At 46.2% G+C, this 285,551-nt stretch overlaps 16 protein-coding genes, 2 long non-coding RNA genes, 1 other non-coding gene and 5 pseudogenes across 25 annotated transcripts; 11 read left to right on the forward strand and 13 right to left on the reverse strand.

The window, feature by feature from the left end:
* The first annotated feature begins 35,589 nt into the window (after positions 1–35,589).
* On the forward strand, positions 35,590–38,345 carry LOC136483260 (probable serine/threonine-protein kinase WNK6). The gene is made up of 7 exons (XM_066480276.1): positions 35,590–35,822; positions 36,040–36,077; positions 36,285–36,515; positions 36,838–37,058; positions 37,155–37,312; positions 37,425–37,797; positions 37,893–38,345. Exons 1-7 carry the CDS (start codon positions 35,718–35,720, stop codon positions 38,123–38,125), a joined length of 1,359 nt encoding a protein of 452 aa, XP_066336373.1. The 5' UTR covers positions 35,590–35,717; the 3' UTR covers positions 38,126–38,345.
* Positions 38,346–46,385: 8,040 nt separating this feature from the next.
* On the forward strand, positions 46,386–63,802 carry LOC136484072 (uncharacterized). The gene is made up of 7 exons (XM_066481235.1): positions 46,386–46,633; positions 47,034–47,085; positions 47,715–47,870; positions 47,952–48,102; positions 48,611–48,951; positions 63,113–63,525; positions 63,634–63,802. Exons 1-7 carry the CDS (start codon positions 46,386–46,388, stop codon positions 63,800–63,802), a joined length of 1,530 nt encoding a protein of 509 aa, XP_066337332.1.
* Positions 63,803–80,060: 16,258 nt separating this feature from the next.
* Positions 80,061–82,501, reverse strand: LOC136483262 (uncharacterized). Its single transcript, XM_066480278.1, has one exon. The coding sequence runs from the start codon at positions 81,894–81,896 to the stop codon at positions 81,177–81,179; it is 720 nt and encodes a 239-aa protein (XP_066336375.1). The 5' UTR covers positions 81,897–82,501; the 3' UTR covers positions 80,061–81,176.
* Positions 82,502–85,350: 2,849 nt separating this feature from the next.
* On the forward strand, positions 85,351–95,991 carry LOC136483259 (uncharacterized). Its single transcript, XM_066480274.1, has 6 exons — positions 85,351–85,669; positions 86,579–86,664; positions 91,707–94,355; positions 94,444–94,653; positions 94,742–94,857; positions 95,139–95,991. The coding sequence occupies exons 1-6, from the start codon at positions 85,667–85,669 to the stop codon at positions 95,213–95,215; spliced, it is 3,141 nt and encodes a 1,046-aa protein (XP_066336371.1). The 5' UTR covers positions 85,351–85,666; the 3' UTR covers positions 95,216–95,991.
* A 137-nt stretch (positions 95,992–96,128) lies between these two features.
* LOC136483261 (O-methyltransferase ZRP4-like) lies at positions 96,129–98,533 on the forward strand. The gene is made up of 2 exons (XM_066480277.1): positions 96,129–97,597; positions 98,164–98,533. Exons 1-2 carry the CDS (start codon positions 96,806–96,808, stop codon positions 98,461–98,463), a joined length of 1,092 nt encoding a protein of 363 aa, XP_066336374.1. The 5' UTR covers positions 96,129–96,805; the 3' UTR covers positions 98,464–98,533.
* A 1,466-nt stretch (positions 98,534–99,999) lies between these two features.
* On the reverse strand, positions 100,000–100,713 carry LOC136483263 (uncharacterized). Its single transcript, XM_066480279.1, has one exon. It carries the CDS (start codon positions 100,711–100,713, stop codon positions 100,000–100,002), a length of 714 nt encoding a protein of 237 aa, XP_066336376.1.
* Positions 100,714–103,394: 2,681 nt separating this feature from the next.
* On the reverse strand, positions 103,395–104,398 carry LOC136484073 (uncharacterized; annotated as a pseudogene).
* A 1,924-nt stretch (positions 104,399–106,322) lies between these two features.
* LOC136484075 (putative wall-associated receptor kinase-like 16) lies at positions 106,323–110,858 on the forward strand (annotated as a pseudogene).
* A 16,835-nt stretch (positions 110,859–127,693) lies between these two features.
* On the forward strand, positions 127,694–130,150 carry LOC136483269 (uncharacterized). Of its 4 annotated transcripts, none has more exons than XR_010765391.1 (3): positions 127,694–128,007; positions 128,383–129,404; positions 129,520–130,150. It is a non-coding gene; the product is annotated as an uncharacterized lncRNA (long non-coding RNA). The 4 variants fall into 4 exon arrangements; XR_010765390.1 differs by lacking the exon at positions 129,520–130,150 and having other exon boundaries at positions 128,383–128,444; positions 128,660–129,505; XR_010765392.1 differs by lacking the exon at positions 129,520–130,150 and having other exon boundaries at positions 128,383–128,444; positions 128,671–129,505.
* A 196-nt stretch (positions 130,151–130,346) lies between these two features.
* On the reverse strand, positions 130,347–131,878 carry LOC136483270 (uncharacterized). Of its 2 annotated transcripts, XR_010765394.1 has the most exons (4): positions 131,736–131,878; positions 131,139–131,231; positions 130,937–131,037; positions 130,347–130,852 (listed from the first exon to the last, which is right to left on the reverse strand). It is a non-coding gene; the product is annotated as an uncharacterized lncRNA (long non-coding RNA). The 2 variants fall into 2 exon arrangements; XR_010765393.1 differs by having other exon boundaries at positions 130,347–131,037.
* A 238-nt stretch (positions 131,879–132,116) lies between these two features.
* Positions 132,117–132,188, forward strand: TRNAP-AGG (transfer RNA proline (anticodon AGG)). The gene has a single exon. It is a non-coding gene; the product is annotated as a tRNA-Pro (tRNA).
* Positions 132,189–136,585: 4,397 nt separating this feature from the next.
* Positions 136,586–142,819, reverse strand: LOC136483268 (uncharacterized; annotated as a pseudogene).
* Positions 142,820–146,335: 3,516 nt separating this feature from the next.
* LOC136483271 (uncharacterized) lies at positions 146,336–157,239 on the forward strand. Its single transcript, XM_066480281.1, has 15 exons — positions 146,336–146,643; positions 148,327–148,729; positions 148,816–148,993; positions 149,061–149,200; positions 149,365–150,208; positions 151,175–151,275; positions 151,363–151,507; positions 151,584–151,652; positions 151,772–151,817; positions 151,907–152,340; positions 152,448–152,527; positions 154,981–155,116; positions 155,850–156,039; positions 156,460–156,542; positions 156,627–157,239. Exons 1-15 carry the CDS (start codon positions 146,364–146,366, stop codon positions 156,765–156,767), a joined length of 3,270 nt encoding a protein of 1,089 aa, XP_066336378.1. The 5' UTR covers positions 146,336–146,363; the 3' UTR covers positions 156,768–157,239.
* On the forward strand, positions 152,534–154,966 carry LOC136483272 (uncharacterized). The gene has a single exon (XM_066480282.1). The coding sequence runs from the start codon at positions 153,808–153,810 to the stop codon at positions 154,786–154,788; it is 981 nt and encodes a 326-aa protein (XP_066336379.1). The 5' UTR covers positions 152,534–153,807; the 3' UTR covers positions 154,789–154,966.
* Positions 157,240–179,069: 21,830 nt separating the features above from the next.
* Positions 179,070–184,465, forward strand: LOC136483275 (BEL1-like homeodomain protein 1; annotated as a pseudogene).
* Positions 184,466–184,934: 469 nt separating this feature from the next.
* On the reverse strand, positions 184,935–192,134 carry LOC136483273 (transcription factor LHW-like). The gene is made up of 7 exons (XM_066480283.1): positions 191,981–192,134; positions 191,844–191,903; positions 186,350–187,984; positions 186,139–186,240; positions 185,836–185,976; positions 185,622–185,747; positions 184,935–185,446 (listed from the first exon to the last, which is right to left on the reverse strand). The coding sequence occupies exons 1-7, from the start codon at positions 192,008–192,010 to the stop codon at positions 185,288–185,290; spliced, it is 2,253 nt and encodes a 750-aa protein (XP_066336380.1). The 5' UTR covers positions 192,011–192,134; the 3' UTR covers positions 184,935–185,287.
* Positions 192,135–192,249: 115 nt separating this feature from the next.
* LOC136483276 (transcription factor LHW-like) lies at positions 192,250–193,884 on the reverse strand. Of its 2 annotated transcripts, none has more exons than XM_066480284.1 (3): positions 193,160–193,884; positions 192,601–192,771; positions 192,250–192,482 (listed from the first exon to the last, which is right to left on the reverse strand). In XM_066480284.1, the coding sequence occupies exons 1-3, from the start codon at positions 193,249–193,251 to the stop codon at positions 192,344–192,346; spliced, it is 402 nt and encodes a 133-aa protein (XP_066336381.1). In that variant the 5' UTR covers positions 193,252–193,884; the 3' UTR covers positions 192,250–192,343. The 2 variants fall into 2 exon arrangements, with proteins under 2 accessions (XP_066336381.1, XP_066336382.1); XM_066480285.1 differs by having other exon boundaries at positions 192,250–192,425; positions 193,160–193,875.
* Positions 193,885–217,055: 23,171 nt separating this feature from the next.
* LOC136483277 (digalactosyldiacylglycerol synthase 1, chloroplastic-like) lies at positions 217,056–221,463 on the reverse strand. The gene is made up of 7 exons (XM_066480286.1): positions 220,908–221,463; positions 219,795–219,827; positions 219,343–219,430; positions 218,781–219,262; positions 218,436–218,702; positions 217,969–218,318; positions 217,056–217,853 (listed from the first exon to the last, which is right to left on the reverse strand). Exons 1-7 carry the CDS (start codon positions 221,346–221,348, stop codon positions 217,298–217,300), a joined length of 2,217 nt encoding a protein of 738 aa, XP_066336383.1. The 5' UTR covers positions 221,349–221,463; the 3' UTR covers positions 217,056–217,297.
* Positions 221,464–225,205: 3,742 nt separating this feature from the next.
* On the reverse strand, positions 225,206–227,376 carry LOC136481189 (putative pentatricopeptide repeat-containing protein At3g13770, mitochondrial). The gene is made up of 2 exons (XM_066478543.1): positions 225,663–227,376; positions 225,206–225,478 (listed from the first exon to the last, which is right to left on the reverse strand). The coding sequence occupies exon 1, from the start codon at positions 227,358–227,360 to the stop codon at positions 226,776–226,778; it is 585 nt and encodes a 194-aa protein (XP_066334640.1). The 5' UTR covers positions 227,361–227,376; the 3' UTR covers positions 225,206–225,478; positions 225,663–226,775.
* Positions 227,377–232,534: 5,158 nt separating this feature from the next.
* Positions 232,535–234,693, forward strand: LOC136481190 (uncharacterized). The gene is made up of 5 exons (XM_066478544.1): positions 232,535–232,689; positions 232,812–233,029; positions 233,736–233,897; positions 233,987–234,222; positions 234,304–234,693. Exons 1-5 carry the CDS (start codon positions 232,611–232,613, stop codon positions 234,557–234,559), a joined length of 951 nt encoding a protein of 316 aa, XP_066334641.1. The 5' UTR covers positions 232,535–232,610; the 3' UTR covers positions 234,560–234,693.
* A 268-nt stretch (positions 234,694–234,961) lies between these two features.
* On the reverse strand, positions 234,962–240,884 carry LOC136481191 (uncharacterized). Of its 2 annotated transcripts, XR_010764647.1 has the most exons (3): positions 240,634–240,884; positions 238,824–239,032; positions 234,962–235,349 (listed from the first exon to the last, which is right to left on the reverse strand). XR_010764647.1 is itself a non-coding variant. In XM_066478545.1 (2 exons), the coding sequence occupies exons 1-2, from the start codon at positions 240,822–240,824 to the stop codon at positions 235,235–235,237; spliced, it is 306 nt and encodes a 101-aa protein (XP_066334642.1). In that variant the 5' UTR covers positions 240,825–240,884; the 3' UTR covers positions 234,964–235,234. The 2 variants fall into 2 exon arrangements, 1 of the variants encoding a protein (XP_066334642.1); XM_066478545.1 differs by lacking the exon at positions 238,824–239,032 and having other exon boundaries at positions 234,964–235,349.
* A 1,834-nt stretch (positions 240,885–242,718) lies between these two features.
* Positions 242,719–244,257, reverse strand: LOC136481192 (uncharacterized). The gene is made up of 2 exons (XM_066478546.1): positions 244,067–244,257; positions 242,719–243,917 (listed from the first exon to the last, which is right to left on the reverse strand). The coding sequence occupies exons 1-2, from the start codon at positions 244,171–244,173 to the stop codon at positions 242,915–242,917; spliced, it is 1,110 nt and encodes a 369-aa protein (XP_066334643.1). The 5' UTR covers positions 244,174–244,257; the 3' UTR covers positions 242,719–242,914.
* A 4,448-nt stretch (positions 244,258–248,705) lies between these two features.
* Positions 248,706–249,650, reverse strand: LOC136481194 (classical arabinogalactan protein 9-like). Its single transcript, XM_066478547.1, has one exon. The coding sequence runs from the start codon at positions 249,550–249,552 to the stop codon at positions 248,926–248,928; it is 627 nt and encodes a 208-aa protein (XP_066334644.1). The 5' UTR covers positions 249,553–249,650; the 3' UTR covers positions 248,706–248,925.
* Positions 249,651–250,384: 734 nt separating this feature from the next.
* On the reverse strand, positions 250,385–255,560 carry LOC136483278 (two-component response regulator-like APRR9; annotated as a pseudogene).
* Positions 255,561–285,551: the final 29,991 nt, after the last annotated feature.

The raw sequence follows: 285,551 nt of genomic DNA on the forward strand, positions 1-285,551 counted from the left end.
CCACTGAGGGGTATACCCATGATGGCAGATTATTTGGTAGAGGTGCGTGTGATCAAGAACTAGATGGTAACAGAGATACAAGACACATGATTTATACATGTTCACGCTGTCAAGATGACGTAAAACCCTGCGTCCTGTGCTCTGTTGGTTTGTATTGATGAGAGAACCGTAAGCAAAGCCTAGGTTTTGTATCTGGATCTGAATCTCCATGTCAACTAGGGGACCCCTGCCCCTGGAGGGGTAGGGTTACAAGGAAAGTATCCTAGTCGGATATATGATAGGTATTCTATTTTATTACAACATTCATATGAGTCCTAATAAATCAAATCTTTCTTTATCTCGTGTGCTGGACCGTCCCTGATGATGGGGCCCATGTCTTGCGCCGTGGGTACTTGGGTATATCCCCCTGTTTGGCTGAGAGCTCCTCCGAGAACTGCCCAACACCATGGAACTCCGGGGCCGACGAGGTCCGACAGGACCGGCTCCACCCGCTTCAGCCAGCAAGCTACACACACGTAAGTGGCAGATGATATGTATGTTTGTATTATAATTATAACCTCTACAAAGTTGAACAAGTTCGTCGTCTCTCAAGCTATCCACGTCACCTCCAAATGCCTCAGCCGTCCGATTCGGAGATCAACGGTTCAGGCTTCCTCCACTGAAATATCTTCTCGCCCTCACGCTCCACATCCTCTAGAGCCTTATCGTCTTCTCCCGACCCCGAGCCCCACGACCCACGAGCGCCCGTCCCCTTCCTCTCTCTCCCTCCCTCTCTGCTGGCAGGGTGGCCACGACGCAGACCGGGCCACAGGCGGTGCGCTGGCGCTGCCTCTCTCTCTCCCTCTCCTGATGAGGCGCGTCACCGGCCAGGAACCCGCGGTGGTGGCGCACCAGTGCGCCGGCGAGGTGGCATGCCGGTGGTGGTTCCTAGCGCTGCCCGACAGCCGCTATCCCTCCCCCAGCCCTTATCTCTCTCCCGATGTGGCGCCATCTCCGACAACCATAGGGTTCGCCGCTGTACTGACACTCAGGTTCGTCCCTCCTCCATCTTGATCTCGATCTAGATTTGCTATTCCATCTTCATCTTTTCTTCTCTCAGATCCCTGCGGTGGACGGCTGTAATCACCGGCCTCCGCACCGTCTTTCAGGTACTCCCGTTTCCTCTTATTTTGTTTTTGCCCTCTGATTTCTCCCCACATTAAGTTGGATTTTCTGTTCTAGGGTTTGCGCTCCGGTGCTTGCTGCTCCACTGTTTGCCTTCTCCGTGTTGATCCCTGGGAGGCATGCTTCAAGCCAACCGCGGCGGCACAGGTACTGGTCAGTCCGAGTGCCAATGCACTGCTGTGTTCTCTTCTCTCCAGTTGTGTTTTCTTTTCTCTTTTCCTAAATTAATTCAGCAGTTCGAAATCTGTTTACAGCTGACTATGGCATGTACGGAACGGAAGCAATTGATCAAAATGGGTTATGGCCATGGAGGTGAGCCATTTGCTGATTTATTATGTAATAATTCTTCTGAAGAGTAATTTCATCTATGTTTTTAGTTTTTGCTGCCCTTAGTTTTTCCAGAGCCTTACAATAGTCAATGGCAATGCAGTTGCACATAGAGATGGTGTGAACAAGATGTTTTGTTTGTATCACATTGTGGTCCATATTTTTTCTTTCTTATATTCCTAGGTATATTAAGTTTCTTACTTGCTGTATCCATGATTTCAAGGAATATCGACAGAGCCTTTAGCCTGCTAGTCTGTTGACTGTTGGTCTAACACAATCTGTACAAATACCAAAAAAAACTCCTCTTTGGTAAGTTCCATGTTACTTGGTCATAATGCTCCATTTAGTGCCTTCTCTATGAAGGGCTAATGTTACAGTGAAATGCGACCTGCGGTGCACAAGGTACCAGCACAGGCCTAATTAAGTGAGCCTACACCATGTAACAGCTAGCACTGCAGTAGGATTGTATCAATTTAATTAATTTGGCACTAACCAAGAAATTCAAAGCAAGCAAGGTCTAAAAATGTAATTTTCTAACTTTCAGTCCATCTAATGTTCTTTGGGTGGCTATGTCTGTAGGTATGAAGGAGATGTGCGAAGCGGGCAACAACGACGACGAGAGGGAACACCTCCTGCACGGTTAAGAACAATGGCTTCCAGCGAGGGCCACCCATGATGGTACACGTGTCGTCTTTGTTTTTCTTATTTCTTTCTAGTATTTCCCTGGTTATCCAAATGTAGTAAAGAAAATTCTACCGTGATTCCATTTTTCTATTTTAGCACACACTTTATATTTAGACAACTTGACAACTTTTGCTTCTCATTGAGCTCTTAGAGTTGCAATTTCATTCCAGTTGGTTTATGAAGATTCCTACAGTGGTCACTTATGTGTGAGATTAAAAATGTTGCATGATAATATTACTCTGAATATATTCTTCAATTTGAAAATGCACTAATAGGTTTGTGGTAGTTGCATGTCCATTTCTTTTTCTTCAAACATTCAGTTTTATTCTCACTTTGATAGGTAAAATATTCTCTTTTCTCCCTCCAAACAATATGTTCTTCTCTGTTCCAAATCAAGTTAACAAACAAGATCTAATGGTCCTAATAAGTTACCTCTTGGCCTCATCTTCTATGCATGCATATCAGATGTTAATTAGCAATGTTGCAAGGGAGAAAGAGATTTAGCATTTATTGTGGTTACTAACATACACATGAAACATCTATGGTTTTTTTTCAAACTAATAAATTTATATAATAATATTCTCATCCTTTATTCTATGCAGCTGACTCAGGTTTCAATTCACTGCTTTATCCCATTCTTAAGTCCGATTGGTGATTGCTATAAATACCATCATTTCCCAATCTACCATTGTGATCTAAATGTTTTGGATAAGCCAGGATAAAAAAAGGCACCTTTGCCATATCTTCCTCCCTCGGCATTGGAATTTTATGGCAGATATCCCTGGACTATAGTGTCAACATAAGCCACTATGCAGCCTTGGTGAAACCCAACTGTTCCGTCCTGTGTGTTGTGTTTGCAATCATGACTGCTATTAATCTTATGAAACCGATTATTAAATATATGCCAGTGCAGTGGATTTTTTTTTGTGGTTATACAATTAGATTCAGTACATATTTCAATTGCTGCTCCATTATTGTGGTTTCTTGTTTTTTTTTTGGCGACCAGACAACTTTAGCATGTACCATGGTTTGTTAGAATTATTTGCAACCTTATAGATTACAAATGGTCACTGTGGTTTTAGAGCCACAGATTCATTATTCTCAACCATAATCTGTTCTAGGCTTATAGTTTTTATTGTTGCCATATGTTCTCAACAGCTTTACAAAAGACAACGATAATTTAGTTATACATAGTGATGGCAGGAAGAGGAGATGCCCATAGTGATGTTAGAAAAAATTCTTTGTGAAAAAGATGCAGCACCATCCTGCTATTTTGATTCATTGTTTCTCTCTTTTATGGACAGCTGTTTTCAGGATGCACTTAATTATTCTCAACCATAATCTGATCTAGGCTTATATAGTTTTTATTGTTGTCATATGTTTTTAATAGTTTTACAAAAGACAACGATAATTTAGTTATACATAGTGATTACAGGAAGAGGAGATGCCCCTACCCCTAACCATTGAGCTGTTCTGTTATTTGTGCAACACAAAACCATTGTGCCAATGTGAAGCTTGAAGTGATCTATTAGTTTGAGAGACTATAACTACTTTGCTTACAGTGATCTACAAATTTATCCCTGAAATGGAGTGAATAATTTGGAAATACTTCTAAGGTTGGCTTTCTTGAAAGATTTGAGGTTTTTATTTACAAAGTTGTTCATTTGGTTGGTTCAGCTCATCACTCTTGAGACATTAACTTATGTACAATAATGGCATCAATCTCCGGTTAATTAGTATCACTATTGTTTCTTTATACAAAGTGGATTAAGAAGATAGCCTCAGTATATTATTTGTATTTCATCATGGGTTCCCGACGCTGGCCTCCGTCTTCAGGGGCGCGCAGCTGCCTATGCGAGTCTCCGCCGGTCCGGTCGGAGACCTCATCCGTAAGTCTCCGCCCGGCCGCGCGGGGGCCATGCTGGCAAGCTCACGCGGACCACGGGCGCCTGCGCTTAGGTACCTGCACACACTTAGGCAAGGTTGTTTGTTTGATTAGTTCGGGGGGAGGGCGGCCTCCGCCTTTAGCGCCGGAGACGCCCGTCAGCCGAAGCGGAGCGGCGTCTGCCTGAGCGGCCGGAGATGCCCGTGCCCGGCCCGGGTGGAATCCGCGACAAGCTCGCTGAGCCTCGTGCAGCGCCCTACAAGCATAGCCAGGAAAGTTCCTTTAGTCAGCGCCAGATCTCCGCCCTAAGACGGGCGAAGACGCCTTGGTGACACCTCGCCGTCGGAGGCCTTCGCCACCCGCCGAGGTCGTGTTACAACAACTATTGTTTCTTTATACAAAGTGGATTAAGAAGATAGCCTCAGTATATTATTTGTATTTCATCATAGGTTCCCAACAGTTTTTTCTTCGATATGAACTACTAGAGTATTTAAATTTTGCCTAACACTGATGACGCTCCCATCCATCATGGTTCGACTGAGTAAGTAACTTATGCTTCAGTCATACATACGTGTTGTTTTGCAGTGTTGGAAATTATCTGTGTTTCGTCAGTTTCCACTCAAGCTAATATTACGTGCTTCACAGGCAGAGCAAGTCACCAGTACACAGTAAGAAGAGGCCTGCGCAGAAAAAAAATATTTGATGATCTCAGCGATGATGAACAGGTTACTTCTACTGCTACTACTGCTGTTCAGCTCTTTTACTCTGTGATTAGTGGTTTTCATGCGCTTTCTATTACCGAGTCTCTGGAAAACCACACAGGAATCAGGCTCCTTATTTGCTACTGTCCACTGCTTATTAACTATTTTTCCCTAGTCTTGCTTTAGTAGAATGCTTTCCTAAGGAAAACGTATTGCTTGAAAGCTCTTCAGCCGCGTCGACTTCTTGTCTGTTTTTAAACTACTTTTTCTTCCTTAATGCACATGGCGAGCCTCCACCATTGCCATTTTGGCATTGCTACGCCTGGACTATTCATAACGGTTGTCCTTTCAATCAATATTAATAAAGCAGACGCCTAGCTACACCTGCGCATAGAGTATTATAACTCTTGTCTGCTCTTGATGAGGCTAATCCTGGACAGAAATTTCAAAGATGCAGCTCTATCCAGATATGGAAATGCTATTTCTTCAGCTCTTTAATTTGTGCTCCATTTACAATAATTATTATTATTTCTTTGCTTGTTTCCTATCTGTGGCTGCCATGAAACATGTTCTTTTCCTCAGGAGTAGGCAGAACTTGATGGTAGATGTTTTCCCTGCATTCGTACATTTTTCTTCTTTTCCTCTTCATAACTGTACTTCTCATTTTCCTTCTGCTATGTAGGGTATGACCTTGATGAACAGAGCTACCCTCCTCTGTATAGATTCGCCTAGGCTCCAAGGCCAGTCCTGGTTACCCATCTGGTCTACTTCCAGCGCACTATCTTCGTAAGTTCCATTCCACACTTCCTGATAACATTTTTTCCAAATTGCAGAGTTCAGCCTCAATATTGCTTTTGTTCTGTCCTAGGCGCACAATGTAACACTTAGCTTCATGTTACAGTTCAGTTTGTATGGTTGGAAAATTTAAGCATCTTATTATATGTGTCCTTCGTCTTATTTTGGGGGACACTGCACGAGAAACAGGTGAAATAGAGCGTCATTTCTAACCTGACAATTTTTTTCTCTTCATGTGCTGCTTCCATGAAAACCATTTTCTGCATGTGCACTACCATCAGGTACAATTCTATTCAATAATTGTTCTTCTACCTGTTATGCAGCCAATAAAGAACTTCATTGCCCAATTAACATACCGTTCACGTGCCCATGCCCACTACCCACAGATCTCAGATGTCAGCAGCTCATCGGATCTTCTTCCCTTTCAGGATCCTCCCTCCCTGTTCATTGGTACATCAGCACGTAACATTACTTATCGTCTACAACATTCGGACTGTGATTTACCAAGCCATAACCTTTATGCGAAAAATTTAAACAGGCAATCACCATGCCCACAACGACAAATTTACAAGCTATGGTTTGTTACACCGAAGCTGGAAACTACATTAGCAGTCACATGGAAACAACCTCAGGACCACCTGCTATATCATGCTATGACATGCCACCCACCTTTAATATACCACATTCCCCCACTTCCTTGCCGCTGGAACATTGTCTACTTTCCTAGAACCACTACTATTCAAAGACTTCGATGCTTTCCTAGGACCACTATTATATCTGTGTAATGTATTTGTATTCAAACATTTCAGTACTCTCCTAGGACCACCACTGTGTATATGTAGATCTCCCAATCTATATACCTATGGTCATTTCTCCACACCATGTGATTGCCTTTGATACTCAGTTTTTTTTACAGTTACCAAAAAAGAGCGATTACACGTATTACATTACCTACCACGGTCCACGCCTGCTAAAAAATCTTGACGGTGCCACGTATAATATGTATTTATATTGGTCTGGCCGTTCCACCAACGTTGCGCGCGGGCGCGCGCCTTGTACAAGTATGTATGTATGTGTGCGCACAAGTTGTTGCTGGCCAGTCACGCGCACGTATCCAACGTGGGAGGAGGAGCCTCTGACGAGGAGCCAGTGTCAGAGCTCCGGTCACGGCGCCGCCGCCTCGCGAGCCACCACACATCCACGCCACGAAGAGCGTGTGGCGGCGGCAGCCGCAATGCTGGCTACTACCACAGGGGTTGGCAGTAGGGTTGGCAGTACTACCACAGGGATTGGATGTCTATGTCATAAATATGCGAGAAGCGCCGGTGGCTGATGGTACTCTTTCTCTTCCCCAGCAATTTTTCCTTCCCCGTGCTCTTTCTCCTCTCTCTCACTCTTTCTCCTCATATCTGTCTTGGGGGCGACGAATGGGGGTGCGGCCTCAGATCTTGCATTTGAGCGGCGAGGGGCGGCCTCCGGCGTGAGACCAAGCTCACCCTTCCCTGCAGAATCTCCACTCTCTCCCCCTCCCCTCACTCTATGTTGTATGAATCAATTTGTGGATGAGTTGATTTGTGATTGTTGAATCCTTCTATGTGATGTATGAATCGATTCGATTTGTGGATGAGTTGATTTGTGTTGTGTTGAATCCCTCCTCCTTTGTCTGTGATGTATGAGTTGTTTCTTGTATGAACTGCTTGATGGAGCGGCGGTGGGGGGAGCCAGCGAGCATGGCGGTAGCTAGCAAGCATGGCGATGGCTGCGGTAGGCAGCGAGCTTGCTTGTGGTACTTTTTTTTGGTTTTTTTTAAAGCTTATCACTGCCAGGTGAAGTGCCGGCACTGATAGCCAAGAGGTATCACTGCCGCTACGGCACTGTCAGTTCAAAATCCGGCAGTGAAGTGGGTTTTTGAACCGACAGTGATGTGAAGAACTGGCGTAGTGACTTCATATTGTAGTACAATTGCTTAGAAATAATATCATTATTAATTTCTAATCATTTGCAATAATATACAGCTAAATGCCAAAAGAATATTAATTTAAAAACTATACATACTAAGTTACTAACTATAGGATTTAGACAGTAAATACGGAGAGTTCAGGATGACATCGGCTGAATTGATATAAATAAAAAGAATCGAACTTGCATGAGGTGGAATGGATGGAGTGAAATTGATCAAATATAAAAAAAAAAACAAAGCAGTGTAGCTACAAAGGACGTACTCTGGCTTTGTGGGCATGCATGGCACTCACTGGCTTGCGTAGGTGCGCTAATCGCTGGCGACTTGCAGCTCCACTTCCTGCGCCTGCGATGGCATGCAGAGTATTAATCAAGCCGGGTGTGGACAGCAGAGTAACGATGGCGATGGTTGATGCTGATGATGCGCGTGAAGAAGGTCGAACTGGAGAACGTCGGCTTGATCAGTTGTCGCGCGGACAGGCTTCTCCAACAGCATATCGATGACAGCTTGGGGACGACCTTTGCTTGTTCGCTGGAAGATGGAGGATGTTAGTCGCCGGTAGAGATGCAGTTCGACGAGACCATGCGGAGGCATGCGTGACCTAGATGAAGGCGGCGGCACGATGTCTCTTAGGGTACGCACGCAACTGATTTGTTAGGGGCAAACCTCCATCTGGGGCACCCGCTCGGATGAAGAGGGGCCAGGTAGAGGAAGGAGATCACCGAGGCGACGGGACCCTATTGACGGCGGTGGTTGAGCGTCAAGCGTGCTTGAACTACCATGGTCGATCAAACGTGCAGTGCCGGTCCTACCATTTTGAGGGTCTCTGGCGAACTCATCGCGAACCACCCCTCTAAACCATGTATAAAATCTTAACATAAGTTTTAGGTGCTTCTTCTAGTCTTTTCGATTTCTTTTCTTAGCCCCCGACAAATGTTTATTAGGTAACATTCTAAAATTCTAACATCTAAATTAGAAGAAAAACACGACTATATTAGTACAGAGTAGCTGGTAGAAGTCTGAAATACTATAAAAATAATTAATTTGGATTAAAAATGAATAAGGAAAAAATATCTAGAGCCTGATCCTGGTGAACAGAACTGATCGGCTGATGCTGAATTGCTGATCGCAAAACTGATCGTCGTCGTTCATTGGTGGAGCCCTGGACCTGGAGGCCTGGATGCCTGGTCGCCGCCGTCGGGCGCTGTGTCCGTCCGATGTCCGTCTCTCCACGTCAGCGGCGGCACGGCCGGCGGCGCACAACTCCTCGTATCGTTCGTCGCTCGCGGACATCGCGGTCTTTGCACGACTGCTCGGCTGCTTGCGAGGTCATTAATTCGCTAATGGACTATAGGGCCGAGGGTTTTGTATACCTTGGCTTGGGCCCCTCCCTCGCCTGGGCCCTCGGTCGTCGCACCCCGTGACCCTCCCCTAGGGCCGGCACCGCAAACGTGAAAGGAATAAATCAGAGGCACGATGGAAACAAATCAAAGAATCATGGAGGGAGCCAGGTAGATGAAGGAGATCACCGAGGCGACGGGACCCTATTGACGGCGGTGGCTAAGCTTCAAGGGTGCTTGAACTATCATGGTCGATCAAACGTGAAAGGAATAAATCAGAAGCACAATGGAATCAAATCAAAGAATCAAGGAGGGGCGGGTACCGGTGGGCGGGTAGACTTGCGGACGGTAAAAAAAAACAATGCCAGGCGTCCGCAAGAGAGAAACATGCGTAAACAATAAAGGGTTTTTAGGCTGGGTCCGCTAGTCAGATTAGGATGGGTGATTTCAAGTACATCTAAGGTATAAGAATTAAGGTGGGTAAGAAAGAGCAGGGTGAGAGGCTATTTTCAATTCCTTCGCTTTTTTATAGTACTAGCAAATATGCATGTGTGTTGCAGCGGGAGAAAAAAATATCAAATATTAATGGAAAACAGACAAAAATATTACATATCTATATATGTTTTACCTTTTCCATAAATTTTAAATGCTATATTTTTTTACGATGACCATGACATCTATAATATAAATTAGTATTAGCAATAATACTATGACAATATCCTATTAAATGTATATAAAAATACTGCTTTGATATAATTTTTTCCTTCCATTGTAAGTGTAACACCCAGAATTGTCCATCATGATAAAACCCACTAAAAAATTGAACTTTTTAAACTTTACAACAAATTAAACTTGAATGATTTATTTTCTGCAAAACCATTTTAAAAGAAAATGTTTTCCAAAACCCTGCATCAAAATCCACCATATGCATTTAGGTTAGAATGTTTGGAGTGATGATTGCTTGATTGAATGATTGTTTGAAATACATTTGTTGGTGGTCCTTAACAATCAAATCCGACTGCCATTTAACATCCAAAATACGAGAAATAAATAAACTTTTGGCACATATGCATTTACTATGGACATATTTCCACATGTATTGGATACTTAGTGTTTGGCAGGACATACGCATGAAATACAGGGAGAATATGATAAAAAGGCTGCAACACAGGAAAGCGTAAAGCAGGAAAAGCGCAAAGGAGCCAAGCAAAAGCCCACCTACAAGCCAAAATTGGGCCAAGCACCGACATGGGGATGATCCTAGGCCCTAGCCAGCAGCCCACAACACGAAGTCGGTGGTGAGGAGGGCCAGCCCTGGTGTGGCCGCACATGGGGTGCGCCCGCACCCCCACTACTGCCCCTCAGGGCCCATCCTCAGCAGGCGGTTGCATGGCTGGCATGCTTGGTCGGTTCCCGGTGGTTTCCAAAAATACCTACGCCAAACCGACCATGGATTAGTATAAGTAGGAGGGTAGTGCTCATCTTTCAACACACACCATTTGGAGCTACACACCTCACTACCATCTCTTGTATTTTTACTTTAGTAGTATTTTTATGAGCTATCAAAGCTATCAAGGAGGGCTTGGCTCCTTGGGAGAAGAGAGATATCTTGGTATGAATACTATGAAGAGTTTTCCCAAAGTCTTGCTCTCATTCTATTAATATAGTAGTGCTACTGAATTAGAGTATAGTAGTGCTATTGACATATGAACTAGAATATAGTTTGACTGTTATGATCTTAACATGTGCAACTTTATGCTTAACCATTCATATAACTTGTATGCTTAGAATTAGAGCTAAGTTGAGGTGGCGGTTCATCGTGCCTTTGGGTGTGCCCATGTCCTATGCTTGTTGATCCGTAGGGTCGGAGTCTCGGGGGATGTGGGTAGTTTCTGTGTAATCGGATGTGGTGCCCGGGTACATGGAAACATGTAAATACATTTCCTACTCTCCTGGTTGAGGGGTAAGCGGTAGGTGGTGACATCCATGTTCGTCCCTCGTAATCCCCCACATTCGGGTAGGGTGTAGGAGTCTAAATTAGTCACAAGAGGTTGCTGACAGACCAGTACTCGGTGGCCTCCTGACCCAGCTCATGCCTAGTTCTAGCTCTAACCATGTAACTTGTATGATCATCAGTTGTTCTTTGCACGGCTATATTAGAACATGTCTGCTTCGCTTAGGATCATTCTTTTATTCTTTGTTTTTCCTTTTATCCTTGAGGTTGGCCCAAGTGTGTGTCCACTATCCTGAATATTCTGTTTTTACCCATGTCATCAACTATTGGTTTACTATGCAAGTATGTAATCTTGTTCATATCCATGCTAGACTCTTATACCTTGCCCTCCTTTGGGAAAATATAAATAACAATATCCCTGAATACTTCTGGGTAAAATGCCACAACGATAGATCCATGCTCTTGCAGATATTTTTCCATAATCGTTAAGAGCTATCGTAATTGGTGTTTCTTGGTGGCATCGCTAAGGTTTACTAAATCTTAGTGATAGTGCTAAGAAATACCAACAGGCATTTCTGGCGCTGTTGCCAGGGGATAGATTCTATCTCCAACCTTGGTGATGTCGCTAAGAAACGCCAACAAGCATTTTTGACGCCGTTGTCAGGGAGGGCATAGGTTAAAAGAATCTAATAGGACATGATCATGATCACATGCATGTAAGGGTAGCCATAGTTTATGCAGGCTAACTCTACTTGTTTTCTTCATATTGCTGGATGAAAATAGGATAGTGTATGAGTGGTTTTGACCTATCGAATAACTACACAAAATCCGGAGGCACTCCTAAGGAAGAACAGGTCCCGTACCTGCTTCTTGCTCCGCTACACTGTACGGCAAGTGAACCAGTCACCCCCAGCAGCAATCCGCTACTTCACTCATGGCCAAGTCACTCCACTGACTACTCCACCCCCGCAGTTGCCAATGTGCCCGTTGGGCCCGCTGTCAACACGGGCAATGGAAACTTCGAGTTGCGCACTAGGCCTAATCATTATGGTGCAGGCAAACCAATTCTTTGGTTTGCCAAACGAGGACTGCAAGTGCACACTTGCAACACTTCTTGGAGCTATGCGACACTATCAGTCATCAAAGATGCGACACCTAGCTAGCATTAAGCTTCCGTCTGTTTCCCTTCTCCCTCAGCGGGGAAGGCGAAACAGTGGTTTTACAAGGAGAAGAAAGCTATCAACGCGTGGGACAAATGTTCCACAGCGTTCCTCGCGAAGTTTTTCCCCATGGACTAAACCAATGCCCTAAGGGGAAAATTTTCAAACTTCCAGCAAAATTCCATGGAATCTATCCCCAAGGCGTGGGAGAGGCTGTAAGATTACATCCAAGACTGCCCGCACCACGGGATGGAAAACTGGCTCATGCTCCAAAACTTCTACGAGGGGCTTACGCCCATGTCGAAGGGGCACATAGATGCCAGCTGCTGGAGGAGAGTTCCTTTTCCTCACCATCAACAGAGCCACGACACTCATTGAAGAGATGGTGGCCAATCAGAGCTGAGGGGAGGAAAGAAAACAACAAAAAGGCATGCATACCTAAAGGAGGCAGATATGCCTGCCGCATAAATATACTTGTTATTGAAAAGACTGAATGAAAGGGCCCACGAGAAGTAAGCCATGAAGTCCACCGTTCGAACCACGGACTCACAAATGACTTGCAAAGTCTGTGGAGAGATCGAACATTCGGGGAATGACTGCCCCGAAACCCATGAAGATGCAACATATATCAACAAAGAGTTCTGACAGCAAAATAATAATGGGTGGAACAACCAATCCCACCCACAAGGAGGTAATAATAATTATAATTCAAATTTTCAATTCAATCCAACCCTCCTTGAAACACTTGGTCTTAGGCCAGGCTAAAATTAATGAAAATATCACTAAAAATAACTTATAATGACAAAATGCTAGAAAATATTAACTCCAAAATGGAAGATTTATCTTCCGCTGTTAAAAATCAATTGAGCTTTAATAAAATGATAGAAACACAATTAGCTCCAATTGTTGCTGTTGTTCCCATTAATAATCAAGGGAAGATCCCAGGGCAACCTGAGAATTCTCTTGAAAAAGTTAATGCGATGACCAGGAGGGGTGGTAAGTCCACTCGTGATCCACCAAACCCTAACAATAAAGTAGGGAAAGCACAAGGGCAACAGGAGGAGGGATCTTCTTCAACAAAAACACAAAAAGATCAAGAAGAGGAGGAAACGGCACCGCAAGACTTCATCGACACCAATTACTTGCCGTTTCCAACAAGAAAAAGAAAACAAGCCATGGGCGAGCAATTTGCTCATTTTTTCAAGATGATACAAAAGATACATGTGAGCGTCCCCCTAATGGACGTCTTACATGTACCTTCCTACGTAAAATACATCAAAGACATCATCAACAACAAACGATCATTGCCGCCCACACAAGTTGTCAAGCTAACGGAAGAGTGTAGTGCTGCTATACTCAACCGTCTACATGAGAAGTGTTGGTGGTCCTTAACTCATATTTTCAACCGCCAACCTTTACATTAAATCTATTTACATTAAATCTATCTAGACGAGCAACAAACTCAGTAAATAGGATTTATACTAATGAATTCCATGAGTTTTTGCATGTTGTTCATCTATAGGACACATACATGGAATACATGAAAAATGTAATGAAAATGTGCAAACACACAAAGCGTATTCAATCCTACGCAGGCATAAAGAAGGAAAAGGGCCCATGAAGCATATCCCACCAAATCCAACTTGGGCCAAAACCGCCAAAGACGCAGCCAAGGCCTAACATACAACCACCATGTGAAAGGCAGTCATGGGGCAGTGACACCTGGGTGCGGCCGTACCCAGGGTGCGCCTGCACCCTTGGCACATGCAACCTGCCTCTAGCCTCCATGTGGCATCTCCTGGTGCCACCCCCACGTCGATTGCACGGGGGATCCCATGGAATATGCTCTACAACCGACCATATGATAGCTATAAATAGAGGGAGAGCCCTCCCCTCATATCATCAACGCAAGACAAGAGAAGATGAAAAGAGCTACACTCCTATTTTTAGTCTTTAGCTAAATTTAGTATAGGGAGTGAGTGAGTGAGAGTTAGAGGAATCTCAGAGTGTCGGCCACCTCTACTTCTTGTACTTGGCGACCCTTGTACACCGAGTAGAAGGAGTGTCGGGACTATCGGCTCCCTCTACACTTGTACCTCAACGGACCGACTACTACTTGGAGTATAAGGTTCGTGTTTATCTTTGGTGGTGAGTTCTATCTTTAGTTAGCCTTGTTCATTATTTACTTGTGGGTTCGTCGTTCGTCCTTGTGATAGACACTCTAGTAGAAGCACCCTGATTAAGATGGATAACCCTTGCATGCATGCTAGAGTAGTAGTCGATAGCGTAGACGTGGTGTCTAGGCTAAAGGCTACCTTCGTTTGCCTCATTCCCTATGGTTAAGGGGTAGGCGGCAGGTTGTGACAGCCCTGTCCTGTCCCTTGTAATCCCCCACGTTTAGGTTCGGCATAGAGCTGTAGGCCGAGATCACCTGGCAAAATAGGTGTGCTCCGATGCCCGAAGCAAGTCTTTAGTGACCAAAGCTATCTTAACCTAGGATCTCTATCCTTAGAAAACCTCACTACCCGAGCTACCTTCTTCTCATTATCTTAGGTGAACTTAGTTAAGAGACTTTTACACATCCGTTCCTTTGGGAAAATATGATTTCCTGAATACTTATGGGTGAAGTGCTGCGATGGTAATTCCATGTGCTTACGCACTCTTTCGCTTACACTAAGAAATACCAACAAGAAGAAAAAGGACCCTAGGGTGCCCTACCATCACATGCTCCATTGGCACCCAGCAATTTGATCATGCCTTGTGCGACTTAGGGGCCAGCATCAGCGTGATGCCCAAAGTCATGTTTGACAAGTTGAACTTCACACACTTAGCGCCTACGCCTAATGATGCTCCAGCTAGCAGACTCAATGGTCCTCTACTCGGCAGGGATTGCCAAAGATATCCTGATGAAAATCCGGGGTTACTTCATCCCAGTCGACTTTGTGGTGCTAGATAGGGAAACAACAAAGGAATCACTCCTCATTCTTGGGCGACCTTTCCTCAGCACTGCAGGAGCACAATTGATGTTGGAGCTAGGAGAAATCCGCTTCAATATCAATGGCAAAGAAGAAAAGTTCGACTTTCGGCCCCAATAGGAGCAATGCTCCATGATCATAATCAAGTACGGGCTGAACCCACAAGGCATTAAGGAGGTTGAAATACAACCTCAATTGGTAGACAACCATTATCAAGAAAAATAAAGAAGATAAAAAGAGGCTAGAGTCGAAGAAGAATAACCCAAAGCAAAAAGAAGAAATTCTGAAGGTTGTTCCCACACCACCAAAAAAGAAAACGGTGTGGAAACAAAAAAGAAGCTCCAGAGTCCACCACCACACCACCTAAATCAAATAAGATGGTATGGAGACCAAAGAAAGTATAGTCATCCATGTTCACTTCTCCAGGGCATGGATGTACCATCCTCAAGCAAGAAATAAAAAGGAGAAGAGTCCTACTCATTGGACTTTAAACAATGAGCTCTTGCCGAAGGTAAATCGGTAGTGATCCTTTATAATTATAAAATAAAAGTGCTAAACTTAGATAATTATAATGCATAAAATCATGCTAAAATCTATTTTGATAATTAGTTTATTCTTTTCAAATTATCTTCACTTGAATAAATCTAGTTCTACACAAAGTATGTTTTGGTTTGATGTATGGTTCTTGCGCGATCATGCTTCTTAGTCTTTTTAATTTAAGCATGGTGCTTAGGTTGACTAGGCCTACATCGAATCAAATTCAACATTATGTCTAGTCTGATCATTATACCAAAACCTGCTGAGTATAGACATTGGAATAAACTTACTAGTAAAATCATACAAAAATATGTAATAAAATAAAAATAACCTACCTCAGAGTCTTCACCAAGCAACTGGCCTCAAGCTAACTTGGGGGAGGGCCCCGTAGAGGTAACTTGTATCTTTTATTTTTCATATTTTAAATTTTCATATTTATTTTCTGCATTTATTTATTTATTAGCATTTAGAAATTGAAAAATAAAAAATACCAAAAAATGAAATATGATAAAAATACCAAAAATATGAATTTCACTCGTATATGTGTTTTAAGAATATTTAGTTTATCTTAAGTTTAAATGATGAATAGTTGCTCTGTCTATAATTCATCTGTGCCTAGGCTGTAACTTAGTATTCCTCAAGATTTAAGTTTGTTGTCTAAAAATAGTCTCATCCTAAAAACTTGAAAACTTGTGCGTTGCAAATGCATGCTCCTTTTCTAAGTTGTTGCGAGTTATGATACTGATCCAAATAGACTTTGCTATGATTTTATTCTAAGGGAAACTAGACATCCTAGATTTTTCAATTTCAAAAATGCTAAAATTCAAAGTTCTTCAACTGATTATGAATACCTACCAAGGCCATATGACATGATTCAAGTACAAACCTTAGTCATATGTTACTTATTTGAGCATTGAGCTTTGTTCAAATTGTTGTGACCCTTGTTGATATTCTCGTCATGCGCCCATGATCAAGACACACGTACAACCATAAATAAAATGCTAAATTTTACACTACGAGTTATGCAAAAACATGCTTTTTCGTCCACCAAAATAATTACACCATCTATTTATCATGAGTCTCTCTTTCTAAAAATTCCATATGCCAAAAGAATAGTATGGGCTATGCTAAAAAAGGAAAAGAAAAATATATATCCATGCCAAAAGGCATGAGAGAAAAAAATGCATGCAAAAGAGCATGATGAAAAGAAAAAGAAAAAGAAAGAAATACGATAGCACATACTTTCAAATAAAAGACATTCATTAAAAAGAGAAAGATTCATGATCAAAGGAGTACCAAAAATATTTAGAATTAGCAAAGTTATAAAAATTCCACACACATGCACGTCTTGATCAAAGTGTATGACTTACATCTCCTTGAGGTCCAGTCTTTGACTTAGCAAAATATGTGATGCAAGTATGCCCCACTTTCATACCTACATAAAAACTCTACCAAAAAGCCTTTTAGTGGTGGGATGAAAAGAAGGCAAAACATCAAATGCCTTGGTGAGGTTTCATACACTTTGAGCGATCGAGAGAATAATTTGATGAACTTATATTTATTTTGCTAAATTCATAAAACCTCTGGATAGATGGTTAATCGAGGAATGAATGATTGGTGATTCTGTTATAACCGTTCTATCTTGCAACCACCCAAGAACTTGGAAAAGCAATACGCCCCACGTGAATCAAGATAAAGGGTGGATAAAAATGCCGACTTATTTGAATTACAGAAGAATACTTTGTTATAGGCATGGCACTTATGAAACATATTCGGCATAGTATCAACTCCTGATGAACAACCAAGTACTTAGCTATTTGCTCAGGACGAGCAAAGGTTAAGCTTGGGGGATTTGTTGGTGGTCCTTAACAATCAAATCCGACTGCCATTTAACATCCAAAATGCGAGAAATAAATAAACTTTTGGCACATATGCATTTACTATTGACATATTTCCACATGTATTGGATACTTAGTGTTTTGCAGGACATACGCATGAAATACATGGGAATATGATAAAAAGGCTCAACACAGGAAAGCGTAAAGCAGAAAAGCGCAAAGGAGCCAAGCAAAAGCCCACCTACAAGCCAAAATTGGGCCAAGCACCGACATGGGGATGATCCAGGCCCAGCCAGTAGCCCATAGCACGAAGTTGGTGGCGAGGGGGGCCAGCCCTGGTGCGGCCGCACCAGGGGTGCGCCTGTACCCCTACCACTGCCTCCCGGGCCCATCCTCTACAGGCGGTTGCATGGCGGCATGCTTGGTCGGTTCTCGGTGGTTTCCAAACATACCTGCGCCAAACCGACCATGGATTAGTATAAGTAGGAGGGTAGTGCTCACCTTTCAACACACACCATTTGGAGCTACACACCTCACTACCACCTCTTGTTTTTTTACTTTAGTAGTATTTTTGTGAGCTAGCAAAGCTATCTAGGAGGGCTTGACTCCTTGGAAGAAGAGAGATATCTTGGTATGAATACTATCAAGAGTTCTTCCAAAGTATTACTCTGATTCTATCACTATAGTAGTGTTATTAAATTAGAGTATAGTTCGCATGTTATAATCATGACATATGAACTAGAATATAGTTTGACAGTTATGATCTTAACATGTACAACTTTATGCTTAACTATTCATATGACTTGTATGCTTAGAATTAGAGCTAAGTTGAGGTGGCAGTTCATCGTGCCTTTGAGTGTGCCCATGTCCTATGCTTGTTGATCCGTAGGATCGGAGTCCCGGGGGGATGTGGGTAGTTTCTGTGTAATCGAGCGTGGTGTCTGGGTACATGGAACAGATGAATACATTTCCTACTCTCCGGTTGAGGGGTAGGCGATAGGTGGTGACAGCCCTGTCTGTCCCTCATAATCCCCCATGTTTGGGTAGGGTGTAGGAGTCTAAATTGTCATAGGAGGTTGCTGGCAGACCAGTACTCGGTGGCCTCCCAACCCAGCTCATGCCTAGTTCTAGCTCTAACCATGTAACTTGTATGATCATCAGCTGTTCTTTTCACGGCTATATTAGAACATGCCTGCTCCACTTAGTATCATTCTTTTATTCTTTGTTTTCCTTTTATCCTTGAGGTTGGCCCAAGTGTGTGTCCACTATCCTGAATATACCGTTTTTACCCCTGTCATGTACTATTGGTATACAATGTAAGTATGTAATATTGTTCATATCCATGCTAGACACTTATACCTTGCCCTCCTTTGAAAAAATATAAATAACGATACCCTAAGTACTTATGGGTGAAATGCTACAACGATAGATCCGTGCGCTTGTGGATATTTTTCCGTAATCGTTAAGAGCTATCATAGTTGGTGTTTCTTGGCGGCGTCGCTAAGGTTTACTAAATGTTAGTGATGGTGCTAAGAAATACCAACAGGCATTTTTGGCACCGTTGTCAGGGAAGGATTCTATCTCCAACCTTGGTGATGTCGCTAAGAAACGCCAACACCTACCTAGAGACCACGACGCAAATATGGTGTTGTCCACGATGGCGTACACACCTTGAGCCCACAGCCGCGATACCGCCTCGCCCACACCAGTATGGATAAGATTGAAGTGTCACTAGTCCCACAAAGCTTTGTGGCTCTGCGCGCTCCCTCTCTCACAACATGGCCGCTCCCCGGCTCTCGGTCGTTGCCACCGCTATGGAGGTGCCTTGGCCCCTACTTCTCCCCAGCCTAGCGGTGGACAAGATTGAACTATGCGCAACCGCCTTAGTAGATTGGGCGCTTGCGAAGAGGAAACGTGATGCGCGTGGAACCGAGGCACGTGGCAAAATATCTGTCACCGGCGAACCGACATTGGTGGCCTATAAATATGCCTTCCCCGAGCTCCTCCGCTTCAACCACCACTACAGCTAGCATCGCCTCGGCCTGGAACACACCATCTCTCTCATATCCTCCTCTATCTTCCCTTCTCCCGAACTCTGGCTTGGTTTCCCCAATCCTAGTGCCATGGCCGCCATGGAACCGAGCTCCACTCCCTTCCCTCCTCCAGTGCACCATAGTTCGATTAGGTTAGTTAGCAAGCTTCCCATCCCATCCTCTACCTCCTCCACCAGCTCCAGCCCGCTCTATCCCTCTGCATCACTCCACCACCGAGAGCAGCTCGCCGTTGAGCCATCATGGCTGCTACCCGATGTCATCGAGGCGCGACAAGACCACGTCCGAGCTTCTACATGTCTGTGTTCACACCGGGACCATGCTCCACCCTTGCTTCGCCCGCCAAAACACTCCACAAGGGAAGTGGCTTGTTACCACACCGCCGTACTTGCTCCAGCAAGTCGCCGTGGCCACCCCGGGCACCTGCAACTCTCCCCAGCTACCCCAGGCACTGCGGCGTAGCCCTAGGAGCCCTGTCTGTCTAGTGGAGTCGAGCTCCGGCCAAGTACACCGCCGGTGTAGTCAACTTCGGTGAACTCCCGGCCGTAGCCCTGCTTCGCCACCGCTTCCGACGCCGCCGTCTCGACGCCGTCCCATTTCCATCCCCTCGCTCTCTCTAGCATGTGGGCTGGACTCGGAATGCTATCGCCGTCCATCTGAGTGAGGAGATGGGCCACGTGTCGGTAGCTCATGACGTCGACATGGTGACCCCACGTGGCAGCCACCGTGACTCCCTCTTCTCCCTTCTCCTTGCTTTGGTGGACTCGGTCCATAGACTCAGAGAGAGAGAGAGAGTGTGTCTACAGCGCAGTAAGAATCTGGCGCACAACTAGGGATGAAAACGGTACGGATATTTTCCGACCGTATTCGAAACCGAATCCGTTTAGAGGGGTTGAGATCTGTTCGTATCCAAATCCGGATATCCAACATCCGATACCGTATCCGTATCCGAATACTCAAATCGCATATTTATGATGTCGATATCCAATCGTATCCTATCTGACATAGTTGACACTATCCGTATTCGAATCCGAATCCAGACAGAAATATGAAAACAAATGTAATATCGGTGATATCTGTCCGTATCCGATCCGTTTTCATCCCTACTCACAACACAGTGCCAACAGGCCGAACCCCACAGCCCCAGCCCATGCGTCAGCTACCCAGTCAAGGAGGAAAATGCTATGTACACCCGGAGAGTGTACATGGAGGAGTGAAAACCCATTTTCCTGACATAAAAAAATTCTCAGAAAATTCCTAAATAAACTAGACCGCGTAGGATAAAAGACGTGGAGAGAACCCGATGGAGTCCAGAAGATAGGAGCAGGAGACACAGGAATCAGAGAAGGACATGATCATCAACGAATGGAGGCAAGTCCTAACGCCCACTTATCCCTTCCCCTCGACATCATTTACCATCCCTTAACTACTCTCCTTCTACCACCACCTCATATTGCTAGCCTCCACCATAAACCCTCCACTTTCCATCTCCACTAATTAATAAATTCAACTTATATTACTTAAACTCTCATTTGTGAATTAATGGAATTATAATGGGTCATGAGCTCGGTTATGATATTGTGAACATGGATGATAATTATCTTGATATGATATAAGTTTGACTATGGTATTGTGATAGGGTAATGGTTACCTTGATATGTGATGAGCTCTATGAACCTGAGGGTAATAATTGTGAACTTAAAAATAGTAAACCTGAACTAAACCCTGACAGGGGGCGAGCGGGGGTAATTTATGTGGGATAAATTACCTTGGCAGGATCACCTGTTGAGGATTCATGTGGGAGATACTCGCCTCGGTCACATAAGGACCGGTTCGTAGACCATCTCGCCTAGTGAGATATTTCGTACAGCCACATATCTAATATGGGCAGACTTGATCACACACCCCGTTAGATAGAAGTATAATTTCTACTAGGAGGCCGGTATTGGCAACGGAATATCAGGAGAAGACACGGATGCTATGTGATCTTCCGTGGTCCGGTTGGTGTGGTTGTTATGTGATCCTCCACATTAAGCCCTTTGATTTTTGGCCACATTCGAGCCCATGTTATTGTATGTTTGGCCATGTTTGAGCCCATATTATTGATGATTTGGTATCATCGGCACTATTATGTTGGGATGATTTAGTATCGTCCGAGATTATATGATGTGATATCATCCAAGATTATGAGATAGGACGATTTGGTATCCTCCCGAGATCCGTGTGTTTTCCAACCCCTGATAAGCCGCGGTAGAGTAGTATGGAAATCTAGGGTAGCACCCATGCGGAGAAATTTGTACATGGTTAGGAGTTGTGTCTATCATGTGGGGAAATTTGTACACCTCTGTAGAGTTTATTGAATCTATTCGAATAGCCACGTCCTTGGAATGGGCAGATGCTCGGATGAGATCACCTATGATTAGACTCTCTTAAAATGGTGATAATCTGGTAAGACGCATATTACTAATTTGGTAAATTATAATTAACCCTGGGAACCGGTGAGAATGATAATACTCTGTCAGGGACCAACCTATAACTATAATTACTTTTCCCTACCGCTTTACATTAACCACCATAACCTCCTCCACATACAGCCTTCCCCTTCCACCTCATCTCCACTCAAAGTTTAGGGCTTGCTGAGTATTTTATGTACTCAACCCCCTCCATTCTATGTTTTTAGGAGTAAAGCTACAGGAGCACATACCCGAATGGAACTATTGGAGCTACGCGAGGATAGAACAGTAGTAGAACATACGAGTATGGAGCTATCGAGAACTGCGCAAGGATGGGACAATCAGAGTATATCCGAAGATGGAGCTGTGCGACTACACGAAGGAGCTACGCTAGGACCGGCAATTGGGATATAGGAATACGCTTAAGGAATAAGTCTAGGGTTACATCCGCACTCCAAGTTGCCTGTAGGAATGGAGTCACGATGATATAGGACAGCTATCATAGAACTCTGATATACGATGTAAGGCCAGTGGCCCAAGCTATGTAACCCGAACTATGTAATGTGTTTCTCCATTAGCAATAAAAGTATGATTTTTTATATCAATCTTGTTCACGTATCAACTACTGTTTCAGGGACTGATACATGATGCATAGAGGACCCGAAATTAGGGGGCCCGACAGTAAGGCACATCTTAACTTTAAATTTCATAATATCTATGTGCATGTAGAGTTGAATATCTGAGTTACAACCATCGTCCATGATTGCATTGGTACTTAAGTACTGCTTGGAGATACATTTCACTAGTAGAGAACAGACCTTTGATCCTCGGCCAAAATGGGCTGTAGTCCCGGAATTTTTTGCCCCCGGGACTAGAAATACCTTTAGTCCCGGTTGGAGGCTCCAACCGGGACTAAAGGTCCCTGCCCAACGGCTACTGCGCCAGACAGAGGTGGCAGGGACCTTTAGTCCCGGTTGGAGCCTCCAACCGGGACTAAAGGTATACTTTTACTCCTGGTTGGTGGATCCAACCGGGAGTAAAGGTCTACTCCCGGGCCATGGCTGCGCCCGGGGTTGGAAAGTTACCTTTAGTCCCGGTTGGATCCACCAACCGGGACTAAAGGTCCCCCTTTATATATCGGCCGTCTCCTTCTTCCTCCCCGAGCCCGAGCTCAGCGTATTTTGAAGCTCACTGCAGTAGTGTTCTTGCTTCCTCCCTCCCTCCATTGTTCCTCCATCTATTCTTCGATTCCTCCGTCGATTTCTTTGATTTCTCCGTCGATTCTTCAGTTGTAAAGGTTACCAATCTCATACTCTCATTTTTCACCATTGTCTTATCTCATTTTGTTCACTATATATATATATATGGTTCTTTATTGTGGTTTTTTTCATTTGTAAGCAATTTGAGCTCAAAATCACTTCAAGCTTGCATATTTACATGAAAGAAGGTTAAAGTAGCTAGTTGAACTTGCGGACCGTGTTCATCTCGGCGACCATGTTCTCTGCCGAGCGGTAATGGACGTCAAGGAGGAGCTTTGATTCTACGAGGGAGAGCGGCAACGGTCGTGGAAGACCGTGTTCCCTTCCTTGTAGAATCGGAGCTCTTCCTTGACCAAGTACGGTGCCGTCCGGTGGAGAAATGCTCGCCGAGATGATCACGTAAGCAAGTTCAACTAGTACGGATGGTTATTTATTCACATATCCCGATATCGTCGCAGTAGTTTGTCAATCACCGTACTTTTTATTTTAACTTTTTATGAAACGAAAAACTTAGAAAATTATAGAAAATCCGTACTAGTTGAACTTGCGGACCGTGTTCATCTCGGCGAGCATGTTCTCTGCCGAGCGGTAATGGACGTCAAGGAGGAGCTTTGATTCTACGAGGGAGAGCGGCAACGGTCGTGGAAGACCGTGTTCCCTTCCTCGTAGAATCAGAGCTCTTCCTTGACCAAGTATGGTGCCGTCCGGTGGAGAAATGCTCGCCGAGATGATCACGTAAGCAAGGTCAACTAGTACGGATGGTTATTTATTCACACGTCCTGATATCATCGCAGTAGTCTGTTATGTGTGTACACTCCCATTCTTCTGTTAATTTACGGAAATATCATGTGAATTACTTACCTGCCGCAGTAAAAGACGAGAACACAATGACCATTAAAAATATCATTATTTAGAGATCTAGATAATTTTATAGTTTGTTAATTTTATTTGTTTATAAAAGGAGAAATTTATAGTGTATTAAAAAATGAGTATAGAGAGTAGATGGCAACTGCTTCTGGGTCCTCGGCCTCTCATGGGTTTCCAAAGCGACTTAGGCCGGGCCTTCCTCTCATTCCATGCGGCAAGTGTCGTGATGAGACGAAGATTGTGATGGAGTACCGAGTGAAGAAGGAGGGTCCCAACAAGGATCGTATCTTCTACAAGTGTCTAGATCGCAATGTGAGTTATTTTATCGTATTTAATGATTATGGTTAGTTTATACCTATTTTCATGATGGTTGTGATTAAAGTTCTAATTTTTTGTTTTAATTTCAGTGGGATGGCAGTGGACGATGTTCAGGCTTCTACTGGGAGGAAGAGTATGTTGAACTCGTGCAAAAATATCTTGCACAACAGGCAGATACGGCGGCTAATGAGGCAGTGATCCAGCCGAAGAAGCCCAAAGATGTTGCACAATCGGAGGATCTGTCTGTTTTAGTTGAGATTGGTCGTGAAATCCTTGTGCTCCTGAAATGTATTTTAGCTTTAGTTCTTTTAGTGGTAGTTGGGATTGTCTACATTGTAGCGATGCTTTCATAAATTTGTATCTTTTGTGGTGGCACGCATGTTGTATAAATAATTAATTATGATCTAGGTTTTAATATAATATTTATGTCATGTAATGCAGATGAGCCGTCATTGGATGTATAATAATGATCGCCGCTCCCAAGAGTTCATTGACGGCGTGCATTCTTTGTTACGTGCGGCCGAGGCAAACAAACGCGACGGTTTCATGTGCTGCCCATGTGCCATATGTAAGAATACGGTGGAATATCCTTACTCAAGGACTCTTCATTCACACTTGTTCAAGTCGGGTTTCATGCCAAACTATATTTGTTGGACAAAGCACGGAGAAACCGGTGTTGTAATGGAAGAAGGTGAAGAAGAACAATGGGACGACAATGATATTATTCTTGATGGTGCGTGCTTCAATGATACTGCAATGGAAGAAGCTGAAGAAGAGGTAGCCGCAGAAGATGAGCCGGCTAATGATCTTTGCCAGGTCATTCGTGACGCACAAAGAGAATGTGAAAGTGAAAAGGAGAAGATCAAGTTCGAGCGGATGCTAGAAGATCACAAGAAATTGTTGTACCCAACTTGTGATGCAGGGCAGAAAAAGTTGGGAACCACACTAGAATTGCTGCAATGGAAGGCAAAGAATGGTGTATCTGACAAGGGATTTGGAGAGTTACTAAAAATCCAAAAGAAGATGCTTCCGAAGTACAATGAATTGCCCGCCACTACCTACGAAGCAAAACAAGTTGTCTGTCCTATGGGGCTAGAAATAGAGAAGATACATGCATGTCCTAATGACTGCATCATGTACCGTGGCAAAGAGTACAAGAAATTGGATGCATGCCCGTTATGCCATGCGTCGCGGTATAAGATCAGGCGAGATGACCCTGGTGATGTTGAGGGCGAACGTCCGCGTAAGAAAATCCCTGCCAAGGTTATGTGGTATGCTCCTATAATACCACGCTTGAAACGTCTGTTCAGAAACAAAGAACATGCAAAATTGTTACGATGGCACAAAGAAGACCGTAAGGTAGACAATATGTTGAGACACCCTGCTGATGGGTCCCAGTGGAGAGCAATCGACAGAGAATTCCCGGAGTTTGCAAATGACGCAAGAAACTTAAGGTTTGCTTTAAGTACAGATGGTATCAATCCTTTTGGAGAGCAGAACAGTAGTCATAGCACTTGGCCTGTTACTCTAAGTATCTACAACATTCCTCCTTGGTTATGCATGAAGCGGAAGTTCATTATGATGCCTGTGCTCATCCAAGGCCCGAAGCAACCTGGCAATGACATCGATGTGTACCTGAGACCACTTATTGACGAACTTCTCATTTTGTGGAATAAAGAAGGTGTACGTGTGTGGGATGAGTACAAACAGGAACACTTTGATCTGCAAGCATTGTTGTTCGTAACAATCAATGATTGGCCTGCTCTAAGTAATCTTTCAGGACAGTCAAACAAGGGATATAATGCATGCACACACTGCTTCGGTGATATTAGAGGTGTATTCTTGAAAAAATGTCGAAAGGTCGTGTACCTTGGCCATCGTCGATTTCTTCCTGCAAATCACCCCGTAAGAAAGAAAGGCAAGCATTTTAAAGGGAAGGCAGACCACCTGACCAAGCCTCGCAACCGAACCGGTGAGGATGTACTCGATATGGTCAATGATGTGAAAGTCGTCTTTGGAAAAGGACATGGAAGCCAACCTATTCCAAAAGACGCTAACGGTCACGCACCCATGTGGAAGAAGAAGTCCATATTTTGGGACCTACCCTATTGGCAAGTCCTGGAGGTCCGTAGCTCGATCGACGTGATGCACCTGACGAAGAATCTTTGTGTGAACCTGCTAGGCTCTATGGGTGTGTATGGAAAGCCTAAGGACACATTTGAAGCACGACAGGACCTGCGTTGTTTGAGAGAAAGAGACAACCTGCATCCAGAGAAGACAGATGATGGACGCCATTACTTACGTCCTGCTAGCTACACTCTAAGCAAAGAGGAGAAGGAAATCATGTTTGAATGCTTAAACAACATCAAGGTACCATCTGGATTCTCCTCGAATATAAAGGGTATTATAAATGTGCCAGAGAAGAAATTATGTAACTTAAAGTCCCATGACTGTCACGTTCTCATGACGCAATTACTTCCAGTTGCATTAAGAGGAATTCTACCTCCAAATATACGTCTAGCCACCGTGAAGCTATGTGCATTCCTCAATGCAATTTCTTAGAAGGCAATTGATCCAACTGATCTAGCTAAACTACAGAATGATGTGGTTCAATGTCTCGTCAGCTTTGAGTTGGTGTTCCCTCTTTCCTTCTTTGATATTATGACACACCTCCTAGTTCACCTAGTCAAGGAGATTTTCACTCTCGGTCCTGTGTTCCTACACAACATGTTCCCCTTAGAGAGATTCATGGGAGTCCTGAAGAAATATGTTCACAACCGTGCTCGCCCAGAAGGAAGCATCGCCAAGGGCTATGGAACAGAAGAGGTCATTGAGTTCTGTGTTGACTTTATTCCCGACCTTGACTCGATTGGTGTTCCTGAATCGAGACATGAGGGGAGACTAAGCGGAAAGGGGACACTAGGGAGGAAAACATATATTGGTACGGATGATGATTATTTCAATAAAGCGCACTACACAGTTCTACAGAACTCCTCTTTGGTAGATCCGTATATTGAGACACACAAGGATCTCTTACGATCCGAGTTTCTAGGGAAGACTGAAGCTTGGATTACGCATAAGCACATGGAAACTTTCGGCGGTTGGTTGCGAAAAAAATGTCAAGGTGATGAGAGCATCCATGAGCAACTGTATTTATTGGCTATGCAACCATCATGGCATATCGTCACATACAAAGGGTACGAGATAAATGGGAACATATTCTACACAGTAGCCCAAGATAAAAGGAGTACCAACCAAAACAGTGGTGTCCGCATAGATGCCACAGACCCGAATGGGAATAAGCAGACATATTATGGACGCATAGATGAAATATGGGAACTAGAATATGCACCTACTTTGAAGATCCCATTGTTCAAGTGCCAATGGGTCAAGGTGACCGGAGGCGGGGTAACAGTAGACAACGAGTATGGAATGACAACAGTAGACCTTAGTAATATTGGGTACAAAGACGAACCATTCGTCCTTGCCAAGGATGTGAATCAGGTGTTCTATGTCAATGATATGTCTACCAAACCAAAAAGAGGGAAAAACGATAATGACTCAACCAAAGAGCCAAAGCGCCACATAGTTCTTTCAGGGAAAAGAGTCATCGTGGGAATTGAGGACAAGTCGGACATGTCAGAAGAATATGAAAAGGATGACCGAATTCCGCCCTTCAAAGTGAACAAAGACCCTAGCATCTTGGTAAATGATGAGGACACTCCATGGTTACGAAGCGATCATAACCAAGGGACATACGTAAAGAAGAAGTTCACTGCTGTGCCCACTTGATGATATAGTGATTTAATATAGTGTGTGTTTGAGATATTATGTAATAATTGTGAATTCAGATGTTTATTATGTCATGTTTCAAATTAAATCAATGTTTGATTTGGTGGGATTTCTCTCTCAAAAAGGTAAATTAGGATACTGAGTGATGAAAAATTAAAATATTAATGTTAAAATGATGTGAAAACAAATTTCCTGTCTAAAACCAATAGTTTTAATAATTTTAATTAAACACTACATTTTTGCATTAACGAAATAATAAATATTAGTTACATTATGTTTTATAATTCTAACAAAAAATAAAAAAAGTTAGGTTATAGATTTTTCCTATGTGCAATAAACAAAAAGAAAATTTATATTTTTAACAAAATAATTTTATGCCTTTTATTTAATTTACTATGTATTTAACAAAAACTATTACATTTCTATTGTATTTAACAAGACTATTGCTTAAAACAGGCGGGAAACGAAACTGCAGGCCACCTTTACTCCCGGGTGGGAAGCCCACCCGGGAGTAAAGGTGGGCTGCAGTTTCGTGGCCCGCCAAAAATATCCTTTACTCCCGGTGCGTGTTACCAACCGAGAGTAAAGGTAACACGCACCGGGAGTAAAGGTACCTTTACTCCCGGTTGGTAATACGCACCGGGAGTAAAGGGTTTTTACTCCCGGTTGGTGGCTGGCACCGGGAGTAATTCTCTCTGATATATAACCTCCAGCGCCTGGCGCAGATCGATCTGCTCGTCTTCTTCCTCGTCGAACACCGCCGCCCTCTTCTTCCTCGCGCCGCCTCCACCGCGTCCGTTCGCCTTCCGTGACACCGGCGCCGCCATCTTCTTCCTCATGCGGCCTCCACTGCGCGCGCCCGTGCCCCTCCTCCACGCGACCCGTGGCCCTCCACCGCGCCCTCCTCCGCGCCCGAGGCCCCTCCACCGTGCCCGTGGCCCCACCGCGCCCGAGGCCCTCCACTGCCGAGCTCGAGGTGATATGTTCGTCGATCTCTTTGTACATTCGCCCGAGCCCTCCACTGCCGAGTTATAGATCACGTCGAAAACTACAACTTTGGTGGAAGCCATGTCAACGCTCGAGGTCGATTGAAAATTCCAAATTTTGAATCACAAAATCTAGGAACTGAAAATGAATATTTGGAACTCTATATATGCAGCGAGCGAGGCCAAAGAGAGAAAGATGGAGTTGTCAAGCTCACATCTCAAAACCATATCTTAACGTTTGTTAACGAAATTTTATCCAAATATATTCATGTAGGGTCTTTTTTTTGAAGGATTTGTTGTAGGATATATAATGGTCAAATAGGAACTCAATTTTGATACCCAGTTTGTAAACTAAGCGTTTTTTAGTTTATAAAAAATATCACATGTGATGATGTAAGCAGTTTTGGTTGGACTTGCATGCATGGCTACAGACAAATGAAGGAAAACTTCAACGTTTCTTCATTTGTGAACTTTGAATATACAGATATAATATATTAATGTTGCTAAAGTAATATGATGAATGACACATATACTTACATTTCATAATGACTTATACTTACATTATCAACATAGAATTTTCTCATATGATGAATGACTACATGGTTCACATGGTACATAGGATCACAACATCACGCACCGACACCGCCCCGGCCCGCCTCACGTCGTCGTCGTCGTCAGCACGCCGGCCCGCCTCACGTCGTCGTCGTCAGCACACCGGCCACCGCGCCGACATGTATATATACGTCATTTGTATTCATATGCATGTATATATACGTCGCGGAGCACCGCCGCCCTCGTTCGTCCATGCGTTTCTATGTATACGGCGGAGCACCGCCGCCCTTGTTCACCCATGTGTACAGACATATATACGGCGGAGTGGAGCACCACCACTCTTGTCACACCGCCCTTTCTCGTGGCCTAGTTGATCAACATTCGTATTATCGTTATCGTTAATGCTAAACAATCACACCAGGGCGAACCGCGCTGTTGATGTACTATATATTGGTTTTGTTTTTTGAAGCTAGATGGCCGACCCGAGAAACATGGATGAGGAGGAGTTGATGATGAATTTGATCAACACTGACACTCAAGTTGCCGGCGATGATGGTGCTAAAAATAACGTGCAAGAGGATGCAGATGACGGGAGTCAGTACTTAGCTCTTGAACAAAATGAGCAACAACAGATTGGCCAAGTATATATTTTTTATTATTAGCTATATATATTATCATATGTCTTATGTGTGCTCATGACATTAAAAATAATGTTTATGTTTTGTAGCCCTCTGGATCGACATCAACAACTACAACGAAGAGTAAAAATGTTCGAGGTCCCAAAAAGCCATTGGAGGGCCGCTTCATCATCTCGGAGTTCAATGTGGATACAGGAGAACCGGGGGGGCCGAATAAAATGAAATTTGTGCACCACTGTGGTTACCTTGTACGGGACCGGCTCCCGATTAGTACCCGTGAATGGAAGAAGAAGACCAATGCTCCTCATATCAGTTTTGTCTCCGATCGTGACAAGGCGTTAATTTGGAATGATGTCTTGGTACATTTCATGCTCCAAACAGATGGTTATGATGATATAATAGATGGTGATGAATTGAAGGAGCGAGTTAGGGATTGGGCAATGAAGAAGATGGCCACCCAGTTTCAGACTTGGAAGAAACACCTATACACGACGTATGTCAAGAAGAACATAGCACCAGATTTTACTGTCCCAGGCCCGATCTCAAAGCAGAGGCCCTATTGGGATGAGTTTGTATAGTACAAGACTTCGGAAGAGGGTGTGAGTCGGGTGATAAAGAACCAACGTAATGCCCAACAGAAGACATACCACCATACCTTGGGATCAGGTGGCTACCCGACTGCCATTAAGAAGTGGAACAAAATGGAAGCAGACCTTCTTGCCAAGGGTATCAGACCAGAATCACTCGAGTGGGGAGAACGTGCAAAGAATTGGTTTTTCGGTCATGGGGGAACACTAGACCAGGAGACAGGGAAGTGCGTTTATGGCGCAAGACTGCAAGAAGCAGCAGAAAGATTGTTTTATGCTCAAAGAGCTACTGCTAGTGGTGCGTTCAGGCCCAACAAAGAGAAGGATGAGCTCACATACGCCATCGGGACTATTGAACATGGTGGCCGAACTAGAGGCAAAGGAAGTGTCTCGTGGGAGCATGGATTCCCTCAGGACAGACCTTCTTACAGAAGTCGCCAGAGAAAGAAGGAAGAAGAGGCACAGCGGCTCCAGAGATTGGAGGAAGCGGTGCGTCAAGCACAGGAGCGGGAAAAAAACCTTGAAGCGAGAATGCAGGAGGAAATCAGAAGGCAAGTGCAAATAGCAGTGAGTGCAAGTAAGCAGGCATTAGAGCCAGGAATCAACATTAGCCAATCTGTTCAGTTGAAAAGCAGCTGCGCTTCCACGGAGATACCAAATCAAGGGGACACAGGACTGCGCTTCCCTGTGGATGACGTCACTGAACCTTGTACAACGTGTGAGCTACACATTCCGAAGGAGAATTCTACAATCAAGGTGGCTATCGGTCTTGTTAATCCTATCGACCGAACCAAGAGACCAAGGATTCATGGGAATATAATCCAAGAAGGATATGCTACCATCTCGGTAGATAAAGCTGAAAAAGGTTTTAGTGATTTGCCTCTTGACATTCCTGGAGGTGATGGCGAGAAGACTCTAGGAGAAGCGGAGAAGACATTCATTCTATGGCGCAAGCGCTACATCATCATTCCAGGGATGTCGGCTCCACCTCCTCCTGAACTACCTCACCATAGGTACGTGCGGATGAAAACACTACATCATTAATTTGTATTGGCTTAAATAATTAACAATCTGCTCATAATAATATGTCATTCCTTTTTTTGTAGCAGATCCTCCCCCAACCTAAATCCAATTGTTCAATCGCCAGATCATCATAGTGCTCTGTACGATGACATTATGTTGGAAGACGAGGCTGCATCTACACCATCTCCAAGGAGGTCTCCAACGCCGCAGCCGCCACCTCCAAGGAGGTCTCCAACGCCGCTGCCAACACCTCCAAGGAGGTCTCCAACGCCTCCCCCGCCCCCGCCTACCAAGAAGCCTAGCAAGAGGCCAGCCCCTCAAACGAAGAACCAGTCCCCGCCTGCAAAGAAAGCCACCGTGAAACCAAGGGCTATTCCCAAAATAATATCTGAAGAGAATGAAGAAGGAACTGATGCATATAAAAAAGACATGTCTAGATTCTATGACAAACTTAAAATGAATCAAGAAGCAAGGAGAAACCCGGAGAAACCATACTTCTTCGTAGCTCCAGATATTCTAAGAAAAAAGGTGACTTCTTACCAGCAACAACAGCGGGAATCTCGTAAGCCGTCCAAATCAACGTTATCAGACTATGACCGCACTCTCACCAAGTCAATTGAGGCGGCACAGAAAAAGAAGCGGGCAGGGAAAAGCATTGCCCAACTCAGACAACAAGCGCACCAATCAATCCCCCCGCTAGTTGTTGGTAATGAATATGGTTCGAATTTAGGATTAATGCATCAGGCAAACATACCTCCGGATGTCGATTTGGATCACCTTGGTGAATTTCTTGATGAGACTGGTCTCGACCTTTACCAGATGTTTGGTGATGGAAACATTGAGAGTGCGGCGGAGGTTGATATTTGGAAGAAAAAAATTGTACTAGGCCAGAGTCTATACAACCCTCAAGCCTTATCTGATCTGGGGACGCAAATGTACCTGCTAAACAAGTGGTACATGCAGGCGTCTACCAGTGGAGACTTCTGCGTTGGTGTTAGAATTAGAGACGAACATTGGTTCCGTGGCGATGATGTTATGTATGTTGACTTTGCAGAATTTCATCAACTATGCCACCTGACCTCTCTGGACAAAGTTATCATTAGCTGCTATTGCCTGTAAGTAATAATTCTTTCGATCTATTATTAAACTCATCATATGTGTGTATATGCATATAAATTATCCTAACAAGTACTATATATATGCAGATTTACAATGACAGAGCTCAGAAAGGAAGGCTGCAATGAAATTGGTTTTGTTGATCCCCATATAGTATTCAAAGACCCAATTACTCCAAAGACTAATTGGAAGTCTGAGTCAGAGAGTAACCTCATGAACTTCTTAGTGAACCAACGCCACAAGAAGGATATACTCTTTCCCTATAACTTCAAGTGAGTGTTAATAATGTCGATCATATCCTTAATGGCTCATATGTTGATTCTAGTTAATTAATGAGTGTTATGCGTTATATCCTATAAACACATGCAGCAATCACTGGATATTGATGGACATCGATCTGGTGAAAAGTCACTTGATAATCTATGACTCGATGAGAAAACCACAACAAGACTACCAAGATATGATAGATATTATCCTGAAGTAATTTCGGGATCTCTAGCAACTATATATACACACAAACATGATGATTAACTATATCTGATGACGTGGCAAATTTTTTATTGGGCAGTGTTTGGAAAACCTTTATTGAGAAGCAACACATGGAAAAATGCAAAGCTCCACTGAATGTAATCCCTTTGAAAGTAAGTCCCCTGAATCGCATCATCTTTATTAATTAAACATATAGCTTTCACCGGATCACCAGATTGGATGACAAATCTTTTTCTCGTAAAGTGGTGTCTAAGGCAGGAACAGGGGAACAACTACTGTTGTTACTATATTTGCAAGTTTATCAAGGTGCTCTCCCAAAGAACTCCTACAGAGAGACTCAAAGTACGTTAAAAATACACTATATATTCATTTAATTATTATTATTGATTGTGTTACTATGTCTTTATATATATATATGTACATATATTAATTTATTTTCCTTTAATTCAAACCTGTAGACTCGATGGTTGGAGGAAAAGGTCATACGGCAAGACCAAATCAAAGCAATTCAAGAGTCTATAGCCGGATTTTTTTAATGAGCAGGTCATCGATTCCAAGGGCGAGTTCTACTTCGACCCAACACTGCCATTGAAGCCAAGCTAGAGGATGAGAGGAAACTTGTTATGTCACAACAACTGTAATGCAATCTTTTGTAATATATGCACATGAAATAATATAATGTAAAATACACATATGCATGCATGCATGTAAATATATATATGATGCATATATATATATATATATATATATATATATATATATATATACATATATATATATATATATATATATATATATATTTTTCTATGCTTGAATTGTGTGATTTAATACGTTCATTGTGCTTGAACCGAAACATACTATATGCGCGTATAAATGTATAATTAGCAGCGTACAATACGACTTCGAAAACCTATTTTGAAAAGAAAACAAAAAAATGAAAAAAAATGAAAAAAACCTTTAGTCCCGGTTCGTATTACCAACCGGGACTAAATGTGCCGGCCATCGTGGCATGTCAGGAGGCACCTTTAGTCCCGGTTGGTGTTACCCACCGGGACTAAAGGTCCTCCTTTAGTCCCGGTTTCTGACCCGGGACTAAAGGACCCCCTTTAGTCCCGGATGCTTGCTCCCGGGTGGGGAACCGGGACTAGAGGGGGTTCCCCACCGGGAGTAAAGCTCGGTTTTCTACCAGTGTTTATTTACATTAGATTTTGAAAAATATGTCCGTACATTGCAACCGGAGAAAAAAGATCAAATATTCATGGAAAACGGGCAAAAATGTTACATATCTATATATGTTTTACTTTTTGCATAGAATTTAAAAGCTATAGTATATTTCTATTTGTTTTGGACCTTTTTATTCCACCGTAGACTTGCATTGTGCTTCCGCGTGTCCTTCGGCTTGCTTCCGATCCGACTTCAAACTCAGGCAGGCGATTACAAACAGGACAGAAACACGTCCGTAACGACCTCTACCTTATTTAGCTCTGGTCCTTGATCGTGAGACCCATCCAATCTGAATAGATCATGGATAGAAGTCGTTAGGGAGGGTCAGACCAAAACAAATGGACCAAAAAAAGTGTAGGAAATTTTGCCTCTTTATCATAGAGATATAGATATATAGATAGATTTACAAAATGGGAGCATGCAAACTCAAAGCATATTTTTTTTTCCTTCTATTGACAAAATGGCAGCATGTAAACTCAAAGCATATGTGTGATTTACTGGTGTACCGGTATCAACTGCAAATCAAGCAAGCAGGAGATCGTCGACCCCTTCAGTTCAGCAAAGTATCTTGTTCTTGGCCAAATTAACATGAATTGGGGTGAGAAAATAATATGGGAAATTCAATAAAATCGCTGCAGTACATCCTTTGCTCTTATGCACTAGACTCGTGCAAAATCTGTATCTGAATATTTAAGGAGATCCTTATCTTAAACTTGTTTCCCTACTTGAATATTTTATCTACGGAAAGTGGAAATCCTTATCTGAGTATATCTGATCTTCCACGTGGATGCCTATCACGTTCATGATCAATTCCCACCATGTCTCCGGGCCCACCAGCAGCCTCACGTGACCCCGCTCCTAAACACCCGCGGCGCGGTGCCCGTGGAACTTGGAACAAAGTGTTTTGAGTTCACAAGAGTAGTTCAGAGTTCAGACTCGTCGCGCTCGCACGCCGTCTCTCGCGCTGCTTAATCAGTTAGGGCTCGTCGATCCATCGCCGGCTCGACTTCTGATCTCGCGGGCGGAGGAGCGCGCCGGCGCGATGGCTCCGGATCCTGATTTGTCCGGCGGCGAGCAGGCGGAGCCGCCCGACGAGGTGGACGACCCCGACGTCGACGAGGTCGACCCCACCGGCCGCTACTTCCGGGTACGTGCTGCGCGGTCCGTCCGCCGTCCCTTCGCGTCTGCTGCTAATGTCGACATGTTGTTTAGTCTGGTCGGGTTGCTGGGTGGGTTCATCGCCTTTTAGCACGGGGGGCTTTCAGTTCCTGAATTTTGAATCTTGATTGCATCCTGCGCTACGAATTCGTCTGAAAAAATAGATCTTTCTGCCTGATCTCTGCGGTTTCGTGCGTGCATTGCAGTACAAGGAGGTCGTGGGATCAGGGGCCTTCAAGACAGTGTACCTCCCTTCCCTCTACTCAGCTGTTTATGCAGTAATCCAGTAGCAAATTAACTGACAGCAACTAGTTTCCTGAATTTCTGAGTGGATATTCGAGAAATCACAAAGATTCAGCCTTGAATGCCAGCTTCTTTTTGTTTAAAAAATATGAAGAAAGTGGGAATTATTGCTTGTGTTTGTTGATTCACGTGATCAATTTGGTGGCAGCTACAAAGGCTTCGACGTGGTGGAAGGCATCGAGGTGGCATGGGCTAAAGTGGAGATAAACGACCGGACCATGGGATCCCCCAAGGAGCTGCAGCGGCTCAAGACGGAGATCCAGCTGCTGCGGTCGCTCCAGCACAAGCACATACTCAAGCTCTACGCCTCATGGGTCGACAACAAGAAAAGGACCGTCAATCTCATCACTGAGCTGTTCACGTCCGGCAACTTGAGAGAGTATGTGAATATAACATAGCCCCTCCTCGTATGTGCTGCTACTGATGGAGTTTGATTCATTTTATTCTTTGTACCTTGTACCGTCTTTTGTGGCATGGTGAATGTTCAGTTATTTACCAACGGCAAACAAAATCTGAATAACTCTTTCTTTTTCAAATTTAAAATCTGAATAGTTTATTGGTAATTTTAGTTTTCACTTTTCAGGGAACTAAAAGAAATACAAAGTTGGTTGCTTTTCCTTTCCATTCAGAAGGGACACAGCTGTACAGAAGTAGCTAGCTTCACCATCCCCTTCAATGATCTATTGTTGTGGTGTGGTTAGGTACCGTACGAAGCACAAGAAAGTTGACATGAAGGCAATGAGGCGATGGGCCAAACAGATACTGACAGGGCTAGCCTATCTGCACAGCCAGAAGCCACCAATCATACACAGGGACTTGAAGTGTGACAACATTTTCATCAATGGGAACCATGGGAAGGTTAAGATTGGGGACTTCGGTTTGGCAATGGTCATGCAAGAGAGGAAAACACAGAGTATACAAGGTACGGTTTTGGCCACACTGCCACATATTTATGAAAACAAACGTGATATGTGGTGAGCTTGATATGGTTATCGGTAACATTTAACCTGAAACACAGGCACCTTAGAATTCATGGCACCAGAGCTCTTTGGTGAAAACTACAATGAATTGGTGGATATATACTCTTTCGGCATGTGTATGCTTGAGATGGTGACTGGTGAGTGCCCTTACAGTGAATGTCAGGGCTTTGTTCAGATATACAAGAAGATTTCTGAAGTAAGTGACCTATTACTTAGATAGTACTTGTCTACTTCAAGAGTTCGCTAGGAAGTACCCAGATAGTTCCTTTTTGTTGTATATGAATGGTGCTATAATGGTATAATTGCAGGGTATAAAACCAGTTGCTCTCTCCAAGGTCAAAGATGCTGAAGTAAGAAGTTTCATAGAGAGCTGCCTAGCTTCAGCAGCTGATAGATTGCCAGCAAGTGAGCTCTTGAAGAGCCCTTTTCTCATGAAAGATGACATCATCATCAATGATAATAAAACCTCTAATCCTGTGCAAGAACCAATAGCATTCCCGCCAAATTTGGATCTGGATCTTGAAGCCACACCCATTTTTGTATCTTTGCTACCAAATGGAACTGTTGATAACGGGAAGGGGTCTTTCAGCCTAGTGCTTCGAAGGGGTGGATTTGTATTGGAAGGAGATATGAGTGGTAGCAACCCTGTCAAGTTATTACTAAGGATTCCTGTCCCCAATGGTAATTACAAGCATCAAAATATCATCTTTGGATTCACATATCTCCATTTGTACCATGCACTGACGCTGCGTTTTTATTCTTTTGGCCTTGTACAGGTAAATGTAAGAACGTCGAGTTCGCATTTGACCTGGAGAATGATACAAGTCTTTCGGTGGCTACAGAGATGGTGCATGAGCTTGAACTACCTTCTTGGAGCATGCCTGTTGTGGCGAAGCTGGTAGATGCGTTCTTGCTCAAAACTGTTCGTGGTTGGAGGCCGTGTGTTCAGGTCGGTCAGATGATCCAGGCAGTGCAAAACACTGCATCCGCGAATGCAAAATGCATCTGAACCAATGTTTGTAGCTGATGCATTGTTCTGCCCCTTATGTAAATATGTCATGCTCGAATGCAACGCCAGGCGTTGCTGACTAAGCACATCTTCTTTTATCTGATGGCGGCGAAAGTTTGGGCATGATTACTAATTAGAATAGTGACATATTTCGTATTATTGTTGGTTCTTATTGATAGAAAGAGGCTTGAGGATAAGAGAATTTAAGAATCCTGTAACAGCGATCCTTGGTTTGCTCAGTTTTAAATGCCTTATTATGACTCGGTTGTGATGTGTTGCAGAGCCCGTAACAACTCATTTTAATAGTTTATCAAGTATCATTATATCTTCTCAAAAAAAAATCAAGTATCATTATAAACCAGGTACAATGACACTTGCAATTTATTTTTGAATTATATTATACTTTATTGATAAATTTATAAGTTATTACTTTAGATAAATTTATACCTTTTGATGTAACATTCCTAGTATATGACATATCAATACCAAATAATTTATTTTTTAGCTCTATGTTTTTATAAAATAAAACTCCAGTACTTTCATAATTAATTCTTCAATATAGTGAATAAATTCAAAATCTTTAGTGTTGGTGCAAACTAAAATTATCATTTAGGTGAAAATGGGCCTCCCCCTATCTGATAGGAATTTGAAGGCCCATAGATCTCTTGCTCCTGGGCTAAGCTCCTGGGCTTCCTCTTTTTTGATATTGAAACAATCAATTTAGCCCCCTAGCTATTGCTGCTAGCCCACGCTCCAACGTTATATGCCAGTAGAGTATTCATTTCGTTAAGTGATTTTTAGACAAAATAAAGATCTTGACAAAAAGCCACCTTACGCCTCACTAATTGGAGGGAGCTGGGACTATTTCAGTTGTTACTCTCTTTATTTATCGGCTGTCTATTTTGGGTGACACGAAGTTTAAAAGGAATCTCAGTATTTTCTACCAAAAAACTAAAGAGAGAGGGGTTGAGAACACATAATACAATTTTTTTTTGAACACGGGAAAGAGCTTATATTTCAACCATGATCGTTATTACAATCAGAGTCTAATGCTTCTGACGCGCAGGTCGGGACACCTTCAGACAGAAAACAAGATGAAAACACTCTCCTGCTAAATTGCCCTAAAACATGAGCCACTCCATTAGCACTCCTGTGACATTTTGTGACTTTGAAGTCTTGAAAAAGTCTCAGCACTTCTTTTGCCTGCTCGATGATGATGCAACTCGAGGAGTGATTTGGAATATTGCTTGTTGAGTGCTTGTACTGTAGCTAGACAATCATATTCTAGCCATATAGGTCCATAGAGGTCGATAGAGCCTTCTAGATACCCGTCAAAGCCGCTAGATTTTCAGCTTCTTCGACTGAGGAACATAAGTGGTCGCTAGTCCAGCCTAAGAAAACCACACCACTCAGATGATTCCAAGCAACAAAGCCCAATCCTGCCTGTCGCGTGATAGGATCAAAGCCTGCATCAACATTGAGTTTGATCCATCCTAGAGGGGGAGGTGTCCAAGGATACCTTTTTTGGATTGTTCTTTGATCATTCTGGCACATGAAATCTGGATTTGAAGTGCATGGGGTTTTTCCTTTAGCATTAACTGGAGGTGCAGTATCTCCACAAAGTTTCAGAGAGCGAAGATAGTTTTCCAAAAAAAATACCGAAACAGAGATGGGGCATTGGCCATTCCCGAACACATTGTCATTCCTGTGATGCCAGATTCTCCAGAACAGCAACATCAATTTTGCTCTGAGATCTTTGTTGGCGCTATCCAGAAGAGCTAGAACCCAACCAGGTCCTGTATAAGTGAAGGCTGAGTCACCAGGGAGGTTCCATGATTGGCGTAAAGCATGTCTAAGCGCAGATGCAAAAGTGCAGCAAACCATGGCATGATGACCATCTTTAGGTTCCATACCACATATTGGACAGGTAGCATCAGAGATTAGGTGATGGCTCAGCCTGTTAGATTGGACACCCAAACCATTACGGGCTAGCTTCCAAATAAAAACTTTTACTTTTTGTGGAACCGTGGTTTTCCATATTGTGTCAAAAATTTTCCAATCAACAGACCTGCTGGTTGTACAGTTGTTTTTTATCTTTCTTCCATAGCAAGTTTGTAAGCACTTCTAACAGAGAAGAGGCCGCTCTTTTCATAGTGCCATGCTAGGATGTCATCACCTTCAGACGCTGGTATTCTGAGATTGAGAATTTCCTCAGCTTCATGAAATAGGAACATTTTCAAGAATTTTTCAAGCCCCTTGGATTTTCAAGAATGAGGTCTGCCATTTTTCGTACTCTTGAATCTATAGGAGGACTTGAAATTTTCAGCGAGTCTGATCTTGGTATCCAGTTGTCCCTCCAAATTTTAATATTGTGTCCACTGTTTACTCTCCAAATGACTCCTTTTCTAGGAGATCTAGGCCATGTTCAATGCTCTTCCAGACTTGTGAGGAATTTTGGGGAAAGCTGCTATCTAGCAGATCACCAAAAGGAGAGTACTTTGCTTTTAGCAGTTTTGCACACAGGCTGTTGGGATATATAAGCCGGCGCCAGCCTTGCTTCGCTAGCAAAGCTTGATTAAATATTTTCAGATCTCTAAAGCCGATTCCTCCTCTCAACTTTGGCTTTGTAATTTGATCCCACCCTAACCAGTGAACCTTTCTCCTTTCATTTTCATCACCCCACCAGAAGTTCCTTATCATTTGTTCGAGATCATCACAAAGACCTAGAGAATTTAAACACGCTCATAGCATACGTGGGGAGGCTCCATGTTGACACCAAAATTTGGTAAGCTTACCCTGGAGAGGAAAGTATCAACCGATGATGTCAAAGACATAAAAATCATATTTGCAAGCCAGCCACAGGTTCAGTTAAGCTGAGTCATTTACGATGTATTGCCGGGTAGACAAAGGTTATTTGATATTCCAAATACTCGGCAAGGAGACGCAGTCCAGTTTGATTAATCTACTATGGAGATCCTACGTGGACAAGTCCAAAAGAAGTATTATTGCCGATCTAGATAATCAGGAAAGGAAATAGGTCGGTGGTTGCTTGCAAGCAAAAGAAGTTACATGCATGCAGGATTGATCAGTCCAAGAGAAATCGTCAATTTGATCTTGCAAGATAATAGAGAAAGAAATCAAGGAATATACACATATATGGGCGTCCAGGTGCACATCAACGATGAGAAGCAAGGATGTGTATCTTGTATATGCGTATACGAGGCCGGCTAGGTGTCATACACATACTCAGCAAAATAATGTGTCTGCGTACAAAGACTTAAGACACGTTGTCGGTGTTTTGGACCGGCGGGCCCTCAACCAACTAGTGAAAATGTACTGCGTGCCCCTAATCCCGGATGGTGATGCAAAGAGACACAAGGTTTATACTGGTTCAGGCAATAGGTGCCCTATGTCCAGTCTGAGAGATCGATCTTGTATTCCTTGCACCAAGGTGCTTGTAGTAGGGGTTTACAAGCAGGGCGAGAGAGGGAGCTAGCCCCAGGTCTCTGCGTGGAATGGTGTGTGTTGCTTGAGATGTTGATCTCAGGCAGCGAGGGAGCGTGTGTGTTATAGGGTGTTGAGCACTGCTGGCCCGTGTGTGTCTGCCTGAGTCAGTGAGTAGCCGTCGTGAGTTCGTGGGCTCGTGTGTCCGTGAGCGTCCGTTCGTCCCTAGAAGCGGCCCCGGTCACTCCCTTTTATAGTCGAAGGGAGTCACAGGGGCGTTACATGCATTTGCTATGTGGTGTTTCGTGAGTGGAGGCGGCATGCCGAGCCCTGTAGCTTGTCACTGTGGCGGCATGGTCGATGGAGTGGTCTTGTCCTTGGTGCACTAGAGCGACGCGCCGGTCACGCCCGATCCTGTGCGGCGTGGGAGCTCCTGCGGCTTGGCGCCGAGTATGGTGCGTACTGCAGGCGACATGTCGGTCACTGTATGTTGATTACGTAGTGAGCTGAGGCCCAGTCGGTGCAGAGGCTGGACCACTGTGGGGGGCTCGGCGGGCGCGAGTTCTGAGGCGGCCGAGACCCTGAAGCAGATAGCCGAGGCTTGGAGGGAGCAGTTCGTCTTTGTACGTTGATTCCGAGGCTATAGAGACCCGGACATGACTCTCCACGCTGCGCTGTCCTCGGAGCAGGGGTTAGGTAGCACAGTGCAGCACGGGTGTCAGTCGTGGGCACAGTGCCGAGCATAGTGGCCGGTAACCCCTGCCCTGTCCCGTCTCGGGTGGCATGGCGTCGATGTGACTCACGTCTCGTCGGCCACTCCGCTGTGTCGAGCCGTCGTTCGGCTGATGTCGCGGGAGTGGTTGAACGCGACGTCCTGTCGGAGAAGTTGGTCAAGGCGGAGGCGATGGGGTTGTTGCCGAGCCGGCCTCGAGCGAGGCGGAGAATCGGTACCTCATCCGAGGCCTTACGTGCGATGTCTCGAGCGAGGCGGAGAAACGGTACCTCGTCCGAGGCCTTACGTGCGGGGCCTCGAGCGAGGCGGAGAATCGGTACCTCGTCCGAGGCCTTACGTGCGGGGCCTCGAGCGAGGCAGAGAATCGGTACCTTGTCCGAGGCCTTACGTGCGGGGCCTCGAGCGAGGTGGAGAATCAGTACCTCGTCGGAGGCCTTGCGGTTTCGTTCTGGGCCGAGCCTGCTTCGGGTGAGCCCAGATATTGTTCGAGGTGGGTCGAGTGGCCCAGCCGAGCCTCGGACGAGGTGGGGGTTTGCCGGTGGTTGTTTCTTAGTTTTGATTTTTATGAGGTCTAAGCAATTTTTTCGGTTCTTGCTTAGGGGACCCCTTTTTATGGTACCCGATAGTAGCCCCCAAGCCTTGGGGAGAGTGTGGGCGCTCTACCTGAGGTTTTGACGAGACTTGGCTCGCGGCAGCTCCTGGCGGGATGGTGTTTCGTACTCGAGGCCTCGGTGGGTGCGCGTGAGCGGACCCGCCGGGTGTAGCCCTCGAGGCCCTGGAGGAGTGGTTTTATTCCTCCAGGGGCTTTTCTTATGTTGAGCGTGGGGTTTTATCGTGTTTGCCGAGTCCACGAGTGCGAGTTCGGGTCGCTGGGCCTCGGCTTGGTTGCAGGAAGAGTCCCCGAGCCTCTGCTCGGAGCAAGAGGGCGATCAGGAGTTCTCCTGTCTTTTTTGTGCGGCCCTTGCGCATCCTTTTCGTTCGAAAGGAGGGGTGGAGTATGCCAGGCTACCCTCGGTGGGAGCGAGCAGTGACACCTCCGGTGAGCTGTTATCGGGTAAGTCCAAGTGGAGGCCCGTGCCCCATTCGATAGGGGTCGGCTAGCGGTCCAGAAACGCGCTCCAAAAGTACCAGAGGGCTTCTCTAGTGGGTCCTAGGGCCGTTCGATTGGCCCCGGGGGCTCGGTGCCTCCCTACGGTGGGATCCCATTCAGAGACCTCCCTGCCGGTCTCGGACACGACTTAGGGCATCCCAAGCAATCGCTTGCTTGGGCCTCGGCCATGTACGGGCTCGCCCATAGTCATCCCTGACTCTGTTTGTCCTAGGGCGGCTGTCGAGACCCTCGGGGGCCCAGCCTTCGAACCCCTGGACCGTAACAGGCTCGATGCCTTTTATCGTGTTTTTGCTGAGCCCCCGAGTGCGAGTTCGGGTTGCTGGGCCTTGGCTTGTTTGCAGGAAGAGCCCCCGAGCCTCTGCGCGGAGCGAGAGGGCGATCAGGAGTTTCCCTATCTTTTTTTGTGCGGCCCTCGCGCATCCTTTTCGTTCAGAAGGAGGGGTTGTTGCCGAGCCCTCGAGTGCGAGTTTGGGTCGCTGGGTCTCGGCTTGGTTGCAGGAAGAGCCCCCGAGCCTCCGCACGGAGCGAGAGGGCGATCAGGAGTTTCCCTATCTTTTTTGTGTGACCCTCACGCATCCTTTTCGTTCGGAAGGAGGGGTTGTTGCTGAGCCCTCGAGTACGAGTTTGGGTCGCTGGGTCTCGACTTGGTTGCAGGAAGAGCCCCCGAGCCTCCGCATGGAGCGAGAGGGCGATTAGGAGTTTCCCTATCTTTTTTGTGTGACCCTCGCGCATCCTTTTCGTTCAGAAGGAGGGGTTGTTTGCCGAGCCCTCGAGTGCGAGTTTAGGTCGCTGGGTCTCGGCTTGGTTGCAGGAAGAGCCCCTGAGCCTCCGCACGGAGCGAGAGGGCGATCAGGAGTTTCCCTGTCTTTTTTGTGCGACCCTCACTCATCCTTTTCGTTCAGAAGGAGGGGTTGTTTGTCGAGCCCTCGAGTGCGAGTTTGGGTCGCTGGGTCTCGGCTTGGTTGCAGGAAGAGCCCCCGAGCCTCCGCATAGAGCGAGAGGGCGATCAGGAGTTTCCCTGGCTTTTTTGTGCGGCCCTCGCGCATCCTTTTCGTTTAGAAGGAGGGGTGGAGTGTGCCAGGCTACCCTCGGTGGGCGCGAGCAGTGACACCTCCGATGAGCTATTATCGAGTAAGTCCAAGTGGAGGCCCGTGCCCCATTCGATAGGGGTCGGCTAGCGGTCCAGAGACAAACTCTAAAAGTACTAGAGGGCTTCTCTAGTGGGTCCTAGGGCCATTCGATTGGCCCCAGGGGCTCGGTGCCTCCCTACGGTGGGATCCCATTCAGAGACCTCCCTGCCGGTCTCAGACATGACTTAGGGCATCCCAAGCAATTGCTTGCTTGGGCCTCGGCCATGTACGGGCTCGCCCATAGTCATCCCTGACTCTGTTTGTCCTGGGGCGGCTGTCGAGACCCTCGGGGGCCCAGCCTTCGAACCCCTAGACCGTAGCGGGCTCGGTGCCTAGTTCCTTCGTCTAAAAGGAATCGGGTGGGGGATATTCCCTTCCCATCGGCTGGCGACGGCGGTTGCGCCTTTTGAAGCGGTTCCTCGGGGAGACGGAATGGCGCCTGCCGCTGTTGTGGTCAGATGCGACGCGATGTCTACGGATGGGACGTTACTGTGCGTGTGATTAATAAGGAAAAGGTCGACGCGTGGGCTGTTTAATTGGATCCGGATTAACTGCGCCAGATCTGAGGGAAACTTCCTCGGTTTCATCGCCCGTCCATTTCGCCCCCTTCCCTCATAAATACGTGACGAGCCTCGCCCCTCCCCTCCTTACCTTGCCTGCATACGTTCGACCTTTCTGCCCTTGAGCGGTTGCTAAGAACAGAGAGCGCCGGGGAGAAGAAGGGAGAAGGGGGAGGAAGAGAGAGAGAGAGCGAGCCTTACTGCCGTAGCCACACTCTCCACCGCACCTATGGCCGGCGGTGCTGTTGTCCTCCAGGCGGATCCTTGGGGTCAGTCCGACGTGTCCGTGGCGACGCTGCAGTTGCTCGTCGATGATGGCCTCCTCCGCCCGGTTACTAACCCCACCAGACCGGAGTGGATTGCACCGGGGGGTGAGCCGGAGCTGAGGCCACGCGATGGCTACATCATGAGCTTTGTGGCCTTCCATGAGCGCGGTCTCGGCCTGCCGGTGGACCGGTTCATGCGGGCGCTCCCGCCCTACTACGGCATGGAGCTCCACAACTTCAACCCCAACTCCATTATGCAGGCGGCCATCTTTGTTGCCGTCTGCAAGGGGTACCTGGGCATTGCCCCCCACTAGGAGCTATGGCTCCACCTCTTCCAAGCGGGGCTCACCACCAAGCTAGCAGGCACGACGGGCACGCGGAAGGCGATTAGGGCCGGCAGCTGCACTCTCCAAGTGCGCCAAGACCGGCAACTCCTCTACATCCTGGCCCAGCTCGCGTCGTCCAACCATCGCTGGTACAACAGTTGGTTCTACCTCCGCACAATGACGGCGGGCTTCCCCCTATACCAGGCGGGAGCCAGCCGAAGAAGTGGAGGTACGGCGTCCCGGTGGTTGATCAGCCCAAGCTGTGGCCGCTCCTAGAGGGGCTGGAGAGGCTGCGCAGCCACGGCCTTATGGCGGCTGTGGTCGTGGCGGCCTTCCATCGCCGGAGGGTGCTGCCGCTGATGGCTCGGCGGCAGCGCCTGTTCGACATGACACTGGATGAGCCAATCGAGGGTGTCCGGATGTCCGCCGTCGCCCTCTCCGATGAGGAGATTCTACGTCGGGTGAGAGAGACGGTGGAGGGGCGGCTGAGGAGCGGTGATCTGACCCCATTCGTGATGCGCCCATCGTAGGGGTACCTCTCCCTAGTAAGTCATGTGCCGCTGCGGCCCCCGAGGCCTCCTTGCTCCTTGCATTTTCCTGTTCCCTTATTGGCGTTCGCTGTTCCTACAGGGGATGAGGGATGCGTGAGCCTCCCCACCGCCCGTTCCCGAGGATGCTGAGCGGCGGGCGATGAACAGGGCGCATGCCAAGGCACAGAAGAAGCGGAAGGACACCGAGGAGGCAAGGCGCAAGAGGAAGAACCTTGAGCACGACGAGCTAGAGAAACGTCGCCGGCAGCAGAGGCACGATGGTCTCCCGGTGGAGCCGTCTCCGTCACCGTCGTTGTCGGATTCCTCGAGCGATGACGATGAGAGCGAGGCAGGGCGGGTACCCTGGACCATCTCCCTGACGTCAGGGGAACGGTGCTCGGGGCATCGGTGAGCAGCCTGACGTTTCCAGGAGGAGGAGGAGAGGACACCTCGGGGCTGGCGATCGCCCGCCCCGGGGCCAAGGCCGACACGCCCAAGGCACGGGCGTTAGGGAAGCGCGCCGTCAGCCCGGTGGGCTCGACGGCGGAGGTGGAGCAGGCGGAGGCGGGGGTGACCCAATAGCCTCCGCAGAGGGTCGAGGGGGCGCTGGAGCCCGGTAAGGGCCGGCCGACACCGGCAGACACGGGGGCCGTGCCACCGCCGCCACCACCGCCGTTGCAGAGGACGAGGGACGCAGTGCGGAAGCTATTGTGTCCCCGTTCGGGGTAAGTGTTTTGTCAATGGAGTTTGCAGCATCTTCCACTCGTTCCTTGGCTGTATGCTGACCTCGTGAATGCTTTGCCTTCAGCCAGAAGCGTCAGGCGGAAGCACCCGTCTTGGCGCCATATAAGGCGCTCAAGGTGAGCACCAACTCCACCGCCCAATGGGTGGTGGAGGCGCAAGCCGCCATATAGCGCGGTGTGGCATCGGCCAGGGCCAACCCAAAGGAGCCAGTCTCCCAAGGAGAGGCTGCCGAGGCGGCCGCGAGGTAGGTAGGGGAGGAGGCGCCTACGCCCCACGAGGCCGAGGCCCGCGAGTTAGATGAAGCCGAGGCGCCCTCAGTCGCCGAGGCCACCAAGGGCGAGGCCGAGGCCCCTAGGACCTCTAAGGCCGAGGTGACGGAGGCCGAGCGTCCAGGACCACCGAGGCCGAGGTGGCGGAGGCCGGAGCTCCTGGGACCACCGAGGCCGAGGTGGCAGAGGCCGGCGTGGGCGCAGCGGAGCCGGCGGCCCAGGAAGTGGAAACGAAGGCAGGGTAAGCTTCAGTACCGCCCCTGGTCCAAGACCCGTCGCCATCGCAAGAGAGCGCCCGGGAAGTGGAGGTCCATTCGATCTCCTCCGACGATACTTCCTGGGGAAAGGAGGTGGCAGATGCCGAGGTGGCCAGTACCGTGGAGCAGCCAGCTTCGACTTCTGGCGAGGGAAGTTTGGCCCTTGTGTGGGTACAAACCGAGCCCCGTGGGTGGGATCACCCATGTGTCTTGTGGCAGAGCCGGGATGACCCTGAGGGGGAGCCTCTGTTCGCCCTCGAGGACACGGCTGAGGGGGGGCGCTGGGACTCCTTCGAGCAATTCCGCCGTCTGGCGGAGCAGTCACTGCAGACAGCGCTGTTCGTCGTGGCTGACGACCTACCCGGCGTCGCCCAGGTACGCGCCTTCTTTTCTTGTGCCGCGTTGTCTTTTTCCCGAGTCTTCTCGCAGTGCTTGATGTCTGTTCTGCCTATCCAGGAGCTCGAGGCTCGGTCCCTCGGGAAGTCATTGTTCCTCTGGCGGGAGAGGGACATCTGGGACCAGCTTCGTCGGCAGAAGGACTTGCTCGCCAATGCCAACGAGCTTCTGGCGGCATGGAGCGTGGATGTGGAGGACCTCCGCCTTCATTGTGCTGATATGAAGGCTGAGGCGGCCATGGCTCGGGAGCAGGCCGCCCCTTTGGCGGTGCGGATCAAGGAGTTGGAGGAGGAGCTGACCCGGGTGGCCGGCGAGCAGGACACCTTCAGGTCCCGGGCCGAAGAAACAGCGGCCTCTGCCAAGGCCATCGCCGAGCAGCTGGGGGCTGAGCAGGGCGCGCACCTGCTGACGAAAGGTGCCCTGGCAGAGGCCCTCAAAGTGGCCGAGGCCTCCCGGGTCGAGGCCTTAGCCTGGAAGGAAAAGGCCGAGGGTGAGTCCTGTTGAGCCGCACCGCTTGTTTTATTTGTTCTTCTTGCGTTTGACCCCTAACTCCCCGATGTGACGCAGATCTAGAGAGGGAGGCTTCTAGGGCGGCCAAGGCCTCTCGGGTCAAGGTCCAAAGCTGGAAAGAGAAAGCCAAGGGTGAGTCCCGTAGGCCTTCGCCCCTATTCGGCTTATTTCCTTTTGTGCTTAACCCCATCCCGCTTGTCTTGGTGCAGGGTTGGAGAAGGAGGTCTCCCGGGCAGCTGAGGCCTCCGTTGAGGTGCACGTGGTGCTCGAGGCCGAGATCCAGGAGCACAACGCACTGCAGAGCGCCGCCCGTACCGCTTGCGAGGCCCTGGAGGTCGGGGGGGTCGAATCAGGCAGCTCCCTTGGGAGCCGCTTGATCGCGTTGAGCGGCCGAGTCCACGAGCGGCTTCGGGGGGCACTGCATACGGGCATCAAGCGCGCCCTGGCCGTCGTCTCTTCGCACTACACCGGCATCGACCTCAAGGCCATCAGCGATGGTTACGTCTTGGCTGAGGATGACGAGGAGGCCGAGGCGGAGGTCATGAAGCTGGTGGAGGCGGCTGAGGCCCCTGGCACGGCGCTGGCCAAGCTGTTCGAAGAGGAGGTGGTTCCTCCTACGCCGACCACCGACGCTGGCGACCCTGAGTTCTGACTTGGGCCAAAGGGGTCATGTAAACAGATTAGGATTTAGATTATTATACCGTAACGCTTGTGGCCGTCGAGGCCTTTTTGAAGTACTTATGCGTCTACGCTTTTTAATCATTTTTTGTTGTATTTCTGAGCCTCTGTCCTCTGCCTCGTCTCTAAACATATCACTTGCAGAAAACTTTCTCGAAGCCTAAGCTGCCCCTCGGGCAAAAGGTGGTGAGGGAGTTGCTGTAGCCCGGAGGCGTAGGCCATCTCGCAGCTCGGCCGGCCTTTTGGCCCTAAGACACACTTTCGGTCCTTAGGTTTTTTACAATCGATTTGTTAGAGTACGCTAGAGAGTTTGACGTAGAAATTTTTTTGAAAAACGACTAAAAAATGGTGCCTAAGAGTTAGGGGGGTCCCCCCCTTCTAACCCCCGAGGGAGGCTCGGTTCTGCAGAGGCAGAGCCGAGTCTTGTTCGAGCCCCGCGGTGGGCACCTCTGCAGAAGCAGAGCCGAGTCTCCCTTGTAGCGTTATCATAATGCTGATCCCCCATCGATAGGTTCGGGGGTTTCTCAAAAAATTAGAATAACTAAAGAACGCTTCTTTATTGTATTTCGAGAAATAATGTATAGAATGCTTGGAAATTTAAGGGTAGAAGCGATGTAGCTGTTCTATGTTCCAAGCATTGGTGAGGAATTCACCCTTCTCATTGGCCAGCTTGTAGGTCCTAGGCTTTAGCACTTGGGCGACGATGTACGGCCCTTCCCATGGCAGGGTCAGCTTGTGGCGGCCCCTGTTGCTCTGCCTCAGTCTTAGCACCAGGTCTCCCACCTTTAGGTCTCGGCTTCGAATGCGCCAGGCTTGATAGCATCGTAGGGCTTGCTGATACTTGGCCGAGTGTAGCAGTGCGATGTCTTAGGCTTCCTCTAGTTGATCGAGGGCGTCCTCGCGGGCAGTGCGGTTGCTATGCTCGTTGTAGGACTGTAGCCTCGGGGAACCGTACTCCAAGTCAGTGGGGAGGATGGCCTTGGCTCCATAGACTAGGAAGAATGGTGTGAACCCCATGGCTTGGCTCGGAGTGTTCCTCAGGCTCCAGATGACCGATGGGAGTTCGGCAAGCCATTTCTTGCCAAATTTCTTCAACCGGTTGTATATTCTTGGCTTGAGGCCTTATAGGATCATGTTGTTGGCACGTTCTACTTGGCCGTTTGTCCTAGGGTGTCCTACCCACTGTCGTAGCGACCACCTCGGTGCGGGTGGTAGCCTCAGGTGGGCCCATCGTTGTCGTGGTGCCGTCGCCTGCTAACCACATCGTGGTCGCCTTGTGCCTCACGTCGGTCGCCGAGGCGATCGTGCGCCGAGGGGGCCTTGTTGGCCGTTGGTGCCCAAGCATGCTCGGGACAAACCGAGGCATCTCTACCCTGCCGAGGCGATGCCGCGGGTAGTTCCGAGGTGCCCCCACGCCGTCGAGAGGCGGAGCTTTCGGCCTGCGGTACCGCGGCGGTCTCGAGGAGGTCTCGGAGCTCGCCATGGACCAGTCGCCCCTCCGTGGTAGAGGGCTCGGGCATAGTCCGGAGTAGCATCGCCGCTGCCGTGACATTCTAGCTAGCGCGATTGAAGATAGGGGGTTGCTTGCCCCCTACGTCGTTGTTGATGTGGTGGTTGATGTCGTGAGCCCTCCGCCGGGCTGCTCCACCATCACCGCGACCCCACTACTCTTGCTCGAGGGTGTCTCGGAGCTGCTGCAGAAGGAGTCAGTCCTGCTCGACCTTGGCCTGGAGCTCACGGAGCTGCTCCAGGTCAAAGTGTCGAAGTTCCTCATGGGCGGGGTTCTCGTTCCGCGCTGCCGGAGGCTCGATGCATGGAGGGACTGCCTGCCCCTTCATCCTCATCGCCCACACTCGGCATCCCGAACTCGATGTAGAAGCACTCACGAGTGGGATCATAAGTGCCTTCGTCGTCGGAGTCGGAGTAGCCGAAGCAGTAGTCGCTCACAGCCAGGAAGCGGCGCATGGCTTTAGGGTCGCGAAGCCCAGAGAAGTTCACTCTAGCCCACGCCTCGTCCTCCTCCAAGGAGTCAGCGTGGGTGTGGATCGAGGTTGTGGCATCGAGGTCGAGGGCGAAGCATTAGTGGCGTCCTGAGGGCTCCGCGTGAGCGAAAGCATAGGCGAAAGCATAGGCGGTGGCGGCATTTCTCAACCCGAAGGGGTATGGGGATGGTGCCATCACCGGGCTCCGCTCCGCCGAAGTCAACCCCTCAGGAGGTGGCGGGGCAGAGCTTGATGACGGGGCATTGCTGCGCGCCACCGACGTCTTTCCCTTGCCTAGGCTTAAGCTGGACAAGTCCCCAACCAGGGACTCCGTACCAACAGCCGAGCATGGGATACCGGCAGAGCGCGGTGCGTCGTCCTAAGCTCGCGCGGTGTCGGGGTGGTCCCGTTCGCGTCGTGCCTGGTGAGCACGACGAGAGCGGCAGCCCGAGCGCCGTCTGCGCCTGGGCTGCTGGTGCATGATGTCGTCGTCGGTCGGTGGGGCTCTAGGTGTGAGGAGTACCATATCGTACTTAGATCCTAGAGACATGAACTCTAGGCTCCTGAACCAGATCACCGTGCCGAGACAAAGTGGTCGTACGGGGTCTGCCATCCGAAACTTGTTGGGATGACGAAGCTGACACGCAGTAGTTCCCCTACCTGGCGTGCCAACTGTCAGTGTTTTGGACCGGCGGGCCCTCAACCAACTAGTGAAAATATACTGCGTGCCCCTAATCCCGGATGGTGATGCAAAGAGACACAAGGTTTATACTGGTTCAGGCAATAGGTGCCCTACGTCCCGTCTGAGAGATCGATCTTGTATTCCTTGCACCGAGGTGCTTGTAGTAGGGGTTTACAAGCAGGGCGAGAGAGGGAGCTAGCCCTAGGTCTCTGCATGGAATGGTGTGTGTTGCTTGAGATGTTGATCTCAGGCAGTGAGGGAGCATGTGTGTTATAGGGTGTTGAGCACTGCTGGCCCATGTGTGTCTGCCTAAGTCAGTGAGTAGCCATCGTGAGTTCGTGGGCTCGTGTGTCTATGAGCGTCCGTTCATCCCTAGAAGCGGCCCCGATCACTCCCTTTTATAGTCGAAGGGAGTCACAGGGGCATTACATGCATTTGCTACGCGGTGTTTCATGAGCGGAGGCGGCATGCTGAGCCCTGTAGCTTGTCACTATGGCGGCATGGTCGATGGAGCGGTCTTGTCCTTGGTGCACTGGAGCGACGCGCCGGTCATGCCCGATCCTGTGCGGCGTGGGAGCTCCTGCGGCTTGGCGCCGAGTATGGTGCGTACTGCAGGCGATGTGCCGGTCGCTGTATGTTGATTACATAGTAAGCCGAGGCCTAGTCGGTGCAAAGGCTGGACCACTATGGGGGGCTCGGTGGGCACGAGTCCCGAGGCGGCCGAGACCCCGAAGCGGATAGCCGAGGCTCGGAGGGAGCAGTTCATCTTTGTACATTGATTCCGAGGCTATAGGGACCCGGACATGACTCTCCACGCCGCGCTGTCCTCGGAGCAGGGGTTAGGTAGCATAGTGCAGCACGGGCGTCAGTCATGGGCACAGTGCCGAGCACAGCGGCCGGTAACCCCTGCCCCATCCCGTCTCGGGTGGCATGGCATCGATGTGACTCATGTCTCGTCGGCCACTCCGCTGTGTCGAGCCGTCGTTCGGCTGATGTCGCGGGAGTGGTTGAACGTGACGTCCTGTCGGAGAAGTTGGTCAAGGCGGAGGCAATGGGGTTGTTGCCGAGCCGGCCTCGAGCGAGGCGGAGAATCGGTACCTCGTCCGAGGCCTTACGTGCGGGGCCTCGAGCAAGGCGGAGAATCGGTACCTCATCCGAGGCCTTACGTGCGGGGCCTCAAGCGAGGCGGAGAATCGGTACCTCGTCCGAGGCCTTACGTGCGGGGCCTCGAGCGAGGCGGAGAATCAGTACCTCGTCCGAGGCCTTGCGGTTTCATTCTGGGCCGAGCCTGCTTCGGGTGAGCCCGGATATTGTTCGAGGTGGGCCGAGCGTCCCAGCCGAGCCTCGGATGAGGTGGGGGTTTGCCGGTGGTTGTCTCTTAGTTTTGATTTTTACGAGGTCTAAGCGATTTTTTCGGTTCTTGCTTAGGGGACCCCTTTTTATGGTACCCGACACACGTCGAACGAGGAGAGCCAGATAGATGGAGATTCACAGGCATGGCGAGGCATCACAGAATACGACTCCAAGTACACCACGTTTGTTCACTGAGATGTAAAGTAAGGAAGGAAACCCGCATATGGCCAGAAGGAAGATACGCATGCAGGCTATGAGAAAGTTTACCATAGGGGGGAGTCCTCGCACACGTCGATCAAGGGGATATTATTTGATAGTTTAGGATTAACGAAGGGTTCTTGTACTTCATAGGATTTTTTCAGTTAGACTATTCTTGTACGCAAAGCCAGGCACGTCCCTATAAATATAAACGGTATGGCCTATTGTAAGGGGACATCTCTCAATCAATCAATACAATTACTTTTTTGGCTTCACGCCAACCCTTAGGAGTAGGAGTAATGTAGCTTTTCGGTGAGTTCTTCAGCAAATAGGGCTGCATCGACTGATCGACCTCCAGCTTGCTTGTGAGTACTGTCACGACTTGTATTGTGCTTGTAAAGCTGCATTAGCTAATTGATCTTTTATGAGAAATAATATAAGTTAGTTATCGATCTGTATCGTAGTTTGTAAGGCTGCATCAGCTGATTGATCTCTTACGAATCATAATATATATCAAAGTTATCGATCTTGTGTTAAATAACTTGTTGTTTAATACAATATGACTAGTTATCAAATCTGCTAAGATCAGTAAGATTTTCCTTGTTGTTTTTGGTTGATTCACCAGTTATCGATCTTGTTATAATTAATATTTTATTAATTATAACAAATCACCTGATTGAGATTGAGATTGAGATAGAGATAGATCGGCATCATATCATCTTAATTGGTCGTCTTCTAGTCTGGTCGCGCTTTAAATCTTATGATTGATGGCTTAATTCCGCTAGATCGGCTATTTTATCTCTATTCTAATCAAACATAGTATGCATCCAAAGACATGTTCCAATCTTGAATAAACTCATTAGTTAATGAGATCTAATCTAATGACACTACCATAGCTGTATCGATCCGGTCGAACCTCACTGGTAAGACTTTGGATTAGAGATTATCGATTAGTGGCTTTGTCCATGATCGAGATATGTACTCTGTTTATTTGCTATGCATGCATCGGCTATTTTAGCCGATTCGCCTGTGCTTTCACACATATAGCATATTTTTCATGAACCTGTCAATATATAGATGGCTTTATAGATTCTTTGCCTTTAGTTTGTTATTATTATCATAGCTGTATCGATTCGATTGGACCTCACTGTTGATGGTAACAAATTAGATTCAGAGCATTTGTAGATTCATTTGTACTAGACAGTCGATTTGTTCGCATGTTATATTCTTTCTCGTTTAACTTATCGGCTCAATGCTTTACACTGGTTATATCAATCTAGCTGATAATGTTTCTTTATATTACTTATATTTGGGTGTATTGTACTTGTTCTTTCTGGATTAATCAATCATAATAAAATCGCTATGACCAATGAGTATCGGTTATTTTGAATTCGTACCATCATTATTGATATTAGCCGATAATCGATAGCCCCATTGAATCGGCTATTTGGCCACATATTGGAACTGTTTGGTGTAACACCGACATGTTCCACCTTAAACTACTGATTATTCTCTACTTGTTAATTGCAGGATTAAATTGATTGGCACGCCTTTGGTCCCGAAATCGACCGTTCTTGTGTTGAAGCTAAGCAAATCTTTGGGCTCACTCCGTCAAGATCATCTGGCTCGCTGTGTGTTGATCACATCGCCACATTTTTGTGTTAACACTCCATAAAATTGATTTGACTAGAACCTCTTTACCCCCACTTGAAAGTTATTTCTCTGACCAGTCATTCACCCTCTTACTTAATCTTTCTTTTAAACTTTTGAATTTACCATTAACCATTCTTCCTTCCGGAACTAGAAGTCCCAGATATTTTTCCTCAAAACTTCTATCCTGGGTTTACCAGCAGGAACTGATTGCTGCAATGTTACTGTCAGACCATTTGCGCCCAAACATGGCACTGCATTTATTGTTACTAATTGACTGACCAATGCTTTTCTCATAGATGTTCAAAATGTTCTTTACAATCTGGGCTTGCTGTTCATTGGCTTTCACAAACAGGAGGCTATCATCTGCAAATAAAAGGTGAGAAATACCTGGAGCATGCCTGGATATATGAAGTTCCTGCAGCCGGCCATCGGTAATTTCCTTATTAATCAGAGTAGAAAGCCCCTCCGCCACTAGAAGGAAAATGTAAGGAGATTATGGGTCTCCTTGTCTGAGGCCGCGGGTGGGTGAGATAGATTCTAGGAGCTGCCCATTGAGACGAACAGAATACTTGACAGATTTTATACATTCCATCACCCAAGCAGTCCACCTATTTTGGAAGCCAAGTTTTTGGAAAGCTTTCTCCACGTAGTCCCAGTCAACACGATCATACGCTTTGGCCAGATCGAGTTTATAGGCACAAAATTCCCCTCTTTTGTCATTGCACTGTTGAATAACATGGAGGCATTCAAAAGCTATAATAGCATTGTCAGTAATCATCCGGCCTAGAATAAAAGCGCTTTGAGTTGGGTAGATGATGTCCTGCAGAAGAGGTTGTAATCTATTGACCAAACATTTTGAGATCACCTTGTAGATAACATTGCATAAGCTGATGTGTCTATAATCCTAGATTTCCTTGGCATCTTTCTTTTTTGGAATTAGAACAATAATAGTGTCATTTATTCCTTCAGGCATTTTACTAGAGGCAAAAAACTATGTCGGGGACCAATACTACGGTACCCGAAGAGGAGGAGCTAATGGTCATCAACATTGATTCATCCGAGCAGTTAAGAGCATGACTACAGCTCCAACCGACCCCCACGTGCGCAGGCTCCGCCTCGCCCGACTCTTGGGAGTGGGCTCCATCTCACACCGACCCCGAGGCCGCGGGCTCCGCCTGGCCCGACCCTTGGGGGCGGGCTCCGTCTCGCCCGACCCTGAGGCCGCGGGCTCCATCTCGCCCGACCCTTGGGGGTGGGCTCCGTCTTGCCCGACCCCGAGGCCACAGGCTCCGCCTCGCCCGACCCTTGGGGGCGGGCTCCGTCTCGCCCGACCTCAATGCCGCGGGCTCCGCCTCGCCCGACCTCTGGGTCGAGGGCTCCGTCTCGCCCGACCCCTTAGGCGCGGCTCCTGACAGAAGCCCATACCGACGCCAACCACTACGGGCTAGAAAGTACAACCCATGGTTAAACTTCTGGCATCGTGCAGGGAGCGGGCACATCTCAACATGACCCGTACCTGCGACATGTCACTCCAGGGAACTCACATCACCAACAGTGATGGACGCGTGGTCACTATGCTACCTACTCCCTGTACAGCCGCTGACCAGCACACTAGTTCGCCGCATCGCCCGCTGGGGCGGAATGGGACGTCATGACCCGCTGACAACGCCAGGGCGCGGCATCAGTGGCGAACAGGCGCCCGGCGTGGAGCCATCCCTGTCACCATCTACAGTGTCGGCGGGACCCGCACAAAGAAAAAGAAAGGCCCGATGGTCCTGGAAGCCTTCCTCTCCTTGCCTCTTCTCCCTCTTTCTCTTTGTGTAACCTGCTCTTCCCCTTCATCTATGAAACGGAAAGCAGGACGTCCTAGGAAGGGGGCGGTTGACCACTCTACACGGCTATAGACATCAAAACACATGCCTTAAACATGCCTTAGGAGCACATGCATATCAGAGACTTGGGATATATCCCTCTCTCGCTCGTTTGTAACCCCTACTATAAACTTTCAGTGCTAGTAACACGAGCAGCACCGATGAACTGGACGTATGGACTTTCTACCCGAACCAGTATAAACCTCGGTTGGCGCGCCAGGTAGGGGCCTATTGCGTGTCTCGACATCCACGCCAGGCCTCGAATGGCAAGTCACATCGTCAGCTACGTCCCGGGCGCGCACGTATGCTTAGGGAACCTAGACTTCATCGTTACGATGGAGGGAGGGTTGGCGTAGGCTCCCGCCGCTGTAACACCCTGGTGTTACGAGCTTGTTTAGCACCACGATTTAGGCCTAAGAAAAATTTCTGAAAACGACTTTCTTGGATTTTTTATCTAAAACGTACTTGAGGCGATAAGCGAATCCCGTGTGACTTAGTTTTGTGGACTCAAATAAATGCCCAAGTTAAATTACTCAGTGCGTAAAGATATTTAGAAATATCGAACTGACGAGAAAGAGAGCGCAGCAGCTTCTTTTATTTGCCCGACGTATAGCGTATGCGTTGCATGACAATTATTCACCGTCTCGCCTTCTGTCGTGGCGCGGCAGTGCAAAGTCTCCTCATACATCTGCATCCTTATTTCCCAGTCTTTGCTTTCGCTTCTCTCTCTATCGTGCACCGTCGAGCAACCACTGCCTCCGTTGTTCTGTCGAACCATTACCTTGCCGTGCTGCCCCTGCTGCCTTGCCCTATCCGCCCCTATCTCCGCTTGCTCTACTGAGCTGAGCATCCGACAAGGGTGTGGTCACGTGTAACGCATGCGCACGCATCGGTTTGTCTGTCCTAGCTGTGCTGGCCGTCTGCTCGTTGCGTCACCTCGCCTGCACGTGGTTCTGTCCCACGTCGCGTCTATGAAATCGATTATGAACCGCACGGCTCCTCGCTATCTCTCTCACATGTCTGTTTTTCTTGGTCTCCGTCCACTCTACTGCGCCGCTGGGCCTCGGCTGTCACCGCCCGCCATTGTCTCTTCCTTCCCCGCTCTAGCCCAGTACCATGTCGCCTTCTGTCCGCAACGCTCCCATCCACCGGGCTCGCCTGCTGCTGATGCCCCCCGCGAAGCACCACCGGTCCGTGCGCCTCCTGTCTGCAGTGCCCCACCAACGAGCGCGCGCATGCCCCTCGGCCCCTCCCGCACTGGTCCCGCTGCTTCTCGGCACGACCGCACCATGGCCACCACCACCATCTCCTCGCGTGCCGTCGTGGCCTTGCGCCGTACCGCAGCACCGGCGTCTCTCTCTCCCCTACTCCTTCGTTGCTCCTCCCGAGCCGCTGCTGACTGCGCACGCGCGCCGCCATCGCGCCGAGCTCTATGACCGCCTACGCCTGCGGCCGTGATGGCGCAGCACCACCGCCGCTCTCCTCCGTCTCACCAAACCGCACGCGACTCCGCCTCGCCTGCTCCATGGCACTGTCCCTCTTAGGCGTCTCCTCCACCGTGTGCCGCTACCGTGTGGCCGTCGTGCCATGCTCCACCACATTCGGGTCTCCATCGCCAACGCCTTGCCTCCCTCTGCTAGCCTCGGGCGGGTCGGCGCTCGCCGTCACTCGGTCGTCGCGCGTGCATGTGGGTCCCCTTTGGCTGCGCTGGACAATAGTCCATGGCGCTGCCCCTCCCGAGTTCGGCGTTGCACCCCTCCATGCCACCTCAGAGCCAGCCGCACCACCGAGCCTGTGCTGCCCCGCTGGGTGCCGCCGTGTTTAGCACCGTCGCCGGTCGGTTTCCTTCCCCTACGCTGCTTTGTTTCTAGGAAGAGAAAGGACCCCGAAAGCAAATAGTAAGTCGTACTGTGTCCATTTTGCGAAAACGTTAGACTCATAAATTTACAAATGAGGGCTTAGTTGATTTAGGGAAACTTCGGGGGCCTTTATGCAAGTTGCCACCGCACCGGTAGGCTCGTCCACCCTGGGCCGGCCTGCCGTTGTCGTGTCGGCGTCGCGCGTGGGCCGTTACTAGGCCGCTCGCGCCTCGCCACGCGCTGGGCCAGCCTGTTGCCTGCGCCTAGGCCGGCCGGGTGCCACTCCCGCGTCTAGGCCGGGTGTGCACAGACTCACGCCTATGGGCCGCCCGCTGTCTGCATGCCCATGGGCCGCCCGCTGCCCGCGCGCCGTTGGGCCATGGTCGTGTCGTCGTCCTTTTTTATTTCTAGAGAGATTTCTAATTTAGCTTATAAAGTAAACTTATAAAATAAATATAAAATAGTATAGGGTTCCAAAAATAGTGAAACCAGTTTTGTTAATCTCCTAAAATCATGATCTACCTATTAGTATATTTTGTTCACATAGTTTAATAATATTCTTGGAAGCTATATAATTAATTTAAGGTGCTTAATATTGTAAAAATATAAACTTGTAGGAATTGTTGTGATAAATTGGTAATAGTGTTGAATCTGAAATTTGTACAGTAGGCTCCTAGCAATATTAGGTACCCACTGTAATTTTTGTAGCTCTAGAATAATTAGTATCAAGATAGATAATGATGTACCCACTTGGGTTTATATAACTAAAACATTTGTTGGGAGATAACGCCTTATTCGCCAACATGGATATGTAGCCTAAGTATGGACGTCGTTAGAGCGAGCTCGTTAGCTTGTGAGGCCTGATCGGGTTTCTAAGCATTTCGGTTGTCGTTGGTTATTTACATTTATGCAATTGCATCAATGCATATTATATAGGTACGATGATCGATCAATGGATTAATTGAAGGATGACTGGAAATCCAAAGATGGTGTAATGGTATTATCTCCAGGAGATGATGCAATGGGCTTTCTATTCAGATGATGGTGGATGATCCGAAGATGCAAATGCTAACTTTTGGTTATATTTTACCCAAGCAAGCCCCGGTGCATAACCCCTACTTTCTACAGTTTAAATTATATTTGTGCATTAAGTTTAAGGAGTTGAATAAAACCCACTTGCATATATATCTTTATCCTATGAGTCTTACTAGTATTACAGGATCATGTAGAATGCTATGCTATAGGACTCCGGTAGAAGTCGGGTGATTGTCTGTCACTCGCGAGCGATAGGAAATATATTACTGTATTATTATCACATGGAAAATAAAAATGGTGAAAAGAAAAAATGGTGACCGGGTAGGGATATGGTTTGGGTATTGGTGGGTGTAAGAGGTTGTGTCACCGTGGACGCGGGGCATAGCTTGGTTACACTGCTTTCCCTGTCTGTGTCGGTTAAGGACCGATCATTGCACAAGCCATCGAGGCAAGTCATGGACTTATTATCCCGAGCACATACTTGGGTATGGGCGCTTGGAAGACTTGTTGCTCTCTTGTCGTGGGTTCTGGCTCTTTTTGGACCGGCTGTCAGGGTTTTATTTTGGTGGAGGAGGTCCTTGCACCGCACTGAGTCCGAGACTCAGGGACGGGGGCTTGGAGTCCCAGTTTGGACGGGGACCTAGGACCCCAGGACAGGAGGGTGATGGGTTGGTCCTACTTGTGCCTTGGGCACAAGCGGGGCGTGTGTTTCGGGGTACCCAGCTGGGGGCATTGATTCACAAATCATTGGGCGATCCGGTACGGCTTGTCTTATGCCTAGCACCGTAGTAAGAGCTAAAAGATGAAAGATGGAAAGAAAAGGAAATCTGATTGCTTACCACCGGTTTGAAAGTAGCACAGGTGCTTACATAGAATGATTAGTTAATGAACCAATGTGGCCATTAATAAAAATCGAATATAAGGACGCACGCTTAGTAATGCATCCTGCAAATGCAATAAACCCATAAGCCAGATAGCCTTGCATATCCTTGGAGTCTTTTCTTTTCTCTTGTCGGGTAAGTCTTGCTGAGTACAATTGAGTACTCAGGGTTTTATTCCCCCGGTTGCAGGTGATAGATGGATGCTAGAGCTGACCCTTGTGTGTGGATACCTCCTGGTGGGCTCAGCGAGGATTCCTTTACGCTGCGATTGTAGTTGTTATTTATAACTCTCACCAAATGCTTTTATAAATAAAAGTTTCATAATCTGTTGTCGTAGTTTATATATCAATACTTCGTTATGTCATTAATAGATGTTTATTTCCGTTGTAACTCTGTTCACATTTTTATATTCCACTGTTCAATTAAATTATTCATAACTCTGATAATATGATTACATTCCGCTATTATAATAATAAATGTTATACTCTGATGTTATATTAAAAGTGATGTAAGAAATGGTTATGAATGATGTAAGCTTTATTCTCTCATTTGTGATCTTGATGGCAAAAATGTGGATTTTCAGGTTCTCCCCTGGGGTGTGCCCAACGGAACCGAGTAATTTAGTGTTCTCCCCTGAGTGCTTAGTGTCTAATGGAAGACAAGCACTCCTGGGAGGCATTAGATTAGGTGATTCTGCCACAGCCGTCGTCCAACCTCTCCACTCTGTCGACCTCAACACGATCGCCGAGGCACTTGAGGAGCTACAGCTGCACACACCGAAGGTCGCACCCTCGGGAGTGACCAGCTCCTCGGCTTCGACTATGGGAGGTTAGAGTGCTAGCTCAGTGCCTTCGTAGGACCCCGACCATCCTAGGAGGACCTAGGCCGCCTCACCTTTTCGTTTGACAATGTCATGATGTAGCTTGCCAAAGGAGAGCCGCTCCCCTCAGAATACCTTGTCCTGAGCGCCCCGATGACGCTCTCGGCCGGTCTGCGCAACGCCGCAGAGACCGTTGGCCACCACCCGTCTAGTCTGCACACACCGGAGGCCAGCACCCCCAAGAGTGACCAGCTCCTTGGCTTCAACTATGGGGGGTTAGAGCGCCAGCTCGGCGCCTTCCTAGGACCCCGACCGTCCTAGGAGGACCTAGGCCACCTCACCTTCTGGTTCACCAATGTCATGATGTAGCTTGCCGAAGGAGAGCCGCTTCCCTCAGAATACCTTGTCCTGAGTGCCCTGACGACGCTCCCTTCCGGTCTGCACAACGCCGGCGAGCGGGAGGCGAAGCGAACGTGGTCACCGTGCCCTTCGGAGGCGTCGCTGGTCTTGTCCCCACCAGCTTTGGGCACGGCAGAGCAGGCCAAGCGGTCGGAGGAGCGGGCTCACACCCATGCATCTTCGGGGATAGCACCGGTGCGCATCCCGCAACCGGGGGATGCCCCGCCAGCCGCTCCAGTCAGCGCGCCTCGAGCCGGCGGTCACGGCGACGCACGGGCTGAGCAGGAGCTGGTCGGGTCGACTCCCCCCCCCCGGTTGAAGTGAGGGGGCATGGGTCATGGCCTAGGAGCGGTCCTCGCCCGGCAGGCCCGTTGCCGGCGGGTCGGGGCTTCAAAGCCCTACCGCTTACATCCCGGTATGCTTTCTTCGTTTCATTTTGATCTCGTAGTTGAGTTTTTTTTGGAGTGCGACTGACCTTTACTTTTTCGATAGTGGCCAGATGCTGCCAAGGTTGAGGATCGCCCCGCCTCCTGTGTGGGAGGAGTGGAGGTCCACCTTGCATCGTGCTGCGATGAGCGGTAGGGAGAGCAGGGTGGCGGTAGTGTGACCTTCCCTTCCTGGGGCGGCGCCCCCCCGGGTCGGTCGCGAGTACGGCGGCAGCAGCAGCGATGATGTTGGTGGTGATCCTGGTGGCGATGGAAGAGGCCGTGTTAGAGGTGACCCTTGCGGTCCCTCCTGCACCGGCTGCGGCGAAAGATGGGAGGAAGACCGAGCTCCCTGTGTCACTGGTCGAAGGGCCGCACGGCCCGCCCTCCCGGTCGGAGCTCGAGGTGTTAAGGGGAGATGTGGCCAGGCAGGAAGCGGAAGGTCCACCGGCAGGCCATGAGATTGAGATAGTGGAGGCCTCCTCCAACGGCGAAGCTGGTGATAGGGTGGAGCCGCCGACACCATCGTAGGAGCTGACAGTTGTCCCGGTGGTGACGGCTAAGCCTTCCAGCATACTGGGTGCTACCGACCTGGTGTGACCCTGTCCCAAGGACCCAAGGAAGGTTCGGTTCAACTGTCGGGATGAGCAGGAGGATTAGCTCTAGGACGTGCTTGGGGGGAGAGGACTCGCCATGGAGACTGATCTCGCCCAAACTAGGGTGAAGCTCGAGGAGGCCCTAGAGCGGGTCAAGTTCATCTAGCAGGCAATCATGGTCAACCTGCCTCGGGTCACAGATGTGAGTTTTTCTGCGTTCATCCTTGACTCCTTGGTCTTTCATCGGTTGCCTCAGCATGCTTGCTTCTCGTTTTGCAGGGTCTGGAGGAGATGTCGAGCCACAAGTCTTGTTTCCTCCCGATGGAGCATGACTGGGAGGCCGCGATGTCGTGGCGGGTCGCCGAGCTCGAGCATGAGCTGGAGTCCACCTGCCATGAGTCCCAAGGCCGGGCGGCTGAGGCGACAGAGGTGCGGGCGACAGAGCTGCTCGTGGTGGAGTGGGCGACCGCCGCTGACCAGGGGCTTGAGGCGGCGAAGGTTCGCCAGGCGAAGACTGAGGCGGCGCTGCAAAAGTCCCTGGTGAAGACCGAGGTGGTGCTCCAAAGTTCCTTGGAGGTCCTGGAGATGGAGCAAAAGGCCCTAGAGTCAGAGCGAAAGGCCCGGTCGAAGGTCGACCAGGAAGTGCTCGCGCTCCACGGCCATGTGCTTAGGACTAAGGAGTTGAACGCCCGGTTGTGCGAGCAGGTGACTCGGCATGAGGAGGGACTCTCCATCCTAGAGAACACCCGCCTTGGTATGTATCTATTCTACTTTTGATGTCTTGGTTTTTTTTCCTTTAGCTTGCTTCTGAGCTTGTCATTCTTCTTCCAAAGCTTGGTTGGGTCGCTGGAGCAGGACCTGGAGACAGCCAGGGCGGCGATCGGTCAGAATGCGGAGGCGCTGGCCAAGTCCCTTGAAGAGCGATGTGTTCTTGAGGGGGAGCTTTACCAGCTCCGCAATGTCGCCTAGGTCGTCATCATGGAGGTGTTCGGGTCAGCGCCGAGCACCAGCATGCCTGCCATCCAACTAGCGGAGGTCCCGGATAAGGTTCGGGCCCTCATCTCCGATGAGATGTTCTATGGAATGTCGGGGGTGCTGATATCAGTGGCGATGCACCACCCGAAGCTGGACTTTGCCGCCATCTGTAGTGGGTACACTGACGGCTAGAGCCTAGCCGCCATCCATGCGCTCGGGGAGAGCTTGCTACCACACACATAGTTGGTGGCAGAGCAAGTCTCCACGCAATGGGTGATGGAGGCTCACCGGGTGAACGTAGTCGAAGGCACGCATGAAGAAGACACCGTCCAGCCTGCGGATGGAGTAAAGCCTAGGTCGGAAGCGAACATCGCCCCACCTCCAACTGAGCTGGGAGTCGTCTAGTCGAAGAGCGAGCAGCCCCTGCCTTCGTAGGTTGCACCATCAGTCGATGCGGCCGGGCGGCCACAGTAGAAATTTAGAGTATAAGTACTTAGCACATGTAAAGGATAAGTTCGTGGGGGAGCCCCCATGTAAACGTTTTTGTGTATTAATGATTACAATCCATTTTGTTTTTGTGATGGAATCACTTTGTTCGGGGAAGCTTGTCCCGTTCGTTCCTTATTTTTACCTTAGCATAATTTTGTTTTTTATTCTTTCTTTTTCACACCTGCCCGTTCGTCCTGTAGGCTACAACCTTAAGAGCCTAGGCGTGGCCCATGAGGCTCAGCTACTCCTAACCATAGGTAGAGACGGGGTGTGATCGGTCGGAATGTTTAAAGCAAAGTTACGTAAGGTAATTAAAGGAACGGACTACCCTTTCGTTCGGGGGAAAAATGTATTTACCATAATATAGAAAAACAAAGAAGTGGTATCGCACCCTCGTGGAGCCCCCGAGTGGCCCGAGCCAAAAGTGTTTTGGGCTAGGGTGCTTTGTAGGAGCAAACGTTGAATGAAAGAAAATGTTAAGATCGAATTTTTAAGGGAAGAAATGACATAATTGTTCGATGTTCCAAGTGTTGGTGAGAACATTGCCGTTGTCGTCCTTTAGTCGGTAGGCACCTGGTCAGATCGCTTCGGTCACCGTGTAGGGTCCTTCCCAAGGCGGAGAGAGTTTGTGCTTCTCCTTGGTCGATTGGGTCCTTCAAAGCACAAGGTCTCCGACCTCGAGGGTCCTTCCTCTAATTTTCCTCTCATGGTACCTATGGAGAGTCTGCTGGTACCGAGCAGAGCGGATGATGGTCGTCTCATGGGCCTCCTCGAGCAGGTCGACTGCGTCTTGCTAAGCCTCCACGGCTCGGTCATTGTCAAAGGCCTTCACACTTGGGGCGCCATGGTCGAGGTCGAAGGGTAGCACTGCTTTAGCTCTGTAGGTCAGGAAGAAGGGTGTGAACCCAATGGATCAGTTCAGGGTTGTTCTCAGGCTCTAGAGGATCGCGGGGACCTCTGCAACCCATCATTTGGTGTACTTGTTTAATCGGTTGAAGATGCGCAGCTTGAGTCCTTGGAGGACCATGCCATTGGCCCGCTCGACCTGACTATTAGTACGTGGATGTCCGACCGAAGCCCAATCGATCCTGATGCCGTATCCATCACTGAAGTTCAGGAACTTCTTCCCGATGAAGTTAGTTCCGTGGTCAGTGATGATACAGTTAGGAACGCCAAACTGGTAGATGATGTCGAGGAAGAATTTGACCGCCTCTTCCGAGTGGATGTTGGTGATGGGCTTGGCCTCGATCCACTTGGTGAATTTGTCGACTGCTACGAGGAGGTGAGTGAAGCCACCCAGGCCCTTTTTGAGGGGTCCTATCATGTCGAGGCCCCAGACCACGAACGGCCAGGTGATGGGGATGGTTTGGAGCTCTTGTGCTGGCAAATGAGTTTGTCGAGCGTAGAATTGGCATCCTTCACACCTGCGGACGACCTCCTCTACATCTCATAGTGCGGCGGGCCAATAAAAACCTTGGTGAAAGGCTTTTCTAACCAGCAACCTCGGGGCCACATGATGTCCATAGATTCCAGCATGGACCTCGAGGAGGAGCTGCTTGCCTTGGTCGGTAGGGACGCACTTCATGAGTACTCCCGACGGGCTCCGTTTGTAGAGTTCATTTCTGATCGCGATGAATGTCTTAGCGCGTCAAGCGATCCATCGTGCTTCAGTCCTTTTAGGTGGAAGAACCTCCTCAAGGAGGTAGGCAAGTAGCGGCGCTCACCATTCGGCTTGATCGAGTACCAGCACAGCGATGTCGGCGGGCGACGTCGTCACGGAGGTACTAGGGTCAGAGCCCCCGAGCACCGAGTTAGAGTCAGGGTGTGTTTAGATTGGTCCTTCTAGGATGCGAGCAGATGGTTCGTGAAGGTCATTGATGAAGACCCCATCCGGAGACGGAACCCACCTGGCCACCAATTTTGTAAGAAAATCGGCGGAGTCGTTGTCCTTTCGGGGGACATGGTGTAGCTCGATCCCCTGGAATTTGTCCTCGAGCTTGTGCACCTCCGGGCAGTATGCTGCCATGAGGGGGCTTTTCTAGGAGGACTCCTTCATGACTTGGTCAATGACCAACTCCCAGTCGCCATGAACATAGAGTCGCGTAGCGCCAAGCTCAATGGCGATGCGCAGTCCGTTGATGAGGGCCTCATATTACATGGCATTGTTTGAGGCCAAAAAGTGGAGGTGGATTGTGTAGCGGAGCTTACTCCTGTCTAGGGAGATCAGAACCACTCTAGCCCCTGAGTCGGGCGCCATTACGCACCCATCGAAGTACATCGTCTAGTACTCATGGGTGACATCTAGGGTCAGAAGCTAGACTTCTATCCATTCGGCGATAAAGTCCGTGAGAGCCTGAGATTTAATAGCGGTACGGGGAATGAACCTGATGTCGTGGCCCATTAGTTCGAGTGCCCACTTGGAGATTGGCGGCCCTGCGGCATCGTGGTTGTGGATGATGTCTCCGAGCGGGTATGAAGTGATGACCGAGACTTCATGGTTGGTGAAGTAGTGCAGAAGCTTTCGGGTCACCATCAGCATGGCGTACAGGAGTTTTTGCACCTAGGGGTACCGGACCTTGGGGTCGGTGAGTACCTCCCTGACGAAGTATATGGGTCATTGGACCTTAAGGTGGTGTCTTGGCTCCTCCCTCTCGATGACCAGGGTGGCGCTCATGATGTGGTTGCTTGCCGTGACGTAGAGGAGGAGGGGTTCTCCCCGTTTGGGAGCGACGAGGATTGGGGCCAACGTTAGAGGCGCTTTAAGGCTCTCCAAAGCCTAGTGTGCTTCCTCAGTCCAGACAAAAGCATCTGTCTTTTTGAGAAGCTTGTAGAGAGGCATCCCCATTCACCGAGCCAGGAGATGAATCGGCTCAAGGCGGCCAAGCAGCCAGTGAGCCTTTATACGCCCTTGATGTTGCGTATAGGGCCCATGTTGGAGATGGTCATGATTTTTTTAGGGTTGGCCTCGATGTCGTGTTCGGACATGATGCATCCAAGCAGCTTCCCCTTCGGAACCCCAAAAACACATTTTTCGAGATTCAATTTGATGTTCAACCTTCGGAGGTTCATGAACGTTGTGGCTAAGTTTGTGATAAAGTCGCAAGCTTGAGCCGTTTTGACCACTATGTCATCGACATAGACAGCGATTGTTGGTTTTAGCCGCTCGACTTGGTCAGGCTGATCGAGTGGGTCAATTTGATCAGTGAAGCATTGCTGCATGCACCTTTGGTAGGTGGCGCCAGCGTTTTTTAGACCGAAAGGCATGGTTACATAACAGTACGAACCATGCGGGGTGATGAACGAAGTCGCGAGCTGGTCGGACTCCTTCATCGTGATCTGGTGATAGCCTGAGTAGACATCCAAAAAGGAGAGGATTTTGCATCCTAAGGTGGAGTTGACTATCTAGTCTATGTATGGTAAAGGAAAATGGTCCTTCGGACACACATTGTTGAGGCCAGTATAATCAACGCACATCCTCAATTTCCTAGTCTTCTTTTTAACAAGAACAGGATTGGCAAGCCAGTCAAAGTGGTATACCTCTCTGATGAAGCCGGCTACCAGGAGTTTGGCGATCTCCTCGCCTATGGCCCTGCGCCTCTCGTCGTCGAAAAAGACACAGGCATTGCTTGGCGGGCTTCAAGCCCAAGACAAGGCATAGTGCATGCTCGGTGACCTCCCGTGGTATGCCTAGCATGTCAGAAGGTTTCCATGCGAAGACGTCGTGGTTGGCTCATAGAAAGTCGATGAGCTCGCATTCCTATTTGGCCGGGAGCTGAGTCCCAATCCACACTGTCTTGGTTGGGTCAGTGGGGTCGATCCCCACCACTTTGGTCTCCTCAAGCAGGTGGAAGGCAGTCGAGGAGGTTGGCTTGTTGCAGTTCGGGACTACTGGGGTCAACAACTCCCCTAGCCACGGGAGCTCAGAAGAGTTGATGATGGCAGTGGCGAGCTCAAAGTGCTCGTGGTCGCACGTGTAGGCGTGTAAAAAGGTGCTAACCACAGTGATGATGCTGTTCAGTCCCGGCATCTTCAACTTCAGGTAGGGGTAGTCGGGAACCGCCATGAACTTGGTGTAGCATGGCCGCCCCAAGATGGCATGGTAAGACCCCGGGAAGTCCACCACCTCGAAGGTAAGCACCTCCAAGTGGAAGTTGGCTCGGTCGCCAAATGTGACGGGCAAGTCGATCTACCCGAGCGGGTACGCCTACATCCCTGGGATCACGCCGTGGAAGGGAGAGCTCACTTGGCGGAGCTCTGACCGGGGGATGCGCATGGCGTCGAGGGTGTTGACATAGAGGATGTTGAGGCCGCTGCCTCCCTCCATCAGCACCTTGGTGAGGCGCTTCTTGCAGACGATGGGGTCGATGATGAGCGGGTAGCACCCCGATCTAGCGACATGGGAAGGGTGGTCCCTCTGATTGAAGGTGATCGGAGATTCCGACCAGCGAAGGAAAGTGGGGACGGCCGTCTCGGCGACGCATGCCTCTCTATAGCGCACTTTGTGCTGGCGCTTGGAGTGGATGGCATCGAATCCCCCGAAGATCATGATGCATTCCTCGGGGTTAGGAAAGTCGTTCCCATCCTTGCCCACAGTGCCTCCTTGCTTGTCTGCTGCCTCCTTGCCTTTTCCTTCTTGTGGCCCGGCGACCTATCGTAGGAAGCGCTTGAGGAGCTCGTAGTCCTTGTAGAGGAACTTGATGGGGTAGGTGTGGTTGGTGCATGGACTATCCATGAGCTTGTCGAAGTGGCTGGGTTGGCCCGGTTGGGGCTGCTTGACCGCGCGATCGGTCGTGATGACTAACACGGAATTGGCCGATCGGTGCCGATCCTTCTTGTTCTTTTTGCCCCTCTACATGGAGGGGCCCTCGTCTTGATCCTCACGCTTGGCTTTGCCCTTGTCCTGGCCTCCATTGAAGACCGCTCCGATCGCCTCCTCACCGGAGGCATGGTTCGTGGCAACGTCGAGCAGGTCATGGGTGGTCCGGGGCTTGAGACAGCCAAGCTTGTGGATCAGGGACTCGCAGGTTGTCCTAGAAAGGAATGCGCTGATGACGTCCGCATCGACAACATCAGGAAGGGAGTTACATCGTTTTGAGAACCTGCAGATGTAATCCCGCAGGGACTCGTTGGGCTCCTGTTGGCAGCTCTTGAGGTCCCAGGAGTTCCCAGGGCAGACATACGTCCCCTGGAAGTTCTCGACGAAGACCATCTTGAGGTCCACCCAGTCGCGGATGCTATCATGCGGGAGGAATTCAAGCCATGCTCGAACATGTCCCCCCACATAGATGGGGAGGTACTGAATGATGAAGTGATCGTCATCCACTCTGTCAGCTTGGCAAGCGAGTTGAAAGTCTTTGAGCCATATACCGGGGTTCGTCTCCCTGGTATACTTAGCGATGTTGGTAGGCGGTCGGAAGCGCTGTTGGAACGGTGCTCTCTGGACACATCAGCCAAAGGCCCGGGGTCCCGGGCCATCCGGGCTAGGACTCCGGTCGTTCAATTGGTGACCACGCCTGGGGTGTGTCTCCCCGGTCCCCTCGATGGTCCGGTCAGAGCCCATGCTGCCTGCTCTCACCACCGCCTAATGGGCGTCATCGTCATGCCATGCCTAATGCCGGTTGTTGATGACGCTGTGAGCATCTTGGTTCAGCCCGAGGCATTCGCGCAGAGGTGGCCAGTGTAGAGCGGGCGCCAGGTCAGGCCATGGTGCAGCTACGTCCTCCTGTTCCACGCCCAGCGGCTGTAGCAGCGAGCGGATGGAGCAATACGTCTGGTGCGTCCCCTCTCCCCTGGTGGGGAGTGAGGCCACGAGTCGGTGTCACAACACGGAGCTCTTCACCTGTTGAACGGTGGCGGTCTCCACCAGTGCCCAGAGGTTCCAGTGGACCGCCTGCTGCTGTGGGTCGACAGGCTTGAGAAGGTCATGTAGAAGCATCACTGCCGCGACGATGTTCTGGCCAACCTGAGCGAACTACAGGGATCGTTCCCCCCATCGATGATGTTGCGCTAAACCTGGCGGGCACGACCCTAGGCACCGGTCGTCGAGTTATGCGCACGGGGCGCATCATGGTGTGCCTAGCGCCAACGCAGGTGGTGGCTGGTTTTGCTGCCTTTGTCGTAGCTCCTCGCCGTGCGCCTGTGCACAAGCGAGGGCATCCGCGCGAGGGTCCAAAGGGGTGTGGGTCTGAAGAGACTCCACCACCACCGGCGGCTGTCCCAGAGTGTTCGCCATGGCACACTCGCAGGATAGAGGGTGGCTAGGTGCCACGACATCGCCGATGCTAGAGCCATCGCTCTCAACATCATCATCCACGTCGTCGTGGAAAGAGGCAGGAGCGTAATCCACCATCCCCATGAATTCGGATGTGAGAGGGGGCGACGCCAGCATCTTTCGGAGCCCCTCATGCATACGCATCTGCGGGGGACACGAGGCTATAGGGGAACCAGTCGCGGTAGAGACAACGGGGTCCCTCTAGAGAGTCGGTGGAAAATATGAAATAGCAAGTAAATAATAGTACGTACATTACTCATAGTGGGGTTTGAGCCTAGCGTAGGCTCGGAGTGAAGCACAGGCGCCTCGTCGTTGAGGTTGCCGAGAGTCCCGGAGCCAACGAAGGATGCCCCTCCGACGGGCGCCGGAACAAGTGCCTCCTCATGGAGGTGAAGCACACCGAGCCGGTCGGCGACGAAGTACAGGCTTCCAAAGAGGAAGGCCTGGGATGGCTCGAAGATGGGTGGAACCCACATCCCAACATGTGGGAGTGTGGGAAGCTCCAGTGAGCCAAAGCGAGTCACATTGCTTGAGCCTACCATGGTGAAGGTGGCGGAAAGGTTGGCCATCCGATGACCAAAGGCGTGAACGTACGGTGTCTTCCCCACGGACGGCGCCAACTGGTGGTGCAGAAAGTGACCAACACGTAAATATTTGTAGTTTTGTCATATGTTGTGATCGGATGTGACCTAGCACTCAATGACACAGGGTTTATACTAGTTTAGGCAACATGCCCTACGTCCAGTCTGAGTCGGTCGGAGACTTTATTCCTAAGCCCAGGTGCTCAAAGTTTGCTGTAGGGTTACAAACGAGAAGGAGTAAGATGGGGGGTACAAGAGGTTTGGTCGGACTCTGGACCGAAGGGCCGAGAGACACGGGAGCTCCTATTTACGCTAAGTATTTGAGCGTGTGCTCTGTTAGAATCGTTCGGATCATAGGTTGTTCGATCCACTGGTGGTTGAATCATTTGTGTATCCTTCGATCATCGGAGAGTCGATTATTGGGAGAGAGCGCATCCCCTTTTATAGATGAAGGGGACGGTCTTACAAGTGAGAGAGGGAGAGTTTTACGTATGCTACTAAGTCTTGTTGCCCACGCCGTCGGGTACAATGATGATTGTAGGCGTCCACAACACTGTTTATGTCAGACGCATGTGGGAGGTTTTACCGTATTCACCATGTATGGCAAATGACGGCGCCCACAACACTGTTCATGCCCAAAGGCATGTGGGGGATTTTACCGTGTTCGCCTAGTATGGGAGTTGAGGGCGCCCACAACACTGTAGGGCAAACATCTGTGCCCACAACACTGCTTGGGCGCTGACATTCCTGGAAGGTGGCAAGGCACCCTTCTGACATGCCCTGTCGGTATTGTGCTGCAGGTGTACAGGGAACGGTCCTTGGTATTGCGGTTGACTTGAGCGCCCTGCCTTACTTGCTCCGCTCGTTTCCTATTGTAAGGAAAATGGACCCTTGGCCCATTTACTTTGGATTTTGGTGTTTGATGACCAACACAACCAAATTGGACTAATGAATTTGCAAGTGTTTGTGTTGTAGTTCAATAGGGTGCAAAACATAACTTGGACGAAGGCGACGTGATGATTCGATGATCAACACCACAAGCAAGACCTTTGAAGCACAAGAGAAGACCCAAAAGATCAAGCCAAGTCCAAGCATGAAGATTGGAACCAAGCCGTACGCAAGATCGCAAAGAAACGAACTGGCAGACAGGCGACCGGACGCACGGACCGGACGCTGACGGCAACCGACCGGACATAGGAACGCAGCGTCCGATCGAGTACAGAGAGGTTCTAGGCGCGCGAAACTGTGACCGGACGCGTCCGGTGGCAGGCGACCAGATGCTGGCAGCGTCCGATCGGTGGTTCGCGGCTACAACGGTTGGGACGACCGGACGCGTCCGGTCAGGACGATTCAGCGTCCGGTCAGTAGCAGAATTGCGGGAGTTCGACCCCAACGGCTACTTTTCTCAGTGGGGCTTATAAATACAACCCCCAACCGGCCATTTGAGAGGTGTGGAACTGAGGAAACATACCAAGGGTGTTGATACACCATTTTAGTGATCTCCACATGCATAGTGCTTAGTGTTTTATTAGGTGATTAGCATAAGTGCTTTGCGAAGTGCTTAGGTTGATTAGACCACCGCTTATGCGCTTGCTCTAGGTGTTTGCCTAGTGTTTAGTGAGGTTTGCATACCTCTTGCCACCCCGTGCTTGCGAGCACAAGTGTTGTACATCGGAGGGGCTTGAAGTCTTGCGAGATCACACCAACCGAGGTTGTGGTGTGGCCGCCACCATGTACCGGAGGGAACAAGGCCCGCGGCGTTTCAGCCGGAAGCTTGATAGTGAAGACGGCGGGGAGCATCCAGGAGAGGCTTGCCGTGAGGCACATCGGAGACCCACTTGCGCGTGGGGAAGGCCCGAGGCTATCCACGGAGTCACCCGACCGGGAGCTTGGCCCTTGCGAGGGATTCCTTGCGAGGGGCTCCAACGAGGAATAGGGGGAAGCTTGCGCGCTTCTCGATACCTCGGTAAAAATACCGGAGTCGTCGACGGGAGTTTGCATATCTCTACCTTGCTCTTTAGCTTCCGCATTTATATTGATTACTTTACTACGTTTACGGTAGAGATAGCAACACACTAGCAAAACCATAGTTGCACATCTAGATAGCTTATCTATTCCATAGGTTTTGCTAGGGTTAGAAAAAGATGCCATAGTTTAGAGTTAGAATTTTAAGTCGCCTAATTCACCCCCCCCCTCTTAGGCGTCACGGTCCCCTCAATTGGTATCAGAGCCGATTGGCTCATATTTGGACCCTTGGCTTAACCGGCGTTGAGCCGACGCGATTGTAGAGTGGTTGGGATGGATACCGCTAGGCCTCCACAATTTGACGGCACTAACTTCCCATACTATAAAGCTAGAATGGCTTGCCATCTTGAGGCGGTTGATTTAGGTGTATGGAGAGTCACTCGTGACGGGATGAAACCCATCAAGAATTCCGAAAAACCCACAAAGAGTGACGAAAAAGAAATGCATTTTAATGCTAGAGCTAAGAATTGCTTGTTTGAATCATTTAGCATGGATGTGTTTAACCAAGTGTTCACATTAAATACGGCACATGAAATTTGGTTAAAACTCCAAGAGCTCCATGATGGCACAAGTAATGTCCGTGAGCAAAAACATTGTCTAGCTAAGCAAAATTATGATTCCTTTGCTATGAATGATAATGAGCTTGTTCGTGATATGTATTCTCGATTGAATCTAATTATCAATGAGCTCCATTCAATAGGATTATTAAAGCTAGATGATGCCGACATCGTGAGGAAGATCATCTCCGTTCTACCACAAAAGAAATATGCAAGCATCATCACCATCCTTCACAACATGGAGAACTTGAGCACCATGACCCTGGGCATTGTCATTGGCAAGCTAGTGGCATTTGAAATGTCACGTAAGATGGGGCAAGAAGAAGCTTCTTCATCAAGCCAAGGCAAAGCTCTCGCTTGTAGCGAGAAGAAAAAGATGAAGGGCAAGAAAGTTGAGTCAAGCTCAAACTCAAGCTCCTCAAGTAAAGAAGAAGAAGATGAGGATGATGATGATGATAAAGATTCAAGTGATGATGATCAATCTTCCTCCTCCACCTCTGACCTTGATGAAGAATCAATCAAACTTATCAAAAAGGTGGAGAAGATGATCGTAAGGCTCAATGTCAAGGGTGTGCCCATCCAAATTCAAGACCTCGTTTTCACTAATCAAATAAACGAGCAAAGAAAGAGGGGATGCTATGGATGCGGCGAGTTGGGGCACTTTGTGGAAGTTTGTCCAAACAAGCTCACACCCAAGACAAAGAAGAAGGCGTGCAAGAACAAAGCCCTCACAACAATAAGGTCATGGGATGATTCTTCAAGTGAAGAAGAAAACCATCACAAGAGACGAGGTCACAAGCACTCATCATCAAGCTCTTCTCGTGTGTGCCTTATGGCACGAGATAACGAAAGCTCATCCTCTAGTGAGAGTGATAGTGATGATGATTTGCCTTCTTACAATACAATTGTGCAACAAAATCTTAAATATGCTAAAGTTTGCACTAGTCAACAAAAGAAGCTCAAAACTTTAAAAGAAGAGCTAGGTAGTTCACAAGTAGCATACAAGAATTTGCTTGAACAATATGAAAACTTTGCAAATCTCAATGTTGAACTATCTACTAAAATTGAGCAACTTGAGGCTAGTGCAACAACAAGTGCATGCACAATTAATGATAAGCAACTTGAAAAGAAAAATGAAAAATTAAAAGAAAAGTTAGCTAGCTCACAAAATGACTATCAAAGTTTGCTTGCTAAAATGGAAATCATGTGCAAACATTGTGATGAGCTAACAAATAAAGTTGCTAATCTTGAGGCCGTCAAAAATACCCCAACCAAGGCATCTAAAAAGAAAAGTTCTATCATTAAAAAGGATGCCTCTACTTCTTGTAATGATTTATGTTTAGACTTACCTTTGTGCAACCAAGTTTGTGTTGAGAAAGTTATTGTAGACACATGCACACAAGAGGTTGCAAAGGAGAATGAGCAACTCAAGCAAGAAGTAGCTCGCCTCACCAAGGACTTGACTCAAGTGAAAGGCAAGGCGAAGCAAACCCAACTTCATCAAGATAACACCGTCAAGGGAGTGAAGAAGCTTGATGAAGGACAAACCGTGGTTTGTTACGTGTGCCACAAGGAAGGTCACAAGTCCTATGAGTGCAAGGTGAAGAATGGGGGAGGAGCAAAGAAGAAGGAGAAAAAGCAAACAAGCAAGCTCTCCAACACCTACACCAACAAGGTGGACAAGAAGGCCTCCACATCTTATCTCTTGAAGAAGAAGAAAAATGACAAGGTGGTGGCCATCAAGGTGAACAAGCAAGCCAACAATGGGGTCAATCGCTTTTGGGTGCCAAAGGAAATCATTTCCAACATGAAGAGCACCAAGAAGGTTTGGATCCCAAAAGGGAAGTGAGAAGTCCGTCGGACATCGGGGAATTTGGAGACTTGACAAAGTTTGGGTGCATTTCATGGGGTGCATCATGATGGACAAAGTCAATTGCCAAGTGGGTTAGTGGAAACTATGGACCCAAATTCCCCTTCCCATGTTAGGTAACTAGATGTCATTACTTCCAATTAGTATTCATTTCAATTGGCTTTATCTTTCAATTGGTATACTCTTAAAGCATCTAGTTATCTTTCATGCCTAATGTTTGCATTTACATGCTTTCATCTTCTATTATGCATTCAATAGGTATATCATATGGTAGGCTTGCTCGGTTTCATTATCAACCCTTGGAGCAAACCTACATGGTTTAAAATTGCTTAGAAGCACGGCACATAGCTTGTTTTACAATTATTCATCTAATATGTGCCAAAGTCCAAATTGTAGATAATCTCTCCTAAATATCATCTTTCAAGTGGTATTTTGATACTTAAATCAATGTGCACAAATGTCACAAGTATTCAACACTTGTGTGCACAAATTTAGGGGGAGCTTAATCTACAAGTTGGATGCCTTGAGACTAACACTTGTTCAAATGATATCAATTTTTTTGAAAAACTATCACATTTGTAGTAGTCTCATTGTAAGGAAATTGGAGTCCCCGGAGTTAAGCATCATTCTTCAATTGGCTTCATCATGTTGATTTCAATTCATATTTACATGCTTTCTCCATGCATTATATAGATTAAACTCTCTTGAACAATAAATTGCTAACTATGCATATGCTTTGTTTTCTATCATATATATGCATATTTTTAGGGGGAGCTTATTCTATATAATATGAGAGTCAAATTTTGTGATCCATTTCACTCTATATACAAAGGATCATGAAATTTGACCCTCCCTTGTGCTACTAATGTCTTCCTTTTCAGTGTTTTGATGCCAAAGGGGGAGAATTTGAAGGACCAAAGGCAAGCATCAAGTTGATATCTACAAGTGGTAATGGTCCGAGAAAGGGAGGAAAGTGAATTATGGATTAGTCTAAGTAGTGGGAGGATTTTTTTTAGAAAGCTAGGCTTTAAATCCATAATATCATATGGGGACATTTACAAGGGCAAGACAAACTTTTAAGTAAAGTTTCAATTGGTATCTATCAATTAGTATCATATAAACTTGCCCTTTGCATTGTATCCTAGCAGGTAGGTAGTTTTTAACTTCCAAATTCTTATTATTTGCTTGCTTTGGTCGTGTTGGCATCAATCACCAAAAAGGGGGAGATTGTAAGGAAAATAGACCCTTGGCCCATTTACTTTGGATTTTGGTGTTTGATGACCAACACAACCAAATTGGACTAATGAATTTGCAAGTGTTTGTGTTGTAGTTCAATAGGGTGCAAAACATAACTTGGACGAAGGCGACGTGATGATTCGATGATCAACACCTCAAGCAAGACCTTTGAAGCACAAGAGAAGACCCAAAAGATCAAGCCAAGTCCAAGCATGAAGATTGGAACCAAGCCGTACGCAAGATCGCAAAGAAACGAACTAGCAGACAGGCGACCGAACGCAAGGACCGGACGCTGACGGCAACCGACCGGACACAGGAACGCAGCGTCCGATCGAGTACAGAGAGGTTCCAGGCGCGCGAAACTGCGACCGGACGCTGGCAGCGTCCGATCGGTGGTTCGCGGCTGCAACGGTCGGGACAACCGGACGCGTTCGGTCAGGACGATTCAGCGTCCGGTCAGTAGCAGAATTGCGGGAGTTCGACCCCAACGACTACTTTCTCAGTGGGGCTTATAAATACAACCTCCAACCGGCCATTTGAGAGGTGTGGAACTGAGGAAACATACCAAGGGTGTTGATACACCATTTTAGTGATCTCCACATGCATAGTGCTTAGTGTTTTATTAGGTGATTAGCATAAGTGCTTTGCGAAGTGCTTAGGTTGATTAGACCACCGCTTATGCGCTTGCTCTAGGTGTTTGCCTAGTGTTTAGTGAGGTTTGCATATCTCTTGCCACCCCGTGCTTGCGAGCACAAGTGTTGTACATCGGAGGGGCTTGAAGTCTTGCGAGATCACACCAACCGAGGTTGTGGTGTGGCCGCCACCGTGTATCGGAGGGAACAAGGCCCGCGGCGTTTCGGCCGGAAGCTTGATAGTGAAGACGGCGGGGAGCATCCGGGAGAGGCTTGCCGTGAGGCACATCGGAGACCCACTTGCGCGTGGGGAAGGCCCGAGGCTATCCACGGAGTCACCCGACCGGGAGCTTGGCCCTTGCGAGGGATTCCTTGCGAGGGGCTCCAACGAGGAATAGGGGGAAGCTTGCGCGCTTCTCGATACCTCGGTAAAAATACCGGAGTCGTCAATGGGAGTTTGCATATCTCTACCTTGCTCTTTAGCTTCCGCATTTATATTGATTACTTTACTACGTTTGCGGTAGAGATAGCAACACACTAGCAAAACCATAGTTGCACATCTAGATAGCTTATCTATTCCATAGGTTTTGCTAGGGTTAGAAAAAGAGGCCATAGTTTAGAGTTAGAATTTTAAGTCGCCTAATTCACCCCCCCCCCCTCTTAGGCGTCACGATCCCCTCACCTATGTCCTCACAGAGCGGGCGTCCCTGGTCGGTTGGTCCCAGTTGGCTCCGACTGCGCCTATCGGAGAAGAGCTGTAAATAGAGGTTTGATGTACTTCCAGTCGGAGAAGCGAGTCAGAGTCGTAGGCGAGCACCGTTCCTTCTCGGCCAGGCCTTCCGGTTGGAGAGGCGGGCCGGAGTCGGAAGCGAGCGCCGGAGTCGGAGGTGAGCCAGCTAGGCCTTCAAGTCGGAGAGGCGGGCCGGAGTCGGAGGCGAGCATCGTCCCTTCTTGGCTAGGCCTTCCGGTCAAAAAGGCGGGCCAGAGTCGGAAGCGAGTGTCGTTCCTCCTTGGCCAGGATTTCCGGTCGGAGAGGCGGGCCGGAGTCTGAAGCGAGCGTCGGTCCTCTTCTTGGCCAGGCCTTCTGGTCGGAGATCGCCCTTCTGGCCTATTGTTTTAGGTTTTTGGGCCGGCCCAGGAGTTGCGCGTTGTTCGCAACGTCATCTGTTGGGCCGAGCTTTTGTTGGAAAGTAGGCCCATGAGGGACCCCGGGTTTATGAACCCGATAGCTACTAACACGAGCAGCAGCGACAAACTGGACGTAGGGACTTTCTGCCCGAACCAGTATAAACCTCGTGTCCTCTAAGCACACCATCCGAGCCAGGCGCGCAATATTAAAAATTTACTCATCGGTGATAACTCGAAACACCGACAAACTGCTTTACTCCTTTGATTACATCATCCTTTCTAAGGTCCCAATTCCTTTGGAAGAATCTAGCTGGAAATCCATCAGGTCCAGGAGCTTTTAGGGGACCTATTTGAAATAAGGCATCGCTGATTTCCTCATCTGTGAATGTTTTGCACAGAGAAAAATTCATGTCGTCGTTTACTCTCGCCTGCAAGTTGTCAATGACTAAATCAGGTTCCACTGAGTTATCTTTTGTATAGAGTTCATTAACTTGCCGATCTGTATTTCATTTGACACAGTCTGACCATTATTGTCTTGGATGCTTGAGATTCTATTTTTTCTTTGCTCTCCAGGACGCTTTCCTATGGAAGAAACTAGTGTTTTTGTCCCCCTCTTTTAGCCATAAGGTTCTTGATCGTTGCCTCCAGAGCACTTCTTTATGCAAGAGCTCTTCCTGTCAATTTTTTTCCTTTCTATGTTGTCAGTAGGATCTATACTGTGTGCTAGTTTCTCCAGTCTTTTCCTGTATTTATCCACTTTCTTCGGCATAGATCCAATAGTTTTTTTGCTCCAGGTTCTCAGGTCTGACATGACCCCTTGAAGTTTTGAAGCAATTTGGCCTAGATGTTCATTTCCTTCCTGTTTCAGCCATGCCTTTTTAACAGTGTCATTCATGCTTGGCTCTCTTTCCCAGTAAGCTTCATATTTATGGCATTGCTTTACTATTCTAATATTCTCTGTGTTGAACAGGTTGAGCAAAATGGGTAGGTGATCAGATCGAAAACTTGCAATATGCTGTAGTGACGCTAATGGGAATGCATTAGACCATGTTGGGCAAGCAACAACCCTACCGATTCGTCTCTTTACATTTTTTGATCCATCCCGCTTGTTATCATAAGTCCAGGGTAGCCCATGGTAACCCAAGTCATGGAGGTTGCATTCAGACAAAACATCTCTGAAAATCCCTCATCTGTTTTTCTCCCCTACGAGATGCTGAAAAATGTTCATGTTGCCACATAGTTTCATTAAAATCACCCATCATCAGCCAAGGACCAGAGCCAAGAGGCTTAATCCTTTTTAGTAATTCACACATAAGGTGCCTATCCTGAACACGAGCTTCACCATAGACAAAGGTGCATCTCCATTTTATTGCAAAGGGCGGAAGGACAATGTTTACATCAATGAAGTGAGGCTCTATCTTTTTTAGCTCTACTGAAATATTGTCATCCCAGAACAAGGCAAGCCCACCACCCTTACCTTTCCCTGGTAAAACTAAAACATTATTTAGACCTAGACGATAGCGGAGCCCTTTCACAAATCAGTCTCTCTATCTGGTCTCGGAGATGAAAACCACACTTGGCCTGTTGGTCTGCACTAGGCAGGCAAGTTCCTGAACTGTCCAGGGTCGGCCCAGCCCCCGACAGTTCCAGCTTAGAATACTCATGGTGCCTGACAGGCGCTATCATTTGCGCCTGTCAGTTGACCAGGAGCCCCAGGCCCGGTAGCTTCCGAACCACCTCCTTCCTCATTTTCTTCTTCCCCTGTTGACTTCCTTTCTTCAGAATTTGTCACTGGTTCCTGCATTCCTGTTTCAGGCTAGTTGTTAGCAATCAAATCAGAATTTTCTTCCATCACTCTCAGTCTTTTGACTCCTTCCTCTCCTAGGCATTCAGATAATGTAGGAGGTCTGAATCTTTTTGAATTTTGATTGTGCATCTTGGTCTGTTCATGTTCTGCTGGTTGCATTATTTTGCTTTGAGCTTCAACTTCCTCCCTGTTACCAAACCTGACCCATTTTCCAACAATTTTCTATGCTGGCAGATTTTGGATGCGTGGTGTAGTGTCAGCTGGTATCGGAGCACTGGTGCCTGAACTCTTCATTAGTGTCATGGTGGCTATCTGGTTGACCTCGGCCATGCCCGCATCTTGGACAGGAGCACACGTCGGGTCAGACCTGTTCCCTATCTGCCTGTTGTCTTTTTTTCCTTCATCTGTTACATTTTCTGGGATGTACAATGAAGTACTACAAGCTTCTAGCAGCAGCCTATCATTTGAGGGCTGCTTTACAATGTCTTCCTGATCGACAGAGGCTAGAGGGTTTGTTACAAGCTGCTCTCCTAGAGATTGAAAGTTAAACTAGAACTGTTCAACTGCGCTTTGTTCGCTGTCGGCATGTTGGAGTTGCTGTTCTCCTTCATGAGCAGGTTGGCCACGCCATTGGCCACCTCCTCTATCACCATCTGCTGCTGTGGCTGGGTAGGGGCTAGTAGCAGTGTTCCTCTCGTCGGCCCCCTTGACATGAGCCAAGAACGGGGGTCGCCTTGGATGAACGGGGGGAGGCAGATCTCCTTTGAGTATCTTATCTTTTTTCCTGCTTCTGGTGCAAACAAAAATTTGGAAGGCGTTCATACCGAAGTTGTGTCACCACTTCCTCCTCCGTCTCCTCATCGGTCAGGGTGATCGACTTTTGAAGAGCAGCATGCAGTGGCAGAAGAACTCTGGCTCTGATGAATTTCTCGCTGACATTTCCATGAGAGTTGACATCCACCAGGAGGACATCACCCACCTTCTCGCCCAGCTGTTTAGCGAGATTCTTGGAGAGCAGGTAGAAGGGGATTTTGTGGAACTGGACCCAGATTGGTACCGTACTGAACTGGATTAGTGATGGCTCCATACCCACCTCCAGCTTGGTGACGAGGAAGGCATCGCCCCTGTATCTCCAGGGACCTCCGCGGATGGCATGTCGCATGTCTCCCTCGACGGCGAATTCCAGGATGAAGCGCCTGCCTGGAAGCGGAGTAACATTGACATCTCCCCTCGCCTTCCAGATCTTCTTCATAGTATCTGTCACCTGGCACCAGTTGATCATCAGCACGGACATGAACAGACCGACCGCGATGATGCGGGCATGCATGGCATTGCGAGCGTCAGTCAAGTTCACAGATAGCTTCTGGCTTGGGATCTCAGTGACAAGCCGGGAGGATTCCCCAGACCCTGCCGCTACACTCTTTGCTTTACTGGCCATGAGCGCTTGGTTCATGGTCTCTTCCTCCACCTCCTTTCCGTGGGTGCCGTCCATCAGGCAAACGGTCGAACACACACTGGGCAGAGGCAAACTGGGTGGAGTATGGATTCTTTCTGTGTGGATCCTCTGCCTTGCAGCCTCCCCTTTTGAAGGCCCTTGTGATGCCCTGTTAATGGACGCATGAATACCTTCATTGCTCTCGGCAATTGCTCCACAGTCGTGCTCATCGATTTTGGGCGTTTCATCATTTCCTCCTCTGCTATCAGGGCTGGCTTTAACACCTGCATTTGTTCTCTGGGTTACTGCAGCAGTAATCGCCTCTTGAATATTAGCTTTGGATGCCTCCCAAAGGGTAGCTAGATTCTTGATCCCTTCTCTCACTCTCTCAATTTTCTCTATTTGTTTTTGGCGGAAAAGCTTAAGGGCTTTCACTCTCTCGCTTTGGACTCTGGGGTATCGGACATGTGTATCTGGGTATGTAGGAACAGGGGCTATTACTCTCTGTTTTTGGTCTTTGGGGTATCGGACCTGGGTATCTGGGGACGTAGGAACAAGGATCTGGGCGGGAATCGGAACTTGAATCTGGTTAGAGCTGGATCTCGGATCGGGAGACGAACTGGGTCGACGATCGCCTCCGGGATCGCCAGGGCACTGAAGCGTCATAGACACCCAGGCGTTTCCTTTCTGGGTAATCTCTCACTCTATATCCCATATATTTAGCTGGACGTAGTAGTTCACTTTGAAATATGATAACATCGACAAAGTCTCAAGAAATGCACTTCCAAGTATGTTTCATAGAGAATTTAATCAAACAAATTTGATACCGTAGATGTTATTATGGGCCTCTTTGGCACGGTTTATGCTGGCTTCGGTTTCATCTATTTTGCGCAAATCGAGGCGCTGTAGCGTGAAGCCGTTTTGTAAGCCGGGGTTAAAATAAACTAGATGCCGAGAAAAGCTAGTTTTTCTGGCTTCACCGGCTTTGGCTTTACCGGTGAAGCCGTTTTGGATGAGCCATGCCAAAAGAGGCCTATATATTTGATACAGACTCACAACCCGTGCTCATATGAGTTCTACAACCCCATGTGTTTGTGCATGCAACAAATGCACGAAGTTCGATTCTAATACATAAATCTTTGAGACATAGGACGTTTAAATAATAGTGCAATAAGGTGTATATTCTAGACATATTTGTTAGTATATATTAGGCAAAAATATGTTTAGCATTTATGTTACGTTTTCCTCATCACAAGTTTTGAAAAGAATACTCAACACAGATGATGGAGCGAGATTGTTTGTTTCAAATTTTTGTTGCCTTCTACCAATCAAGAAGCAGACAACCCAACTGTTGAGCTAGCTTTTAAAAAGCTAAACAACTAGGTTTTTAAACAAATGAACTAAAAGATGAAAACATGTTGAGACCACCCCCAACGCGACTGAAATGGTGGTTTCATAGGGTATTAGAGAGACCCGCCGAAGTAGCGGTAGCTTCGTTTGACAAAAAACAAAGGGAGTACCTCATTTTTTTGTGAAAGGGGAGGGGGATTTATATTAAATCTTGGCACTGTACATCTTCGAATTACACAAGAAAAATAAATCTAAAATAAAAAATACATAATATTATATCCAGATTCTTCCATCGTCTTTTTCCCCAATGGCTTCCCTCGAAGGCCAGAGCCAAAGTGCAGTCCTTATGCCAAATCCAACGACCAACCCCAAAATATTGGACATGCCACAAGTTCCAACGCTTTGGAACCAGTCCAAAACGCATCTAAATCGCTGAAAGAATATCGGCAGTTGCATCGTCGGGTACGACATAGGCTGCAGCCATCACCTGGAGACCTTGAATTCCTCTTCGCGATCATCGATGATGAGATCGATGACCCGGAATCGCTGTCCTCGTAGGGGGGCTCCCAGAAGCACCCCTCCCCTTGCAGATAAAGGCCGCAAATTGGCCACCTGCCGATAAAAATCGATGCTTGCAACGACGGTCTCATCGTGGCAATCACCGAAGTCAGTGTAGGAAACACGATCCTGACCGAAAATTATTTGATTTCGCTGAAAGATTTATTAGACTAAACCTAATCAACTAGATAGAAAACTACGAAAAAAAAGGATGGGTCCCTTCCCCTTCTTGTATCCGACAGACGGACCGGAGAGGAAAAAGGAGAGGGGCCCTAGGTGGGTCGGCATAGCAGCGGCGGCGGCGGTGGCTCTGTACAAGGTGTACCCCTTGGTTACGTTCTCTCTTATAGAGGGAGTATCTCGTTGGGGCAAGAGAAACTCTAGCATGACCCTGCTCATTCTGGTCAAAGCATGGGAGAAGAATAAGATGGTGGCCATGAAGCTTAAATTCAGCATCATGGTGCGCCCCAGTGTGGATGGGACGGTCTAGGCATCTATCGTCGGCGGACTGAGCTCCAGACATGGGCGAGCACAGAGGAGCAAATCAAGGTGAGTTTCTCCAATTTGGTCATAAAGAAAGCAAAGAAGGTGGATTTTGTGATGCCAAATGGCTGACTTAGGGGCTGTAGCAGTCGATTTACAGTACCCGTTGCTAGTTTTATTTGGATTTGGTAGAAGATTTGAAAGTGAAGGGATAAAACGTCACAGGTGGTAGCGCAATTAATTAGAAAAATGGTGCTAGGAGAGGAAGACAACGGCATGGACCTGTGGTACTAACTATAACCGAGATTAGAAAATTATTATATAACTCTCAGTGTTCCCTATAGAATATTATTTGAAAGCCTTGCATCATAAAACTAATTTTTTGTATAACTTCCCTGTCTACATAACATATTTTATTTTTGAAACCACAACAAAACATAAGCTTGCTTTAGTGGTGGTGGGAGAAATTTTTTTTCGGGCTTTTGATGTACTTGGAGCATCGTTGGTAGGATTACCTAAAACAGGCTTCCTACTTGCCTGTTTAAATAGCCCCTATTTTAGACCTATCTTACGGTTGTCTATAACAATACTATCTAAAACGGAGCTCATATTTTATTTTCTTACGGTTTTAAGCATGTTAATCCTCCATGATATTCATTTTACCTCCACAGTTAAATAAAAAAATATTGTATATGCATAATTTAAACCAATATAGATTTAACATATTATTACAACACAATTTTAAAAATTAAATTTTTAAATTTAGGAATAAGATGTTAGGCCTTCAATAAATTTAGGAGGCCAAGTAGACAGGTAGATCTTTTTTTAATGCTCAAATATAAAGTAAAAATTAACTACAAAGTCGAGGATCTAAAATAATAACTCTTAAAAGTTTGTTTGGATCTCATGGATAAAAAGAATATCTAGAAAGTGCTTCACATTTTCTTTATTATAAAATACTTTTAAATTTCTTTTAATTTTTAAGAAATAAATAGAAACTTACCCGAGGCTTGTCTCTTCGCCGATAAAATTGCCGCGGCGACCGCCGGGTGTCGCAACCGTTACTCATCGCAACGCCACGCGTGGTGCGTGAGCCGCGCATGTTGTCAACGTGTCGCGCCGGAGCTGCCGACTTCGATCCCTTCGAGAAAAAAAGTTGCTGCCTAGCTCAGCGGACCCGAGCCCGAGGACGAAGCCCACACACGCTACAGCCGCCTTCCGTTTCTGCCCTCCCCTCTCGAAGCGAGGCTCGCTCGCAGCGGCAGCGGCGGCGGCGCTCACTCTGCAATCTGGTGAAGGCTGAAGCCATGGGGGAGAAGGGCGCATGGTTTTGGCAGCGCGCGCCGCATCCGTTCTGGCCTCGTTGTTGAGGCCCTCCGCAGCGCGGTCTAGACAGCGGCGAGCAGGAGCTTCTCACGGCACCGCGACTCTGCGATATGGTACGGGTCCTCAGTTCCTCACTCGCGCTCCAGTTCCCACCCTCTTCATTCGTGTGGCGCGTTGATTTCTCTTCGTTATTTGGTTGGCTGATTTCTTCGGAAGAGAGTGTTTCGCGGGTTCAGCCGACCAACTCTGTGAGGGCAAGGTGTTCGAGATTATGCCGATTACATTTGCTCGGCTTCTAGTAGGACACAAATTGTGTGTCTGTTCGGGAGGGAAGGGGAATCGAATCGGGTGGAGTCGCGTTATGTTAGGCCTATCCTGTTCTTGTGCTGAATGCGTGGAATTGGGCATGGGCTGGTAGCCTGGTACTATTTTGAGGAGGGGCGAGGTTGAGGGCGAGCTCCTGCTCGAGGGGAGCCTTCACATTCAGATAGTAGCCGGTGGGGTGCATGACGGAGAGGAGTCCTCAGCTCCTGGTTTTGCAGAAAAATAGTCAAATATCTCATCCTGAAACACGCTGCAGTGGTCTGTGGACCCAAACCATGGTTTCGTTGCAAGATTCAATACTGATTTCCAAATGGGACCTCACAGTTGTGACTGATCTAGGAACTGCTATTACTGCCATGTCTCCTAAGCCTTTCCATTGTCAATGGGCAAGGAGATCGGAGCTCGAGGAGATTGTGGCAATTTCCTACACTCCGAAGCATTAGGTGGGCACCTGGAGCCCTGGATAAATATACAGTACAGAAACGTGAAACACTATTGAGAATTTTTTTTGTTGTGTTAGATTTTGTGTATCAACTACAGTTCATATTGGTAGAATCGTGAGAAATCCTGCTGGCAAGCACCTTGCCAGGATGCAAGCACAACTTTGATATGCGCTTACTTAGGCCATGAAGGCTTGTTATTTTAAATTGGGAGGTTTTGTGAATTAACCAAATTTGCATGTTTGTACTTTTATGTAGGACTTCGTTTGTGAAGTGTGTGGTGTTGTTGGCTACAGGCAGCTTTTAGTACAATGTAGCAACTGCAAGAACGCTGCGAGGCACCTGTAACTTCTCTTTCTACTTGTTCTTCAAAGTCGTCATGTCTTCTATTTTCAAATTAAAGTTCCTAAGTAAAACAACAAAACAAATGCACGAGTTTTGATTATCTTGTCCTAATGAAGTTTGGAATTGCTTGGATGCATGATTTATTAACATTTTATAGAGAATTATTTTTTTCAATTCTGTCCTTGTTAGTCACATCCATAAGATTATCTTTGTATACTGAACTGCTTGTTTATTTGTCATTATGGTGTTCAAAAGCCTCAAATGTTTGTTAGGATTCTCATTTGAGTCCTTGAACTAATAAAAGTAACCATCTAGGTCTTTAATCAATTGCTAAATCTCATTTGGGTCCACGAACTAAAAAAAGTGACCATCTAAGTCCTCAATCTCTGTTGCGCTCGACTAAAGGTCCAAAACCCGCCACGCCACCGACAGTTGCCTATGTTGCCGTGCCAGTTGAGGTTGCAAAAAAAAAACATCCCCTACCCCTCCATCTCTCTCTCCCCTAGCAGTCCTGCCTCTCTTGCAGTCCACCTTTATTTGTTTGTTCCATGGGTGCTGAGCGTGTGCCTTCGGAGCACAGGTGAGCATGTAGGCGTAGCCGCGAGGCCAGTACGCACAGGACCAACAGGAGGCAGAGGGAATGGACATGGAAGAGAGGGGGATGGAGGGTTCTTCTGCAAGTGGAATGGGTATGTGGGACGTGGATCAACAATTTTAAGTTCCCGGGTGCGTAGGGCATATGCCTCGATGATTTGGTGTGCTTTGGGACATCATCCCGACTCCCATCCCAAGCATTGGCCCGTCGTTGTGCCGAACCACGATTCGGAATTACCGTTCCCGGGACATGGAACCCCACTAAGACCCACGATCCATCGTGTGACTGTGAATGGCACAACCACTGGGCATAGAAACGTGATGTGGTGGGATTTGACCTCTACTCAGGCTCATCATTAGTTGAAGGACCTAAATGGTCACTTTTTTAGTTGAACTCACGTGAGAATCTACAGTAGATTGAGGACCTAGATGCTCACTTTAGTTCTATGACCTAATTGAGAGTCCATAAAAAGTTCAAAGGACTCATGGTGCATTTTACTTTTTTTTTACATTCCACTTTCTTAAGAGCCATGCAGTAAAGTCTCATTGTAATTAGGGCTTGTTTGGCGAAGCTCTAGCTCCAATACTTTTTGTAGTTACTCCTTCCTAACTATAGAAATTCTTGGAGCTGGAGCTGCTGGCTGACTTAGTATTGAGTTGAGCCATTCGTTTTCTCATTTTTAGATTAAACACATAGGTCTAAAGCACTTCAATTTATCATAGATTCTAAATTTTGCATGAACGTCAAACTGGAGCTTTGTGAAACAACACCTTTTAATAAGTAGTAAAATCCCAACTCCAAAAAAGGTCTATTTGTGTAGCACCCCACACCCAAAACCATTTTACATCCTAACCAATGTTCAAAAAGGCGACATTAGGCGTCCGCCTAGGCGCGACAAGGCACTAGGCGAGGGGGTCCCGCCTGGCCTAGGGGCGGACTCCTAGGCGACGCCAGCTCGTCGGCAATGCCGGTGGGGGAGGAGCGTCTGGCAGAGGTTGCCGGTGGGGGAGGAGGAGCTTCGGACGCGTGCGGCGGCAGGCGCGCACTAGAGGAGATGCCGGAGAGGGAGAGGAATCGGCGGCGGCGGCGGCTGATGCGGGAGACGAGGAAGGATGCCGGCTGTGGCTGCGACGAGGAAGGGCGACGAGTGCGGCTGGAACTGGAGAGATGGATAAGGTTGGAGACTTGTTGTGGGAGATGGGCTGTACTCTTGCCTCTTGTGCCTTTCTATCTATGTAAGCCAGCCTATCTATCTCAGACCACTATTCAGCTGTTTATTGTTTCTTTTGGAAGATAATATATGTATATTAGTATATATACAAAACGCCTAGAAAAACGCCTAGGCTCGCTTAGGCTCTAGTACGCTTTAGGCTATGGGTCATCGCCGAGAAATCGCCTAGTGCCTTTTTGAACATTGATCCTAACCCCACAATGTCACAATCATAACATCTTTGTTTCACTTAAAAAACTCAACCTTCGGGGGTTAAGACAATCCCCAACACTGCATAAGAAGAAGACCTTGTCACGCAGGCCTAGAAGTCCTCCGAACCCCTGCTCTACCCATACATAGCAGCACCATAGCCCATGTGAGAACGACCATGACCAGGGCCGGACCTTAGACATCTGCTTTGGGTGGGACAAACGAGGGGATTTTTTTTAACCCCAGCCTGAAAATTCGCTCCCACGGGAGTCGAACGACCTGAGGAGTGCTACTCAAGGCACTTAACCAACTCAACTAAAGACCCTCTCGCCTTTCTCACACTTTCATCCTTGATTTGCACCAGTTTACCTAGGTGCTATGTCAGGAACTTAAAGGCTCAAGGAATCAGATCTACCTAATTATTAAGGTAAGTGCAACCCCAAAGCACACGAACACTTGGGCCACAAAGCCGCGCCAAAATGTAGGTTGTGATATTACCAATTTGAACCCTTTCTCATGAACTAAGAAGAGTGGGATGTCATTGAAGGAGAATATAATTGGTGGAGATTGTGTTATATTGCATTGGGTCTCATGGGCTGATTATATAGAGTACATAGGACTAACACCTCATGTGGTTAGACAATGTGGTACTATTTCTAGTTACTCTAACATCCCCTCTGCAGTCATAACAGTCGATGCGACGCATATGATGTGGCTGGAGAAGAAGCCGATGAGTCCTCATGCAAGGCGGTAGCCCTTTGTGCCGATGTCGAGGTAGCCGAGCGTGAGGGCGCAATAGCCGTGGTCGAAGAAGCCGTGCTGAAGATGGTCGAGGTCGACGTAGTTGTGGTCGGATTGCCATGTCGATGGAGCTGCAGGCGCGCGAGGGGCGTCATGATGATGACGGAGACGCGTCGAGGCAGTCGTCGTGGAAGGGGGCGATGCCGAAGTCAACGCAGTCAAGGCCGTCGTAGATGTAGAAGAAAGGCGACGACACAGTCGAGGCAGACGGGGTAGGAACGGGAGGGTCGATGCCGAAGTCGATGCAGTCAAGCCACATGTGCGCCGAGGCGTGGGCTGGGTTTGCCAGTCCCAGCAACGCATCGGGGACGAAAGCACGCGTCGGTGTTGCCAATACCGGGCGTACAAGGTAGAGGGCCCCAACCACGGTGATGCTGTCGACGTGGTTGTGCTGGACGAAGAAGCAGTGCGAGAGCAGACGCATCGGCGAGCAGGGCTCAGCGACGATGCGAGGGGTGCGACCAGCGAGCATGGCTCAGCGACGGCGCGGGTAGCGGCAGCTCGATGACGAAGACCCAATCAGCAGGACGAAGACCTTGTGCAGACGGATGGCGCAGCAAAGAGTGCGCAGTACAGTCGTCGATGCACAGGGGACGGTGATGTAGATGCAACGGCGAAGCGGACACACGGGCGGCGGTGCTGCAGCCCGACGAGGCGACACGGCAGCAAGCCAGCAGCCCTGTTGCTCGGAGAAGATGCGCATAGTACTCGGCGATGGACGTCACGGGAGCCAGGTGGATCGCGCATAATCGGTTGTACGGACCGAGTGCGCGCGAGGTGGAGCGATGCTGGAAGAAGCCGGCGGAGGCGTCCCGATCTGTGGTGGTGATGACGAACCGACGATGTAGACATGCGGACTGAATGACCGAGAAGCGACGCGGGAAGGTGTCCCCTCGGCATCACCTGCCCCGGCCAAGCCGCACAGTCGAAGATGTAGATGTCATTGTAGTCGATGTCGATGCCGGAGTAGGTATGCGCGAGGTCGACTGGCGATGGGCGACTCAATCCCGATCAGTGATCGGGCAAACCAAAAAGATACAGCAGCAACGGATCAAGTGTACCCCGGCAACAGTGCACCTCAGCGCGGCTCGTCCCGGCTTGCGGCACGAGCTGCCGGAGTCGGACGGGGCGGGGCGCACGGCGGGTCGCGGTCACGCGAGGTCGCACGAGGATGACGCAGATTGGCCGGCCGCCATCATGGCGGCGCGGTGTTGGGGTCGATCTGCCCGGGCCACCACCACGGCGGCGCGGGATGGGGCGACACCCAGCATCCTCCACGGCGAGCGCGGAGAGGGCGGCGAGGTAGCGCGGCGCCGCGAGAAGACCCGATCTGCCGCTTGACGACGACGAAGAGGGCGCGGGATCAATAGGATCCGGCGCCTAAAGAGGTGGCGCTGCCCCCGGCGGAGATCGATTTCTCCCTGGGGGCGCGCGGTGCGGAAGCGGCGGCGGCTAGGGTTAGGATCTAAACCTAGACGAATGATACCATGAAAGATTAGTGTATAATGCGTGGATATTGTGTTATATTGCATTGGGTCTCATGGACTGATTATATAGAGTACATAGGACTAACACCTCATGTGGTTAGACAATGTGGTACTATTCCTAGTTACTCTAACAGTCATGACTCCCTACCACTTGCCGCGGTGCCCCACCCCACGACCAGTGGCATCCTACCACCCTATCCACCACAAAGCTAACCTCCCTTTGGTCACTAGACAAGGCATCCCTAGCCACAATAGTTTCATGTGATCTTGACATGCCATCATTCTTATCATGTGGTGTTGATTAGGCAGGGGTCCGTAAAGGATGGACTACACCTAATGCACTAGATCTGCCTCTAGCGTCAAGGACCTTCGCTGCTGCGTCGCCAATTTCTTCATCATACAGTGTTGACCTACCTCGGGATCGTGGGTGAGAGTAGGGGAGGGGTTGAGGCCAGCAGCTCCTAACACTAGATTGCTCGTAATCTTGATGTTTCCAACACCTTGCCATTGTTTTGAACATGTCTTGGCCTTGACCATGCCCATTGAACTTTGAAAGCAAACAAGGGACTTCAAAAGAGCCTTTGCCACCTTAACACTCACCCTTCCAAAAACTTCGCTTAAACAATCAAGTTGGTAGGGTTAATTGTAGTTAATTATTCCTCATATTACCTGTATACTTCTATGACCTCGAGCCATAGAAGATCTATCCCTAACTAGCATTGTTTGTGGTTTTTGTAGATATTGTTTGGATCCGGTAATTTATGACGCCTCATCATTTGAATGGTTGTGTGACGATTGCCCCCCAAAACATAATGAAGTCCTGAAATCATTAGAGTGGAATTGTGATCATAGTCACAAAGTTCCTCGGTGGAAGGGGTCAAGGAATGTGATCGAGGAACACAACATGCTATTTGAGGAAGGTTTTAACAAGGCAGGGGTGAGAATGTTCTTGCGTCTGCAGAACATGAATGATGTTCTCAAAACGAGGAGCGTTACATGGTTCCATGTTCCCGATGACTCTAGCTGTGATGACCACTACTCTATTCAATTGGGTTCTATAATTAATGAACCAAATGTGAATAGAGTAGAGGTGACCAAGGAACCCTTGTTGTGGGGGTGTCGTAGACATAGGTCGCACAAGGCAAGGTATAGTACATGGGGGTGTCGTAGACGTAGATCGCAGAAAGCAAGAAGAGATAGTTCTGATGCCTCCACTAAACATTTTCTGAGTGCAGATACATTCAATTTTTCTGAAATGTTTGTCGTGGAAAAGTTAAAGCGCAATGATATTTTAGAGGAAGGGGAAAGTAAAAATGACCACTTATTTTATCAACCAGAAAGTGCTGATGGTTCAAGTCATTCAGCTTCTGACCTTACTGTAGAAATACAAAAGACAGCGGGTGCTGTTGGACCTACTATGAACACAATGGAGTGTCTGGACCTCTCAATGGAAAAAGATAACTGCTCTTTTTCACTGAATTGTGTTGAAGGGTTCACTCAAGGAACAAAACCTGACTTACTTCCTTTAATCAATGTTGAGAGATCCTATCCATGTGTTACGGATAGTTCTTGCCCTACAGTACCAAATATGGAGCAAAAAGATGATGTATTGGAAAATGCGGAACAACCTCATCCTTCGGAGATGGTTAATCCTGATGGTACAAGCCATTCACCTGTGGGCCGTGCATTAGAAATCGAAGAACGAGGAGCGGAGGCTGGCTTATGTTCTTCAGTTGAAGATGTTGAGGAGCAAGTAGACGGTTCTGGTCCTGCATCAGAAAGTTGGGAGCAACCTGTTCCTTTGAAGGTGGTCATACTCAGACCATGGCATGATGTGCCATATAGCATCCTAAGATCAAAGCCTCCTTCAAACTACTCACACTCAATGCAAGGATCAGATCTATATGTTGGAAATATGGATGTCTTGGATCCTTCGAAGGAGTGGTTGGACTCAAGGTTAAAACTTGATGAACAAGGAGCGGAGCCTGGCTTATTTGCTTCAGTTGAATATGTTGAGCAAACCCATCCCAATTTTACTGATAAAACTAGTCCTATATGGTCAAGTGAGGAGCAAGTAGATGGTTCTAGTCCTACGTCAGAAAGTTGGGAGCAACCTGATCCGTTGGAGGTGGTTAGACCACGGGATGATGCGCCAAATAGTATCCTAAGATCGAAGCCTCCATCAAACTACTCACAGCCAATGCAAGGATCAGATCTAGATGTTGGGAATATGGATGTCTTGGATCCTTCCAAGGAGCGGATGGACTCAAGGTTAATGTCAAATACTGTAGAGCCATCAAGTTCTTCAAACGGAGGAGGCACATCTGTTGAGAAAAACAATACTGAAAAAACAGAATGCTTGTCAGGCATGGACACTGTCACCCCTGAACTGGATAATGTCCAAGGATCAAATCCCTCAGCAGAACCATCAAGTTCCTCAAATGGAGGAGCCTCAGCTGTTGAAAGAAACAGTGCTGAAATGACAGAATGCTTGTTAGGCATGGGAACTTTGACCCCTGCACTGCATAATGTCCAGGCATTAAATCCCTCGACACCAAAAGAATGCTTGGTTTCTAACGCAGACAACTTAGATGAAGCAAATAGGTCAGATGAAGTTCATCGCAGTTGCAATGATTTTAACGGAAGTTACTATCCCAAGCCAGTGCTGAAGGGAAGAATCTCCAAAATGATGTACCCAAGACTTTGGTTTCAAATGCCAAAAATGTGGCTTGTAGGCAAACATCACAAATGGAAGATGCCATTGCCTTCCAAGCATGTTAGTCCATGTAAGGCAACAAAAAGTAGCTTCAGAAAGCAATATAAAGGGCCAAACAGACATATTCCACGTCATACTAAACATCAGAAAACCAAGCTCGTTATGAAGGACAGATTTACAGATCCTGCACATATAAGAAGTTGTAGGCCATCAAAGCAAATTGATCGTACTTGCTCAAGTGCTTCCTTGGATTTATCTCCAAAAACTAAGGAAGTGAATGATGCCAATGATGCAGAACCAAGATGTTCTAAATCTGTAAGAACATTTGAGAATGTCATGACCAAGAAAAGAAAACGGCCTATTTTATCATATGATGAAGATGCCGAGGCAATGCAGATGGAAGTGAGGATGCGCAGGAGACACGTGAAAAGTCGTGTGATGAAGCAGCAAAGATCCGCAGAAAATTCTGAGGAAGCAATGACTCCAGGAAATTCAAATAATCAACATGCCAATGATGATATGAAGGCAAGGAAGCAGAGAAGGGCCAACAAAGATAAAAAAGCACCTCTAGGGAATGCTAGTGTTCCATGCACATGGAATGATGCTGCATGGTTAGCATCAGATCAGCAAAGCTTTATTTGCACGAGACCCATTGATAAACCTTTCTGGACGTATGTTAGATGCCTTTAATCCCATTCTAAAGCATTTCAATATTTTTCTCTCTGCAGTGCTAATGTTTCTCACGTTTTATGCTGATAGTGGAATCATGAAGATTGGCCAGGAGTATATTTCATTGGCTGCACACCTGTCAAATCAAGCATGCAAGGAGGTGCAGGAATTATCACTATCATTACCAGCACTAATGAAAGTAACAAAGCATTCGAAGTTGAAAGCCTGGCCAGGGAGGTGGAAGGCATCAGAACCAACTGCTGAATGCATTGGCTTGTATTTCTTCTCAGATAATATGAGGTGCGTGACCTACGGTCCTACCATATGGACAATTGCTTGTTTTGTATTTTCAGGTACATGGTTTAAAATGTACTTGTTGCTTTTGTAGGGAACTGGATCAACTAGTGCATTATCTCACTGATCATAGCTTAGTTCTAAAATATGTCGTTGGCTTTGCCAAGCTGCTGATCTTCCCTTCTGTTTTCCTACCAGAGCAATGTCAAAGTAAGTACCATGTTGCCGATTTTACAATGTTTACAAATATCATGGAATCATGGATATGATATGATATGGCAGTGCTCCTGTTTTAAATTTGCAACCATGAACTTTGATGACAATGTGCCTCGGTGCAGTTTTGCATTATATTCCTTCTACTGTCCATTAGTGCACTTAAAAAGTTATTTACTTTCTTGCTGTTGATTTCTAGTAGTTTAAGAGTTCAGACAGCTTTACTTTGTTCTATGGCCAATATTTTCAGTTTACTTATCAACCCCCGTCTTTTGTAGCGTTCCAAGGGAAACACTATCTGTGGGGAGTGTTCAAGCCCAGGATGGGTACTGGGAAAACAGGTGCCGCAGGGTAACAAAAGGTTTGTACGTCACATGGGTGCAAAGTGACACCCTGGTCCAAGAAATGCCTGTTTTGAAGGGTATCACAACATCAAAGAGACAACAGCTGCCAAGCGCTGTCCATGGCTTTTGCAGTGAGACCGACCCCTGTGATCATAGGAAGCCCCGCGCAAATTCAGAGAGCTCCCCCTACCCAAGCTGTTTGGCCTTGTCACCGTGCAGACGACGAGGTCAGAACACTACATTTGGGAGCTGGAAGATGAAGGTGCATTGGTGGTTTCTCTGAACTTTTGAAAGGGTTGGCGAAGGCCTGTCCTATAACAATCAGAATTCAGAATAACGCTCTGTAAAGATCACGGCCTGAAACAGTGATGTAGCAAGTAGGATCAGGATTCAGAATAACCAGCGACAATCACGCTCCGGCTTCTGAAGCGTAGCTGTAACCTTTTGTTGATGTTCAGGCTGAGAGCTAGATTGTCTTTTAACCACGTTTTAACACTGAAGACGTTCCTGTGCCTGCAGGCCTAACCTAAGATGTATCATGCATCAAGTGGTGGTGGTGGTGGTGCTGCTGCTACTATGAAAGGTCTAGCCAAAATTATGTTTCTGTGTTCTGTACTGCTGTTTGCGTTGTGGTTTTAAGCTCGACATGGCTAATAGATTTTCTGCTCCAAAGATACGGTTGTATAAAATGTAAATGTAAATGCTTTTCTGCAATGGTTTTAAACTCCAAAATGTTTATAAACTGACCTGAGATATGAAGTGCCGCTCATTCGCTTATTCAAGAAAACCACATACTATGTAGGGACTCTAGTTATTAAATAAGACTTGGACGTGTCGCGTCCAATGCAATCCAATCAGTGCCCTGCCTCCAGGGAGTAGGGACAGGAGTTGCTTTCTCGAGTTACACGTTCCTGATGTCTGAAGTCTGAGCCGTATCTGCTGTCAAAGATCTTAGATCTAAGATCCAAATCCAGAAACTAGAAAGGTGCACGCCCATGTGCAGAATGGGTGCAGACTACAAAGCCGGAATGGGTGAGATCCTGACCGAATTCTGGCCAATAGCCGAACTGTCACATTGGCATGATCCAAGCAAGAGGGGGCATGGAGCTCTGCTGTGACATGTCCGGTTGTCCTTGGCTCTTGGTCAGAACAGGGGATATTCATTCACGTTGCTTTCTCGATTTACACGTGAGTTGATGGGGAACCACTGATCGATTTGGGGCATGTTTAGATCCATTAGCACTAAAAATTAGCTAGCTAAATAGCTAACAGTTGCTAATTTTCATGGTAGTACAGTTTATTAGGTGTTGAGATGACACAGATGGCCACCAGTTGCCTTATCTTGCTCACCAGGTATGGAAAAGCGAAAAGTGGACATACTTTGTCATAGTTGTAAATTGTAATCCACTTCTTGTCTCAATTCAGGTGGTAGATGTTTTGCACTATGAATAGAGATCAAGGCAAAAGTACAGTTCTACGCTACTGTCAAACATAAGCCTATATATAGAGATGTAGCTAGCCTAGTAGCCTACATGTCCTCCTATATATCCAACATAGCTATAATAAGCTAATAACAAAGCAATCGACACCATTACGCCACCATGGGGTCCATCAAGGAGCAACATTGCTCTGATCAGCAGGCCTTGCTCGACGCTCAGCTCGAGCTCTGGCACAGCACGTTTGCCTTCATCAAGTCCATGGCGTTCAAGTCCGCGCTGGAGCTTGGCATCGCCGATGCCATCCATTGCCATGGCGGCACTGCCACCCTCACCCAGATGGCCACCAAGGCCGCTGTCCACCCGTCCAAGATCTCATGCCTGCGCAGGCTCATGCGCGTCCTCACAGTCGCCGGCATCTTCAGCATCGCCAAGAATTCGTCGTCTGACGATGGTGACCACGTCTACGGCCTCACTCCGGCATCTCGACTTCTTGTCGGCTCGTCACAGAACTTGACTCCAACACTGAGCCTGATCCTTAACAACATCTTCGTGTCCCCGTTCCTTGATCTTGGCACGTGGTTCGAGCACGAGCTGCCGGCGACAGACCTGCCCCTGTTCGAGTTGTCGCACGGGAAGAACGTGTGGGACGTCGTCGGCCACGACCCGTCCATGAGCCAGCTCTTCAACGCTGGAATGGTCGCGGACACCCGCTTCCTCATGGACATCGCCATCAAGGAGTGCGGTGGCGTCTTCCACGGGATAAGCTCCCTGGTCGACGTTGGCGGGGGCCATGGTGCGGCGGCGCAGGCCATCTCAGTGGCGTTCCCTGGCATAGAGTGCACCGTGCTGGATCTTCCACACGTCGTCGCCACCGCTCCCGCTTGTGCCGGGCTCAGTTTCGTTGCTGGTGACATGTTTGAGGCCATTCCACCAGCGAATGCAGTCTTCCTCAAGGTATATATCTTCTACTTCTAGCTAATTTCACATTTTGTATAGCTTATTATGAGGTAGGTCGAATATTCAATCCTCATAATTCAGAACAAGAGTTTACAGGACCTGGTCCTCAGGTGTAACCTTCAAATTAATCAAATATGAAAAGTTTATGAGATGTGACTTCAGCACAGTTTATGGAAAAAGTATGTTCAAGTAGTTTTCAACCTTAAGTGACGTGACTTCTACCAACAGTACTAGAAACTGATAGTTCATACTTCATACAGAACATATATAGGAAGTATGGAAGGTACTCTCTCCATTCCAAATTATAAGTCATTCCAACTTTTCTGGAGAGTCAAAGCATATCAAATTTGACCAAAATTATAGAGAGAATTACAAATATTTATGACATCAAATAGGTATACTATGAATTTGGTCAAACTTGAAATGCTTTGACTCTCCAGGAAAGTTGGAATGACTTATAATTTAGAATTGAGGGAGTAGGTACTCGTAGTCTAGTATCTCTGATTTAATGTTAAGGAACCACTTAACCAGGAATAACACTGCCTCTTGATTTCTTATTTCAGTGGATTATGCACGACTGGGGTGATTCTGAGTGCGTCACGATATTAAGGAACTGCAAGAAAGCTATACCACCACGAGGTGCAGGTGGCAAAATGATCATAGTAGATACCGTGGTTGGTGCAGGGCCTACAAATCTTAAGAATAGGGAGACACAGGTCATGTCTGATCTCTTCTTGATGATTGTCAACGGCACTGAGAGAGATGAGCAAGAATGGAGGAATATTATCTTTGAAGCTGGTTTCAGTGACTACAAGGTTACACCAGTTTTAGGTGTTCGATCAATCATCGAGCTCTACCCCTGAAGTTCAGTTTCCTCGGCCTCACCTATCTGCTTTGATGTGTGGATCTGCGTTTTCTCTCTCTTTGACAACAGTGTGGATGTGTGTTTAAATTCGTATATATGTACTCACTAAAATATGGTATATATATATGCATGTATGCTAGCGTTTGAACCATTATTGTGCCTCTAAACTAAAGGAGTTCATGGTTTCCTTCAAATCTAAGGAATCACACAAGTGAGCCGCGATCCATGTTATTTGAGTCTTACGTTCCTCACATGTATGGGTAAAGTTAAATTTGTCGGTTTTAGGGCCAGTCAAAAAAGTTTCTAGGGGCAGCTTTTAAAACCAACACTACAGTATTTTTCTCTCACAACAAAACAACTTCAGCCGGCTTATCAGCCGGCTTTAATACCAGCCGAACAGGCCCATAGGGTCAGAGCTTAATGCATTTTTTGGGGTGGCTGTTTCCTTAAAAGACATCCACCTCTAAAAATACGATTTTTAGAGGTTGCTTAAAACAACCACTCCTTGACCCAATCGTCACTCAAAAAGCATTTTCAAGGACAATTGCTTATAACAACCACACCTCTAAAAATGCATTTCCAGGGACGGTTAGGTCAAGACATCCGACCCTGAAAATGGATTCTCATGGGCAGTTGGCCTAAGATAACCGCTCATGCAAGTGTGTTTCTAGGGGCGGAATGCTTTAAAGAATCGTTCCTGAAAATACATTTCCAGTGGTGACTTGTTTAAAATGAAATTTAACTCTTTTTAAACTTTTGATTTTCCGGTTCATCTTCTATTTTCCGGTTCATCTTCTATTTTCCTGGTCATATTTTAGATGTTAACATATGCCCCCTCGGTTTTTAAACGAATGCGAGTTTAAAAACACATGATAGCCATAGAGACGATGTCAAGTTCATCGGCTATTTGTAGTCTATAAGAATGATGCATACATTGACCATTTTGTTCTATGGGTGATATGTATATATCGGCAAGGCCACCTGAATATTGGCAAATCTCGTCGAGAGACGTGGTGAACAACAAGATGGTTGGAAGAGGTTGACGTAGAAGAAAAGGTGAAAAATATAATAGATTGATTATGATCGATTGGGTAGATGGATCACTTAATCAACCATGATTCTCTCATATAAATTGACTGGTGATCTTTTCCAGTAAAACTTATTCCACATGCAATTTATAAATTTCACAGTAGATCAAAATAAGTTCCAACAGGAAAATCTTGATTTGGCCTCAGACTGCTAAAACCGGTTCAGGCCGGTTCCAAAACGAGCCTGAGCCAGTCTTTTCTGGATGTTTGCAAAATTATCCAAATTTAACTCTTTTTACAGCATTTGATTTTCGAGTCCAATCTTCCATTCTCCTAGTCATATTTTAGTTTTAGCTGTCAACATAGGTACAAGAGGCATGCATAGAACATCAATGATGCGGCAAAAAGGTACTAGTACGACCAAAACTGTCTTCAATCAATCTGGTTTATCTACATTTTATTGGAGTTGAGATACAAATTGGGAACGTGTACGTCATTAGAAGCATCTATGAGCTAAGAATGTTCAGAAGAGCCACCCTGCTTTGAATCAACCTCCTGAACAGAATACCCACACCATCTCCAAGGTCACCCATGGTGCGCTCAAGCGCCCGCAATTGCCGCTCCTCGCACACCACCTTTCTTTTCTGGAACCTCTTGGAAACAAGGGACCATTTGCTCGCGTTTGGACCGCCAATTTGCTCCGGCAAGAGCCGCGACACGGATTCAAGCAGAGAAAGAGCCGTCTCTCTGGCTTCTGCCATTAGTCTGACCACTCTGCAACCTTCAGCAGTAGCCTTGCTGGTCGTCTTCTTCAGAGGCTTGTGTGCCTTCTTCGCCAGACGGACGAACGACTCGATTTTGAGCTGGACAGCTGCGTCTTCTCCTCTCCTGAGCACCAGGCGCAGCTCCTGGACGCCCGTCTTCAGCTCCGCCAAGCTCTCTTGCATGGCGCTGCAGAGATCGATCAGCGCAAGAGACCTGTCGAGCTCTTCCTCCGCCATCTTCCTTTGCTGCGTCAAGGCTTGGTTGCTGGGCAAGCACAGCATCTCCTCTACGCAGCTGTAGAGGTCCCCAAGCTGCCTCAGACCATCGCACGTGGTGTCAATGGTTGCCAAAGGCGACGAGATGCGAGCTTTCAGGGTCTGCAGCTCTTGCTCCACGTTGGATTCAGTGGAGTGAGGCAAAGAAGGCAGACTTGTAGACCTTTGATGGCAGGCCATTGTTGTGAAGGATGGCGTGATGATCTGTATGCTTCAGTTCTGTCTTCTGTGTGGAATGGAAGGGAAAGGAAGGAGATCTCTGTACTCTTTGTGCTCAGCCTTCTGATGCACTCTATTTATATAGTTAGGAATTGGCATGTCACCTCAGCCACATCATCAGTAATGGAGCAACTTGTATGATGAGGCGTAATCATCGGTTATGTTCAGTGCAACAAACATCAATAAGTGAACTTGATGGTTTCATCAAAAAAATAAGTGAACTTGATGGTATGTGGTGTTTGAGAAAATCATATGCACGAGCAGTTATCAAAAATCAAGGTGGGAAATTCTCAAAGAGAAGAAAATGCAATACGACATGTGCCATATTGAGTGACTAGCTGACTTCACCTCCAAACAGTCTGTCAAACGACAGTTGCACCTGCATCTCCTTATGTAGCATTGCTGGCATGCCACTGTTATCTGCAGCACCACACGCCGCCTATACCTTGAAGTTGTTGGCACATTCTTCGCTTTTGGGTACCAAAAATCAGTTGGCGCATAAATTAGTAATCTCATATCAAGTTGATCGACAAATTAGTTGTCCAAATCAGACTTGTGTTTTGAATATTGGCGGCCGTGCATTTGCACGAGTGCTGAGCTGAAATACAGGTAGACATATCTCAACCAAAAGAAATGGCGTGCAAATTATGCAACTGTCTAACCGACATGTTTGTTAAATGACTAACTGAACTCACCTTCCAATGATCTGTCAGTTGGTTTTCAGCATCTTTTAGTTGCAGTTGTAGTTGCACGTCCTCGTGCAACATTGTTGGCTTGTCTTGCTATCTGCAACACAAACACGTCATCATTAATGATGACATTAGACATTACCAAACGAAGAAAGGCATTTCCATCAGCGCCACAAAACACAGAGAGATTGATATGCAGTTTGTCCGCAAGACCGCAAGTAGGTCACTGTGGGACTAGTTCGCTTTCTTCATGCCCTGTCCTCTCACTAGTTTGCAGACATCATGACTAAAGAGCTGCCCGTATAGTTGTTTACAAACTTGAAGTCCTCCTGCTGTGACTGTGAAAGGGTACTAAAGATATAAAGAATTTTATGGATAAGTGTCATACACACGTTGTATTCTTGTAACCCAAACCACCTTGGCTATATACATATCAAATGTCACCCTCCTCAAAGGCATGATCTGACATGTTTTTCCCCATCTTCTATTTATCTACAGAGAGGGGACGTGCCTGATAAGAGAAGAGAAGGTTAGAGGTCCACTAAGTTACAAAAGGAAGATGCGGTGTGTGCTGCTAATTTAGTCTGCACCTAGAGCTCAATTAATTGAACAATTCAGCTTATGAGATGACATGGTGGATATTTGTCCATGTCAAGGATGATAAGTTATTGTCAAGGTGAGATGATAGAGCTTTGGAAGAGTTGGTTCTAGCGTGATTCCAACTAAGATGTCGAGTTCGTATGTATTGTGCAACATGTCTCTTGGCTTGTGAATGTGCAAGGTTAAGTGCATTAAGGTGGTCGACAACAATGGAGAAGGTCAAGCGAGGAGTTTGGGTTGATGGACCACGGATGGTGGAGAGTAAACACGAATACTTGCATCAAGTGACCAAGGGTCTGGAGGATGGACCAAGTATGGCTAGCACATGACACGACGAAGAGCAACAGCAAACATGGAGATGGTGATGAAGACAATGTTGACAAAAGTTGTCAAGGTTAGGGTTCAACAAAGTCAAGGCAAGGCATCGCGAGCACTTGGTGGACCGACGGGCCAAGGACATGAAGGACACACGTCCACATCAGAGGGTTGCATACAACTACATGGCCTAGGAGGGTTTGGTGTTCTCGGCCTAAAAATACGGGAAGAGTGGTTTTTGAGTTTGGGCCTCAAAACCCAGAGGAGGACTCGGGGAGGCACATGGGGTCATCGAGTTGAGGTGAAGCAACTTCTTGAAGGGCCCATGACCCTCCGATGCTTTGAAGACCATCTAGACCATTTTGCCCCCCGGTGGTCAAGTGGTTTGTGTCTAAATGTATGGGCATTCTTGGAATGTGTAATTAATCAACCCTTCTTCTCTTCTCGCGTAGTTGATCATACAAGCTTCCTAACTATGTCTCTTCATCGAATGATAACTCCTCTATCTCGTTGTGTCTGTAGAGTGTCGTTTGAATGCCTCGTGTTGCCTAATCTGAAGGTTGCACCGTGTTGTTAGCGGCTGGTGGTTGTCGCTTGAAGGTGAACTCCTCAAAGGGGCTGATGGGTGGGACATGTGTGGTTGGGTTATTGCTTTGGTTTGGTGCAGTAGCTAGCAAAATGGTTGCATTTGAAGGATCCCTCTGGGTGTTATTTTGAGTGTTGTGGGTCACCGGGAGGTGTCCTTGATGTTGTTTTTCTTGCCATCGTTGTTGATTGAAAAGTAGGAACCGCGGACAATGCCAACTATCGAGAATATCGGTTCCTGCTCAAACCCTCGTTAGGAGAAGGAGAGAATTCTGTATTTGGCACTGAAACAAATCACTATTTCGTATTTAGCACTAGAAATTTTGAACTTTCTTATCTAGCATCAACTTGAAAATTTCTTTCGTATATGGCACTTCCGTCCATTTTAGCCATCCATCCGTTTGTTGACTTCATCGACCATGTCAGTTTTTGTTGATAAGTACCGAAATGCTGTCACTCTCCCACCCCCACCCCCTCGCGTCCACCACCGCGCCGCGCCACCAGCGCACGCCCCGCGCCGTCGCCACCGCTCCTGCCACCTTTCCTCACGAAGCTCAGCAGCTTCTTGAGCCCCTTGGACAGGTCCCTGTGCGAGTCGGAGAACATCGCCGTTGGCCTCTCCGGGCTGCCCCACCGCTTCCTCGCCCGCGCCTGCGGCGAGGCCAGCGTCGCCGTCTCGAACGGCAGCTCCGACACGGACCGGATGTGGCGCAGCGCCTGGGTGTGCACGTGGGCGTGGCCGAGCTCCTCCTGCTGCTGCTGCTGGGGTAGCGGCCTCGGGGTGATGGCCACGTCGAGGGTCGGCAGGTCGTGCACCCGCGTCGTCGGCAGCCTGGCCGGGCGGCCGCGCCGCCGGTGCCCGTGCCGCGTTTCAAGAACGGCCTCGGCGTGGCGCACTCGCCGAACTCGGCGAGCTTGCCGAGGCTGTTCCGCCTCTGGTGGTGCGACGACGGCCTTGCCGGGCTCCCTGTCGCGCCGCCGCCGCCTCTCACCGTCGTGCTCCTCGGCAGCGCCGCGCCGGCGACGTCCTTTCTCGGGGTGCTCGGGATGGACGACACGGCCGGTGTCCTCTTTGCCGGGGCGATGACCAGCCGCGGCGTGGCGCCCGCCTCCTGCGTGTCACGAGCCGCGCACCGGAGCGCACTACGCGTGCTCATCGGCGTGGTGCGTCCCGCCCCCGCTGCGCGCACGTCCCGAGGTTGCTGAGCCCTTATTATTCACCGGTTGCTGCTGCTGCTCGGCCGACGCGGCACGCGCCTGGCGTCGCGCTGGCGCATGTAGGCGCCGTACTGCCTGCCGCGGCAGGTGCTGCCACCCCCCGGTGTCTCGGCCCCATCCGCGAAAGCGAAACCCGCGTCGTCCCCGTCCCCGCGCGTGGCGCACAGGAGCTTGTACGCCGCGAGCTGCAGCTCCAGCTCGTGCAGCTTCGCCCACAGCGCGTCGTGGTGGGTCGCCATCATCACCACACCGCGCGAACGAGAGAGAGCAACTCCAGCCTGTGCCTGCCAACTCCAGCACTCGCCGAACTCGGTGAGCATGCCGAGGCTATTCCGCCTCTGGTGGTGCGACGACGGCCTCACCGGGCTCACTGTCGCGCCGCCGCCGCCTCTCACCGTCCTGCTCCTCGGCAGCCAGGGAGGTGGAGGGGGAGGAGGAGGACCCTGCCGCCTCGCAGCCCAGCGTCACGGTGGTGCGGCTCCAGTACGCCGCGATGCAGGTGGTGGAGACCGAGTCCGGCAGGGCGCGCGTGGAGCTCGAGCTGGAGCGCGCCAGGAAGAAGGCGGCCGGGGAGGTGGAGGGGGGGAGGAGGAGGACCCTGCCGCCTCGCGGCCCGGCGTCACGATGGTGCGGCTCTAGTACGGCGAGGTCGCTGAGGCGACCACCGTCTTCATGCTGCCCATGCCCAGGGAGACGGACGGCGTAGCGGCCATGGAGTCGGCGCCCAGGCGGACCAAGACGAACGTGGACCTTGGCATTGTGGAGGTAGACAAGGCGTGGGCGCGGTGGGCTGTGGTGCCCGGATGGGGCCCCGTGGCCGAGGCAGCGGACGACGCCGTTCGTCATCGAGCTGGCCGACGGCCGAAGGCTGCCGTGGCGGACGGACGAGTGATGGTCATTGCCAACACGTTGCTGGTAAGGGTATATATGTCATTTTAGGTTGCACTTGACATTGTTACTCCATCAAATGGACGGAAGTGCCATATACGGAAGAAATTTTCAAGTTGATGCTAGATAAGGAAGTTCAAAATTTCCAGTGCTAAATACGGAAGAGTGATTTGTTTCGGTGCCAAATACAGAATTCTCTCTAGGAGAAAACTATGATAACTTGAAGTAAAAAGATCTTCTTAAACACAATGTCCGAGGGCTGTCTTACCCCCACGGGTCGAGTTTTTTTTAAAGGCTAGTGTTGTATTCCTCCATTTTTATGACTGTTACAAACATCATATTAATTGGGGAGCCAAATGGTCACTCTCCATATTACAAGATATCTCTAGTCTAGCTACTATATTCCTGTGTCATGTTTGAGGGCACAATAGTCTAGATCTGCTAATCCCATGGTTTTCGCTTGCTCCGCACCTCGTGACTCTAGTCTGGTGCGCAGCATGAATCTTTGAGTCTCCCAAAGGTTTATTTTTTATACAGACGGTGTCTGTATATAGCCACAGGTTGTCTTTAAAATTCTTTTTAGTAGTGTTATCAAAAAAAAAAGAAATTCAGTGTTTTTTAGGCAAGTCGACAGTAAGGAAGACTCCTAGCCGGCATGTCGGCAGGGTCTCCTAGCCGTTTTTTTCCACATATATGCGTGTCAACAAGTTTTGACCTTGACCAGGGCATATGCAGCTTGCAAGGACGTCCAAAATTGCAGCTGGTGGCAAAGCTCGGAGTGACGGACGGGTAAGCATTATGTGGACTTCATTTTTGCCATGGTCTCATTCCGCCATGCACTTGCACTACTGCTAGGTTCACACACACGCACACACAAAAAAAAACACCGGGAGCTTAGACTATCATGATAACCTTGCCAATGATGCTTTGTGAGGCACTATTATTCTCTCTGGTGATTGTTTGGTCTCCAGTAGAGACGTCGTCGACCACCGTGCTAGCAGCCTCCGGAAGCATCATGGCCGGAGGAAACAGGACGTCGTTGGACGGCTGCCCGACGTCGAGCTGCGGCAATCTGACGTTCGCCTACCCATTCGGCGTCGGAGCGGATTGCTCCCAGGGGGCCCGATTTCAGCTTGATCTGCAACGACGACGCCAGTCGGCCCCCGAAGCTCTTCTTGCGAGACGGCATCACCGAGGTGGTCGAAAGCATCGAAGTTAACATCGCCGGCTGGTGTCAGGACTTCGTCTTGGTCTCCATGTGGCGTGCCATCCCCCATGAACTCCGGTGTACGCGTGTACAACATGTCCCTGGAAACCCCTGGGAGGTCCTTCTCATTTGACACCTCTGCAACATTCAGTGTGATCGGCTGCGACCTGGACGTGTACTGGATCGACCAGATGACCAGCAGGCCTGTGTTTGGTTGCTCAACTTGGTGCCCCGGCAGCGAAGAAATAATCACGGAGGCCACCATGTTCATACTCACCAGATGCACTGAGAAAAAAAATCTTAGAAATTATCACAGTAATCAGAAACATTAGACATTTGATTTGTATATTCTAATCACCATTACCAATAATAACCATTGGATCTATTCTGTTTTATAAAAGATTCACACCTCTACCATTATGAAAAAAAATTATAAAGTAACCCCTAAATTTGTATTCAAATTACCCACCATTGTCATTATAAAAGATAACTCACAATAACCCTCCTAATTTGAATCTAAATTGTCCACCTATGCCATTATGTAAGATAATTCAAATAAGTCCATAAATTTGTATCTAAATTAACCACCTCTATCATTATGAAAAATAATTTAAAGTAACCTTCTAATACTTTTTTATAAATTACACACTCCTGCTGATATGAAAGATAATGCAAACATAACCTCTAAGTTTAAATTTAAGTTATCCGCATATGCTATTATAAAAGATAATATAGAAAGTAATATCTTTTAATTTGTATCTAAATTATCCACCTTAATTGTGTTATATCTTTCAAATCTATATGTAAATACTACTATAATCTATTATGAAAAATAATTCAATATTCATAAATTCTACTATGTATATTTCTAAATTACACATTTTTATCACTATTAGGTTAGAAGTAAGCATAACTCTATGCATGATGTAGGACAAATAAACATGTATATCTTAGGATAAATATTTATTGTAATTGCTTATCAAGTGTGGAAAAATGTTCTCTTAACTAACCACATAGTGATGGTACTGGCAATTCACTTTAAGTTATATTGATACTCCATGATAATGAATTTTGTAAGTTATTATTTTAAATAAGTTTATACATTTGGACTGAAATATTATGTCATATCAATATGGTAACTATTTCATTTTAAGCGCTCTATGTTTTATAAAATAATACTACTACATATAATTCTTTGATATAGATCATGGTGCATAGCATTATGCTTACTTCTAACTTATATTTCTCATGAGATCTAATTTAATAAGCACTCTATGTTACTGGTATGTTGGGTGACGATCCGAATTCAAAGAAGATAGAAGAAGAATTGGGGGGGCCGATGAGAGATAAGAAGAGAGAGAGAGAGAGAGAGAGAGAGAGAGCCAAAGCAAGGGAATACGGTCAAGTGCACATTTCATTCATGCCATGACTATCTGAAAAGCATCCTGAGTACCACGGCGCAAACTAAAAAAACTATTTATGTCATTTTAAGAACTCAAAGGGAAGCCTAGACCTAAAAGATATAATTAGCACAAAGGTTTTAACTTAGCTTGTTGATTAAAAATTGCTATAAGTAGATTAAAATTTGAAAGCTAAAAATATAGATTCATGATGTAACAGAAAAGGATACAGCAAGGCTTATATATATAACTTAGTCCTAGTTTCAACTAAATACGTATCGTGCTATATAAAAGAATATAAATCGTAGAAATCCTAACTAGATGTCCCCAATGGAGCCTTCCTATTATCTCATGATACTCGCTAGGAGAAAAAAGATAAATGACAAAATTTCTCACAAAAATCATAAAGATATGGGATCACTTAAATTTTAAGATCTATAACAACCTAAAGTATATATCTACCATAGTTGAAGTTAAGGTTTTAACTAAATTCATATTGAAAATATACATAATTGTCATGTGAAGGAAAAAAAACTAAGTATATGGATGAAAAAATATATGGACCAGCGATTGATAAGTTTATCACAACTGGATAGATACTGCAGAGTATCTATTACGCTTGATTGTATTAGAAAATGAATAAAGAGAAAAATGTATAGTTTAATCTAAGTATTTTTTTAAAGTTCACTTAATCAGTAATTTTAAGTGTAGAAATGTGTATTTTACTCATTTGTTGGTATTTCTTAGATATATACAATTGTAATATCACTTTATATTTTCGCAACTGATTGAGTGAAACAAATGTTTTACTTATTTATTTGTTTATTACCATGAAAAGTGTAGCATACAAAATGACAAGTCGATTTATGCACGGTTACCTTTTTCATTTGGAACTTGAATGCATGGTTAACATGTTTCTTACTATAATCCAAAAGGAAACAGAGCTAACTGTACCCGTCACTGTGGAAACATCGATGTGCCATTCCCATTTGGCTTAGAAGATGGTTGCTTCACTATGGAAATTTTTCACCTCTTCTGCACAAATGCGACATCATCAGCTTTTCTCCATTTGGGACCTCCGGGGGATGTGATCATCAGTCTCCAAGTTAACGAAGGGATACTTAACTACACTGAAGAAATAATGAATGCTCCCGGTTTTAATCTTTTTTATGGTTATGGTTTGAGTGTTTGACAAGCAGCTCTATGCAATGGGTTGTTGCTAATCTAAGCTGTGCTGAAGCTAAACAGAATACATCTGGGTATGCTTGTGTGAGTATCAACAGGAGGTGTGTGGAAGTGAACACATCTGACGGCTATTATTTTGGATACCGCTGCAAATGCACAGATGGCTTCCAAGGGAATCCGTACATTCAGAGTGGTTGTCAAGGTACCCGACATCTCTCTCCTTTTATCACTCAGCCCTGTTTAGTTACACCCCAACTTTCAAAAAGTTGTTACAGTACCTGTCACATCGAATGTTTGCGGCCCGTGCATGGAGCATTAAATATAGACGAAAAGAAAAACTAATTGCACAGTTTGGTGGGAAATTGCGAGACGAACGTTTTGAGCCTAATTAGTCCATGTTTGAACACTATTTATCAAATAAAAACGAACGTGTTACAGTAGCCCCAAAATCCAAATTTCTCCAACTAAACAAGGGCTCACTTTGAAACTCTCTCTGCGTTGTCACATCTTAGATCTGGTTTGCAGATATTGATGAGTGCCTTCAGCAAGACATTTGTAAGGGAAGCTTCAAGTGCATTGAATGCCCTCGAAAGGCGATATATGATCAGGCAAATAACCAGCGTACTAGAACAAAGCAGCAGGTTCTGCTCATAGGTATCGTTACTGTTGTTACTAAATAACAACATTTGCTGCTCATATTTATTATTGTTATTGCTATTAGTATTTATATTGCAAAATAAGGTACAATATATATAAGGAGGTTATGTTCGTGTCTATATAGGTATTATTATCGTACTTTCGGGAGGCTTCAACATCCTACTCCTGGCCTTTCTTGCATTATTTCTTGTCCGTAGATGGAGAAGAAATGTTCAAAAGCAACTACAGAGGACTTATTTCCAGAAGAACAAAGGTCTTCTTCTAGAACAGTTGACGTCGCCTAACAAAACAAATATTTTCTCTCTTGAAGAGCTAGAAAAGGCAACAAATAACTTTGATCCCACACGTATCATTGGACATGGTGGCCACGGGATGGTCTGTAAAGGCATTTTATCTAACCAACGTGTTGTTGCAATAAAGAAGTCTCTAGTCATTGAGTACAGCGAGATCAAGCAATTCATCAATGAAGTTGCAATACTTTCTGAAATAAATCACAGAAACATCGTGAAGCTCTTTGGATGTTGTCTCGAATCTGAGGTTCCATTGCATGTATATGATTATATTTCCAATGGATCATTGTCTCAAGTTCTCCATGATGAATCACGAAATGATGTTTCTTTGTCTTGGGCTGATTACATAAGAATCGCCACAGAAGCTGCAGGAGCTCTATCATATCTCCACTCAGCAGCTTCAATATCAGTCTTCCATCGTGATGTGAAGTCCTCTAATATACTCTTGGATGGGAACTACACAGCAAAAGTTTCAGACTTTAGCGCTTCAAGATTGGTTCCAGTTGATTAAACACACATTGTTACGAATGTACAAGGTACATTTGGTTACTTAGATCAAGAGTATTTCTATAGGAGGCAACTAAATGAGAAGAGTGATGTGTATAGTTTCGGGGTGGTACTACTAGAGCTGCTTGTTAGAAAGAAGCCTATTTTCACAAGTAACTCAAGCTTGGTTCAGAACTTGTCAAACTACTTTCTTGAGACATTGAAAGAGAGAGAAATCATTGATATAGTTGATCCTCAAGTTGCCTAGGAAGCAACCAAGGAGGAGATCAGCAGCGTCGCCTCCTTTGCGGAGATGTGCTTAAGATTACGTGGTGAAGAAAGGCCTACAATGAAGCAAGTGGAGATGGAATTACAGATTTTACGATAGAAACAGGTGAGCACTTGCCAAAGCAGCCCGGAAAATGAGCAGCAAAATGAAACAATATTGCTAACTCGAAGAGCTAAAGCTACTTGCCAAGCATTTGCCACAGAACCAGGTCAGGGAGCCAATTTACCACTGGAACACAACCAGAGATGTTATAGTTTAGAGGAAGAGTTCATGGAATCTGCCACCCTACCACGCTAGATGTGCTTATTGAGTATGATTGATTTAGTGCCAGTGGTTATCCATCTATAATGTATCACTCACCAGCAGGTCGCCTATAGTAATTTTATATATATATATATATATATATATATATATATATATATAGAATCAGCGTTTCATTGGCTTTATTTGGTGTATAATAGGAGTATTTATCTGTACGTGAAGATATAGCTGTTCTTTCGCGTTAGAATAAACATTATTCAGAACTTTGAAAAACTATGAGATTGTGCCAGATAAATAGTAATCTGATTTATCATTTACCTGTTTCCGTACACATGTAAAATAAGTTATCATATAAATAGTGCACACGTATATTTTAAGTTTTTAACTAAACTAGTGCGCATTGGCTCTAATTTATATTAGGAGAAAACACCGGAGGCATGCTTCTGTTGCTACAGCACCACGCGGCACCTATAAATTGAAGTTGTTAACAAAGTCTCCATCCTGGTTATTAGGATTCCTCCCTTGTTCACCTATAAATTGAAGTTGTTAACAAAGTCTCGATCCTAGTTAGCTCCTTCTTTTTTTCTAGAATAGAGTCCGTATGTTTTATAACAATATCATCAATCGAAATGCCGATTAGTGCCCTGTGGACCATTCATCAATATAGCCAAAAAGCATCTATACTTGCAACTTTTCCATAACAGCACTTAGTTTTGCTATTAGTTATTATTAAAATAATATTATTTAAAAAGAAAATTCCCCGCGCAGCACCATCACACCTGGTTGGCAGCACTGCAGCAGCAACCAATGATCTGTTAGGCTCGGCTCACTTGGATATAGTAGCCTGTGGGCCGTGAGGTTTGTACATTTTCAGGACGTGTGGCTTGCAGCCTCACTAGCTGTTCGTTTCCACTTTGCTAAAAAAAAGACTGTTCATTTCCACTATTTTTTAATTGTCTTCATTCACAAAGTCTATACTTTTCCTTAAAAATAAACAATACCATATACTGGGGCCGAGCTAGGATTTGAGCATAGGGAGGCCGTGCAAACCGGCAACAACCATGCATGTCAAAATGTATACACGCGACAAAGATGTACATAACACCCAAATAAACGTTTATGTTGCGATACAAAAGAAAGCAGAAAAAACTAAAAAATGAAGGGAGTTTAATTAGCCTCAGGCCTCTAACCTTTACCCGATCAATCTAATTCTTTGACCGAAAAAGAATTATGGTAATAACAAGTAGTTAAACAGGGCCAAAACTAATTAGCACTAGATCATAAATGTTAAATGGCAAACAATCGGTCACTTGTCGTTTAGCGTCGGACAAAACGGTCACTTAAACGGTAGATGATTAAACGGAAACATCATACCACTATGTAGCATTTAAATTTTAAATATTGACCAAATTCGCTAATGCCAATTGAAGATCAATTTTGAAGGATTAAACAAGAAAAAGCACTGATTTCAATTAACTAGCTAATTAGAGTGTGTGGTATGGGAACAAATTAATGTTTGATAAGCAATAACGAAAACAAAAAGATATGGAGAAAATATTAGAAAGACCTAATTTTTATTTATCTAAGATACTATTAGATATTAATATGGAGTAAGCATAAAAAAATTATAGTACTAATAGTATCATTAACTAGCTAATTAGATAATTAAGCACCTAATTTAGGGGGTGTATTATGGGAGTTATGGGAAGGTTGGGGGGTGCCAGGCCCCCCTCAGCCCCCCTTCCCTCCGCCACTGCATATACTTTATTCTCTTTCCGTTCTAAATTAAGGTCATTTTAGCTTTTTAAATTATAATAAAATACTTCCTCTGATTTTATTTGCTTATCATATTAGCTTTATCCTAAATCAAATATTTATACTTTTAACTATTGATTTAAAAAAATAATATATATGTCTATGACATAAGATTTAAATTTTAGATTCACTATGAGAAATACTTTATAATATATAATTCATATGTTGTGAAATAATAGTAATACTTTCATAATTTATAATTCATATGTTGTGAAACAATAAGGATTTTTTTGAAATGAATGGTCAAAGTTAGTCATGTTCGACTTAGGACAAAGCTAATGTGACTTGTAAAACACACGTATAATGAAGTGTATAGCAAAAATTAAGGCGGGACGATTTGTAATTTGGAGCTGAGATGGTATATATATAGGGAGAGGCTATTCAGTAGCCGGCTACAAAATAAGTTATTCTGTAGCCACCTCTATTTACGATAATTTTATATACTAATTTACGATGTCAATACATATTTACGACAGTTGGGTTACTATAACACATGGAGATATTTACCATAACGTTATAGTAAACCATTTAGTAAGGAGTTACTATAATCTCGTAAATTAACATAGTAATTATCGTAACTCAAAGTGGCTACAGAATAAGTTATTTTGTAGCCAGCTACAGGGTAGTAGTTCTATATAGAATAACTTATTCTGTAACCACTTTGAGTTACGATAATTACTATGTTAATTTACGAGATTATAGTAACTCTAGAACTACTACTCTGTAGCTGGCTACAAAATAACTTATTCTGTAGCCACTTTGAGTTACGATAATTACTATGTTAATTTACGAGATTATAGTAACTCTTTACTATATGGTTTACTATAATGTTATGGTAAATATCCTCATGTGTTATAGTAACCTAACTATCGTAAATATATATCGACATTATCGTCGGAATAACTTATTTTGTAGCTGGCTACTGAATATACTCTCCATATATATATATATATATATATATATATATATATATATATATATATATATATATATATATATATATATATATGGAGAGTATATTCAGTAGCCAGCTACAAAATAAGTTATTCCGTAGCCACCTCTATTTACGATAATGTCAATACATATTTATGACAGTTGGGTTACTATAACACATGAAGATATTTACCATAACGTTACAGTAAACCACTTAGTACGGAGTTACTATAATCTCGTAAATTAATATAGTAATTATCGTAACTCAAAGTGGCTACAGAATAAGTTATTTTGTAGCCAGCTACAGGGTAGTAATATATATATATACTGTTCTGCAGCTGGCCATAGAATAACTTATTCTGTGGCTACTTTGAGTTACGATAGTTACTATGCTAATTTACAAGACTACAGTAACTCCTTACTAAGTGATTTACTATAACATTATGGTAAATATCACCGTGAGTTGTAGTAACACGAGTATCGTAAATGCATTTTCATGTTATGGTAAATTAGTATAAACATTATTGTAAATCAAGATGGCTATACAATAAGTTATTATATGGTCAGCTGCATATATATATATATATATATATATATATATATATATATATATATATATATATATATATTGTCACACCCAATTTTAAGGATAAAATTGAATGCACAAAACTCGTGTGTGCCCAGGAATCAATCACACACACAAGCTGACAAATTACAATAGTATCATCACAGTGTCTCATACATCAGAGTTATAATAGAACTTAGTATCATACATCACAGCGGAATAATAAAATAGAATGAACTCTCGTGGCCGTCATCACAGGGAAGGTCAACTGGTTGACCACAAGCCTAATAATCCTCCGGGAAATTCTCATACCCGATGTCATCTGTTACCCATCCGAGATTTTTATCCAAGTAAAGAAAATAAACAAGTGTAAGTACATTCCGTACTTAGCAAGCTAACATGGGGTTATGAAGCTCAAAAAGGATAGACTCTGGTTTACTGCAGTTAGCATTTTTAATAGGTCAAACTTTTATTCTCAAGTATTATCAAGTTATGCTTAAGCTCCCATTTAATTCCCATATGAACAAATATCGGGGTCAGGTGTACCATATATCATCATTGAACAACTTTAAATGATCATCAACCATTAACCAGTTATTCTGTGAGTTTTCCGGGCCGCTCGTAACCGTGAGCACGGCTGTTATAACAGTTTGTTACCCTCTGCAGAGGTGGTGCACATTCACCGCGAGTCGTGATCCCCATATGCCCGGGTTAATTACTCCCATGTCACTATCAAGGTGAGCGGGCAGGGTACACTATGAAACCATTTCATAGGTTTCCCTAACAAGTTAGGGCCGCTAGGTTTCCTTGGCAGGCAGATGTAGGGACCCCCCTTTCCTATGGCACAAATCCATCGCGGCTATACTCATAGGAACAGAGGCAGCCCTATACCCAAAGTGGCAAGCCCCATTTGCGCCAAAAAGGTAACCTCTAACCAGCTAGGAAAGGTCCTATTACTGAGCTAAAGTCAGAGCCATATGACTCTCCCGGTTGCACTGTCAGTCCCAGCTTTTGCCGACAGATAAGTCCTTATGGAGGGCCGGGAGCAACATGAACAAAGGTCATTTGCACTTTCGCCCTATGGAACAGTTGTTATAATTCATGTTACTCACTTTGTTCCATAGTATCATTCATCTATAAGTATATCAATGTTCAGTTAAAGCACTAGCAATCTACCCATATGCATTTAACCCATAGGAGACAAGGAACAGGATAACAATCACTAGGATGTCCTTACGGGTATCAAAATTAGACACATGCAAATGAGTAATTGCTTAAAGTGAAATAGGACATCAAGGAAGGCCCATGTTATACTTGCCTTGGTTCACAAACTCGTACTGGTCCTGCTGGTCGTCGAAGAGTTCTTGGTCTCCAACGTTTTCCTCACCGTCTGAACGCGACCAACACGGCAACATACAACATTCCAAAAGCATTCATGCAAAGCAAACACTCCTATCATTAGAACAATACACCAACAGTATTGAAATCAAAATAAAATGTTTGTAAAACTAATCTACGTTTCGCTACGATCACGTCAATGCGAAGTTCACGAAAAACGGAGCTAAAATGCAAAAGTTATGATTAAAACGGGTTTTCCAAAAGCCCTATATTTAATTAATTCTAATCATGAAATTAAAAAGTTCCAAACTTGACTAACAGTAGCTCCAACATGTAGCTTATGAAATTACGAAGCTAACGCGATTTGAATGGATCAATTCGGAGTTAAAACGACAATTCTATAAGCGAAACAGTTCGAATGGCATTTCTGTAAATACTGAAAGCGTACTTTTGACTTAAACAGCGAAGTTTACGCTTTCTAAACGGGTTTGCGCATTCGGAGAAATACGCTAAGGACGACGGGTTAGGACTTAGAAAAATCCAGGGACTCTTTAGCAAATTTACCCCCGAAGGGGTATCTTCTATTTCCGGCCGTTAGATCCAGATCGGACGGTTCGGATTAGCCTGGGGGGTTTTGGCCGGCCGGAACAGTGACGCCGGCGAGGCTTGCCATGGCCGGCGGCAAAGATCACGCCGGCGAGCACGGTAAGGGGCCTACGGTCCACCAAAAAGATCACCGAGGACACCCGTGAGATCGGGGGGTAAGGGGGTTCGTGGCCATGACGAGAAAACGGCCGGAGGTGAAGGTTGGAGCGGCGGCCGCCATGGCCGACGGCCAAGAGCTCACGGCGCTCGCGGATTGGGCGATACAAACCACGAAACGCAAAATGAATCGCATGGGGAGAGAGAGGGGGCCATGGCGAGCTCACCACGGGCGAGAAACAGAGGTGGGGACGGCTCGGAGACGACGGCGACGCGGACGGCGAGGTCGGAGATCGGCGGGGCTCCTCCGTGCGGCAGTTTCGGCCGGGACGAGGCGAAAACGGAGCGGGGCAGCAGGGGCGCGCGAGGGGGGGGCTCGGCTGCCTTTTAATGAGGCCGAGGCAACGGGAGGACGCGCCCACGACACGCGTCGTGGCGGCGGTTGCTGCAGCGCCGGGCGCGGGCGGTTGCCGAGCCGCGCGGGGAAGGAGACGGCGCCGACAGGTGGGGCCCGGGCTGGCAGCGACTGGGCGCGGGGGGGGGCGTGGGCGGTTGGCGGCCGAGTGGGCCGGCGGGGCTTGCTGGGCCGAACGGCCGAGGCGCGCGACCGGGCTGGCGCGGCTGCGGGGCTGGGCTACGGTGCTGGGCCGCGGGGAAAGAAATGGCCATGGGGCCGAAAGTCCAGGAAGAGAGGGAAAGAGGAATTTTTCCTTTTCTTTTTCCAAACAAATTTTCCAAAAGCATTTTAAATACAAATTTCAATTAGATTTTGAACTCATTTGGAATTCGAATCAAAACCATTCATCTCAAAATAAATATGCAACAGCATGTATGCATCACTTGCAGCTAACCTTATATTTGATTTTAGTTTTCACAAAAATTATTTATTTCCTATATTTCAATGCTCACCAAAATTGCTTAAATAAATCAATTTGGTTATTTTTAGAAAATGCAAATTTAGGGTGTTACAATTCTACCCCCCTTAAGATGAATCTCGTCCTCGAGATTCGGGTGATTGCTTACTCAAACAGTTGGGGATAAGTCTTTCTCAGATCCTCTTCTCTTTCCCAAGTAGCCTCATCTTCTGTATAACGATTCCACTGTACCTTGCACATCTTTATTGTTCGGCTTCTCGTAACTCTTTCGGCAGTTTCCAAGATCTTTATCGGATACTCTTCATAAGTAAGATCTTCCTTAACAACAAGTTCTTCTAAAGGAATTTGTTCTTCAGGTACCCTCAGACACTTTTTCAACTGGGAAACATGGAACACGTCGTGCACACCGGACAAGCTCTCAGGCAATTCCAACTGATAAGCTACTTCTCCACGTCTCTCTAGGATCTTAAAAGGTCCTATATACCTTGGTGCTAATTTTCTCTTCATATTGAATCTTCTCACACTTCTCATTGGTGACACTTTCAAGTACACATAATCACCAATCTCGAAAGTTAGCTCTCTTCTACGGGTATCAGCGTAACTCTTCTGTCGAGACTGAGCCACTCTCAAATTGTCTCTAATCTTTCTTACTTGTTCTTCCGCGTCTCTAAGGACATCGGGACCAAACACTTGGGTTTCTCCAGTCTGATTCCAGAACAAAGGCGTTCTACACTTACGTCCATACAACGCCTCGAAAGGTGCCATCTTGAGGCTCTTTTGATAACTATTGTTGTATGAGAACTCTGCGTAAGGCAGACTCTTATCCCAACTATCACCATACTGAAGTGCACAGGCTCTCAACATATCTTCCAAAATCTGGTTGATCCTTTCAGTCTGTCCATCGGTTTGCGGGTGGTAAGCAGAACTGAAATTCAACTTGGTTCCCAAAGATCTATGTACTTTATGCCAGAATTGCGATGTAAATTGGGTGCCTCTATCCGACAGAATTTTCTTGGGAACACCATGCAAGCACACTATTCGTTCCATGTATAACTCTACTAACCTTGCACCATTATAAGTAGTCTTGACTGGTAAAAAGTGAGCGACCTTGGTGAGTCGATCCACTATTACCCATATTGAATCATAACCTCTTTGAGTGTGGGGTAATCCTACAATAAAATCCATGCCAACTTCTTCCCATTTCCATTCAGGGACCTTCATTGGTTGTAGTAACCCTGCAGGTCTTTGATGCTCAGCTTTCACTCTTTGACAAGTGTCACACAAAGCCACATATTCTGCCACATCTCTCTTCAAACTATACCACCAATACTTTTCTTTGAGATCCAAGTACATCTTGGTACTTCCGGGATATATAGAATAAGCAGACTCATGGGCCTCTTGCAGAATTGCATCTCGGATAGCTTTCACTTCCGGTACACATATCCTTTTCCCGAACCAAAGAGTTCCATTCTCATCCATTCTGAATCCGGGTGCCTTTCCAAGCACTACATTCTCTGCTATCTCCTTAAGTTTTTCATCCTCCAACTGACCTTTACGTATCTCCTGCTCCAAGGTAGGCTCTATCACCAATTCCATTGCATTAGTGACAAGACCCAAGTTGAGATACTCCATTTCAGCACACAACTCTGCGGGCATAATTGTCGTCTGAAGTCTATTGGCATAACTCTTTCTGCTAAGTGCATCAGCTACGACATTTGCCTTTCCCGGGTGATAATGCACTTCCAAATCATAGTCTTTGATCAATTCCAACCAACGACGTTGTCTTAGATTCAGATCTGATTGGGTGAAGATATACTTCAAACTCTTATGATCAGTATAGATATCACTCTTATGTCCAATCAGATAATGTCTCCAGATCTTTAAGGCATGAACCACAGCTACCAATTCCAAGTCATGAGTAGGATAATTCAACTCATGCTTCCTCAATTGTCTAGATGCATATGCCACCACTCTTCCTTCTTGCATAAGCACACATCCGAGACCCAAACGGGATGCATCACAATATATAGAGAAGTTCTTGTTTAAATCGGGCAAAATTAATACTGGAGCTGTAGTCAATCTCTTCTTTAGCTCTTCAAAGTTTGCCTGGCATTTATCCGACCATACATACTTAGCATTCTTTTCCAACAAAGCTGTCATAGGCTTGGCTAGCTTGGAAAAGCATTCAATGAACCTTCGGTAATAACCAGCCAATCCCAAAAAGCTACGAATCTCACTTACAGTAGTTGGTGGTTTCCAATTTAGTACGTCTTGCACTTTGCCTGGATCCACTGCTATCCCACCATTAGAGACAACATGACCCAGAAAAGAGACTTCCTTTAACCAAAACTCACACTTGCTCCGCTTAGCGTACAACTTATGCTCTCTAAGCTTTTGCAAGACCATCCTTATGTGTTCCGCATGATCTTCTTCTGTCTTGGAGAATATTAGTATGTCATCTATGAATACTACCACAAATTTATCCAGAAACTCCATGAACACCTTATTCATCAAATACATGAAGTATACAGGTGCATTGGTCAATCCAAAAGACATAACGGTGTACTCATATAATCCATACCGTGTAGTGAATGCTGTCTTGGGTATATCCGAGTTCCGAATCTTAAGCTGATGATAACCAGATCGGAGATCAATCTTGGAGAACACATGAGCTCCTCTCAACTGATCAAACAAATCATCTATCCTAGGCAAAGGGTATTTATTCTTGATGGTAACCTCATTAAGTGAGCGGTAATCCACACACATCCGTTGACTACCATCCTTCTTATCCACAAAGATCACAGGTGCCCCCCATGGGGAAGAACTGGGGCGTATGAAACCTTTTTCTTGCAACTCTTTTAGTTGTTTCTTAAGCTCTTCTAATTCATTAACTCCCATTCTATAAGGGCGTTTAGCTATTGGTGCAGTTCCAGGTAATAATTCAATAATGAATTCAATGTCTCGGTCAGGTGGCATACCTGGCAAGTCATCGGGGAAGACATCCGGAAATTCCTCTACGACACGATCTTGTTCATTGATTTCACCATCTAGCTGATTCACTGTGGCTGTAGGCTGAGCTTGCACTACTACTTCTACACAGATTCTATCCCCATTGAGTGATGTTACAACCACAGATTTCTCCTGACACTGTATCACTGCCCGGTGTTGTTTCATCCAATCCATTCCCAGGATAAGATCAATTCCCGCTGTTCTCAACACAATAGGCTTCACCTTGAAGTCTACCCCCCTTAAGGAAATGCTAGTTGAGGGGCTCCAATAAGAAGCGGGCATACTACCTCCCGGGGAATTCACTAGTATTGGGTTTTTCATGGCACACAAAGGTATGCTATGCATTCTAACAAAAGCTTGAGAGATAAAAGAATGCGAAGCACCAGAATCAAAAAGTACGGTAGCAGAAATAGAGTTGACACTGAACGTACCCAACATGACCTCAGGCGTCTCCTGAGCTACATCAGATGACACATAGTTCACCTTCGCTGTGAGAGGTGGTCGGGCGTTGAACTTCTGATTGTTGGCCTGGTTCTGAGGTGCTTGTTGATTCTGCTTCTTAGGACACTGATGAGCATAGTGACCTACTTCTCCACATCGGTAACAGGCATTGGGATTGTTGGGTGCACCACTCTTCACAGGAGCATTGTTAGGCACTCCCTGGCGTGTTGTAGGATTGCTAGTCTGTTGTGGGGGACGCTAATTTCCAAACTGTTGCTGAAACTGAGGGCGTTGTTGGAACTGGTTCCGCTGAGGATACTGACCACGGTTTCCCTGATGAGTTGGTCCTTGATTCCTCTGCTGGAAACCTTGCTGGGGAAAAACACATGGGCGAGTGTTGCTTCCAGAAGCTTGCCCTTGGAGCCTTCTCTTCTTAGCTTCCATCTCCTTGCGCTTATCATCAATCACGATTGCGCGATTCACTAAAGACTGGAAGTTAGGATAAGTATTAGACATCAGCTGGAGCTGCTGTCCATCATAGAGTCCCTTGAGGAAACGGCGTTGCTTATCCTTGTCATCTACCACATCATTAGGAGCGTAGCGAGATAGTTGTGCGAACTTGTCCCGATATTCCGCCACAGTCATTGATCCTTGCTTGAGAGATCTGAATTCTTCCTGCTTCAGTTCCACTAGTCCATCAGGAATATGGTATGATCGGAAACTGTCCTTAAATTCCTGCCAAGTGATATCAGGGGCATTGTTGGGACGTCCAAACTGGAATGATTCCCACCAATCCTGAGCAGCCCCTTGGAGTTGCCCTGAAGCATACAACACTTTCTCTAGGTCGTTGCATTGTGCTATGTTCAGTTGTTTCTCCACAGCACGCAACCAATCATCGGCCTCCATAGGGTCTGAGGCATGTGTGAACACCGGTGGACGACCTTTCATAAACTCTCCACGGTTATCTCTAACCTGGACAGGCGGTGGACCTCTTGCAGGTTCATTGTCCAAGCGCTGCATCATAGCTTGCATCAGCTGCGCTTGCATTCCCAATATCTGCTCCATGGTCACAGGTGGCGGTGGTGGTGGATTTATGAGAGCATCACGTCCACGACCACGACCTCTGCCTCTTCCTCCTCTTGCGGCCATCTGTTTTCCAACAAATGTGCAAAATTTAGGGATTTTTCCAATTATAGAGAGCTTACAAAAGATAAGAAACAATGCTGAAAATTTTCTGGGCAAGATTCAAATTCAGCAGTTCAGTAAAACTGTTATAACTCGAGTTCCAGAGATCCAACAGAGGTGCACCAAGATTCGTTAGAAAGCTTAGGACATCAGCTACAACTTTCATTTAGACCACTTTTACAGATTCGAACTCGCACATAGTCAAAAATAGAGCTAAACCGAAACTGTTCTGAGTTCCAGACAGCGCAGGAACATCAACTTGTGACAGCTAGATCTCCCAAATATGAACAGATATTGACGCGATTCCAAAGACACTTGAAAGATACAGAGGTCTAGTTATCTCCATAAAAATTTCAGAATTTTTATCATCCCAGATTTCGAGTTACCAGATAAAGAACACAGGCTGCTCCAGAAATCAGCACAGCAGAGATAAGATAAAATGATACTTCTGCATTAAGATTTCATCCTAAATTTAAAGTTCCAATCTAAGGAAGTTGTGGACATGCCCACAAACTTCCAGCAATCAAGCAAAATACCAACTCAACCAAGTTCACAAATCAAACATCTAATCAACCAAGTTCACAAGACCAACAAGACTAAATAAGGACACAACTAACGACGTGATAATCTAGATCAAGGCACCTAACACCTATGGAGCGGTGTCAATCATGGTGAAGGAACGGCGCTTCTTCTTGTAGATGGAAGGCTGTCCCAGCTGTGCACGAAGTTCATCCACTTGTTTCTGAAGACGTCTCTGCGCTCTCTGAGATGCACGCAGTTCTCCTTTGACCTCATCATCCACTCCCTGCATAGCGTGGACATGCTGCACCGTTGCCACCAGAGTTGGGTCATTCTCTGGTGGAGCCAAAACCTGCCAAACACCCTCATGATCATTTCGAGGAAGGAACCTGAAACGATCCTCCCTCATGGCCTCGAAGCGACGACCATGGTAGTGGATGTAGGCATTCTGTGCTGCATCCTCCATGCCATCCAAAGCATGGGCTCTCCTGGCAGGGGCACTGTGGACAGTCTCCACCTCATGTCCATTGATGATATCATTCCATGCGGTGACCACCAGCTCTACCTTCCAGAAGGTAGCCTCCAGTGGGTGCTTGTACTCGGCGCAGTGGTAGCTGATGGAGGCATGCAAGTCGGGGAAGTAGTCGTCCAGCACGTGGGTGAGAAGAGTGTGGTAGTAGGCTGTCTCTGGAGCTGGCTTGAAGTAGTACTTGCACTTCCAGCCAATCTCATCGTCCTCCACGGGGGCAGCTGGGGCGGGTGCAGGTGTGGGGGAAGTAGCCGTCGACTCCTCAGGTGTAGCTACCACAGGGTAGACGGGAACAGCGACTGGTGTAGGAGTAGGTGTAGGCGTTGGTGTAGCCATCTCCTCGTCGTCGGAGATGATCACAATCTCCCTCTCCGCTGATGGGGCACGCGGGGTGAACATGGCACGATAGCCGGCGGTGCTGAGTCGAGCAGTCTTCGGATTATGAGACATCTATAGATTTAAAGTGAGATGAAATTAGAATCAACAAGTTTAAATAATAGATTAAGGTATGAAAAGCATAAATGTTTTAATAAAATAACAAGGATAAGTCAGTAAGCAAGAAACCAGAGGAGCAAAGCAGCTAAAACGACCATTTTCTAACTAGGCTTGCATCCTACAGTCAACCTGGCTCTGATACCAATTTGTCACACCCAATTTTAAGGATAAAATTGAATGCACAAAACTCGTGTGTGCCCAGAAATCAATCACACACACAAGCTGACAAATTACAATAGTATCATCACAGTGTCTCATACATCAGAGTTATAATAGAACTTAGTATCATACATCACAGCGGAATAATAAAATAGAATGAACTCTCGTGGCCGTCATCACAGGGAAGGTCAACTGGTTGACCACAAGCCTAATAATCCTCCGGGAAATTCTCATACCCGATGTCATCTGTTACCCATCCGGGATTTTTATCCAAGTAAAGAAAATAAACAAGTGTAAGTACATTCCGTACTTAGCAAGCTAACATGGGGTTATGAAGCTCAAAAAGGATAGACTCTGGTTTACTGCAGTTAGCATTTTTAATAGGTCAAACTTTTATTCTCAAGTATTATCAAGTTATGCTTAAGCTCCCATTTAATTCCCATATGAACAAATATCGGGGTCAGGTGTACCATATATCATCATTGAACAACTTTAAATGATCATCAACCATTAACCAGTTATTCTGTGAGTTTTCTGGGCCGCTCGTAACCGTGAGCACGGCTGTTATAACAGTTTGTTACCCTCTGCAGAGGTGGTGCACATTCACCGCGAGTCGTGATCCCCATATACCCGGGTTAATTACTCCCATGTCACTACCAAGGTGAGCGGGCAGGGTACACTATGAAGCCATTTCATAGGTTTCCCTAACAAGTTAGGGCCGCTAGGTTTCCTTGGCAGGCAGATGTAGGGACCCCCCTTTCCTATGGCACAAATCCATCGCGGCTATACTCATAGGAACAGAGGCAGCCCTATACCCAAAGTGGCAAGCCCCATTTGCGCCAAAAAGGTAACCTCTAACCAGCTAGGAAAGGTCCTATTACTGAGCTAAAGTCAGAGCCATATGACTCTCCCGGTTGCACTGTCAGTCCCAGCTTTTGCCGACAGATAAGTCCTTATGGAGGGCCGAGAGCAACATGAACAAAGGTCATTTGCACTTTCGCCCTATGGAACAGTTGTTATAATTCATGTTACTCACTTTGTTCCATAGTATCATTCATCTATAAGTATATCAATGTTCAGTTAAAGCACTAGCAATCTACCCATATGCATTTAACCCATAGGAGACAAGGAACAGGATAACAATCACTAGGATGTCCTTACGGGTATCAAAATTAGACACATGCAAATGAGTAATTGCTTAAAGTGAAATAGGACATCAAGGAAGGCCCATGTTATACTTGCCTTGGTTCACAAACTCGTGCTGGTCCTGCTGGTCGTCGAAGAGTTCTTGGTCTCCAACGTTTTCCTCACCGTCTGAACGCGACCAACACGGCAACATACAACATTCCAAAAGCATTCATGCAAAGCAAACACTCCTATCATTAGAACAATACACCAACAGTATTGAAATCAAAATAAAATGTTTGTAAAACTAATCTACGTTTCGCTACGATCACGTCAATGCGAAGTTCACGAAAAACGGAGCTAAAATGCAAAAGTTATGATTAAAACGGGTTTTCCAAAAGCCCTATATTTAATTAATTCTAATCATGAAATTAAAAAGTTCCAAACTTGACTAACAGTAGCTCCAACATGTAGCTTATGAAATTACGAAGCTAACGCGATTTGAATGGATCAATTCGGAGTTAAAACGACAATTCTATAAGCGAAACAGTTCGAATGGCATTTCTGTAAATACTGAAAGCGTACTTTTGACTTAAACAGCGAAGTTTACGCTTTCTAAACGGGTTTGCGCATTCGGAGAAATACGCTAAGGACGGCGGGTTAGGACTTAGAAAAATCCAGGGACTCTTTAGCAAATTTACCCCCGAAGGGGTATCTTCTATTTCCGGCCGTTAGATCCAGATCGGACGGTTCGGATTAGCCTGGGGGGTTTTGGCCGGCCGGAACAGTGACGCCGGCGAGGCTTGCCATGGCCGGCGGCAAAGATCACGCCGGCGAGCACGGTAAGGGGCCTACAGTCCACCAAAAAGATCACCGAGGACACCCGTGAGATCGGGGGGTAAGGGGGTTCGTGGCCATGACGAGAAAACGGCCGGAGGAGAAGGTTGGAGCGGCGGCCGCCATGGCCGACGGCCAAGAGCTCACGGCGCTCGCGGATTGGGCGATACAAACCACGAAACGCAAAATGAATCGCATGGGGAGAGAGAGGGGGCCACGGCGAGCTCACCACGGGCGAGAAACAGAGGTGGGGACGGCTCGGAGACGACGGCGACGCGGACGGCGAGGTCGGAGATCGGCGGGGCTCCTCCGTGCGGCAGTTTCGGCCGGGACGAGGCGAAAACGGAGCGGGGCAGCAGGGGCGCGCGAGGGGGGGGGGCTCGGCTGCCTTTTAACGAGGCCGAGGCAACGGGAGGACGCGCCCACGACGCGCGTCGTGGCGGCGGTTGCTGCAGCGCCGGGCGCGGGCGGTTGCCGAGCCGCGCGGGGAAGGAGACGGTGCCGACAGGTGGGGCCCGGGCTGGCAGCGACTGGGCGCGGGGGGGGGGGGGGCGTGGGCGGTTGGCGGCCGAGTGGGCCGGCGGGGCTTGCTGGGCCGAACGGCCGAGGCGCGCGACCGGGCTGGCGCGGCTGCGGGGCTGGGCTGCGGTGCTGGGCCGCGGGGAAAGAAATGGCCATGGGGCCGAAAGTCCAGGAAGAGAGGGAAAGAGGAATTTTTCCTTTTCTTTTTCCAAACAAATTTTCCAAAAGCATTTTAAATACAAATTTCAATTAGATTTTGAACTCATTTGGAATTCGAATCAAAACCATTCATCTCAAAATAAATATGCAACAGCATGTATGCATCACTTGCAGCTAACCTTATATTTGATTTTAGTTTTCACAAAAATTATTTATTTCCTATATTTCAATGCTCACCAAAATTGCTTAAATAAATCAATTTGGTTATTTTTAGAAAATGCAAATTTAGGGTGTTACATATATATTCATGTTATGGTAAATTAGTATAAACATTATTGTAAATCAAGGTGGCTATACAATAAGTTATTATATGGCCATATATATATATATATATATATATATATATATATATATATATATATATATATATATATATATATATATATATATATATATATATAACAAAAAAAACAGAAAGCTGTATACATATAGCACCACATTTACGGAAGAGCGACCCTAATGGATCCTTTTTTTTCCTTAAAAACACAAAGCTATTTTTTTTAACTCACCAATTCCTCTTTTCGAACTCAAAGTTGCACCTAAAAAAATAGAAAGCCAAGTTTTTTTATCTCACCAAATCCTTTTTCCCAATCAAGGTTGTAAATCTCCCCTTATAGGCCCGTTTTCTCGAGATTTAACTATTTGCTCATATGTACTACCTCCGGTCCATTTTATCTAGCGCACACGCATATCCAAGATTCAAACTTTAAAAAATTTGACCAATAATTAGAATTATAATTTTTAACTATTATAATACAAACTTTATATGATTAGATTTATAAGGAAATATCTATCCAATGATTATAAGTTTATAAGCATAAATAATATAATATAAAGCAAATGAATGATCAAAGTGTAATTTAGGAGACCGTATCGTTGTAACCTGCGCTAGATAAAATGGACCAGAGGGAATATGATTTAATCGATATACCTCGATTTGACCTGCTATTTAGAACGCTGTTCCCAACTTAGATTGGCTCAGACTTCACGCCGGCAGCCGCAGGCTACCCTGCTCAGCTCTGTTCGGCCGCTCGTAAAATTGCTTATGTTGATTTGTTGGAAGAGAAAAATATTATGCATAGCTTATATACCGGCTGCACGGCGCGGGCTCGGGACCACGCACTGCGATGGACAAGAGGCCGCACGTGACGACTTGACTGCGCTCGGGCGCCACTGTCCTGCTTTCAGCCAAAGACTGACTAACGGACAGGACGACACGGCAAGTATTGGGCCTGGTCGGTTGATATTAAAGCCGCTTAATAAGTTGACTAAAGCTGTTTTGTTGTGAGAGAAAAATACTGTAAATTTTAACTGATAAGCCAGCTGATAAGTTCAATTGAAAGTTCAGAACCTCCCTTTCACATTCATGTCGAGCTGATCACACACACAACCACCGTTCAATGATTCAATCGCCGTTGCACTTGCACGGCTAGCGTTGCAATAAATCTCCGAGCGAATTATATTAAGGGCCTCTTTGCCACGGTTCATGTCGGCTTCGATTTCATTTATTTTGCGTAAATTAAGATATTGTAGCGTGAAGCCATTTTATAAGTCAGAATTAAAATGAAGCGGAGAAAAGCCAGGTGTTGTGGTTTCACCGGTTTTGGCGTCCGTTTTGGATGAGTCCGTGAAAAGGGGGCCTGAGATGCAGATCGAGATCAAGTTTCGCGAAATCGCAAGGGTGAGTCGCGGTCTCGCTGCTTGCGCGACTCGCCCGACGCCGCTCGCTACTCTGGCCTCCGCTCCGCCCTCCAGGCTCGCTGTCGCCGCTTGCCGCCTCACTGCCTCCGGCCGCCGGCAGATCCGGGCATCCGGCGACGCGACCCCGCCCCAGCCGGCCAGCCCCGAAACCGGCCGGCCGGCCGGCCGCTGCCGCTCGGCCTCGGCGCAACCACTCCGCCAGGTAGCAAGAAGCAGGTAACGAGCCCCAGCCTTGGCTGCTTGAGCCTGTTTGGCTGCTTCAGAGTTACTATTACGGCATTTCATCCGGATGTTCATGTTGTTTCTGATCCGGGCCTTCGTGTAGCAATTGAGCAATTCCATCCTGACATTAGAGATGATGTTAGGAGGGCTTATTTGGTGAAAGGTCCAACCAAACCTTTTGGTCACAAATTTCCTCACAAATCTGTTAGGGATAAGAGGAGGTTTGTAGAGAAGTGGTTATCTCAAAATGATTGGTTATCTCAAAATCTGTTAAGGATAAGAGGATGTATGTCTAGATGTCCTTTTTACATTCTTCAATGTTTTTATGATTAATGTCATTTTTAATTGACTTGTCTATAAAAATGGCAGGTTCTGTACTTCATTTGTCTATCGATTGACACATATATTATTGATACTTCTATTATTAAAAGGTAACATCTCGATTCTTGTTGGTTGTTCTACAATTTTTGCCCAAAACATAAGTTGTCGTTGGTAGCGAGATAACATCCAAATAGCTCTTTCGATGTTGACTTGAATCTGAGGTTCCGTTGCTGGTATATAACTATATTTCCAATGGATAATTGTCTCAAGTTCTCCATGCTGAATCACGAAATGATGATTCTTTGTTTTGGGATGATTCCATAAGAATCGCCACAGAAGCTGCAGGAGCTCTATCATACCTCCACTCAACAGCTTCAATATCAGTCTTACATCGTGATGTGAAGTCCTCTAATATAATCTTGGATGGGAACTACACAGCTAAAATATCAGACTTCGGCGCATCAAGATTGGTTCCAGTTGATCAAACACACATTGTTACACATTTGGTTACTTAGATCCGGAGTATTTCTATACAAGGCAGCTAAATGAGAAGAGTGATGTGTATAGTTTTGGAGTGGTACTACTGGAGATGCTTGCTAGAAAGAAGCCAGTTTTCACAAGTAACTCAAGCTTGGTTCAAAACTTGTCAAACTACTTTCTTGAGGCATTGAAAAACAAAGAAATCACTAATGTAGTTGATTCTCAAGTTGTTGAGGAAGCAACCAAGGAGGAGATTAGCAGCGTTGTCTCTCGCGGAGATGTTCTTAAGACTATGTGGTGAAGAAAGGCCTACAATGAAGCAAGTGGAGACGGAATTACAGATTTTTACGAAAGAAACGGGTGAGCTCTTACCAAAGTGGCCTAGAAAATGGGCAGCAAAATAAAACAATGTTGCTAGCTCGAAGAGCTGAAGCTACTTACCAAGCATTTGCCACACAACCAGGTTCTAGTTTAGAGAAAGAGTTCATGGAATCTGCCACCCTACCACGCTAGATGTGTTTATTGATTTGAGTATCGCTCGCTAGCAGGCCCCCTAATTGTGTTCACTGGTCATAACCAGTATAGTTAATGTAAGTCTATATATGGTTGTTCTTTCGCATTAGCATAAACATTTACTCAGAGCTTTGAAAAACTTTGAGACTGTGTCAATAAATAATAATTTCATGTATCACTTACCTTTTTCAGTACACATGTGAAATTTGATGTCTTCGACGCTCTTGGTGGCATGGCCTTCGATGAGCCTGTATTGTTGCTGCACGTCAAGCAGCATGATGCAGCATATCACTCGCATCTGGCTGTTGATTTGCGGCTCCCTCCCTCCTCCTTGGCAGTCAGCTCTAGCCACACCTTGTCCGCTACAGGAGCACCCTAAATACCCTTTTTAGGGGAACTTCGTCCCTTTTGTTGTCCCTTATATCCATAATGCCCCTGATGTAAACCACATTAGCACAACATTCAGCTGATAAAAATCCCAGTTGGCAACTTACGCAAGATCAAGGCATGCCGCAAGATGGAGACTGTGGCCATGCATTTTTTTCATTTCCTTTGGAGTTTGGATGGCCTTTTGATTCTAGAATTGAGTTATGAGTGGATGCCCTTTTGATTCTAGAATTGGATGGCCTTTTGATTCGATCTATGTATATGTGGTTTTGTGTACAAACTAGAATGGTGTTCAAAGATTGATGGATCCTTTAAATGGTGGGTGCCAATCACAAATCACCAGAGCAAAAGGCCTTGAGAATTATCTATGCACTAGGAATGTTTAGGAGAGAAACGCTGCCTTGGATAAATCTCCTGAACAGCAACTCAGCACCATTCTCAAGATCTCCCATGCTGCACTCTTGTGCTTGCAACTGTTCATCCTTGAAGGCAACCTTCCTTTTCTGCAATCTCTTGGAGACAAGAGACCATTTGCTTGCATTTGTGGTGGCAGTCTGCTTTGGCAAGAGACCAGATATGGATTCAAGTAGAGAGACAGCCATCTTTCTGGCTTCTGAAAACTAGCCTGATCAGTCTGCAGCCTTCAAAAGTTGTGTTGTTGCTGGCCTTCTTGAAAGACTTTTTTCACTTGTCAGTTTGTGCCTTCTTCACCAGACGCATAAAAGACACAACTTTGAGCTGAAAAGACAAACCGTCTCTCCTGAGGGATAGTTGCAGCTCCTCGATAGTCATCTTCAGCTTTGCACAAGGGACTGCTCCAGCTCTTCCTCTACCATTTTCTTTTGTTGGGTATGGAGAGCGAAGCTTGATTGCTTCGGGAACAGACATGATCTCCTCTATGCAGTTGTAGATGTCTCCAAGCATCCTCAGACCATCACACATCATGTCAATGTTGCGCATGGCAAAGAGATGAACACCTTGAAGCTCTGCAACTCTTCTTCTACTTTGGCCTCAGTGGAGAAAGGTTTTGAAGGCAAACTTGTAGACCTCTGATGGGTAGTAGCCATGGTTCTAGATGCGATGGAAGATAAAAAGAGGAGAGCAATGCACTCCTGGTGATGAACCATTGTTGAGCATCCTATTTATTGGCAAGAGGCAGAAGCAATAAGAAACGATTTGCACGTTTGTTAGTGAAAGGAAGAGTTGACTCTGCTTCAGGTACCTAGTTTCAAATGTGGCAAGAACTATCCACCTCATAAAGCACGGGTGGCATGTCCCAGCCATCTGCGACAAGATCAATCAACAGAGTAATCTCTTGGCCATCTGAAAAGTTCAAACGTTATTCATTAGTGAAAAAGTAAGACTGTACACTTCGACTCCTTTGTGGAGTTAATATTGCCGAACAAGATGAGCTGTAACTCCACCTTATTCAGTTTCTGATTGAAGACACACTTGTGGTGCTATCTCAGAGAGTGATCTCCTGACAAGATCAGTCAAGAGAGTGATCTCTTGACAATCTGAAAAGGTCAAAGTGAATTCATTAAATAGTGAAAAGGTAAGACTGCACACTTGACTCCTTTATGGAGTTATTAAAATTGGACCTAACAAGATGAGCAGTAACTGTTAAAGCCTAAATCACCGTATTCAGTTTCTGATTGAAGAGAAAATTGTCGCGCTATCTCAGAGCTCCTAGCCTTGGATTCTATGAGACCATAACATGAGCTAATCTTTGAATCTGAAGCACACACACACATCATAATGGATCCTGCCACAAGGGAAATAAATAAAGAACGCAAACATGAGCCTACAGATAACGAAATTTGTTTCTACACATCCACCGTGTTCAGTTATGATGCACACACACATCATAACTGGAATCTCTCCTACGAGCCTTCATTAAAACCATGAACCATGACGACTGGACATCATTGCTATGCAGCGGGGGTTCTATACTTCTATTCCCTACCCATTTTCGACTCCGGTTCCATCAAACGCTGCTCCTAAAAGAGAAAGAAACTTACCCCGACTGAAATGTACTCGGCATTCCCGCTCCGGAGGCCGGAGGTCAATCCCACCTCAAAGAAGCCTCCTTGCACTGCACATTGGCGGGTTCCGTGCAGATCCAGCGGCTCAGGAGACCGATAACTCCAGGTCCGAGTTTTCCAGTAACTTTCTGTGCCGCTCGGGCATCCTGCTGAAACATGGGGGTGCGACCGAGGAGGACGGGTTTGTGGATGTGGTGGACGAAAGCGCCGGCGAAGGGGAATGGCTCGCCGGCGGCGAGGCCTGGGGATAACTCTATGTACGAAGACTGCTCGTCGGTTGCAATGTGAGGTCCACGGGGGAGGAAGGCAGGGATATGTTACGAGTTAATAAAATTAAAATCAAACTTCGGAAAAAACGGGCATTTGGTCTAGTGGTATGATTCTCGCTTAGGGTGCGAGAGGTCCCGAGTTCAATTCTCGGAATGCCCCTCTTTTTTTCATTTTTAGAAATTTTGTCAGATCGAAACCTAAAAATGCACCTCGATCTATCTCTTCCAGACATGCTGTTTTCTCTCAGGTATGAGTTTTACTTTCTTTTTTTTTTCTAACGAACCAGCATGGATTTACTCCACCAAGATTATGTGGCCTCTAAAAACAGATTGAATTGTGTGCCCTCTTTCTCTCAGGTATGAGTTTTCCTTTTTCTTTGTTAACGAATCAGCACGGACTTGCTCCGCTAAGATTCTGTGTTCTCTAAAAACAGATTAAAATTACGTGCATTCTTTCGCTTCGTATTTTCCAACTACGTTTCAAATGGCCATGGGTTCTTTTGAGAAATTGAGTGCACAAGCATGAATTCGTATATATCATCCATGTTAGGACGACCAATGACAAGTTGTATGCCAACTCTGATATGAAACGATAAGACGTTTACAAAAACGTTTTAGTGGATTCGGAATAATAAAACTTGGTGAAATACGAAGGTTTTCATCAAACTATCAAAGAAGGAGCAAGCGCACAAGCTATAACGATACCCTGCTATCACGTCGGATGCGAAATATTCAATATTTTTACTCAATCGATATGCACTTTTTTTCTTTTTTTTAAAATGATGATGCACTCCTGTGTGTTCTAAATTCTTGTACCCCTTTGCAAACACATATTCCTACTCCAGACAATAGCAAGTGCAAATGGGACGCAGAAAATTTACCCTTAGGAACACATGCCCTCATATGCATAGATGCACATGGGGATGCATATGCAGCACGAGCACGCATTCTTATATGCATCCAACTATGCATGCACATGGGGCTTATGCCCTTACTAGGGGCAAAAACAACATTCATGATGCAGATACAGGAAACTTGTCGCAGCAGAGAATCAAGAGGAGGGCACGTGGAGGAGAAAAGTGGCACATGCGGAGAAGGTCTTCTCCTAGAACCGTTGATATCACCAGCAGATAAAACAAATATTTTCTCCTAGAAGAGCTAGAAAAGGCAACAAGTAACTTTGATCCAGCACGCATCATTGGACAGGGTGGTCATGGGATGGTTTATAAGGGCATTTTATCTAACCAACGTGTTTGCAATAAAAGAAGTCTATAGTCATCAAGTATAGTGTGAGATGAGGCAATTCATCAATGAAGTCGTGATACTTTCTGAAATAAATTCTGAAATAAATCACTAAAACATTGTGAAACTCTATGGATGTTGTCTCGAATCTGAGATTCTGTTGCTGGTATATGACTATATTTTCAATGGATCAGTCTCAAGTTCTTCATGCGGAATCACGAAATGATGTTTCTTTGTTTTGGGACGATTACATGAGAATTGCCATAGAAGCTACAGGTGCTCTATCATATCTCCACTCAGCGGCTTTAATATTAGTCTTCCATATGTTAGAACTAAACAATCTTAGACTCTGGATCGTAATCGCCTAGCTCACCACATTTGATGCCCTCATAAGTATAGATCATGGCGATGCATGCACATGGGGCATATGCCCTTAGGGGCAAAAATAACATTCACAATGCGGATGCAGATGCAGCAGAGACTTGTCGCAGCAGAGAATGAAGAGGAGGGCACATGGAGGAGAAAAGTGGCACATGAGGAGACAGGCGATGTCACTGTGTCAAAACTGCAAAGAGAAGACACCATTATAAGTGACACGAAAGTGACGCAGGCAGAAATTCAAACCATTTTCTCGAGCCGTATGAGGAGAAAACCTCTTATAGTTTCTAGGGGGTTTGTTTATCTACATTATCCCTATAAGTTATCTATCGAATCGTTGCAATTGATGTTCGATCTCTGATGTACGGTCATAGACGTGTCTAGTAAGAACGCGTCTATGAGGTGTTGGCTCCGAGGAAATAGGTTGCTGGAGGCATATATCAGAGACGCGGATCAAGAAAACGTGTCTGTGATTAAGAATGAGATGCGTCTGTGATATGGTTTTATATTAGTGACGCGTCTAGATGGATTTGGGTCTGTGCATTTTTTTGTCTCGGGCGTGAAAAATATAAAGTCTAGTTAACTCTCGTGTCCCCCACGCCCCTTTCTCTCTTCCCGCTATGGTTAGCCGCCGCCGCCGGCGGCGACTGTCGTCTCCTCCAATGATCCCGCACTGCTACATGCCGCCTCTTCTTGTCCCTCTCCCGTCCCTCACCCATCTCCTCCCTCTACGCGCTCCCCCCCCATCCCTCAAGCAGCAATGGCGGTGAGGGATGCACCGGGGCACTGGCCATGGCAGCGAAGCGAGCAAAGAGCGCGGGCCGTGCGAGGGAGGCTAGGTCTGCAGTAGCTCACGCGAGGGAGGACAGATCCACGACCTCTCGGACGAAGGAGGATAGATCTAGGGTTGCTTGTGCTTCGTAGATATCGTCGATGGCGGGCATGGTGGGCTTGTCTTGGCTCTAGGAGGCGGCATGAAGGTGAGCGTGCGGTTGTTCAAGCCCCCACATCCGAAGAGGAGTCGTACCTAGGGAGGGCGTCGCGCCACGGGGTCTAGACAATCCGCGTCTGTGATAACCCCTCGTCACAGACGAGTATAGTAAAAACATGGCTGTGATAACCCTCATCACAGATGCGTCTAGACAACACGCGACTATGATGACTCCTTATCACAGACATGTTTTGTCAATACGCAGCCGTCTGTGATGAGGGGTTATTACAGACGTGTGTCGACGCGTCTATGATGAGGGGTCATCACAGATGTGCTATGGGAAACACGCCAAACCCGCATCTGTGATCTGGTTTCGAAAGGGTGGTGCGGGAAGAGAATGGCATCGTGTGCGCCTTGTAACAATTATTTAACAAGAACTTGGGCAAGCATAACATTATATTCTCCATCATCTAACCCTGAATGGGATTGGTATGATCTCTCTTTATACATAGATGATGAAGATATAATGACAGTTCTCGCATTCATGCACGATTATATTGATAAGCAATGTTTTATTGTATAATTTTTTCTTAAATAATAATGCCTGGAATGTTCAGATGCACATGTATGTGTGTTTCGTGTGTAGCACGGTTGTGCGGCGTCTATCACGAGTATACGTAGAGATAGACAGTGATGTGCAGTGTCTATCATGAGTATACATAGAGATAGACAGTGATATACATATGTCTGCATACACATGACATGATACTAGTCTCAATATTTGTTAATACTTAATAATTAGCATCTTAGCATATGTCTACGCTAATACATAATGCTATGAACATGATACCTCTCACGTCAAAGAAAAATACTTGTGACGACCATTGCAGCAATTGCTACAGTATTTACAAATATGAACATAAACATGTTGAAGGCATAGATGACCCCAAAGGGATACTGCTGACTGATGCGCTTCTTGAGACACCGTTGTTGTTTTGAGAAACCACCTACCACATACTGCAAAACTCCTACAAACGATCCAGGCGACCAGGCATTGCAAGTTTTGTAAGAAGATTTATCAGGACGTACACCCCAGCGTAGATCAGCTGATACAGAAGAGACTTCATAGCTTTCTTATCACTCGTCACAGCTGATATGGCCTCAAAAAAGGCTAGCATCATGCAGATGAGTGACAGCCAAAGGAAGTGCAAGGACATAATGAAGCCCTGCCAAGAACGATGGGACCGTGAAGCACCTCCATAAACAAGTAGTATCGTCGCCATTACAGATGTGGTCATGGCAATGGTGTCCAACACTAGGAACGCACTGTAAGATTTGCCTTCCCATCTGATCCATATGAACCAGGCACGTTGAATGCTGCAGAGAAGGCGACTGTCACCACAAGGGTGGAAACAATTGCGAGGTTTTTCAATGTAGCTTCTCTCCATTTCATGATGTCCTGTCCATTCCATTATTTGTTTACATGGTCTTGTCTCTGTGGCTTGAACTGTGCTCCATAGACAAACAACGTTACCACTAGCCTTGCCTGCTAGTTCACAAATGTGTCATGGACATGGGGACGCATGGTTAGTTCAAATGAATACAATATGTACTTTTCTATATAAAACACAATCTAGAATTTGTGTACCATTCCCTAAACATAGAAGGATGGCAGTATTACTTACCATTAAGTAGAAACCCCTTGAGTTTTCTATCAGATAAGATGGGGTGTGGCCGTCATTGTTCATGATGTGAAACTGCATTTTTCCACTGGATAAAAGCTTAGAAACCACTCTGTATTCCCCTGCCTGCAAAGCTAAATGTAATGTTGTATTCCCTTCCTGGTCTTGCTCATTCAAAAGATATTCCAGCATTTGGTTTTTTATGACATAACAAATAATGGAGTTGTGGCCTCTCATGGCTGCAGCCTGTAGAAAGTTTCTGCCATGGTTGTCACGAATGTCTGGAAGACGCAGGGTGGTATTGTAATAACAAACGGACTGCAGGTAAATGGCCCATCAAAGCAGCAGCATGAAGAGCCGAGAGGCCTTGGCTGTCCTGCACGTAAGCGGTGCTGGGTGGTGCATGTTTTAAGATGTCCTCGATTATAGAACAGTCACCACTTGATGCAGCAAAATGTAAGGCTGCTCTTGTTGCTATCAAGGTCGGTTGCAAGTGTTGGTCGCCATTGCAGTAGCAAAGAAACCATTTCTACAAGAAATGAAAATTTTCATATTAATGTTAGTAGGCCTCAACACATAGTTCAACATATCTAGATGATGAGCTAGAAAAGGATGAAACATATATATTATTGATTTTGTTTTGAAAAAAAAAAGTCCATCTATGTCTCTAGTTACAACCATGTTGCTACTGTTAGCCATGTTGCCATAATTTACTTTGTAATGTTACACATTACAAACACTTTCAGCTCTATTCTCAACTAGCATATATGACTTCAGCTTTATTTGGAGGAAAACAACTTTAAAATGTGGAGCCATCCAATGTTGCCATGTTGGCCTCATGGAACCTCATGAAGCAACAGAGAAGAGGGCTGTAAGTGAATAATTGCCGATTTAATATGTCAATAGTTACAGTTCATTTTAACTTTGTTTTAAATCATTTTTTTTTTAAATTTGATCAAGTTTCTATTAAAATACACCAACATCTATAACATTAATTAACTACTTTTCACTAAATTTTCCATGTCAATTTATGTTTCTAAAAACTTGGTAAAAATTTCGAGAAAATTGACTTAGGATAAAGCCAAAGCGAGTTATAACTTGATATGGCGGATGTATGTTTTAACTTACGCTAATACTCCTTCGCGGGCATCCGTCCCGTGTCCGCGCCCCCGGACGCTGGCCTGCTGACCGAGCCACTGGCCTGCTCCCACCTTCAGCTCGTCCACACAATTATTTAATTAGCGACGTGGCTTCTTCTCATCCACATGACGGACAACGCGGAGGCGCTCCACTTTTTGCCTAGCTACGCGACACGGGCACCCGGCCCAGCTGCTCCCTGACGCAGCAACGCTGCCCGGCGTCGAACTCGTGGCACGTGTGTCGTGGCAGCCACCAGGCACTGCATCTTGCACGCCTTCCAGTCCACTTGGGCAGAGCAGCGTAGCACGTGCGGGTCGCCAGCGCCGAAGGAGGAGCCTTGCTTGACGAGCACGGCGAAGAGGGCGTCGAAGCGGCGGAGCAACGTCTCGGCGCAGCGGGCGGACAGGCGTGCGATGGTGTGGGAGCAGGTGGAGCTCGACAAAATCAGCTCGTAGCCCTGCGCCGCTGTAAGGTCGAGATGGCGACTAGAGGGGGTGAATAGTCGTTACTAAAATCTAATCGCGCCGGCTAACCGAAACAAGTATGGAATTAAAACAATCGGTCTAGCCAAGACTACACCCCTCCATCTATGTTCTCTAGCACCTTACAAAGATCCTAATTAAGTAACTAAGGTGTCGGGCTAGTTAGAGCTCACTTAATCAATTCTAGAAGTAAGGTCATACAAATCTAAACCACTAGTACTTTAAGCAATGGGAGTTCCTACACATGCTAGTAAGCAAAAGCCCAAAGCCAACTAAGCTCACTAGCAATGCTCAATAACAAGGCAACCGATGCCAAATTAGAGAGCGCAAATACTTAGCTACACAAACTAAGCAATATGACTAACAGGGTTACACAAACCAAATTAGCCACGCAAGGGAGCTACTTCTATGCTACACAAGCAAGAAGGTAACTAGTGAGCTACACAAGCAAACTAATTACAAGAGCAACTACACAAGAACAATGTATACAAAAGTGAATACAAGCTTGTGTAAGGGAATTGCAAACCAACGGGAAGAATAATGTTGACACGGTGATTTTCTCCTGAGGTTCGCGTGCTTGCCAACACGCTACGTCCCTGTTATGTCGACCGCTCACTTGGTGGTTCGGTGGCTAATTGGCATCACCCACCAAGCCCGCACGTTGGGCACCGCAAGAACCTACCTCGAAAGTGAGGGTAGCTCAATGACACGCTCAACTAGAGTTGCTCTTCGTGGCTCCCACGGGGCGAGCACAATGCCCCTCACAAAAGCTCTTCTTCGGAGCACCGCACAAGCTTCTTGCTGGCTTCGACGGAGACCACCATCAAGCCGTCTAGGAGGTGGCAACCTCCAAAAGTAACAAGCACCACCGGCTTGTAAGACGGCCACCTAGTGCCACTCGATGCAACCTCACGATGCAATCGTACTAGAATCACTCACTCACGCAATCGGATGATCACTATCAAGCATGTGTAAGTTGGAGGGCTCCCAAGCACTCTCAAGCATGGACACAAAGTCCCCCAGGTGCTCCACCCCAGCCATGACCGAAATCACCTTCTATTTATAGCCCCCATAAAAATAGAGCCGTTGTACCCCTTCACTGGGCACAGCTCGGGGTGACCGGACGCTCCGGTCATATCGACCGGACGCACCCTGCTAGCGTCCGGTCAATGGATGCACGCCACGTGTCGCCTCCGTTCAACCTCAGTCACTGGATCTTAATGATCGGCTATCTCGCACCAACAGTTAAGTCGCGACCAGACGCAGCATAGTGATATAACCAAACGCTGCTACGCCTGAGTCCGGTCGTTTCTAGAGAGCTCCCCGAGCCTCTGTTTCGTGACCGGACGCGTCCAGTCCACCATGATCGGACGCAGACCAGCGTCCGATCAGTTCTGCGCCCGTGCTCCAACTTCAGCGCCGCCTACGTCATCATACATCATACTGACCGGACATAGGCCCTGAGCGTCCGATCACTTTTTGCGCCAGCATCCGGTCACGAGACCGAGACCGCGCGCTCACTGCTACCACTGATCGGACACAGGACCCAGCATCCGGTCACTGCGTGACCAGCGTCCGGTGCACTCTGTGAAACCATGTCTTTTTTGTATAGGGCGCCGGTGAAGTTTCGAGCCTTTGCTCCCAAGTGCTAAACACAGTGTGTATCACATTTTGCCTCCGTTTCTTCACTGAGTTGATCCACATCAACTCCAACTTCTTCTCCTTTGCAAATGTGCCAACACCACCAAATGTACATCACCATGTGTATGTGTGTTAGCTTTTCACAAACATTTTTCAAAGGATTAGCCATTCAACTTGCCACGCCACTCGATCCTAGCGATGATGCAAAGTTAGATCACTCAAGTGGCACTAGATGACCGATATGCAAACAAGTTTGCCCCTCTTGATAGTACGGCCATCTATCCTAAACCCGGTCATCAACTTCTCTACACACCTATGATTGGTGAAATGAAATGCCCTAGGTTATACCTTTGCCTTGCGCATTCCATTCCATCTCCTCCAATGTCGATGCAACACATGAACCAACACGATCAACAATGATATGATCCACTTCATATCATCACGTGATCATATTGGTTCATTGATCTTGACTTCACTTGCTTTTCACCGTTGCCTTCGTCCATCGGCGTCAAGTCTTGCTCAAGCTTCACCGCCACACGGTCCATTGCTCCAAAGCCTCCGACTTGCCCTTCACGCTTGCAACCGGTCCATCAAGCTAAGTCTTGTCTTGATCTTCTCCACCTTAATCACATGACTCAATGTCATGTCTCATGTGCAATAAGCTCCTTCATCATCACATGTGTGAGCTTTGCAACATCTCCAAGCCATTTTCACATTCATGGCATATGTTGCTCACACACATGTACCTGTGGACTAATCACATGTGTATCTCACATAAACACAATTAGTCCACCTAGGTTGTCACTCAATTACCAAAACCAAACAAGGACCTTTCAGCCGCGCCATGCACCGGCCGCCCAAGCCCCGCCCGAGGCCATGCCCCATCCCCCACCGCAGTTCCCCCACCAGGTAGGCCATGGCCGCAAGCGACGTCGTGTTTCAAGTGTTTCAGACTTATGTTTCAAGTGTTTCATCTGAATGTTGCAGAAATCGATCTGGGATGTTGCATATGTTGCAATGACAATATACGCATGTTGCAAGCATATGTTTTCGAGTGTTTCAATTATGTCAAAAGTATGTTTCAAGTGTTTCATCATGATGTTGCAGAAGTATATCTGGATGTTGCATAACATGCATGTTTTAAACGCATGTTCCAAGTGTTTCAGGTGTTTCATACGTATGTTGCAAGTGTTTTATCTTAATGTTGCAAAACTAGATCTGGATGTTGCATTGCTATGGCTATACACGCATCATGTTTCAAGCGTTTCATCTTTTTTAGTCGCATATTGCAAGTATTTCTACTAGATGTTTCAAAAGTAGATCTAGGGGAGCACATGTAGCAATGGCCCCGGTGGCTAGCGGACAGCGGCTTGCCATAGCCGCATGCTACTGTTGCTGGGGCGCCACCCATGGGTCACCGTGCGGGCGCCTGAGACCGGCGGACACCTCCCAGCGCGCATCCACAGGCGGGGTGAGGCGGGTGCGGCTGCTTGTTACGGTCCGTCGGGGTAATGGTCCTCCTGTTACGTGGGCACGGCAGGCATGGGCGCACGTGTTTTACGCTAAGCACGCGTTAGGCAACGATAATATTCTCGTGAGCGGCAAACGTGCGCGGGCGTCCGGACGCATGTTTTTGTCCGAACGTCTTGGCGCTAGACCCTCCCTTTTATCTTAATGTAATCAACACTCCCATACTGATTCGGTCGACTATCATTACAATAGTTGAAAATGTGAAATACATACTGTTGATTATTTATCATGTCGCAATGATCGCGTTGTTTCAAACAAAGCAGGAGAGCCACACCTACTCTTCACGTTATTAAAAAAAACAGTGCAAGTTGAATTCCGTGTTCCGGCTTACTTATCTTTCATTATTTTTAAGTTAAGTTTGACCAACCCGGCCGTCCGCGTGACACATATCAAATCGTCAACCCTTCAGTGTTAAAATAATTGGCCAATATTAAACGTGCACAGATAGCTGCTTATTGAGACAGTTTAGTTCGTCCAGCTTTCTCACTAACTTTACAGTGGCACGAGGAATCTTCAGTTTTTAGTAAAAAAATGACGAGTTTGCAACTTTTGTTGTCCGAAACTGAATTGCTTAGGGGGGGGGGGGGGGGGGGGGGGGGGGGGGGGGGAGAGAAAACAGTAGCTTTCTGGTTTGTCAATTCAAGAACATTGACTACACAGCACTAACTGGTTCATTTTCATGATATAAAGTAAACAATGTTTTTTTATTGGTTATGCGTCTTCTAAGAGACATGGATGGGGTTAATAATAATGAATTGAAATAAATAAAAGAAGAAGAAATCAAAGAGCGAACGAATTGACCTGAACTCTGGAGAACAGCAGCGTGCAGCGCGTTCTGCGACATGGGCCCGGCGGCAGCCGCGTTGTCCCCGTACGCGACAATGGCCGCGACGGCGCGGACCGACCCGCTGACCACGGCCAGGTAGAGCGGCGACACGCAGGCGCCGTTGAGCTCCACCGCCGCGCCAGGCCGGGCACCAGGCCCATGAGCGCCTCCACCACCGCTGCAGCGCCGCGGCCGCCGTGCCTCACGGCCACGTGCAGCGCCGTGTCTCCGGCCCGGTTCTTCGCCCGCAGCCGCCGCTGCCGGGTCTCCACAACGTCGCTGTCGTCGTCGTTGTCCTCCTCCCTGCTGGTGGCGACCCGGACGATGGCGGCCACGGCGTCCGCGTGCCCCGCCGTCGCCGCGAAGTGGAGGGGTGTATCCTGCGAGGATGTCAGTGAGGAGAGGAGGTCCCGGTCCCGACGGGCGAGTTCGGTGATGAGGCCGCAGTGGCCCTGCCCGGCGGCGATGTGGAGGAGCGGCCGGCGCTCTGCGGTCACCTCGCGGGTGCTGCAGCTTCGTCCGGGATGGCTGGCTGAAATCCAAGGTGAATAAACTGAACTTGGAATAAAATTAGTGGACAAGACTCTTGCTACTCCATACATGAGTATCACTGTTCTTCTCCTGATTACTACATGCATGCATCTTTGCCGGAATTTTTCAAAGGGATTGGAAAGCTAGACGACGTACCATTTGGCGGTGCTGCTGCTGGGGATGGCCGAGGCCGACCTTTCCGCGCCGCCGGCGATGCTGCTTGTCCATTTCCGGTGAGGATCCTGGTGACCTCCTCCGTCCGCCCCTCAAACGCGGCGACATAAAGTTTGGAGCACATGAACGTGGGTGCGCACCCTCCTCCTCCATATGTACGTTGTGTATTTTTGTTGGAAGCCTGCGTGAGCTTCACAAGCGCGCTCATGCCATTAGCCGTCCAACTTACGATAGTTTTCAAGAGATGGGACGACGAGGATATATGGTGTACTCTGTTTTCTTAGTCCTTGTCGGTTTTGGTTAGACAACCACATGTATAGTTTTTATTATTATAAAATATATGCTTTGTTAAAAATGATACACCGATGGCATGCAATCGCTCAACAATCAGACAATATGATGCATATTATCGTGTATATATATCCGGGAGACTAGCGCCCGGACGTCCGGCTCGAGGACGCGTCTGAACGTAGCTCGGAGCCATCCGATTCGAGAAACAGGAGTCGTCCAATCTCAGCGCATAACAGAAGAAACGAGTGCACCTATCCCTCCCCCACTTAACGGAACAGAAGCAGTGTGCGCCCGCGGGGTACTCGCGGCGGCTTGTCCCCCGCCACGCCGCCAGCATTAAGAAGAAGGGGAGGGGGCGACGCCCGAGTGCGCCTCTAGTTCGGATGCCCACGAGGAGGGAGCTAGTGAGATGCAACATCCGATCTGCGTTTGAAACATTCAGATACAACACTTGCAACATACGTCTCAAGACAGATGAAACACTTGAAATATGCATCTAAAACACTTACAAAAACACCTCAAAAACATTATAAAACATACGCAACATTCAGATAAAATACTTGCAATATATATGTGAAACATATGCAACATCTAAATAAAAACACATTTGCAACATACGTCTGAAAAAACAGATGAAACATTGCGAACAGAAGTTTGCAACATACATACGTGTACAACCATTGCAACATATGCAACATTCCGATCTACTTTTGAAATATCCTTATGAAAACATTTGCAACATACCTATGAAACACCTGAAACATAGGATTGCAACATGCGTTTTTCACCCTTCTTCTTCTTCTTCTTCCATACGACGTAGCGCAAGCAGGGGATGGACAGGCAGAGGGCAGCGCCGTTGCGGCCCCTTCTAGAGACGAGCGGAGGGGGCGGCGGAGACAAGTCACAGGCGGGCGGAGGGGAAGGCAAAGATAGACTAGCGATGGAGTAGGCCGCCAGTGGGCTCTAGCCGGGCGAGAGCGGAGATGAAGGGGCCTGCCACAGGCACAAGCGGATGCCGGTGAGCTCTGGACGGGTGGGGGATGGGAAGAAGGTGTTGGCGGCATGCGCAGCAACCGGCGATGGATGGAGGCGCCGCGGGGGATGTGCGGGATGGAGGCGGCGCGGGGAGTGAAACGAGCGGACAAGGATTTTTTTTTACGGGAGCGCGTCCGGATGGGAGTCACGGGACGGACGTCCTCATCATATCATTATCGTAAATTATACATGTTTACTAGTCAAAAATACTGCATTGTTATACACACACAAAAAACAAGGTTCCACTGCTGACCATCGTTACCGTTTAAAAAAAGAAAAAAGGGATTGTTACGGCTTGTTCAAAAGAAAAATAGTATCACCACTGGATTTAAGAAACAATCGATCGTAAGGATAAGTCCTTACAAGTGCGAGTTTTAAGAAAAAAACTGTGTAGTACCATGGCTACCTGGTTTTTTCGCAACTGGTAACGAAGGAGGGTAACGGTAGATTCCAACAAAAATGCACAACGTGGGTGCTCATGAAGTTTGGAGCACGTGAACGTGGGCGCGGCACCCCTCCTTCATTACCACTTTTGGTTAAATCGAATCTGCCGGTGTTTAACCAAAAGTGGTAATGAACTTGCTTGGGCCAAACTATCCTAATTAATGATTTGATATTTTCATGCACCAACAATTCCTCCTCCTCGGTACTCATCTATCGCATCGTCTTTCTCTTTCACACACTTCCCTACTAGAGAAATAGGTGTCCTTTCAATGCACCGCTCTTAGTTGATTGCAAACTAATATTAATATAGAAGAGGAAGAGCACTGAAGTGTATTTACAAATTTACAAAACCAAGAAAAAAGGTGCCAAAGCACTAAGCAGCACTAGGCTACCCCATAGTTAAGAATTAATGATCCGCTGATTTGCTTCTGTCGCTTTGCTCCTGCTAAACTCCATGTTATCACCTCTTCCTTGATTTTCGCAATTAGAGACTCTAGACTCAAATGTGGTCGTTGACATACACTTGCATTCCGCTCTTTTCATAGCTCCCAAACGACAAATCGCCCAAGCCGGGCATACCTTGGCCTTTCCAAAATTAACCATGGATTGATTTGAAATAGAGAGAGGGAGGGAGGATCAGATAGATGAGAAGTGAGGAGGAATTATTGGTGTGTGAAAGACAGAGATGATGAGATAGACGAGACACGAAAATCAAGTCAATATATCAGTCTATCAATTAGATTAGTAGGCGTGTTAGAAGGGCAGGCCTAGGCAATAGAGGGACAATATGGTCGATGAAGGATGTGTAGTGGTTGGAGTGTAGTGCATCAAGGAGCGGTGAATCAGGAGGAGAGCATGGGGAGCGGGGGGAGGGGGGGGGGTTCCCACTCATCTCACGACGTTAAAACAACACTCCTCCAACAAAGGGCGGATCTATATTATTGCTTGCGGGTGTGGTGGCACACATGATAAAACCAAAACTATATTGTTACTTTTAGAATTTCACCTATATATTAGCTAGCGACAAAGGAGTTATGAAGTGTGGCACCTCCTTTCATTTACTCTAGCTCCACCTATGTCCTTGAATTGTTGCATAGAGTGGAGCCGAGGGAGCACTACCAAATAGACATAGTACTAGAATAAGAACTATGAGAAACCATCTTTTAAGTTCTAACATGGTTGACGCTCTAATTTTTGCATAACATTTTTTCAAATGATAATGTTATTGTACATAATCCTATGGTCTTGTACATGGAATGCCACATGGGAACAAAACATGGCAACCCAAATTTATACTCCATACTATGCACGGAATGTGTTCCGTTTGAAACCTAAACAATGCATGTTACGAACCCTGAATTGTACACACAAGTAGTTTCACATAATGTAACTCAATCTTCTTTATATGCTGACCCTCATGACCCATTTTTGCTAGATTCGCCACTGTAAAGGCTGCTTTTTCGTGCGAAAACAAATATACTTACTAACCCTGAATTGTAGTATAAGAAAATATAAAAAGTTGTTCTTTGCTCTGGATTCATGTGAATCCACGCCACAATCTAGCTGTCCTGTCCTCCGTTCTGGTTCTAGTATCATCGCCTGTCCGGAATCATCGGCCCACATGTCGGCGGCAGGCATGATTATCGTTATTGACCGTTAAACCAGCCACTCCAGCATCCCACGCACTGACATGACGGTCCCACCACTTCCAAGCGCGCGGACCCGTCACCCGCGGAGGGGGAGTCCCGCTGTCCCGCAGATCGACACGGCCAGATGGCCGTTTCTTTCCGATCCAACGGCCGAAACAGTCACATGAAGGACCCACTCGTCAGCGTGCAACGTGGCAGAGGCATCCCAGCAGTCGACTGGGACCCACATGGCATTCGCCTACACGCATCCGCTAGCGTGGGCCCTACAACAGAAGACAAAGGCTGGTTCGATTCGACCCGGGCACGTTTTTATACAGATTTTCAAAGAAAATCCCAAAAAAGACAAAATAATCCCAGAAATGAAAATCGCCGTGGAGACGAGTCGCCGCCGGCACCGCCCGGCCCGGCCTTCTTCTCCGGCGACGGCGGAGCCCTTTGGGGTGGGGGATTCCGCATCCGACTCGATCCCACCGGAGCCCCCCGCCGCCTCCCACGGGCCGGGCCGCGCCGCGGCGCGCGCGCGCGTGCAGGCCGAGATGCGGAAGAGGATGGAGAGCGTCGACGATCTGATCGAGGAGGCCAAGCTGCGCACCGTCTGGTGGGCGCTCTGCATCTTCGCCATCTCCTACGTCCTCACGCGTGAGCACGCCCACTCTCTCTCTGCTTTCGTATCTCATTTGCGACCAAATTGGTTTCCCTCCGACGCAATACAAATGTTCCGCAGCATCGCCCAGACGAGGGATTAGATTGGTTCGGTAGCGACTACCTTGCCTCTCCGTGTTTATCTGCGGAACACAGCATAGGTGTGAGAGATTTTGGGTAACTGATGCTGTGCATGCTGGGATTGCGATGTGATTTGATGGCTCATGCGTTACAAAACTTGAGACCTTTTGTTAGCCGGGCAGCTAGAGCTTGTAGTCAGACCATCTGATAGCTCCTGAATCTATCCGGTAGTGACCTGTAATGCCTGTTACGTGGCATGTTTTTGGATGTTAGCTACTGCTTTACTGCCTGCATTCTATTTAGTTACTACTACTACTTTTCGGTTACAGTTACTAAGAAATATTTCTGGATTTGCTTGAGATCCCGAAAATCCGAATTTTAGGATCCTTAATTAATTTCATTTAGGAACTTTTGCATGCATTATTTATGAAACTGCTGGAGATGGGAAGTGTAATCTAGGGTTTCCTGAGATTCTCTTTGTGAGAATTTCGTTGTGGATAGAGGGCTTCTGGATGGTCTGGTGCAAAAGATAGATGTTTTAGTGGTTATTAAAACGTGCCGAATATGTAGCAGAGGTTTTGGCATTAGCTCTTGGAAGCTTGAAAAGAGAGTGATGTTCATTCTGCCCTGAGGTGAGGTACAGTTTGAGTGTAAATTTCCAAGCCATAATCACTCAGATACCAAATTTTGAAATTTTCCTGTACTCTGGGGTTGAAGATGAGTTTTTGTGTTACACATTTCTATGTTGTCTACCTGCAGTGTGAGGTCTAGGGAATTGCTCTTTCAAGCTATAAATTGTGTTATGAATAGTTTTATGCCTTGATGCTTCAGAGATTTTTAGCTTTAGTGACTGCTGGCGAGTTGTGATTTTATTCAAAAAGGAAATGATGCAGGAAATTTGTTTGGTACCTGGATGTGATTGAAGTAATGGTTGAACACAAATGTAAACAGCAACTAGTTTGTGTCCTTCTGAATCATATAATGAGTATCCCTTCTTTGTCTTGTACTCAACTTGGCTCAGAGTTCATTCACGATACTATAATGATTTCTTGAGCCTTCATGATATCAAAAGATGAAGGCAAAGGGAATCTAGTGAGAGATGTGAGTTAGTTTTTGCTTGTCTATTGTTTAGATATTGGTGAGTTAGCTTGCAGAAATATAATTGCCTATAGTCCCTCCCCTTGTGAACCATTTCTGAAGTAATTGGCTAGTTGTCAGTGGATAAGTAGCTTCAGATGAATTAACATTTTACCTTCACAGGGGTGGAAATGGAAGTGAAATAAGTCACTATTGAGTCATGTACAAATTTATTTATTTATTATATTTTGAATTAAGCATGCATATATTTTTCTCTGATCTTTTTACTTGTCAAAATAGCCTTCTTTCCTTCCTTTCTTTTTCGTTGTTTCACTTTCTGCTCTGTGAATGTGTTGGCATCCTTTAAACACTTAGTAATTATTTATCTTTCAACCCTTATTATGGACTCATTTTTTTGCACAGAGGTTTCTTTATGTTTGTATACGCAGTATATTTCTTCTTAAATATATAGTCCAGTCACCTGTATCCATGCTAAGATCCATATCATTTTGTTTCAAATAGATACAAGTAAATCAATGTGGACAAATGTGCCCATGTCAATCCTTATACTTGCATTTCTCCGGTATCTCTCCTTCAAAGTGGAGTTCCGTTGGAGGGAACAGCCTGTACGTAAGCAGACATATTTGTCTCAAGCCTCAAAGAGGCAGTTGTCTGCAAATGATCATCGCCTTTCGACTGTACCACCAGTCTCCAGATGGAGAAGGAAAGTTGGTTCACCTTCTGTTGAGGCTGCTTTTGAAAGTTTCATTGAGAATATTTTGCGAGACTTTGTTTTAGACTTGTGGTATTCAGATATTACTCCCGACAGAGAGGCCCCAGAACTGATACGTGGCTTAGTACTTCACGCTCTTGGTGAAGTATCAGGCAGAGTGAAAGAGATGAATCTAGTTGACATGCTAACAAGGTGACTAAATGCTTGATATACTATCTAGTACATACCATCATTATTGAGTAATTATTCTATGTTAAAGTTTTTTTTTCCTATTTCAGGGATATGGTTGATTTGATTGGTAACCATTTAGATATTTTCCGGAAAAACCAAACTCTAATTGGTGTTGATGTCATGAGGACTTTGTCTTCAGAGGAAAGAGATGAGAGACTGAAGCAGCACCTAATAGTTTCACAGGAACTTCATCCAGCACTGTTATCTTCAGAGCATGAGTACAAGGTAATAGCTAACCATTTTAGCTTTCATGTTATACAATAATACAGCCATTAATTAATACGAATTTTAGGTTCTTCAAGAAATCGTTGGGGGCATTATGGCTCTAGTTTTGAGACCACAAGATGCACAGAGTCCACTAGTTCGCTGTTTCTCCAGGGAACTGATGACGTGCCTAGTCTTGCAGCCTGTTATGAACTTCGCAAGCCCTGTGTAAGTTGTCTGCTAAAACGGCTGATTTATGGCAATATATAGGCTTCAAGCAGTCTATGGGCTGCTTAACTGTAATTTAAGTAATCCAATTTTAGTTTCCGCCTTTACCTGCGCCTAAGCTTTGTTCCAAATTTTTATTTGTTGTTTGTTTGTTTTTGTTTCAGCTACATCAACGAGTTGATTGTCTACCTTCTAAACAACAAAGATACAGGTAATGTTGGAGGAAATACAAACATGGCTAATACGGAAGTAGTGCCTTACAAAGGAGGTTCACAAGGTTGTCAAACGGAATCAAGGAATTTGACTGTAGAACCTAGCAGCTTAGTTCCACCAAATAATTCTGGGATGAGGTCACTTGTTACTTCTGAATGTCGAAAGTCGAAAGTGTCAGAGGATGACAATGACAGTACCATCCAACCTCGGCAGCCAGACTGGGCTGTGGTATTGGACGCAGCTACTAAAAGGAGGTCAGAGGTTCTTGCCCCTGAGAATCTTGAGAACATGTGGGCAATCGGAAGAAATTATCAAAAGAAAATGATTAAAGTAGACCAATCATCTAGGTTGAAAGGTTCTGGAGGTTCAGATAACAGTCCGAGTGCAGGGGCAGTGGCTAAAGAGCTATCCTCTAACTTCAACGAGAGAATTGCATCTGTTGATGATAAATACATGGTCAATTTGATGCAAAGTAAAAATAGGAATGCTCTATCTACTTTCGTCACAGGTAGTCATCCACTTGCTCTACAAAATACGAATGAAGTGAAACCAAAAGAGGGGAGTCAAGTTCATTTCAGCAGCAAGGAGAAACCACATGAAACCAGCAACAGTGTAAAAGCTCAACTAAAACGATCTAATAGTACTCCTGATATTGAGAAAAGATATTTGGCAAAAAGTAACCAGCCCATGGTTCCCAGTGAAATGCTAAATGTGAGGAAAAATCAGGATGAGAGAGGTGCCGGTCCTGCCTCACATGTTGAGGTGCTAATGCATGTTCCGAAGATAAGATGCCGGGTAATTGTTTTCTAATCCTATCACTAGAACAATTCCAGTATCATCATCTTAACCACAAGCATCAAGTTGCTGGCTTTTACTGAATAAATTTGATCAATTGGATTAATTGAATAAATTTAACCAACCTGGTCAGGGTTATGTTGCTAGTATTCACCACAGTTTCTTGTGAAATTTTATTATTAAGAATTATGCCATTAGGATCATCTCTTGTGAGATAAGTTTCAGAAGTTTGTAACAGTTGGCAAATTGATCTCTGATTTTGTTGTGTTGCATGTTGCTGTTATTTTATTATTCTCTTTGCGGGCAGTGGTTTTAAAATATTTATGGGCATGGGGTTTGCATTTCACTCGCCCTTAAGCTGTGCCTTTCTACTCCTAGAAATCAATCACTAGCTTCAGTCTTGTATTACCTGCCATATATGTTCCGGTTTTCATTCTTCCATAAGTAATCTAAACTATGGGAATATCTCTTTGTTTTATACTATTCCACATTTTCTGATTAGCACGCGGATTCCATGGTTTCCATTGGTTTTACGATTTAGTACTTGGTGTCCGATTAGAATCAGATCTGTAGAATCCTGTGCTTAATTTGTATCTAGTCCTCATTATGAGAAATACATAAGATTCCACTGAATGACTACATGCATGATCCACAATGTGGCACTCATTGTAAGGCTGGTGTGTGAGGCCCAGCTCACATGTCACTATGTCAGTGAGTGGCATACATTGAACATATGAAGTTATTCAGCGTCATATGGGGAAAAATTGGTATTTTGTGGTGATTCGGTCTGATAATTAGTAATTAATTTCTAACAGTTTCCATTCCTGCATGATTACATTATATCAGGCCTAGCGATGAATGTCACCATCAGTTCTCTTGTTCTTGATACAATATACATCTATTGATGTGAAGTAATGTCATTCTCCACAACTGATGTGATTTGTTGGGTTCTTTATTTCTTTGCAGGTTGTTGGTGCATATTTTGAGAAACTAGGTTCAAAATCTTTTGCAGTTTATTCTATCGCGGTGACTGATGCGGATAACAAGGCCTGGTTTGTGAAAAGAAGGCATGGTTTTACTTGGCATATTTGTACATTAATTGCAGCTTCGAGAGAGGAACTTGTATGATCCTGACCTATAGCTTCTATTTGTAGATACCGGAATTTTGAACGTCTTCATCGACAACTGAAGGAGATACCTAATTATTCATTACATCTGCCTCCAAAGAGTTTTCTTTCATCTAGTGTTGATGATTACCTTGTGCACCAACGATGCATTCTCCTGGACAAATATCTTCAAGTATGATTGGTTCTCTAGCATTTTTGCTCATCTTTTACTTCAAATGTGTTTATAATATTAATTTTGTGTTCAATAGGATCTCTTGTCTATAGCTAATATTGCAGAACAGCATGAAGTTTGGGATTTCCTGAGTGCATCCTCAAAGGTGTGTGATTTACACCAAGCAAATCCTTATAGCTTTGTCCTTAATGATAAGGAATGCACACATCTTCATTCAGTGCTTTCTTGAGGTTTTTAGCACTTCATTTCTTTTCCATTTTGTAGAATTACTCTGCTGGAAAGTCCACCTCTGTTATGAAAACCTTGGCTGGTATGCATGTCCCCACACTTGTTTTCCCCCCTTAAAAGCTATAACTTGCTATGTTCATTTCTTAAAGACATTTATTTGTTTTAAAACAGTTAATGTTGATGATGCAATGGATGACATTGTTCGACAATTTAAAGGAGTTTCAGATGGTTTGAAACGGGCGGTCGGCACATCACCTTCTAGCGCAACTGCCCAATTTGCAGATAATAGGATGTCTCTATCTTGGAACCAGGAAGAGAAAGATAACCACAACTTGCATCAAAGAAGCTTGGAAAGTGCTCATAGCCTTTCAGATGGTGATAGTAACTACGAAGATCACACCTCATCTATGAATAGTGGATGCCATTCAGACAATGAGGTCAATAATAGAGGCCATACTTCAAATGATGTTAAGCACATCAAAACATACTCCAGTTTGGATAAACAAGCCAGTGACCAAATAGGAAAACCTACAAGGGCATATTCTGATTCTTCAAACATGTCATCTCTAAATACATACGAGGATCCAACAGGAATTCCTCCTGAGGTACACCACACCCTGCAACTACATAATTTATTTGATGCAGATCATAGGGAATGGTTGTTCTTACTGTTTTTCCTTTTACTGATAAACCTTCTCTTCTATTTTGGCAGTGGATGCCAACAAATGTTAGTGTGCCTTTATTGAACCTGGTTGACAAGGTATTCCAGCTAAAGCGACGGGGTTGGATACGGTTAGTTCCTTTATAATGAACTTTATCAAATTTGTTCCTCAGAATTTGCTTACTAGTTTCAGACCACTGTTACATAGTAACAAATTAAGCGCCTGTTTGGAACAAAGGAATAGAAAACACAGGAAGGAGAGAAAACACAGGTATAGGAAAGGAAAGTAGTTGCAAAATAGAGGAATGAAAAAACATAGGAATTTTTCAAGATAGGTGTTTGGAATGCAGGAATGAAAACAGCATAGTAAACTTTCAAACTTGATTGCAATATTAAGTTTTTTTATACTAATCAAATCCTTAAGAAAATATAGTTCAGAACATCATTTTTAGTATATAAACTAGAGAGAGAAAGCCATACCTACCAAGCGGACAAAACTTTTCTTTTGTGTGCCATGGGGCTCAAACAGGAAGCTGAATGTTGCCTCGCTGTTAAGGCTAGATTAGCAATATAAGCATGTTCAGAGAGCGAGCGAAGCTACAGTGGCCACAGGAAAGCTTTCCATTGACTCGGAGCTCATATTTGGTTTCCTACAAAAGTACATGCTTCTCCACTGTGGCACTGTTCCTATGGAAAGTTCTTTGCCGATTCCTCCAAACCAAACGCATAGCGACGTCAGCAAAACAACGGTTTGGCATTCCTTTAAACTTCCTCCATTCCAAACAAGGCCTAAGTGAATGATACACTATAATACTGTAGAAACTTGTGACCCAAAGGCATTTAATTGGCCTGATTGGAATGGTTACTAGATATCAACATATGGTTCCCATTTCATGTATTTTGGCAGTATATTCTGTCATGTGGGGCGCCAGGAGGGCGCCGGTCACCATGGCCAGATCATGACCACATGCCTTAGTGGAGAGGCTTCAGTCAAACCTAGCATTTAGGAAGTTTCGCATGCAGCAAGAGTAGTCAAACCTAGCATTTAGGAGGGTTTCAATCTCAGCTGCGCATGCAGCAGGCATCTCCAGGTTGCTGGTGGCCGTGAGCCTATTTATCCTTTGTAGTGCACTCAGCTTGGAAGGAAGCAAGAACAATATTCCTATCTCCCAATTCCCCTTCTTCAACAACAGGGCGCAGAGGGGTAAAACCTCGTCCTGAATCCAATTCCCCAAATGCTCTAGTCTCCTTCCACGCCGACTTTGCCCGGCCTTCCTCCTGGCAATGGTTATCTCTATCCCAAATGAACTAAGGTCCATAACATCTGGTATTCAGAGCCAGGCGATCCTCATCGGCCACCACCCCGCCACTAAACTTCACCGTGCCCACGCCCTCAGCCGCCGACGCCTCGATGGATTTTCCTAACTTTGATGGGAAATCTGATCCTCTGCCCTTCATCAACCAATGCGAGTCCTACTTCCTCCAGCAACGCATCATGGAGGAAGAAAAAGTATGGGTGGCTTCCCGTAATTTGAAAGATGGCGCCCGGATGTGGCTCCGCCAAGTCCTGCAGGATGAGGGCACCCCAGCGTGGCGCCGCTTCACCGAGCTGCTGCACCTGCGCTTCGGATCGCCCCCATGCTCCAACCTGCTCCATCATGTGTCCCCTGCTGCCGACAACACCTTACACATCCTTGCTGATATGTCCACACTGCTGGATCGCCTAAAGGCATTGCTCAAGGCGAAGGAGGAACGTGAACGCCTGGCGGCAGTACGCCTACAGGCAGCCGCAAGGGGACTCCTGGCATGCCGGCGGGTGCAGTCTCTCCATGGGGAGAAGCGTCTGGCTGTTATCTCCAGGTCCATCACGTGGCCATCATCAGAGGAGCAGGCAGCAGTGCGCCTGCAAGCAGCAGGGCGAGGTTTCCTTGTCCGGCGGGTGGTGCGGAAGATGCGCATGCTGCTCAGCTCGTCACTGCAGTTTGCGTTCAGCCACTCGGGCTCGCCCATACATCCTGTGGCTCCAATTGAAGTGGAGGTCCAAGGATGGGGCCTTCCGGTGCAGCGAACGACCAGCGCCACCCAACAAGAAGCCCAACAACAAGCATCGACGGCGGTGGCCGTCTCATTTGTTCTAGCACCCGCCTTGGTGCTTGACAGATCCAGTGTAAGAGTGGGCTGGTACATCCTCCAGCCTTCATCTGACATGAAGCCAGCGGTTCGGCTCTTCCCGTGGGATCCAGGAGGACATAGTTGCAGTCCAAATTTGTTTCATATTTTAGTTCCAAATTTATTTCATATTGTAGTTTTAAATAACAAAGGTAAGCCGAGATGTAAAAGGCTTAACCCTAGGTCGCGTCAAGTAGGTTTGTGGCAGCTCGTGGGCGACTGATGTTTGTTTAGATGATAATAAAATTTGGGTGGGCTATCGTCATTTTTTTCATGTTTATAGCCATGCACGGACCACTTTTATTTTCACCATCCATGCTTCAATCCTACAACTTAATCACTTCTGCAATCCAGCCATTTCTATCTTTCAATTACAAAACATGATGTTTTACTTGATATGTTACGGAATCTGCAGGAGACAGGTTCTTTGGATATCAAAACAAATTTTGCAGTTGGTCATGGAAGATGCAATCGATGAATGGATCATAAGACAAATCAATTGGCTACGAAGAGAAGATGTCATTGTACAGGGAATACGTTGGATTCAAGATGTAAGGACATTATCCCCTCATTTTTTCCTTCACTGGATTTATCTTGGTTCTCTTTTAAGTTTTAGTTTAAAATTTGATATTTCTCTTGATGCCTCTGTGGCACTACTTTTTTTTTCTCGAACGTGCAGGTGAGGTGAGCTGTGTATCTTAGGAAATGATCCCTTAAAAGACCCTTAAAAGTAACCACTCTAACTCCACTAGAGATCAGAGGGGTTGTAACACTGAAAAAAAATCGCCCAAGCAAACTAGGATAATGACCATATAAAGAATATGCAGCTAGCCCTCATCACGACCTAGGCCCTGTTCTTCGAGCTTTTTGGCTCCGGCATGACCCCCAAAGTCTCAACTCTTCCTTGAAGAATTGATGTGCAACTTGTAAGGAGGGGAAATGCCATAGAAAACATATTTGCTCCTATGAGTTCATAAAATCCAGGCCCCCCAAAGTCACAACGCTATTAAATCCCTTCCTTTGAGCTATGTCAATGTGACTGACCTGCTTTTCTCCACCAATCAGCAATGCTTGATTCAGATCCCTGGTACTTCTAATTGTGTGATTGGGCAAACCATGTGAAGAGTTGTTCCAAACGCATAAAGTTTCACATGGATCTATCTTTGTAATATGTGCATCTCAATAGTTTCTTTATCCTTTGTGGTTTATAGGTATTATTACAGAAGTAATGGATTCCAACTTTGTCTTCTTTTTCTGTGCAACTAATGGATTTCTTATTTACAGACCCTTTGGCCAAACGGTATATTCTTCACCAAGTTGGATGGATATAAAGGGAATGCAGGCACAAGTCAATTTGACAAGCAGTCATTTTGGAGTCCCAACCAGGCTGTTGGCAACAAAAAGAGCACAAGCTCTTTTGAACTTCAGCTTGAGGCATCCAGAAATGCCAGTGAGGTCAAAAAGCTTCTTTTAGGTTAGTCTATTGACTGTTTCGGGCACATGGCATTTTTTTTTGTCTTTCTATTTATGTTTTTCTCCTGAAGATGTTAGGATGATGTATGTTTGCGACTCTACATGACTATATGTAGTGTACGAGCATGCTAGTTCTGTTTGTGTGTGCAGCAGTAATAACTCTGAATATCTGATCCATAGGTGATGTCTTCATTGCTTTCAATGGGCTCACTTAGAAGTAAAAAAGGAAAACATCATTGCTGTATTTTCTTCCAGACTTCCTAAGAAAGGCACCACTTAGGAAACACATCTAGAAGTTGAGCCGTTACCTTAAGTTTAATATCTGTCTATCACATGCCTTCAGTACCATGCCATTTAACTAACATAATTTGCTCCTCTCAAAAGTGAAAATAATGACTTGCAAATTGCAATGCCCTTTCAGATGGAACTCCATCGACCTTGGTCAGCATAATTGGATACAAGCAGTACCGACACAGCGCAAGGGACATGTACTACTTCCTCCAAGTAAGTAAAACTCAAAATCCCTGTAATCTAAGCTCTAAGATGAGACATCATTCTGATCTCAACAACATTAACGATGTGCTGCAGTCCAACGTCTGTATCAAGCAGCTCGCATATGCAATGCTAGAGCAGGTCCTTGTGACAGTCTTCCCAGAGCTTCGCCAGCTAATAGACGACATACATGAGAAAGGCCGCAAAGAGCAGGCCTCATTCACATACCAACTCTGATCCAAGAGACTGTCAGGATAAAACATGCTACTTCAGAGAGAATCGTAACAGTTTTGAACCCGCTTGCATTGCTCCACGGTGAGTTACTGAAACACAAAGGCTTTGCAATTGTATTTCCGTGGTGCAAAGTTGGATTGATGAAGGGCGTGGTGTTTAACGAGGCTTATACCCCAACAACGATCTGTACAGATGTATATCAGAAGTTGTGTAAATTAGCCCCCTGATGTAGTAAACCAGAACAACTTACAGTAAGATCTTGTAGGTGTTGAATGTATGGTAGCATTCTTTAATTCTTTCCCCCAAGATTTAAGCTATTCCCTCCCTGTCTTGGGCTGGAGGCTTCAGGCTTGTAAAGTTTTGAAGGTCAAGTGTATAGCTGTACTGTATGTGTTGCTGAGTAAATCAAAATGTTGTACGAGGTGCCACCTCGGTTTTCACAATATTTGTCCGGTCTGCATACTTAGGAGGCAAAGGTATGTAATTTTTTTCTTATTACCAAATTAAGTGATTCTTTATTGTTTTCGATAAAATATAGCTACTATATAATTATCCAAAGAGCGCAAATTTACTTGGATTTTATTAAGTATTACTCAGATATTATGCCGTCTAGGTACGTGTATCAGTGTCAGACAAATATTGTGAAAGGAGCGAGTGATAATACTGCAAGAGACAGCAACCTTCCATATATATGTCCGTGTCTGATGATTCCCATGGGCATATATATGCTTCTGAAACGTAGACACTAGAGACATTACTTGATGGATCATCCTCCTGATTCTCGAAATGGCTTGGGTGTCGCAATTCCTACTGAAAATGCCAGTCGTTGTTGTCTCATGTCTCATGTCTGGCATAAGCTATCCTTGAGATATTAATTACGAGACACGGACATGGACCATCGTGATCATGGGCAGTTGAGCTCGTTCCTCGGTCTTCCTGGCATTGGTTAACTACTGTTGCCCGACACGGACATGGACCATCGTGATCATGGGCAGTTGAGCTCGTTCCTCGGTCTTCCTGGCATTGGTTAACTACTGTTGCCTTGTTTGTTTGGCTGATAAGCCATGACTGAGTATTATTGGTTGATTTATTGCGAGAGAAAAACACTGTTTGTTGGCTGAAAAAGTACGCCTTATAAACCAAAACGAACGTGGCGTGTGACTTGCCGACTTGGACTTGGTGACACCTCTGACCGGCTTGAATGAAACGCTTAAATGCATGCGTGTGGACCAGGCTTGGCTGGCTCGTGCAGAAGACTACGAGACCTTGCGCCTTGCGCCCAGGATCTGTGCGCACTCCTCTCCTCGGCGTGCACCTGTTTTGGTTGGCGGTTGGCCTTGTAGGTTGTCCAACTTTCCATGGCGTCTACTGAGGGAGGTCCCCCATAGGACCTAGCTACACCGCACAAATGTCGTTCTCAGTGTGGGATCGAGGCCAAGGTGACACCAATAGTGCATAATGTCGTTTCTTGAAGAAAAAAATGTTGGGCATGGGATGGGTGAGGATGATATCTGTGATGAAACCGACATCGACGGTCACTGCCATGCTGGCCCGAGTTGCGCACTGTAGTGGTGTGGAGGTTTAGAGTCGCCGTCGATTAAATCCTATGAGCACGCACGCGTAACAGTGATGTATGATCCGGAATGAAAAGAGAACAGGACTTGGAAAAGTTCACTTGGATTGGATTAGATGACGATGGATTTGGAACGGAGAGATGTAGATATGTATATCATGTATTCATGTGTGCTATGGTTTTCATCTGTCAGCGGTACCGTACGTGTGGTGTACCATTTGTGATGTCTATTGGCACCTTTTTCTTTTGCAAAACTCTCAAGAGCACATTACTTATCACTGGAAGAATAGAAAATTTGGAAGAATAGAAAATAGCTAATTGCTGTACAATGCGAACACAGACGTTGTCCCCACAGAATAGATCTAAGAAAATAGCTAGGACAGGTTCTAACACAAGAAACCTAACTAGAGCTACGTTTAATTAGCATTTGCACGGTTACTAATTGTAATTGAAGATATGGTGGTTGCCCTATCGCTCTCTGGCTGGCTGTTTCAAAGGACGATGAACATACTTAAATATTATATCCTATATTGTCACTGCACCTACAGACTACAGTTCTTTGTTTGGAAGGAGGCAGGGGCTTGTTTGGTCTAAATGCACTCCATCTGTCAATCTGGCGGTGGAATATGCAAGTTTGAATACATATTTATCTGTAGACAAGTCGGATCAGCATACAAGTGCATCGCCTTCTCCAGAATATCAAGGGACGACTTGGGACCCCAACCATAGAATGCAGAGTTTGTTGTTTTGCTGGAGTGGAATAATAGGCTTATTTACCAATAATAATCGTGATCTATAATGATGACGTACCTGCAAATGTTTGATCTCGGCTTTTATGAAAGAGTACATCTATAGATTCAATAGGCTAGGGTTTATTTATCGTCTATTGATACGGGAATTTTGCTCGATCGAGAGGCTAATTCACCAAATGTAAATAAACTACTTGGCTCGGTGGGCTCATGTTCTAAGGCCCTGTTTAGTTCCACTTCAAAATGCCAAATTTTTCAAGATTTCCCGTCACATCGAATCTTTGGACGCATACATGAAGCATTAAATATAAATAAAAAATAAAACTAATTATACAGTTTAGACGAAATTCACGAGACGAATCTTTTAAGCCTAATTAGACTATGATTGGACACTAATTGCCAAATAACAACGAAAGTACTACAGTGACATTTTGCCAAAAATTTTGCCAACTAAACGGTACCTAAATTTAAATAGCAAATCAGAACCCACCAGCTACCTTCACCACCGAACAATATATGCCTGAATCACTCGCTGATTTCAATTTTTTGTAAAAGGAATCAGGATTAAGGAGGGGTCGTCCAGCTATAAATCTGCTTACGAACCCAGTTCCCACATAGAACTAGTTTGTATGTGTATCTCTCTTAAACATCCGTGATTGCTTTATACAAAAGATTAAATCCGAAGGTACTACCCATGTAATGACAAGGATTATTATATGTTGACCCGAACATGTTGTCTCAAGTTAGGATTAATTCTATAAGAACAGAACACATGCTAGAACATGTTGAACCAGAACACTAATGAACCAAGGTATTACGATTACATAACCCATGGACACAACTACCAAATTCCTAAGGCTAATGGCCGAATATCATGATGCATGGTTCGTTTTGGTCGGTGATTGAATTCAGGTACGTGCATCAGTCACGTCGACGGATATGACGATGACACCAGTCACTGGATAATAGTGCACCATTGCTGTGCATGCACTTCATTTTTTTTTCTCTTTTCATCAATCCTTTAGGCTTTATTTTCTTTAGTGTATGCTCTGATCGATCAATAATCTAGATTATTGCACTGGGATATGGCGTGTCGCATTATTATTATTGTTCACAATTGTCGCAATATATAATAAGTAAAATCCATAAGCACCCATTATTTTGGAGCGTAGAAATCACATTGGATTTCCATAGTAATCTAATAACAATGCGACGTGACTGATGGGCATTAGAGATTAGAGATCGATCTGGTGGATCTGGGTAGCGGCATGATGAGAACTAATAAGATTAGGTAAGGTAAACCTCTAGTGTCCCCTAACTAGCTAGTCCCACCTCTACTTAGCTACAAAAGGTAGCTCCATCTACATCTTGTGACATATGGCTTTGCCAGTTGAAAGTCGAAGATGGCCGGGTGCTCGGATCCTGACCGCTGGCATCATGATAATATCATAACAAAATTTATTTATGATGAAGATAAAAGAGACACCTTTTACATCTAATTTGAAGAAAATGCTTCTCTTGGGTAGAAAAAGATACTAAAGGTCCTATTTGGATTCATAGGACTAACAGCTAGTTGGCTAATTTTTATCCCCTATAAGAATTTAAACAGACAAACTAATTGTTAGTCTACTAGTTATGGACTAGTTGTTAGTCCATTAGTGCATAGACATAAGCTAACAAAACTAGTTGTTAGTCCTAGTCTTAACTAACCCAAAAGCCTCTTTGAAATACTGGATTTTTTTTCTGTTTCTATGTTTTCCGGTAAAAATAAACAAACTTATGTAAAAATTTTCGGTGTTCCAATAAGTGACCATATGCATAATATAAGTGAGCCTTACAGCGCCTTAGTTAGACTAGCAGCTATCCGGTCTTGCGTAGGGCCCTTGAATTTGCATTGCGTAACAAGTACATGGATGCATGCATGTCAGATACAATGTCGCACAAGGCTGCGCATGATCAAAGGCCGGATTGGGACGTCTCTCCCTGGCCGTCTTGATCCAGCGCCGCGCTAGCTTCCAGTCCAATCAGATAATCTTAACTTCTAGCTGGAGGTCCCTGTCCTATATTCCTATATATCATTAGGACACGGGCTTATTAGGGTCAGTTATCTCTGCGTGCACGATAGTAAGGCCTTGGTTAGTTCTTCCTCTTAAAGTTTACTTCCTATCCAATTGAATATTTGGACACATGCATAGAGTATTAAATATAGACTAAACAAATAACTAATTGCACAGTTTACGACTAATTTATGAGACGAGTGTTTTAAGCCTAATTAGTACATGATTTGACAACGTGGTGCTACAGTAACACATGCGTTGATGTCAGATTAATTAGGCTTAATAAATTCGTCTCGCAGATTACTGACGGATTCTGTAATTTGTTTTTTTATTAGTATCCGAACACCCCATGCGACACCCGATGTGACACCTCAAAACTTTACGCCCTGAATTTAAACAAGGCATAAATGGCATTGGGTAGCACGTACTGTCTCACCAATGATTCAAAACACATGCATGTCAGCTGGGGTATACGGAGTACTATAACGGCAGGACAACACATCATCCATCAACTAACATTGGATACTCTTTATAACCACTAGAACTTCATTCAATCTGCTACGCTTCATGCATGTCCATATATAATCACTCTTGGTAATTAATAATTATGTCAACAATTATGCGTGCATTGGTAGTGCATGTCCATATATAATCACTCTTGGTGCGTGTTAGTAATGGCCTCTTTAGAACAAATGGTTCCCAAGAAAATTTCTACTACTACTGCATAATATCCTATATGCAGATATAATGCAGTTGAAGTGATCAAAGAACGAATTTTGTCGGTGGCAATAACTAGTGCTACACTGCTATACTTTAGAATTGTTACACAATTTTAAATATTCAACAGGAAAAGAAAACCTTATCTGATAATTGACTGATGATTAATTAATTAATTAATCAAATTAAGCTTGTGCCGCAGCAAGATCGACACCGAAAAGCTAAGGCGACGAATAGCATCATCGTCCGTCCATCAGTCGTCGTCGCCGGCCAGAGACACGATGGATGGAAAGACCTGCTGCACAAACTTATCTCCGACGCCTTTTCGGGCGGGGGGCGGCGGGCCTGCTGTCTCACATCTCTTCCGGCCACCAGCAGCATCAGCTTTACGGAGGCGCACGAGGGCCCTATCTGCAGCATCAGGTAGAAAAAGAAGGAGAAGAACCGATCCCCTGCCCAGCTCGTCACATCCAGATAGATTTCAGTACTCGGCAGCGCGATCTGCTGCCGATCGATTGGACTCCAGTCTCCAACTCCATTCATCTCGACGATCCGTCCGTCCATCGATCCATCGGTCGTCTCCAGGGTATCGACAGGTGGGCATGCTAGGTGCGCCAAGCGAGTAATGCGTGCGTGCGCTTTCAGCTACACGGCACCAAGGGCTTGTCAAGTCAGTCATCAGTTGGGTGCTGCAGCTGGAGAGCTAGCATTGGGTATTTGCATTGTGGTTAGCTAGCTACGAGAGATCACGTCAGGAGTCATTGCTGTCACCCACCGGCTGGGGGACTTTCAGATCGCTGAGATTACTTAGAACTACTTTTCGGAACTTTTCAAAGATGAAACAGTATTTTCCTCTCACAATATTTTAATATAATCATCAGCATAAGCCAAATTTAAGCACAAGCGAACAAGGTGACTGACGGATGATATGTAGCTCCTGCGAGTAGTAGTTGTGGAGATTAATTGTATTAATTATATTATTACTATATATATGAAAACATTTGTGGATCGCCGTTGTGGCTCTCATTGAATTGTTCGTTTGAGTGGTCATCAGAATTGTTGTGGCCCCGTTCGCTTCGATGAAAAAACAAGCCGAAACATTGTTCCGGCTGATTTGTTGTGGGAGTAAAACACTGTTCTGACTGAAAAAACAAGTTGAAAAGTACGGATTATAAGACAAGCGAACAAGACCACAGGTGAAAGCAGTATTATAAGACAAGCGAACCGGGCCACAGGTGACAGAAGACAGCAGTACTACACATGTATGCATATGCTTATGCTTATGCTACGCAATGAGTAGTCTCCATGTGAGAAACAGTATTATATGTTATCTTCTTTTTAATTTGCCAAGGGATCGAAAAGTGTATATTAGTCGTCTGATCAGTCGCCAGTCTGAGTACGATGTAACGAACGAAAGCATTAGTACGTTAGTTAGTTTGAGCAACAAAATATTCGAGCAACGGAAGGATGCATGACGATGGTCTGAAGAGATCGATTATGTGATCGTGATTGCTTGTTGCTGCAACGGGATCTCGAGCTTCCGAAACGGGAAGCTCGGCGATAGAAAACTGCGCGGAAAGCGCCGGAAGGCTTTCTTCTTCGGTGCAGCAGGCAGGCCAACTAACCGGCCGGAAAGATACGGAGCGCGACGTGCAAGAAAGAGATCTATCCAACAAGAGAGAGTGCTAGTAAAAGATCAAAAGCATGTACGTACACCACCAGCTATCTGGTATGGTTGTTTTAATTAAAAGACTGCTGGCAGCTCAAATCATTGCATTAGGCACGTGATTTGCCGAGTGTAAAAATCTTTGTCGAGTATCAAATTTCAGACACTCGGCAAAGACCTGCTTTGCCGAGCGCCGCACTCGGCAAAATATGGCACTCGGCAAAGAGGCCTTTGCCGAGTGTCTGGCACTTGGCAAAGACCTGCACTCGGCAAAGATTGGTAGGGGCCTAACGGTATCCAGCGGCGTTCTCTTTGCCGAGTGCCCCCGTTTGGCACTCGGCAAAGAATTTATTTTGCCAAGTGCTAAAACTTGGCACTCGGTAAAATATTTTTTTTTTTTGGTTTTTTGCCACCAATTTTTTTTGAAGCTTTAGTACACTACCACAAACAACATGTTTAAATTTGGGATATTTTCATTGCCTTTTGGCATATTTCTATAGTTTATTTTGTTTTGTTGAATTTTTCTATAAAATATAAGTTTGAACTGCAGGTGCATCGAATAATGGATTACATTCGTTCAAAAAATGTTATCCTTGTTTCTTAGTGTAAATTTAGGCTAAATCCAAGAACTGTCTTGAAATTTCGATCAACGTGCTCACGGGGCAATGCCGCCAACTTGCGTGGAAGTGGTTTTTTAATTGTAAAAAATGCGAACGAATTCCGAAAATCATGAAACATGTCGAGTTGTCGCCATATCATATGCGTATGCCGTGGAAAAAAATTTGAAAAAGTTTCGACCACATTGTCACGTACGATGCTCACAAACCAGGACATCTCCACATGTGAGATGTTCTAGTTTGTGAGCATCATACGTAACAACGTGGTCGAGACTTTTTCAAATTTTTTTCCACGGCATACGCATACGATATGTCGACAACTCGACAAGTTTCATGATTTTCGGAAATCGTTCGCATTTTTTACAATTAAAAAACCACTCCCACGCAAGTTGGCGGCGTTGACCCGTGAGCACGTTGATCGAAATTTTGAGACAGTTTCTGGATTTAGCCTAAATTTACACTAAAAAAACAAGGATAACATTTTTTTGAACGAATGTAATCCATTATTCAATGCACCTGCAGTTCAAACTTATATTTTTCGGAAAAATTCAACAAAACAAAATAAACTATAGAAATATGTCAAAAGGCAATGAAAATGTCCAAAATTTAAACATGTTGTTTGTGGTAGTGTACTAAAGCTTCAAAAAAAATTGGTGGCAACAAACAAAAAAAAATTATTTTGCCGAGTGCCGCCCAGCTGGCACTCGGCAAAGAGCTGCTGAATTTTTTTAAAACTTCGCCGAGTGCTAGATCACGACACTCGACGAAGAAAATTGACTTTGCCGAGTGCCGCCGATCTGGCACTCGGCAAAGCCGCCCTTATCCCTTCACCCGCGCCCGGCCGGTGCGCTCTCTCTCTCTCTTTCTCTCATTTCTCTCTCCCTCTCACCTCTCTCTCCCTCAGCCTCCACCGCCGCACATCGCCGGCCCGCGCATCCGCCCTGGCCACTGCGCCTCCCCGCGCCAGCACCTCGTGCGGTGGCCCGCGCGGCCCGTCCCCGTCCGCCTCCCCGCGCCGGGTCCTCGCGCGGCCTCCCCATGCGGCGGCCCCTCGCCGGCCGGCGCGCCCCGCCGGCGGCCACCGCCCTCACCCAGCCTCCACCGCCCGCGCCGGCCCCCTCGGCGACCACCTCCCCCACCTACGCTCCCCCCTCGGTGGCCACCTCCCCCGCCGGCGGCCACTACAGAAGAGAGGAGGAGGAGGCGCGTCACGGCCACCGCCCCCGCCCGGCCTCCACTGCCCGCGCCGACCCCCTTGGCGGCCACCTCCCCCGCCTGCGCGCCCCCCTCGGAGGCCACCTCCCCCGTCGGCGGCCACTGCCCCCGCCGGCGGCCACTGCAGAAGAGAGGAGGAGGCAGGGGAGAAGAGAGAAGAAGGGGAGAAGAGAGGAGGAGAAGGAGAAGGAGAGGAAAAGGAAGGTGCCGGCCTAGGCCCGTCGACCCTCACGCCGCTACGGTCGTCCCCGCCGTCGTCGCCGACCCTCGTTGTTGCCATTCTCGTCGCGAAGGTATGCCCTACACTTGTAGTAGTTAGTAGTAGTACTTAGTAGTGTTAGTAGTAGTTAGTAAGTAGTAGTAGTTAGTAGTTAGTAGTGTTAGTAGTATTGTTAGTAGTAAGTAGTGATAGTAGTAGTGTTAGTGTTAGTAGTAGTTGTAGTGGTAGTAGTACTTGTTGTTGTACTACTTCGATACTTTCATCTGCATGGAAAGAGAACTAAAGTACATGGCTCGTCTTGGTATATATATGTTTGTTGGCCTTCGTGCCTATGTTTGGTATATATGTGGTTGTTGGCCATCGCGCCTACGTTTCTTGCAGGTTTTGGAAACCTCCTCGTGCAGGGGAGGTGCTGCCGAAAATTTCAATGGATTCTAACCTATTGCCTTTTTATGTAGGAGAAGGACTCGTGGGAGGGACTCGGCGACCCCGATCGTCTTCGTCGGCGCTGCTGGTCTGCCTGCACCGCATCGCCTCGCCACTGCACCGACACGCCACTGCCCCGCTAGCCTGACTCCACCACCACCCTAGGTATAACCCCCTCCTCCTTTGCATGCATGTTTTATATGGTCACGTAGCCCAGTTAGGCGTCTCCTGTTCGAAAGAGATACGGTCGGAGGTATGTAGATCTTTGCACATCTACGACCGTATCTCTTTCGGATTGTCCACGTATTTTGGATAGCCCGCGGATACGTAGATGAGGTTGGTTTCCATGGTTCGCTCCGGTCCGAGACAGACTTTCGGCATCACCTCCCTGTTGTTCTCTGAATACACACTCTCCCTTGCAGGACGTGTATCGGGAGAACAGCGGGGAGGTGCTACCGAAATTCTGTCTCGGATAGGAGCGGAGCATTGAAACTGACCTCATATACGCATCCGCGGGTGGGATTAGGACCTATCCTCACCTATTAGATGGTAGGAACGCCGTGCAAATGCAATTGCTGGTTATAATACTCGCTTACATATGTATATGCCAGAGGATGGAGAACTGTGATTGGATGTACACGGGCCACGCAAGTATGACCCTAGAATGGATGACTAAGACTAATGCTTTCTTGGAGCATTCATTTGGCGAGGCTGCTAGAGGGTCAAGTTGGATGCCGTGTCCCTACAGCAAATGTGACAACCATGTAAGAAAGAATAGGAAGAACATGGGGGAAAATCTTTGCAAGTATGGATTCACGCCAAACTATACCTGCTGGATCCACCATGGTGAAGCCGATCGTATTAGAGAGGAGGTGGTGAGACCACGCCTTGAGGCTTTTGATGGAGATGCCGGGGTAGTAGACTGGATGGATGACTTCAGGAGGCACGGTTCGGTGAAGGATTAGAGGATGAGCCAGAGGAATCCGCAAAGGCGTACTACGATATGCTGTCTTCGGCATAGATGCCCCTTCATGAAAAGACAATGGTTTCGCAACTGGATGCCATTGGACGCCTAATAGCGTTCAAGTCACAGTGTAGCATGAGTCGAGACAACTTCGATGGTATGTTGGCAATTGTTGGATCCCTACTTCCGGAGGGTCACATTCTATCGAAGAACTTGTACGAGTCACAGAAACTTCTTCGTGCCCTTAAGATGCCGTATGAGCACATCCATGCTTGTCCGAATGGTTGCGTCCTATTTAGGAAAGATCACAAGAAAGCAACGCACTGTCCAAAGTGCAAATCCTCTAGGTATCTAGAGGTCGACACTAGTGATGGCAAGAAGGAACAGCTTGGTATCCCCGCGAAGGTCCTACGGTACCTTCCTGTCATACCGAGGATCCAACGGCTGTACATGACAGAGGAGTCTGTGAAATAGATGACATGGCACAAACATGGTAAAAGATACAATGCTGACAAGATGGTACACCCATCGGATGGCGATGCATGGACCCATTTCGATGGCATGCATCATGGTAAAGCTGAGGAGGCTTGGAATGTACATGTAGCGCTGGCAACAGATAGGTTCAACCCCTATGGATTGCTGGCGGCCCCGTACACTTGTTGGCCCGTGTTCGTGATCCCCCTCAATCTCCCCCCGGCGTCATATTTCAACCCAAGAATGTATTCTTGTCACTGATAATTCCTGGACACCCGGGGAACAGGATGGGTTTGTTCATGGAGCCTCTCATTGATGAATTGATCCTTGCTTGGGAAAAGGGGGTACTGACATACGACCGAGCTACAAAGAAGAACTTCACAATGCATGTGTGGTGCCACTACTCCCTGCATGACTTCCTGGCGTATTGCATATTCTGCGCGTGGTGTGTTCATGGGAAGTTCCCATGCCTAATATGCAAGACAACTGTGAGGTTCACTTGGCTGAAGAGGGGTGGCAAGTTTTCTTCGTTTGACCAACATCGTCAATTCCTCCCTCTTGACCATCCATTCAGACGAGACGTCAAGAACTTCAGGAAAGGGGTTCAAGTCATCGACCCTGCACCTCAGATGATGACCGATGCCAAGGTCCGTGCTGAGATAGAGGCTCTCAAAGATGATAAAGAGAAAGGTGGTTTTATTGGATATGGTGAGGAACACCAGTGGACTCAAAAATTGGGCTTGACTAGGCTCCCCTATTTCAATGACCTTCTTCTTCCACACAACATTGATGTAATGCACATAGAAAAGAATATCGTTGAGGCACTTTTTGCAACACTCATGGACATTCCTGATAAGTCAAAGGACAACGTTAAGGCTAGACTGGACCTGGCAACAATGTGCGATAGGCCAAAGCAAGTGATGAAGCCTCCCACGCCCGGCAAGAAATGGAGAAGGACTCCGGTCGATTTCGTCTTGAAAAAGGACCAAAGGAAGGAAGTACTGTAGTGGATCTAGACGTTAATGTTCCCTGATGGGCATGCGGCGAATTTGAGTAGGGGAGTAAACTTGTCCACTATGCGAGTCTTAGGGATGAAGAGTCATGACTACCATATATGGATTGAGCGGCTCCTTCCTGCGATGACCCGGGGATACGTCCCTGAGCATGTGTGGCGCGTGCTGGCAGAGTTGAGCTATTTCTTCCGCCAGCTTTGTGCCAAGGAGTTATCTTGGGACGTGATTGATGACTTGGAGAAAGTGGCACTTGTGTTGCTCTGTAAGTTGGAGAAGATCTTCCCACCCGGCTTCTTCCTGGCGATGCAGCATCTGATTTTGCACCTACTGTACAAGGCACAAATGGGGGGGGGCGTGCAGGCCCGTTGGTGCTATACAATTGAGAGATGTCTAAAGATTCTTCAGAAAAAGTGTAGAAATAAAGCCAAAATTGAGGCTTCTGTGGTAGAGGCATTCATTCTGGAGGAGGTGTCAAACTTCACAACAGCATACTATAAGGATGGCCTTCCCAACGTGCACAATCATCCCCCTCGTTACAACGTGGACGAGAGTTCATCGAACCTCAGCCTTTTCAAAGGGCAACTCGGAAAGGCAAGCGCATCGGGCACCAAGACCTTGCGACATGATGAGTGGCGCACTATCATGTTGTATGTGTTGTTTGAACCTTGACGAAGTGAAGCCTTATGTGCAGTAAGTTCTCAATGAGCTTGTTACATATGCCCTTGTCACTATCCTCCATCTATCGAACCCCCTTATCTCTTGTTTTTTCAGGGAATTTCTGAATAAATACTGGAGAGGAAATAGGGCTCCTTCCCCTCAAGAAGAAGATAGTCTTCTCAAAGATGGTGTGCCTAATTTCATATCCTGGTTCGATACGAAGGTACCATCCAATTTACCTCGTTCAATCTTTGACATCCCACTTTGCTCCTACGAGCGAGTAATGTAACGATCTATCCGGCCTCACCTTGCAGGCCCGCAAGGATGCGGAAATGGATGCTGAGTTGAAAGGGCTCGCCAAAGGCTTCGCCTACAAGGTCAAGTCATTCACCATTTATGATGTGAATGGCTATCGCTTTCACACAAGAAACTACGAGCGGAGTCGGCCTAATCGAAAAACCACGAATACCGGAGTTTGTACGCCCGACACCGATGAGCGCGACTACTATGGCATAGTAGAAGAAATATATGAGCTCAATTTTGAGTGTCGCAAAGCTCCTAATCAAGTCGTATTCAAATGCCATTGGTTCGATCCTAATGTCACGAGAACAGCCCCTGAGATTGGACAAGTCGAAATTCGATAGGATTCTATCTATCAAGGAGAGGATGTCTATATTGTGGCTCAACAGGCCACTCAAGTTTATTATCTCCCATGGGCGTGCCAAAAAGACCCCAATCTTATCGGTTGGTACCTTGTGCAGTTGGTATCGCCGCACGGTAAACTACCTGTCCCAAACGATGAGGATTACAACTTTGACCCAAACACACGGGAGTTCTATCAACCAGAGGGGCTAGAAGGGAGGTTTGACATAGACATGTTTTCTCTGATGGGCATGGAAGTAGACAATGACATTGATCAGGACGATGGAGATGAGGACGATGGAGAAGAGGTGCAAAATGCTAAGGACTTACAAATGCTTGAGCGATTACAGTTAGGCGATGACAATGATGACAACGATGGAGATGAGCCCGATTTACTCGACAATATTGATAGTGATGACGACACCTATGATCCAACCGCTGTCGATCGTGAAGAATATTTCTAATTCATGTAATACTATATTATTATTATTATTATTATTATTATTATTATTATGGTTATTATTATTATTATTATTGTAATTATGTTTCATTCATTTTGCATCTCTTTATAAGTATTGTAATTTAACTGTGCTAATTGGTTTACTCTTTGAAATTGCAGGCACTCGACAAAATGCCGGGCGGAAGGCAGGCCCGTCGGGGGGTCAACTCCCTCTACATGAGGGAGCGCTCACCACCCCATGCTGAGGAGGACCCCTTGCCGGAGCCGCCGATGAGGAGGACGAGGAGCGGCCGCCCCCGCGGTCGTCCGAGGACGAGGGTGCAGCCGGCTGCCACCCTGTCGGTGGACGAGGACGACCAGGCGGTGGACCTGCACATAGGAGGGGGTGGCACTTCCTCTGACTCATCGGACCACGGGGATGCGGCGATAGCGACAGCAGGGGGTTCCACTTGCACTGCCTCTGGCTCTACCTCATCGGGAGTCTACTTGCGTGGGCCCTCGTAGCTCTCGGCGCGGCCGATCCCACTTCACCGACGCCCGGTGATTCAACCCAGCGGCGACAAGTATTATTTCACTACTATTTCATATGACATGTTGAAAATCGAACTGGAGACTAACAATTCTTCTTAATGACTCTTGCAGCAACTAGGAAGTTGTGTCCGTAACGGGCCGACACATCAATGGCACCCTGGGCCTTCTGATTCGGCAGCACTACCCTGGCATGGTCACCTACGCCTCGATGACTTTGCCGCCCTAGACGTGGGACCACTTCTATGCCACCGAGGACAGTGAGTTCGGCACCGTTGCGGCGTGGATCAAGGACGAGTTCTGGGTGAGTCTTCATCGCACTAAATTGGTCAATACTACGCAGTCATTGGTTGTTCTTGAAATAATGAAATGATACATGATGTCTATATGCAGGACTTCTTCAGGTGCGACGAAGGGTTTGAGGACTGGGCGGCGCGAGTGCAGGACAAGGTCTGTAGGTCCCGACTCTCGGACCTATACCACGAGACGCGGCTCTAGTGCATCATCAACTGCAGCGCCGACGTCCTTGGTCAGGTGGTGAGGAAGGCCGATGCCAGGACCAGGATGCTCACCAAGGAGTAGCACCTCTTGGTAAGTACGAAACATTAATACTGACTCCTTCCATGAAGAATAGGTAGGCTTCATTTCATCTTCTGACATATCAATAACTTGATGGCATGCAGCAATGTCCTAATTGGTGCGCCAGGCACCGCCTCTGCTGGGAGGCCATTGTGGACAGGTGGCTCTCGGAGGAGTGTGCGGAGAAGCACAACATCCGTCGGGACTGCCGCCTGCAGATGGGTGGGGCGCCACACCACCAAGGCAACCGGAGCCTCAGCGCGTACGCCCAGACATGGGTAATCTTCTTTGTGTTTTCATCTTTATTTATTTATTCTAACGCTCAATTCTCATTACTTGTAATCATCTTTGTGTTTGCCTCATAGTCCCAGGCGCACCAAGGCCAGGAATGCAACGAGTTCATGGCGTACGCCCTGGCACACAAGGGCAAGGCGACGGCCCCAGAAGTCACCTACAACCCGGCGGACGGGCCCGAGGCGTACACCAACGCGAGCGTCCACAGCAAGCTTAGCGAGTAGACCTCGGCGGCTCACGAGCGCCATGGGGAGGACTTCGATCCGGCCACCCAGCCCCTGGACACAGACCTCCTAATGAGGATGGGAAGAGGGAAGCAGCACGACCGGTACTGGATGGCGGACAGCACAGTCGACTCCGCCTCTGTTCCCAACCTCGCCGAGATTCGAGCAAGGAGCACGAGCTCCTCCCTCCCCATATGCTCTCGGCAGCAGAGCTCACAGCAGCAGATGACAGAACTCTAGGTTAGTACTGTTTTATTCGTCGTTCATTGCTTTTACACATCTACCTTGCCTTTGCATTATTTAAACATTGCGGGTGGAATGTTACAGGCCAACTTGCGGAGGTTGGAGGCCCAGTAGGCGGCCCAGGCGGAGGCCCATCAGCTGGAGATGGAGGCTGTACAAGCCCAGAGGGCGGCCGAGGCGCAGAGGCTGCAGGACATGTTCAGCTTCATGGCGAGCCTTCAGGCCTTGCCAGGTGTGGTCGTGCCCCAGTCGCTGCTCGCTCTAGTTGTGGCTCCTCCTCCTCCTGTAGGGACTCCGGTGAGTATATATGGTTGTTTATTCCTTTAGCTTGTGCGGCCCTCCTGTAGATACTCATGAATTCGCTTCTCCTTTGTACAGCCACAGTCGGCGGGTTCGAACCCGACTCCTCAAGGTGGCCCTTCTCCACAGGCCGGGTGGGCAACTGGCCCTCCTCAAGGTGGCAGTTCACACTCCGGGTGGGGAGGCTGACAGTAGGTACCGTTTATTTGTTTCTTTTCATGTTGCATGGACTTTGTTAGACTTAGCCTTATATTGGACTACTACTAGAGACATATATATATTGTGATGGATATTGTCATGGATGATGTGAATGTATGTGATGGATTATGGACAATGGATTTATATGTGATGTATTATGGATGGTGGATGTGTATGTGATGGGTTATGGATGTGTATGTGATGGAATATGGATGTGTATGTGATATATCCTGTGCTGTGTGTTGATATATATGTGATTTCTTTGTTTGTGCTGATGAAAAGCAAAAAACCAAAAAAATAGCATTTTTTCCCTCTTTGCTGAGTGCCACACTCGACAAAGAGGGCTTTGCCGAGTGCCGTGACCATGGCACTCGGCAAAGCTGAGAAGCAGAGACCCAATTTCCCAGTTTTGCCGAGTGCCAGAGCCATGGCACTCGGCAAAGATTTTTTTTAAAAAAAAAGAAAAAAATTCTTTGCCGAGTGCAAGAGTATGACACTCGGCAAAGAATTTTTAAAGAAAAAAGAAAAAAAAATCTTTGTCGAGTGCCGCTGAGGTGGCACTCGGCAAAGAGGCCGTTAGAGTTGACGTCAGATTTTTTTTGCCGAGTGCTGACGTGACACTCGACAAAGGCTTTACCGAATGCCCGATATGTAGCACTCGGCAAAGAAACCTTTGCCGACTGTCCTTTGCCGAGTACGGCACTCGACAAAGCCTTTGCCGAGTGCGGCACTCGACAAAGCCTTTGCCGAGTGCAATAGGGGCTTTGCCGAGTGCCCTAAGCACTCGGCAAAGAGCCCGTCTGCAGTAGTGTTGCCATTTGTGCGTGCACAGTGGACATCTCACACACCACACTGCTGCGCTGATGGATGCAAATGCAATATAGGAGTACAATGTCGGTGGTGTGTTTCGTGGTGTCTGTTGTGCATCGTGCGTGTTCGTCCATGATATATAATACATGCAATTGCATGCATGCATGAACCTTTCTTTTTCTTAACCAAAGTGAATAGAATCCGTTCACAATGCAAAGCCACGCATTGCCGACGATGGATGGATACTACTGTGCATCTTTACTTTGTCGAAGCATCTTTCCTTTAATTTCCTTTGGCTTGATTTATTTTAGCAAAGTTTGCGCATGCAAGTTGCGCCCTACATATACCAAAGTGCAGTAAAGTAGCTAACAGATCGAGAAAGGTGTGCAGTCATTTCGCGGTCTGCATGCAGGTGTTTCCGCGTGTTTGCTTGAGAAATTCCTATGCATGTTATGCATGACAAGCATATACGTACTAGCTAGTACTATAAGTATATCAAATAACGCCACGATTTATTGGTGAAGTTGTGGATTATCAATGAGAGAAGTTGAAGAAAAACTAAATCAAATAAGCAGAACACAAGCAGGGTCTGCTTTTTCGACAGCCACTCTGTTAAGCGGATTCTGCATGCACTGTCACAAAACAAAAGCTTTGTCAACTGCCGAACAGGGCCATACACACAGGCCAAGCCTAGGAATCTCGATATATATGAACTATACATGGTACGTAGTGCGTACATATATGATCAGCAGCGACTAATAAACACAAGAAACGATTTTAGAAAGGGAAAGGGAAGAGGATATTGTTCTCCACTTCTCCGTTTCGGTGATTTAACGTATTTCGATGATTTAAGACAAACACAAACACACACAATTTGTTATTGACATGTAGACGTACTCGCACACATTTTGTTACTCTGAACCAGTACGTTTGCCAGAGGCAGGCAGGCAGGCAGGCATGCATGCATATGCATCCAACGAAGCTTGCAGCTTGCTTAATTTTGTGGTAGGAGTTAATTAAGTTTGTGCTATACGGTAAAAGAAAAAATAGCATCGTCTCTGACTTTTGAACCAGTAGTCCAAAGGGCCTCCCCTCCGACGGAGGGCGTCAATTCGTCGGAACAGCCAGCCGTGGGGCATGCAGCAATGCAAGCACCGACAAGATCTGGATTCATCGTCGTCGGCCGTCCTTCGGATAGGGGTCCCGGATCATCATCCGATCCCATTCCCAGAGCAAAGAAAATTAAAGGAGGAGCAAGAAATCGATAAGACCTGGCTACTAGAACTGCTTTCACATCCCCGCCCGCCGCACGCGTAGGTACCACACCACACCACACACGTCGTCGTCGTCGTCGTCGTCGTCGACCAATCTCCATCGTCCAAACTGTACGTACAAGGAGGAGCCCTGCGGCCTCCGACAATGGCACGCCGCGCGCCCGGCCTCCGCACCTGCCGACACGCCACCGCTCCAGTCCTCCTCACCAGGGACTACTAGCTAGGCAGGCGAAGCGAATGGCGAGGAGGGAGGGACAAGCTGCATGCGGACGGTTCCCCTCCGCTCCACATATTCCTTGCGGGCGGGCCAGGCCCAGGCCCAGGCCACGGGCTAGGGGAGGCGCCAGGCGGGGGCCCACCACCCCGACAGCGACGTGGCGCCGAGCTGCCGAGCACCGGTTGGGCGACCCCTTGACCTTTTCCGCCCGCCGCCTCCCCCACCGAATCCCTCGGGATCCTCTGCGGCCAGCGCGGGTGCGCGGCTCCGTCAGGGTGGTTGGCAGTGGGGCAAGCCCACCACCACCAAAAGGGACCCGGGCAGGTGCCGGCTGCTATGACCGGTGGGGCCGCCAACGGGGCGGGACCCGGACGGCAGTCAGCGATGGGGCAGGTGCGGGATCGGGGCGACGTGTCGGCGTTCCCACCCCATACGTCCGGCCGTGGACGGAGCGCGTGCACGCCGGGGGTTTTAGCTAGATTTTTCACGTGTGATTGCGTTCGCATGTCTCTTAATTGCTGGTTTGCTACAGCAGGAGCACACCATTAAATCCTGCCGCTGTATCTTCTTTGCGTAAACAAATTTTCCTCCTCTACTGGCCGGCACATTACTCGTGTTATATTATTATACTCCCTTATTTCAAATTATAAGACATTTTGATTTTTTTTTTGTTGATTTTAATTTTGTTATATATCTATCTAGACAAAATTGTATATCTAGATGCATAGTAAGAACTATGTATCTAGAAATGTCAAAACATCTTATAATAATTTGGAACGTAGGGAGCATGTATTTTTATATATGCATATTTGCGAGTGAATATGTAGTAAATACAAATGATATGTAGTAAATACAAATCTTCTCAGGATATCAGTACTATTCCAACCGTTTGAAACATACGGTGTATTAGAATCCAAAGAAGTAAGACTTCATAAATTTCGATGCCAATTAGTCATATGGTATGCTTATAGGAGATAAAAGTTATATAAGTCAATCCATATCATACATATTCTTTCAAAATATATGAATTTATTTCTTACCAAATAATAGTACCTTTAAGCGCAATTGATGGTCAAACTATACTTCTAAAGACTTCCCCCAAATTTCTAATACGACATATAAAACAAAATGGATGCAGTCTTGAACTACAACAATTGTTGTGCAATACAAGTACATAATTTATATTTGTATACACATGTATTAATGTTAACAAATATATTGGTTTATATTACTATTGTTGCTATGTCACGACAACCATACCAACTTACCAACAAAACTGATAGGGATGTCTACAAGTCAATAGAGAATACATTGTTTTATAGCTAGCAAGATAACAAGGTGATAAAAAGTATGCATGGAAAAGGCGGAAAAGGACAATGAGCGGGAGGCTTCACTATGATGGGAGTGGAAAAGGAATGGAACTAGGGGTTCAGGACTATGTGGCTAGAACTCGCGGCACACATAAATATCGGCGATGAGACGTGTGGGTTGTGCCTAAGAAATTAATTTTTAAAAAAGAATATGCACTAAGCAAAGCGATAATGATGCACCCAATTTATAGTTGTTATCATGTATATTGGGCCCATATCTTTTTGATTCCCCTTGCTTCTTGATCTATTATTGCTTGAGGCTTTGTTACCATGCTATGGTAAAATTAAGCATGCTAAGTCCGCGATGGTTTATCAGTCCTGCCAATCATCATAAAGTCTATTAAACTTCATATGTTGGGTATACTGATTGTAGTGACCCATGTTAATCTATATTAGTAATAGCAGTGTAGAGAGATGGAGGGAGAGAGAGAGGAGAGAGAGAGATTGAAGGCACAATATACTAATACTCAAGAAGATATAATAATTAGAGTAGTAATATTTTTTTCAAAAAATTATGGGTAGGCGATAAAATTATTGATAAAAAATCTTTAAAACGGGTATTTTACGAGTATCAGTACACACATATTGTTATTTGCATGGCTAACATATTCATGTACATGTAGTCTTTTTTGCAAAATAAAATATAATAGAAGACACATCATTTTCATGGATGGTCAGGCAACCTTTTCACTTTTGCTTTTGCAACCTTTTGAGTAAATTTCAACATCTATCTACCCAGCCCGTAAGCCCCAACTAAATCAAAGAATATGTTCAAGAATGCAGAATGGATTAATATCAAAAGTTATTCTATTCTTTGCTAAATGCATATGTTTCTTGTGTTGATTTCTTGATACACTAGTTGAATATTGTTTTCTTGCCAACAGTTAAAATTGATAGACTATGACTAACTTCGTAGGCGATGTCATGCGTAAGAGGCGGTTGATGATGCTGATTGCCAACAAGGACATTAACATCACTCCTTTTTTGTGCGCAAGCAGAAATGATGTGTGTTTCTTGATTAGGACGACATCCTTTTCTGATAATTACAGAACCTTTTCGGCTCTATTTCTTATCATGTATGACTGTGAAACATGTTGGCACATCATAATGGAATCACAAAAGATGTATAAATAATAAATTAATGCTTATGCGCTAGCCCTAGCTAGCTAACCTAGTTTGATAAAGAGCATTACATAATCATGGATATTTTTTCAAAATATCTTTCCCAGTATCACTGGGTATACACACACATATATATCCAGAATCAAGTGAACAACTGACAAATAATGTCAAGGAAAATGTCCTTGCATTGCAAATGCTGTTGATGCGGTCACTGATCAAAATGAACATAATACCATCTTCTTGGAATATCAATCAATTCCTAGTGACATGCAGCCAAGTTTCGATTCCTGAACTTCCAATCGCTTTACGTCCAAAGCCATCCTTCACCTGACCTGAGAGAAAAGAACACAAACTAATATATATCTTAATCACCAGTGCAAAGACAAGACTAGCATACAGCATGATGCTACCTTCACTTAGCAGGAAGATTAAGATTTGAAGTAGACCAGTGAATAAATAAACACCCTAACAAACAAAAGGACATGGATCAAAGACAGTCAATACATGCATGCCCAGAACCCTGAAGATTGGGCTTTGGAGAGTGAGAGAGGGCAAAAAGGGGAAAAGCAAAAGGGACAGAGAGGCAAAGCCATCTCTCTCACACCCATATACAAGTATGTATAGACTGTAGTAGTACAAGTACTGTATTAAAATCCTGACCTAGACAGCTTCCAAAAGGCAAAGGAAAAAAGAGTGAGATAGCAAGGCCTAGACGTGGACGTTTCCTAGTTCTTCTGACACACACACACACACACCAGCAGCTGTGTCAGTCAGGACATGCAGGAGGTCAGTGTACATTGGCCGGCCGTCTGTGATCCATCTCTCACCATATCTACCTCAATTCATGTGCCCTGTGGCCTACGTACACACCTTGTGCCAATAGTACACCACAGACAGTATATCCCTGTCATCTGATCATCTTCAATCTCTCTTTCTCTCTGTCTCTGGAAGATCTCAGAGTAGTACTATGGCGGCTCTCTCTGCAACTAATGATGAGGAGAAAAAAGTATTGTCAAATGACATGGACTTTCAAACTTTAAAACATTGTTTAGTACCTTTCCTATGGAAAACACTCAATTCAATTGGTCCAATAATTTCGTTGAAATAATATCTTATTGTATGCATGCCACTACTTGTTTATTTATTCTATAAAATATCTCCTATACATATATATAATGTCTTGGTTAACACAAGAGGAAAACATATCACAGCTTGTTGGGTGTGTAGCTTTCATTAAGCAAAATCATTGTGCTTGTGGAAAATAAAGAGTTCCTTTTCTTTTTGTACAATCTTGTCAAATAAAAAATGAGGGTGAGGTTACTGTAACCAATTTTCCAATGAAAAGTAGATCTATTTGCAATCCAATATAGCTAGGTGTGTCAATTGAGCCTGTAATAACAGGACATAAAGGTCCACATGCACAGTTGATATTTGAGGGCACAATCACTCCTACTAGTACACACCAGTCCTTTCTGATTGTGTTGTGTGCTCAAATTGGTCACCCAAGGCCAAAACTGTACAGATGGGTCTGCACACCAAAAATGCTTTTGCATTGCTTCATGAGAGAGAAAGTAAGAGAGGGAGAGAGAGAAGGGGGAGAGAAAAATCTTGTAGATAGCTAGAAATCTAGAGAGAACATAATAAGGGAAAAGTAGGGGGAAAGTTGTGGGGGCTGTGTGAATATTGGAAGTGGGAGGTGGGTATCCCTCCTCCACTGTCCTTTTTCATCTCTCTCTCTCTCTCTCTAAAAGACTTTGCTAATTGGCCTGCTAGCTGGTCTCCGTCCCCCGGCTTCTTTCCCTTTCAGCTGGAGGAGATAGATGAGAGAGGACTGGAGGAAGCAGGAAGGAGGAGAGGGATATATAGGCCGGTGTCTTCTGTAGAGAGAGAGAGAGAGAGCAAAAGGGAAATAAAGGAACTCTTGCAGGCACTCAAACACTGACATGAGTGATCTCATGCTCTTGATACCTTGGTACTCTTACATCACCCTTCTTCTTCTTGCTCATCCCTCCTCCCCGGCCCTCTTCCTCGCTCCTCCTGCCTCTTTCTAGCTAGGATCTTCAACAACCCTTCTCTCTCTAATTCTCTATCCCCATATAGAGAGAATAGAGGAGAGAGAGAGGTGAAGGCAGGCAGCTGATTTTCTTGTGTGCAAGAGACAGGACAGCACGTGCCGGAGCTCATGAGCTGCATCAATTCCTGATGTAAGTGACATACAGAAATAGATAGAGATGAGAGAGATGGTGAGGAGGAAGCTGTGCTGAGTGATGTGTATGTGTGCGTGCTTGTGTTGACATCTGTGCACCCGTTTCTTTGTTAAATCACTTGATGAAGATGGATGCCTGCCTTTTCCTTTCCTTATTAATATATATTTTTTCTGATACTGATGCCTATTCCACATCTCTCTCATGCTCTCTCCTCTTCTTCTAGATATAGCTAGTGCTAGCTAGCTTAGTGTTCTTCCTTTTCCATGCATATATACATATGCTGGCATCCTGCACCCTACATCTCTCTCCCCCATGCAACCTTCACTCTTCATGGATCCAATTTCACTTCTCACTCCACAAACTCCTCAAATCATTGCTTTGGTATTCTTTTTCATTTTTTTTTTGTTTCTTCCCTCGTTCCTTCCTCTGAGGTGCGTGTTAACCTCTTCGATTCGTGTTCTTGGATCCTCTTTGCAGGCAAAACCACAAGCTTGTGATCTTGCACTCATCAAGCTATTAGGTGAGGAGGAGAATTTCGTTCACAAGAGCACAAAGCCAAGGTTTTTGTGGGCGTCGTCGACGACGACCTATAGGCGATGGCGGCGTACTACCACGGCGGCGCCGGCACGGACATCCAGGCCAGCACCGACGGCCTGCGGACGCTGTACCTGATGAACCCGAGCTACGCTGGCTACGTGGACGACGGCGGCGCGTCCGCGCCGGGGGCGACCAACATGATGCTCCTCAACTCGGCGGTGACCACCATGACGCCGGCGTCCTTTCGCGCACTACCACCACCACCAGCAGTCTCCGTCGTCGGCCGCGCAGCAGCAGCACTTCGTCGGCATCCCGCTCCAGGCGCCGCCGTCGGGCTACAACCAGTGGACCCCGGCGGCCACGGCCGCGGACATGTCGTCGCCGCCGCCGCAGGCGCAGACTCCCGGCGCCGCAGCGGCTGGGGTCAGCGCCGTGCTCAGCCTGTCTTCCCGCGAGGCAGCGCCGCCGCCGGTCACGGTGGCCGTCCCCGGCTGCACCGACGACGGCAAGTACCACCTGGGCGTGTCGGCCACGTCGCAGGGGCAGATGGTGATGAGCTCCAAGTACCTCAAGGCCGCGCAGGAGCTGCTCGACGAGGTGGTGAGCGTCAGCAAGGGCGTCGAGGACGCCAACAAGACGACCAAGAGCCTGGCGGCGGTGAAGAAGAAGGAGGACTCGGAGGGCGTGTCCGGTGGCGGCACCGATGACGGTTCCGGCGCAAAGAGCGGTGGCGGCGCGGCGGAGATGTCCACCGCGGAGCGGCAGGAGCTGCAGATGAAGAAGAGCAAGCTTATCAACATGCTTGACGAGGTCAGTAGTATATATAAATAGCACAGTTTATGGCTTCAATTCATACTACTTTACTAATATTAATTTCACAAGTTATTTTCCATTTGATGTCTTTCTCTCGATCGTGTTCAAAAATAAGATATTTTTAGAAAACCTGTTTTTAATTGCTGTTGATGAGGCCTTGAGGGTCCTTGATTTTTCATGAAAGTTTTTTGTTATGTTGCCTCAAATTTGACAGGGAGAGATATTTTGTCATGTTTTTGCTGTTTGCTTGCTTCTACAGTCTAAGACAGTGTCACAGTGTTATGTATTAAAAGGCTAGGAACCATTTGCCTTTCGGTTATCTTTGTTATGCTATTTCTTTTTCTGAAAGATGAGTGACACAAGTTGTTGGAACAGTGCATAGCTTTAATTTTAATTTGATGGATATATATCATCAGACTTTTCTCCCACTTTAAATCCTTCTCTTAATCAAGCATGCATGCTGTATCAACTTGCTGTAGTAGTATCAATACCAATTATTGTTCCCCTACTTAATTCTGTGATTTCCACCTCGCAGAAAACACTAGTTATTATGTGGTTTAATTATTCCCAGCTTACATACTTAGATATTCTTATTAGTACACCTTATCACCACTTAGGTTCTGTTCTTTTTTTTCCTTTTGAAATGTCTTAATTTCACTTTTAAGCGTATGGGGTAACAACTAAGAGGTTCGGTTTAATAGTAAAATGAAAGCAATAACATATTTTGTGTGTGTGTGTGGAAGAGAATGAAAACAATATAATACAAGACAAAGTGCCATATAGAAGTTATAGAGTATATATATGAGCATATTTAACTAATAACATAACAATTGGCAATGAAAACCATATCCTCTACTATCAATATGTACAAATATATGGCAAGTGGAGGTCTTTCAGCAAACAAAATAATCCTTAAGAGATAAGATTGGATCGTGCATGATTGCGCAAATAAATTAAACTCAACTACTTCCATTCTTTTGGTTGTACTTTGTCCATGCCAGTACAAACAAGCTTCAATTCGTTGCTTCATCAAATGTGTGTCTCTTTTTGTCTGCAATAGCCTGCATCATGAGTGTACACCGTACTGCATGCGACCTAAATGCGAGTACTACCAAATACCAATTTTTATTTTCTTTATTAAAAGAAAAACATAAATTCACTCTCTCTTTGTTTTTCCCCCGTGTCTTTTATATATACATCATTTCCGTGCATGAGTAAACATATCATATCAGGAGCTATGTAGCGGTTGCGATTGCACCGATCAGCATTGATAGAGTTTGCTGACGAACAGTTGGTTGGATTCGATGGATCATCACTAACTAGCTACTTAATCAGCTAGCCTACTAGCAGCAGTAGGCCAGTAGCTAGCTAGCAGTAGCAGTAGCACGCCCTGATTAATGAATTGAAGTGGTCAATGACTGACCGACTGACTGACACTGTTGTGTGCGCATGGCGCGATCGATGTCGTCGACAACGATAAATGGCAGGTGGAGCAGCGGTACCGGCAGTACCACGGGCAGATGCAGGCGGTGTCGTCGTCGTTCGAGGCGGCGGCGGGCGCCGGGTCGGCGCGGACGTACACGGCGCTGGCGCTGCGCACCATCTCGCGGCAGTTCCGGTGCCTGCGGGACGCGATCGCGTCGCAGGTGCGCGCGGCGAGCCGGGCGCTGGGCGAGGACGCGGACGCCGCCGTCGCCGCCGGGGGCCGCACCGTGATGTCCCGCCTCCGCTACATCGACCACCAGCTCCGGCAGCAGCGCGCGCTGCAGCAGCTCGGCATGATGCAGGGTGGCGCCTGGCGGCACCAGCGCGGCCTCCCCGAGCGCTCCGTCTCCATCCTCCGCGCCTGGCTCTTCGAACACTTCCTGCACCCGTGAGTTCTCCCGTTCCATCTCATCATGCATCTCATCCTCACTGCAGTAGCCAGCTTGGTAGCTCATCATGAGCCCTTGTACTCTCCCTCCTGTTGGACGGACTACGAGAGGTGGCTGGTGGCACGTAGGGCCTGCAATGCAAGCCCTTCGAGCTAGCTACTCCATTGCTCTTTGTTTGGCCCTTTGCTTGCTTGCTTGCTTTCGTGCCCATGGCGCCATGCATGCAGCCTCTCACCCCATCGTGTCCGCATCTAATTGGTCCGCACTGGATCCCTGTGTCGTCACGCAGATACCCCAAGGATTCGGACAAGATCATGCTCGCCAAGCAAACCGGGCTCACCAGGAGTCAGGTGGGTAAAGCTGTGAATCTTTCTTTCTTCTCCTGCTAATCAATTTCACTGTTTTACTGGCTGTGTATATTAGCTTTAAAAACTTGTTCTTTAATTCCTGTTAGGTGTCGAACTGGTTCATCAACGCAAGGGTGCGGCTGTGGAAGCCCATGGTGGAGGAGATGTACCTGGAGGAGACCAAGGACCAGGACGGTGGCGGCGGCGGTGGCAACGACGAGGGGAAGTCCGGTGGCGGCGGGATCAAGAGCGGCGACACTGTCGACGGCGTCACGCCGAGGGCGGACGCCATTTCCAAGTCCGCGGTGCGCGTGGGAGGCGGCGGGGCGGCGGAGAGCGCGTCCACCAACAAGGGCATCCATGGCTCCTCCCTGCTCGAACTCGGCGGAGGCGGCGACCATCAGCAGTCTCACGCGGGGTTCTATGACTATGATGAAGACGACGGCGACGACGCGATGGGGCGGAGGCTCAAGAAGGCGCGCGGGGACGAGCCGGCGCCGGCGTTCCACCACGTGCACGACATGGCCGCGCTGCACGCGCAGGCCGCGGCGGCCGCGAGGCAGCAGCACGAGGAGGTCAGCCACCGGGAGCTGCTCATGAAGTTCATGGAGAGCGGCGGCGGCGGTGCTGGCGCGAGGGACCACCACCACCACCACCACCACCAGGACGGCGGCGGCGGGTACTCGCTGTTCGCGCCGGGGCCGTACGGGCAGTTCGCCACGGAGCCTGCCGCCTTCGCGTTCGCCGGGAACGGCGGGGTGTCGCTGACGCTCGGCCTCCCGCACGGCGCCGGAGGCAGCGCCGCCGAGCAGACCGCGTCGTTCCTCATGGGCAGCACCACGGCCGGCGCCGACAGCGGCAGCCACGGCGGCGCCGGCGGCGGCTACGACATGAAAATGCATAGCACCAAGTCGTTCGCGGCGCAGCTCATGAGGGACTTCGTGGCCTAGCTCGTAGGACACGTAGCATAGCAGTCGTCAGTCCACGCAAATTAATCAATCTCTCCATCGATTAATTATTTTAGAGCTTGTATAGAAATAAAGGGTTGTTCAAGCCTAAATATGCTTGCATGTATAAAGCAGTTAAGCTTGGACAATAGGTTTTGGGAATGTAAAGATGGGATAAATATCATGGGGGCGATGTATATAGGTATAAGATGATTGGTAACTAGTTGATACCCAAACATTGTACAAGATTTTATATGTAGATCATAGGGATTGGGGGGTATACAGTAAAGTATGTGAAAGGGTATATTGGAACTGGACTTGGAAGTATATGTGGTAGAAGTTGGCCAACTAGTATTATCTGCAGTAATTCAGTATTTGTTATGCTTACTACTGTAAACATAGCACATTCCAACTCATTGGCAGCACCACCTTGTGCTGCTGGATGACATTGTGGATAACTATGCTCCAGTAGAATCAAATGATCTACCTCTGAATGTTGACAGGCAGCAGCAGCAGTAACACCTAACAACACAATATCCTGATCAGAGCAATGACACAGAATCTGCTCAGATAGTTTTTTTTTTAAGATCCGAGATGATTACTGGCTTATATTAATAAGATAGGAGAAGAGTTACATGCACAAGATGCGCCTACAAGCACCAGAACCAGCAGATTGCTGGGTCTGGATGATGACTAAGACTGTTACGATTGCCAAGGAGTGTCCTATAATAGCGCCTTCTCCTGATATGTTCAGCAGCCATTCAGCACTTGCAGACCATTCAGCTCAGATAGTTTTTCACTAGTCATGCTGCTAACTGAGTCTGATGTGAGGAGACTTATAACAAAGGTGGTATTCCATCTTTTTTGTTGTGTGAAATAAATCAACCCACGAATTTCCATTCTGAATAACAGTACAAAAAATCCACTAATATATGACCAAACATGGCTAACTAACAAACAAACTAAGATCATACAAACAAAACACTGCCTAATGATCACTCTTGCCTTCTTTTCCTTCTTCCATTTCTGCGATCTGGTCTCATGAAGGATGCCACATTTGCACAGATTAAGATGTCTCAGAAAAGCAGGTGGTGCACTGGCATATTGGTGATGCTAGTCATGGCAGAAGTTAGCTGAGCTCCTGCTCTTAGCACTTGGAAGATGCTTGAGGGTTTGCTCTATAGTCTCATTAGATGCGGCCTGTTGCTGGGATGACAGGTTGGCGCACCAAACCAAGAGGCATGTTCATGTTGTTAGCGTTCTCTGCCACTCCACTGCCATCACAATTTGGCTCCAGTAAGCGCACAAGCGATAGAAAGATTTCCATTCTGGTTACGTCCCGGTTCGCCTGCACAAAACAGCCTCAATCAGTAAGGAAATCAACAAATCAACAGCAACATAAATCCATAGAAAAAAAGTATTCATCAGCATAATCTCATAACTTTGGATTTCCATTCTGGTACTGTTTATTACTTTAGATTTTGAACTGAAAGCATCCTAAGTATCCAATTTAGCTGTATTACCTCAACAGTAAATCTTGCCCAGATTTTACTTTTGCGCATTTCCATCACACCCCTCAAGATAGTCAATCCAAGTCCTTTGATGAAATCAGCTATCTCCAAGAAGATTCCTCTGTCCTCGCAAAGCATCTGCAGAGGGAACCAAGTCATCACAATTACTTGTGCTCTGGTGAAACATCATAGTACAATAAACAATAAGTAGTAGACTAGTCATTACCTCCACAAGCATCTGACGAGGTCGGTCAAGATCCTCAACAATGATTGGACATGTCATAGACTGAGAGCCGACATCGAAAGCCCAGGTTGCCCCACCTTCAAAGTAGTCTTTCCAAAGGGGGCCATTTTCACTACCAAGTATCTGGTTGAAGAAGACTTTGTATTAAGCACATTTTCCAACTATGGAAGATTAAGTAAAATATTTTGAGATTCCCCCTCGTCAGGTAAGCTATATCATTACTATCTATCTTAGACATATCATAACCCAAAAGGCGAAAACTAAGACTGTAAAGATTGTGCATACCTTAGACTCAGTAGAGTCCTTGAGCTTGTCTGCATTCTTCGTCACACTTTGTAAGAAAAGCATGTGCTTAACTGTCTTCTCCAACAAACCATCAATGCTACACTATTGACAAAAATTTGCAATTGTTAGTACACTATTGCAGATAGTTTGCAGATAAGATATATGATTAAAACTTTCAAATTATCATCAGAGAATTCATGCAAGAGCATACCTTTGCCCCATTCGGTACAAGCTCACGTAGCTCTTTAATACGGTCCTGTATAAGTTGCCGGTCCTTAGGTCGTGGCTTAGGACTTTCTCCTTGTCGAGATCTCTTGCGATTTGCCTTGCTTGGAGTATCAAGACCTTTGCTATTAGAAGTCGAAGCACTTTCACATTTCATGTTCTGACCGCTCTCAATCCAAAGACGTATCTGAGATTTGTGCATTCCATTATTTTGGGAAAGACAACCCTCCTCAGATTTATCAAAGAGACATGGCTGTTTAACAAACTGTGCCAATTCGTGCTTAATTAGCATGGAAGGCATGCCGGAGGACTCACATCTCTTCAAGTCTACTGAACCAAGATGAGATGTGCTAGGAACATCCGTCAATGCAGTCTTGCAAGAAGCACTATCATCAGTACACTGTTTTCCAGTTGGATTGACATTTGAGATGACAGCATCCAATAGCTGATCAGTATCAGTTAGTGATAAGATACCAGAATAGTGAAGCTCATTGTCTAGTGAACTGAAAAGGGGTGAGCTATTGAGATATATTGATGACTCAGGGACATCTCTATCTGAATTCTGAGACTCTGTACCACTCCAGGAGACCAAATCAGCACCAACATTGTGGGAGAACTGATGAAATTCAGAACCAAACATATCAAACAAGTCATTATCTGCAGCAGGCTCCACGAGCAACGAGGAAGCTCTCTCAATGGGCATTCCTGCCTCACATCCATCCCTGTTCTTCATTCTCTGCGTGCTGACATTAGCACTTGGATCACTAAATCTATTAATCTTTTGGTCTTGTCGGACATTGTTTGACCTACTCAATAGATTCTCTTGGTCCATGTTGAAACAGTTAGAAACCTGACCATCAGATTCAGAAGTTCGAACTGAAGGAGTTTGAAATGGCCTACTTTCAGGGTTCTCCATTTTCTTAGCCAATTCAGAAGATTGGGGAACCTTGAACGGAACTAGAGACTGTTTCTGCTGCAATGTTCCTGATGCGTGGTCCAATATTTGACTCGATACACTGGTAGATAAGTTGGCTCTGCTTGCTCTAGCACCTACAGGGAGAAAATCAAAATTCCCAGGACCATTTATATCATTGGATACCACATATCTTCCATGATGCATATTCATGTTTGTATTTTCACAGACAGAAGAGTCATGACGCACAAGGGATTTTAATATGATATCTCTTGCCATTGCCAAATCTGCTGTTGAATGTGCATTATTATTCAACTGTAACTGCCCAATGTTGTTCATCAAGAGTGACTGATTTTTAACTGATGTCAAGCTTGGGGAGGTCAAATTTGAGTTCATACCAACACTCCGTAAATTTCTTCCAAATTGGGTCTCGCAGAAGGATGCTTGTTGTATAAACCGAAGATCAGGCTCAGCATAGACAGTGTGCTCTCTAACAGGGTGGCCATTCTGTTGCACAACCTTAAGCAAAGATGCATTCAGCAATGCATGTGGCGGTGTGCTAGTTGACACAGTTGCAGTATCAGGACGTGACTGACCATGCTGACTTGAACTGTTCTTAGCTGAAGCAGATACAGCCATGCTTGAACGGTTGTTTAGATGAGAACACAACTTCTTTGCAAACATCACAAAATTTGTGTTTTCCATAACCTGCCATAAATCAGCTGATTATTTCAACTTTCAAATATTTAGAGAGCAAGCAAGAAAACCCTACTACCAACCATCACAGGGAAGTTGAAACAATGATTTCGAGATCTTTTATGTTCTTCGCAACAATTTCCAGCACTAAGCACAACAAAAGGATACAATGTATAGTGGCAAATTTTTATGTGCCAAGGTTTCTAGATGTTCAACTCCGCCTATGGTGGGGCGCCTTTGGTATCCCAACAAAGCAGGTCCCAAGCCCTGGTAAAGGAGGAGGGTTGTGTTAGGCGTGACGAGCCAATGTAAAAACTTAGCCACTTTTATGGAGATGAAACTCAAAAGAATCCCGTTGGGGCGTAACCCTTTTAGCGACGCGCCATGTCGGAACCCGGGTATGGTGTTAGATGAGTAAGGGCCGGGTCGTCACCCCCGTGACGCGCCGTGTCCCGATCTGGAAACGGTGTCAAGTGAGCAAGGATCGGGTCGTCGCATCCTTAGTGGCGCGCCACATCAGCGCCCGGGTGTGGTGCAAAATGAGCAAGGGTCTTCACACCAACCTCGGCGGGTGCGAAGGGTAAGGAAGCTAATCGAAGCAATTAGGATCCGTTTAGGTAGCTAGAATGTAGAGTCCCTTACAGGTACGTTAAGGGAGTTAGTGGACACAGCAGTTAGGAGGCGTGTAAATATCTTATGCGTCCAAAAGACTAAATGAAAGGGGCAGAAGGCGAAGGAGGTGGACAATACCGACTTTAAGCTCTAGTACACAGGGACAACTTCAAATAAAAATAGAGTAGGAGTTTTGATTAATAAGAGCCTCAATGATGGTGTGGTGGAGGTGAGAAGGCAAGGGGATAGGATCATCTGAGTTAAACTTGTCATTAGTGATATGGTCTTAAACGTAATTAGTGCGTATGCCCCCCAAGTATGCCATGATGAGAGTGCAAAGTGGCTTTTCTGGGAAGATTTAGATCGCTTGGTTAGAGTTGTCCCTAGTAGCAAGAAGCTCTTTATAGGAGGTGATCTTAGTGGCCATGTAGGTACATCAAGTGCAGGTTTCGAGGCGGTTCATGGGGGTTTCGAATATGGTAGTAGGAACCAGGAGAAAGAGTAAGTCTTAGACTTCGCCATAGCTTTTGATCTGATGATAGTAAACACTTTCTTTCATAAGAGACAGTCCCATTTAGTGACCTTTAGTAGCGGTCAGTACTCTAGTCAAATCGACTTTTACCTTACAAGAAGGAGGGATAAACGAACATACGTGGACTGTAAGGTGATACCTGGAGAATGTGTGGTCGCTCAACACAAGCTGGTGGTGGCTGACTTCTACTTTCGGATGCAAGCTCATGGGAACAAACAAGCTAGAGTTGCTAGAACGAAGTGGTGAAAATTAGAAGGGGGCATCAAAGGTCTTTAAGAAAAAGGTCATTGAAGAGGGCCCTTGGAAGGATGAAGACGATGCAAACAGCATGTGGGAGAAGATGGCAACATGCGTTCGGAATGTTGCTTCAGAGGTGCTTGGAGTGACCAAAGGGAGTGGATGCGACTCGAAAGACACTTGGTGGTGGAATGAATATGTGTAAAAGGCTATTAAGGAAAAGAATGAGTGATATAAGCGCTTGTATCATGACAGGTGTGCAGACAACATAGAGAAGTACAAGGTGGCAAAGAAGACTGCAAAACGAGCGGTGAGTGAGGACAAAGGGATAGGCCTATGAGGACCTTTACCAACGTTTGAGTACGAAGAAAGAAGAGAACGACATTTATAGGATGGCTAGGGCTCGCGATAGGAAGACAAGAGACTTCAACCAAATCAAGTGCATAAAGAATGAGAGGGAGCAGCTCTTGGTGAAGGAGGATGAAATCAGACATAGATGGCAAGAGTATTTTGATAAATTGTTCAATGATGAGAACGAGAACACCACGTTCAGCTGGACGACTCGTTTGATGACACTAACAGGCGCTTTGTGCGGAGGATTCAAGAATCGGAGGTTAGAGAAGCCTTGAAAAGGGACAAAGCGATGGCCCTGATGGTATCCCAATCAAGGTGTGGAGATGTCTCGGGGATATAGCTATATCATGGCTAACCAAGATGTTCAACAATATCTTTCGATCAAACAAGATGCCTGAGGAATGGAGAAGAAGCATATTGGTTACCAATCTACAAGAACAAGGAGATATCCAAAGTTGTACTAATTATCGAGAAATTAAGTTGATAAGCCACACTATGAAGTTATAGGAGAGAGTCATCGAGCAACGCCTGCTGAGAAACGACGCAGATATCAACAAACCAATTTGATTTCATGCTCGGAAGGTCAACCACAGAAGCAATCTTCTTAATAAGACAAGTTATGGAGCGGTTTAGAGAGCAGAAGAAGCACCTCCACATGGTTTTCATTGACTTGAAGAAGGCTTATAACAAGATACCAAGAAATGTTATGTGGTGGGCTTTGGACAAACATAGAGTCCCATCAAAGTACGTGACCCTCATCAAGGACATGTATAACAATGTTGTGACTATTGTTCGAACAAACGATGGTAACACAGATTACTTCCCGATTAAAATTGAACTTCATCAAGGGTCAGCCTTAAGCCCGTATCTCTTTGCCTTGGCAATGGATGAGGTTACCAGGAACATACAAGAGGATATCCCTTGGTGTATGTTGTTCGCTGATGATGTAGTGTTAGTAGACGAAAGCCAGGCGAGAGTAAGTAGGAAACTAGAGTTATGGTGGCAGACCCTTGAATCTAAAGGTTTTAGATTGAGCAGAACTAAAACCGAATACATGAGATACGACTTTGACAGAACTGCACAGGAACAGAGAGATGTGAGTTTGGAAGGTCAAGTAATGCCTAAAAAGGATACCTTTCGGTATCTGGGATCGATGCTACAGAGGAATAGAGATATTGATGTGGACGTTAGCCATAGAATCAAAGCAGGGTGGATCAAGTGGCGACAAGCTTCTGGCATTCTCTGTGACAAGAGGGTACCACAAAAGCTAAAGGCAAGTTTTATAGAACGGCGATTAGACCGGCTATGTTGTATGGAGCAGAATGTTGGCCTACAAAGATTCGACATGTTCAACAACTGAGTGTTGCAGAAATACGTATGTTGCGATGGATCTATGGTCACACAAGAATGGACCGAGTTCGGAACGATGATATACGTGATCGCCTAAAGGTAGCACCAATTGAAGAAATGCTTATCCAACATCGGTTGAGGTGGTTTGGCCATGTTCAAAGAAGACCTCCAGAGGCATCAGTGCATTGGGAGTCCTAAGCCAAACTAATAGTATGAGAAGAGATAGAGTAAGACCGAAATTGACATAGGGGGGCAATAAAAAGATATTTGAAAACTTGGGATATACCTAGAAATCTATGTTTGAATAGGAGTGCTTGAAAAGCAGCTGTTGAAGTGTCTGAACTTGGGGCTCTTGGTGGGTTTTAACTCTAGCCTATCCCAAATTATTTGGGACTGAAAGGCTATGTTGTAGTTGTACGGTTTCTAGATGTTCCATCAGGAATGAGGATACGAGAGATGTATGTCATGAATTTCACCATGAATTTGCAATGACATTATGAAATTTGCAGTAGCATAAAGATAGGTTTTCAGATTTGGACCAGCATGGCCCAAACATCGTGTCTTGTAGTTTCCATATCCAAAATTTTAATGACATGTACTCATTCAGCAATGCACTATTGTTTTTTTCCCACCTTCCACAACCATCCATAGATGGAGAATTACTTTTCCATAGCCTAGTGTGATAGTTATATTCTTTACATAGAAATTTCAGCGTTCAACAACTTTGACGAATAATTCAACAATTTCTCTACTTTTCTAGCATGATCTAGAGCTTTGTGGCCTTACCAAACCAGTAGAGCCTAATTGTAGGACCCCCCGTGGCAGCACAGGAATGATCGCAATAGTCTGCACAGCAAAAGTTCAGAATGAGGTCCAGAAGCACATGGCGACTATATACTTTTTACCATTTCAGTTCTACCCACCTGGATGCCAACTCTGAACTGATTGTTCATCTCAGCAGCAACCTATGAAATTGGTAAACATGGTGTAAGATCTTGAAACCCGGGTTAAGAAAACACAACACCCAATTGGATAGAATATAGTTAAAGACAAACTTGGAGTAAGATCTTCTCTCTCTTTTTTTTCACAATCATAATTTACAACAGGCTGCTTGCGTCATTTGCCACTATTTTTGGTCCAGTGCGCTAACTGACAAAAGTTAAAGTACCCCCACACTGCTTTAAATGAGGTGGCAGCAAAATGGAACCAGACAAAACTGAAATTGGGTTCGCATTTATTTCACTGGAGAATTCAGAAGGGGCGAAGCACTCAGTACTGGCCGTACCTCAGGAGGAGAGCCCGTGACCATTGGTAGTACCGTGGACGATCCATTGGTGATTGCCACTGAACGCGGCACGGCCTACGGTCCTGCCAAAACAAAACACAGGGTATAGCCGCCATGAATCCGATAATCCAAGGAGCAACCTAGGAGCAAGAAGATGGAGTGGCCAAACCAAGAAGGTGAAGATTCTGTCTAACCCAAAAAATGCGGGGAGGAGTAAATAAGAGAAAGAAATGGCTGGGTGCGGCTGCTTTTGCTTACCCTTGTCCGACGACATGAACCTGCGACGCCATAACGTTGTTAACAAGCGAGCAGATGGTGTCAGCAGCAGGAACAGAGCACCCGGCGGCGTCGCTGGGCAGAGATTCAGAAGGCTCAGATCCGACAGCGCACGACGTGTGGCCACAGTAGCCGTCCTCCCGCACCAAATGCCTGCGCATTTCAAGGGGGAAATGAGATTGGATGACAGGAAAATGAGCCGCAGCAGCTAAGCTCAGAGCCCGCCCCCAACTATTCAACCATAGGAATCTGAAATTTGCAGGAAATTGTTCGATTTTGAGCTCAGATATTCCCATCTTCGAAACTTCGAGCTTCCAGAACAGAGTAGCAACGAAAACTTGACACTTTGGAAAAAGAATGACTGAATGAGCACAAAGAAAAAAAAAAAAAACTTTCTTACGAGAACGAGCAGGAGGACACCAACGAAGAAAAATGCGCACAATGACAAAAAAAAAAAGCTTAGATTTTTACAAGATTCAGAGGGAGGATGAGCTTAAACACCAAAGAAAAATCTGAGGAAACAGTGGAGGCGGCGGCTTACACAGGGTCGGCGGCGCCGATGGCCTTCCAGAAGACGGCGTAGGACCACCCAATCTCCTCGCACAGCCGTCGCAGCGCGTCCCCGACCGCCATCTCCCGTTTCCCCCCTTCCACCAGCCGCTCCGCTAGAACCAGAACCCCGGCGCTCCCTCCGCGCCAAAACCCTAGCTCCGACTCGGACTGCGAGAGAGACCGCGTCCAGGCGCTCGCTCTAGGCGCCGCGGCAGCTGGCGCGCCCGGCCTGCTTCGCGCGGAGACCGCCGCCCCTCCACGCCGTCGCCTCCGGAGCACCTACGCGTCCCCTCGCCGCCGGGGCACGGGCAGCAGCCATCACAGGGCGGGGCCAGTGGTCAACTCCTTTACCGCGCGGGGGTCGTCGCCCTCCTCGGGAATACAAGTCGAGCGCCTCTCACAAGCGGCGGCGTTGGCGGCGGCGGCGGCAGCCACGGCGGCTGCGGCGCGCGCTCCTCTCGGATTCAGCCTTGTCGCTAGCTGCTGCCGCCACGGACTGGGACTGGCGGATGCTCTAGCACTCAGCTGACGGCGGCTCAGCCTTGCTGCTGCTGCTGGCTGCTCTCCACTCTCCACTCTCTATGGTCTGCTCTGCTGCCTCTCCTTGCTTGTGGTGGTGTCACTGTTGTGTGTGTCTCTCGCTCGCTTTCGTCCTCCTTGCTGCTTAATTTGCCTTCCTTTTTCTTTCCCCCTTTTTTTTCTGCCTTCGCGGCTCCCGAGACATCCATCATTCCGTCCACAAAGGGTAAAATGGGGAATTACTTTAGCTGCCCTTTTATTCTTAGCAAATCCATGCTTTTTATGACCAGTCCCTATGGCTAATCCATGAAAAAAAATCAATATAAATAAAACATAGAAAAAATTGGTAACCTGGAGTTTATATCAACTAGAATATAGGTTATAGATTATATATATGATTATTATGTTAAAAGGGACAGAAACTATAAAAATAAAAAAATTAATTAGATGCACAGAGTAGGTCCTAAAATTTTCACAAACTTCTAAACTCATGTCTCTTAAAATTGTAGCCCTGTAAGAACACGGATTAATCAACTTAGTTTAAAAAATCATTAATTAGAGTCCACAAATTTGATCATTTCTAGATAAAAGATGTCATTTTTTTAATGTAGGGAGTAATCAACAGTTGCACCCTGATCCGTGAGACCTTTTGGAATTGCCACACTCTGGTTGCATATTAGCTAATGTCACTTTTTGCCGTCTTTTTGTCTTACATTAACCCAAGGCATCAGCATCACGTTAGTTGCCCTTATCTTGCAGTAAACAAGAACAACAGCTGGAAAATCAAGATCACTGTCCCCCTTTCATTCTTGTTCATTTATCTCCAATGCCATTGCCATTTTAATTTCCACCTGTCACAACTTTGTGCAAAGCTTTACACCAGTGCAACTGCTAAAAGTTGCTTCAAACAAGACAATATCTGGATAATATAAAGAAGAAAAAAGCAGCACAATTGGAATATGACATGTGTCAGAAACACAAAACTAGAGTATTGCTAGTTGCTTTGTGAATATATATATATATACTCCTAGTACTACATAGTTGTACACATTCTGATCTACACCCTCATCATACTGCGGAGCATTAGCAATGATGACTATATGGACCTTCAGAAAGGCGTTCTTGGAGTGCAAATTATGCGGTCGTGTATGCTTTTGAGGGGGTGGTGGGACAGTTTAGATTTTTAACAAATACTATATAGTATAGTGGTATTTCTTTTTCTTGCATAAAGGCGAGTGAAAGCAAAGTGTATAGATAAGCCATTCAGATGGCAATGCTGCCTGTGCCTTTGCTAGATTGGAACCTTTTTCAGTAAAGTTGTATTTAGTGAATAATTGAGGCTATGCACGGTAATCATTTGATTAGAACCTAAATTAGGCCAGAGGTTAATACAAGGACAACTTTCTTCCATTTATACGGAAATTGAACTTTTTTGTTTTTCATGGAATTCCTGCATTCAGATTCAGACAAGACCTAATCCTGATGATTAAGTAACTCGTTTATCTCTAATCTCTGTCTACTTTATCTTGCTGGACTTAACTGAGATGCTTGTAGTGGTTAGAGACGCTTGACTAGCAATCAAATTGGAGACACGCATACGTCAATCCATGCTTGTTGCTTACTACTAAAATTCTACTTTTACTAAACGAGATCTTTGTCGTTTGATCTTGTTCACTTTTGGAAGAGGGGTTATATAGTTTGGTCCCATCAGTTTCTGAAAAGACCATTCTCTCCTTGTACCACTGCTATTGGGCGACACCATGTGATGACGGTTTGTGTTACGTTGCCACCACATTTCGCAAAAGCAACGTGTAAATAATGGGTGATGAGAACATTAGTTTTGTTCAGGTCATCTATCCATAAACTAAAGGGAGTATATAATGCATGTATCCCTTTCAAGTTTGATATGATGCGTGCCGAGGTTCAGATTACAAGCTAGCTTTAGCGCTTGGTGTTCTCTTGACCAGTCCAACACATGTGAAAGGGAGACGTTATCCTAAGCTTGAATCCATTTTTGTGTTGCTTCGCTGTTCAATCACAAACCTAAAAAGCTTTGTGGACACACACAAAATGCCGCCACTTTATTTCAAGAGATGTGGAAAGCAATTGATAGATATAAGAATGCGCACCATATAGTAGTTTGGAATTAGATCATCAACAGGAACGTGTTGAATTTCATTGTTTAATACTAGGTGATGATCAATCCAATCCAAGAAAGATTTTGATGGATCAGTAGTGGATGGTTGCACTTGTTTGTTTGATGTGGAAATTTGAAGAGCACATGTTTAATTTCTTCTAGAAGGTCGAAATCACATCTCACATATAGGGAGAAAGGAACCATATATATAGACCATTTGGTTCAATTAATCTTGTTCTTGGCATAAAGCTAGGTTCCGTCATTATTGACGAATATCAAATAGAGTAGGTACTACCTCCTACCCCAATTACTGGCAGCAGATATTTTTATTTGGGCTCTATTTAGAGCATCTCCAACAAATTCTAAAAAAACCACTTGGTAAACTAATGAGTTTTCCAAGTGACTAAAAAAAGTTAGGGAGCATATTTGTTGGCTTGATCCAACAGCTTTCCAAAATCTCATAAAAGATAGAAGGTAATTTTATATTATGAATCCCGAACTATTTCTAGATCATCCCAACAACTGTTTTATTTTTTTCTCTCTTGTACATTTATATCAGGAACCCTATCATACTTCACATTCTTTTCCCAATGGGGTCAATTTTTGCAAGTGCTAAAAAAGATTGGGAGGTGGGGTTGGGAGTTGTTTGAGATGTGTTTTTTTCGATCTTGCCAAAAAAATCAAGGATTGAGATATTGTTTTGGGACTCTTGGAGATGAACTCTAGCTTCAAAACATCTGTAGATTTCTCATCAGAGCCGGGTATTCCTAGCTCGTGGAAGATGTGGACTTGTCATGGATCACAAAACTAGGTCTTATCATTATTAATATCCAATAGATACTGCCTCCTATCCAATCTAACTCCAAAAAAATGTTGATTTGGAGTTGCTTGCACTACGCCATAATCTGTTTTTAGAAACAGTCAAAAATAATTTCTAGAGGCGGTTGGCTCGCCCTCTATCCATGCGTCTCTAGAAATTGTTGATTTCTTGAGGTAGGTATCAAGCCACCCATAGAAATCGATTTCTATGGGTGGGTTGAAATCCAGTCACCCATATAAATCTATTCCTAGCTAAAGGCCGTTGGATTTCGATCGCCTCTAAAAATAGTTTTACATAATTTAAAATTGGGCCCACCAAATAAAAAATGATCCTGAAAGAAGCCCATGAGGTGACCCACTTGTGGTCGCAAGCTAGAAGTCATAGGATTTTCATGCAAAATACACATGCGTCCGCGGGGATCGAACTCACGTGCTGTTTGGTTCAGAAATGGTAACACAAACAGTAAATGCAATGGAAACCCAGCGCCATCGGTAACAAAGTAACAAATTACTAGATTTGTTTGGTTCGATGCTGTAATGTAAATGGAAACCCAGAAGCTACCATTGGAGGCATTAGGGGGTCGTGCGGCGCTTGGCTGAGGCCGCAAAAAGACGATGGCCTATCCGGAGGCGATTACGCGCGGACGGCAGCGGTGTCATTTTTGTATAACAGGGTATCCAATTACGCGGATTGCGGCGGAGGATAAAAACAAACACGATTTATCGCAAACACTTCACGCTGTAAACAAATTACGTTACATGGAACTGAACCAAACACTGTGCAGACCGTTGTTGGTCTCACGTGTTTTCGCACAAAATACGCATGTGACCGTGAGGGAGCAAACTCAATACTGTTGGCCTCACATGTGTTGCTTCCTTACCACTTCACATCAGCGTTACTTGACCAGGTGGATAATACTATCCTTGTGTATTCACTTTAGTAAATATTATAATAAATATTTGAGACCCTAGATTACTTTAAATGGGAAAAGTTTAAATTGAAAAGATTTAGATCTCGTCCAGTAGGACCTAGTACTATAACTTTGGTTTAGGGCATGTCTCCATCCAAGGTTGTTTAAAAATTTAAAGAAACAATGAATTTCAAAATCTAAGAAGTTAAAACAGATTTTTTTGGACCATAAATAACTCGAAATGGTAAGTCGTCAACTATAAATTTGTAGATCTCTTTGAGCTCTACAACTTTGATATAAAGTTTGACATCATCGAACTTGTTTTGAAAATGTTATGAATTTTATTGTGCTATACTTATTTTAGAGGCGGGTCAAATTACCAACCCTCTAAAATCCATTTCTAGAGATGGGTGGTTTTTCCAGCCGCCTCTAAAAATGATTTTATCTCTAAGTGACTAGAAAATCAAATCACCTCTAAAATTGTCATTTTTAGAGGTGGTTGGAATTTCTAGTCGCCTCTAGAAATAGAGGGTATTTTTAGAGGCGGATGAATTTTCTAGCCACCTCTAAAAATTGATATCTAGAGATAGACCATTTTTTAGAGTCGTCTTTGTCCAAAAAGTAAAAAAAATCGATATATAGAGATAGACCATTTTTAGACCCGTCTCTATCTAAAAAGTGGGACCCGTCTCTATCTAAACAGTGTTTGTTAAGTTATTTTATTTCTATTTTCTAAAAAAAAGTTTTATGGTCCTTGTTTTAACATACAAAATCTTGATACGAGATGGAGCTCTAAGCTGAAGCAGTGACAAAGAGTCCCTTAAACACCATGATTTCGGACCCAGCTAGATAGCCTACCTATGTCGATTGACAATCGCATAGACATCTTTCGAACGCCACAATAGATGAACCTTCTTTGATGCGGAAAATGTAACCCTCGAAACCGACTTCAACTAGGCATAATGTTCATTGAGTTAGTGGTACCAACTAAATAGCAAGTTGCACAAACTAAAACACACATATACGTATTTCCAAACGCAACAATAGGTGAACCTTACTTTGATAGGGAAACTGCCACATCCTCTCGAAATCGACCTCCTAGAGGTAGCCACCTACTTTGTCGCAAAAAAAAAGAGAGGTAGCCACCTGCTAGCCGTAACATTCATGATGTGGTACCAATTAATAAAAATAGCAAGTTGTAGAAAACAAAACACACACTATACACACATTCTCGTATGGAGGCTGAGACCGAGAGCATATAGTATCTAGGAAGAAGGAGAGAGGTGCTGTTGGGTGCCCTGGGTAAGAGGGATCTGCTGGCAGGGGAAAGCGCCAAACATGGACGTTGAAGTGGCAGTGCACCAACCCACTCTCGACAACGCTACCAGACACACGATCCGTGCTGAGAATCTTGACCTTGGCCTCTTGCAAATAATAATGCGAGCAGGATACTACGCACACTCTTCAATTCCTGCTATCCCATGGGCCATGGCTCCGTTTCGTTGGTTTGGTTGGTTGGTTCGTTCCCTAGGCGCAGGGGCAGCCACCACCACGCGCACGCGTGTCTTGTTCTTGGATGGATTGGTTCGAGGGTTTCCGCTGTGTGCCTGTGAGCCCGTGACTGCGTACCTGCACTGCCCCCACCCAATTCCGATGCGGATCCTGCTGGCCTCGGCAACGGATATATATATATATATATATATATATATATATATATATATATATATATATATATATATATATATATATATATATATATATATATATATATATATATATATATATAGGGAGAGTATATTCAGTAGCCAGCTACAAAATAAGTTATTCTGTAGTCACCTTCATTTACAATAATTTTATATACTAATTTACGATAATGTTAATACATATTTACGATAGTTAGGTTACTATAATATATGGAGATATTTACCATAACGTTATAGTAAACCATCTAGTAAGGAGTTACTATAATCTCGTAAATCAACATAGTAATTATCGTAACTCAAAGTGGCTACAGAATAAGTTATTTTGTAGCCAGCTGAAGGGTAGTAGTTATATATATATATACACACACAGCCCGCGGCACGACACTTTGGTACAAAGCCCGCTTTTTTAGCCCGACACAAGCACGGCACGGCCCAGCAAAAAGGAAAAGGTCCGGTGACGGCCCATCAGATTAGTAACTCCTGGAATTTAGAATTTGGCCTAGCCCACAACTCACATATATAACTTTCGACTTCCTAACCCTAGTTTCTCACTTTCTCTCCCCACCCAACCGGTGACAGCCGCCTCCACTCTTCTCTGCGAGTCACGGATCGTGTCGCGACTTCTTCCCCCTCCCTCCGCGGCACTGTTCCTCCCTCCTTCCACCTCCGCTCTTCTCTGCGACTCACGAGTCGTGTCACGACTCCTTCCCCCTCCCTCCCCGGTGTCGATCTCCGCGCTGCCTCCCTCGCGGCGCATCTCCCTGCTCCACGCGGAGGATGGGCGGTGGCGGCTCTCCTTCACGCGAGCATCTCCATCTCGCGGTGGCGGCGGCGCAAGGGCTATGCGGCGGCGGCGGTGCTCCTCCCTTGCGATGCGGCGGCGAGCTCAGCGCAATGGAGATGCGGGCCTCAGGCTGGAGAGGCCATGATTTTTGGGCCAGCCCGACCCGAAAATCAGCCCAAAGGGTCGTGCCTGGGCCGATGGCCAGGCACGAAGCACATCCTCGGCACGGCACGATGGCCCGTCGTGCCGTGCCGGCTCGACCCCCATCGGGTCGTGCCTGGCACGGGCCCGTGCCCGGCCAGGCCGGGCCGGCCCGTTGGACATCTATAGCAACGGGGCACACAGCCGCCGATGGCCTACGAATGAATGACGTACACCAATGGCAATGGGGCTCTTGTGGGACCCATTACTTATCATACCTTCCTCACTAAGAGCAGCTCCAACAATTGACTTTAAACTATCTCTAAGTATTTTTCTCATATTTTAATAGAAGAGAGAGAAAAACTAGCTCGGGATAAACTTGTTGCTTGCATAAGAGCCAAACACTATTCCCTCTCCTCTCTTTTTTCTTCCACGCCAGCAAAAATGCTGACTAGCATGGCTATAAGTCAATTATTGTACTTGCTCTTATTCCTAGCTATCACTCCCTCTTTCCCTAAATAAATAAATTCCTAGCAAGTTTAGGATATGTTAGTGTGATAGAGAAAAGACCATACTACCTTTTACTAACCGGAGCAGATGCACATTGATCGATGATTGTTCCAATAGCACACTACTTATAGCATTTACTACACATATCCAACCGATAGAGGCCCCCTTTGGCATGGCTCTTGGAGGCTCCGGCTCCTCCTCAAATTCATTGTAGCGACACTGTAGCAGGAGCCGTTTCGAAAATCGAGGTAAAAATGAACTGGAGAGAGCCGGAGCCGGTGAAGCCACGATTTGGAGATTCTCCGGCTCCGTGCTACAGTACTGCTACAGTGTTCAGAGCCCGAGCCGGTGGAGCCCTGCCAAATAGGGCCTTAACACTAGATTGGGAGATGGGAGATGGTACAGTAAATGAGAGGAGCTTCGAGAAAAATAAATGTGCTGGTGGACGTACCATTTAGCCTAGAAATTGATTTATTTATGGATAAATTCTTGAGTTAGAAATCTATTTATTCAGGGACAGAATGAGTACTAAATAACATAGATAATACATTGATAAAGCTTCTGGATCACAACTTTAGAGCAAGACTAATAATATAACCCTTTACTGGGTGTACATTAATAGCCAACCTACTGTGCATAAACTAGCTGTTAACTTAAAACCTGTTTTTTCTTCTCTTTCCTCTCATCTCTCATCCACCTCAGCATAAACCTACACTCATTTACTATACTTGCTCTCATCAGTGCACTGCTCTCTTGAAGACCAGGAGTATTGGACTATCATATTTTACTGTAAAATATCCCTCATTCGTCTATGAATAAATTAACTTTTAGAGTTGTGCTAAGTCAATTTTTTTAAGTTTGACAAAATTTATAGAAAAAATACTAATATTTAGGACATAAAATTAGTATAGTTAAATACAACAAGGAATATATGTTCCTACTATACTAGATTAGTACTTTTATTATAAAATGGTTAAACTTAAAATAGTTTGATTTCAAATGAATTTAGACTGAAGTTGATTTATTCAAGGAGGGAGTGAGTAATATGTGTAATGTCTATAGAAAATATACTTGTTAGAAAACTATTTCTTGTTACAAACGTCTACTCATGTTATCTTAACACCTTAAAAACTATTTTACTAATTAGTATTTGATTTTGTTTAATTTATTTAAATTTCCATTAATTGCCTAGGTCAACTAAAATTTTTATGGAAGTAAATTACAAATATAAGGGCTAGAAACATTTTTTAGCATTTATTCTGGTTCATTGTGTTTTATGTATTGCTGGACTAAGTGATGTGTGGTTTAAATTCAAACTTGTTCTGACTTTGCTTTAGTTTCCAAAATGAAGAAATAGGAAAACATGTTTTATAAATATTTTTCTTCACCTTCTAGGCCCAGCCAGGGGCGGATATTGGGCTAGGGCCACTAGGGCCACGGCCCTAGGCGTGGCCCAGAAAACCTCTTATGTCCCTCTTAAATTCTCCTGGCCCAAGCTCGCAGCCCATGGTCGCGCGGCCCAGTTTTGCCCAGCTCAGCCTCACGCCTGGGGCATCCTGCGTCGCTGTACGCCGGCCCTTTCCCTAGCGCTCAGCTTTCTTCTCGCACGCTGCCTCTCACTAGGCGCTCCACACTCACTAATGTCCAAACCCCTAGCGCATGACTAGCAGCTGTCCATCGCGGCGGCACGCAGCTAGCAGCCCCCTCCCGGAGGCCGGAGCGAGGCGAAGCCGTGACGGCGCATAGAGGTTGAGCCGTGGCACTGCGGCCTGTGTCCATAGCATGCACGTCTTGCTGTGGCCTGGTGGTCGTCGGACCAGCAAGAGGTGGCGCCCCTCCTCTGAACCAATGTAAACATCCTTCCACCCAATCTAGATCAACCCAAATTCCATTGGTGTGTTCATGTATGCATCTGACATAGCAGATGGCACCGTTTGTATATTTTATTAAGATTGGATGAATCAATGCTGTACATTGCAGATCTCTTGATTCATAAAGATGGAAACGCATGTATATCCTTCACTACTTTTATATCCAGTTTTTTTTGTTGATTTTTTGTTGATTATGCATTTTCTTTGTTGCTTTTCTTATCTATAGAGTATTTAAGCCGGTAAGCCTGTAAAACCGGTGCTGGTGATTCACTCACTTAGATAGTGGCCCTAGGCATCAAAATTCACCAGCTCCGCCACTGGGCCCAGCTAGTAGTAACTAACCCTAGCTTGGCCATTTTCCTTTTTTCCTTTTCTCCATCTGCAAACCAGCCTAGCCTCCTTTTGAGTCCACGAGTGCAGACAACTTCAGAAGCGGCATTGCTAAGCGAGATCGGATCAGGTAACGGAGGGGGCGGGGGTGAGCAGGGAGCGAACTAGCACAAAATTTGAGTGACAGACTTTTACCGATGGACCTCAACAGCTAAAAAAAAGGTATATTTTTTTTGGAAACCCAGAATTTGAGTGGGGACACGTGCTCCAGCTCCTTGTGTACTGGGTCCGCCCCTGGGCTCATCGATGATGCTCAACTGGAGCATGGCAGCGTCACTGGATACGGTGATTCTATCCTGCAGTAGAGAGGTCCGGTTGATCAATCTCAAGCTACCAGTACTGCCTGTAAGGAAAATGGACCATATGCCCATTTACTTTGGATTTTGGTGTTTGATGATCAACACAACTAAATTGGACGAATGAATTTATAAGTGATTGTTTTGTAGTTCAATAGGGTGCAAGACGTGACTTAGACGAAGGCGACGTGATGATCCGAAGATCAACACCACAAGCAAGACCTTAGGAGCACAAGAGAAGACCCAAGATATCAAGTAAAGTCCAAGCACGAAGATAGGAACCAAGCCATACACAAGATCACGAAAAAACGAGGTCACAGAAGTGACCGGACGCTGGACCGGACGCTGAAAAAAGTGACCGGAAGCTCCAATCAGTGGCTCGGCATCAGCAGCAGCGACCGGACGCTGAACAAGTGAATCGACCGGATGCACCGATGGTACTATTCTTCAGTCCGACAACACACTCAGCAAGTGACCGGACGCTGGCGGCAAACCAACCGGACGTACGACAGCAGCGTCCGATCGAGTACAGAGAGGTTCCAGAGCGGCGAACTTACGATCGGACGCGTCCGGTGGCAAGTGATCGGACGCTGGCAGCGTCCGATTAGTTGTTCGCGGCTCCAATGGTTGGGACGACCGGACGCGTCTGATCAGGACGACTCCAGCGTCCGGTCAGTAGCAGAAAAGCAGGATTTCGTCCCCAACGGCTACTTTCTCAGTGGGGCTTATAAATACAACCCCAATCAGCCAGTTGACAAGTGTGGAGATGAGGAAACATACCAAGAGTGTTGATACACCATTTTAGTGATCTCCACTTGCATAGTGCTTAGTGTTTTATTTGGTAATTAGCGTAGGTGCTTTACGAAGTGCTTAGGTTGATTAGACCACCGCTTATGCGCTTGCTCTAGGTTTAGGCCTAGTGTTTAGTGAGGTTTGCATACATCTTACCACTCGGTGTTTGCGCGCACCATTGTTGTATATCGAATGGGCTTATAGTCTTGCGAGATCACGCCAACCGCGTTTGTGGTGTGGCCGCCACCATGTACCGGAGGGAACAAGGCCCGCGGCGTTTGCGAAATGCTTGGGACGCCCTGTGTCGTGTCCGAGACCGGCAGGGAGGTCTCCGAATGGGATCCCACCGTAGGGAGGCACCGAGCCACCGAGGCCCAGCGAACGGCCTCGGCACCCACTAGAGAAACCCTCCGGTACTCTTGGAGCGCATCTCTGGACCGCTAGCCGACCCCCAGCGAATGGGGTACGGGCCTCCACTCAGACTTACCCGATAACAGCTCACCGGAAATGCCATCGCTCGCGCCCACCGAGGGTAGCGTGGCACATTCCACCCCTCCTTCCGAGCGAAAAGGAAGCGCAAGGGTCGAACAAAAAGTCAGGAGAACCCCTGACGACCCTCTTGCTCTGCGCAGAGGCTAAGGGACTCTTTCTGCAAAACATTGCCGAGGCCCGGCGACTTAGGCTCGCACACGAGGGGGCTCAGCAAAACAAACCCTCCTTCCGAGTGAAAAGGAAGCGCGAGGGTCGTTCAAAAGCCAGAAGAACTCCTGACGGCCCTCTTGCTCCATGCAGAGGCTAGGGAGCTCCTTCTACAAAGACACCGAGACCCCGCGACCTAGGCTCGCACCCGAGGGGGGCTCGGCAGACAGACCCTCATGCGCGAGGGGCGAACCAAAAGCCAGGGGGACCTCTGACCGCTCTCTCGCTCCGTGCGAGAGACTCGGGGGCTCCCCCTGCAACTTTGCCGAGACCCAGCGGCTCAGGCTCGCACACGAGTGGGCTCAACAAACAACCCCCCATCCGAGCGAAAAGGACATGCGGGGGATGGACAAAAAAGTCAGGAGGACCCCTGACCGCCCTCTCGCTCCGTGCGGAGGCTCGGGGGCTCTTCCTGCACCCAAGATAAAGACAAGGGACCCAAGCCCGTTACGGTCCAGGGGTTCGAAGGCTGGGCCCCCGGGGGTTTCGATAGCTGCCCCAGGGCAACAGAGTCAGGGACGACTACGGGCGAGCCTGTACGAGGCCGAGGTCCAAGCAAGCGAAATGCTTAGGATGCCCTGAGTCGTGTCCGAGACCGGCAGAGAGGTCTTCGAATGGGATCCCACCGTAGGGAGGCACCGAGCCACCGAGGCCCAGCGAACGGCCTCGGCACCCACTAGAGAAACCCTCTGGTACTCATGGAGAGCGTCCCTGGACCGCTAGCCTACCCCCAGCGAACGGGGTACGGGCCTCCACTCGGACTTACCCGATAACAGCTCACCGGAGATGTCATCGCTCGCGCCCACCGAGGGTAGCATGGCATCTTCCACCCCTCCTTCCGAGCGAAAAGGAAGCGCGAGGGTCGTACAAAAAGCCGGGGGAACCCCTGACGGCCCTCTCGCTCCAGGCAGAGGCTAAGGGGCTCTTCCTGCAGCATCGTCGAGGCCCAGCGATCCGAACTCGCACCCACGGGCTCGGCAAACACAATGAAAACCCCTCACTCGAAAGAGAAAAAAGCCCCTGAAGAAGTGAAATCACTCCTCCAAGGCCTCGGGGGCTACACCCGGCGGGTGCGCTCGCGCGCACCCACCGAAACCTTGAGTACGAAACACCATCCCGACAGGAACTATCAAGAGCCAAATCTCGTCAGAACCTCAGGGGGAGTGCCTCCACTCCCCCCAAGGCTCGGGGGCTACTGTCGGATACCGTGAGAAGGGGTACCCTAAGCTAGAACCAAAAAACGACTGCTTAGACTTCGTAAAGATCGAAACCAGCTAACAACCGCTGGCCTCAGGTGATCCCCCACCGAAGGCCTCGGCCAATTCTCCGTATCGCTCGAGGCCCCCTCACCGCTGGCCTCGGGTGATCCCCCACCGAGGGCCTCGGCCGACCCCCTCTCGTCGCAGGCCTCGGCCAGGTTGCCGACCCTCCGCCTCACGCGAGGCGGGCTTGGCAACACTCCGCTGCCTCTTCCTTCACCTGTCCCTCTGACAAAACGTCGCGTCGCATTAACTCAGCCAACTGCTGCCACTGACATCGGCCGCATGCTCGGCACAGTACAGCGGAATGGCCGACGGGACAGGAGGCAGGACTGGGCAGGGGTTACCCGCCACTGTGCCCACCACTATGCACATGGTTGACGCCCATGCCTCACTGTGCTGCCAACTCCTGCTCCGAGAACAACGCGGCGTGGGGAGCCACGTCCGGGATACTGTGGCCTTGGAATCAGTACCCAGGACCAATAATTCCCTCCAAAAGCCTCGGTAGTTTGCTTCAGGGGCTCGGCAGCCTGAGGATCCATGTCCGCCGAGCCCCCCACGATGGCTCAGCCTTGGCATCTGTAGAGCCTCAGCATCTGCAGAGCCTCAGCTCCCTACGACGTCATCGCACGATAACTAGCACGTCACCCGCCATGTCCTGCCTCAAGCTGTACTGGAGCCCCACGACGCACAAGATCAAGTATGACCGGCGCGTCACTTCCGCACGACAAGGACGGGGCCACTCCATCGACCATACCACAATAGTGGCCGGCTGCAGGGCTCGGACACGCCATCCCCATTTATAGAACGCTATGTAGCAACATATGTACGTTCCTGGTTCTCCCTTAGAGTATAAAAGGGAGGGACCGGGGCCATTTCTAGGGACAGGAGAACGAGCAGAAAGAGGAACTCACCAATAGAACTACACACTTCTACGCTGCTTGAGAACAACGCCTCAAGCAGCCCGCACCACCCCCGCCGAGACCTGGGGCTAGCTCCCTCTCTCACCTAGCTTGTAACCCTCTACTACGAGCACTCCGATGCAAGGAATACAAGATCGATCTCTCAGACTGGACGTAGGGCATCGATTGCCTGAACCAGTATAAACCTTGTGTCTCTTTGCATCACCATCGGGGATTAGGGGCACGCAGCACAAATTCACTCGTTGGTTGAGGACCCCCCGGTCCAAAACGCCGACAGTATTATTCATCATGTTTGTTCTAACCCTTTGTTTATTAATTTGTACTAGGATGGCCCCTCCCATGTAGCACCCGTTGTACCCCCTTCTTGAGGTGGAGTACGACGACAAGCACCGAGCTCATGTGTTGACCGACACCGACGCAGAGGTGGCCTTGCCTCCTTTGAGCCCATGCGCGCACAGCAGGGCGCACCAGTGGGACGAGCGTTACGCGCCGTACATACGGCATGCCGGCTTCCTCGAGCTTGTCCGCGTTGTTAACTACGATCTTCTGGCCCTTGATCCCACACTTCTCACTACAGCTGTAGACAGGTGCGAGTCCCTTCATTCTCCGTAAACATTTTTATAACAAACTTGAGGTAATTAATAGTAGTTTTATTTTCGTAATGCAACCTCACAGGTGGAGGCCTGAGACCCACATGTTCCACCTACCTTGCGGCGAGATGACCAAGACCATGCAGGATGTGAAGGGTATCTTTGGCCATCGATTGGGGGGACTTCCAGTGATAGGTATAGTTAACAACGATCACTGGAGAGAGCTGGTGGCTCAGTTCCGTGACTTTCTTCCACCGGACGACGAGGATGCAAAAAAATAAGGAAGCAATTGAACCCTATTTAATACTTGCATTGCTTTCCTGAATCCATCACGTCTCATTGTCTTTGGTGAATTTTAGGAAAACTTCTGATGTTTTGTCATTGTGGATCACAGAGCGCTTCGATAACTTGCAGCCACAAGCTGATGAGGCTGAGATCGATAGGTTCGCTAGAGTGTGGCTCTAGCACTTCCTTGGCGCTTTCCTATTCCCGGACGTGTCGGGCAACACCATCAGCTAGATTTTCCTTGACATGCTACGCCAGTCGTGGGAGAACATAGCGATGTATAGTTGGGGCAGCACGGTCCTAGCATGGACGTATCGACTGCTATGCATTGCCTGCTGTCGCACCTCAGGGTTTGCGAGCCTTGGTGGTTGCTCCTACCTACTCTAGGTTTGGTGTTGGGAAAGATGGCCCGTTGGGAGCCCCCTTCTTAATAGTTTGCCTATAAGTACTTCGGTTCACTAGTTACTTTGAAGCTATTACATATCATGAAATTATGATTGGCTAATTCATTGTGGTGTTCAATGCAACATTGGAACCGGTAGGATACACTGCCTACTGCTCTGTATATCTGGAAGGAAGCAGAGTTAGTTAGAGAGAATGCGAGGTTCAAGTATAGGGAGTACACGGACTGTCTTGACGTCCTGACACAGCACCAGGTTACCCTCTCTTTCGTATCATACATGTGTCTTGTTGGATGTACACTATATCACAAGCTAACTCAATTACGAAATGTTCAGGCCACTTGGTGTCCTTGGGATGCTCCAGAGCTCTAGCAGCACCTGAGTCCTATCACTAGGGAAGAGTCCAACGAGTATCGCTACAACGTCCCTCTTATTTTCTTCCACGTGGTCGAGATTCACTTGCCCATCAGGGTTTGCAGGCAGTTCAGAAGAATTACAGGCTACCCACCACCGCTTTCCTCCACCAATAAAAAATTACACGGGTGCATCAATGGACACCACAAAGTTACAATTGTGAGGTGTGCGTGTGGTAGAACTAAGTATCGTTTTGTTGCAGGTTTGACCGTAGGAAGAGGTATAAGGATAAGGATTGGCGCGTGAAGCACTACGAGTTCATCCAGCTATGGGAAACCAGGGAGCAGCGAGCGGTCGATGCGGGTCTCGCACACGACTAGCACACCTTCAATGAGTACCTGCGGTGGCTTCATAGGTCTACAAGGACACATATCAAGCCCCCTACACTGAGGACGCAATTGACGAGGACTTAGAGGAAGATGTCATTGAAGATGTGTACGGCATTGCCACTAGGGAGGAGACACAACCACATAGAGCCCCGCTTCAGAGATACGTGGTAAGATATTCGAATGCTACAATTTGTTATCCATTTGGCATTTAGTAAGTGTACTAAAATGGTCCAACCGCGTTTCTGTACACAGGCCACACAATTGTTAAGGTTGTCTAACGAAGTAGCGTTTTGACTTCACGAGTCTAGATGGCAGGGCCTAAGCGTTCTCCAGGCCTTTGTGGAGGTACACATAAACTTGTCCGTTTTGAAAATGTGCTTTTAGTCTCAACGCGCTTGGTGAATAATTTTTCTTTAACGTCTGTTCATGCAGAAAGTAAAGAAGAGTCGTAGGAAGCTGGCTCAAAAGTTGAGCTGTATGGATACTCCGTGGGAGAAACCCGACTACCCGACGTGGTCGGGTGGCACAGCTTTGGCTTCTTTGAGGACACCAGTCGGTTCTTCTGAGCTGATGACAGGTGCGACTTCCACTGTGCGTACACCACCCCACCATAGCGCTGGGAAGGGCCCTACAGAAGAGGACAACGAAGACGACGACTATGCCTTGGGCTTCCACGTACACCACCACTAGCGGGACCCTTGGCACGCAGATGACATTGGCATGTCTCAGCTAGGTGGTGCCCCGCTTGGTACCCAAGGAGACGAGCAGGTACTAACAAAGCTACATTTTTTGAATACCTAGCGTGTATGAACTAACAATGCTAAAGATTGTAACTAATCTTGCCTGTCTTATACTTGCAGGTCCCAGTGACGCGCAATAGTTCCACCGATAGCCTCGGCAACGCGACCGCACAGACGTTGGGTGCACTCCTAATGTGTTGCCTACAAATCCGAAGAGACTGAGGCGTCCGAGGCAGCAGTTCACTCCTGGGACGTAGGGTCTAGGTTAGCATAGTCCATGTTTTTTTAAGTTTCCTGAATTGCAAAACTTGATATCTTGCCTCTTTACTTAACCTTGTGACGATAATGTAGGTATACCTTCGACAAGGCCTTCATGTCAGCAAGACGTCCATCCTTCATGCCTTTGCCTTATTTTGGAGTAACCCAAATTATGTACTAGTTGCACTTGTGGTTCAAGACCTTCGGACCAACTTGTAACCTTAATTAAGTCGTGAACTTAATGTATCGATGAACTTATTTATGCAAATGACGTCGAACTTATGTCAAACGAATCATGTCGAACAAAGCTTATCATGTGCAAATCTGTTGACTTTATGTATTCATAAACTTAATGTATCGATGAACTTGGTCCACTAATAGTTGTAACTAACTAATTAGCCTTCACATAGAGAAAATTAACTAATCTTTGTCTCCAAACCCTAAGTAGGAATCCTCCATTACCAATCCCTAGTTACCAATCCTACTATTCCTCTAAACCCTAGCTACCAATCGTAATCTTTGAATCCACAGTTCAAACAACAAATAAGAGCATGAATACCTTGATGGAGGCCGAGGAGAAGTTTGGGGAACGAGGGAGGTAGGCAGCCAGGGAGGGCGGGCGACGGCAGTGCGGCTTCCTGGGAGGGAGGGAGGGCGGGGGAGGCGGCCGGCAGCGGCGTGGCCTCTGGGAGGCCGCCTGGGAGCGAGGGACAGCGCTGGCGAAGGGTGCGGGTGTGGGACGTGGGCGTCCGGCCTCGACACAGTGACAGACAGAGGGAGGAAGGGAGCCAGGGCGCATCGCTTAGACGCCGTTTCGCCGCGCCGTGCTCGATGGCGTGGCACTGTCGCGCCAATATCTACGGCGCAGCAGCGCCTGCCACGTCAGCGGCCAGGGCCCGGGGAAGTGCCACGTCATCGCCGCTGCTGCGCCTCTTTGCATGGCGCGTCAGCGTTGTATGGCCGCGGCATGGCAATAGGCGCGGCTAAAAGTGTTAGATTTGAAAATAAAAAAATTAGTGTCAAATTTAGAAATAGTTTAAAAAAGTGTTAAAAATAAAAAAAAAATCGACAAGGCTAGGCTGTTGCTGTGGCTTTGTCATTGGTTGGGGTGGGCGCTGCAATGAACGGGAACGCTCACACCGGTGAAAAGAACAAGTCACTGGCCTCCTGTTGATCTCCCACGTTGATTCTTGATTGGAGGATGGATTGAAGTGGTAAAGTTACGGCATGACTTGCCAAAGCAAAGTCACCGAATCTTCAATCGTCAATTTGTCACCAGGCACGTGGGGGCATTCGAAACACATAAAATTTGCAGGTGTCATCTTTCAAGTAAGATGCATGTTGGTATTTAGAAAAACCCCAACTTTTAGGTGGGTTTTTGTATTTTTCCCATATTTTTATTGAAGAGCAGCATTGTTAACCGATATATGGCTGAAGAAGAAAGAGTCACATAGCATGTAATTCTATATCATTATTATTGGCCACTCAGACTCCCTTGAAACAAAGGAAAATGAAGAAATTTCATAGGATTATCCATAGGGTTCCTATATATAGCTTTATTATGGACCAAAGACCTCTAGAATTCTATCATGACCTCAAGATGCACAGAGAAGTGACAAAGACATACTCCGTACATGGCATGGCAGGCCTTGTTTAAATCCAGGGTATAAAGTTTTAGGGTGTCACATCGAGTGTCACATGGGGGTGTCGTATAGGGTGTTCGCATACTAATAAAAAAATAAATTACAGAATCCGTCAGTAATCCGCGAGATAAATTTATTAAGTCTAATTAATCCATCATTAGCACAAGTGTTACTGTAGCACAATATTGTCAAATCATGGCCTAATTAGGCTTAAAAAATTCGTCTCGCAAATTAGTCGCAAACTATGTAATTAATTATTTTTTAGTCTATATTTAACACTCTATGCATGTGTCCAAACATTTGATGAGATATGGAGTAAACTTTAGGGAAAGAAACTAAACGCCTGAGTCTAATCCTGCGTATCTCCTACGGTCGTGTGTTTGACAAACCTGAGTTCCACAACGGGCCTTAGCGAACTATCAAGGCATGTTTAGCGCTCACATTCCCACACTTTTTTTTTTGCCAAATTACGACTAAAATGTCGCTAACAATTTGTTCTCACTTTTATAAGCAAAGAAATGGCAAAAGCGTGAATCTATTACATGTGGAACATTGAACTAAAAAAATGTACAATAAGACAATGATATGGACAGCCAAACACACGGCTAATAAGCTAAGACATTTATTCTTGAGAATCTTCATTAAGAAAGGAGAATCAGAAATTGCGACATGCCTAAAATGTAAATTGCTGTGTGTCAGGTCAGGAACACACCTGATGCTACAATAATGGGCTGTGAGATCTAAGTGTACTAGCTGTAGCGAGATTTTCCTATCTATGGTAACAATGCAACAACTTTTTGGTTATGAGTTCACTTTGGCTCTGTTTTTGGACAGCACGTATCAACTCGACCAGGCCTCGAAGCTTGGACGTTGAGCTGCACATTCCGAGCAAAACAAAAAAGGTATTGGGCATATCTCGCTGTCATTGCCATGTACTCACTCTGTCCTAAATTTATATAAAAAGATATTTACCATACTCGGGTCAGTTTGTTAGAACTTTCCTTCCTAATTTTTAATAAACTTCCCCTTTTGATCTCTGACAGAGTGATTGTTGTGAGGAGCAGGATAGAGAGCATGTGAGAAGTGATTTCGGAGTAATTCTAGCGGTGATTGGATGAGGAGCTATGAAGAGCAGGGTTTTTGAGCTCTCAGCTTGTTGTATAAATGGAAAAGTTATCTTCATCAGCTCTCGACGAGAGCCTAGCTCCCACCTAGTTAGCATTTTAACTATTTCTACAACTTCATTGATCCGCTCCAAAGAAGCTAGGAAAGGGGCTATATCAAACTGGCCTCAAGTATTATTATTAGGGTATGTTTGATAGAGCTTCACCTATGATTCTTTGGTGGAGTGACTTTAGTGGGATTGAATAGGGAGCCGGGTGAGAGTTGATTCTAAATCTTTGGGTTTTAATGCATCTGCACCAAATTACGTTGCAAATTTTTACAATTGTTTAACGAATTAGCAAAAATAGCTTTACCAAGTGTATATTAAATTTGTTTTTTTGCAGCATAACATAAAAATCTTTAGTTCCTTTCTGGTACTGTAATTGTCATCGGATTCTCCCTCGGCCTTTTTCTGATGGATGGCTCCATGTGGCCTGGAGATACGGTGCTCGCGCTGATGGTGACCATGATGTGCGCCCTAGTTTCGCGTGTCCTGTAGTATCGCGCTCTCTCTCTCTCTCTCTCTCTCTCTCTCTCTCTCTCTCTCTCTCTCTCTCGTGGTCGTGGCTGCTGTGCGTGGGTCTTCTGGCTTCGTTTTGGTAAAGTTATTCGCCTCGATTAAGCCCTAATCATGGCCGACAGGAAAGGCCGGCCGTGACACAACACAAAGGCAGCTGCCGGCAGCAGGACATGGAGACGGAGACGGAGGCGAGGCGGGGCACGGCATGGCCGGTGGTACTAGCACCTACTGGTACCAGCTACTCCCGCGTCCTGCTGCTGCACTGCACCCCTCTCACACACGTCGACCATTGCTGTCTAGCAGGACAGAAGCGGGCAGGGATCACAGCAGACAGCATGAATCTGGACACAGTGAAACCCACAGATGATACACACACAGACAGGCTCAGCACGGAGAAATGGAGACGGGTGGATGGTGATGGATGGAGGCGCGGCGGTGTTTCGATCTCGGTACTAAAAGTTCAGCAGATGCCGCGTCCAATATTTAGATCCAAATTAGAAAAATTAAATATGAATCTAATTAGATTTAATAGATTCGCCTGATAAATTAATCTTAATATATAAAATTAGTTTTATAATTATAATTAATCTATATTCAATATTCTGCCTCAAACATTTGATGTGACGGGACTCCCGAGTATCCTACTCCAGCTACAGCAGCGGGCGACGACGTTTGATTTCCTTGCTGTGGCGCGGTGAAAAAGGCGGCACCTTTATCCCGTGGGCGTAAAAAGCCGGCGACGCCGCATCTGCCTGCGTCTGTGCTCGGCTGCTTGCTCCAGGAAGGGCACAGCTAGCCCCGGCCATTGGGCACCAGCCCACCACTCATTGCTGCTCCTGCTGCTCCTGCTCCTGCTCCTGCTGCCGTCGTAGCGTAGCCCTGCTGCTGCTGCTGCCCTAGGTCACCGCTCTATCATGGGCTGGATCATGGATCAACCTGTCGGCTGTCCCCGCTGGGTCTTCAATCCAGTCGACAGTCGTCAGTCTTCTTCACCCTCCGGCACGGCGCGTACCATCGACGACTAGGCCCGGTTCCTCGCTGAATTTTGGTTGAAATTGGCTGAAATTATTATGAGAGAAAAAACTATTCCAACTAAAAAATGAAATCGAACAAGTCAAATACGGGTAAACCGAACGGGGCCTCTACGCTCTTGCTCCTACGGCTGGTACTCTTCCTGCTCCTGTTACTGCATCAGGATCTACTACTCCGAACAGTGGTAGCTAGGGCAGATATGTTATGTGTGGTCGTTTCGTTCATCCCTGCAAATGCCACTGCTGTCTCTAGTACTACACGACCTGCAGTGGGTGAGTGTGAGTGAGTTTATTAGCACCATAACGACGACGGCTTAGCGAAACAGGGTTCGTGACCATGTTGCGGTTGGGCACCAGCACCACTCCACTCCACCAGGGCAAGCTTCTCGGGCCATGCCGGGCCCACCCACCCACACCGTACCCAACCAGATCAATGCATGACCTGGGTGGGGTTCCAATCGATCACTCACACAGTCACACTGTCTGTCACAGCTTGCTGTCCGATCTTTGTCCTGAACAAGCGAGCGTTGCTGCAAAAGGAAATGCACGGGCTGACAGGGCAAGGATGGAAACGGGTATGCCTAATATGGTGGGTAATTTTTGCCAGCTCTATATATACATCTTGAAGTTTCATAGCGCCTCTTAAGGGCCTCCGTAAAATCTATAAATCTGAGAAGTAGATCCATGTCTTTTTTATCTAGAGCAGGTGGAACTAGATGTATTTGGCTTGGAAAATTGGTTGTGGAGTTTTATTTTATTTTATCTAGAGCTGTTGTAGCTCCTCTCAAATAGAGCCTTAGTGTTCCCGTTTCTCTTTCACTCGAAGATCTTGCTACGTTTTGCTTAAGTTTTATTTATGGACCTGTTGTTATGTTCACCTTTTTCCACTACCTACGACGCTTTCAACAGCCGAGGCTACAAGATCATGTTTAGATTGGACCATGAAAAAACTGCCTACCCAGACAACTAGGGGGTGAAAATGGTTGAGACAAATTCCATCTCATCCCACCCTGGTTTCTACGTTGAACCTGCTTGAAGTTTTTATTTACGCTTTACGGTCATCTCGACCGTTTTCACTTGTTTTTTTTTTGGAAAATTGGAAAAATGTTTCCCCACTGTGTTTTTTATATTCCTTTTTAAGTAAGTCCAATAATGCAGCACAGCGAGACACACCATACTGCAGTAGCCCAGTCCATAGCCGACTGATCATTGGGTCACAGTGTTGTGGAGTTATGATGCTGCTTTCTTGTACTCTTTGTCATTTTAAGAACATTATGGTAAGAATTACAGTCAATTATGTCTTGATAATCACCCTGTTCGCTTGTTGGTTTCAGCCAGCCCAAACCAGCCAGCCAACAGTGTTTTCCTCTCACAACAAACCAGCACCAGCCAACCCAAACCAGCCCAGAAACCAGCGAACAGGCCGAATGTTGCCATATGGGGTTAGTAAGATCAATATGTGAAGTTATGTTTCTTGGCTCTATGTGTTAGCATTCCCATATTGTTTTTCAGATCCTGACCGTTATCATTAGTTCATTTTTGCCTTTTCGATTCGATTTCGTTTTAAAGTGAAAACGAGAAAGAGCTTATCTTGACTGATCCCATTCGCTTTCATTCCTGTGGCAGTTCCAAGCATCCAATTTTTAGTACGTGCATGGATGTTGTCTAGCCCAAAGTATAACAAGGGATGGTTAGGTGTAATGTTTGTAGAAGAAGAAAAAAAAGAGAGTACTCCTTTGCCTGAAAATTGGTCCTCACTCCTCACCTCTTCACTCACAACTCACAAGGGCGTACAAATACTGCATCACCTCCAAAGTTGAAACAGGGCGGCACCACCCTAGACCCTACCCTGCCAGTGCTCGGTGGCAATGGCAACAGGGAGAGGAGAAAAGGCCCACAGGCTGCGCTGCCCTGCCTGTATGAGAGGACGAGATACCCACAGGGGCAGTGCACGGCGGACCACACGAGAAGGCCCACCCACACATGCCCAGCAAAGAGTGACGTGGCGCACAGTGGGTAGGGTAGGGTAGTGTGGTGTAGGGCTAAGCTCTAGAGCTCTCTCTCTCTTCTCATCCACAGGTTGGGTTCTCTCTCTACCCACTGGCCGCTGCACTGGACCCCATCAGTATTGGAGGAGGAGTCCTACCAGGCACGGTCACACGGACATTCCACGCTCCATTCTCCCAAAGCCATGGCTCACCAATCATGACAGTCGATGGTACACTGCCCCTAAACACAGGGGACATGACATGGTCGTCGTGTGGGTTCCGATGCAATGCAACTGCCACCTTTGATGTATTCTGGCATGCATGGTAGCTGGCTAGTACCAGACACGGAAGCGAGAGCAGCAGCAGCAGCATGCGCGTGCATGTTTCATCGACGCAATGCAGCTACAAATACAATACAGCCTGAACGAGGCTGCAAATCTGCAACGGCATCAAAAATTTTGGAACACAGAGGGCCTGCCTGGTTGTCGCCTCTTCGTCTTATTTTCTAAGATAAGAAGAAATGCTCGCCTCTTTATCTAGCACTAGTGTTAGCGTGTACAGAAACATACAGACTGCAGAGCTATATATATATATATATATATATATATATATATATATATATATATATATATATATATATAACTACTATCCTATAGCTGGCTACAAAATAACTTATTCTGTAGCCACTTTGAGTTACAATAATTACTATGTTAATTTACGAGATTATAGTAACTCCTTACAAAGTAGTTTACTATAACGTTATGGTAAATATCCCCATATGTTATAGTAACCCAATTATCGTAAATATGTATTGACATTATGGTAAATTAGTATATAAAATTATGGTAAATGAAGGTGGCTACAGAATAACTTATTTTGTAGCCGGCTACTGAATAGCCTCTCCCTATATATATATATATATATATATATATATATATATATATACACACACACACACACACACACACACACACGACTACACCTGTAGTATACTGCTAACGCGCTAGGAATTACCAGCCGTAGACCGGGTTCTGTACCTGGGGCGGCGGGAGGTGGAGGTCCAAGCTATGCTGCTTGTTGTAGTTCCGGGTTCCGGGGACGGCGCCGGTCGACAGCCTCAGGAGCTCGCTGCCGGTGAAGCAGTAATGCACGAACGCCAGGCCGCCGTCCACGACGTCCGACATGTTGGGCGCCGAGGCGGATCTCCTCATCCTTGTGCTCGCACTGCTCTTGCCGGATTCGGTGGTGACGGAGCCGGCACATTCGCTGCTGTCGCTGTTCAGGACCTTGTCGAGCTCGGAGTGCTCCATGAACCGTTGGGTAGCGGCCTCCCAGGACAGGTTGTACCGCTGCTCGGCGGTCAGGGGCTGCGGGTCGCGGGTCATGGCTTCCTTCACTCTGGCGACGAAGTCCTCGGATGTTTTGTAGGTCAGGCAGTTGGGGAATGACCGGAAGAAGTCGTTGGACGGGTGGTCGGCGCACACCACGAACTTGCCCATTGCTAGTGCCTCCGCAGTCGCGGTGCAGAGGACGTCGCTGATGCTCGGGTTTATGAAAAGCTTGTACCTAAAAATAGAACAGGGCAGACATTCAAATCGACAAGAGAATAAAATGATATAGCATCATCACATATAGGCAGGGAATGTCTAAAAAAGGCAACTGAGTAGTTCTGGTCTTTTACCCATGAAGAGAATCATCCGCGTGGTCCCGGCCTTTATGAAAGTTGAGGTTCAGATTCAACTTCCTGGCAGCCGATTGCACCTCGTGTGAATCCTCACCGTTTCCATAGATGTCCAGCTTGAAGCCTTCCAAGTCACTCTTGTGCTTCGCGAACAAATCTATCAACTCTCTGTAACCCTTGGCCCAGACCATCTTCCCCAGAAAATAAGCTCCTTTAGAGAAGGATTGCTGGCCAGACTCCTGCTCTGCTGCTATTCTCTCTCCGACCTCCAGAAACTTGGGGTTGACACCATGCACATTGCAGATCATTGACTTGGGCAGATCTTGAGTAGCACCTGACAACCGCAAGATCTACATAGCATAGACACCATCAGCCCACAAACAAATATACAGCTTGTAATATAGTCTACAACCACACATCAAGCCGATGGCTCAAACATCAGAGGAATAACATAATTTGTTAAGTACCTTATGGCAATAAGCTCTGGCGACCATGTTATTAATGTGCTTAACGAAAAAGGCCTGAATAGCACCATTCTTCTCCCTCTTGATGTACTCCAAATAATTTGTATGCACTACACCGACGACATGATTGAATTTGTCTGTCCAACGTTTCCCATGATGATACCAGTTGAGGTGCTCGGGCTCTTCCAAGATTGCAATATCAGCTTCCTTTGATGGTATAAACTGTGAGGTGTCCCCAGCAGGAATTATGCTTCTCCTTTCCTTCTGAAACTGTTGTTGGAAAAAAATCACGACTACATGAGCTATGCACATAGTGTTGAAATATTGTGCTGAAAAAGGAAAAGTTACCTTTCCGGGATAAAATGATATTTTGAAGTCTGTCTTGAAACCAACTCTTTCCTCCAGCCAATTCCTCATGTAAGTTTCTTGCTCTTGTGGTGAATTAAAAGTCATGCTATTGGGGTACACAAGTTCTTGATCCGACTTACAAAGCCAGGGCACTACCAAAGTTACATCTTGCTTGGAAGATTTAGCCAAGTATGCAGCTCGAAACAAAGGATTCACAGCTGTTCCAGTCATCCAGGGAAGACTGGCAGTGGTGACTATGGCAACATGTCTCTTGCCAGATATGTCTGACTTATGCCCATCACTCCAAAATCCACCTTCATAATGGTGTCCTGTACTCTGTAGGACACTAGCTATTCTTAGGTCGAGTTCATCCCCAACATTTTCATTTCTCAATGAAGATGGTTCACTTGCTGACAAAAACCTATATGCAGGGTGGTCCTTGCGCTTGCTGCATAGAGACTCCACCAACTTGTCACATACATCTAAAGCAGATGAGAAAGAATAATCAGCTCAATGCAAGCTAAACATTATAGCTATTGTAAACAAAAATTAAGCATCTTACCTCTTTTTATACCAAGTTGGTCGAATAGTGGTACAGATTGCTTTACAAAATAAGCAAGAAGTTCTCCTAAGTCCAGTGGTGGAACATCCTGCACAACAGCGATACTAGTTATGAAAATGCAAAAGTGGACAAGATTGATTAGACTGTGTTCTAACAAGATGAAATGTTCATCTTTTGCTTAATAAGGATTTACAAAGATATACAGAAGAGATCAGGTGTACCAGGATTTCAGAAAATGTTACATAGTGACCATATTACTATACATAAGTAATGTATTGAAAGCAACATTTAACATAATGATTTTTATTTAGATTGAACATTCTTGCAAAAGTCACTGTCAGAAGTCAGTAATTAAATATAAGCAAATAAAAGACGCCACTATGAGCAAAAGATTTCAGAAGTGACTCTCCTTGACAGGACTCTGCAACAAGAAGTGAATCAAGAGGACTAACCTCAGACGCTTCAGGCGCAAAGGTCATTGATTTCTGCAATAAGAAGTGCAATGCTGCGTCAATTAATCTGCTACAGGAACAAGAGCAGTCTGCATCATGTATATCCCGAGATAAGCTTAATTAAGATTGACATGTTCCAAGCAAGTGTAAATTACATGATTATGCAGATAGTGAATCTATTGAAGAGTGAAGACTATGACTAAATTATTTGCAACTGCTGACTTTTCATTGTTGAATTCTAGTCCTCAATGTCTATAAGTTATGTTTATATAAATCTAAACATAAAGGGCGTACCCAGTGCAGAGAGCTCCCGCTCTGTGCGGGATCTGGGAAAGGATGTCAGTGGCAAGCCTTACCCTCGCCTGTGCAATGCGAGGAGACCGCGACTCGAACCCGGGACCTTCCGGTCACAGGCGGTAAGACTCTACCGCTTGCACCAGGCCCGCGCTTCTATATAAATCTAAACATGAAGAAAATAAAATTGGTTAGACTTGTAGACTTCACAGAAGAACATCTCTATGAGCTTTGAACCACCAATTGTTTAATATTACTATTTTCCTTAACTCATTCAGTACACGATTCGCAATTTCAATTCTATCAAATTCTATTAGTTGCTGTGGCACATGATAGAAATATCAAATCTATTGAGCAGGTAAGAGGTAACAGTCCCAGAGTGCTCCTTCTAGCCTCATTTCTTCCAAATATGGAAACTATACTAACCAAAATCTCAAATTTTCACACCTTGTTTTTCAAATTCTCAAGTACTCTTTGGATCAAAAACTACTATTTAGAAAAGCTACTAAGAAAATATGCACGATTCCACATTAAATTTGTGTCCACGAAGCAATTCAGTTTGAATCGCATGAGTTTATTCCCATACAAATTCAAACAAATATCAATATCTTCATTTGACACCCAAGGGAACTGCACAATTACCACAATCAACTTCTTCCAATTGAAAGACAAAACGCACACGCTCAATGGCTCAAGTAAGTTGACAGTCCTGCTTAATTTGAGTCGTGTTGGATTTTGGGTGTTGTTGCTTGCTTGTCGAGGTTTAGTATCCTATCCTAATCAACAGTGAACTATACCAAATGTTTCTAGGAAGCTTACCAAGCTGAGCTTGAGCTTGTGCAGCATGTCGCTGGGCGACTGGGCCTGCCTCCTCCGCTCGAGCTCCCTGAGGCGGGCCTTGACCATCCTGACGGGCTCCCACTCCTCGGCCTCCTCCTCCCACCTCCACCTGGTGGCCCTGGCGCCCCTCCACGCGTCGGCCTCGAACGCCTTCCCGAACGCGGACAGGTCGAGCCGCGTCCGCGCCGAGGACGCCGAGGAGGAGTAGGCGCGGCGGAGGCGCGCGAACAGCTCGGGCTCCGGCACCGGCGCGCTCAGGAACGTCTCGAGCTCCCCGGCCCGCGCCCGGATGAGGCGGAGGTCCTCCCGCAGCCCGCGGGAGAGGAACGAGAGCGCGCCTTCGCCTGTCGTCCCCGCCACGCCGCCACCGCCACCGGAGGCCGCGGCGGCCGGGCGGGTGTCGACGCCAAAACTGGCCATGTGGACGGGCGGCGGCGAGTGGGGATAGGGATAGGGATAGGGCTTTGCGCGCTGCGGGAGGAGGGAGGCGGTGGAAAGGATGGGGGAGGACCGGCGGAGGAGGAGGAGGAAGAGAAAGCAGCGGTCGAGGAGATTTCGCGGGCCCCGGCGCCGGCTGAGGTGGCGGTGAGGTGGACCCTGTCGGCCGCCAGCAGGAAGGCCACACGCGAAAACAACGGCTCCGATGAAGGTTGTGAGGAAATCAACGGTGCTTGATGCTTCCAGCTTGCATTTGGTCTTCGCCGCTGAACCAATGGTTGGCACCCGCGGGAACGACTGTCGGCTGCTCCACGGACCACGGCCATGAATTTCATTCGAAAATTGGAATAGATGGGTTTTACAAGTTCTGTACTACAAATGTTGAGTTCCTCTTCTTCTGAACCTTAAGGACCCGTTTGAGGAATTTAACAGGAATTTGTTCAACTTCGTAGGAAAAACTAGAAATCATGAAACTTCCTGGCCATAAGTTGCAACAGAATTTGGCATACCTCCTCTAAAATTTGGCTTAGCGTAGAACAACTCTTTTATCTATCAGCATTCAGCAGGGAGACAAAGACAGAAGTGCACACATCTTGGCATGTACAGGCAGATTAGCATAGAACCAAGACTGAAAGCAACGCTAGTTGGAGCTGGGCACGGCAGCTGAGTTGGAGCCTTGTACGCTTGGCAGTGCTGCCCTAGTAAAAGACCGAAAGCAACGGCCATGCGCTGTTCTTGGCAGACAAACAGCCGTGAAGCAAACGCCACTGCGGCACAGGTATCTGTATGAATCTGGTAGTACATTCCTCGAACCTGTACTTGTAGCCTCTACAAGTGCACGGTGACAGGTTCCGTCGCACACTAAAATTTTTTATTTTGGGTGGTGCATAGAAAATACTAAATAAACTGAATTATTTTAATATTTAAATAAAATTTATCAAGTTTAGTTTGAGCCAGCATAAATTTAGTTATAGAAAAAATGTGAATTTTCAAAGCTTTCTAATTTTGACGAGCTTTTGGATGATGTGATGTTTGCTTGTTGTTTCTTTGTGTGTTGAGAGTGAGCAAAGTCTTTAAAATACGTTAGTAGGTCGATTTTTCTTCTCCGGCACGCCTTTATCTTTTTCTACAATCAAATTCTTTGTTTCTCGACTAATGGTCCATGCATTTATTTACTAATGGACTTTAATGATTATTTAGGTCTATTAGTAAATGTGGAGGGTGCAACATCAATTAGTACCATATTGTTAGTTGATGTAGATATGTGGAGTTTTTCTTCATATAAATCTGTACCAACCCCTTGAGCAAAGCACATCAAATCTACCATAAGGGGAGACCCTAGTTTAGAAAATTCATCGTATAATAAATTAGATTTTTCTCATCCTTCTCTCGTCATCGCCATCGCCGTCGCCGCCGCGCTGCCCAGCCCGACGTTGCGCCGCTGCCGTCCGGCCAGCTACGCAGCCAAACTTGCTCCGCGTTTTGCTGCCTGCTGGTCCAACGGGCAGACCACGTCCAGCTTTCATCATCGTTTGCCTACAGTAGCCGAGCTGCTGCTGTCTCTTCTAGTCTCGAGGACATGCATTCCTTTATCCAAGGTAAATGTGACTAATGTAATTATTTAATTACTTAATTACTTCTTATCCCTTGCCACTCTGGTAATTTCCTGGGTAGAATAGATGTTCTCTTAATCTAGTATCCTTGATCTTGCGTCGATTCACCTATGGTGTGGTAGTTTCCTTTTATGTTTTCTAACAATAGTATAATAATCTAAGGTATAGCAGGAACGTTTAATATGCTTCATGTTTTCGAAGATTATAATTTAAATATTAATTTGATTATTGAAGGTTATGTAAATATCTTTCTAAATAAAAAATAACATAGGGTTTAACATTCTCCTTTTCATATACTAATGTTAATTTGATTACTACTAACATGAACGTGTTTTTAAATTATAAACTACTTAAGGTTAAACACGTTTCATATGTTAAAACTAAATTAGATGCTCTCACATGAAACTTTCTTGTTGCACAGTTAACTTTAATTTGCCTAAACTATATAATAATATTTATAAATAAAATATGATTAGTCTAACCTAGATTTTAGAATTAAAATATGTTTTGTCTAATTTGAATTAAAATGTTTCATATGGTTTTGCTAAATTAAAACAAATCAAGCATGTAGGCTTTTCTTTACTTTTATAATATAAATATCCCGGTAGTCGTTCCTTTCAACGGTAGTTCCGTTCTCAGCGTTTCTTGTGATCTTGTGACCGTAGTGATGAGCTCTCTTTTAGTATGTTGTTTTCTCTCGTGTGGTGAATTGTTCTTAGTTGCTTTTATTTGTTGCTTATATGTTTGCCTATGCGTGGTGCTTGCTATGAGTAAAACGAGAATCGTTTGTGAGCGATGAAGACCGGAAGGTGATAACCAGAAGCAAATTATGAGAAAGTTTGATCAAGTGTAAAAGACAAGTATAGTATGTGATCTTCCTTGTTGTCCTATATATCTTTAATCATTTAATTCATATTGCATGTGTCTACCTTGACTACTAAGGATTTCTTAGTAATTTGTACTTATACCTTGATGCCTTTGGGTTATTGCATTGGGTAGCTTTGCTAGTGCTCAAATAAAGTCATGATCTTGTAACTTGACTAATGAAATATGCAATAAACACTAAAGATACTTTTTAGCAACATGGAATCAGGAGGCTAGAGTATTGGGCTGCTTCTATGGTGCTCTAGATTCCTCTCTCTAAGGACTTATCTGTAAGTGATCATTTGGGACTTACAGTACAACTGTGAGGGCTATATGACTCTGGCTTTAGCTCAGTATAAGGACATTTTCTATCTTGTTAGTGGTTAACTTTATTGGCGTAAGAATGGCTTTGAATCGGGTATAGGCCAGCCTCTACTCTTATGTGTATAGCCGTGATAGAATTGTGATATTCGACGAGAGGATTCCTATATCTGTTTACCGAGTGAATCTAATGGCCCTAACTTGTTAGACGAACCTTTGAAATGTTTCATAGTGAACACTATCGACCTTCCTTGGTAGTGGGTCAAGAGGTTGGCCGTCTCGGATGAAAGGGTAATCACGACTCACAGTGAAAGTATACAACCTCTGCAGGTGTAAAACTGGTATATCAGTCGTGCTCACGGTCACGAGCAGCATTAGAACATTTACGGAATAGATGATGAACACTGATGATACTAATGATAAAGATGCTCATTAATAATTACTGTTTATGCTATTCATTATTCATGTTTATCTGATCATGTGATAAACTTGTTGTCCCCCAATTGCTAAAAGATGACTCATTAAAAGCTAATCGTAGTTAAACCAGTGTCAGCCTTTTGAGCATCATGAACCTCATGTTATATTTGTTGAGTACGACATGTACTTACGCTTGTTTTACTTTTTAAATCTTTGAAAAAATCCCGGATGGGTACCAGATTGCTAGAGTTTGGGGGAATTAGGCTTATGATCAATCAGTCAGTTGTCCCTATGGAATTAGAGTCTTCACCCAAAGATCGCAGTTGTTTTTCCGTTGTTTGCTATCTAAGGTTACATTCTTTATACTAAGTACGTTATATATTGAGCATTGTCTATTGATATTATCCTTATTTGTAGCTATATGTGAGATTTGACTTCCTAGGCTCATATGGTGTGAATCTGGTTTTGTTCTTAAAATCGGATGCTACACGTTCTTTGTCAGATGCCACCATGGTGGTTGGGCTCACCTTCAGGCTTGCAGCTTGCTTCAGCTGGCTGCTGACTCTGGGTGCCTCTCCCTGTCAGCGATCAGCATCAGTGTACAAATGTCTGGCGGAGGAGAGTCACCCTGCCAGCCGCGGAATTGTCGATTTATATTGCTGGACATGAAGAATGCCATGAAAATTCCCTTCGTGAGTTGCTTTGGATGCAAGGAAGGGCAAAGATGCTGATGCTTATGCGTTTATCCATTTCTTCTGCCTTACCTTCTAATTTGTTCCAGCCCTCAGTTGATTTGTCTTCAGTCAGGAATTCAGGATCAGTATCAGAATCTGTGAAATATCCTGGCCCAACTTTCTAAAGGGGGTGTTTATTTCCACCAAAATCCAAACTTTGACACTATACAAAAAGAAGATTCTCCATCACATCAAACTTGCAGTACATGTATGGAATACTAAATATTGACGAAATCAAAAACTAATGCACAGTTTGATTGTACTTTGCGAGACGAACGTTTTGAGCCTAATTAGTCAACGATTAGACAATTATTAACAAATGCAAACGAAATGCTACAGTGCGTTACATTGCGCTATAGTGAATTTGCCGCCTCCGATTCGGGCAAACTAAACGAGGGCCAAGTCTATTACAGCCATAGGTGACTTATCCAAACGATGTGAAGTGCTCCAATCACAGGACAGGCTTAATGTCAACCCAACATAACACGGCATCGACCGGTAAAGACTGCTATACTCCAAGCATATGTGCAGTATCTGTCTCCCCTGCTACTGTGGTCCAGGTTTCAAGCTTGCTATTAGAGTTGTTTCTTGTCGGCAAGAGTATCAGAATCTTTGAAATTCCTAGGCCCAACTTTGGATTCTGTCACAGACGCACAGCCATATCCTAATTATCGGAAGAATCTTTCGAGCTCCAGTCAGATGACATTCTTCATGTTAACTCAGGAAGTATGGCACCGAATAAATCTGGATGTTAAGATTCTTACTTCAGGCATGCCTCCATTATAGCACAATACTGAGTACTGGCTTTCTAAGCACAAGTGGCCATTCCATTTCCAGCAATGTCAGCAAAATACATTCCCTACCACGGAACATGTTGGAAACTCAGCAGCTTCTAGACCTTAATTTCAAGCTTTCCTCACCACAAGTTCTCAGACATGACAGCAACGCCTAATTTGTCAGTTTCATGGAAGTCTCAGTCAGACCTTTGTTGCACAAAACTTGACTGAAAGTTAAACTTTGTAACCAAGCATCCATGTTTCACAAGTTCTATGACTGCACTGCTGGCTCCAGCAAGTTGATGTGAAAATTTACAGTCTGAGACAAGAAAATTGGCATGACAATCTACATTCACACACCACATGGGCATCGGTTAGAGGCATCTGTCGCATTCAGGCGCAATGTAATGCGATGCAAGAACTGACCTGAAGACCTTGCCACCAACAGCAGACACTGTCAGTCAGTTAACAGATTTCTGAATTTACCAGCCAGGAGGGGCTCTTGCTGCATGAAAGACTGGATACATCCAATGTACTAACAAGCAACACCGCGTCAGTACCACAAAGTCAGCTTCATATCCAAGCAATCATCGCAAAAGATGCACGACGATGGATGCCCAGATCTCGGGTCTGAACTGCACTTCAAGTCTTCAAATGCTGATCCATTAGTCAGACAGCGAGTTTTCACGCAATGCCATACCGGCGCATGAGCCCGGCCACCCGCTCGGCGACGTCGACGCGGCCGTGCACGCGGCACGCGGAGAGGAGCGCCGCTAAGATGACCCTGTCCGGGCGCGCCTCCATCCGGGCCACGAGCCGCTCCGCCTCCTCCACCTCCCCGGCGCGCCCCAGCATCTCCACCATGCACGTGTAGTGCTGCAGCGCGGGGCGTGGCACCCTCGCGAACACGCGCCTCCCCTCGGCCACCATCCCGGCGCGCGCGCACGCCGCCAGGAGCACCGTCACCGCTCTGTCGTCCGCCTCCGCCTCCGGGACGGCGAGCAGCGCCAGCGCCTCCGAGCACCGGCCGTGCGCCGACAGCGCGCCGGCGAGCGCGGTGCGGGACGAGAGCGTCGGGGGCGTTTCGTCGAACAGGGAGCGCGCGGAGACGAGGTCCCCGCAGGCCGAGTAGCCGTGGATTAGGGACGCAGCGAGGAGGGCGGGGACCCCGCGCCGGAGCACCGCGGCGTGGAGGGTGGCCACCAGCGGAAGGCACGGCAGGGCGGACGCCCGCCTGAGCAATTCCGCGTAGCGCCGCCGCAACCGCATCGCTGGATGGTACTGGTAGGAGAAAATTGAATATTTGACATTCAATAGGGACGCCTGTGAATATTTGACATTCAATTCGCGCGTCGTTGAAAATTTAACACTCTGGCTGCGAATTCGTTGAAAATATGGGTTTTCTCCTCCTTTTCTCCATTTAACATTTTTTTTCTTTTTTCTTTTGCTTTCCAAGGCAACGATGAATGACCAAAGTACCTTGGTCTGCTGTTGCTCGACCATTGCGGCGCCTCTGGCCTGCGCCGATGGCCTCCATCAGCGGCGGAGCCGAAGACGGCGGGCTTTGGTTAGCGCCGACGCCCAGCACCGGCGACCGTCCGCGCGCACGCATGGCCGGCTCGTCCAGCACCGGCGACCGGCCCCGCGCCCATCCTGGCCCCGCGCGCGCCCAGCCAGCGGCAGTGCCTCTTCCGGCACCCAGCGGCAGCGCGTGAAGAACAAAGAAGAGCGGCGGCGGCGTGACGAACAGAGCCGAAGAAAAATAAGTACGGGAGAGAGATGCGTTCGTTTCTTAGAAGAAATGGATGGATAAGGAGATCAGCGTTGCCCTGGAAAGCAAAAGAAAAAAAAAGAAAAAAATGTTAAATGGAGAAAAGGAGGAGAAAACCCATATTTTCAACGAATTCGCAGCCAGAGTGTTAAATTTTCAACGACGCGCGAATTGAATGTCAAATGTTCACATGCGCGCAGATTGGGTGTCAAATATTCAATTTTCTCTACTGGTAGTGCCCCGTTTTTTCTAGCTCAACTTATAAAGCTCAACTTATAAGAAAGTCCGTTTTTCCTCGCTAAACTCTAAAACCGGGTCATCTCTCTCAACTTTTGAAACCGTGTATTTTACCTTTCTGGCCCAGTTATAAGCGGTTTTAAAAATAATTTTATTTTTTATTTATTTCGGTTGAATCTTTAAAAAATCATAGTAAATCATAAAAAAATTAAAAAATAGAAATCTAATTTTGTTGAACTCCACATGAGTAGATCTACACAATTACATATAATATGGTATACTTTAATACAAAATTTTTGTTATAGATTTTGATCTATTCTTTTCTGCAATTAATTAGAATGATTCATAATTGCAGTATTTATAGTCTAATTATGGTGAAATTTTTATGGTGACCTAATTATTGTATGCTTCAACTGTAGTAAAAATTTCATGCTCATTGAATCATGTATAACTTAATTATAGATTTATTTAGTGCTTATGCTTGTTAAATCTAAATAAATCTATAACTAAGTAATATATGATTCAATGAGTATAAATTTTTTATTATAATTTAAGCATACAATAATTAGTCCACCATAAAAATTTCGCCACAATAGAACCACTAAAACTGCAGTTATAAATTATTCTAATTAATTATAGAAAAGAATAGATCAAAATCTACAGCAAAAACTTTATACTAAAGCATATCATATTGTATATTCACTGTGTAGATATACTCATGTGGAGTCCAACAAAATTAGATTTTTCATTTTATAATTTTTCTGTGATTTACTATGATTTTTCAAAGATTCAGCCGAAAAAAATAAAAAGGAAAAATACAAAACCGCCTTCAAAACCGCTTATAACCGGGTTAAGAAGGTAAAACACACGGTTTTAAAAGTTGAGGAGGTAGTTTGATAGGTTTTAGAATTTAGGGAGGAAAATCGGATTTTTGTAAAAGTTAAGGGAGGAAAAGTGAACTTTTTCTGTATACTAAACACTTGATTGAGGGCAGTTGGGCCATGAGCCGTAAGCGGCCCGTGGACTGGAATTGGACGCACAGCATATTCTCCGCTGTTGTACTCGACGCCGCCGCCACATCTTGTTTGTGCGTGGTGGGTGCCCTCGTCGTCGACCATGAGCCACCTACTGCATTTCCTGAATCTGGTGACGCGGAAGTGGGTCACCGACGTGTACTCCCTGCACCGCATCGACCTCCACTCTAGCCACAACAACCTTTTCTACCCAATGGCGGATCAAACTTCAGGCTGTACCATCATTGGATCTGCGCTGTTCTAACTTGTGTACAAGGGTCAGTAGCAGACTTAGAATTTTGCCAAAGGATATGCTGTACAAAATACTTTATATATAGCTTGGTAAAATCCATTCAACAACTTGATAAAAAATAATGTGTATCTAATTGGTATCAAGTACTAAGCTACATAATAATTTTTAAATTTAACAATATAAGTCTAAAACTTATATAAAGTACAATAGAAATATTCCAAAACAAACACCTAAAATATACTGTAAGTTCAGAAAAAAGATGTACTGTCCCATCTTCCCTTCATAAATGAAGGACACAAACAGTCATAGGGAGTGCTGGCAGCTGTACTATCGGATTGCGAGAATAAAGATCCTTGATTGTCGTGGCCACTTTGAGGCCTAGCGTCCTGATAAAGACGTCACTCGAGTTTCAACTAGCAGAAGCGTAGTACTACCTCCGTCCTAAAAAAAAAATATAATACAGGTTGTGTGTAATAAAAAGTGGTTCACATTTGACTAATTTTTTTTGTAAATAATATAATATTTATATTTATGGTTTTAAATTAATTTATTATAAAAATACATTTCATAATTAATTTGATGGTAATTATTTGGTATTATAAACATGGATACTTTTTTCTATAATTGATTAAATTTAAGGTATTAAAACGTGACACTGTGTTCGAATTGTATTTTTTTAGGGAACACAGGTGGTATTATGTTTTTCATACCGATGTGTACCCATGATCATGAACATATCTGTTTGAGTCATTGTTTTGACCCTTTTCTCGTAGCTATGATGGTACCCTAGATCTGCATAACCTGCTTGAATACCGTAATATCTTGAGTCACTGGAAAAAAGAGGCCTACTGATGAATAGGCCAGTTAAATAAAACTAAGGTCTTGTTTAGTTTCTCCCCAAAAACTTTATAGCCTATCACATCGAATGTTTGGACACTTGTATGGAGTATTAAATATAGACTAAAAAATAACCAATTGCGCTAATGATGGATTAATTAGGTTTAATAAATTCGTCTCGTAGTTTACAGACGGATTTTGTAATTTATTTTTTATTAGTATTCGAACACTCTATGTAACACCCCCGTATAACACCCAATGTGACTTCCAAAAATTTTACGTGGAGAAACTAAATAAGACCTAACAAAAAAAAACCTGAACCAGCCAAAGCCCTACGGTGGGTGGGTAACACTGTGGCCCAACCTAGCCCATGTCCTCCCACCGAGATGCTCTCAACCTGTGGGGTCTGGAGTAGGGATGAAAGCGGGAAGGGGAAATTCCCGTACCGACTGACACCGAATACCGAAATTCCCGACCGGATATCATTTTCTCGGGAAAAAACGGATTCGGGAAGAAATACGGGAAAATTCGGCGAATCCGGTATCGAAATCGGTTAGAGTGATTTCCCGACTGAATTAGCGGATCCCGTATTTGTCCGGGAAAACTCCCGCGGGAAATTCCCGTTTTTCCCATTGAGCAGCAATTTTGGCCCAGGAAGCAAAGTTTGGCCCAGGAAGCAAGGTTTGGCCCAGGAAGAGAGGAGGCAAAGAGCTGAGTCATGCATGCGGCCCATCATTCCATGCTTGGCCAGTTGGCCCAGGAATTCACGCATGGAGCACAGGAGCAGCAAGCCTTTTGTTCATTTTTCTTTTCCATTTTCTTTTTTGGTAGTTCTTTAGTTTTCTTTGCATAAATATTCTGACGAGCTCACTATTTGCTATTGTATGCATATGGATTATGCATGGTTGTTATTGTTGCATCGAGCTCACTGTTTTCAGTGGTTACATATATCGATGTTTTCGTTTTGTGTTACCGCTTCCCGATCGTAATCGACGCGTTCCCGTTCGAAATATTCCGTTCCCGATATCCCGTAATACCGGATTCGTTTTCCCGTCCGGCCTTCCCGTTCTCATTCCCGTTCCCGTTCCCGGCCAAAAAATACCGGAGCAGAAATGGTTAAGACATTTTCCCGACCGTTCCCGACCGTTTTCATCCCTAGTCTGGAGGCACATTGTCACTGGTCAGTTGCGTTGACCCAAGTTTTGGAGCTTCCGCGACCTGACACAGCCTCGTCCCGTTCATCAGCCTTGACTGAATCGAATCCGCACATCCCTGGAGGAATCTATGTACGCAGATCTCTTTGCTCGTGCTGTCGCTTCTTGTTAGTTAGTTGGGTCGAGGAAGATGGTCGATTTCGTTTCAAATTAGGGGGAAAACTTAAGGGGAGGATCCTGCAATAGGTTCGCAATGGTACAACTTCTAATTGGTTCGCAATAGGGGCGTGCGAGTCCGAGTGTAATCGGACTTGGATTAGAGTGACCAAGATTTATTTTCCCTGTTTATTTAGGAGCGGTATAACAGATAAGAGAGAACGGACCAAATTAAAAGTACTTTAGAAATAAAAAAGCGGGTTGGAAGAAACGCTTAGCTCTTTAATATTATGTATAGATATATGCACAAATTCTTTATCTCAAGAAACACCTATGGTGTGACTCCATTTTGTGCGCTCTGGTGCGCTAGTGCCACCATGCCAGTGGCGAAGCAGTTCCCCCAACCTGTAGAGCTAGATTTTGGCGTTTCATCTTCATACATGAAGGGCCATTTGGCATTGCTCCTAGCCCATTCTAACTCACTCCGGTTCCCGCTCCCCATTGCTCCTACTCCCTTGCTCACTAGACTCAGAGCAACACCGTTTGGTAGGGCTTTCACGATAGCTCCAGCTCTCACCATGGAGAGGAAGAGGAGGGTCGACTGGATCGACACGAAGAAGAGCATGGTGCGGGGAAAAGGGGCACCAATTCCTTTAAAGAAAGAGGGCACCATGGAAGCAAGAGGAAAGGAGAGCAACGAGAGAAGAGAAGGGCAAGTCGCATCTTGGCGACGAGCGATAGTGGAGTGGAAGGGGCATGGACGAGAGGACGCACGTCAAGTGCCTCGCGGTCCTAGCGATGACTCCACCTCCTTCGTCGACAGCAGGCACGGCAACGAGATCCAGAGGTGGAGATAGCAACAAGCAAAAAAGAACACAAACAGAGTCGGTGGCACGAGAAGAGACGTAGAGAGCCGTATGAATCGTCAGCCGTAGTGCAAATGCAGTGGAGCGATTCTGATTAAAAAGAAAAAAAAATGAGAAGACAATTTTGCCCCTTACATAAGCCTTATCACACCAGCACACTCGCTCTGAATTCTGAAGTAACTTCAGCCTTCTCTCCAAAAGTCCAACCTCACAAATCTGCAAAGAAGTGGCCATGAACATGGAGCAGCAAGTCGAGCACAGCCATCTCCAAATCCGAGGCCTCAGCCTCCACGTGGCCCAAGCAGGCAAAGGTTCGCATCTGCTCTCTTGCTCGCCGGCGGGCTCAAGCTTCCTCTGTTAAAGGCCGGTGCGCATGCGCTCGAGATTGAAGCATAGCGACGCCTCTCCTGTCGCCGTCTCGTTTTTGCTGCAGGCGAGCTGGGCACGGTGGTGTTCCTGCACGGATTCCCGGAGATATGGTACTCGTGGCGACACCAGATGCTGGCCGTGGCCGTCGCCGGGTACCGCGCCGTCGCGCCGGACTGGCGAGGGTACGGGCTCTCGGACCAGCCGCCGGAGCCGGAGGCGGCGTCGTACGACGACCTGGTGGAGGATCTCCTCGCAATCCTCGATGCCCTCTCCATTCCCAAGGTAATACCGCTTTTTCTAGAATCGCGGTGGCAAGTTATTGACTTATTGGGTTTGGTCTTGATTGGGGAAAATTTTTCTTGGTAGTTGGTTTGGTTCAGTACTTCAGTGTGACTTGTTACTGTTAGCTTATCTAATATGATACTAGTCAGATTGGCATGATGGGTGGAACCATGTAAGAGTGTTCCGACATGGCTACATGTTTTGAAGGATTTGGAATGAATTTCTCAAACTATATGCAAGGAAAATTAAGAAAAAAAATTGTGGATGAAGTAGGTTCTTAAGGAAAATTACTGTCAAGTTTGTGTCATTCTAAGGGCATGTTTACCATCAGAAAGTTACAGAATGTAGAATCCCGTCACCACTGTTTTCCATCTCATGTGACAATATGATTTGTCGGGAAAACATACTTAGTGTGTATATTTAGATTGAAGAAAATAAGATGAACGTTTTCAATCCAACCTCTTGGCAGTTTTATTTTATTCAGAATAATGTGGGAAAATGAAGAAAAAAAGAAGATAGAAATTCCTGTGTATTTCTTAGAGAAACCTTCTTGGCAGTTATTTTGTCCAACAGACTAAGCTTTGCCTATTTTGGTTATCTGCCAAGCTTCTATTATCTATTAAGTCATTAGTTTAGTTGAATCAAATAATTTCCAATCACAGTATAATTTCTCGAGAAAAAAATCTTACCTTGTGAGTCGTGCCAGGCTTTCCTTGTGGCGAAGGATTTCGGAGCCATGCCAGCCTATGAGTTTGCTCTTCGTCACCCTAGCCGCACATGTGGTGTTATGTGTTTGGGGATCCCCTTCCTTAACGGTGGCTCATCCTTCACCAGCTTGCCAGAAGGCTTCTACATTTTGCGCTGGCGGGTTTGGTCTCTAATCTAAAAAGTATATAACCCATTGCCAAATTGAGTAGAGCGGCCAAAAACAATGACAGGGGAAGCTTGTTCTTGTAGGAACCAGGAAGAGCAGAGGCTGATTTTGGCCGGTATGATGTCAAGAGAGTTGTTCGGACCATCTACGTGCTCTTCTCTAGGAGCGAAATCCCAATAGCAAAAGATGACCAAGAGATTATGGACCTTGCGGACTTGTCAACACCTCTTCCAGAGTGGTTCACTGAGGATGATCTCGCTGTGTATGCTTCACTCTATGAGAAATCAGGTTTCCGGTATCCAATGGAGATGCCATATAGGTAGCAATAGCAACTGGGCCAACCATACTATTTGTTTTGTGGGTTTTGAAAAATCAAGGTGTAATATGCTGCATTTGACAGGTCTCTCCATAAAAGGAAGCCAATAGAAGATCCAAAATTCCAAGTCCCGGTGTTTGTTGTCATGGGGGAGAACGACTATGTGTTCAAGTTCCCTGGGGTTGAGTCCGTTTTGAAAGATGGCATCATGGAGAAATTCGCACCGGACCTTAAGATCACCTACATCCCTGAAGGAAGCCATTTCGTTCAGGAGCAGTTCCCGGACAAGGTGAATGATCTCCTGGTCAGCTTCTTGAAGGACCACCCTGTGTCTGCATAGATGTTCTAGCAGTCCATGTTCACTGTCATAAGCAACAGCTACGGTGGGCAAAACTGCATTGTGTAGTGTCGCCAGTAAAGGAATAATCTGATGAGTGAATTCAGCTTTCAGTGTTTTGTCTGTGTTTGCATCTAGCGTGTGAAACAAGTTTTAAAAATCAAGCAGTATTGATTGCAAGTGTTCTTGAAGAAAATGTTTGGAGACTGAAAATTCAAGTATTGCCTTAGAAGCTGTCATCGCAGGTTGCAAACTGTCAAACTGAGTAGTCGAACCTGATCATAGTCTGCCGTGGCAAGGAGAGTTCTTGTGAGCGGCTTTGATGGTCACTTACTCGCTTGGATGTGCTCGACTATATAAACCGCACGCATAAAAAAATGAGTGGTAAAAAACTGAATTCAGGCAGGCAGTGACCTAGAACCAGTAGAAGATGCGTTATGCCCAACGTTTTAAATCTCCAGCCATGGTATTTAGCGAATGACGTCTAAAATAGCTAATAGTGAAATTAAATAGGGCTATAGCAGACTATAGCCACGTTAACACAAATATCTTGATCTACCCCCAAATAATCTTTCAACGGTACAATACACACATTGGATAGAAAAGATCAATTAATTTACTAATTCAAAGCACACAAACTCTTCATCTCATAGAGTAACCAAACAGATGAACTTTGATCTAACAGAAAGCTGACTCCTCACCATTGGCTTCAGAGCATACAAACTCTAATCCACTACAATCTCCCTCACAAGTCACAACCAGCACCAGCAGGCCAGAACATATAGAATCAACCCTGCAATTAGATAAGAAAAATCAGTATTAGTCGATGCAATGTGACATTTATGCTAGCATCAGGTGCTGTTAATTAGGATGTTACGAATGCTTACTAGTGCATCCTCATGCCAGAAAAACATAATAAAACAGCAAAACAGAGTAATAGCTTAACTGAGTAACAGCAGCTACTATATAGTCAGTTCAGAATTTTCAGATGCACCGGCAGAGAGCAGGCCAAAGTAGTTGTTGTTCTGTTAGGTCTCATTGCATGAGTCAGTGTGCATCTGAAATTCTGAACTGACTAAAGTAGTAGCTGCTGTTCTGTTAGGTTGCCTTACACTAATTAATTAACAACACCTCTGTCCACAGAACCAGCCAATATCCAACTCAGAATTTATAATTCATGCTAATGTTACAAAAATGGGTTTGAGATGCGAGCTTCAGCTATGCCAGAAAAATACTTTTTAAAGAAAATTAATATATGCATCACATACACAAGCTTTCTCAGTTCCTCGACACTAGTATAACCAAACTAGCAGGATCGCACAGAGCACTGACAAGCAGAGCACTGAATAAGTGAACAAAGCACTGACAGCATGCACATGAAAATCAGACCACGACTAACTAGCAGGCTCGCGCCAAAAAAAAGCAAATGCACTGAGCAGACGCAATGATCAAGAAACATTGTCAACTTACTATTCAGATATAATGAAACCAAGAGCTACTTTCAGCTCTACTGCATAATTGTAGCTAATGCTCACATAACATTTCTGAAAAAGAAGTGGTCACACAATACAGAAACATTGTCACAGTACTAATTTGTAATCTCCTTAGTCCTTTGGTTTCACAGATTTATTATGTGTATAAACAAACGGTCTCATCTACAGAATATGACCGGCTGAACAATCAACTGCCTGCATGCATAGTACATATGTGCTATATCTCCTATCCTGCTTTCATGTACAGAGGCTGAAGGAGAACAACCGAACAAGGTTAGGAGGAAAAACCAGATAAAGATTGCTACTACCCATATCTCATCCAGACAAGTTATCTTAATTCCTTATGCAATGGTTAAATACTTAAATTGTATATGCATTGATGTTTATGTTCAGCTCAGTAACTAGCTGTTGTTTTGCATTATTTTTGTCTCACATATGCAACTTGTCTTTGTAGGTTATGGTTAACTGGCTATTGTCGATGAAGAAATATATGATGCTAGGAGGAACCAAATACAAATTAATTAGGTAATTATTTTTGTACTTGTCCATATTTCATCTAGTGTGTTGTACCGCAAGAATAGAATCATCCTTCTAAATATGCATACAGTGAGCACCATGGATTGTAGGCTACCAAGGTAGGCATTGCAGTTTGCAGAACAAACTACAAATACAGCAAAATTAAAGAATCTGAATCCAGTGCATCTACATCAAAATATTCACATATGCAGATATATGAGTACTAGACCAAGAATGCACAAGTGATGTGCCATTGACCTAAACACGCTCCAGTGGAAACAAATCGACAGGATTGCACCTAATAAGAAACATAGAACAATAAAAAACTACCAGACCACCACACAGTTCCCAGCAGATCCAAAAGAAACACAAAATCACAGGCGTTTCTCCACCCGCGGATCGGACGGGGATCCCGGCGGGGGTCATTGCATCCAAAGGAGCCCTCAGTTTGTTGAGAACTCTTGTACTCCAGATCATATGGCAATTTAAATCCAATTCATTTGCACAAGGAGTGAAAGCAGCCCTCACAATGACTTCAAGGACACCCTTTTTTTTGCTGCTTTTTCTTCTTCTTTTTTCGAGGGGGATTATAAAGAAATATATTATGATGACTGACGAGTGGAGGAGAAGTATATTGGTACCGATCTACAAGAATAAATGGGATATTCAAAGTTGTACTAATTACCGGGGAATTAAGTTGATGAACCATACTATGAAGCAATGAGAGAGAGTTATCGAGCATCGCTTGAGAGCAATAACGCGGGTCTCTATGAACCAATTTGGTTTCATGCCCGGAAGGTCAACCATGGAAGCCATTTTCTTAATAAGACAAGTTATGAAGCGGTATAGGGAGAAGAAGAAGGACCTACACATGGTTTTTATTGACTTGGAGAAGGCTTATGATAAAATACCAAGGAATGTTATGTGGTGGGCTTTGGACAAACATAAAGTCACAACCAAGTACGTCGGGCTCATTAAGGACATGTACAACAATGTTGTGACTAGTGTTCGAACAAGTGATGGAGACACGGATGACTTCCCGATTAGGATAGGACTACATCAAGGGTCAGCTTTGAGCCCTTATTTGCCTTGTTTGCCTTAGTGATGGATGAGGTCACAAGAGACATACAATGGGACATCCCTTGGTGTATGCTTTTCGCGGATGATGTAGTGCTATTTGATGAAAGCCGAACATGAGTGAATCAGAAACTGGAGTTATGGTAGGAGACTTTGGAGTCCAAATGTTTTAGACTCAGTAGAACTAAAACTGAGTATATGAGATGTGACTTCGGCACTACTACTCGGGAGAAGGAAGATATTAGTTTGGAAGGTCAAGTAGTGCCTAGGAAGGATATCTTTCGATATTTAGGATCAATGCTACAGAGAGACGAGGATATTGATGAAGATATTAGCCATAGAATCAAAGCAGGGTGGATGAAGTGGCGCAAAGCATCTGGTGTCCTATGTGACAAAAGGGTACCACAGAAACTAAAAGGCAAGTTTTATAGGACGACGATTAGACCTGCTATGTTGTATGGTGCAGAATGTTGGCCTACGAAAAGACGACATGTTCAACAGATAAGTGTCGTGGAAATGCGTATGTTGTGTTAGATTTGCGGTCATACAAGAAGGGATCGAGTTCGGAACGATGATATACGTGATAGATTAGGAGTAGCACCAATTGAAGAAAAGCTTGTCCAACACCGGTTGAGATGGTTTGGATATGTCCAACGGAGACCTCCAGAGGCACCGGTGCGTAGTGGAATCCTAAGCCAGGATAGTAACGTGAAGAGAGGTAGAGGAAGACCGAAGTTGACTTGGATAGAGGCAATAAAAGGAGACTTGAAAGGATGGAATATACCCAAAGACTTAGCCTTAGATAGGAGTACTTGGAAAACAGCTATTCACATGCCTGAACCTTGATGGCTTCTGCTGGGTTTCAACTTTAGCCTATCCCAACTTGTTTGGGACTTAAAGGTTTTGTTGTTGTTGTATATTATGATGACTGAATGTGGATGGGGATAAAATAAATACAAGTAAAAAACCACGTATTAACTGGCTGCCCAAAGACAGACATAGGATATGTCGGTTAACCACTGTAAAATCATCACTAGAATTCTAGAAACTACAATAACTCAAAACTCAGCCATGTTGTCAAGTGGCACACAACAATGCCTTAGTCTCTGTCATTCATGCGATGCAGTCACACAGATCAGTAATAACACTTGAAATATACAGAACACAAGTTTGATACCTACATCAGACTGAACAGAGTTATATAGGGTGTACCCAGTGCAGAGAGCTCCCGCTCTGTGCGGGGAGTTCAACAGATAATATCAGTAGAGTACAGAATAACGAGGAAAATCTGACTAAAGGCTCTGCATCATCATCACCCAGCTTCACTACCCCAAACAAGCAGCATGGCACTTATGGAACCACTGACCAGGACTCAAAACTAGTCCTGCAACTGAATGGATGAAGTTAGAACTTAGAAAATCGCCACTGCAAATGCAGAAAAAAATAGGCGCTTTTCAAACTTCCAGTGCCAATAAGTAGTTTTCTTTTCTTTCTTTCTTTTTTTTGGAAAGGGCCACTACGTAGTTTGAACTTCTGAAAGCATGGAGAGCAAAGTTTAACTGAATTGCACAAATGTAATACTAAAAAGCAAAGGTACACGACACTTTTATTTTTGTTTCAGAGAGCAAACACAACAAAATGGATTGCAGTAAGAATTATGATCATTTTGCAATTACAAAAAGTGACAAAAGTTTGAACTGACATAGCTCCAAAAAATTGACTTCTGCTGCCAACCCTAGCTAGGCTGAACAAGGAACAAGACTGGAGTCCTGGCACATGCATTAGAAGAACTGGCTGAAGGTCATTATAAACAAAGGCTTATTTGGCTGATCTTAAGTCTATCTCATGAGACAGTTTTTCTCACAGAAAATCTGCTCAACAGGCCATCTTGATGTAGGCCGACAATGCAAGCAGACTGCGATGGGTGCTTACTAATTGCTCATTCACACAACCAGTGCACAAATGTACAGGTCTGAAATGCAAGAGGCAAGACTTGGAATAAAATAACATACCTCTCTATATCCTTAAATCTTCCTTGGTGACATAGATGGTGGGAAACCAAAATATGGATAGGGACCAGAAGCAGGGGATCTTGTCCTACCGACCCTCTCAATATTGAAAGACTTAATCTCAAGTGAAAAAAATGCTGAATATGTTGTTGTAACCTCTTCATCTGGAATGCATTCTATGAAATTGTATCCTTCAGCTGGACCACCAATGTTGCCTTCACAAGTATAATGGGCAGGCAAGGGGATGATACTCTTCAAATGCCACTCATGGGACTTCTCACTGCCATTTTACGAGAAGGTGTAATAATCCACAGATGTGCCTCCATAAATTATACTAAACATTGCAACCCTACTTTCCCCTGACTCCACAATGACGATTTGCCGCCTATCATGGCCAGGCAGGAGGCCAATAGTGCAAAACCGCATACTATTCATGTCGAGCTTGACCACTGTGCTCATGTTGTTTAATTTCCAATAGAAGCAGTCATACGTACATTGTTCTGAAATGAACTGATCAATTTCATCCAAGCCTAGATCGCCCCAACTGATAGCCGTACTGACACTCCAGCAGCCACAGCCCGAAGAGAAGATAAAACCCCCCAACCTTGAGCTGGATTGCTTCCAGCTGATCACACTGAATGATGTATCCTCCTCTGTGCCTCCTGAACGGATGAAGGAGGCCCTCGAATGGAAAATGATATCATTGTTTTGGATCCCGATGGAGGCGAGTAGGTCGTCGGTTATGGGAGGCAGCAGCAGGTATCGCCGAGACAGCGGGTCACACACCAGGAGGTCGCGAACGCGCTCGAGGAGGACGCGGCCGTCGCGGGCATCGCACGGAATCCAGCGGTCGCGAGGGAGATAGTCGAAGGAAAACGCGATAGCCCGGGCGACGGCAGCGGAGGGATGGGGCGCTTCGGCAGGATGGAAACCATAGGATCTAACGAAGCCGAGGAGTAAGGGCGGGTGAATGGAGCGGTACCGGCGGAGGAAGGCGTGGTCAGCGATGAGGCGGCGGAAGGAGACGCAGGCGGTGGAGGCGCGGGCGAGGTCCGCAGGGGAGGCGACGCGGAGCAAGATCTCCTCGAGGAGGTCGCTGGTTAGGGCCGGCGGCGGCCGCTCTGGATCCGTGGCATCGGGGTCGGGGAGGCTGAGCGGAACTCTCGACGCCATATTGGGCACCTCTCCGCCGCCGGCAAAAGGAGGAAGTGAACTGAGGATCGAAGAGGGTCATTTGTGTACGGGAAGAGATGGGAGACGGGGGAAGGGGATGGCGCCGACAGGTGGGCCCAGGCGGTCAGTGACTAAGCGCATCCTGTAGAGCGGGCCCAGGGCGCCAGCGATAGAGAGGGAGAGGGAGGCGGTGGGAGCTGTTGGGCTTGGCCGGGATTTCGGCCCGAGTTGAGAGTCGAGTGGGCCGAACAGAAAAATGGAAAAAGAGTGACGAAAAGGAAGATTTCGGCCCAAACTAAAAGTAAAGATTTATAATTTTTTCCAAGTTGTTTTTCAAAACATTTCGACTCCATTTAAAGATACATTTTAAAAATTCTTCGAATCTAGTTTGAAAAACTTTACAAACTTATTTTCAAATCAAAAGCCTTTGTTCTAGTGGCAGGGCTGTCCAGTGGGACGCTACCCATCAGGGTTCGAACCCTGGTGTCGCACCTTTTTTCTGGATTTTTTATAGAAAAAGTAGGGTATACGCATGCGTGCACATTCGGTGGTACTGTACGTTTTCCCACACACTAGAGGCTAGAAGACTCCCAATCCTTTCTTTGTGTGTGTATGGACGTACACGTGTGTGTGCGCCCACGTGTGGTGTGGGTGTGGAGCACGTGGGTGGCTTGGGCGACTCGAGTTTGTCTCGCCGTCGGTTGCGAGATAGTTCTTCCCTCTTTCGATTTCCCTCCTCCCTGCTTCAATCCACAAATCCATGAGCGTGCTTTCGATCTCGTTCCTGGTCGAAGTAGTGACTATCAACTCAATCACCCAGCGTCCAACAACCCAATAACCATGGTTTGTCGTCCGCAAGTTGGTGTGGGTTGCCATGGGCTTCCCTCTGTAGGAGGCCGAGGGATGGAGGGAGTAGAGCGCTTGTTGGATAACCTGAAGCTGTCAGCGGCAGAGAGGAGAAGCATCCATATCGATCCCGAACTTGATGGGAAGGCCAGGGAGACCCCTGCCCTAGTGGTGGGGAACTTGATGTCTGATCGTTGGGTGCAGCCGAAGCACATTGAACAGACGGTGGGATGGATTTGGTGTCCGGTGAGGGGGATTGAGTGCAAGGATCTGGGGGATAACATGTCAATCAGGCTTTGGGGAAGAGAAAAGCGTTAGACGAGGGGCCATGGATGATATCAAATGAACTACTGGTGGTGGTGGCGGATTTTGATGGTTCAAAATCACTAGATGAGTTGAATTTCTCATTCATCCCCATTTGGATTTGTGTTTCATGTTTGCCAATGAAGTGGACCGGACGCGGGCGCCTACTGCTGAGGCAGTCTAGGCAGCTTGCGTGGAGAAGAAGCTCACGAGGATTAGGGAAGAAGGATAAATAAAGAAGAGAAAATAAGGAAAAAAAATATAAAGAGAAGGGTAATATAATCATTTCAAAAAGATTTCTCTGTCATGGAAAGCTATTTTGCCAAACGATCTAACAAAATAGCTCTAGCTTCATCGGTAGAGCTGTTCGTGAAGCTAAAGCTGAAAAAAATAGCTCTACTAATTAAGTGGAGCCGTGCCAAATGGAACCATTGTGCTCAAATTGATTCTCATGGTCCCTTTGTTTTTATACGCATATCATAGTTCACAATCTGTGTTGATGCTCCTGTAGTGAACCATTTCATTTTCTTTTTCCTTTATGATAATGGATTCTGACTTAGTCACTTAGACCACACCAGCCGATCAGGTAAGAAGTGTTTGATTGTTTAATCTTATATACACTCTGTTGTGGTGTTATCGATCTTGTCATATCTTAATTTTAATTTGTTCTCTGCCACTGGTAAAGACTTATAGTAAAAAAAAAGTAAAAACGACTCACGATTTAGAATTGAGGGAGTATTTAAAAGTATGTATCATACATATAGCATGTGACCATGCTTCCATACTCGGGCGATCGACCAGATCAAACGATTCTAGCTAGAACGTGGCAAAATTCAGAGAGCCTAGCTAGTCTCCATCTGCTCATCGGTGCACCACCACTCGCCGGACGGAATGATCTCTCTGCACCGGGGCCGGGGACGACGTCGATCGGATCTCCTCCCTCACATGACGTGCGGCATCGTGCCGTAGGGTTTGCTCTTGATCCCCATCATCCTGCGCGTCCTGGTGATGAAGTGGTCCCGTGGCTTGACGGCGCCGGGGACGTGCCCGATGAGCGTCATGAACGGCAGCTCCGCCAGCGCGTCGCGGTGGCCGAGCGTCACGGTCATGGACGTCCTCGGGGACGGCTTGTACCGGTGCAGCTTCTCCTCCCGGGTGGCGCCCTTCACCAGCAGCCGGAGGTTCCGGGACACCACCATCGCTTGCCGCTGCGCCAGGTGGCCCTGCTTCGCCTCCGGCACGTCCGTGATGTCGCCGACGGCGAACACGTTCCGCAGCCCGCCGACGCGGAGGTGGCCGTCCACCCGGAGATGGCCTTCCTCGTCCACATGCTCCCCGAGGAGCGTCCCCTTGAGCCACCCAGACGCCACGGGCCGGCCCGTGCACACGAAGTGAGCGTCGGCCTCCACCGTCTGCCCCGCCGACGTCGTGAACTCCCGGGTGTCCGGGGTCGCCGACGCCAGGTCCACCGTCTGGTCCAGAAGCACGGTGACGTTCTTGGACCGCAGCCACTCCAGCGCCTTGGCCGACGCCCGGGCGCCCATCACCTTGAGCAGCCGCGGCGCGCCGTGGACGAGGGTCACGCGCTTCTCGGGGCTCTTCATCACGATCTCCGCCGCTAGCTCCACGCCGATGGGCCCGCCGCCGACGATCAGCACCGACCGGGCTCCGTCGATCCGCTCCTTGTCGTGCTGGAACATCTCCAGCCGCTCCGACTGCTTCTGCGGACGGTTGCACGTGCGCCCCGTCGCGATCACCAGGAAGTCGTACGCCACGGCGCGGCCGATGGAGGTGAGCACCACGGAGTCGTCCACGCCGACGGCGAACGCGGTCACCACCTTGGCCTGCGTCAGGTAGTCGGAGTGCGGGATGACGGTGCGCTCCACCGCCGCCGGGTCCACCTTGGCGCGCAGGTTCGCCCACGGGATCTCGAAATACTCCTTCCTGCATGCAGCACGGATGGATCCATGGACATGGAGCGCGCGTCACCGGCCATGCATATCAAGAGCAAGCATGGATCATCCGATCCACCATCCATGCGCGCTGAGAGAAAATCAAATGTGCATCCGACCAAACGGCGAAATTGAGCTCACGGGTCGATGAGGACGACGTCGGCGTGGTTCTCGAGCGTCTTGGCGAGGAGGGCGCCGGCGATGCCGCCGCCCACGATGACGACGCGGTCGCCGGTGGACCGCAGCATGATGCACGCCGGTTGGAGCCCTGCCTAGCTATAGTTCGTCGCGTCGAGGAAGTGCATGCGACGAACAACTCAATTGATCGGTGATCGATCGAGATGGATCGACGCTCCATCCGCTTCTGCGTCGTTGACGTTCTTATATATGGATGGATGAAGGAGGTTAATTTGGCGGGAGCTCGTGAGTTTGCTTCTTTTCGGGGTTTTCCCCCTTCTCGTGCTCAATTGTCATGAGAAGGGCCCACATGTCAATGAGCTAATCGTCCAGGAGATTGCTAAATCGAGCTTCCCAAAAATAGGACTGCTAGATGCTAATTGCTGCTAGCCAGAAAAGTGTACTTGCTAAGCATGTCCATTATATTTTATCATTTCAACTAGGGCCTCGTTTAGATGCTGAAAAAATTTCAACCCGATGAATAGTATCACTTTCGTCTTATTTGACAAATATTGTCCAATCGTGGACCAACTAGGCTCAAAAGATTCATCTCGTGATTTCCAACTAAACTGTGTAATTAGTTATTTTTTTTACCTACATTTAATACTCCATACAAGCGGCTAAAAATTGATGTGATGGAGAAAGAGTGAAAAAACTTGGAATTTTGGTGGCATCTAAACAAGGCGTAGGTTGAAGTTGGTCACCATGGTCCTAGAACACAACATTCAATTCCGACTTTCTGAGAGCAGCTCAAGGGCTCGTTCGGTTCCTTCGGAACAGTCCCCGGAACAATTCCAAGTTGAAAAGGTTAACTGATTTGTATAATCTTGATAAGCTAGAATGGTTCCTAGGTTCAATCTAAGCTAACCGAACGGACCCAGAAGTGGTCGTATTAATTGAAGCGTCGCTGAAGTTTTGTTCACCATGCCTCCTAGATTTCAGGCATGCCATTGCAGTATGCATTGATGATCTCTGGTGTGATTAGAGGTATGTTTGATTTCTTGCCTAGGCAAGTTTGTCTAACAAGGAAGCAATCCAGACCACTGATTTTGAGTGCCTGGTGGCTAGAATTTTTTGCTTATTCTACCAGACAGCAACCAAACAGGCCCTATTAGCGTGTGACTGTGTGGGGTCACGGTTTGAGGTTTTTCTATGTCAAGGCAAGGGTGGCAGCAGGTCTGGTCTGGATGGCGGCAGGGGCGGGCCCAGCTATATTCAAGGGTATTTAGTTGAATACCCAAATTTTTTGGCAAATCTTTTTGTACATATAGTGTTTATATATGTATTGTATATTGCAAAAAGAAGGAAAGAAAAGTATATAAATGAATAATCTGTCAAAAATTCAGCCCAAAAACGCTGCTACTCACCTTCCTCCTCAGTCCCCACCTGCTAGCCCAACAGCCCAAATACGACCCAAATACTGCCTGCGTATCTCTCTCTGCGTTCGCCACACATCACCAATGCTTCTCTTTTTATTTTCTCAGCAGCTCCCGACGTCTCAATATTCTTAGCTAAATCTTTTTTTTTTTTGCGTAAAATTCTTAGTTAAATCGATGGCCTGTCTCGTTCAGGGGTGGTATATACGACTCTGGAAGATGGATGGACGCATACGTATCACGCATGCCCATCAACTAGCAAACCAACCCCTGCCAGTTGAGGTTAGCTGGATATTAGGCTTTGGTTGTCGAAAAAACATTTAGGCTTATATATTTTCTATGTATATATGAGGCATCATACGTGTCAAATATTAGGCTTTCATTTTCAAAAAAAAAAAAAATACCCCTTTACATTTTGAATACCACCCTGAAAATCTTGGGCCCGCCACTGATGGCGGAGGATGGTTTCTGAACAATGTCTATGGACAAAGGAACTTGAAATGGAGTGGATAGTGTGGCGGGAGAAGAGGTGCTCCAATAGCCTCTAAGGATGAGGGGAATGCAAGGGGAAGGCAAGAACACATGTGGATGTGAGACGAAGTGAGAAAATAAGTTACGCATTGCTGTAGAGAAAGAGACAATAGTGGATGTCATATCTTGATCAATGTGGTGGAAAAAAAGCCTAAATAAAAGCCAAAATTTAGGCATATGATGAATAGAACCTCCCAAATAATTTACACCAATGATGGGGCTATACTACCATTCTTGTGCATGACATTTTGATGCAAATCATGCATGACGCGCCTTTGTATGCATTGAATTGGAGTTCCATATATAAAAGCTAGTTTTGACCGGAGAGCGAGAGCCAAGGGGGGTGAACCCCCTAAGTTAATATAATTTCCACTGAAATTTTAAATTCGATTAAATGTTTCCAAAAATTGTATGTTGCCAGTTTGGCACCCATAATAAAAGACATTTCTGGCTCCACCTCCGTTGGAGAGTACATGATGATAATATGAGCTTCCTCTTTGGACACATACGTATTCAATTCACGCAACCTTAAATTTTTGGGTTTAACAATAGTGCCAACATACAGAAAACTATCATGGTTGCACAATAGAAAAAGAAGGAATAAGCTCTAGGGATTCAGGTGAAGGGTTCTCCGTTGGGGTCCAATCCCTCTTGCCCCAGTGTCCCCTATTTCTATGTTTTTCCTCCGAAATTAAACTGATTCATATGAAATTCCAGCATATTTTTCCTGTTTTCTATGTTTTCGTGTCAAATCAGTCTTATTCTTGTGCTCTTATTCTGCATTCCAAACAAATCCTTAGAGGTAGAGCCAAGGATGTCGGCTTGCCCAACAGCAACCTTGGGAGGTTGGTAGGGCAGCAAAAGCATCGTCCGAGCTTGCTAGGGATGACTCAAAAATTGCTCCATAAAGATAGTTTTTTTTTACAACAACAACTTTTAATATATAACGTTAATGCACAGTACACCAGTGTGGGAAAAGAATTCCCAGATTAAAGAGCACATGCAAGTAAAAGCTACTGCTGATATGCTTATGTAAACATAGGTGATGCTTCCGTCGAGGGCGCGAGGCCCGTCAGGGCCATAGGGCTCACGAGAAGTGGCCACGATAGAAGTATGGATGGTCCTCGCTCTCGCACTCCGGTGGTGCTCCTCTCGACTGTCTGATCGACCTGTATCTTCGAGAATAAATAGTCTTGAGCTGTTGATAGCGAGAGGCTTCACCGGGCTTAAGCCAACGATGCCAAATCTAAGGATCTGCTTCAACTTACGTTGACGGTGAACCCAAACACCAATACTGCTTCGCCACTTCTATGTCTGTAGGAACAGGAAAGCAGATTCATGAAGAACAAAAACTTGCTCTGTAATACAACACGGCAGCCGTCCTGAAAAGATGCGTGGAAGGCACGTGTCGGCAACCGCTTTCGGGGGAGTCTGCGATGGCCACGGAGGGAGCCTGCATGCGTTCCAGCTCCCAGCAGGTGGGCCCACAGCGCAGGCGGTGGGGCCCAGGTCGTACCAGCAGGGGTCCACCACCGTGGGGAGGCACGACGCCGGGCCAGGAGAGGACGCGCGGGCCCGATTGGATTGCGGCGGCGGCGAACGGCGCGGTGTCGACGCCACGGGGGAAAAGTGCCGCCCCCTCGCCCTCATCGTCGCTGTGGCACTCGTGGCCACAAGCTCTGGCATGGGTCCAGAGTAGGCATCGCCAGCCACCGTGGAGCCGCCGTTGTCGCTTGCCGATGTGGAAGACGCCCGCGTGAGCCTCCGTCTTGACGAGCAGCAGCGCCAACTCGGGTGGCGCGCAGTGGACGAGCTCGTCGTTGGTCTCCTCGCCCTTCCTTGGTGACGACCAGGCCATCTCGCCCATGGCTTCACCACTGTGCCCCGCGACCGCGCCCATGGCTTCACCGCTGTAGCTCCGGATGGAGATCCAGCGGATCCGGAAGTGCCGCAGGCACCTGCGCAGGGACACAGACGAGCACCGCAGCACTGCCGTGCACGCGTACTGCTGGCCTTGGTCGCCGGTGTTGATGAAGGTGTTGCAAAAGATGCTACTTCCTTGGCTCGATTTGGTTGGGGGCGGCACCACGCGGCCCACAGATTCTTGGAGCAAGCAAGGATGGAGCACATGAGAAAAGAAGGGCATTATTGTAGTACTCACCTCGTTGCTTTGGAGGGAACTCTCTCCGGCCGCCATGGCCGCAAGAAGCTTGCCCACCCCCAAAAGGACGAAGGTGAGGAGGAGAGTAGTCCTCAATACACCCATCCGAGCGCCTTATTCCACTAAGGGAACTACTGGAGGAGAGGGCCGGGGGACCGACCCGCCTACCCTCGTCGCCGGCGAGCTCGCCAGAGAAGAAGGGCAGGGGGCCGGAGGAAAGCCACTGAGGGCGCTCTCTCACTGGGAGACTCGGGTAATATGGCGATGGCACATATATAGGCCATGGATCCGATGGTGGAAGCTGCCAGAGACAAAAGGAGGAGAGCAGGGTGGGGTGATTGCGGCGGAGAAATGTGTAGTACGTGCAACCTTAGTTTAAGTGTGTAAGACACACTTTTGTGCCTGGTGAGACAAACAAGAAAAAGATAGTAACAGTTTCCTCACAAAGCACTGAGCATGAAGCCATCGATCAGCATGCAACGTCGAAGCCAAAGGCAGAAGCAGAACACACTGGACCGTCATTAGAATTCACTTTACAAAATCATTAAGGTACGTACAGGAACGTTAATACAAATATACAATGAACAAATTGTAAACACAGCTACTATCTGCATGGATCCATCATCTGGCACGGGAAAGGTCGCGACTCGCGACAGATCATCATCGAATCGGATGCCAAAACGAAGAGCGTACGTAATGCATGTTCCAGTCTTAACACCGGCCGGTCTGGACGACACCCGACTGATGAGCGTGCGTCACTTGAAAAGGGCTACGACGGGCAGGAACGCGGCGAGGACGAGCGCCGGGCAAGCGCTGGCGGACGCGCCGCCGCGGGCCTTGGCGCCGCCGGAGAGGTACAGGTAGTAGTACGGGTTGGACGACGACGACGACGAGAAGTGCGAGGGCGCAGACGGGGAAGACGACGACGAGCCGCTGCCACCGTCGCCGCTGCTGCTCTTCGGTGGCGGCGGCGGGGGTGGTGACGGCGGAGGCTCCGACGACGAAGAAGGCGGGGTCGAGCACGGGGACTCCGGCGCCGGCGGGCTCGTTAGTGGCATGACCGGGGGCAGAAGGTCGTTCACTTCCCCCGGCGGCGGCGGGGGCAGCACCAGCTCCAGGTACGGCGGTGGGGGCCCGGACAGCGGCAGCAGCGCCAGAGCAGGCGGCGGAGGCGCGGTCATCGGCAGGATGGTCGGCGGCGACTCCGTGCAGATCGTCGGGCACGTCCCGCACTTGCTCACGCACAGCTGGTTCGTGTCCGGGCTCCCCACCGCCGGCTCGCCCTCGTCACCGGCGACGACGACCGAGAAACAGCACGAGGACACCAGCAGCAGCGACACCACTGCCACCAATGACGACACGGCCGCCCTTCTTCCCTCCATTGCCGGCTTGCCGCCGCCTAGGTAGCTCGATCGCCGACAAGAAACGCAGGACACACTGATGCGCTTGCTTGCTTGCGTAGCTAGCTGCGTTGCGTGTGCTCGCTTTCACAGGTGAGGAGATTCCCGCGAAGCTGGTGGACCTCTTGGTTTATAAGACGGAGGCTGGAGCTGGAGGCCCAGCGCGGCAAAGAAATGTGCCAAACTTGAGGCGCAAGCTCCAGCGGAATATTACGTGGGCTGAGTGAGATGAGAAATGCTGGCTGTAAAGGGAGATGCTCTTGAAATCGGCAGCAAGGAATTGCCGATTCCTCTTACGGCGCAGATTAATCCCAACAAATCCGCAGCTTAGGCTTAGCCTTCATGTGCATCTCCAGTTGGGTGAAATGATAGGCCACAGGAAGTATTAAGGAAATAGGTCAAAAGATTTCCAGTGAATGATGATTCGTTGATGCTTTCCAGAGTACAAGACAGGCAAAGGATATATGCTGAATTGCTGCTGTGTACTAGTACAAAGACAAGGTGTGCTTCCTGCATTCCTGCTGGTTCCTGGTTCAGTTTCCAGGCAAGCAAAATGCTGGATGATGATCGCTGATGTTTGGTGCACTATTTTAGTTAACGCAATGTAAACCAGTATTGGGCAACTTGAAAACCTTGTACTTTGAACATTCGACTTTTGGAGCCACTCAATCAATATGAAAATCGGGTGGGGGATCCTCTCCCTCCCCGTCGACTTATCAAAAAAAAAAAAATCCTGGATGATTGGATTGGATCAAACAAATCTCAACTGTCCTGCATACAGGTGGGCACTTTATCGAGAAGATTACTCACAGGATTAACCAAAAAATGATATGGCACGGCCCCAATGGGAAAGACCTGCTGACTGTAAGGCTGTTCTAAGTTGTACAACAGTGTCTGTTGTTGTCATAGTAGTAATTACAAGTTACTACTATTATAATGGCAACAAAATGGGTGAATAAGCTGTACAGGCTCTGCTTTCTCACTCGACAAACATCTAAGTACATAGACGAAATCGGGTGGTTGCACCGTTTTCCTAACCACCACCCGTTTACCCTCTGAACATCTGTCAATTTGATGTACTTTACAAAATAAGGCTTGAATGCCAACAAACACTAGACATAAAGACTAGAGTTCACCCTTGTACAGAAAGGCTAACCATGGAAGGGAAATTTTTTTGCCAGCCTTCAGTCTTACCAGTCCAATTGCCCACACCTGGTGGGAAGGGAAGAATCAAAAATACAGTTACAAATTAACGCCTGTCACGAGTCAGTTTCTGCTTCTGTTGTTGTAGCTGATTTCAGCTTTTGGCTTACAAATTGTCCCTTAACTCTTGGCCTTTGCTCTGCAAGCTTCTTCCTGCTATGATATCTAACCTGTAGAAATGAAATACAAAAGGTTGAGTTGATAAAGAAACAATTTGGTAGTTATTTAATGACTAAAAGGGTTATCAAATGAAATACCTTTTTCTCGAAGCATCTATCTTTCCTTTTCATGCGAAACTTCATCAATGCGGCTTCACGGCGAGTCCTATCACTGTTTTGGATGCCACTTTCGTTGCCACTCTCTAGGGCAACCATTGTATGTGCATTGATATCGGCTTCACCACTACCCGTGCATCCACTTCCTTTACAGATATCTTGGCTGCAGCTTGCACTCTGGTTAGCATGATCCATGTGAGCTCTCGCCATGTCAATTGGTTCTCCTGATTCACGAAGAATTTGTCTTGAATGATGCAACTGGTGGTTTTCCTCTGACTGTTTGTGCTCATCAACCTGAGATGGTTTACCAGGAGCTTCATGGTAATTAGATTGACCAGAGGCGTGCTGGATTGCTGCCGTGTTGATTCCAGCTGAATCACAGTGCATAAGAGGACCCTGTGGGTAGTATACTGGCTGCAGAATTGCACCATAATGGTAGGGCATCCCAGGACCGACAGGAATTGGAACAGGTATAAACCCATATGAGGGATGGCTCATACTGTCCTTTCTATGGGAAGAACTACTTGCACCAGCATCTTCCCTAGCACTGCTGGAACACATGATGGCAGCACCCTCCATGCTACTGTCCAAAGTAATTCGAGCTTGCCTTGTACTCTCACCTGTATTATGTTCATTGGGAGGCAGCAACACCCCATTGGGTTGGAAAACTGGGTCCTTGCCATGAACATGCTCTTGCCCAGTGGTGCAGAGAGAAGGAAAAAAACTGTATCTCGCCTGATGGTTCTATCCTTTTATTGCCATATCTGTGTCATGTTGAAGCGATGGACAAGTACAATAAAGCTAGTCAGAGTTATGCAACACATTTGAGGAGTTACTAACATCAACTAATGGGTCTATATGAGTACTAAAACATGTAACCTCGTAAACAAACAAATGGGCATGGACAGAAAGCCATGCATTAACAGATAATTTCCAGCCACGTTCAAGGACTAGATAGGCAATCAGAATTTATTTAGACTAAAGTTTAGAACCCATCAGCACAAAGTACCTTGAAAAGGCAGAGGAATTCGAGTGATTAAAGATATCTTTTTCCCTGAATTCTTGGTTTTTGTAACCATTAAGATGGTGTTGCTTTCCCAAGTTGGTCTCCAGAAATTGGGAGGGGGAAGAATCAGCATGACCTATTGCAGCACCCTTCGTGACAGCATTATTTTCCATGACTGAAGATTGGCATTTTCTGTCAGCTGCTGGCTCAGTCATACCCAAATCTTTGCCAAGATTGCTTGGACGACGTGAACTTGTATCCGTGATCCTCAAGGCATTATCCATAATTTGCTCAGCCACTTTTGCAGAAGTAATACCGTTAAGGCATTTGGGACACACATTCTTCTCACTTCCACTTGGAGCACCTACATGCGATGAAATGACAAAATACCATTAAGGCAAAATAGAGTGGTGCACACTAACTCACTAATAATAGAGCACAAGTTAACATAAAATTATGTAACCAGGTCTGAATTCCTTACCATCGCTATCTTTTGACGCATCCACTTTTGTGTTTACCCCATCATCATAAGACTTACTTTGTGGTTCAATTTTTTTGGATGAACCAGCCACTTCATCTCTACGAATCTCTGGTAACTTCTCAACACTCTGAATTTCAGCCTCCCTCTTGCTACCAAAGCTCTGATCAAGACAAAACAGTCTATAATAATGTAACATGGCAAGGAAATCCAATATGAATGTCAAGGATATATCAGAACTGCATAAAGGATGAAATGATGAACTCTAATTGATTCCATTAAACAGTGCCAGTTACAGTCACTACGTAAAGTCAAGAAAAAAACCATCATAGAAAAGGACATGTCTCTAAATGTTATACTGTCAAACTTTACTACTTTCTATTAAACTGGCGTTGTCAAGCTAAGCAGGAATGCAAATATGCAACTGAACACATGCATTAATGCCAGTTGAACAGATAGGTGTAAGCAAGGTTAGATACTTACTTGGGCATCACTTTCCTCATCGCTGTTTTCTCCTGTCTTTGACCCATTAGCAACATTGGCACTTATATGATTGCTGGCTGCATTATTTTCTGATCCATTTGTCTGGCAATTCATCTGCATTCAATTCTTAATGCCTAAGTATCCCAAAGAAAAACTATAAATCAACAGTATATAAAAGATATGATAAAAGCTAAATTGGCTACAAGACCATTCTCCAGTTTTTCACCAAGGATCTCAGATAACTACTTATATATAGTTCATAAAGCTCCAAGAAAAAAGACAGCCAAACTAAATCCAGATAGGTTGACAAATAAAATCAAACAAAGCATTTGGATAAGGCTACATTTTGCGGCATGCACCAATATGCCATGGCAAAAGGAAGCATGTTCTTAAAGACCTGCAGAAAAAGAACTTACTGCATGCCGCCTCCACACATGTTGCCATAAGTTACGCAGCTCGTTCTTTCTCACTGGTTTCACAAGGAAGTCCACTGCACCCTTCTGCATGCACTTGAGCACTGTGCCAATAGAATCTTGGGACGACATCACTGCCATAGGCAACAAGTGCAAAACCGATGAAACCCATAACAAATCTAAATATTAGATTCATCAATTCTCTTAATTCAAGGCCGCTTGTGATGCATGTATGGCATTATGTCAGATATAAGCACATCACTATACTAGGCCGATCAGCTGATCAAGTGGTTGTCATAACATTAGTTTAGTTGATTAGGAAAATATGAGCTACAATAACGGTTGAATTGACATAAACACATCAATCACATGTTGCCCAGCTCATCTTTTGTTCTTTGACGAAAGTGCTGTTCATATTTGGTAAGGTCTTTCTTGTCTTTTTGCACACTCAATGTAAACATCCCCTATATTTAGCATAGATCCAGTACCATTAAAATAAGTACTTGAATTGATGTAATGCTATGGCTATCTTGGTTCCAACGGCTACCTAGAGCACTGCAATTCAATATTTTCTAATTTGATTTCCTTGATGTAATGCTGCAGCTATCTTGGTTCCAACGGCTACCTAGAGCACTGCAATTCAATATTTTCTAATTTGATTTCCAGGACTACCGCCGCCTCATTTTTTGTTGAGCTAATGCCATGGATATGTGAATTCAAATTGGCAAGTACCCGATGAAGTGGAGAATTTCCCAGCCAAGATATGTGATTGATTATAGAGTTTAGCCTGTGCCTGTCAAAGAAGTGTATATATGTACCACTCAAAAATCTTATAAAATGATAATTTGGCTCCAATCACATACTTGGAATCAAATTCTGCAGAACAGAACAGCAGTGACCACACAAACTCTGCGAACAAACTACTTCCACTCCCATATTCCAAGCACTCTAATGCCATGTTAATCCTTGAATGGTATGTACGCAACACTTGGCTTACAGCACAAGGGGGGAAGATCACAGAGGGGAATCTAATCTAACAATGATGACACAGCAAACCTTAAAGCTGCTCATACGAAACAAGCATCCCGGTTTTAGTAACAAGCATGTGCGGAGTATAATAATATAAAAATTCAGGCAGAGCTGAGCAGTGAGCATAAAATTATACAGTATATCCGGCATCACCAGTCCCTTGCTTGAAGTTACCGCTTGGCTACTAGTGGAGCCTAATCCATTCCCAGGGTCGATTTGATCCAGAAGAAGGAGAGAAGAAATCGAGGCACGTCGTGAGCACACACGAAGCATTGCGGGGGAAAGGAAATAAAATATGAATCTGGCTTCGATCGAGCAGCGAGTAGGAAAAAGGAGGCTTACTGATGACGGGGATGTTCTTGCACTCGTCGGCGGCGACGATCCTGGAGAGCAGCTGGATGCCGGAGAGCGAGGGCATGGCGACCTCGGTGAGGACGAGGTCGAAGGCGTAGGCGCGCTTCCGCATGACCCCCCACGCCTTCATCACGTCCGCGACCGCGGCCACTGCCGTCCGTCTCCCGGAGGGAGGGAGAGGAGTCAGAACAACGGAGCGCCGAGAATTTCCTTTCCGGGGGGATTAACGACCGCGGGCTGTGGAGCAGGGAGGAGAAGAGGCGACTCACCGCGGTAGCCGCACTTGCGGAGGAGCGCGGTGACGACCTGGCGCGTGGAGTCGTCGTGCTCGACGAGGAGGACCCGCAGGGAGCGGCGCGGGAGGATCTGGTCCCACCGCACCAGCGCCCGCCCGTCCGCCGCTGCCGCGGACGCGGGGGACGACGACGCGCCGGCGCCGGCGCCCGCCTCTCCTCCACCACCTCCGCCTCCTCCTCCGGCGGCTGCGACGGCGGCGTCGGCGTCGGGAGACATTGATTGCTGCCGGGAGGAGCGGAGCGGAGCGGGGCAGAGCAGGAGTCGGCTGGGCGAGGCCGCCAGGAGAGGGAAAGGGAAGAGGGGGATGGAAGGAGCGGTGGGGAAAATATCTGCAATATTATTTTTCCGCGCGGTCAGCGGCGACGGGGCGGGGAGCGAGACGAGATCATGAGATCAAAGCCGGAGGCGGAGGGGAGGCGTGGGGTGGAATACCACGGCAGCACCCACCGAGATATTTTCCCCTCCCCTCGCCTCTCCTCCCGCGCCCGCTGTTGAATTTAGATATTTCGGGTGCCCGATTTTTCCTTCATTTTTTGTTGTTGTTGTTTCCTTGGCGCGTGCATCTGCATGTGCCGCTGCAGCTGGGCCCGGTCCGGCTTGCTGATGCTTCTCCGGTTCACGGTTCTGGGATTCGACCGAATTGGGCCGAAATTCGGTGGGATTCATCCATTTCGGACAGGCCCGAGAAAAAATGGTACCGGACAAAATATTTTGGCCCAATTTGAATTTTCGGCCCAGCCCATGGTCTCTAGCAGCCTGCATAAGCCCTCCATAGCTATAAAAGCACAAACACAGAAGTGAAAACCCTAGAGTTTCATTTTTCCTCACTCCCGTTCGTCTGGCTGGCGGCGGCGCGCCTAGCGCGTTGCGCGCAACCAGAAAGCGCGGCGACGGATCTCCCGCTCAGTTCATTCCTTCCCCCTCGTCTCCCCTTCCACTCCTCTCCTCTCCTATCCTGAATCCTCCCCAATCCCTAATCCCCAATCCTCCATTGTTGCTGTAATGGTTCATTCGGTGGCGCCATGGAAAACAAATCACCAAGCTACTGGTAGCAGCGGCATCAGCCAGATGAGGGCCAGGGGCAGTGCAAGCATTAGCCGTGGTGATGCTGCAGATGGGCATGCAAGGGCTACAGCACCATGGTCGGCACTACTTGTGAAATTAAATTTGTGCTTGCTGCAGTCTCTGTTTGAAAACTATTGGAGTATTTATTGTTCTTAAGCCTTGATCAAAGTATATGTATTGTTTGATCGTTTTTAATTGATTTGTCTGCTGTTCTATTTTTTATCAAAAATTCGGACCAAATTTGTCAAAATTGGGGCAAATACGAAATGTTTGACTGGTCAACTTAACTGAAAACCGGTCCGAAATTTCTGAAATTTCCGAATTTCGTCAATTTCGGTGACCACCGAAATTTTTAGCGTTTTGAATCCCAAAACCTTGCTCCGGTTCTCCTCGCGGACGGGCGGACGGACGGACGGACGGATGGATTGCGCGAGTATGTACACGTAGGCATGTACTATTTTCCTTTGATTCTAAATTGTAGACTAGTCAGCGTGTCCGTACGTGGTTACGGAACAACTAAATTTTTTATACTAAAAACACACGGATAGCATAATAAGATAACAATATTGTTAAATTAAATATCGACGTTAAAGTGACATTTAATTCAAAAAACAAAGTTCGTGAAATTAATACAGTCACGGAGAGCGCGGCGTCGCAGGCGCATAAACTCTACTGTATAGACTTTTTCATGATATGACTAAGATAATATTTTATATCGGCAGAAAGAATTCTCCGATATCCATTTCTTTCATGCGCCAATAAATACATAAATAAGTTCCGCTGCTTCTCTATATAATACTGTACACACAAGTTCGAGTATATATTTAAATATTAGTACCTGTCACATGGATAATACTACGTGTCTTAAAAAATCTCTCATAAAATTTTAAAACAAAGTATGTTATACTCATCGTATAAATATGTGTGGCTTTAGGACTATTCCACACAGACATATATGGTAGAATAAGGTATCAACTTGAGTGTCTGTTCCAAGATGTTGAATTAGGTGTTGTAATTCTTAATTTCGACACATTTTTCATGTTATGGTAACCAATGGTGATACTTTTCTTAGTGGTGCATAATTTTATGGTGCACCTCTTGACTATCTGAGTAAGGACTAGTTAGCACTGCAAAGGCTCATAAAAACTGTTGAGAAGGCCAAGGTTGAGTTTTCCTCCACTATGCATACTAAAACCTATGTCCCCGTTTATCATTGTCGATGTTTTTGATGAAAAGCAATTCAACATTACCATGTTAGATATAAGTTTGAGTCTCTTGTGAGCAATATCATAAAGGGACTCTCATTTTTTATGTGATCTGCCTCAAGGATATTGGTAGGATGATAGACCCATGTTGGAATGTCGCATAAAAAAGTGTCCACGTTTTATCCATGATTTATTTCTCATGAATACATACGGGTATTATGATAACACTAACTACACCAAATAAAAGATTAGAGAGAATTTACATTGCTTCTAGAACGATTTATTTATTAAGTTCTTTGGACTCTACAGGTAGTTTTGAAATGTCTGTTTACATGTCTTACCTCGTATCCTAATTCAAAATTTTGTAGTTTAATTAGAATATGGGAAAATGATTCAAAATAAACAGACCCAAGGGCAATTTCAGCAAAAACAGCAAGCGAGGGTAATAAAACAAGTGAGCGTGAAACCAAATAAAAGGAGGGGAAGTAATTAAATGTAGGCAGATTTAGCAAGATTCTCAGAAATGCAAAGAGATTCTTTTTGTCTTAATTCTGTTTCCTTCTGTGTTAATTCTCTTTTCTTTTGCTCGTTGCTATGTATGCTGGTGCATACAAACATGCAATGTGTATATGGATAGCACAATAATTTTTTACTTCATATTTTACCATGATTCCTCTATCACATGACAGGCAATATTCAATCAAGGAAAATCGCACCAAAGGACGCAACTTGTGGGAGATGTCGTGGGATCGCAGGCGTGGACAGACGGACGAACCAAAATAAATGTCGCACCAAAAAATATTCACACTTTGTTCTTTTTAGCTGTAGGAGATTGTATACCATTTTGTCTTTTAAAAGTAGACATCATCGCATATTTAGTTGTATAGTAAAAGTTATATATCTTGAAAATCTAAATTGTTCTCACAATTAAAAATAAGAAAAAGCACTAGTTACACAATAATGGTTGCCAAGGTTATCGTGGCCAACTAACCAAAGTTGAAGGAATAATAACTAATTTAGAATTCATATGTGGTGGTGGTTCATCCGACCCACACGGCTTCCTAATCCTATCGCCCCCACTATGGGAGCCGTAAGGCTGATGTTATTCGGTCTGTTCGTTTATTGATTTCAGTCAGGACTTATCAGTTAGTAAATATTATTTTTCTTTCACAACAAACCAGCATCAGCCGGATTTATCATTCTAGAAATCAATCAGCGAACATGCCGATTATGGGCATGTACACGTCAATACAACAACGACGCTTAGCCAATCCTTAGTATGCTTAGTATTTCAGGCCTTGTTTAGTTTCTGGGTGTAAAGTTTTAAGGTGTCCAGATACTAATAACAAAACAAATTACAGAATTCATCAGTAAATCACGAGATGAACTTATTAAGCCTAATAAATCTGTCGTTAACACATATGTTACTGTAGCACTTTATTGTCAAATCCTAGACTAATTAGGCCTAAAAGATTCGTCTCACAAAGTAGTCGCAATCTATGCAATTAGTTATTTTTTTAGTTTTATATTTAATACTCTATGCATAAGTCTAAACATTCGATGAGATAAGGTGTAAAATTTTAGAGGATAAACGAAACAAGGCCTCACCTAAGAAGCTCCTCAAGAAGCCCTACTAAATAGGGGTGTTGTTGTATACACTTTATCAGTTAGCACCTTTTGTAAATGCTAAGATAACTAAAGATATTTATTTTTTGTCCTAAAATAGTCTTAGCAACACTGCCAACATATATATTAAAAAAGACAAAACGTCTTATAATTTGGAACGGATTAAGTACATAATATTAGCTACTCGCTCCGTCTTGTAATATAAGGTATCTAAGCATTCGTTTTTTTTTTCAAATTATAAGATATTCTAGATGCACAAAACCCGTCAAAAGACAACATTCACGTACGTACCTATTATTAATATCTATCAACAATCCAAATATGGTAATCAGAGAGTGTTACATGTGGCATTTGTTTCATCACATACCATGTTCAAAAAATAGCTTGGATCGCGGTAGTGGATCAAACATATCTCAGCGGAAAAAGTCTACTCCACCCCCTCAACTATGGGGGTTGGTCTACTTCACCCCCTCAACTATGAAACGGTCTGATTTACCCCCAGAACTTTTCAAAACCGTCTATTTTACCCCTAGGCGGTTTTCGACGGCGGTTTTGCTACAGTAACGACGAGTTTGCTACAGTGTCAGGGGGTTTGTCTTTTTCTTACTTCCGCTGAATCTTTGAAAAATCATAGTAAATCACAGAAAAATCATAAAATGGAAAATCTAATTTTGTTGGACTCCACATGAGTAGATCTACACAATGAACATATAATACGGTATGCTTTAGTACAATTTTTTTTTGTAGCTTTAGGTTATTTGGAAAATCCAATTTTGTCTATAATTAATTAGAATTTATCTATAACTAAGTTATACATAGTCCAATGAGTATGAAATTTTTACTATAGTTCAAGCATATAATAATTAGCGTACCATAAAAATTTCACCACAATTGGACCATAGAAGCTGCAGCTATGAATTATTCCAATTAATTACGGACAAAATTAGATTTTCCAATTAATCTAATGCTACAGTAAAAATCTTGTACTAAAGCATACCGTATTATATATTCACTATATAGATCTACTCATGTGGAGTCCAACAAAATTAGATTTTTTATTTTATGATTTTTCTATGATTTACTGTGATTTTTCAAAGATTCACCGAAAATTAAAAAGAAATTCAAACCATCAGTACTGTAGTAAATCTGCAGTTACTGTAGCAAACCGATGTTACTGTAGCAAACCGCTGATAAAAAACCGTCCGGGGGTACAATAGACGGTTTTGGAAAGTTCAGGGGGTAAAACAGACGGTTTTGAAAAGTTCAGGGGGTAAATCAGACCGTTTCATAGTTGAGGGGTTATGTAGACCAACCCCCATACTTGAGGGGGTGGAGTAGACTTTTTCCTATCTCAGCTGATCTACAACTTGTGCTTCTAGTGGGCCCCGCACTGGCCACGTGAGCTACTAATGGGGTCCAGCTTATTCCATCGCAGGGAACGAAGGACAGTGCAATGTCAAATGAAATCCTTGGATGAACATGCAGGATATCCCTCGTCTCGTGACGTAGACGCAGCTAGGTTAAGGAGCTTGATTATATTATCGCCGCCAACTAATCACGTATAATATTTTTATTAAAAAACTGTGTGTGGCTGTTGTTCGCCCAACCCACATACAGTACGTATGTACTATATCTTCTCTTTTTTTAAACTTATGTGTGATATATATACCGCGATGCAGGAGCCGGCTCTGTCGCTGCTAATATATATAGTGTGCTCGGCCGAGCTCGCAAGAAAACAGAGCCGTAGGTGTGTGATTAGTTTACAAATTTACTTATCCCGTTTCACAGTAATTTCACAGTGCGTTGTATTTACGCAAAACCTAATCTCCCACGACTAAAAAAACAAAGCGTGAACAATTTTTGGTGCGATATTTGTTTTGGGTCTGCCTCTCCTCCGTGTGATACCACGCCCGCCAGAGATCCGATCCCACACCCGCCAGAGATCCCACACCCACATCCTCCAATCACGCTCGCGAGATTGCGTCCTCCAATCACGTCCCCATGCCCCTTGCCGATCGCGCCCTCTCCCTTCGCTCATACATGCCACAGCCTCCTGAAAGGTCCTAATATAGCTAGAGGGAGGGTGAATAGCCTATTTAAAAAATCTACAAATCAACTAAAGCAATTTAATTAGTATGACAAATAGTGAAATGTAAACTTGCTCTAGCTCTACAAAGGTTGCAAGCCACCTATTCAACAATTCTAGTTGCAATGATTACTAGGCACACAACTTGCAATATTACTACTCACTAAGAGCTCTCAAACTTGCTACTCTAAAAAGCTCCACTAGATGAACTTAAATAACAAAACAAGCTCACAATTCTAATTACACTAAAGAGCTTGCCACAACTAGTTTGCAAGAATATAAATGAGTTAGTAAGGTGATTATACCGCCGTGTAGAGGAGTGAACCAATCACAAGATGAATACTAAATCAAACACCGGGAGAATACCAAAGGGCAAGAGACAACCATTTTTTCTCCCGAGGTTCACGTGCTTGCCGGCACGCTAATCCCCGTTGTGTCGACCAACACTTGGTGGTTCGGTGGCTAAGAGGTGTTGCACGAACCTCGTCCACACAATTGGACACCGCAAGAACCTACCCACTAGTGAGGTAACTCAATGACACGAGCAATCCACTAGAGTTACCTTTTGGCTCTCTATCGGGAAAGGCACAAGACCCCTCACAATCACCACGATCGGAGCCGGAGACAATCACCAACCTCCGCTCAACGATCCTCGCTGCTCTAAGCCGTCTAGGTGGCAGCAAACACCAAGAATGACAAGTGAATCCCACAGCGAAACACGAATGCCAAGTGCCACTAGATGCAATCACTCAAGCAATGCGCTTGGATTCTCTCCCAATCTCACAATGATGATGAAACAACGATGGAGATGAGTGGGAGGGCTTTGGCTAAGCTCACAAGGTTGCTATGTCAATGCAAATAGCCAAGAGAGTGAGCTTGAGCCAGCCATGGGGCTTAAATAGAAGCCCCCACGAAATAGAGCCGTTGTACCCCTTTACTGAGCACAACACGGGGTGACCGGACGCTCCGGTCAGTTCGACCGGACGTAAGACCCCAGCGTCCGATCGCCCGATGCTTGCCACGTGTCATCGGCTTCAAACGCCAATTGCCCGATCTCAACGGTCAAGTGATGACCGGACGCGTCAGTTAGAAAGTGACCAGACACAGGACCCCAGCGTCCGGTCATTTCCAGTAAGGTTCCAAACACGAAATTTCACGACCAGACGTGTCCGGTCATGCTCGACCGGACTCACCCGGCGTTCGGTCACTCCACGTTTCCTCTGTGCGCCTCACGTCAGTGTATGTCAGCACTGACCGGACGCACCCTGCCAGTGTCCGGTCACTCTTCGCGCCAGCATCCGATCACAAGACCGAGACGCGTGCTCACTACTGCTACTGACTAGACTCAGGACCCCAGCGTCCGGTCACTGCGCCACCAGCGTCTGGTCACTCTGTGAACCCCTGTCTTTTCTGTATAGGGCGTCGGTGGCACCGTCGGACTGTCCGCACTCTACGGGCGGACACTTCGTCGATGAAGTTTCTAACCCTTGCTCAAATGTGCCAACCACCAAGTGTATCACCTTGTGCACATGTGTTAGCATATTTTCACAAATACTTTCAAGGGTGTTAGCACTCCACTAGATCCTAAATGCATATACAATGAGTTAGAGCATCTAGTGGCACTTTGATAACCGTATTTTGATACAAGTTTCACCCCTCTTAATAGTACGGCTATCGATCCTAAATGTGATCACACTCACTAAGTGTCTCGATCACCAAAACAAAATGGCTTCTACCATTTATACCTTTGCCTTGAGCCTTTTGTTTTTCTCTTTCTTCCTTTCAAGTCCAAGCACTTGATAATTACCATGGCATCACCATCATCATGTCATGATCTTCATTTGCTCCACCACTTGGACTAGTGCTACCTATCTCATAATCACTTTTGATAAACTAAGTTAGCACTTAGGGTTTCATCAATTCACCAAAACCAAACTAGAGCTTTCACCTCCTCTCCCTCTCCATCGCACCCGAGCTATCGTCGCCCTCGTGATCCTAGCGCATCGCCCTCACCCCTCGCGTGCTTCGACGCTCACGCCACCGTGTCCACATCCCATCACGTTAGGTGCTCAGGTCTCCAGTGCCGCAGCCGGACACGCACGTCACTGGGCGCCTAGATGGCTCCACACTGCTGCCTGCACGACCTTCCCCATGGCGCTTAGGTCTCCGTCGCCGCCACCAGACACCTCACCGGCTCCACACCCTCCCCGCCGCCTCCATGACCTACCCCGTTGACGCCAGGAGCTCTACGGTGACGAGCACACAACAGGTATGCCCACCCCTTCTCTTCCCCTTTCATTTGGTATTCGGGTCTAATCTGATCTAATTACAAGTGTATACAAGTATTATTCCTACAACTTTGATCCCTTTCAAAGATTATTAGTCATACATGTGCACACTAAATGCCCTTTAGTGGATCCACGCCCGTGGTTCTGTGAGATTTGATCTGCTTTGCTCTGAATGTTCTTAGCCTTGTGCTCCTCATCCTTTTCTCTTGCCTTTATGCTGTGTGAAATCGAACATTTGTATTCAGATCTTATCCAATTACAAGCGTATACATGTATTAAGACTACTAACTTTGATCCCTTCCAAAGATTGTCAAGTGTACATGTACCGCTGGTTGTGGTCTCCACTTTTGTCTTTAGTTAACTAGGTCTGAAATAACCTTACGAAATTGACACCCTCACCGCTACACTGTTCGTTTATGTCGCTACGTTGTTCAACGATGTGCACAGCGCACCTACTTACCCTTAGCTAGACATGAACATAGTGTTTTTGTTGTGCTTGATTTCTTGTTTCAGTAGAGATTTATTCCTGTCGTAATATGTGCACAATGTGATGTATAAATTTCTGATAAACAACTAGAATTTCTTAGTTCCTGACACTCAGAGGAAATAGTTCAATACTATTGGGAAATCTGTATTACAATTGTATTTGAGGTGGGTTAACCTAGCTGATTTATATGTGCACATATATTTAAATTAAGAGTGCACCTGAGACGTTTCTTACTTTAAAATGTTATAAGATTCATATATCTTAGTTCTGAATTTTTAATGTCCTAAGTTGATTGCTTGTAGCCTGGTATGAGCGACAATCTGTTCACCAACAGCTGAACTAATTAAAGGTAGGTCGGAGCCGTTGCTGGACTTCACCGACGACATCACCGTAGAGCCCCTATCCCTGCGTCGTTGGTGAGGACGTGCCTAGATCCTCCACTTCTTGGGCGGCGGCGTTTCTAGACTTCGTCAACAACATCACCGAAGAGCTAGAGTCCCTGCCTCATCAGCGAGGACGTGCCTGGTACATTGATCTTTTATTTTGTGCTGTCTTTTTATCCTATGCAGCAGCTAGATAGTCGAGTTTCGACTATGCATATTCTTTTGAGATGGTAAGCATCAATTGGATCCTTCTATTGTTAGGCATAGTCCTGAGTTTGTCTACGACAATTCTCTGACAAGAAAGAAGAGCAGTTGACCGTCAACAACAACAACAACAACAACAACAAAGCCTTTAAGTCCCAAACAAGTTGAGGTAGGTTAGAGTTGAAACCCAACAGAAGCAATCAAGGTTCAGCATGTGAATAGCTATTTTCCAAGCACTCCTATCTAAGGCTAAGTCTTTGGGTATATTCCATCCTTTCAAGTCTCCTTTTATTGCTTCTACCCAAGTCAACTTTGGTCTTCCTCTGTCTCTCTTCACATTACTATCCTGGCTTAGGATTCCACTACGCACCGGTGCCTCTGGAGGTCTCCGTTGAACATGTCCAAACTATCTCAACCGGTGTTGGACAAGCTTTTCTTCAATTGATGCCCAAACCGGTATATCATCGCTCCGAACTCGATCCTTTCTTGTATGGCCACAAATCCAACGCAACATACGCATTTCCACGACAATTATCTGTTGAACATGTCGTCTTTTCATAGGCCAACATTCTGCACCATACAACATAGTAGTTGACCGTCAAGTTCAAACTATTTTGTATGAGCATCCTATTCGGCGATGACACCATGTAGAGCATCATCTGCAGCATAGCAAAATGAGTGTACCTCTACTCTGCACTAAACTATTTTGTATGATAAACTGGTTGTGGCCAGTAGCCATGCTCTCGCTTTAGTGTTATCAGTAACAAAGGAGGGTTGCTCTTGATGAACACATGCAAAGAAAGTCCACTCATTGTTCTAAACTTCTGATGCTTGGGGTTTCAGAGTTCTGCTAGCATTGAGGCTTCGACCTTTGATGGAGGTAGCACCAATGATTTTTAGCCTATTATACTGCCTCTCTTGGTGTTACCAGTTGAAAGCATCTAGGCCCCTAGTTGGTTTTTGGTGATTAATGACAATACGTGATTACTGTGACTAACATGTGTTTTGTAGAGGCAAATAAGTTAGGTCACGGTAATGGAGATCGATTGGGCTATCATGATGGTCATGCCCTTATGATGGAAATCGTTTCGGTTTTCAAAGGATGGACGACAAGGTTAAGGATGGACTAGTTCTAAGTGTTGTTTGGTATTGAAGAGACACTTAGAGTAGTTTAGGACTTTGTTTTTCCTTTAGTCGTACTATTAAGGGGGGTATGGACAGGTAGCTTGACCAAGGTGAGTCTAGTGAGTTAGGTGTGGTGTACACTTACTAAATCTAGCACTAGGTAGCTCCAAAATAACCCTTAGATCCATTGGAGCAAACTTCATTCATGTATGATCGAGAGTTGGAAGTGAATGGAGGTCAAATACTGACCGGACGCTGGCTTCGGTGTGACCGGACGCTGGTGTAGAGTCCGGTCAGTTCATTTGATCAAGGTGAAGTCGTCTGGAAGTGATCGGACGCTGAGAGGTGAGTGACCGGATGTTAAGGGCCAGCGTCCAGTCGACTCCAATAAGGTTCCAGAGAGGGAAAATCATGAGCGGACGCGTCCGATCAGTGCTAACCAGATGTTGTCCAGCGTCTGGTCACCATTTGATCTCTGGAATTTGAGGTGAACTGACCGGAGCGTCCGGTCACCCCATAGAGGCACATAACTGTTCATTTTTTAGCCCATGTTATAAATACTTCCTCCATTCATGTGTGGGGGTACTTTTGCTCATTTCAATAGCTGAGAAACATCTTTGAGAGTGCCAAGGAGAGCAAGGTCCTAGTGAGGTGATTGAGATTTGAAAATCTCAAAGAGAGCCCTCATTAGTGAGATCAAGAGTAGCAAAGTGTGCATCCACCCTTCTCATAAGGCTTGTCGTGGTCAAGTGAGAGTTCATGCTTGTTACTCTTAGTGATCGCCATCACCTAGATGGCTTGGTGGTGATTGGGAGCTTGGTGATCATCTGGCGGAGCTTGTGGATGACCCAACTCAAGTTGTGAGCGGTTGTGGGTGATTCACCACGACGGAGTGTCGAAGAATCAACCCGTAGAGAGCACTTGATCCTTGCGCGGATCAAGGGGAGCTACACCCTTGCGCAGGTGCTCCAACGAGGACTAGTGGGAAGTGGTGACTCTTCGATACCTCGGTAAAACATCGCCGCGTTCCTCCTTCTCTCTTTACTTTGAGTATTTACTTTGAGCAATTCAATACTTGTCTCTACATTTATAGAATTGCCATGCTAGAGTAGGATTAGAACTTAGGTTGCAAGACTTTTTGTGCGGTAGAATATTAGAAACACTTTCTAGGCACAAGGGATTAATTGGGCTAACCGTAGGATTTAATTATTGCAAAGAAATTTAGAATTAGCCCAATTCACCCCCCCCTCTTGGGCATCTTGATCCTTTCAATTGGTATCGGAGCCTCGTGCTCACGTATTTAGGCTTAACCGCCTAGAGAAAGATGTCTCATAGGGATGGACCTCCTCCTATCTTTGAGGGGGATGATTTTTCATATTGGAAAATTCGTATGGAGACGTACTTAGAAGCTCTAGATGTTGGAATACTTAGAGCCGCCTCACAAGGCTTCCCAAAACCTCAGGATGCTACAAACCTACAAGGCGATGAGGTGAATTACGAGAAATGGAATGCAAAGGCTCGAAACACCATCTTTAGAGGCCTTTGCAAAGATATATTTAATCGGGTGAGGAACCACAAAGACGCCCATGCACTATAGTCGGACGTTTGTGCGCTCCATGAGGGAACAAAGAGTGAGTGTGAGAAACGCTATCATCTTGTCATGAAAAAGCTTAACTCTTTTGAGATGCTTCCTAAAGAATGTGCAAATAAGATGTACTCATGTTTGAATGTTCTTATAGAGGAAGTTAATGGGCTTGGGCTCACTCAAATGCAATCATCCGATGTTGTAAGAAAGATTTTGAGTGTCCTCCCCATTGACAAATATGGGCATATTGTGACCGTGCTTCATCAAGGTGATCTTTCCACCGCTACACCGACACAAATCTTAGGAAAGATCAATGCTCATGAGATGTATATGCACATCATGCCACAAGATGGCTCATCCTCTACCAAGAAGAAAGACAAGGACTTAGCATTCAAAGCTAGCCAAGAGAAGGGCAAAGTAAGACTTGAGTATGAGAGCTCAAGTGATGATGAAGTTGATGATGCAAGTCTTGCTCTCATGGTGAGAAAAACTGCCAAGATGCTAAAGAAGCTCAACAAGAGTGGCATCAAGTTTGATGGCAAGAAGAAGAAGTTCTTCATCAGCTCTAGAAGAAAGCCAATCTCTGAGATGGATTGCTACAATTGTGGAGAACTTGGTCATCTAGCACACCAATGCACCAAGCCCAAGAAAGACAAGTTCAAGAACAAGTACAAGGGCAAGAAAGACGACTCAAGCAATGAAGAAGAAGATGAGAAGAAGAAAAACAAGCCATACAAGAAGAGAGATGGCAAGAAGAAGGACTTCCACAAGAAGAAGAAGAGTGGAAAGGCATACATCATCGATGATTGGCTCACAGACATTGATTCATCTAGTGGGTCATCCGATGATGATAGTGACAACGAGAAGGTGTCCGCCATTGTTATTGACTCTTCATCATCTTCACCGCCACCACCGCCATCATCCTCTACACACCTATGCCTTATGGCCAAGGGTGAATGCAAGGTATCAAATGATGATGTAGTAGTGGTGATGAACATGCTTGTAATGATGATAGCGATAGTGATGATGATGAATATGAATCACCTTCTTATGATGATCTTGCTAGATTGCTAAAACAATACACTAAGATCATTATAAAGACTAGAGCTAAGAATGAAAAGCTAGAAGCTAAGAATGATTCACTTTTAGCAAAATGTGATATGGCGGAAAAGGCTAGTATTGAGCTTAGAGAAGCAAATGATGCTATATCATCCAAACTCAAGGAGCTCAAATCTTCTAAGAAAGAGCTTAAAGATAAACATGATAAACTTGAGAGGATACACAATGAGCTAATCACTAGCCATAACAAGCTAAAAGAAGAATATACAACTCTAAAGATCAATCATGATAATCTTGTTATTGCTCAAGAATTCTTATCCAATGAGCCACATGATGCTACTAACGATGTTGTTAAGATTGATATAGCTACATCATGTGATGATTTGATCATTGAGAGTATTGAGCAAAGTTTTAGTAGCAAGGGCAAGCAAGTGGTTGAGGCTGATGATTATGATGAGTTTGTCAAGCTCAAGAATGACAATGAAAAGCTCAAGAAAGATCTTGAAGAGATCAAAAGCCACAACACTATTGTGCAAGAAGCTCTTGATCATGATGGTGATTTGATCCTTGAGAATGAGAAGCTCAAAGAAAAGAACAAGAAGCTCAAGGAAGAGAAAAACAATGATGCTCTCAAGGAAGAAAACAAGAAGCTCAAATTGGAGAAAGAGCATCTCAAGATTGGATTGAGCAAGTTCACAAGAGGCAAGCATCTACAAAGTGAGCTACTTATGAACACCGTCATGAAGATGGATAGAAGTGACGTTGGGTATTTGGCAAACCAAGAGAAGAAGGCTCAAGCTCAACAACAACACAAGTCAAAGCCAAAGTCAAAGAGATGTTTTGAGTGTGGACAAGAAGGTCACTTTGCCCATGAGTGCCAAACTCCACCACCACAACCCTTGCCCAAGCATGCTAGACCTTTTGCCTTCAATACTCACTACATGCTTAGAAAGGATTCTAGTGGGAAAATGAAAGTCATGTTCTTAGGACCTTCCAACAAGAATATGCCTAAGAAAATTTGGGTTGCAAAGTCACTTGTTGAGAAGGTGAAGGGCCCTCAACAAATTTGGGTTCCTAAAGCTTGATCTCTTGTATGTAGGTGAACTATAAGATCAATAGAAATCATTGGGTTATTGATAGTGGTTGCACACAACATATGACCGGTGATCCTCGTATGTTCACCTCACTAGTTGAAGAAGTAGATGGACAAGAAAAAATCACATTTGGAGATAATTCAAAGGGCAAGGTTAAAGGATTGGGCAAAGTGGCAATATCAAATGATCATTCTATCTCAAATGTGCTATATATTGCTTCATTGAGTTTCAACTTGCTATCCGTTGGACAATTGTGTGATCTTGGCTTCTAATGCTTGTTCACCGAGAAGGAAGTTGTTGTATCTAAGAAGGATGATGATCAAGTGATATTCAAAGGATTTAGATACAACAACCTATATTTAGTGGATTTCACCTCTGAAGATGCTAACTTGAAGACATGTCTATTCACCAAAACAACACTTGGGTGGCTATGGCATAGAAGACTTGCTCATATTGGGATGAGCTCACTCAAGAAGCTAATAAAGAATGATTTGGTGAGAGGGTTAAAGGATGTGAAGTTTGAGAAGGACAAGCTTTGTAGTGCATGTCAAGCCGGCAAGCAAGTTGTAAATACTCATCCAACCAAAGCTTTCATGTCAACCATAAGAGTGCTAGAACTTCTTCACATGGATTTATTTGGACCAACAACATACAAGAGTTTGGGAGCAAATCTTTATTGTCTTGTGATTGTTGATGACTATTTAAGATACACATGGGTATTCTTCCTTGATGATAAATCTGAAGTTGCATTTTGCTTCAAGAAGTTTGCCAAGAGAGCACAAAATGAATTTGAAGTGAAGCTCAAGAAGATTAGAAGTGACAATGGGAAAGAATTTGACAACACAAACATAGAAGCCTATTGTGAAGAAGTTGGGATCAAGCATGAGGTCTCCACAACATATACTCCTCAACAAAATGGTGTAGTTGAGAGAAAGAACCGGACATTGATCACTCTTGCAGGAATAATGCTAGATGAGTACAACACCCCCGAAGCTCTATGGGCAGAAGCTATCAACACTGCATGCTATACATCCAACCGCCTATTCCTTCAAAAGTTCCTTGGCAAGACACCTTATGAGTTGCTCAATGGGAAGAAGCTGGACGTCTCCTTCTTTTGGGTGTTTGGTTGCAAATGCTTCATCTACAAGAAGCGGCGACACCTAGGGAAGTTTCAAAGACGTTGTGATATTGGTTTTCTTGTTGGTTACTCATCAAAGTTCAAAGCATATAGAGTATTTAATCATGCCACCGGTTTGGTTGAAGAAACATATGATGTGGAATTTGATGAATCTAACGGCTTCCAAGGAGCACATGAGAATCTTGATGATGTAGGTGATGAACCATTGAGGGAGGCTATGAAGAACATTCCAGTTGGAGACTATCAACGAAATATGGTCGGCAGTCTACCTAGGGGTATGCCCAAGGTAGTAGATTGTCGGCAGACAGATGCGCAAGCTACAAACAAGATGGTGACGCAAGACAGGCACGAGGTTTTATCCAGGTTCGGCCGGAAGGCGTAATACCTATGTCCTGCGTCTGATTGTATTGCTGTATGTCAATGAGAGATGTTTTTAGAGGGGTCCCCTACCCGCCTTATATAGTTCGGGGGGTAGGGTTACAGATTTGGAAACTAATCCTAGCCAGTTACAATTGCCATAGGTGACCAGATAAGGATTCCTATTCTAACCGATCAGGATCTTGCTTGACCTCCAAATCTGCCTTGATTCCTTGTGCGGGATTCCGAACAGATTGGCCGGGCCATGCGTCGTCTTGTAGTGGGCCAGACCTCCTGATCCGGGCTGGCCCAAGCCTAGCCGTAAGGGTATAGGGGTTAATACCCCCACAGCTAGTCCCCGAGCACCATGTATTATGCTGCGACACGTCGTTCGATCTCCTTCAACTAATGTGATCCATCGTCATGTCATCTCCAACTGGTTGAAATATTGACCAATCGAATGTGCCAACATTCTGGTCAGAACAAAAAGCAGTGGACCATGATTATAGCCGAAGATTCCAGTTGTCTGAAGAATGCATGGTGCTCTAAAGAAAAAAGAAAAATATTTCTTTCCTTATCAAGTGTGCCCACTTGTATTTCTGAAAAGAAATGTAAGTGACCCTTGGACAATAGTAGTTCTAGCGAATAGTCATAGCGTAGGGGTCGATAAAATAAGCACATTCACCATAAGGTGAAGTGTGCCCACTTAGTCCCCGAGCCTGGTAGTAGGTGACGTAGGCACGTGGTGCCAAGGTCTAAAAAGAATTTACACTGAAGTTAAGTATCCAATCGTCGTGCAAGCAATACGAGATGCACCGGCAGGTGCATCGTACTGATGTAGTCCCCGAGCTTGCTGGAAGGCGAAGTATAAGCCTTGTAGCAAGGTCTAAATAAATGCCTCTCGACTGTATGTGAGTACAAATCACATGTAGCCGAGGAGAGCGGCCTCCAAGTAGTGGTCGGAACAGTCCCCGAGCACAATAGTGGTCAGAAAAGTCCTCGAGCATGGTAGTGGTCGGAGCAGTCCCCGAGCATGGTAGTGGTCTGGACAGTCCCCGAGCACGGTAGTGGTCTGGGCAGTCCCCGAGCACAATAGTGGTCTGGACAGTCCCTAAGCACGATAGGTGCGGCGAAGAACCAAATGCCACTTGTACTATTATTTTGTGTATTTATTTATCTACTTGCTCTGTCAAGTCCAATCTGACACGTCTGGTCAAAAAAGTAGACGGGTATAGCACATCATACTGCCTTCTTGTCCTTTCAAGCAAACAGTCACGCGGCACCTGTAAGTAGGTGCGTCAGTGTGGGCCCTCTCACACTAGTAACGAAGAGGCGCATACACTGATAACGAAGAGGCACATATATTGGCATAGATCTCGAGGTTATGAAAACAACTGTCTACGGCACGTGCGCATGTCTCCCAAGAATCTCAAGCAGATGAAATGGCAGAACTCTTGGTTAAATACAGTATAGAACTGGTAAGTTACTTTTTACTGAACCCCATTACCATTCGCCGCCGCAGCCTTCTTCTTCCTCTTGTCAACCCTAATACCTCCGAAATCACCACCAATCAATCCTCCACCGTATCCTCGTTCATCAGCAAGGCCAGATTCATGGCGAAAAGTGACGCCTAGAAGAAAGCAGGAGTCATGACGAAGGAGTGGTGGAAATCGAGAAGCAACGAGCAGACCATCAAAGACCTTGTCATCATGGGAGTACTCCACAACAAGGAACTCGCAGGATGGTGTGCGCCGGAGGGCGAGGGGTACCCTGATCCACAACTAGGTGAGATTGTGGTTTTCGAAGACTTCTTTAAGCGGGGTTTTGGGGTTCCAGTGCACCCTTTCCTTCAGGGGCTCTATCTATACTACTAGATTGGGATTTGCAATCTGCATCCCAACTCGATTCTCCTTGTCTCCACCTTCATTCATCTTTGCGAAGCATATGGCGGCTTCCAGCCCCATTTCAACTTCTTTCGCCATCTTTTCTGTCTGCGGAAGAAAGGAAGCGGCGGCTCAAAGATAGCTGGAGGTGTGTACCTCAACCTCCATGATGGGATGAAGGCCCAGTACCTACACTACCCTTGGAACACGTCGCTTGATGACTGGTACAAGAAATGGTTCTACATCCGTGAAGAGCCGAACACGATCACACTATGCGACGTGGGTTCGTTCCAGAGAAGAGGACAAGCTGGTCAGAGAAGCCCGAGCACCTAGAACAGAATTCAGAAATACTTGGGATGGTCCCGTGGAAGAAACTAGACGGTCCGAGTGTGGTCAGGAGCTTCATCAGCCGATGGATCCAGCCCTGCCAGAGGAGGGTACATCCTGGCTATGAGTACCAAGGTAGTGCAGACCCGACAAGGACAAGGCAGGAGGCGCTGACAAGATAGAAGTCAGGGCCAGAATTGGAGAGCTATTTAACTTAGCTGATCCAAATTATGTCAGATTGAGCGACATCGAGCACGCTTTCAAGCTCGCCCGACCTCCCCCAAAGGTAACTCATCTTGCCTTGTACCCGTAGTCTTATATTGTAATAGGAACTTACTGTATTATCTCCTATTTGTTTCCCAGATTAATGGTCGGGATAGAGCAACAGTGTTTTGTCGCCACCCCCTGGTGTAGATTGGCCGCAAATTGCCGACCCCACCGCCCAAACCAGCGCCAGGGTCAAAAACGTCGACTGGGCCATGCTCGGAGTTGGAGAGGAGGCAGCAGCCAAAGCTGCTGGTAAGCGGCCGGCGGCCAGCAAGCGTTGTCAGGCGATCTTTACTCTGTTGGACGATGACACAGAGGAGGGAGAGGATGCAGACATCTTTCGACTCATCCCTCGAAAGAGGAGGAGGCAACTAGAGTCGACGGAGCAAGGTGGGTCCTCCATGCCGGTGGGACCCACATCGCCAACCACTGCAGCGCGAAGGACAAGCAGTGGAGGGGTCGAGCACTAAGCCCCAGCGTCGGTGCTGGATGTAGAGGGAGACCAGGTGTCACCCGCACAGCACGTGGAGCAAGCACGGCCGAAGAGACGTGCCTTTGCCACATCATTCCACGCTTCCAACATGTAAGTATTTGTAACTTTGATGTAAGCTTGCAATTTATATTGATTATGGTTGCCTTCTGAACTTATCTCGGATGTACTAGTTCGGCGTCCACCAAAAATCCGGACCAACTAGCTAGGAGCGGCGTGGCTCCGCCAGCAATTTCAGAGAAGACTGCCCAGCAGCCGGCCATGGAGGAACCCATAGCAGAAGGTCTGCCGGAGCCTTAGAACACAAGCTATCAGACAACAGTCCCCGAGCAGGGGGTCGAGGGAAGAGCCGAGCCAAGCACAAGTACTCCGAGCACTAACCCTGCTGAGGGCAACACCTCAGCACCAAGGGGAACGAAATAGACCGAGGAGCAGCGGCCGGAGGTGATAGCATAGACCACGTTTGTCGATGCTACAGCCCGTGGAAAGGCCATAGTGATCGCAGAAGCTGCTAACTCCGGACCAGCACCGATACCTGAAGAAGAGGCCGAAGAGGACGAAGTAGAAGAGATCCTGGGCCGTCCACAGGACAGGCGACAACATGTATATGTGTCGCGCTGGCAGAACGACCAATGGGTTGTTCATGAGGAAATCCCAGAGGTCGAAGAGACCATGAAAGTTGAACGAGCGGCGAAACGACTGGTGACGGAGGTCCAGGTATGCTTTGCTTCACCACATGATCTTGTTGTCTAGCCAAACTTTCTTACTTAGCTTTTTGCACATGGGACTTAATGAAGACCGCAAGGTACCGTAAGAAATGCTTCAACCAGATTGAGGGGATCACTGCAAGCAATAAAGAACTGGCGGCCGAAGTGGAACGCTTGCGCCACCAACTTGAAGCCGCCAACCATGAGAGGACGGAGCAAGAGTCCTAGAACCAGAACCTAGTCGTCCAGCTCAGTAACAAAGAGCAGGAAAGAACAAGTGAGTAGTCACTTTATCACAACGAGTGCATGACAAGTGTTGTTGCATTGTTGGTAGTAACAGCTGTAGTGCAGGCTTAGAAGCCAAAGTGGTCCGTCTTCGAGAGGAGAATAGTCATGCGGTCGTAGAGTGTGATCGCCTGAAGGAGGACAACAGAAAACTGGCGCACGACCAGTCGCAGCTCTAGGACCACACGACCAAGATGAAAGAGGAACTGAAAAGTAAGTTTTCTAAACCCCTTTGCTCACTTTTGTTGCCCGCCTTATCTTGTCATGGTATGACGTTTTAATAGCTTGTGTGGTTTGCAGTTTTAAAAGTCAATGCCAAGAAGCATCTAGAGGCCGTGATAAAAGATCGTGACGGCTGGAAGGCACAGTGCCAAGAGATCACCAAGGATCGGGACACATGGAAAAACCGGTGCTAGGAAGTGGCAACGAGCATTTTGCCGATCCTCAACCTTATCGATCCAGCGCTTACAGAGGACGTGCCAAGGATGCCACAGCTCGGACTGGTCGATAGATGCCGAAAGGCATGGGGATGGTTCCAGGAGTTCATGAAGGAGGCAGGTGAGTACACAGGCGCACATGTGCTAAGCATGGTGCATGCTCACTACCCCTTGATCGATCTCAAGCGCCTGGAGGCTGGATACCCGAAGGAGGTAGATGTAGACAAGGCTGAGGAGCTTCGGATGACCCAGCTGGACTTGTCGGCAAAAATAATTGGCGACATTAACCTATGTGGAGGCGGGACAGCACTTGTACAGGGTATGCCATCAACAAGTCAGCTGGAAGCGCCATCAGTTTTAAGCCAACCAGTGAAGCCTGCGGTCTCGACCAGCTAGGCATCAGCGAGGCCATCTTCTTCAGCTCGACCAGTACAAGAGTCCCCGAGACTCGAGCACGATGTCAAGACCAGCGAGCAGCAGGTGCCGCGTGCCCCGACCAGCCAATAGGATAGGCTATAGCTGTAGAAGAAGATGGAGTTGTGTTATTGTAAACTTAGACCTTTTCAGGCAAGCTTGTAATAACGTAACTGTATATCAGCATAAGCTTGTTTGTTTTGTAGAAAACGTATTTAAGCTTGGATCTCGTGTTGGTGTAACTAAGTGAGAACATGTTAGTGTTCTATTTAGTTGTACCAGTTTAGTCGACACGTTATCCTGATAGGTTTGTATGGCCCTAGTTTGTCCTGTGGTCGGAGTGTGAGGTGTGTAGCCTGTGCACACATAGACGCACGTAAGTCAAACCAGAGGGGACCTGCCGATCACCCGTAGCGTAGAGAGCGGATCCCATGCACGTGTTGGGAGGAACCGGAGACAGGGCCTGCTCCAAAAACCCGGGAAGGAATGGTGGTCAGTTTTGACTGGTTGAGTTAGAATAATAATAGACTTCGAAGTGACACATTAGAGTGGTCGGAGAAATCATAATAGCTTTATTGAATTAAATCGAAAGTACAAGAAGAGTACATATCTTAGTAGTTAAGCATAGAAACGCCTAAGCTTGTCGATGTGCCATGAAATGGGTACGTCCGTACCGTCCAGGTGAGCTAACCTGTAAGACGTTGGTCATGTAACTTCCTTGATAATGAAGGGCCCTTCCCATGGAGTTGCGAGTTTATGGACACCAGCCTGATTCATCTTCCACTTCAGGACTAGGTCCCCGACCACGAAGAACCGCTCTTTAACGTTCTTGTTGTAGTACCTATGCAAAACAGCAAGGTATTTGGCTGTACGTACGCAAGAATCAAGCCGCTTCTCTTCTGCACTATTCACTTCTAGCTCCTGCACTTCATTGACCTTGTCTTCATCGAAGTTCTCTACCCGTGTTGATCTGAAGGCTATATCTACTAGGAGCACTGCCTCAGCACCGTAAACCATAAAGTATGGTGATACGCCGGTATTGCGACTGGGCTAGGTTCTGAGGCCCTAGACCACGGCTAGTAACTCTTTGAGCCATCTTCTGGGAGCTTTGTCATTTTCTCTATACATCCTCTTCTTAAGTGCGTCCAAGATCATACCATTTGCCCGCTCAACCTATCCATTAGCTCTAGGGTGCGCCACCGAGACGTATTTTACTACTATGCTCCTTTCATCGTAGAAGTCCTAAAAAGCGTTCCTGGTGAACTGAGTACCCAGATCAGTGATGATGCTGTTGGGTATGCCGAAGCGGTGGATGACCTGGTCGATGAACGTGACAGCCTTTTCTGAAGATGCCTGTACTAGGGGCATGTACTCTATCCACTTAGAAATTTGTCGATCAGCACAAAGACACATATAAATTTCCGAGGAGCCGGTTTGAAGGGCCCGATCATATCTAGTCCCCAGCATGCGAAGGGCCAAGAGGCTGGTATTGTCTGGATCTCATGTGCTGGTACGTGGATTCTCTTGGCGAAGAACTGACAACCCTCACAATGGCAGACTAGCTTCTCTGCGTCGGCTACAGCTGACGGCCAATAGAACCCTGCTCGAAAAGCCTTGCCAACCAGCATTCTCGAGGCCACGTGGTTGCCGCAGGAGCCAGAGTGGATTTGGTCTAGGAGATGTTCGCCATCCTCCTGGGTTATACACTTCATCAAGATTTTCTCTTTTGCGTTCTTGCGCCATAATTTGCCATCGACGAGCAGATACTGCTTACTACGACGTATTAGGCATTTGTTTTCTGTCCGATCGGTGTAACCGCTACCATCTGTCAGGTACTTGATGAAAGGTACTCTCCAGTTAGGCTCATTAGTGGTCGGAGGTGGCTCGGTGGTGTTTGACGCTGGAACCGTAGCCACCAATAGCTGGTCTGGAGGCTTGTCGACCGTGGGATCTTCCTCTTCGATGGAAGGCGTGAGCAGGTCTTGAATGAATACGCCATGTGGGATTTTGGCTCGGGATGATCCTAACTTTGACAGCACATCTGCTGCTTGATTTTTGTCCCGGACCACATGTGTGTACTTGATGCCATAGAACTTGCCTTCCAGCTTTCTGATCGATTTGCAGTATGCATCCATCTTTTCGCTGGTTGTGTCCTAGTCCTTGTTGAGTTGGTTGATGACTAGAGCTGAGTCTCCGTAGACATAGAGACATTTGACACCGAGCTCGACCGCAATGCGCAAACCATGTAGGCATGCTTCATACTTGGCGGCGTTATTAGACGCTGGGAAATAAATCCTAGGGACGTTCCGGAGCTGCTCCTTGGATGGTGACACGAAAAGGACTCCTGCTCCTACGCCGTCGATGTTGAGAGAGCCGTCGAAGTACATCTTCCAATACTCATTAGGCCCCTGAGAGGCGGGTGTGCTTAAGTCTGTCCACTCGACGATAAAATCGACGAGTGCCTGAGACTTGATTGTAGTACGGCTTGCAAATTCCAAGGAGAAAGGGCATAGCTCCATTGCCCATTTGATGATGTGCCCATTCGCATCCTTGTTGTGAATGATGTCTCCCAGAGGGTACTCGGTCATGACCACCACATGATATCCGTCGAAGTAATGTTTCAACTTTCATGATGTTATCAGTATGGCGTAGATCAGCTTCTAAATCTGTGGGTACCTACCTAGTCTTGGATTCATTGAATACCTCACTGATGAAATAGATTGGTCGTTGTACCTTGTAGGCGTGGCCAGGCTCGTCGTGCTCGACCACCATGGCAGTGGAGACCACTCGATTAGTTGCTGCAATGTAAAGCAGGAGGGTTTCGTCTTCTCTGGGAGCAGTGAGGACCAGAGGTGATGTAAGGAATTGTTTCAACTGTGTGAAGGCAGCGTCTGCTTCCTTTGACCACTTAAACTTCTCGGATGCTTTGAGCAGCTTAAAAAATGGTAGTCCTTTTTCGCCTAATCTTGATATGAAACGACTGAGAGCAGCCATGCATCCGGTAAGCTTCTGAACATCCTTCACCTTTTTAGGCGGCTTCATGTCTAAGACAACTTTGACTTTCTCTGGGTTAGGGCGTATGCCGTCGTGACTGACGACATTGCCAAGCAGTATACCAAAAGGAACACCAAGGATGCACTTCTTTGGGTTTAATTTCTATTGGAATGTATTAAGGGATGCAAAGGCGCGTTCCAGGTTGTCAACAAGGGTATGTGCTTCCTTGGTCTTAACAACTACATCATCAACATAAGCCTCAATGAGGTCGTCTTTTATCTTGTCTTTGAGGCAGGCCTGTATGGCGTGTTGATAGGTAGCCCCGGCGTTCTTGAGCCCGAACGACATGGTCGTGTAGCAGTAGGCGCCGAAAGGCATGATGAAAGATGTCTTGATCTGGTCGTCCTTTTTGAGAGCGATCTGGTGATAACCAGAGTAGCAATCGAGAAAGGAAAGCAGCTCGCAACCGGTGATTGAATCTATGACCTCGTCTATGTGAGGTAAGCCGAAGGGGTCTTTAGGGCAGTGTTTGTTGAGATCAGTGTAGTCAACGCACATTCTCCATTCATTATTCTTTTTGCGTACAAGAACTGGGTTGGCTAACCACTTCGGATGATACACTTCTTTGATAAATCCGGCTGCCAAAAGCCATGTAACTTCTACCCTAATCGCCTCCTTCTTGTCATGAGCAAACCGTCGTAGCTTCTGCTTGATAGGTTTGGCCTTGCCATTGACATTCAAGGAGTGCTCGATCAAGTTCTGAGGTACACCAGGCATGTCAGTAGGTTTCCATGCGAACACATTCACATTGCTCCTCAAGAACCTGACGAGCACGTCTTCCTATTTGGGATCCAGGTTGGCCCCGATAAGGGCCGTTTTGCTAGGATCATCGTCGACCAGCTGTATCACCTTGTGCTCCTTGGACTTGATGTTCTTGCGTGGAGCCTCGAGCTCTGGGATCTCTAGGTGGTCGGCTGAGGTCTTCTTAGCGTCGAGCATGGTCTCAGCCATGCGAATAGAGAGGTCATGAGCCTCTGCTATTTTGAAGCTGTCGTCCTCGCAGGTATAAGCCACGTATACGTTGCCCCTGAGAGTTAGAACCCCTTTCTCAGTAGGCATCTTGAGCACCAAATACCTGTAGTGAGGTATGGCCATGAATTTGGTGAGCGATGGTCGACCAAGGATAGCATGGTAGGTGTCGTTGAAGTCAGTGACCATGAAGTTGATGTAGTCGGTGCGGAAGTGGTCCAGGGTACCAAATTGCACAGGTAGCGTGATCTGCCCAAGAGGTGTAGAGCTCTGTCCGAGGTGAACACCCCAAAACTGTGCCTCATATGGCTTGAGGTCCGCCTAGGTTATCTTCAGGGCTGGCAGACTGTTCTTGAATAGTATATCGATGGAACTGCCGCCGTCAATCAGCACTCTGTCGAACTGAACCTTGTTGATACAAGGGTCAAGGACCAGAGGAAAACGTCCTGGCTTAGGTATTGTAGCCCATTGGTCCTTTCTGCTAAAGGAGATCTTGTGGTGAGACCAAGGATGGAGCCGCGGATCGGTGATGAGGTTGTCGGTGTTGGCCACGTTCAAGCAGGCATGGGCGAGCAACTTGCGTTCTCGTTTGGTCTCGATGGACACTTTGCCTCTAATGATGGTGTGGACGCGATCGGTTGGCTTGATGTACTTGTGATGGGGATCGACGTCATCATTGTTGTTGTCCTTGTTGCATTGTTCCCCTACGTCGTTAGGCTTGTCGGATGTATCCGGAGCCTGTTGATGCGTGTAGATAGACTTGAGAACGCGACAATTCTCCATGGTATGGCTTGACTTGGGATGGAGCTGGCAGGGCCCTTTCAATGCTTTGGCATAGTCTTCTTCGTAGTTATGACATCCGCCACCTTTTTTAACGGTGTTGACCTCGCCGTCGTCTTCCCGAGCACGCTTGCCCCTATAATCGTCACGGCGATTACGCCGCTGATTACGCTGGTCGCGGTGGTCGCGGGAGTCGTTGCGCTGGTTGCGGCGATCAAAATTGTTGTTCTGACCACGGTTGTCGCGATAGTCATCGCGGTGTGGGGGGGTGGTCGGAGCGTGGAACCCTTGCTGCTTCTTCGATGATTATCTTTTTAGCATTGTCGACGTCCGCATATTTCTTAGTAGTGGCTAGGAGTGCTATGACTGATTTAGGTCTCTTGTAGAGGAGCTTGTCCCTTAGGTCGTCGTGGAAGCGGAGGCCAGTGATGAAAGCCTCGATTGCCTCGTTGTCGGAGATTGACGGGACCATGATGCGCATCTCCAAGAAACGTCGGACGTTCTCGCGTAGTGGCTCATCTTTTTGATCTCGAATCCGCTGTAGCTCATATATGTTGCCCAGTTGCTCGCAAGTAGCAATGAAGTTGTCGATGAAAGCTTGCTTGAGCTCCTACCAAGAATCGAAGTAGTTCACCGGCAAGCTGACCAGCCATTGGTGGCCTGCATGGCCAACGGCGACTAGGAAGTAATTAGACATGACGTGCTCATCAGCCATGGCTGATCTACATGCGGTTTCGTAGAGCATAACCCATAATTCGGGGTTCTCCTTGTCGTCGTACTTCTAAAGTTTCTCGAGCTTGAAGTTCTTGGGCCATATGACTTGGCGAAGGTGAGAAGTAAACTGCTTCAAACCAGGAGGACCGTGGGTAGTATCATATTCCATACGGCGATGGCTTTCATGGGATGCACGATCGTGGGCTCTCTAGTTAATGCGATCGCGTAGATCGCGTTCTTTGAGGTAATGGCAGAGATCGTTATTGCCATCGCGGCGATCTCGGTTGCCACCCTGGTTAACCCTACGACCGCGGTTATCATGGTGATTATCACGATTGTCTCGACGATTGTCGTCCCGGTAGTTGCGGTGGTTGTTGTCCCGACCACCATCATGGCCACCGTTTCCACCTTGATGGTTGTCTGAGGGGTCATCGTTGCGCGAGCCACATTGGTTGGGTGGCTGTGAGCAACTTGAGTACTGGTGGCTATGGCTTGACTTGACTGAGACGGATGGAGCCCGAGCTTGATTTACAATCTCTGCGGTCTGGGCCATAGCAGCCGTCAGGTAAGCTTGTATATCATCGCGAACTACCTAGGTTTTCGGGGTATTGGGTAGTCGTTGCATTGTCGCCATAGCAACAGCTATGTTGGCGCTTGGAGTCTTGAAGACCTATTTGTCCCCCACCCTGTTGAAGGCATTGTTAAGGTCGTGTGGCTAGACCCTTATGCGTCGTGCCTCCTCTTCTACCTCGGCTTCGATTTGTCGATGATTAAACCGGTCAATATTGCGTGTTTCGCATGCCAGCCTTTCTTATTCTGTTTCGCCAACAGCCTTTCTTGTTCTGTTTCGCCAACTGCCGGTGGTTCATCATTACTGACAGCATTGATCAAGTCCTCTCGCCTTGGTGGGAAAGACGGGAATTGTGGGAACCCCGGGGCGTGGTCTGGGATATCCAGATCATATTCAACGCCTTCATCGTCATGATGCTGGAGCTCGGTGTGGACGGAGGCATTAGATGCGATGCTAGATGAGGAGCTGGAGCCACCCTCTTGAACTGTGTGGATGGATCCTTCTTGGTAATCCTTAATCCAGACCATGTTGATGAAGTTGCGTAGGCCGTAGGGCTGGGCCTGATAGTTCGCCATTGAGGTTTCGTACTCAGAGAGCTAGAGACCTGTCGCGGAGGCTGGCCGGCGACGAGCGGAGCGCCCTTCAGGAATAGATGTGACCATGAGATCCGTACCGAGTTGTGCAGGACGACTGGCCCAAGCTGGTTGGGTAGATCTGTTGTGGGTAGCGGTTACCTACTCATTAGGTTGACTTTGAATTGAACTTACCAGAGCTAGGGTTTCAGCGAGTTTGGTGCCGACCCAATCGATGGAGTCGAGCAGGTTGGTGTTGTCGATGTGCTTCCCTTTGTAAGAAGGAAGCGGACGATGGGTTGTCGGCGTGGCTGAAGATGGTGCGAGCATGGTCAGAGCCGTAGCCGATGCAGGTGAAGCAGTGGTCGATGTAGATTGAATCCGTGCCTCCTCCGTGGTCATGGCGATGAAGTCATCGGAGCCAGTGGTCTAGGTGATCTGGCCGACGGTGAACGTGAGGCCGTTCGACGTAGCCATGGAGCCAGAGATGATGACCATCTTGTTCGCTTGGAGAGCAGTACGCACACCCCCTACCTGGCGTGCCACTGTCGACGAAATATAGTCGGCAGTCTACCTAGGGGTATGCCCAAGGTAGTAGATTGTCGGTAGACAGATGCGCAAGCTACAAACAAGATGGTGATGCAAGACAGACACGAGGTTTTATCCAGGTTCGGCCGCCGTGAAGGCGTAATACCTACGTCCTGCGTCTGATTGTATTGTTGTATGTCAATGAGAGATGTTTTTAGAGGGGTCCCCTGACCGCCTTATATAGTCCGAGGGGTAGGATTATAGATCTAGAAACTAATCCTAGCCAGTTACAATTGCCATAGGTGACCGGATAAGAATTCCTATTCTAACCGACCAGGATCTTGCTTGACCTCCAAATCTGCCTTGATTCCTTGCACGGGATTCCGAACAGATTGGCCGGGCCGTGCATCGTCTTGTACTGGGCCAGACCTCCTGATCTGGGCCGGCCTAAGCCTAGCCATAAGGGTATAGGGGTTAATACCCCCACAGAGACATTAAGCCTAAAGATGATGAAGATGATGTACAAGTGATTGATCCATCTTCTTCATCAAGTGTGCCACAAGATGGTGATAAAGGTGGGAGAGTAGAAAATGAAGATACTCATGTCTCCCATGATCAAATGGTGGTACAAGCACAAGATGTTGATGCTCCACAACCTCCTCCTCAAGTGGTCAATAGAAGAAATACACCTCTACTACAAGATCATCCACAAGATCTCATCATAGGGAGTCCATCAAAGGGTGTAATGACTCGCTCATAAAAACTTGCTTTATTTATTGGTCATCACTCTTTTTTCTCTTGCTATGAGCCTACTAAGATAGAAGAAGCTCTTCAAGATCTGGATAGGATAAATGCCATGCATGAAGAGTTGAACAACTTCACCCGCAATGAAGTGTGGACTCTTGAAGAGCGGCCAAAAGGTGCAAGAGTCATTGAAACAAAGTGGGTGTTCCGCAACAAGCAAGATGATCAAGGCGTAGTTGTGAGGAACAAGGCAAGACTAGTTGCAAAGGGGTTCTCTCAAGTTGAAGATTTGGATTTTGGAGAGACAATTGCACCGGTTGCAAGACTAGAAGTCATCCGTATCCTCCTTGCATATGCATCATATCATGAAATGAAATTATATCAAATGGATGTGAAAAGTGCATTTTTAAATGGCTTTATTAATGAATTAGTCTATGTTGATCAACTTTCCGGGTTTGAAGACCCTAGATATCCTAATTATGTTTATAGGTTGTCCAAGGCATTATATGGGCTTAAGCAAGCCCCAAGAGCTTGGTATGAGCATCTTCGGGACTTCCTCACTGAGAAAGGCTTCACCATCGGAAAGGTCGACACCACACTATTCACCAAGAAGCTTGATGGGCACATCTTCATTTGTCAAGTGTATGTTGATGATATCATCTTTGGATCATCAAATGAAGATTCTTGCAAAGAGTTTGGTGAATTGATGTCGAAGGAGTTCAAGATGTCAATGATTGGAGAGCTTACATTCTTTCTTGGTTTTCAAGTCAAGCAAATGAGAGAAGGGATTTTCATCTCTCAAGAGAAATATACAAATAATCTTCTCAAGAGATTCAAGATGAATGAATGTAAGCCAATCAAGACACCAATACCAACTAATGGACATCTCGACCTAGATGAGGGAGGTAACCTGGTTGATCAAACTCTCTACCGCTCTATGATTGGTAGCTTGTTATATTTAACCGCATCTAGGCCCGACATCATGTTTAGTGTGTGTATATGTGCTAGATTTCAAGCTAATCCTAAGAAAACTCATTTGATTGCCGTTAAAAGAATCCTTAGGTATCTTAAGCACACACCAAGCATTGGCCTTTGGTATCCCAATAGAGCTATATTTGAATTAGTTGGCTATTCCGATTCGGATTATGCCGGTTGCAAAGTTGATAGAAAAAGCACATCTGAAGGGTGCCATTTGCTTGGTAGATCACTTTTGTCTTGGTCCTCCAAGAAACAAAATAGTGTGGCCTTGTCCACCGCCGAAGCGGAATACATTGCCGCAGGTGCTTGTTGTGCACAAATTCTTTACATGAAACAAACTTTGCTAGACTATGGTGTAGTTCTAGAAAAAAATACCTCTTTTGTGCGATAATGAAAGTGCGGTAAAACTTGCAAATAATCCGGTTCAACACTCTCGCATCAAGCACATAGATATCCGCCATTACTTTCTTAGAGATCATGTTGCAAAGAATGATATTTCACTAAAAGGTGTAAGGACCGAGGATCAATTGGCGGATAGCTTCACTAAACCGCTAGATGAGGCGACATTTTGTAGATTGCGGAATGAGCTCAATGTTCTTGATTTTAGTAACTTCACTAAAAAATGAGCTTATGTTGTCCCTTGCATTGCATTGTAATATACAACATGTTTAATTTTTGGTAATGCATATAGGGCTTGTCTAACATGGTTAAGATAATCGGTGTAAAGCATGTGAAGAAGCTTAACCTTGGATCAAACTTGACAAGCAACTAGATTTAATTTCAAGTATTGCATTGCATATGCATGAATGTTGCTTTGTTGTTTATCTTCAATTGCCCTCTTATTGCCTATTTTCTTAAAAAGAATTATAGCCTAAGGCAAAATATTTTGAAAAAAATTGAGGGTTTGAGAGAGGTCACTCACATCTGTCCCAATTGGTGTTTATTTGGATCTTATTGGAGTTGGGACTTGATTTGGAACAGGTAGCACGAAGGACTTTGAAGATTTGCTAGAAAAAGAGTG

Source organism: Miscanthus floridulus, chromosome 9, assembly GCF_019320115.1.
Source record: "Miscanthus floridulus cultivar M001 chromosome 9, ASM1932011v1, whole genome shotgun sequence".
NCBI lineage: Eukaryota > Viridiplantae > Streptophyta > Magnoliopsida > Poales > Poaceae > Miscanthus > Miscanthus floridulus.

What these genes read in the sequence shown, in the direction of transcription:
- LOC136483260 (XM_066480276.1), top strand. Translation starts at nt 35,718, where the DNA reads ATGGCTCCGGATCCTGATTTGTCCGGCGGCGAGCAGGCGGAGCCGCCC. An exon ending in ACGTCCGGCAACTTGAGAGA is followed by an intron (nt 36,516 to 36,837) that starts GTATGTGAATAT and finishes TGGTGTGGTTAG; the next exon opens with GTACCGTACGAAGCACAAGA. An exon ending in AAGGATTCCTGTCCCCAATG is followed by an intron (nt 37,798 to 37,892) that starts GTAATTACAAGC and finishes GGCCTTGTACAG; the next exon opens with GTAAATGTAAGAACGTCGAG.
- LOC136484072 (XM_066481235.1), top strand. Translation starts at nt 46,386, where the DNA reads ATGAACAGGGCGCATGCCAAGGCACAGAAGAAGCGGAAGGACACCGAG. An exon ending in CGCCATATAAGGCGCTCAAG is followed by an intron (nt 47,086 to 47,714) that starts GTGAGCACCAAC and finishes GTCTTGTGGCAG; the next exon opens with AGCCGGGATGACCCTGAGGG. An exon ending in AGGCGGAGGTCATGAAGCTG is followed by an intron (nt 48,952 to 63,112) that starts GTGGAGGCGGCT and finishes CTCGTTTTGCAG; the next exon opens with GGTCTGGAGGAGATGTCGAG.
- LOC136483262 (XM_066480278.1), bottom strand. Translation starts at nt 81,896, where the DNA reads ATGGACGGCACCCACGGAAAGGAGGTGGAGGAAGAGACCATGAACCAA.
- LOC136483259 (XM_066480274.1), top strand. An exon ending in AAGAACGCTGCGAGGCACCT is followed by an intron (nt 86,665 to 91,706) that starts GTAACTTCTCTT and finishes TGGTTTTTGTAG; the next exon opens with ATATTGTTTGGATCCGGTAA. An exon ending in TTCTTCTCAGATAATATGAG is followed by an intron (nt 94,654 to 94,741) that starts GTGCGTGACCTA and finishes TTGCTTTTGTAG; the next exon opens with GGAACTGGATCAACTAGTGC.
- LOC136483261 (XM_066480277.1), top strand. Translation starts at nt 96,806, where the DNA reads ATGGGGTCCATCAAGGAGCAACATTGCTCTGATCAGCAGGCCTTGCTC. An exon ending in CGAATGCAGTCTTCCTCAAG is followed by an intron (nt 97,598 to 98,163) that starts GTATATATCTTC and finishes TTCTTATTTCAG; the next exon opens with TGGATTATGCACGACTGGGG.
- LOC136483263 (XM_066480279.1), bottom strand. Translation starts at nt 100,713, where the DNA reads ATGGCCTGCCATCAAAGGTCTACAAGTCTGCCTTCTTTGCCTCACTCC.
- LOC136483271 (XM_066480281.1), top strand. Translation starts at nt 146,364, where the DNA reads ATGAAAATCGCCGTGGAGACGAGTCGCCGCCGGCACCGCCCGGCCCGG. An exon ending in GGTCAAAAAGCTTCTTTTAG is followed by an intron (nt 156,040 to 156,459) that starts GTTAGTCTATTG and finishes ATGCCCTTTCAG; the next exon opens with ATGGAACTCCATCGACCTTG. An exon ending in ACATGTACTACTTCCTCCAA is followed by an intron (nt 156,543 to 156,626) that starts GTAAGTAAAACT and finishes GATGTGCTGCAG; the next exon opens with TCCAACGTCTGTATCAAGCA.
- LOC136483272 (XM_066480282.1), top strand. Translation starts at nt 153,808, where the DNA reads ATGGATTTTCCTAACTTTGATGGGAAATCTGATCCTCTGCCCTTCATC.
- LOC136483273 (XM_066480283.1), bottom strand. Translation starts at nt 192,010, where the DNA reads ATGAACAATCAGTTCAGAGTTGGCATCCAG. An exon ending in TTGTACCGAATGGGGCAAAG is followed by an intron (nt 186,241 to 186,349) that starts GTATGCTCTTGC and finishes TTTTGTCAATAG; the next exon opens with TGTAGCATTGATGGTTTGTT. An exon ending in CTCGTCAGATGCTTGTGGAG is followed by an intron (nt 185,748 to 185,835) that starts GTAATGACTAGT and finishes TTCCCTCTGCAG; the next exon opens with ATGCTTTGCGAGGACAGAGG.
- LOC136483276 (XM_066480284.1), bottom strand. Translation starts at nt 193,251, where the DNA reads ATGGCGGTCGGGGACGCGCTGCGACGGCTGTGCGAGGAGATTGGGTGG. An exon ending in ATCGGCGCCGCCGACCCTGT is followed by an intron (nt 192,772 to 193,159) that starts GTAAGCCGCCGC and finishes TGAAATGCGCAG; the next exon opens with GCATTTGGTGCGGGAGGACG. An exon ending in GTTCATGTCGTCGGACAAGG is followed by an intron (nt 192,483 to 192,600) that starts GTAAGCAAAAGC and finishes TCTTGCTCCTAG; the next exon opens with GTTGCTCCTTGGATTATCGG.
- LOC136483277 (XM_066480286.1), bottom strand. Translation starts at nt 221,348, where the DNA reads ATGGCCAGTTTTGGCGTCGACACCCGCCCGGCCGCCGCGGCCTCCGGT. An exon ending in CCAACTTGGTATAAAAAGAG is followed by an intron (nt 219,263 to 219,342) that starts GTAAGATGCTTA and finishes CATCTGCTTTAG; the next exon opens with ATGTATGTGACAAGTTGGTG. An exon ending in CCAGAGCTTATTGCCATAAG is followed by an intron (nt 218,319 to 218,435) that starts GTACTTAACAAA and finishes TATGCTATGTAG; the next exon opens with ATCTTGCGGTTGTCAGGTGC.
- LOC136481189 (XM_066478543.1), bottom strand. Translation starts at nt 227,360, where the DNA reads ATGCGGTTGCGGCGGCGCTACGCGGAATTGCTCAGGCGGGCGTCCGCC.
- LOC136481190 (XM_066478544.1), top strand. Translation starts at nt 232,611, where the DNA reads ATGAACATGGAGCAGCAAGTCGAGCACAGCCATCTCCAAATCCGAGGC. An exon ending in ATGCCCTCTCCATTCCCAAG is followed by an intron (nt 233,030 to 233,735) that starts GTAATACCGCTT and finishes GAGTCGTGCCAG; the next exon opens with GCTTTCCTTGTGGCGAAGGA. An exon ending in TCTACATTTTGCGCTGGCGG is followed by an intron (nt 233,898 to 233,986) that starts GTTTGGTCTCTA and finishes TTGTTCTTGTAG; the next exon opens with GAACCAGGAAGAGCAGAGGC.
- LOC136481191 (XM_066478545.1), bottom strand. Translation starts at nt 240,824, where the DNA reads ATGGCGTCGAGAGTTCCGCTCAGCCTCCCCGACCCCGATGCCACGGAT. An exon ending in GACCACGCCTTCCTCCGCCG is followed by an intron (nt 235,350 to 240,633) that starts GTACCGCTCCAT and finishes ATCTAATTGCAG; the next exon opens with GGTTGATTCTATATGTTCTG.
- LOC136481192 (XM_066478546.1), bottom strand. Translation starts at nt 244,173, where the DNA reads ATGCTGCGGTCCACCGGCGACCGCGTCGTCATCGTGGGCGGCGGCATC. An exon ending in GACGTCGTCCTCATCGACCC is followed by an intron (nt 243,918 to 244,066) that starts GTGAGCTCAATT and finishes TGCTGCATGCAG; the next exon opens with GAAGGAGTATTTCGAGATCC.
- LOC136481194 (XM_066478547.1), bottom strand. Translation starts at nt 249,552, where the DNA reads ATGGAGGGAAGAAGGGCGGCCGTGTCGTCATTGGTGGCAGTGGTGTCG.